General features: G+C 40.2%; 29 protein-coding genes, 2 long non-coding RNA genes and 2 pseudogenes across 51 annotated transcripts in view; 15 read left to right on the forward strand and 18 right to left on the reverse strand.

Moving 5' to 3' along the window:
* LOC103706747 overlaps window positions 1-1,572 on the forward strand; it is a 4,636-nt gene extending 3,064 nt beyond the window's left edge. Inside the window, exons 2-3 of the mRNA XM_008790958.4 lie at window positions 1-50; window positions 1,219-1,572. The exon at window positions 1-50 is cut by the window's left edge and continues 104 nt beyond it. Coding sequence (XP_008789180.1) covers window positions 1-50; window positions 1,219-1,309 — 141 coding nt within the window. The 3' untranslated portion in view covers window positions 1,310-1,572. The remainder of the gene's footprint in view (window positions 51-1,218) is intronic.
* Window positions 1,573-4,417: 2,845 nt separating this feature from the next.
* Window positions 4,418-8,144, forward strand: LOC103706714 (rRNA-processing protein fcf2-like). Of its 2 annotated transcripts, XM_017842665.3 has the most exons (7): window positions 4,418-4,573; window positions 4,694-4,918; window positions 4,989-5,049; window positions 6,817-6,891; window positions 6,991-7,106; window positions 7,546-7,701; window positions 7,912-8,144. In XM_017842665.3, exons 2-6 carry the CDS (start codon window positions 4,695-4,697, stop codon window positions 7,664-7,666), a joined length of 597 nt encoding a protein of 198 aa, XP_017698154.1. In that variant the 5' UTR covers window positions 4,418-4,573; window position 4,694; the 3' UTR covers window positions 7,667-7,701; window positions 7,912-8,144. The 2 variants fall into 2 exon arrangements, with proteins under 2 accessions (XP_017698154.1, XP_038988940.1); XM_039133012.1 differs by lacking the exon at window positions 7,912-8,144 and having other exon boundaries at window positions 7,546-7,857.
* A 1,394-nt stretch (window positions 8,145-9,538) lies between these two features.
* Window positions 9,539-15,025, reverse strand: LOC103706712 (transcription factor bHLH140). Of its 2 annotated transcripts, XM_008790918.4 has the most exons (6): window positions 14,806-15,025; window positions 14,594-14,727; window positions 11,910-12,859; window positions 10,386-11,100; window positions 10,119-10,289; window positions 9,539-10,016 (listed from the first exon to the last, which is right to left on the reverse strand). In XM_008790918.4, exons 1-6 carry the CDS (start codon window positions 14,834-14,836, stop codon window positions 9,681-9,683), a joined length of 2,337 nt encoding a protein of 778 aa, XP_008789140.2. In that variant the 5' UTR covers window positions 14,837-15,025; the 3' UTR covers window positions 9,539-9,680. The 2 variants fall into 2 exon arrangements, with proteins under 2 accessions (XP_008789140.2, XP_008789139.2); XM_008790917.4 differs by having other exon boundaries at window positions 14,594-14,898.
* A 15,479-nt stretch (window positions 15,026-30,504) lies between these two features.
* On the forward strand, window positions 30,505-32,025 carry LOC103706746 (transcription factor MYB77-like). The gene has a single exon (XM_008790957.4). It carries the CDS (start codon window positions 31,061-31,063, stop codon window positions 31,898-31,900), a length of 840 nt encoding a protein of 279 aa, XP_008789179.4. The 5' UTR covers window positions 30,505-31,060; the 3' UTR covers window positions 31,901-32,025.
* Window positions 32,026-40,948: 8,923 nt separating this feature from the next.
* Window positions 40,949-41,563, forward strand: LOC103706745 (putative calcium-binding protein CML19). The gene has a single exon (XM_008790956.3). The coding sequence runs from the start codon at window positions 41,010-41,012 to the stop codon at window positions 41,499-41,501; it is 492 nt and encodes a 163-aa protein (XP_008789178.1). The 5' UTR covers window positions 40,949-41,009; the 3' UTR covers window positions 41,502-41,563.
* Window positions 41,564-43,422: 1,859 nt separating this feature from the next.
* On the reverse strand, window positions 43,423-48,801 carry LOC103706711. The gene is made up of 2 exons (XM_008790916.3): window positions 48,648-48,801; window positions 43,423-44,360 (listed from the first exon to the last, which is right to left on the reverse strand). Exons 1-2 carry the CDS (start codon window positions 48,690-48,692, stop codon window positions 43,704-43,706), a joined length of 702 nt encoding a protein of 233 aa, XP_008789138.2. The 5' UTR covers window positions 48,693-48,801; the 3' UTR covers window positions 43,423-43,703.
* Window positions 48,802-50,955: 2,154 nt separating this feature from the next.
* Window positions 50,956-58,583, forward strand: LOC103706710. 4 transcript variants are annotated; one of them, XR_005514565.1, is made up of 4 exons: window positions 50,956-51,775; window positions 52,742-52,958; window positions 56,913-58,186; window positions 58,387-58,583. It is a non-coding gene; the product is annotated as an uncharacterized LOC103706710 (long non-coding RNA). The 4 variants fall into 4 exon arrangements; XR_005514564.1 differs by having other exon boundaries at window positions 50,971-51,775; window positions 56,913-57,054; window positions 58,075-58,583; XR_003385660.2 differs by having other exon boundaries at window positions 50,982-51,775; window positions 56,913-58,583.
* Window positions 58,584-58,685: 102 nt separating this feature from the next.
* On the reverse strand, window positions 58,686-75,141 carry LOC103706709. 4 transcript variants are annotated; one of them, XM_039133017.1, is made up of 16 exons: window positions 74,737-75,141; window positions 73,198-73,739; window positions 72,564-72,816; window positions 71,833-72,134; window positions 68,646-68,825; window positions 67,696-68,442; window positions 67,500-67,594; window positions 67,304-67,363; window positions 67,139-67,224; window positions 66,988-67,053; window positions 66,020-66,580; window positions 64,532-64,606; window positions 61,360-61,430; window positions 61,187-61,244; window positions 59,993-60,257; window positions 58,686-59,756 (listed from the first exon to the last, which is right to left on the reverse strand). In XM_039133017.1, exons 2-16 carry the CDS (start codon window positions 73,599-73,601, stop codon window positions 59,023-59,025), a joined length of 3,957 nt encoding a protein of 1,318 aa, XP_038988945.1. In that variant the 5' UTR covers window positions 73,602-73,739; window positions 74,737-75,141; the 3' UTR covers window positions 58,686-59,022. The 4 variants fall into 4 exon arrangements, with proteins under 4 accessions (XP_038988945.1, XP_038988941.1, XP_038988944.1 ...); XM_039133013.1 differs by having other exon boundaries at window positions 72,558-72,816; window positions 74,737-75,140; XM_039133016.1 differs by having other exon boundaries at window positions 72,558-72,816; window positions 73,198-73,631; window positions 74,737-74,946.
* A 2,363-nt stretch (window positions 75,142-77,504) lies between these two features.
* LOC103706708 (ran-binding protein 1 homolog b-like) lies at window positions 77,505-83,592 on the reverse strand. The gene is made up of 4 exons (XM_008790913.4): window positions 83,318-83,592; window positions 83,069-83,220; window positions 82,840-82,965; window positions 77,505-77,946 (listed from the first exon to the last, which is right to left on the reverse strand). Exons 1-4 carry the CDS (start codon window positions 83,470-83,472, stop codon window positions 77,711-77,713), a joined length of 669 nt encoding a protein of 222 aa, XP_008789135.1. The 5' UTR covers window positions 83,473-83,592; the 3' UTR covers window positions 77,505-77,710.
* A 1,892-nt stretch (window positions 83,593-85,484) lies between these two features.
* On the reverse strand, window positions 85,485-93,183 carry LOC103706707 (ERBB-3 BINDING PROTEIN 1-like). Of its 2 annotated transcripts, none has more exons than XM_026804514.2 (10): window positions 92,955-93,183; window positions 92,745-92,858; window positions 92,540-92,624; window positions 92,301-92,450; window positions 92,070-92,223; window positions 87,481-87,696; window positions 87,258-87,394; window positions 87,094-87,185; window positions 86,388-86,570; window positions 85,485-85,926 (listed from the first exon to the last, which is right to left on the reverse strand). In XM_026804514.2, the coding sequence occupies exons 2-10, from the start codon at window positions 92,836-92,838 to the stop codon at window positions 85,844-85,846; spliced, it is 1,194 nt and encodes a 397-aa protein (XP_026660315.2). In that variant the 5' UTR covers window positions 92,839-92,858; window positions 92,955-93,183; the 3' UTR covers window positions 85,485-85,843. The 2 variants fall into 2 exon arrangements, with proteins under 2 accessions (XP_026660315.2, XP_008789134.2); XM_008790912.4 differs by having other exon boundaries at window positions 92,979-93,182.
* Window positions 93,184-94,176: 993 nt separating this feature from the next.
* On the reverse strand, window positions 94,177-99,213 carry LOC103706706 (clathrin heavy chain 1-like). Of its 4 annotated transcripts, none has more exons than XR_003385659.2 (6): window positions 99,002-99,211; window positions 98,496-98,694; window positions 97,536-97,624; window positions 97,355-97,421; window positions 94,838-95,302; window positions 94,177-94,524 (listed from the first exon to the last, which is right to left on the reverse strand). XR_003385659.2 is itself a non-coding variant. In XM_026804513.2 (5 exons), the coding sequence occupies exons 2-5, from the start codon at window positions 98,581-98,583 to the stop codon at window positions 95,292-95,294; spliced, it is 255 nt and encodes an 84-aa protein (XP_026660314.2). In that variant the 5' UTR covers window positions 98,584-98,694; window positions 99,002-99,213; the 3' UTR covers window positions 94,789-95,291. The 4 variants fall into 4 exon arrangements, 1 of the variants encoding a protein (XP_026660314.2); XR_003385658.2 differs by having other exon boundaries at window positions 94,812-95,302; XM_026804513.2 differs by lacking the exon at window positions 94,177-94,524 and having other exon boundaries at window positions 94,789-95,302; window positions 99,002-99,213.
* A 2,505-nt stretch (window positions 99,214-101,718) lies between these two features.
* LOC103706744 (mitogen-activated protein kinase kinase kinase 18-like) lies at window positions 101,719-104,235 on the reverse strand. The gene has a single exon (XM_008790955.3). The coding sequence runs from the start codon at window positions 103,155-103,157 to the stop codon at window positions 101,757-101,759; it is 1,401 nt and encodes a 466-aa protein (XP_008789177.2). The 5' UTR covers window positions 103,158-104,235; the 3' UTR covers window positions 101,719-101,756.
* Window positions 104,236-107,639: 3,404 nt separating this feature from the next.
* On the reverse strand, window positions 107,640-112,674 carry LOC103706705 (mitochondrial succinate-fumarate transporter 1). The gene is made up of 2 exons (XM_008790910.3): window positions 112,155-112,674; window positions 107,640-108,594 (listed from the first exon to the last, which is right to left on the reverse strand). The coding sequence occupies exons 1-2, from the start codon at window positions 112,614-112,616 to the stop codon at window positions 108,058-108,060; spliced, it is 999 nt and encodes a 332-aa protein (XP_008789132.2). The 5' UTR covers window positions 112,617-112,674; the 3' UTR covers window positions 107,640-108,057.
* Window positions 112,675-115,764: 3,090 nt separating this feature from the next.
* LOC103706704 (em protein H5-like) lies at window positions 115,765-116,195 on the forward strand. Its single transcript, XM_008790909.3, is given in 3 exon segments — window positions 115,765-115,833; window positions 115,835-115,880; window positions 116,023-116,195. Coding segments are annotated over 3 exon segments (273 nt in total). The 3' UTR covers window positions 116,181-116,195.
* A 3,755-nt stretch (window positions 116,196-119,950) lies between these two features.
* Window positions 119,951-120,762, forward strand: LOC103706702. Its single transcript, XM_017842681.3, has one exon. The coding sequence runs from the start codon at window positions 120,039-120,041 to the stop codon at window positions 120,519-120,521; it is 483 nt and encodes a 160-aa protein (XP_017698170.2). The 5' UTR covers window positions 119,951-120,038; the 3' UTR covers window positions 120,522-120,762.
* A 2,943-nt stretch (window positions 120,763-123,705) lies between these two features.
* Window positions 123,706-126,362, reverse strand: LOC103706703 (protein ESKIMO 1). The gene is made up of 5 exons (XM_008790908.4): window positions 125,415-126,362; window positions 125,087-125,258; window positions 124,810-125,009; window positions 124,565-124,723; window positions 123,706-124,220 (listed from the first exon to the last, which is right to left on the reverse strand). The coding sequence occupies exons 1-5, from the start codon at window positions 126,083-126,085 to the stop codon at window positions 123,860-123,862; spliced, it is 1,563 nt and encodes a 520-aa protein (XP_008789130.2). The 5' UTR covers window positions 126,086-126,362; the 3' UTR covers window positions 123,706-123,859.
* Window positions 126,363-128,991: 2,629 nt separating this feature from the next.
* On the forward strand, window positions 128,992-132,355 carry LOC103706742 (annotated as a pseudogene).
* Window positions 132,356-132,426: 71 nt separating this feature from the next.
* On the reverse strand, window positions 132,427-134,444 carry LOC103706701 (protein trichome birefringence-like 3). The gene is made up of 6 exons (XM_008790906.3): window positions 134,187-134,444; window positions 133,791-134,028; window positions 133,520-133,691; window positions 133,228-133,427; window positions 132,936-133,094; window positions 132,427-132,843 (listed from the first exon to the last, which is right to left on the reverse strand). The coding sequence occupies exons 1-6, from the start codon at window positions 134,365-134,367 to the stop codon at window positions 132,483-132,485; spliced, it is 1,311 nt and encodes a 436-aa protein (XP_008789128.2). The 5' UTR covers window positions 134,368-134,444; the 3' UTR covers window positions 132,427-132,482.
* A 150-nt stretch (window positions 134,445-134,594) lies between these two features.
* Window positions 134,595-139,587, forward strand: LOC120112902. Its single transcript, XR_005514566.1, has 2 exons — window positions 134,595-134,904; window positions 135,267-139,587. It is a non-coding gene; the product is annotated as an uncharacterized LOC120112902 (long non-coding RNA).
* Window positions 139,552-145,491, reverse strand: LOC103706700 (acetylornithine aminotransferase, mitochondrial). The gene is made up of 3 exons (XM_017842693.3): window positions 144,433-145,491; window positions 142,771-143,205; window positions 139,552-140,404 (listed from the first exon to the last, which is right to left on the reverse strand). Exons 1-3 carry the CDS (start codon window positions 144,871-144,873, stop codon window positions 139,865-139,867), a joined length of 1,416 nt encoding a protein of 471 aa, XP_017698182.2. The 5' UTR covers window positions 144,874-145,491; the 3' UTR covers window positions 139,552-139,864.
* Window positions 145,492-148,210: 2,719 nt separating this feature from the next.
* Window positions 148,211-160,075, reverse strand: LOC103706699 (glutamate--cysteine ligase A, chloroplastic-like). Of its 2 annotated transcripts, XM_039133019.1 has the most exons (16): window positions 159,891-160,075; window positions 159,296-159,658; window positions 157,953-158,103; window positions 154,536-154,643; window positions 153,990-154,082; window positions 152,909-152,992; window positions 152,664-152,732; window positions 152,510-152,580; window positions 152,360-152,428; window positions 150,799-150,892; window positions 150,550-150,639; window positions 150,376-150,456; window positions 149,786-149,878; window positions 149,433-149,513; window positions 149,273-149,342; window positions 148,211-148,786 (listed from the first exon to the last, which is right to left on the reverse strand). In XM_039133019.1, exons 2-16 carry the CDS (start codon window positions 159,619-159,621, stop codon window positions 148,698-148,700), a joined length of 1,569 nt encoding a protein of 522 aa, XP_038988947.1. In that variant the 5' UTR covers window positions 159,622-159,658; window positions 159,891-160,075; the 3' UTR covers window positions 148,211-148,697. The 2 variants fall into 2 exon arrangements, with proteins under 2 accessions (XP_038988947.1, XP_038988946.1); XM_039133018.1 differs by having other exon boundaries at window positions 159,296-160,061.
* A 6,225-nt stretch (window positions 160,076-166,300) lies between these two features.
* On the forward strand, window positions 166,301-170,754 carry LOC103706737 (metal tolerance protein 1-like). Its single transcript, XM_039133020.1, has 2 exons — window positions 166,301-166,493; window positions 169,297-170,754. The coding sequence occupies exon 2, from the start codon at window positions 169,297-169,299 to the stop codon at window positions 170,563-170,565; it is 1,269 nt and encodes a 422-aa protein (XP_038988948.1). The 5' UTR covers window positions 166,301-166,493; the 3' UTR covers window positions 170,566-170,754.
* A 677-nt stretch (window positions 170,755-171,431) lies between these two features.
* On the forward strand, window positions 171,432-179,412 carry LOC103706693 (acyl-coenzyme A oxidase 4, peroxisomal-like). Of its 2 annotated transcripts, none has more exons than XM_026804508.2 (13): window positions 171,432-171,662; window positions 173,135-173,239; window positions 174,071-174,177; window positions 175,586-175,663; window positions 175,738-175,861; window positions 175,988-176,061; window positions 176,138-176,197; window positions 176,347-176,456; window positions 176,649-176,808; window positions 177,719-177,795; window positions 177,861-177,940; window positions 178,133-178,225; window positions 178,908-179,412. In XM_026804508.2, the coding sequence occupies exons 1-12, from the start codon at window positions 171,638-171,640 to the stop codon at window positions 178,207-178,209; spliced, it is 1,077 nt and encodes a 358-aa protein (XP_026660309.2). In that variant the 5' UTR covers window positions 171,432-171,637; the 3' UTR covers window positions 178,210-178,225; window positions 178,908-179,412. The 2 variants fall into 2 exon arrangements, with proteins under 2 accessions (XP_026660309.2, XP_008789116.2); XM_008790894.3 differs by having other exon boundaries at window positions 171,436-171,662; window positions 177,861-178,032.
* A 1,858-nt stretch (window positions 179,413-181,270) lies between these two features.
* Window positions 181,271-198,419, forward strand: LOC103706692 (arginine--tRNA ligase, cytoplasmic-like). 3 transcript variants are annotated; one of them, XM_039133022.1, is made up of 19 exons: window positions 181,290-181,425; window positions 181,744-181,859; window positions 182,763-182,899; window positions 183,157-183,232; window positions 183,396-183,497; window positions 183,587-183,802; window positions 184,631-184,711; window positions 186,827-186,910; window positions 187,110-187,214; window positions 188,634-188,812; window positions 190,718-190,802; window positions 191,061-191,262; window positions 191,458-191,527; window positions 192,015-192,084; window positions 192,671-192,760; window positions 192,892-192,960; window positions 195,909-196,007; window positions 198,051-198,198; window positions 198,309-198,419. In XM_039133022.1, exons 1-18 carry the CDS (start codon window positions 181,341-181,343, stop codon window positions 198,159-198,161), a joined length of 1,977 nt encoding a protein of 658 aa, XP_038988950.1. In that variant the 5' UTR covers window positions 181,290-181,340; the 3' UTR covers window positions 198,162-198,198; window positions 198,309-198,419. The 3 variants fall into 3 exon arrangements, with proteins under 3 accessions (XP_038988951.1, XP_038988950.1, XP_038988949.1); XM_039133023.1 differs by lacking the exon at window positions 198,309-198,419 and having other exon boundaries at window positions 181,271-181,425; window positions 181,740-181,859; window positions 198,051-198,301; XM_039133021.1 differs by lacking the exon at window positions 198,309-198,419 and having other exon boundaries at window positions 198,051-198,301.
* A 1,554-nt stretch (window positions 198,420-199,973) lies between these two features.
* LOC103706691 (omega-3 fatty acid desaturase, chloroplastic-like) lies at window positions 199,974-203,016 on the forward strand. Its single transcript, XM_008790889.4, is given in 9 exon segments — window positions 199,974-200,770; window positions 200,872-200,961; window positions 201,085-201,151; window positions 201,250-201,342; window positions 201,437-201,622; window positions 201,724-201,804; window positions 202,196-202,333; window positions 202,437-202,595; window positions 202,597-203,016. Coding segments are annotated over 9 exon segments (1,344 nt in total). The 5' UTR covers window positions 199,974-200,270; the 3' UTR covers window positions 202,627-203,016.
* A 2,991-nt stretch (window positions 203,017-206,007) lies between these two features.
* Window positions 206,008-207,486, forward strand: LOC103706690. Its single transcript, XM_008790888.3, has 2 exons — window positions 206,008-206,958; window positions 207,030-207,486. The coding sequence occupies exons 1-2, from the start codon at window positions 206,127-206,129 to the stop codon at window positions 207,386-207,388; spliced, it is 1,191 nt and encodes a 396-aa protein (XP_008789110.2). The 5' UTR covers window positions 206,008-206,126; the 3' UTR covers window positions 207,389-207,486.
* A 2,126-nt stretch (window positions 207,487-209,612) lies between these two features.
* Window positions 209,613-212,299, reverse strand: LOC103706688 (zinc finger CCCH domain-containing protein 33-like). The gene has a single exon (XM_008790887.4). The coding sequence runs from the start codon at window positions 212,077-212,079 to the stop codon at window positions 210,040-210,042; it is 2,040 nt and encodes a 679-aa protein (XP_008789109.2). The 5' UTR covers window positions 212,080-212,299; the 3' UTR covers window positions 209,613-210,039.
* A 14,334-nt stretch (window positions 212,300-226,633) lies between these two features.
* LOC103706687 (trihelix transcription factor GT-3b-like) lies at window positions 226,634-228,453 on the reverse strand. Its single transcript, XM_008790886.4, is given in 3 exon segments — window positions 226,634-227,171; window positions 227,174-227,297; window positions 227,404-228,453. Coding segments are annotated over 3 exon segments (804 nt in total). The 5' UTR covers window positions 227,707-228,453; the 3' UTR covers window positions 226,634-226,794.
* A 9,991-nt stretch (window positions 228,454-238,444) lies between these two features.
* Window positions 238,445-246,154, forward strand: LOC103706686 (annotated as a pseudogene).
* A 3,216-nt stretch (window positions 246,155-249,370) lies between these two features.
* On the reverse strand, window positions 249,371-252,387 carry LOC103706685 (probable 2-oxoglutarate-dependent dioxygenase At3g111800). 2 transcript variants are annotated; one of them, XM_008790884.4, is made up of 3 exons: window positions 251,118-252,387; window positions 250,644-250,977; window positions 249,371-249,776 (listed from the first exon to the last, which is right to left on the reverse strand). In XM_008790884.4, the coding sequence occupies exons 1-3, from the start codon at window positions 251,606-251,608 to the stop codon at window positions 249,528-249,530; spliced, it is 1,074 nt and encodes a 357-aa protein (XP_008789106.2). In that variant the 5' UTR covers window positions 251,609-252,387; the 3' UTR covers window positions 249,371-249,527. The 2 variants fall into 2 exon arrangements, with proteins under 2 accessions (XP_008789106.2, XP_008789107.2); XM_008790885.4 differs by having other exon boundaries at window positions 250,644-250,974; window positions 251,118-252,383.
* An 11,991-nt stretch (window positions 252,388-264,378) lies between these two features.
* Window positions 264,379-268,777, reverse strand: LOC103706682 (PHD finger protein ALFIN-LIKE 2-like). The gene is made up of 5 exons (XM_008790878.4): window positions 268,496-268,777; window positions 268,384-268,416; window positions 268,020-268,242; window positions 264,957-265,077; window positions 264,379-264,877 (listed from the first exon to the last, which is right to left on the reverse strand). The coding sequence occupies exons 1-5, from the start codon at window positions 268,593-268,595 to the stop codon at window positions 264,623-264,625; spliced, it is 732 nt and encodes a 243-aa protein (XP_008789100.1). The 5' UTR covers window positions 268,596-268,777; the 3' UTR covers window positions 264,379-264,622.
* Window positions 268,778-268,866: 89 nt separating this feature from the next.
* Window positions 268,867-277,550, reverse strand: LOC103706683 (dnaJ protein homolog 1-like). Of its 4 annotated transcripts, XR_005514567.1 has the most exons (6): window positions 277,007-277,550; window positions 276,459-276,889; window positions 271,672-271,730; window positions 270,985-271,080; window positions 270,694-270,808; window positions 268,867-268,952 (listed from the first exon to the last, which is right to left on the reverse strand). XR_005514567.1 is itself a non-coding variant. In XM_039133025.1 (5 exons), exons 1-5 carry the CDS (start codon window positions 277,169-277,171, stop codon window positions 270,756-270,758), a joined length of 804 nt encoding a protein of 267 aa, XP_038988953.1. In that variant the 5' UTR covers window positions 277,172-277,550; the 3' UTR covers window positions 270,438-270,755. The 4 variants fall into 4 exon arrangements, 2 of the variants coding, with proteins under 2 accessions (XP_038988953.1, XP_038988952.1); XM_039133025.1 differs by lacking the exon at window positions 268,867-268,952 and having other exon boundaries at window positions 270,438-270,808; XM_039133024.1 differs by lacking the exon at window positions 268,867-268,952 and having other exon boundaries at window positions 270,438-270,808; window positions 270,953-271,080; window positions 277,007-277,549.
* A 1,680-nt stretch (window positions 277,551-279,230) lies between these two features.
* LOC103706684 (60S ribosomal protein L13a-4-like) overlaps window positions 279,231-280,994 on the reverse strand; it is a 3,245-nt gene continuing 1,481 nt past the window's right edge. The window contains exon 4 of the mRNA XM_008790883.4: window positions 279,231-279,583. Within this exon, the coding sequence (XP_008789105.1) occupies window positions 279,440-279,583 (144 nt within the window). The 3' untranslated portion in view covers window positions 279,231-279,439. The remainder of the gene's footprint in view (window positions 279,584-280,994) is intronic.

A 280,994-nucleotide genomic window follows, 5' to 3' on the forward strand; every position in this document is an offset into this window, starting at 1 on the left:
CAGCGTCAAGGCATATCAACATTTGCTTATGAGGGTCCACTGCCTCCTGTGTATGTATATTAGTTCCAGTTCTCTTATTTTTGTCTTTTTATAATATTATCCTATGCTTTACTTGCACATTTCTTTTCAAAAAAGAAAAATTAGTTTGTTGGTGTTTAGTTATATTCTGCATGATAAAAGCTTAGTACCAAATAAAAGAGGGAGATGCAATACAAAGGTGCCTAACATACTGCTCACTGAGTTACCATTTTTAAGCTTCTATCAAATTCTTTAATTATATCACCAATGGCACTTTTATTAAAATAACATTGAGATGTTCATTGACCAGGTTAATATAATTTCTAAATCAAGATTTTTCTTGAAATAGTTATTTCATTTGTGAGTTTGTGACTAACAATTTGCTCCACCTGTCATTAGATTTGATAACAAACTAGTAGGGGTTTGGCATACTCGCACCAACAAAATTGGGTGGGTAGAGAGAGATGCATTGTACTGGCAAGCATGGACATCATGTTGTGAAAACAATTTAGTTAATCTCGAGTGTTCTAAGTACCAGACTAACTAGCATTGAAAATCTTGATTGCAGATGTTCAGATGTTCTCTTTTCTTTAGGAGTACATCCAAATGGGGCCTCCAACTGATGCTAAGCCTGTATTTTAGCGACATGCAACTAAGGGCAAGCATATTCCTTTTTTGCATATCGCCTGGCAAGCCAGAAGGTATCAATACTTAATGGGGACCAGACTATGGTCCCAATTAGAAGTAAAAACTCGAGGGGCTCTTGTAATAAGTTGCCTCTATGAGGTTGCCCATATGGATGACAGACTTTCACGAGGCAATTTGGAATAAGTGACAAGTTTGTTGTACATATTTACATAGATCATGGCATCATCATACATTTCACTAGCTATTCAGGAGGCAAGTAGGGGTTGGCTTCTATATTTGTAGATTGCCTGTTGATGTAACCAGAATGCGAGCTTTATCCTTTTCAATTATTATCTTTCAATAGTTTGATTCAGGATCTAAAGGATATCTCTAGAAGGATTGCCCATACAGGAGTTCGTGATCCATCAGTTATTATTGTGGCTAAAAACTTCCGCTCATATCATTCTTACATTTTAAACTAATGCAATCTCTTTTTTGCCACAATATTTTGCTCATTTTTCATTGTCTGGTGTTGTGGGTCCTCCACTAGTCCTTATTTCGTGTTGGTTGCAGGTCTTCGGATGTTACCTCTAAGCAGGAAACATCAGCTACCAACAGTTGGCCCATAGGGCTGGCATCCCTTCTGAAAAAACAGGACAGTTGAGCTCAAGATGTATGTTGATCAGGCTACGTTTGGATCACTAAGGCATCTGCAATGTCATCACAGTCTAGTTCAATGCTTTTGCACCACATTTTCATTAGCTAGTTCTGTTACTATTTTCAGATCTTGTATTTTTATCTGACGAATATTGTGCAGACTGAGGCATTATCTAAACATGCTTGCTGGTATTCAATCCTTCCTGTCAGGAATAATAGTGTGGTTCTTTGCAGTTCTCAGAGCTTAATTATCATCTCATTTAAATTCCAGCAAGAATTAGAGGTGTGGTTCAAATCTTGCAGAACTCTCGCTGGTATATCATTCTCAATGGGTTCCATCGTTGTGACTGCTTTAGGACTGGAATGTTACTGTTGCTAGTTTGGTCCCTAGTGGCTGCCTGGAGGTCAAAATTTTTTTACAGGCTTGCAATCAAAGAGAGGTGCTTGATGTCAAGGTTCATATCTTAAATTCTTAATTTATTTTACAATTTTTTTGTGCAAAGTCCTAGTTGATCTGTCTAGCAAAAGCACTCTATTTGAAAATAATTTAACTGTGTGAGCAAGTGGAGGTTGGTTGCTAGTGATGACGGTGCACTGTATCGGCCCTACCAATATGTTCCCAATGTATCATACTGTACCAGTATCGGACCATGATATCGGACATACCAACATGGTATAAAGATGTAGAATCTACTATTGAGATTGCGACTGTTGCTAGTAACTGTGTATGTTTTGAAATCGGGATATTATTTTATTCTATTATCTTTCAGCCATGGATCTTTTTTGAAAGTTACCCTAGCCCTGAAGCTTGGTTTGTATTGTATCAACTATGCTGCTTCCTATACTCATTTGTTTATAATTTACTCTTTAATGATTGTAGTGAGCAAGGGTAGAGGTAAATTATATTACACCCAATAATATGAAAAACTTATGCTTATCTTTGAGGTTTATATTTATCTAATACTTTAATCTATAACTTAACAAAATGTTAGTCAAACTGTTAATTTTTAATGAGATCTAAGTGCCATATCAGATTTTTTTTCCTAAAATTTTCAAATTAATTTTACAATTTTTTTTTAAGATTTACGTTTATTACACTTACGCTCAATATTTTGTAAAATCTATAGTTTCATCTAGTTAAATCGATAACATTAGTGAAACTATTTATCTATTGTAAAAAATCAAAATTACCCTAATAAGAAGTAAGGCTCCTCTTTTCCTTTTTCGGCTCTCCGTTCTTTTCAAAGTCTTCCGTCTTTATGAGTTTTCTTCTCTTGGAGATTGAGTAGTTAGGGTTTTTTTCTCGTTTTGCCCCTCTCCTCCCACCATGAGCGTCCCTTCTCAATAAGAGACTAACGACAAGCTTTCTTCCTAACCAGTATCCGATGACAAGCATCCTTAATTTTCAATCAGTATTTGGCAACGAACGTTCTTCTTGATCAGATTTTGTTCTTGCTTTCCAGCCTACCATGTCACGGAGATTGGGAATGTTGTCGTTGTGAATTAAAATTCTTATGTCTATATATAGAATTATGATAGCTTTGGCAACCTATCATCAAAAGGATCCAAATTAGTACGTGTGAGAGAACTCCTTTTTGGAATATGCACTAGTTGCGGTTCAATGGCCTGGCTTCGGCCATGAAAAGGCTGTCTCAAGCGATAAAACTCTTGATACTAATTTTCTACAGCAGAAAATTTTAGAGGCATCCACTTGTCTGAGAGAGCTAGATTGTTTTTTTTCTTAGCATATAGCTTTTTTTTAATGATTCATCAAGATCAAGCTCTAAACCTATGGCGCCTCATGGCTTCTCCTTAGGTCGATGTTATATCACTTTAGGCTAGTTTGGTCATTTTATAATTTTTTTTTCTAATATGGTATTTAGGTCTCATTTAAATTAACGATTTGGCTAATATTTTGTTAGGTTAAAGTATTGAATAAAAATAAACCTCAGAAGGGCAAGTATAGATTTTTCAAATTATTGGATGTAAGTATAATTTAACCCTAATCTCAGAATTTTTTATATAATTTACTCATCACTCTGGGGCAATTTTGTCTTTTTTACATGAGGTTTATGAGTCGCTTGAACTAAGTCATTCGAAAGTGTTGAATGCATAATAATAAAAACCAAGAGACTGAAATACATATGTGCGTGTGCGCATGTGTGTGTATGTGTATATATGTATATGTATATATATGTATATATATATATGTATGTATATATATATATATGTATGTATGTATATATATATATGTATATGTATATATATGTATGTATATATGTATGTATGTGTATGTATATATATATATATATATATATATATATATATATATATATATATATATATATATATATATATATATATATATATATGTATGTATGTATGTATGTATATGTATGTATGTGTATATATATATATATATATATGTATGTATATGTATGTATATATAAGTATAGCGGATCATGGTTCCTCTCTTGTCACTCATACAAGATGCCCCTTCACATTTGGGTGATGGTTTTATACCTAATTATTTTTTCAATGTAATCAACCTTTTATTGGTTGGTTTCTCTATTTCCCAGTAATTACTTTGTTATTTTTTTTAATATTCTGTTCCTATTAGAAATTTTATTGATATTTTACTAAAGCAAACTCTCTTAGTTGGCCTAATCTACTGATAGATCTAATCGATCTAATATGCCAATGATCCAATCAATCGCTCGTTTTAGTTTTTCAGGAAATAGTTTTTGGTGTACCCAACAGGTCTTAATAGAGTAGAATGCCAAAGGCTCTATTTTGACCAAAATTTTAACTTCCATGACATTGAGGTACCTATAAATTCCCTAAGACAATTAAGTATGCAAATTCAATTATAGAAAATCACAAGTTTCATGATTTAGTGTTAATGGTATGATTTATTACCACTTAAGCCAAGAGATACAGAGTCTATTCTGAAAGGGGTTGACCTTCAAACTGGGCTTGTTACTCGGTACTATGGTTCCGTGAGCGCTAGTCTGATTTGCTTGGAGATCCGAGTTTTGTCCTACGTGGAGAGAGGTGGTTCTAAATCTACCTCGAGCATTTAAAATTGATCAGATCATGGCCATCCATCAGAATACCTTGTCAATTCTCACTTGATTAAATCACGCTCATCAAACGTTCCACCGAACCCGACATCTTCTCTCTCCTCTCCTCACCCTACCCCTTGTCTTCCGCCGCCTCGGCCCGTCTCCGTCCCTGCTCGTCGCCGGCCGCCTCCGCCGTCGCTGCCAAGGTACGTCCCCCACCTCTCTCTCTTTCTCTCTATCTGCCCCAGCACTTAAGCACCGTCGGCCGCACTCTGCCCTACAACCTTTTTCCTTTTTTTTGATTCGTTTAACTTCGTATCGATCAGGATGCCAGAAGAAAATTCGTCGATTGGTCTTTCTTGGGCTCCAAAGGTGCCTCCTTTAACTAATGGAAACAAAAACAGCTCCGAGAAATCACGCGCTCCAGCGAAAGACTCTGTTTGGAGACCTGGCAATGAGCTCGTGGACGGATTGTTTGTTCCTCCCAGCGATCCGCGAAAGCTGAATAAATTGCTGAAGAAAAGTGTTAAAGACACTGCTGGCGGAAGCTGGTAAGCGGATGCCAAACTCTGCTAATCTTGTTCCATTAATTAGAGTTGTTGATGATTATTTGTGGCGTAGGTTTGATATGCCTGCTCCTACTATCACTCCGGAGCTAAAGAAAGATCTTGAGATTCTCAAGGTATGCTTTTTATACATAAACTCCTTTTTTTGAAAAAAAGAAAAAAATCATCAAAATCGTGGATTTCTTGATCGGTTCGTCTTTGAAAACCTACCATGGATTTTGGGGCTTTCTGCGCCGTTCATGTTTCCAACCTTTTGGATGCATTAGATTTTTTTTTTCCTAATAAAAATCGAAACATCATGCTTTAAGTTTCTTGGGCTTGCAGAAGTTCTTGTAAAACATTTTTCAGCATGGATGAAAATTGGTTCATTATAAACTTTCCAAGCTTGTTCGATAAGTTCTCTGATTTTGTAGTGTGAATATGAGGCTTTCGGTGTTGTAGTAGGACAAGAGAGGGTTAAAGTGTGTAGTGGCTTATTTTCTTGTGGAAGTTTGAACAAATTATGATTGGGGAAGTCATCTAAGTATCTTTCTGAAGTAGTAAAAGATAAACCATATAATTGAAGATGAAAAGGTTTGGAGTCTGTGCAAGTGGTTTTTTCCTATGTTAGCTGTACAAATTAATTGTGGATGGGTGTCATATTGTTCTCAAAAGAAGTTTTCTAGCTTGTTTGTGTCCTTTTTTTTAAATGTAGGAACTTTGTTAGGAGAAGCTTTGGTAGGGATTACTTCTGTAGGAGAAAGTGATGCTCTGGGATCTTGCTGAGACTATATTATCTTATGCTTCGTTTTGATTCTGACATATTTATGACATTGTTACCTATATAAGGTTGAGCTGTTGTTACTGCCACCTGCACAACTCAAAAGTTGTTGATGGCTTGGAAGAATCCTTCACCTAGCAGGGATGGATAACGTAACGTCCGATCAGTAATCATTAAGTGTGCTGAGAGATTTTGGAGAAATTGCAGTCTTTGATGTGATCGTCGGGGGTTTATAACATTTGCAGATATATAGCTACATTCCCCTCTTTTTGTAGGCTGGCTGTTGGACTGTCGTGATTTGGGCTGCTTGGGAGTTTCTTATCTATACAAGAACACCCCACTCCCCACACCCTTTTTTTTTCTGAAAAAAAAAGGAAGCCACCATATGGCATGTGCGCATGCACAGAAAAGAAAAAGAATGAGTTTTTACAATAGATCCTTTCTCCTGAGGCTGCTTCTGGATGTCTTAGAGCTTGATATGCAAACCTCTTATCTGGTCCATTAGATTATGATGCTAGGCAATTCCATTTATCTTATTCATCAGATTATGATGTTAAACTCAGATAGGGTGTTGGTCACCCTAGACAATTTATGTTTACATTCTTGATTGTAGTTCCTGAGTTGTCATAGGATGTGCTTTTGCAACTATTAACTTGTTCGGGTCAGAAACCTTGAAGATTGGTGTTAGACGGCATGTTCTGATTCTGATTTAAGTACTAGGTTTTTTTTTTTTTTTTTGGTACATTGGCAGAAGCAAGGACTTTTATCATCTTATTCTAGTTGAAATATGTGAAAATGGTTCTGGGCTTTCTCATCGTGTGTAGTGAGAAGCTGGTTCACCCCCCCCAAAAAAAAAGTGAAAATATGATGTTCGAATTGGATATGTGCCTAGAAAGATATATGCTGTAGGAATGTGTAGTGCTTATTGTGCTTATAGTTTATTCATCCATAACATTGAAATTTGGTATTAGAGAACATTGTGTTTGAGTTTTTTACTCAAGATTTTTTTTTTTTAATGTTAGTCTGAGAATTATCAAGATACTGTACAGGGCTAATGCATGGGTTGGTTCTAATTACTTCACTCTATCTACGTTGGAGTTTTGACATTTTATTCATGCTGCAGCTGAGGAGTGCTATCGATCCAAAAAGGCACTTCAAAAGGGGAGAGAAATCGAAGGCCCTCCCGAAGTATTTTCAGGCAAGTTGCCTTACTTTTCTGCAGTTGTTTGAAAAGTATCTTCAGTCACCAATTTCATCTCATTTCAAATGATTAATATGTTTGGTCAAAATCTGTTAGGTGGGTACCATTATTGAACCTGCATCTGAGTTCTTCTCAGGCAGGCTGAAGAAGAAAGAGAGAAAGGCAACATTGGCGGATGAACTGCTATCTGATCATGCATTTAAGGCTTACAGGTGAGACAACATTCCCCATTAAACTTAGATTACAATCTAGAATTCCAAGTGGAAGTTTGCCTGCAGAATTCCATACCCAACCTTGGTGTAAAAGGTTTTGTGATTGCACATCCATGCCATTTGAAATATTGCAGCAGGATAGCATGCCCAAAGCAGCCTGTTTTTTCATAGAGGTGAATTATCTCAAAGTTATATGAATGGAGTTGGCAATCATGGTGCTTGTCGTACCTACAGAGTCTCTGACTCCAAATGCAATTTTACGATCATAGTAACTGAAAACGTTGTATCATATTCACTTTCCTATGGTAACTTTGTCCTGCTTTTTTTTATTGTTACAGCAGGGTATTAGGCCAATAAACTCAGTAAATTTGCAAGTTATATGTTTTGGTGAAATATTATTTATTCTTCTGTTCATATGAGTGTATTTGATGTCTTGCAGAAAACGTAAGGTCCAAGAAATTGAGGAGAAACGTCAACCTGGTGGTGTTGATAAGTGGAAGAATAAGGGCCGACAGACATGGAAACGTGCCAAGCAAAGAAGGGAAAAAGCTGGTCATTGAACTGATTGCTTGGATTCAAGATAAGAGAGTGATCTGTAAGATGGAGAAACTTTTTCTTTTCTTTGTCTTCCCTTTTCTTTTTCTTTGGGAAGCAACAATTTCATGGCAGTGTAGAGAATATATGCTAATGTTGTTATCTGGAGGACCATCTTGCATGGCTTAAATCTTTATTCTTGCTGTTGTTGCCCCCACCATGAGTTTTGATATTGCGACAACCAACATGTCTCTTGTTTTCTTGCTTGCAGATAGCTAAATTCATGCGGTAGCAATTTTCTTCTGGAAACTCTGTTCTTTTAAGGAATGGACACTGAGGGTATAGAAATACTCTATAGCTTACTAGAGATGTCAAAAATTCTACAATGGAGGTCCAAATCAAAGAAAATTTAAAGCAAGATTGGTCTAATTAGGTCAAGATAAGTTCTCATTGTCTTTCAAATGTTATCGAATTTCACTAATAAAGCAATGTTTGTTCTATAAATCTTACTTTCTGGCCAGATCAGGTTTGGACATGGCATGGTCTAAGCTTCTGAAACGACTTAGCATGAATATCTATAAAGGATCATCTGTCTCATGTTAACTCTGTAATGTGGCAAATTTTTCATTTCCATTTTTAAGGCCAAATATGATATATGTCACATTTTCAAATTTATGAGGTGCATTAAAAAATAAAACTAAATCAAAAAGGGCTCCTCTTAGAAACAAACTAAGAAAATGTTGTATCTATTATAATCATATAGCCTTTTACTATTAGCATGGCATATTATCACATACACTTTCACGCAAAGCGAGCTATGCAAGGAAGCAAGTTGTGCATATCAAATCAGACTCTTTCTTCCGACGTGCTGCTGATCAATTACCAGCACGCAAGATGAGGCTCAACTTACATTTCGCCCATCACTAATACTTACTCAACACAGATAAACCGCGTCGGCTAATATTAAACCGACCGCCCTTCCTCGCGAACTGACAACTCAAAAGAGAACAAATTTTATAAAAAATATCTATTTTTGCCTTGGTGGAGGCTAAAACAGAAAAAATTATACTCAACACCAGGTGCACCACGTCAGCACTACACTACAGAAACAATCGAAAATGAGGTGATGGGGGTGGCAATCTAAGATGAACTTTATCGTGAATGGAGTTTACAGGAATGAAAATTTTGACTTGTGTCGTGCACCGCTGATATGGTGTTCCTGGTGTAGGGTATAATTTCTCCTAAGGTAGGGTATGTGGATGTGGCGGCCAACAGATGACAATGATACCAAAGGAGGATTGCTTGAAGTCATCGTACAGTAATCTTTGCTTAGAAGCGGAATAAAATGTAGTTACTAGCTGAGATAGACACCTTGTTATAGGTTTGGCGACAAATCCCTGTATTGGCCTTACATGACTATTGGATAGGGAAAATCTAGCTTGCTAGGGTATGAATGGCAACACCTTAAAAAAGGTTAGGAATGAATAGGAGAGGAAGGAGTAAGTTCTGAAAGCTTGTCTAGTCCCAGCCAGAACGAGACATAAAGTTAGCCGAAAAATAAAAAGGACGAAAGATGATAACCACCTTGAAAGAGTAACTGATGTCTTTGTCTCTGCTGTTCGCCAGCTAACTGGCTTCTGAACAGAGATCCACAACCATAACAAAAACCCGATCCCGTGGGCCTAAAGGGCCTACCCTTAAGCACAAGGTTTTTGGGCCTTGCTTTACCCTGGCCCGACCCATCGCTATGGATCCAGGGGGACAAGCAAAACCATTAGGCAATCTGAGAGGAGATAGAACCTAGAGGAAAATCCCTCAAATATATCAAGCGATGGAACCTAACAAGAAAGAAATTAGCGTGTCAAACTGTACGGAAACACAAACAGGCGAAGATCCCACTGTAAATAGCCAAAAAATTGTTCCTTATCCATAGAATTATGGTTTCATTTCATTGTCGTATACCTCCAGCCCAGTATCCACAAACAAAACCAGGGCATCATACCTGCAACTCCAATGTCCAAAACACTGTACCCATTGAGTTCATGGTTTTTCACTTACAGTTTTTGATGAAGCCGACACAAGTCGGCCATTGTGGAGAAGATGAGAGGGAAAGGAAAATTTGCAATTAGCAACATGGGATTTAAGCTTTGGGATATTAGGATGTGCACTCCGACATCTGTGGCAGCGTAACTCCATTGTCAGCAACTTCTCATCATTGATCTTTGCTGCTCCATACTTATCAATCTCCTCTATTGCATCAGTAGAATCACGGAAAAAAGCGGTGTTAAAAGAGTTCCAGTGTTTTTTGTTCTTCAAGTGCGTCGAGTCAAAATCCTGGCTTATAACATGAAGGTGCAGTTGCCTCATTGATGGGACCTGTAAGATGGCCAAAACAGAAACTGAGGTCACTACGCCAAAATCAACTGAAACAAGAAAAGAATAAGAAAATAAAGAAATTTATGTTGACTCTGAACGCACTGAATGATATCCAAGTCTAAATACTAAAGAAGCATCTTCGCTTAAAAATCTTTCAGCCCACTGCACTCCCACAGCATGCAATTGTTTCATCAAAGGAAGGTGTTCTTTCTGGACATCTGCAAGACAGTCGAGACCATGCAATCTCGAAAGCACCAGAATATGCTTTTTTGCCTGCATAGCAAAAGTTCAGATATAATACAACAACAACATGATCGAACTTGGGGTAGAGGTCAGTTAAAGCATAATGTTTAATTTAACATGCCAAACCTTGGGATACCGATCATTCAAAACAACATATTCATTTGATATCTCCATGACAGCATTCTTGTGCTTCTCAGGATGCATGGCATTCTCATAAAGAGCTTGGGCCCAAGAACCCCATGTTCTTTTCGTAGCAACAGCGGTCTTTCTGCTCTCATCATCGGATTTTGGCGCATCAGAATTGATTCCAGATTCAGCAAATCCATGATCGCCATGCTGCATATTATATTTGTCCTTTGAACTTGATTCAGTTAGAATTCCTTTGGATCTTTTGTTTCTCTCAAAATCATAAGGGTCCTCTCGTTTGATCTTCTGATCACTCTGTGGAAACTGCTCACTGGTAGTTCCTTCCATGAGATTGCTTTGTGGATCTGAAAGATTATATCTAGAATCTCCACTGCCTTCCCTCTGAAGACAGCTTTTTGAGATAGATGCAAAGTGCTCAAAAAGTGATGAGTACGCATCACGAAGAACCATGCATCCTTTGACATAGTTATTTTTAAGATAGTTTGGTCTCTGTGGATTCATATTTGGTCCAAGAACATGTATGACATGGGTCACTCCTTCGAATTTATACAGGGGAGAAGTTGAGGGAAGAGGGACTGCAACAGAGTTCCCTGGGCTAAGAGTTTCGATTCGTTCCTTGGTTGCAATTTCTAGTGATTTGCCTGCTGCTTTGAATATAGCTGCATTGACCCCTCCACCTCCAGGTTTTAACCGCCTGCACAAAGCATCAGTCGTTGATGTTGGTGTTACTTCCTGGTTTCTAAACAGTGTATGGTCATGTCGTTTTTCTTTTTTTTAATATCAATCAAACAAAGCTTATAATCACATAAACCAATGCAATTTAGTAACATGTGAAACATAGAAAGTCTTCACAAAATTAAATGCAATAATATGAGACAAACAGAATAGTCTTCTCTCAAAAACAAGATATACAGAAAAGTCTGGTTATAAAGCAAATCATGGACGGGCATTTTAATATGTAACTTTTTTGATCTTCATATAGAAATCTCTTGAAGTGATACAATAAAAAATGTAATATGTACTACCCAACAAAACTTTCCATAAAACTCCAGATGTCAACTATCAACTGAAGCATGACATATTTTAGAAATTCAATCTGTTAATACATTTTGATCATGCAATTTTGGATTAATTAAAGCAGATCTATCTCATTCTTTTTTCCTAAAGCATTCGAGTGTATAGAAATCTAAAATACTAGCATATGTACATTCTGTTACCGTAACCAACAAGCCCTTTTCTTAAGTATTAAGCATAATTATGAACTAACAAGACACATATAACACACTAATGTATTCATAAGTAATTAACAACGAAGGTAACCTATGACTGCATTATATTCTAGAAAATATGAAAGAAGTGCAACATTATCAGCTTGAAATAGGTGCAGAAGTCGAAGCATAATACATTTCCAGAACATACGCACCAAATAACATGAATAGCATCAATAAAAGCAAAACCCAAGGAGCCAGTAGAAGACAACATTCCATCACTATGAAATCTTACCAGTTGGCAGCATTGGCAATGACATTACAACGTAGGCCTCTTTTTGTGTACAGCTGAGTAATATCTCCAACAAATGTAAAGAATTTTTTAGAGTCAATGTTTCTCTCTGCAGCCTTAGCCCTAACCAAAGATAAGATATTTGATTTGTGACTCAGGTCGACCAGAACAAGTCTGACATTATCAACCTTTCTCAAAAAATCAGCAACGCTCTCTACTATAATGTCAGATGCCTTCTCATGGTCAAATTGAAAATCTGCTGTTGAAATGGATGGGAAAGCTAGTGTATGAACATCATTCGAGGAAAGATCACCAACAGAAGATTTCTCCAAAGAGTCACTCCCTTTCTTATCCTTATTTTCCATTTCAAGTTCCATGGAGCACAGATCTTTTCCACAAGTTTCTTGTCTTGGAATAGAATCTTGACAAGTATTGTCATCTATCACGTTACATTTGCCTGATGTTTCATTCTCTGGTATTTCTACTTTCTTCAGAAATTTCATTATCCCAAGCTGGACTTTTGCATCCTTACTCCTCTGGCCAAACACTCCAGATGGAAGGGTATCAGACAGATCCAGTGCACTGTATATTTTGACAGCATTTTTAACATCATTTTCGTTCTGACAAAATGTAATCCGAGAGAATCCCTCACTCAGCTGGGGTAGTTCTTTCTTTTGTAGCATGCGATTAACGACAGCAGCAGCTTTTCCTCCTTGCAAGTTCCCTTCATGCCCTGTCCGGTTCACTGACCGGGAAATACAAAGCCGAGCAGGCAGATCAAGGACCACTGCATGTACATCTGCTTGTGCTCCTCCAAGCCTCAGAAAATCAGCACGCTGGTCTCGCTCCAAGTTGCATCTATCAATGAAAACACTTTTACCATCCTTCAGTGCATCAGCTGCACTCTTTAAGCACTGTGATTTTGCTCCAGCTTTTCCATTTGCAATAGTATCCTGTAAAAAAGATTAATCTTTCAGTTTTGAAACACAACTAAGATGGACCATATCACAGAAACAGATATATGATTAGAAATAAAACATATAAATAGCCTAATAGCAAAATACTCAGAACCCAAAGGCTTTTCAAATAAAAGACTTAAACAAGCAAAGATGGCCCATGATGGCAATCAGTTCAGAAAATTTGTATAAAAAAAATTCCAAAAAAAAAAAAGCCATGTGCACTCACTGTAGGACATGATAATGGCCAGATGGATGGAAGATCTATTCCATGGCATGAATAAATTACAAATTTAGTAGAATGTAAATCCTCAGAGAAAATGTGATTTTAACTTGCCCAGGTGTCCTATTTTCTGGTATGGATCATAATACAATCAAACAAGATTAGGACATTTACATTTTACAACAATTCATATATTCATCCATTAAAAGTATGTAAATTTTACACGCGTAAACCTATAAAATCAGTTTATTTTGCTGACACTAATAGGTCAACACAGTATACAGGTTCTACTGCCATTAGTGAAACAAAAAGAATGAAAAGAACAAACAAGATAGCAGAAACGTTCGGTTACATGATTCATCTACAACCAGTCTCAACTATAGACACCCAAAAAAAAAAAAAATCCTCCCTATTGTCGATATAAAGCCCCCACGCCTCATATAATATTTGTCTCCAGGGTGGCTGTCACCATTGATGGGCAGCTAAAGCCTTTTAGGTGTAACCTTATTATAAAGATGAAATGGCCAAGGCCAATGATAAGGTATTGTTAGAAAATCACTAACTAACATGTTCTTATAAGCAATGAGCCAATAACTGCATGTAAATGGTAAGCAATGAAATATAATGTAAGTTGCGGTACAATGATCATTATAAGGAACAGCATCCTTCAATCAGAATTCAGAATTATAAAACGAGAAACCATGAGATCCTGAAAAAGCAACTGAACAAAATCGAAGGCGAAAGAACTAGGCCTAATTCAGTTTTGAATGGAAGAGGATGATGAAGACAGGGCCCTTCATATTTATCATGTTAAACCCTATCTCAAGGAACATAAACTTGGTAATTAGGTATCCTAGAGACAGCATGCAACCATATCACTTTGAAAACATGTCAGTTTCTTGGTATGCCGGTAAGTTGTGGATAAAGGAATTGTCTGAACATCATGACCCTATGATCATATAATCTGCATGTTTACAGGTTGAGCCGTTCTAAAAAATTGGTTGGACCGATTACTTGAGATAAGTCTTTATCTTGCATCTTTTTTTTGTTTAAAAAAAAATGCAGACTTTCATTTCTCTGCCATTCAGTTGCAATTTCCATTTTTCTCTAACCTTTCACCATAGTGGATAGACACTTGGTCTAGCATTCACTTTACCCTCATAATCTATCTGTTTTGCAATATCAGCTGATCATGGTTGTAAATTTTCCGCACTTGGCATCATTAACAAAGAAAGGAATTAGTATGCAAAATTTCTTAGGAGGAGTCTAACATATAGCTAAATTTGCCCATTCTTTACGATATATCTAAAGGGCGACACATTGTTGTCGTCTTAGCATCTAACATAGTAACATCTAGTTTTGGGCGTAATCAAACGATTAAATCAACGCAACACCATCATGAGTCCCTCCCTAGGGCATCAAAGCCCAGGTTGTACCAATTAAAGAGCAAATTTTGATCGGAACAGTATCATATACAGTGACTAAACGAGGGATGGATGGGAAGAGACCTGGCAAATCCGAACCCAGCAACGGCGGGCGGAGCTCATGACGTCGTTGCAGAAGGTGGTCTTGCCGCTGCCTGGGGGACCCATCAGAATCACCACCAAGGTTTTCCTTTTCCCCTTCACTTCTTCTTGTTCTTCTGAAAGCAAACGGAAAGGAGAAAATGTAAACATAAACAAAAATTTTTAAGGGGAACAATATCAGAGGTTCATGGTACGTTGGAGGGTCGGCGAATCTTTTTCCTCCATTGCCAACGGTTTGGGTACGTGCGCCGCGACAGCGCCGGTGAGGGCAAGGGTCCAAGGAAGGAGGAGAAGACGGCCGTAAACAGTGTCTCGTTCGAGAAGGTTCGGGTGTAACTGCAAATCGTAGCCGTTAATCTGGTATCGCGGCGGCGAACAGGTGGCTGCTCTTGGCGAAATAAAACAAAGTTTTAAAATCGCTGTTATGGCTACGATTGCAGAACTTATTTGGTTCAGACTTCAGAGAAATTGAAAGGAAAGCCTGATCAATAAAACAAGAAAAAAATATTAAAAATTTAATTATTTTTTAAAAAATAAAAAAATAATTTTTTTAATGAAAATAAGATTTTTATATTTTTTTCAAAAAGTGTGACTTGAGAAAGTCACTCTACTATATGTTAAAAATTTAACTTTTTTTTCAACTAAAAGTGGCTTTAAGCTTTCAAATAGAATTAAATAATTTTTTTATTGAAAATATAATAAATATTTTAAGTAACTTTTTCAAAAAAATATATGATAAATCAAACATAAACCACTCTTAAATATATTACTTTTTCATGGCCAACCAAAGATACATAAATAGATATTATATATCCAGGTATGATCTTTTCAGAAAAAACATTACAATAAAAAAATACTTTTTTACAAACCATGGAGTCCTTAATAGTTTTCTTCCTCTTTATTTTTTTAATTTTTTATTAAATTTTCCTTCTTCTTTTGACTAATTTTCTGTAGAGACCAAACACTACAAAGTGCTGGTGTTTTTTTAGCAGTATACGTATTTTATGTTTTGCTTTAAACCTCTAAAAGGTTGAGCTAGATCGCCGCATTCTTCAGAAGTTGAACCTTTATTTAGAGTAAACCACATCAAATATGTGGAACCTCTAAACTCAAATGCAGAGGCCTTTCACCTATCTGATGCCATGCTGATAAAACTATAGATTGCCACATACCAAAATATCCTATGGACAAATAAATTCTCCCACCGAAGTTGAGGAAAGTGAGATTCAAAAGCGATTCCATGTCCATTAAAGGCTTTGAACTTGGCCAGAAACAGGCTCTGACCCATGATTTTACGGCATCTCTCAAACCTAAGCTCAATTCAATGAGATCATCCTTGCTAATGGAAAGTTCCAGTCATGTTCACTTGACCCCCAGCTGATGTCAAGCAACACTGCAACAAGAAATAATGGATAAGTGGATGGAGGAATGGAGGATTTGTGTTTTAGACGCGTCAGCAACCAGAGGCCTCCCTACACTACAGTTAAAGGGGCTACGCATATGGCCTAATTATCAGTTGAGAAATAGTGAGCCAAGTCCATTCCTGGGTAGAAATTAGAGCACGTCGTTATGGATTTTATGATAGGTTTGCGTAGAACTCTTGATAGTAATGATGCAGTTTGGATAATTATAGATTGATCGAATGATGAAGTTGGCATACTTTTCACTTTTAAGATTGGTCTTTTCCTCGGGAGGTTAGCGAGCATGTACATCAAAAGATTGTCAAATAGTATGGGGCCTCGATCATCATTGCATCAGATTGAGATAGCACATTTATATCTCGGTTTTTGAGGAGTGTGGATTAAGTTTTGGAACCTAAGTAGATGATGATAAGGCTATTCTATTGCTAATGATGTACTATGGTAACTCTGCAACGGTGCATCGTGGCCATTGTAGTAGGAATGAACTAAAGGATGGTGACAACCGATGGTGTAGATTGATAAGGCTATTCGATTTCTTTCAATATATATGGTTCTTGTTGCTGGTGGTCCAAACCGAGAACGATTGGCACAGCGGTGTGAACGGGATTCCGTCTGAGCTGCCTTGGTCGATGTTGATTGTGCTCCGCCTTCCACCGGGAAACCTGCAAGCAAGCCTCGCACCACCACTGGGGTAGCGGGGGCCCTCCGACGATCAAGTCAGAGGAGATTGGAGGAGGAGGAGAAATGATAATAGCAAGCAAGAGAGTGCTCTGGAAGATATTGCTTACCCCCCCTTCTCTCCCCAGCCGCATATATACCTGGCTGGGGGGTCTCTCAGGGGGGTTTGTCATCGTGGGGCGCGATGGAGTGGCCACTGACATGGCCGTTACAGGGGCGTCGTGGAGCAGCGCTGGGTACGGCCATGACAGGGCGTAGTGGAGTTCCGCTTTGTACGGCTGATACAGGAGATCGTGGAACAGCATCGGATACAGCCGTTGCAGGGAGTAGTGGAGCAGGAGGCCTCGGCGTGCCTCTGGGAAGCAGCCTGTCGTTATCAAGAGATCTCCGACTCGGGGTCGGAGTGCTGGATCAGGGGGCAGCCGACTCGGGGTCGGGCTGCGGTGCTGAGGATATCCGACTTGGGGTCGGATTGCTAGATTAAGGGGCAGCCGACTCGGGGTCGGGCTGCGAAGCCGAAGATGTCCGACTCGGGGTCGGATTGCTGGATCAAAGGGCAACCGACTCGAGGTCGGGCTGTGGAGCCGAAGATGTCCGACTCGGGGTCGGATTGCTGGATCAAAGGGCAACCGTAGTCTTCATGGGCGCGCGTGCCGGTCACGTGGAGCATGGCGGCTTAGTTCCCCCGTAACAGTAGCCCCCCACTTCCGAGCCTGGAACCAGAAGGGGAACGGGTGAAGGGAGTGATGCTTCGAGATTGCCGCCATCCCTTGGAGAGGCGCGCGCGCTTCGAGCTCCCCGCCTTCTTTATGGCGTATGGCGGTTGTTGCTGACCTGGCAGTCTGAGGATTTCGGCGGACATCCTTCCTCAATGGTGTCGATTCGCCTTTGGGGCGCGAGCGACCCTTCGGCGGCCAGGCGTCCTCTGGCGTCATCGAGGCATCACCCGCCTTTCCGCCTATTTAACCGGGGGCCCTCCCCCGTCCGTCTTCCTCTTTACAGACATTTTCGAGTTTCCCCTTTGCGCTGCCGTTGTTGCCGTCGGACTGTTCGCTTGCTTCTCCTTTGACGCTCTCGGAGCCGTTCTTCCTTCTCTTCCGGTGAGTTACCCCATTCTTCTACTTAGGGCTCTCCATACTTTCTCCTTTTGTACTAGTGTACCCCAGTCGTCCCGGAAGGTCGCGGACTATCGAGAGAGGTGGGAAAAGGCTCAGTGGTCTGCCAACAGCGCCCGCAACCGAACCCGGTCTCTTGAAGCCAAACTGGGCGAATTGGAGTCAGCCTTGGAGAGGTCCCGCGCGAACGACCAAGAGCTCCGTTCGCGCCTGGAGGAAGCCGAGGCCGCTCGCACTGCTGCCGAGGCGAAGCATAAGGAGGCTCAGGCTAATCTGCTGAGGGTCTCCTCCGAGGCTGAAGACCGGATTGTGGCGAAGGTCTTGGAGGCTAAGGCTCAGATTACGGAGCGAGCAGAGGCGGCGCTGGCCGAGAAGAGTGCGGAGATCGGGCGCCAGGCGGTACAGGCTTATCGTCAGTCCGCCGAGTTCACCCGTGATATGTCGGAGGCGGTACGGGCCTATCGTCAGTCTGACGAGTTCGTCCGTGACGCGTCGGACGCGGGGTCCGAATCCTTCATCTTAGGCTTCGAGGAGGGCCTGGCAAGGGTGTCGGCTAAGTACCCCGAAGTTGACCTGAGTGGGATTTCCCTTCTCGACTCCTCTCCGGCGCCATCGCCTGCTGATTCTCCTGCCGCCTCCCTACCCCCTGCGGACGAGCCCGACGCTCCCGACCCGGGGGTTCCTCCAAGCTGACCTCTTGTACCTTTCGTTGTCCTCTTTTTTTTTGTATGTCGGCGTTTTGCCAAATTGTATGGGCCTTGGCCCTGAAACAATGAAAATTAATACAAGTCGAATGTTTCTTCATCTCGCTTTCGTCCTCCTCTTTTTTTTCTTTTTAACTCTTGGGAGCGTCTTGCCGACTCCTAACTCTCGAAGTCCTTCCGGCGCTAAGCCAGGCATCCGAGGGTTAGGCCTCAGGAAATTCTTCCGGCGCTAAGCCAGGCATCCGAGGGTTAGGCCTCAGGAAATTCTTCCGGCGCTAAGCCAGGCATCCGAGGGTTAGGCCTCAGGAAATTCTTCCGGCGCTAAGCCAGGCATCCGAGGGTTAGGCCTCAGGAAATTCTTCCGGCGCTAAGCCAGGCATCCGAGGGTTAGGCCTCAGGAAATTCTTCCGGCGCTAAGCCAGGCATCCGAGGGTTAGGCCTCAGGAAATTCTTCCGGCACTAAGCCAGGCATCCGAGGGTTAGGCCTCAGGAAATTCCGCTCGTCGGTCGGCCAAGGCTGGCGCAAGCCGAGGCGACCGGTCGGGGCTTCAGGCTAGTCTGGTCCCGGGATGGTCATCGGGTTAGCCTGGCATCCGAGGGCCGAGCCTCGGGAGATTCCGCTCGTTGGTCGGCCAAGGCTGGCGCAAGCCAAGGCGACCGGTCGGGGCTTCAGGCTAGTCTGCTCCCGGGGTGATCATCGGGTTAGCCTGGCATCCGAGGGCCGAGCCTCGGAAGATTCCGCTCGTTGGTCGGCCAAGGCTGGCGCAAGCCAAGGCGACCGGTCGGGGCTTCAGGCTAGTCTGCTCCCGGGATGATCATCGGGTTAGCCTGGCATCCGAGGGCCGAGCCTCGGGAGATTCCGCTCGTTGGTCGGCCAAGGCTGGCGCAAGCCAAGGCGACCGGTCGGGGCTTCAGGCTAGTCTGCTCCCGGGATGATCATCGGGTTAGCCTGGCATCCGAGGGGCGAGCCTCGGGAGATTCCACTCGTTGGTCGGCCAAGGCTGGCGCAAGCCAAGGCGACCGGTCGGGGCTTCAGGCTAGTCTGGTCCCGGGATGATCATCGGGTTAGCCTGGCATCCGAGGGCCGAGCCTCGGGAGATTCCGCTCGTTGGTCGGCCAAGGCTGGCGCAAGCCAAGGCGACCGGTCGGGGCTTCAGGCTAGTCTGGTCCCGGGATGATCATCGGGTTAGCCTGGCATCCGAGGGCCGAGCCTCGGGAGATTCCGCTCGTTGGTCGGCCAAGGCTGGCGCAAGCCAAGGCGACCGGTCGGGGCTTCAGGCTAGTCTGCTCCCGGGATGGTCATCGGGTTAGCCTGGCATCCGAGGGCCGAGCCTCGGGAGATTCCGCTCGTTGGTCGGCCAAGGCTGGCGCAAGCCAAGGCGACCGGTCGGGGCTTCAGGCTAGTCTGCTCCCGGGATGGTCATCGGGTTAGCCTGGCATCCGAGGGCCGAGCCTCGGGAGATTCCGCTCGTTGGTCGGCCAAGGCTGGCGCAAGCCAAGGCGACCGGTCGGGGCTTCAGGCTAGTCTGCTCCCGGGATGGTCATCGGGTTAGCCTGGCATCCGAGGGCCGTGCCTCGGGAAATTCCGCTCGTTGGCCATGCGCCTGTCGCTTGCAGCCCGACGGGGTTTCTCCGTGGCCAGCTGCGATCGTGTTTCTCCTCTTCTCCAAGCGTTGCCTGGGGAACACCAGAAGGGCATTAAACGCTAATTGATGCGTTACCTGGGAAATTGGATCGCCAGTTGCTGCTTGCGAGGAGTGTCAGTTAAGCGGCCGCGATGCGCGCGTTCTTCGAGGCGGACGCGACCTGGGCGCGAGCGGAGATATGTGGACCTAGGGGTACGTGCCACCCGGAGTGTCCTGCACAAAGAATGCGATTAAGGAGAATGACGCTTAGGAAATCGCGGGAAGATACGCCTCGAGAGCCAGAACGGCTCCGGATTCAATGCGTCCGCATTTATGGGAGCCACCCGCATCGGAACGACCGGGGGGCTGCAGTTTGGCTATAAATACAGGTGCAGGTGCGATGGAGTTTGCCAAGCCGGAGCTGTTCAAGTTGCCATGGATCGTGGACCTTCTCTCTGGCGCATGGCTGAGAGACTCCTGCCGAAGGAACGGGAGGCGCGCCCCTCGCGACTTCAGCCAACTAGCCGTTTCATCTGGGATCAACAAGGAGGTTCTCCCCGGCGGAACTCCGCTCTAGGCGTTTCATCCGGGATCACGTCTCCCCTCCTTGAAGTTCAGCCTCCCGATTGAGCTCTGCACCAGACGCTCGATCCGGGACCGCGCCTCCATATGCTCTTCTCCCTCGTATTCCTTCTCTCCTCTGACACTGGGGAGGATCGGAATATTCTTTGGAGGCGGCGTTCCCCTGGGGGCAGCGGCGGCTTCTCCAGCGGTGGTTCCTCGTCTTCTTCGTGAGGCGTCGTTGGTGCCTCCGGTTAGAAGCACCCACTTCCGACGGGGTTGCAGCCGCTTCAGATGGAGGTTTCGGGATCCCAAATCTTCAGCTCCTCGGAGTCTCCACCTCTTCTTTACTTTCTTTACACCCTAATTCCCCTCTGGGAATTCCTTGTAATCACACGAGCACGCCGTTGTAACCAGAAATTATTGAAATGCAAAACGTTATACATTTTTGAACTGTCTTTCTGGCATCGTCGTTCTACTGGTAATACATCCGCAGGTTAGCGGAATTCCAGCTCCTTAGAATTTCTCGACCATCTAGGGCCTCCAACTGGTAGGAGCCAGGTCGGTTTACCCAGCGAACCTTATATAGGCCTTCCCAATTTGGCGCTAGCTTCCCACCTTCCGCAGGTCGAGATGCTTTAGCTCGCCTTAGCACCAGATCTCCGATTCTGAAAAGCTTCGGTCGGACCTTGGAGTTGTAATATCGGGCCACCCTCCGCTGATACATCGCCATCCGAACCTGCGCCATTTCCCTCGCTTCTTCCAAGAGATCCAGGTTCCCTCGGAGTTGTTCCGAATTGGCCTCGGGTCGGTGCGCGGCCACCCGAGGTGAGGGGAGTCCGAGCTCCACGGGGACAACGGCTTCCGTGCCATAGGTTAGGCTGAAAGGCGTCTCCCCGGTAGGGGTCCGATGCGTGGTCCGATACGCCCAAAGGACATTCTCGAGTTCTTCGACCCAAGCTTGCCCCGTCCGACCGATTCGCGCTTTGATTCCTTGGAGGATTGTCCGATTTGTGACCTCGGCCTCGCCGTTGGTTTGGGGATGCGACACAGATGTGAACCGATGCTCGATCCCGAACTCCTCGCAGAAGTCACGGAAATGCTTGTTGTCGAACTGTCGCCCATTATCCGAGATGAGGACCCGAGGTACCCCAAATCGGACAATGATGTTCTTCTTCACGAACTTCCGGACTTGCACCTCCGTGATAGTGGCCAGCGGCTCTGCCTCCACCCACTTGGTGAAGTAGTCGATTGCAACAATCAAAAATTTCCGCTGAGCTGAAGCGACGGGGAATGGTCCGAGGATATCCATTCCCCACTGGGCGAAGGGCCAGGGTGCAGTGATTGGCGCCAAGGGGACAGAAGGGACTCTCTGGACGTTGGCGTGGCGCTGGCAGGCGTCGCATTTCCGCACATGATCCTTTGAGTCCTCCAACAAGGTAGGCCAATAATAGCCTTGCCTCATGATCTTATGCGCCAAGGACCTAGCCCCCAGGTGCGATCCGCAGATGCCTTCGTGGACTTCGCTGAGGGCGTAGGCCGCTTCCGAGGGGCGGAGGCACCTTAAGAGGGGGGCGGTGAACGAGGTCCGATACAGCCTCCCTTCATAGAGTACGTAGTGGGCGGACTTCATGACGAGTCGCCGAGCTTGATCTTCGTCCTCTGGGAGGATTCCTTCGGCGAGGTAGGCGACGAGCGGGTCCATCCAAGATGGCTCCGGATCAATCGCCATCACCGCTCCGGCCTCGCCGATGCTCGGGGCATCCAGGGTCTCCAGGTAGATCGCCCTCGACAAGTTGTGCGCGTCTGTGCCCACCAAGCAGGACAGCCTGTCGGCCCTGGCATTTTCGCTTCTTGGGACCTGCTGAATGTCAACACTGCCGAGGTCGGGAATGAGTGCTTGCACCTTCCAGACATAGCTCTGCATGGTCGGGCTCCGAGCCTCGAACTCCCCTCGGACCTGCCCGACCACCAGCTGGGAGTCGGTGAAGACCTTCAGGCGCCGGATGCCGAGCTCCTTGGTGAGTTTGAGTCCTGTGACTAGGGCCTCATATTCCGCCTCGTTGTTGGTCACTGGAAATCCGAACCTCAAGGCATACTCGGCTATCACTCCATCGGGACTGGTAAGGACCAGCCCGGCCCCTCCACCTTCGGGGTTCGACGACCCATCAATGTGAAGCGTCCAGATTGGGAGGTCGAGGCTGGGTGTTTCCGGCGGCCTAGGTTCCGCCTCCTGCACAGTGCACTCAGCGAGGAAGTCCGCGAGCACCTGGGCCTTGATGGCGGGTCGGGGCTGGTAGCGGATGTCGAACTCACCAAGTTCTACTGCCCACTTCACCAGCCGTCCCGCATTCTCAGGATTGCTGAGGATCTGCCGCAGTGGTTGATCGGTCAAGAGGATGACAGGATGAGCCTGGAAATAGGGGCGAAGCCTCCTGGCCGCGGTGAGCAGCGCGAAGGCGATCTTTTCCGCCTTCGTATACCGTGTCTCGGCATCCCGTAGGACCCGGCTGATGTAGTACACAGGCTTCTGGAGCTTTGCCTCTTCCCGAACCAGTACTGCGCTGACTGCGGTTGGGGAGACCGCCAGATAGAGGTAGAGCATCTCCCCCTCTTGCGGCTTGGACAGCAGGGGAGGAGACGCCAAGTACTCCTTGAGTTGGTCGAATGCCACTTGACATTCGGCCGTCCAAAGGAAGTCTTTCGGACGCTTCAACACCTTGAAGAACGGTTGGCAGCGTTCGGCCGATTTTGCCACAAATCGTCCGAGCGCGGCGACCCTTCCAGCGAGCTCCTGAACCTCCTTCACTTTGGTCGGAGGGGACATATCCTGGATGGCCTTGATTTTGTCCGGGTTGGCCTCGATCCCCCGCTGGTTGACAATGAAACCGAGAAACCTCCCGGCCGAAGCACCAAAGGCGCACTTCGCTGGGTTCAGCTTCACGCGAAACTTCCGCAAGGTGGCGAAAGTCTCCTCCAGATCCGCAATGTGCTGGTCCGCATGGCGACTCTTCACCAGCATATCGTCCACGTACACCTCCATGTTCCGGCCAATCTGCTCCTTGAAGATTTTATTGACGAGGCGCTGGTAAGTGGCGCCAGCATTCTTCAGACCAAAAGGCATTACCTTGTAACAGTACAGCCCCCGGTCTGTTATAAAGGCAGTTTTCTCCTCGTCCTGTGGAGCCATCATTATTTGGTTGTAGCCGGAGAAGGCGTCCATGAAAGACAGCAGCTGATATCCGGAAGTCGCGTCGACCAGTTGGTCTATCCGTGGAAGCGGAAAGCTATCCTTGGGGCACGCCTTGTTCAGGTCGGTGTAGTCGACGCACATCCTCCACTTCCCGCTCGCCTTCCGGACAAGTACGACGTTTGCCAGCCACTCGGGGTAGCTCACCTCCCTTATAAAGCCTGCATCCAAGAGTTTGTCTACCTCCTGTTCGACCACCCGGATCCGATCCGGGGCACAGTGTCTCTTCTTCTGCTTCACTGGTCGGTGGGTCGGGTCGACGTTGAGGGCGTGAGAAATGACCTCCGGGTCGATCCCAGGTACATCGGCCGCCGACCAGGCAAATACATCAGCATTGGCTCGGAGGAATTCCACTAACCTGAGCCGAGCTTCCGAGTCGAGGTTGGCACCGACCCGGACCGTACGGTCCGGGCGACCCTCTTCAAGGGGAACTTCGATCACACCCTCGGCCGGCTCCCCGTGCCGCAAAGCCACCTCGTCTCTGGCGTCAAGGGACTCGACGCTTAGGGCCTCCACGGGCTTCTTCCCTTTGAGAGTTGCTAGGAAACATTGCCGTGCGGTCGGTTGGTCACCTCGGACCTCTCCAATCCCGGCCGCCGTGGGGAACCGCATTAGCAAATGGTATGTAGAGACTACTGCGCGAAGGGCGTTCAGTCCGGGTCGTCCGAGGATAGCGTTGTAGGCCGAGGGAACACGGACGACCAAGAACCCGAGCCGCACCGTGGCTTCTGCGGGTGCAACGCCCGCAGTCACAGGCAGCTCAATGACACCTTCGGCCGAGATAGCGTCTCCAGTGAATCCTATGAGGGGGGTGGATGTTTTGTGCAACACTTGTCGGGACAAGCTCATCTTTTGGAAGGCCTCGTAAAACAAAATATCAGCTGAGCTTCCACTATCCACAAGAACACGCCTTACATCATAGTTCGCCATAGTGAGGGAGATCACCATGGCATCATCATGGGGGGTCTGAACCCCCTTTACATCCTCATCACAAAAAGTGATTACATTTCCGACCCGCTGCCTCTTCGCGACGGCCACCCCTGATGCTTCCACCGAGCCCCCTGCGTTCCTCACGGGCCGAGAACAGCCCCCAGTGATGGTGTGGATTACGCCCACGACGGGTCGATTCTGCTCCCGAGGCTCCTGAGGGGCCGGGTCGGCCGGACGCGGGTCTGCGGGGGGACGTCGGTCGTTTACATATCGACCGAGACGCCCTCGGCGGATGAGAGCCTCGATCTCGTCCCGAAGCTGGAAGCAGTCTTCGGTGTCGTGGCCGTGGTCTCGGTGGTACTCACAGTACGCCCGAGAGGGCCTCCTCCCAGGGATTTTCTTCATCTGCCTCGGGACCGGGAGGTTCTCCCGCCCCTTGACCTCCATAAGGATCTGGGCCCGGGGGGCCAGGAGTGGGGTGTACCGGTTGAAGCGTCGATGCGGAGAACGAGGGCGTGGGACGCCGTGGTTCCTCGCCGGTGACGGGCTTCTGCGCCGATGTTGAGGCGTCGGGCTCCTCCTCTGGGGTGCCTCTTTTCGCCTTTTCTTCCCGAGCTTTAGAGGGGCCTCGGCGGCCTCCTTGTTCCGGTGGGCGGCTGCCTCCTCGGCGTCTGCATACTGGTTCGCCCGAGACAACAGCTCCGGGAAGCTCCGCGGCAGGCGTTTGTCCAGGGAGAAGGTGAGTCTGCCCTTCCGGAAGCCACGCTTCAGGGCTGAGAGAGCCACCTCCTGGCTCAGGTTCCGGACCTCCAATGTAGCCTTGTTGAAACGGGTAAGGTAATCCCGCAGGTTTTCTCCCTCGTTTTGCCGGACATCAAAGAGGGAGTCGGAAACCAATCGCCGCCGGCTACTGACGGCGAAATGGCTGATGAAGAGGCGAGTGAACTGGTCAAAGGACTGGATAGAGTCAGCCTCCAGGCCGGCGAACCACGCCCTGGCTGGGCCACGGAGGGTCGCCGGGAAGGCCTTGCAGAGGAGGGGATTTGATGCTCCATGGAGGAGCATAAGAGTCCTGAAACTCTCCACGTGATCCCGCGGGTCCGCCGCCCCGTCATAGGGCTCGATCGCCGGCATTTTGAATCCCGGCGGATTTGGGGTCCGCAGGATCCTCGAGGCAAGCGCCGGTTGGGAGGTGATCTCCAAGTCGGCGAAGAGATCTTTGGAGTGGCCCTTCAGGACCTGGAGTTGTCTGTGGAGATCGTCCACCCGCCGGTCCAGGGAGCGCGACCGGTGGGTGGGAGACAAGGAGCGGCGTGAGGGGGACCGACTGGAGTGCGGGCCCCTCGAGGACTGGGGGGTCGGAGAACGCGCCCGGGTCCGCCTCTCGTACCCCGCGCAGCTTCGATGAGAAGGTCCTGGCAGAATGGACCGTGCTCGAGAACCTTCCTCGCGCCGGCGCTCCTCCCCATGGGAGAGGAAGGAGCGCGGGTTGAGGAAGACAGGTGAGCGCTCCGGGGGCAGCGGCTCCTGGGCCCGCTGTGGCGCTCGAGACATCACACCCTGCAGGTTCTGCACTGCCTCCGCGAGGGTGCGAACCTGCTGGGCTAACTGGTCGAACTGAGCGGCTTCGACCATCTGAATGGGGGGTGGAATGGTGGAGTGTTGCTGAGAATGTGTTGGAGACGCAGCGGCCTCCCGGCCGGAGGCGCGAGAGGCCCCGCGACCGGAGGCATTGGAAGCTCCACGACCACCTCGCCGTGCCATTACGATCGCTCTGAGATCAGGGCCCTTTCTCTAGCGCCAACTGTTGCTGGTGGTCCAAACCGAGAACGATTGGCACAGCGGTGTGAACGGGATTCCGTCTGAGCTGCCTTGGTCGATGTTGATTGTGCTCCGCCTTCCACCGGGAAACCTGCAAGCAAGCCTCGCACCACCACTGGGGTAGCGGGGGCCCTCCGACGATCAAGTCAGAGGAGATTGGAGGAGGAGGAGAAATGATAATAGCAAGCAAGAGAGTGCTCTGGAAGATATTGCTTACCCCCCTTCTCTCCCCAGCCGCATATATACCTGGCTGGGGGGTCTCTCAGGGGGGTTTGTCATCGTGGGGCGCGATGGGGTGGCCACTGACATGGCTGTTACAGGGCGTCGTGGAGCAGCGCTGGGTACGGCCATGACAGGGCGTAGTGGAGTTCCGCTTTGTACGGCTGATACAGGAGATCGTGGAACAGCATCGGATACAGCCGTTGCAGGGAGTAGTGGAGCAGGAGGCCTCGGCGTGCCTCTGGGAAGCAGCCTGTCGTTATCAAGAGATCTCCGACTCGGGGTCGGAGTGCTGGATCAGGGGGCAGCCGACTCGGGGTCGGGCTGCGGTGCTGAGGATATCCGACTTGGGGTCGGATTGCTAGATTAAGGGGCAGCCGACTCGGGGTCGGGCTGCGAAGCCGAAGATGTCCGACTCGGGGCCGGACTGCTGGATCGAAGGGCAGCCGACTCGAGGTCGGGCTGTGGAGCCGAAGATGTCCGACTCGGGGTCGGATTGCTGGATCAAAGGGCAACCGACTCGAGGTCGGGCTGTGGAGCCGAAGATGTCCGACTCGGGGTCGGATTGCTGGATCAAAGGGCAACCGTAGTCTTCATGGGCGCGCGTGCCGGTCACGTGGAGCATGGCGGCTTAGTTCCCCCGTAACAGTTCTCAATTGTTTTCATGATGTATACAGCATAATCCAACCATAATTCAAATTTATCAATTCACATGGCAGCATTGTGCAGCTTGTTGAATATTTATTGACAAAATAAACTATATAAAATCACTATATATATATATATATATATATATATATATATATATATATATATATATATATATATATATATATATATATATATATACACACACACACACACACACATACAAGGCAAACATCTGCCGCTTTCAATGAGCATTGTACCCAACAAGTGAGGACATACAGAGAGGCGCAAGAAACATTAAAGAGAACTAGCCGATTAAATTGGCGTTTCACAACCTTTATCACTTCATTATTCATCTTGACAAAAGAGCACCTTTTTCTCGATATCTTCACAGGTAAGTACGAATGCCGTGTGAGCCCTCAAAGTTCGACACGGAAGAGAAACACAGAATTTTAAAACCGTGGCTACAGCAACTATCAAACATTGACCAGCCCTTCAAATTACAAGACAAATACTCAAATGATAATTCTTTTCAAATATATAATCAATTTTTTATCATGAAAATATGATCGTGACATCTTTAACCATACAAGCAACAGCTAATTAATTTCTTATCGTATCTTAAAAATTATAATCTCCTTCAATATGGTAACCATCACAATCTATGGCTGCTAGCACTACATAAAGAAATACAATAGGCTGAAAATGCTTAAGGGCCCCTTTTTTAATGGAGAAATATCATGAAAAAAGTTAGTTAAATTTTTTATTTACCAACTTACCCATATTCTCATACTTTTCTAAATGGATAAATTATTTTTCCATGAATAGCTTTTACTCATAAAAGAAGATGAAAGTCCTACCAATCTAAAAGGTGGGTAAGTCATTTTCCCATCAACAAATAAAATAATCTTTTAATTTTGTTCCTAAAATACTCTAACCTTGATATTATATAATAAGATATAATAATATATAATATAATATATCATATATATTACAATACTATTTATTATAATATAAAATATATAATATCATATCATATATTATATTATTAAATATAATAATATATATTATTAAATATTTTTTATTATTTATAATGTAACAATATTTATAATAAGATATATACATATATATATATATTATTATAGAAAATATAGATAGAAACTAACTGGGAAAAGAGGTAATACAAAAGAACATATATAATAAATTTCGAAGCTATTTCCAATGCATAAAAAAATATGAATAAATTATTTTTTATCTAGATATTATTTAGAAAATATTTATCTAAAAAATATAAATTTTTGGATAAAGTTTTTATTCTCAGAAGAACGGGCTTGGTGATATTTTTTCCTCCCTCTTTCGGTCTTTCCTTACGATTTTAAAATGCCAATGGGATATAGCTGTTGCTCTTGGATGTTCTCCTATCTCATCACCGGACTTTTAGAAGGAAGTTATTCTCCTATACAAATAGAAAAGAATCACAAACTCGACCACTTGGGTGCCACACTTGCAGTGTATTAGATCACCTTACTACCTTAGATAGAGTGTCTCCTCTCTCTCTCTCTCTCTATCCATCTCGCACCTGTTTAGGGTTCGATTTGGAGTTCCTTTAATACGTTCTTCTAGAGTTGTTATAACGTATCCAAAACGTTGCCGTTCCTCATCTGTCGCGCTTCAAACAGAACTGCTGACCGGCCCACGTCACCTCCAACGGCGTGTTCCGTTCGCGCAGCATCTGACCCGACAACGACATTCGAACACGCCGACGCGATCTGGCCGTTAGCGCCTGCTAGCCTGTCGTGATCCGACAGTTAATATCTTCGGGCCCCACATCAAACGGTAGACGTTCGATGATGTCCCCGAATGGGACCCTGCAACAGCTGTCCGATGACCATATCCGCGTCCGTCCAGATCCGATCTCATCAAAACCGAAAAAGCGAGTCCAACCCTTCGGTAAACTAGTTTCAACGTAGAGACGCCACACCAGCCGTCTGATCATGATCTGACGGTGATAGTACAATGAGAGCCAATAAACGCCATAACCTTTGATTAAATTAAAATATCTCCTGATTGCGTAATTAAAGATCAATGTTATCAAACGGTTGCAAGAAAAAAAGAAAAAAACGAGCGCCGTTAATTTCTGAAGTTGGTAAAGCCGTGAAGTTGGTATGTCTGCCCTTACGACTCAGTCAAGCCGCTACGCCGGCCTTTTTGAGCGGAACGACGGCGTTACGATAGCAAGAGGACGGCGTGAGGCTCGCAAGGGGGAAGGATGACTGAGGACGTGGAATTCTTGATTTGTTTGATACAACGTCGGGGCCCGTCGAATCGGTGGACACGTATATTGGAAAGTCCACATCAGTGAGCTGGAGAAGCTGCTTCTTCTTTAAAGACGATTAAATGATGGCGGTCCCCTCACCGCCTTGTGTTTGATATCTCACCAGCCTATTGTTTAGGTTCCCATACTGTTTGGTGGAAAAGACGAGGGAAGAGCATGTTATGGTCATAACTAACGCAACGCGGCCATTGAATTGGTACTGGAATTCGTCTTGGAGGACGGAGCCGTACCTGCTATCTAGGGGATAGTTTCCAACCTTGTAGATTTAAATATTAGCCACACTCTAATGTCTTTTTAGAGCAGATAGTGGTGTAGTAATAAGTTGCATCAATCTAATTTTGCACTGTATGATCATGCATCGTAACATGGTTACTATTCTAACTTTGCTTAGATCAGCCTATGCAAAATTTATTATTTTAAAGTCTACCATATCAAGGCTGTACTATATGGACGGCTTACAAAGAAGTTAGGTAGTCCTAACTCCGAAGCATCTATTAACATGCCAGTATTCCTTTTTCGCTTTTTTTTTTTTGGCAAGAAACGTGCTTCGCTGTCAAAAAAAAAAGAATTTTATTACTAAAATAGTAAAATATGGCTAATAAGGGGGGAATAAAGTAAATATAAGCATGCTGTTACGAAATTCGTGCATTGTTTTAGAAGGGACATCGAGTCCAGTAACCACCTTGTACTTGGCGCCCCACGGTCCAGTACCACTGATATACGGTGATTGATATAAACACCCTTGTTTTAAACTTCTAGAACTGCTGCCTTCCCGGATTTTCGGTTTTCAGAGCTTAGACTAGAATTGCGTACTGAATAGAATGGAGTGCGCATAGAAGAGGTAGCCCACGCGGTTTTGCGGGTGGTTTTACAGGTGAGCGGTTTACGGTTCATGCCTGCCAGCCAACCAACCCTCCCTTTCTGAAAAGCGAGACGGTTGTTGAAGATGGAACCCAAAACCGGAAACCCCCCCATTCCCTCTTCTTCGCCCCCCTTCTTCTAAACCGAAAACAACGAACCGAACCCTTCTTGCCAGTCCCCAACCCCCCCTCTCACCCTACTACTATTTTGATATATATGAAAGCAAGAAGAATATAAGGAGGAGGAGAAGAAGAAAAGGATCAAGAAGAAGAGAAGAGGGGATGGTAGTGATGGAAGGTGGGGGAGGGGAGAGAGTGGATGGAGAGCAGCGGATCAAAGGTTCGTGGAGCCAGGAAGAGGACGCCCAGCTAAAGCGGCTGGTGGAGCGTCACGGACCCCGGAATTGGACTCTGATTAGCTCAGGGATTCCCGGCCGGTCCGGCAAGTCGTGCCGCCTTCGTTGGTGCAACCAGCTCAGCCCTGCCGTCCACCACCGTCCGTTCACTCCGGCTGAGGACGCCGTCATTGTCGCCGCCCACGCCAAGTACGGCAACAAGTGGGCCACCATCGCCCGCCAACTCCCCGGCCGCACCGACAACGCCATCAAGAACCACTGGAACTCCACTCTCCGCCGCCGCCGCCGCCGTGCCGTCGCTGCCGCCATCGCCCCTGCCACCCCCGCTTCTGTTCCAGTTCCCTTAGCCGCCGATTCCGCCGACCCCGATGAGTCCGACTCGGAGACGGCGGGCAAGCGGCCGTGCAGGAGGGATGAAGTCAGCGGGAGAGAGGTGGCGACGGTGGTTGTGGCGGCGATGCCTGCCCCTTCGCCTCCGCCTCCCCCGCCGCCCCTGCGGCCGCCGTTGGTGCCGATCGCGGCGGATCTGGCGACGTCGCTGACGCTGAGCCCGCCGGGGGAGGGCGGCGCCGCCGGGGGCGGTGGAGGAGGGGTGCGGGGGGAGGCGCGGTGGGACGCGGAGATGCGGGAGATGTGCTTGGTGTCGATAATGCGGGAGATGATCGCGGAGGAGGTGAGGAGTTACATCAACAGACTGCGATCGGAGGGCGGCGGTGCCATCCCCATCATCGTCTCGTCCGACTCCGCATCCAGCCGTCAGGATTAGATCTCCTCCACCGCTTGCTCCCTCTTTGCGTTTCAAATGTAAATAAAGTACATCAGCCCCAGCGCTACCGTGAATGTTTCTGAAAAAAGAAATCTTGAAGGAGTAGTTTTTTCTTTGATATTTTAGAACTTCAGATCTATATACTTTTATCTAATATTTTTTTACATATCTATTCATTAAAAAAAAAATTAATTATTTTTAATTTTAGACTGCTAATATTTTAATAACATTAAATGGTATATATATATATATAAATAATAAAAAATTAAAAAATATATATACAAAATAAATATTTTATAGAGATATAAATATAAATATTAATTTTGGAAGGTTGCTCATATAAATTTTGATATTTAGGAAAAAATGAATGCAATTTTTTTTTTAATATTGTAGTATGCTCCCGGTATTCTATTTTATTTTATTCTTGAGGCATCCACGCTTTATGCGGTCTTTTAATTTTGGGTAAGGAACGTCTCTTCGTACTTGTGATTTAGGTGCGGGCAAAGCCCTTCTGGTTCGACGCCTCGCATATACTTTGGAAAGCTGTTTGAATGGAATGCCCTTATCAAGGAAAGTACCCTTCACATGCGTAAAGGCACAGTGTCATCTCACCCTATACCATGAGATTTTGCTCTACATAAGTGTTGGCAAATTAGTTTACATTGTTGGATCTGAAGTTCTTACAGAATCATTTATTAGATTGTTAGAGTTTATTTTAGCAAGAAATTATGCAGAGTTGGCATTGTTAGTTCCAGCTGGCCTTTTTTCCCATTAGATATTGCTTTAGTTTGTTCAACAGTTACGTGGCTTGGTTAGTTATCGTCGAGCAATTAAATTACTCGGGTCATTCAACTATCCATGAATTTATTGTTAATTCATTTAAATGTTTTACTTTACAAACATGATAAGTGATGAAGATAATATTAGACATCTTAACCTCGGCTTGAAGCAACATTCTTGACTTCGGCCATAACCAAATGAATGACGTCGGCGAAAACTAAGATGCCATTTTGCTCGAAGTAATAAAGACTAACAGTTAAACCAAGATTGCAGTTAGAGCACGATCGACGCAATCATCGCCATATGCTACTTGCGCAGAATGGTTATTATGTTGTCAACGTGCAGCCAACCGTTACCATACAGTTAAGGCACGTAGCGCTAAACTAGGTAACTGATGCATATTTTACTCTATATAAAGAGATAACCCGAAGAATAAGCTCATTTGGAGATTTTCCTTTACTAATTTTTCTTCATTCCACACCGTTGCACCAATATTCTGACTTAAGCATTAGAGGGTCTTCCGTTAGAAATTTTCAGCAAGTAGACTTTTTGCAGGTTGGCCTCAGTGGCGACCAATTTTTACTTAACTCGATCTTATCCGACCTTACGTCTCTTCGATGCTCACCGACTTTATAGCAGACCAAGCAATGACCAATCTCGGCTCAAAATTTAGCAGCAACAACAAGCGAAATAACTATGCTTTGTTTTTATTTTTATTGGTATTGATGATATAATTGTTGTCATTGTCGCCTTCCAATTATGGAGATAATTTATCAATTATTATTAATTTCACAATTTATATCATCTTATCTGCTTTCAAGAAAAACTATCATCTTTTAGCTTTTAGTACTTTTACACCGGGTTTCGTTTGTCTGAGTAAAAGGAGGTGAGCTTGACTCCAAAATAAAGTATTACAAACTCTGAGAAACACATATGAATATAAGAACCCACACATACACATACATGGGATAGAAGATATCCAACAGTAAAAGAGATGTATATGGCAACAAAAAAGACTATAACCTAACTATCCTGCTGAGGACTTTAAGGATTACATGTTGATGAGGTCGAGGGTATCCCCCGGCCTCAGATCTTAGTCCCCACCGATCGTAAGCAGAAGAATAGCTGCGTCCCTCACAAAATATTGTCCGCTTTGGGGAGGAATTTCATAGTCTCTTCCCTCCGCGCGGTTTTGCCCCACAAAAGGCGTCTTGCGAGGAAAAGGGTTCTCCTATCCATTTAAGACACATATCTTTCCGCTACCTAACCGATATAAGACTAAGTTCGAGATCCTTTAGTCCCACAATATCAGCCCTCTCAGCGGGAAGGTCTGTACCAGGCTCAAGGGCTCTCAACGAAAGCACCAATGATGAGGTCGAGGGTATGCAGGCCTCAAATCTTAGTCCTCACCGATCGTAGATAGAAAAATGGCTGCATCCCTCGCAAGATATTGTCTACTTTGGGGAGGGGTTTCAAAGCCTCTTCCCCTCGCACGGTTTTGTCCTACAAAAAGGCGCATTGCGAGGGAAATGGTTCCTCCATCCATTTAAGGCACAGACCTTTTTCGCTATCTAACAGATGTGGAACTAAGTTCGAGACTCTTTATTCCCACAATACATATAACTGATATAGCACCAAAGTCATAGTCTCCCGGCAGTGATACATCCTATGCATCCTAATGGCCTGAAGAGTAGAATAGATCATGACAGCCCAAGAAAGCACAGTAAAGGGTGCAGCAGCTATTAATATGGACTGAATAATTGCAGGACATTCTAGTTTGGCCTTGGCATCCCATACAACTGTGTGGCAAACGTTCCAAGGGTAAAATAATCGTTCAACCTCCCCTGAGAAATAGAGCAGAAATCTTTTATAATATTAAAGTTCCAGACAATTTCCCGTAGCTGCTTGAATTCAGGATACATGGAGAGGCCCTGTTGAGTACGAATAGGCAAAAGAGCAGGAAAATAAACGAGTAAGACTGTGTTAAGGAAGAGAAACCATATCATAGCATTGTTAGAGTATCACAAGGCCCAGTCAGGGAGCAGTGCAAAAATTATGCAGAAAAATCTCAATCAGTTTTGCCATCTCAATCAGTTTGACAAATTCGAACTCTTCCTAACGTCTGTAACAAATGTAGCTGTTGTGAATCCTAACTGTACTCCTTTAGATACTGAATTCTGTTACTTGTAAATCTCTATATATTGAACTAAGATACAAGCAAATAGTAATCAAGCCACAATTCAAAACTCTCTCTTCCTTTTATGCTCGTTTCTTTCTTGGTATCAGAGCCCTCAAAGGCAAACGCCTAATCCTAGTCAATACGCTTCCGCACCAAAACATCAAAACACAAGTCCAATGGCCTCACTTGAATCTACCAACCTACCAAATCCATCCATTTAGACAAATTCTCAACCTGTGTCTCACAAATTGGTCGGCTCCAATTATCTGCCATGGAGCATCCAATTCCTTGTCTTTCTGAGGAGCCACGATCTTGTTGGCATCATGGATGGAGCTGATCCTGCTCCAGCAAAAACTCTTCCAGATGGAACATCAAACCCAGCTTACGCAGTGTGGTTCAAGAAAGACACCTGTGTCTTAAGTTGGTTACTGGCTTCAATTACAGAAAAGCTAGTATCTTCTGTCTATGGTATGAAGACATCCAAACAGGTTTGGGACTCCCTTCAAACCAGTTGATCTTGCAGCCATGGCAGCAGAGGCCAACAACACTTATGATCAACAAGTTTGGTATGCTGATAGTGGGGCAAATGCTCATATCACCGCCAATGCTGCAAATTTGACAAACCAGCAGCCCTACGAAGGTCAAGACACTGTCACGGTGGGCAATGGCTCAGGTTTAGTGATTCAAAACACTGGATCAACCTCCATAGACATTGGCAAATCATCCTTTAATCTTAACAACATCCTTCACTGCCCAAATGCTTCCACCAATCTTTTATCCATTAATAAATTTTGTCTTGATAATGATTGTTACTTTATACTGACTGGGGTTGATTTTTGTGTAAAGGAGAACAAGACAGGGCGACTATTGCTCCACGGGCTGGTTGAGAATGGCCTTTATCCGTTTGTTGGACACAAGAGTGCTTCAAATAAACTTCGATGTCTCATTGCAAAGCTGGGAATAAAGACTACAATTGGATCATTGGCATGATAGGTTAGGACACCCTTCAAAATCAACTTTAGACCATTTACTTGGTTATCTGTCGGTTAAGGAATCTGCCAATAAGTTAAGTTTTTGTAAGTCCTGTCAACTAGGAAAAGCTAAATGCCTACCCTTTAGTGATTCCACACGGCAATCTACAAGACCTTTAGCTCTCATCCATTCTGATGTTTGGATATCCCCAGTAACCTCGGTTGGTGGTTGCCGCTATTATGTTTTATTTGTCGATGATTTTAGCAGATTCACATAGATGTATCCCATGCGTTATAAATCTGATGTATTTTCCCCTTGTCGAAAATTTATTTACTTGTAAGATTCAGCAATTACAATCAGATAACGGTGGAGAATATTTGTCAAACGAATTTAAAGAATTTTTATCAATGCACGGGATACTTCATCATTTAACTTGTCTACATACCTCTCAGCAAAATGGCATTGCTGAGAGAAAACATCGACATATTCAAGAAATAGGTTTATCTCTTTTAGCAAAAGCACACCTACCGAATAATTACTGGGTTGATGCTTTCATAACATCAGTATTTTTAATAAACCGTTTACCTACGAGGATCTTGAATAATTTATCACCATATTTTGTTCTTCATAAAAAGATGCCGAATTATTCTGATCTTAGAATCTTTGGGTGTTCCTGTTATCCATTTTTAAGACCCTATGAAAACCACAAATTATCTTTCGAAGCAAGCAATGTGTGTTTCTAGGATATGCCAGCCAACAGAAAGGATATAGATGCTTAGACTTGGACACAGGAAGAGTGTATGTGTCGAGACATGTAGTATTTAATGAAGACTCTTTTCCTGCAATGGATAAATGCTCAATCTCATCAGTCAAAATGAGTGATATGTCACCAGGTATGTCTCTTATACCAATTTCAGTTCCTTTATTGTCAAATGTGCAAAGTAATTCTTATGAAGATATCCTTGTGCACCAGAATTCTGATAACCAATCAGAGACCATTCCACATATGCCTCTTCCTATTTTACAGGAATCTACACCGTATAATTTTGGAGATAACAATATATCTCCATCACATGCAGGAATACCAGTTCTTGAGTCCAACTCAACTCCAACCTCACAGTCACTTACCCTGCCTGAGTTGAACCCACCTGTTTTGATTCCATTCACTCAGCCAACGACAGAAACCACAACAACTTCCACTACCCATCGAGAAATCATAACTCGGTCCAAAACTGGAAATTCCAAACCAAAACAGTATCCTGATTATAAGACCTTTTATGCTACTCGATATCCTCTCAAAGTTCTGTCCAGTATTGTTCCTGAAATTATGCCATCTTGCTACACACAGGCAGTGTCAAAACCAGAGTGGCGTACTGCTATGGGGTGTGAATTTGATGCATTGATGGAGAATGGAACATGGTCCCTCTGTCCAAGACCATCAAATAAACATGTTGTGAGGAACAAATGGGTGTATAAAATCAAGCGGAATCCAGATGGTAGCATTGAACGCTACAAAGCGAGGTTGGTAGCGAAAGGATTTGATCAACGTTCTGGTATAGATTACTATGAAACATTCTCTCCAGCTGTGAAACCTACCACAATTCGGTTGGTGTTAGCACTTGCAGTGACTTTCAGTTGGAATATAAGGCAGTTAGATGTTTCCAATGCCTTCTTGCATGGTGTCCTAGATGAAGAAGTCATGGAACAGCCCCGTGGTTTCATAGATGAAAATAATCCAGATTTTGTCTGTCGCCTCCACAAGTCACTCTACGGGCTCAAACAAGCCCCTAGAGCTTGGTTTCGTAGGCTCTCCCAGCAACTTCTTGATTTTGGATTTTCTGAATCCAAAGTTGACTATTTCTTATTCACCTACTGTACTGACAAATTAAAAATGTTTGTGTTGGTATATGTAGATGACATCATTATAACAGGTTCATACAAAGAGGCAATTCTCAAGTTTATTGAACAGTTGAAGTTGAGTTTTCACATCAAGGACCTGGGAGAGTTGAGCTATTTTCTCGGTGTTCAGGCATCTAGAGACACCTTGGGTCTGCACCTAAGGCAAGCACAATACATTACTGATTTGCTGGAAAGTACCAAAATGATTGGCGCCAAACCATTGGCGTGTCCTATCATATCTGGTACGAAATTGTCGTCTCAACAAGGTGAATTGCTTCTTGATCCGACTGAGTACAGATGTGTTGTTGGAGCTCTTCAATATTGCACAATTTCTAGACCAGATATATCCTATGCCGTAAACCAACAGTGTCAGTTTATGCATAGTTCGAGGGAACCTCACTGGGTTGCTGTCAAAAGAGTGCTCCGCTATTTAAAAGGGACGGTTGATTTTGGTCTTCATTATTCACCATCTACTATTACTTTGAATGCATTTTGTGATTCTGACTTTGCTGGAAATCCAGATGACAGGAAAAGTACAAGTGGATATGGTATTTTTCTTGGCAGGAACCTTATCTCCTGGAGTGCAAAAAAACAAGGGATTGTGTCCAGATCAAGTACAGAAGCTGAATATAGAAGCATGGCCTTGGCAACTGCAGAGATGCATTGGATTCGCATGTTACTAAAAGAATTACATGTTATTTTGGCCTCTTCACCAATCTTATGGTGTGATAATATTGGAGCCATTGCATTAGCCTCAAATCCAGTATTTCATGCAAGAACAAAACATATAGAAGTCGATTACCATTTCATTAGGGAGAAGATGGTTAATCGTGACATTCAGGTGAAGCATGTATCCACACATGATCAGGTTGCTGACATATTCACAAAAGGTCATCCAACAGCTCGATTTCAGTTTTTGCGTCACAAACTAATGGTGTATGCCCTCCCCATCAGTTTGCAAGGGGGTGTTAGAGTATCACAAGGCCCAGTCAGGGAGCAGTGCAAAAATTATGCAGAAAAATCTCAATCAGTTTTGCCATCTCAATCAGTTTGACAAATTCGAACTCTTCCTAACGTCTGTAACAAATGTAGCTGTTGTGAATCCTAACTGTACTCCTTTAGATACTGAATTCTGTTACTTGTAAATCTCTATATATTGAACTGAGATACAAGCAAATAGTAATCAAGCCAAACAATTCAAAACTATCTCTTCCTTTTATGCTCGTTTCTTTCTAGCATCCCAGTGAAAATCGACTGCTTCAGTCCAACTTGAAATTGGCAATGCATATAAGTCAACAATCTTAGATCTTGAGAAGAGCACAACCCCTGTTCCCAATAGGTTCAGCTTCCGCCTTACAGAAATAAAGAAAGATATAAACAAGTCCTATAAATATATAAAGCTCTGCATCCCATTCAGCAGTAAAGGATATCTGGCTCTAAGCCTAGCATATGGTAAAGAAGACACCATTTGGAAAACAATGGAGAAGCAAACTGGCTGACAGAAATTCAGACCTATAGATTCTAGGTAGTTGTAATTCCTAGCAAATCTCATGATAGCCTGAAGACAAAATAAGAGGACCCAAAGGAACATATTGCCTTGTGTATTTGCTAAAAAACTTCCTGGAATACCTGCAAGGCTATCAAGATCATTGTAAACAATCCTTAAAGATTTATATAAAAGATTCTAGAGATTGAAAGATCATGCCCTTCCTTTCGAGAAACAGAGCATAATAAATTTATGAAGATAGAAATCAGACAGAGGTTCCAATGCTTGCCCACATCATTCATAGAGGCATACTGTATCAAAAGAGCAAATAAGACAACCTGAAGGTAAAAGCAAAATTAATTTCCAAGAGTCTGCTGCCATAACTGGCTTGATACTATGATCACAAAGGACCTTATACATTTCCAATATAATGAGCATTGTACCCATCAGCATGAAGGATGGCCGCAAATGGAGGATCCAGAACATCCCCATGAGTCCACACAACATTCCCTCGCAGAACATGACTTGCCATACAGTCGGCTGCTTGATTAGGCTCACGGTAGACATGAGAGATGTAACTGGCATAAGATTTAATTTGTATTTGAATGAATTATTAAGCTAAGAAATGACCGTAACAGAGTCACCTTCAAGCCAAACCTGCTCAATGCACAACTCGACAATTACATTTGTAGTCCTCCTCAACCAGCTTACAATAGGCCAAAAATGTTCCCATTTTAGAAGGAATGTTGCTCTGGACTTGAGAACGGGGGCAAAAAATATCCAATAAATATGATTTTAATGTCATTGAAAAAAAAAAGTAAAATATTTTGTTCTTAACATGAGGGATGTATTAAATACTAATTACAGAATTTCAGAAACTAAAATAAAATTAAAAAATAGGGATCGATATGCATACATAGATTCTTTTTCATTAAAAATGAGAAAGAATGTACCCATCTAATGAGAACCCATCAAAATATACTGGGAACCGGCAACTGATCAGGTGGGAAACGAGGAAATCACCAAATTAGATACCTTCAAATCGGAAAACGTCGGGTAAGACGCGAGGAATGACAGAAACTACTCTCCCGTGGGGTTTCGACTTCTTCCTACGGCTTGGACGCGTTTCTCGTCACGCTCGCAGTTCCCCATGGTACGAGGAAGTCAAATCGAATTCAACCATCATTGAAGCTTCCGAGAAACCAATTCCATCGTGGGAAACGATCGACCGTCAGTCCAGCCATCAATCATGGCATCATCAGCGGCGTCAAGAAAATGGCATCAGTTTGACTCTTCACGCCATTCGACCGTTTCGTTGGCCCACCAGAAATCCCGGTACTGATTAAGCAATCCAGACCGTCCAATATCTGCTCCTTTCGTCCCAAAGTTGCACAGCATTTTGGACCTCTCCATTCCCAGGGTCCAGAGTCAGACCCTTTCAAACGGCTTTCATCGCGTGCCAGCCTCCAATCTCCTCTCCCAACCTTCCAGACGTATATATCCACGTCAAAGCGACCAAGCCCGTGTACGACCTCGTCCCTCCCCTTCAAAACTTCTAATTTCCGTGCATGCCTCTGACGTTTTCTCCAAAACTCTGCATGCACGTCTCTCTCTCTCTCTCTCTCTCTCTCTCTCTCTCTATATATATATATATATATATATATATATGTGTGTGTGTGTGTGTGTGTGTGTGTGTGTGTGTACCTATATCCAATTGCCTCCTAATCTTTCTTCTGCTCCTCTCTTTCCTCTAAAATCACTAAAAATCTCAACACAGAGAATACTTAATTGGAATGGCTTCCTGCTCGAATTCTAAGACAGAGAAAGAAGCTAGTCCTTCTCCCAATCCATCATCTTCGGAAAAGATCGGTGATCATTCGGAACTCGAACGAGTCTTCGGCCGATTCGATGTGGATGGCGATGCAAAGATCTCATCGGCCGAGCTTCGACTTATCATGAGGGCTGTCGGCGAGGAGATGAGCCTCGAGGAGGCCGAGGCGGTGGTGAGGTCGGCCGACAAGGACGGCAACGGGTTGCTGGACCTGGAGGAGTTTGTGGGGTTGGTGGGGGTGGAGGAAGAGGAGAAGGAGAGGGAGCTGATGGAGGCGTTCGGGATGTACGAGATGGAGGGGGAGGGGTGCATCACGCCCAGGAGCCTGAAGCGGATGCTGAGCCGGCTGGGCGCGTCCAGGGAGCTGGAGGAGTGCCGGGCTATGATTTGTAGGTTTGACCTTAATGGGGATGGGGTGATTAGCTTTGACGAGTTTAAAGTCATGATGATGTAGTCCTGCAAGCAGCAGCCTCTAAATCTGAGTTTCTCCTCTTCTTGCAGCATATATAGGAATGTTATTATTAAAATGGCTTTGGGTTGAGATACAATTAATTCATCATTTGTTCTCTTTTTTTTCTCTTTGTTTTGAAATTTTATATTCACAACCTTTTTTATTTGATTGTATATATTTTTTAATAAAATCTTCTCCACAGGTTTCTTATGGGGCTATTTATTGGGATTATTTTTGAAAACCCGCAATTAGTCGTTTGTCGGTAGTTTCAATTTTTTTGTACGGAATCTCCTTTTTAAAAACAAAGCGAATAGAGCCGCCTTCCATACTTTCTTACCGATTATTTCAGCAAGATACCGTGGACGGATGATACATCCTTGCTATCTTTTTTCGGAATATTTTACTTTCTAACTTTTTGAATGTACTTATACTAGATTTATATGGTTCATCTGTTTTATCAAAAAAAAAGGCATTTATTTTTATCATACTTTTAAAATAAAATTCCGCCTACGAGGCAGTTTTTGTCGATGTAAATCTGAAAATTGCCACTATAAATCCATAAAGATGCCTTGTGCATATTATTCCTCAAATTATCCTAGGCTAATTGTGTTGGTTTATTAATTAAATATTTCAGTAATAAACTAACAACTCTCCACATAATTTAAAATTTTGAAAATCGTATAACACATACAAAATACAGCTAAACTAAGAATGCTGTGCAATAGGTAAAGATACCTTGTGGGTTTTAACCTTTATTTAGTGTTAACATATTCCATTTATAGAGTCCATAGTGATCAGAGTCTTGAACTAGGATCTTTGATACAAATTTCACATGCCACACATATAGTTCTGGTTATTGTCAAGTTCATTTGGGCTAACAATTTTCAGCCTTGTGTTAGTATCTTAGTTTTATGAGTGTTCTAGAGATAGCCCAATCTCATAAGTTGCGGCAATGGATGAACACCCAACCCAATTAGCTACGAACCCATTAAAAATAATTATCCTTCCTCATACCGTTGCATTAAAAAGCACTTTTACCAGAATGGGGCTACGGAATAATTATATCCGAATTAAATAGTGCTTCTCCTGTCATCCTATAACAACTTGTTAGGATGAACTTAGTTAGATATAAAAACTTATCTTAGACTTCCAAATAACTTAGTTTTCTAAATATATAAGATTTAATTTTTTAAGGAATTGTTGGTCTGTCTCGAGTTTAGAATGTCGTATCCACTGGATATCTTCCACAAGGTTTGGTCTCGTCTAATTTCAGATGCAAATCATCTTTGATGGATCGCAAGGAATGTGGAACGCCAACTGGTATCTTGTAGCCTCATTAAATCATGTCCTCATTCCATGTGGTAATTATCTGCATCCAGATGCAATAGAGTCGTATCTAAATGCAAGCATAATCGTACGATTATAAAATTTATAAGATATTTAAAATTGTTTCAGTATATTTTTTCATTTAGGAGTTGTTTGGTTGTTTGAAACTGGACAAGCTGCAAATTCGATTACAGTGTTTAAATTTGCAGCAGTCTTCTCAGAAATCTTGAACTCTAAAATTGATTGGGTTCCTGTAGTTCCCTTCTTTCACATGTAATTTAGTATGTACATACTTGTCACGTAGGTATCACACAATGCTTTTGACCAGGCCACATAGTTACACTTGACAGCTAGCGAGCTACGTCCCAATTACTTGGAACTCATACAAGTAACCAGGAAAGTGGTGGTACGGGTACCCATCCATAAATAGACATGATAAATCGGTGGCTTAGAGAACCATGATAACATATCCCTATACCTGGAGCTGTGCCTTGCCTGGCTAATAGTTTTCATATATATATATATATATATATATATATATATATATATATATATATATATATATATATATATATATATAATTTCTCCCACCTTGAGATGCAAAAGGTCGAGTAAAATTTACAATTACTCTCTTTTCGCAGACACACTGCCATCTTAAGCAATAGAATTGTAAAGAATTGTAAAGCCAGTACTTGTGCAACTCACAATGGCCTAAAATGATTCTACAGACAAGCACCAATGCATTACAAACAATCTGTTACTGAGTAGTATTGTACTTGCCATCACCTCTCCTATTATTTTGCTTTCAAACAGCTATCAGGATATGAAGAGAACTGCAAGGTTGCTTCCACTGTTTTGAGTATAGAGGCTGCTTCCTCTTCAGTATTCATTAAAATGTATAGCACCGGATCTCCACACAACGTAAGTTGTCGCAAACATGACTGTGCTAATGAAGACGAAAGAGAAGACAATGAGGAACAGATCGGTGCCCCCAGGCAGATCAAAGGTCAATCCTTGCTTTGGAAGCCCACGCTTGCTATCATCTAATAGATCTGTGGGAGCTTCTGGGAGGCCAGACCTTTTCTTACCTTTATCGCTCTCTCTTAATGCATCCAATACTGTACTACCAGGTTTTGGTTTGGAAGGCTGCGATTCTGCATATTTACTGAGGACACGCGCCGCCCTTAGCTTCTCCCTTGCTGTCAAAGGTGATCTTTTTGGTGTGGGCTCCTGCATTTTAGGGGAGGTTTTGCCACTACCATTCACATCAAGCTGAACATTAGATGATGGGAGCTGATTGTTGGTTACAGTTGTTTCAGTATTTGCAGAGTCTGTGGTGTTTGGTTCTGCAGCTGCCTTATTACTATCTGTTGCCGAAGGGACTTTGCGCCATCTAACATCTTTTTTGTACCTCTTTGGCCCAAGACATAGCCTAAATGGAATCTCAACAAAGTTTACCTTCCCATGAGGAGGTTTCATCCATACTGAAGGCTGATTGCACCCTGCTGAATATCCTTGGACACTTGGGATTCTTACCTGTAAAAATAGCAGGATACTTCAAAATAGATGTCATCAAGTACTGAAATTTGTTTCAGGGAATTTGAATGAATGAACTTAAAGAGAAAAGGAAAAGAACAGGTTTAAAGAGAATGAGCTTCTTATCAAATGCTAAAAAGCTCTTTTGAGGGGGCAATTCCTCCCTAAGCACTTGGAGAAGGGACACCTCTTGAAACCTCTCTCATCCCAATCTGGTTTATTTTGTCTCTAAATCGACACCCAAAACCATTTTTAGATATTAATCCATCCCTCTAAAAGTTTTATGTTATCATGCATTACATTTCTCCAGATCCAAATTCAGTGCATTCTTACTCACACCAAACCAGCCAGGGCAATTTACACTATTTATAAATACTCAAGCATTCATTGTAAAGCTCCTCTCTTGTTCTGGCATATATAAAGAACAAGGGTTAATTTTTTAGGCAAGAGATTATTTGGCTTATCACAATTCCATTCTCTCAGTAATCAAAAGAAAACTTGAGATATCATCAACAAGACAGAGGTGTTGAGGCAAATTATGATACTAGGAGATTCCTCAGATTCTATTAGTCATATATTTCTTGGCCAAGGATAACTCTAACTCAACTCATCTGCTGCTGTGCACTCCAATCCTTGATCATTCAATCCTGCACGACCCAATTAGGTGATTTTACAATGTCAATTCAACCTTTTCCTTCCATTTCATGAAGGAAAATGAAAATAAATGTCCAATTTCCCCTCCTAAGCATGATTTTGGACTTCGGTAAGATCAAAGTAAGATTAATCTAGCAACTTAGGTTCCTCTCTTGACCTTTCTCAAGGATCTTTAGACCTTTGTTCCTTTACAACAAATTTCACATTTACAAATTCTGATCTCAACTTACACATTAATGAAGAATAACAGGAGGAAAGAAATAAAATACAAGAACAAGAAGGGGCTCGAGGTTGAGAGAGAAAGATTGATCTAATGGTCTTTACCTAATCTAATAGCTCAGTAAAGAGAAAAGTAAAATGAAGCCTTAAAGTGGCCAAAGACATAGGTAGGCCATCCAGAATTGCAACCTCACCTTCCATGAATGGACAGGTTGGAAGACATCAGAGTTCAGTTTGATATTTCATCAGTCGACTTGGGACAAAAGTGGCAAGCATCATCAAAGATAAAATGAGAGAGGGAACCTTGAGAAAGTGTATGTTGCCATGGTACAACAAGAGTCTCATGCCCAACACATGGGCTTATAGAGCTAATGGGATGCTTATTATGGAGAGACGGATACAAGAATCCGACCAAAATATTTTCAAGATGCAAATTTGTATTGATACTGCAATTAACAAACCAAAATCAAGATACCATGCCTTGGTTTTTCCCCTCATATTGATATCCATATCCTGAGAAGATACGGTAGGTCTACATTATTTCCCTTATATTAAAATCAATATCTGCATTATAGAGTTTGATCCACCGTGCAGTTTATTTGGTCTTTGTTCAACCCCTCAATAATAATCTCTGTTCAATCCCTCAACTAAACATAATAATATATAATCATACTAAAGATCTGGTTAGTGCAAATTCATCTCCTCTGAGAAAAGCCTAAATCCTTGGCAAAACATGGTTACAGTGTATCAAGTATAGAAAAACACAAAAAGGGAAAAGGAAAACCAGAGGGCCCCTTGCCTTTGCTCATACCAGCCAACTATTCAGACAGAAAAGTAAATGAGTTGCGAGAATTGCCCAACAAGCATAAATGAAAAGCAGCAATGAGTGGGGGGCTCAAAGTTTACAATTGTATTGAAATGCCACAGTTCATTGTGATAGCCATCTTTCAGTCATCTGCTGCAGTGCAAAGCACAAAAAAGGAGAAGGAAAGAGGAGAGCACTCAGGCATTGATGACTGGTTTTCTGAAGCCATCAGGCAGTGAGAATTGGAGGAAGATACATTTAGAAAGATACCCCTTTTGTCTTATTGAACTTACTAGAGTGGCCTAGGAAGTGTGAGAGGGTTGCTACTCTCAGATATGTCTCAAACCCAGCCTAATTGGATCAAAACATGGCTAAAAGATCTCCTTTAAACCTTCTGTATACAAGTTCATACCATCTTATTGAGTGCCCCGCACCTTTATCTCTGAAAATCATACTTGCCAAGCTTAACAAGGAATTTTCCATGTGAAAAAACTATAGTAATTAAATTTATTATCTCATTTTCTCAATGCAGCTAAAGTAGCACAACCCTATGTTGCCGAATTCACATTCCGGGCATGTAGTTAACTTAGGTATTGAAGAACTTAGGGATAGGATAGCCAAGTCCCAGAATGATGGATGTTTCATTTGGTTAGACGCATATGATTAGAACCAAGGTTCGTCATCTCGGTACCGGACCCCAAACCGGTGCCACACTAGCACAGTGTCGGTACAGGTACGAAGTTTTTTTGACGTACGGAGTATCAGTTTGCCACCTGTACTGAATATTAGTCCCGAACCATATGGTATGGTACGTCCCTTACCATCCGGTTCAGGCCAGTACGGTATACAATGATCAGAACAATACTTTAGAGCCTGCTTGCAGCCAAATCCTAAGAGATTGGAAAGATAGATGCTTCCCCTAGTTTGGTTGTATGAAGGAGGTTCTTCACCTAGCTGGATTAATTGTAAAAGTCAAAAATGACTCACACCACAACTGGGACAGTTCAATTAACATGGTGGGCTTCAACATAAGAGCATTGTATTTTATTTCATAATATGATTCATTATTTCTTGTCCAGCTGCTGAGTCATTTCATGCCACCAAAGAAAAGAAAATGTCAAACCTTATGATTATAAAAGACTCATAATTACATAACATCGGACCAAACAAAGCGAAAAAATTTCAATGGAAAATTAAAATTGCTGAACAAAAATGCATAAGTATAAGAATAAAATACAAGGACCCATCAAACTACACAAGGAAATTGTTTTATCCTCCCTAAGAAAAAGTTTCTTCATACGAATATCAAATAAAAGATCAACTATAACAGGTAACAAATAGAGAAGAACCTCCATCATCAGGTACTCTAGGATCGCTGTTCTTGCTTCAAGCATACAGCTGCACCTCCATCACAAATATTGGCTGGCAAACAAAACCAATCCAACCAATTGGGACTCAGAATGTTGCATGATAGGAATGGGCGGTTTGATAATAAATCATTTTCGACATCTTCGTCCCCTTTCACATAGGACCATGCCAATAAAGTACTCCTATTCCACACCCCACAAATTCCCCCCCCCCCCCCCCCCCCCCTCCAAAAAAAAAAAAACATGAATTTGGGCTTTGCTAGTATCCAAAGTAAGACTTATCAGGTCATTTAGACTTCTAGGCTAACCCTAGATTACGCTCGCTAGTTCCTCATAATAAGATCCCAGCTTATCCATCAAATCAAGAATAAAAGAGGAAGGAAATAAGGTACAGGAACAAGAAGGGGTTTTGCATTTGACAGAGAAAGCATGTCACTATATGCAACTAATCTGATGATTTGATATTGACACATGTTGAGAACAAAGATAGAAGAAGATTTGAAAATGGCACCAGAGGTAGATATGCCATCAGAGATTGATGTCTCACCATGAGGGCATGGAGAGGGAGGAAGGCATCATACTCCAACTTGATATTTCATCGACCGCCTTCGTACGCAAAACCAGCAACCATCTTCCAAGATAAAAATGAGAGAAAGAGGAATTTTGGAAACCGTGTGTTGCCATGGTACAACAGAGTCTCATCCCCACCATGCGTGTTTACATAGCCAGCCGATTGCTTATTTTGTAAAGCCAATTATGAGAATCCAACCAAAAGATTCCAAGACGTGAATCCCTACCGATGCTACAAATCACGAACCAAAATCAAGATACCAAGCCATGGCTCTTCCCCTAGTGGTAACATCTAAATCCTCCGAAAACATCGCAGTTCTATCTTCTTTCCCTCGGGTCAAAATCAAGGTGTGCACAATAAAATTCGATCCACTATACGGTTCTTTTAGTCATCTTTCAGTCCCTCAATTAAACATAGAATCCGACACAGGATCTAGTCGGTCTAAATTCGTCCCATCTCCAATTATAAAAATATAATATCATTGGCAAGATAGAGTTTTAATGTCCAAATATAGATAAAACTACCACGAAGGAAACAGAAAGCGAAGAGAAAGAGCAAAAGTCCCCTTCGCCCTCGTCCTACCACCCTGCCATTCATTCCGAAATATAAACGGGCAGAGCAGAGAGATAAACCCAAAGCAGCAACGGAGAGTGAGGAGGCTCAGAGCTTACCGCCGTGCCGAAATTCAACGGGGAGTTCATTGTGATAGCCATCATCCAATCATCTGCTACTTTGCTACCCGCGAAGGAGGGAGCCAAAGGGGAGAGCGCCTGGGCGTTGGGGATTGGTTTTCTGAGGCCAGAATATCATGAATAAAATTACTACAAACGGGGAGCTTTTTGCCTTTTGTACCCAAAAAAAAAAACCGACACGCCAGCCATACAGCGGGTCCGAAAGCATGATCTGGGAACGAAAACCAAGCCGGTTGAACCCGGAGAGGAAGCTGAAACCGGTCGGAAATCGCTCGCCAGGGCATCAATCAAAGTTTTAAAAAACCCCACTTTTATCAGCCTATCACTTATATTTATTTATTTGTAGGTGTCTTTTAGGTAATTATATAAGCATATACATATACACAAGAAATCATTTGGAAGACATGATACACAGTGCATGGAGCCCTTCTACGTGAGATGCGTTTTTTTTTTCTTTTTGGTCTCGGATATGCTCTTTGTTGAAAATATTATGCCTAAAAACTGTTAAATTTTTATTTTATAAAAATATTATAAAAAAATATTCTACTAGAATAAAATTAGAAGATTGAAAATAGCTTGTTGTCTGGATGATATACATTACCTTAAAAACATGATCCATCCTCTACATGCAGATTTGCGACGATTTCGTCCGCAGAGTACAATCAATCTGGCTTAGCTCGATCCTCGTATAATAAGCACGATTATTAAGAAGGTTTGGCCCGACCGACTCATTCCGATGTCCAAAAAAAAAGAAAAAATAGAAAGTAAAAAGTTGAAGAGTGGAAGAACTTTTTGTTTGTGAAAGAAACTTTCCGAAGATAGAGTACCAGTGAGAGAGAAGGGGATTGGATTATTTTTGAATTAATTTCGGATGAGTCTATTTATAGATTCTATTCGAAAAATCGAAGAGACGTGATGGTTCCGAAGATACGTAATGTTTTGAAAATCAATATATAAGAGTTGCAACTTTTTCAAAAAAAAAAAGTGCCTCACAAAAAAAAAAATATTTTAAAATATTTAAAACAACTAAAATTTAAGAGATAAAAATATTTATTTATTTTTAATTAAAACTCCAACACTCTTGTCAACCCATATCACTCTATATTTGTAAGATATCCTCCAAAACAATCTTGTGCGGTCAGTAAAAATATGAAAATCTGAGAGTTCACAAGAATTAGTAGACAAACATTGGTTTATACCAACCAATAACTAGCAGCTGAGTTAGATAACCACGCACTTATCAAAGCCCCCTTTCTTGATCTAGTAGGCAAAATGCCTTGAACTCTCTTCTTTGGTTATCTATTCTCTTTTATTTCTAAGCCTGTTGATAAAAAGATTTTTCCCTTAGACAGTGATTTATAAGAACAGTCCCTTTTTCATTTATTACTTTTGATTATAATAGCAAATAATCGTTGCAGTCACAATGATCACTTCCTTCCAGATTTCCCTGCTCCAGGCAGATCTAAGCAAATGATCGCTGTTTTTGAACAGTTAAGGACGGAGTCCATTCTTTCAGGAAATTAGTGTTGCTCAAACCTTGACATATAAATTATATAGGCACCACATTTGGCTTTAGCAATGCTGAATAAATGAGCAGGGTGTTGGTGCCACTGCTACGGCCTGAGAAGCATTTAGTCCAGGCTGAGCCATGCACGCAAGATATATGATGCTTGCACGCAATTGAAATGAGGGATTGTTCTTGTGCTTAGGGAGACCCAAATAGCCTCTCTAATCTGCATGGCTGGGCATGGATCTATAACTCAGGCTCTTAGTTACTTGAAACTAGATATTTGAAAGGAGCTTAGGTCCGTAATTTGGAATTTGTTGTCTACTTATGAACAAAGTACAACAGGAATAGAGTTAGGGGTGTTTGGATTGTATCTTCCGGGCGAAAGAATGTTCACTTTTCTTTGCGATGTGCACCGTTGCATTGCGCAGTAGCCGACATAAGATTTGTGCAAATGGATAAAAGAAAAGTTCGAAGTGCTTTGAGATCAATGTGAGGCATAATCCAATAGTTTAAAAGGAATATCTAGATTGATCAAGATATGTAGAATTTGGAATCTTATGCCGTAAAAATATTTTGAACGAGAAAAAACCAAAAATGCGCCTATCAAGATGATTTATATGTTTTGCTTGTTGGAATCAGTTTTGTTTGGGAGATTTTAGAAAAAAATTTTCAATAATTATCCATTTTTCTTTGTCGATCAATCACTTCCTTATTTTTTCAATGGCACAAGAACCTAGTTCTAGCTAGCTTCCCCTCTTATTAGGAGTCTGAAGTTCACAATTTCAGAACTCAGAAGCCCCTCAAATCCGATTCGTCGGAACATAAAACTTTCCATATTGCAGGGAATCGTATGATGAATCGACTTCAAACGCACCGAGTCACATAACGACTACATATATCCGGCGATTTATAGGTAGCATCGCAGCAAGCCTACGGTTCCCTTCTCGGGTAGAACAGCAATTAACTCAGCGGAGCATTTTAAAACCATGAGGTCCATGACCGACGCCAGTCCCTTATTTCTTTTATTTTTAAAAACCCTTGGCGCTGGCCCCCTTCGCCTCTGTCCGGCGCAACCCCAGCGGCCAGCGTTTCCATAAATCCCGACCCCACTCGCCATTCTCCTCTCCGGCTCTCGGTGGAAAGCACTTTCCCTCTCTTTCCTCCTCGCCCTTCGCCGATCGTCTCGGAGTATGCGATCGCTCGCTGCCCGTCTCCCCCATTTCAAGAACAAGGGGTGGAGATCTCTATAGCTCGATGTGCTCCGACGTCCAAATCGTTTACTCTCTTCTCTCTAGCTCAATGTGCTCCGACGAGTCCCTCCGCAAGCCGGCCGAGGCTGCCCTTGCGCAGTGCGAGAACCGCCTCGCCTTCTGCTCCTGACTCCTCGTATTCTCTCGCCCTCTCTCCGTCTTTCTTGATTTCTTGGGTTTTTCTTCTTCCATTCGCTGTTCTACGTTCCTTTTAATCAAGAAGATGCGTTTTGGAGACCCATTGACGGAGGAGGACGCAGGAGATAATTTCCGCGAGGGATTTGGCCTGCCGTGATGATGTCCGGATTCTGGCTTCGGTGTACTTCAAGAGCAGCACGCGATAGCCCGTGAGTTGTTTTCTTGGCTTTCTCGATCACTTATTCGTTTATGATTGTTTCTTTTTTCCTTATACAGACTTTTTTTTTTTTTTTTTTGGTGATCGATCATAACTTACTCTTCCACTTATTTGTTTACAGTTGATTCCTTTTACTTGCACGACCTGATATCTTTTTGATCCAAATGATCTTTTCCTTCTTTCTTTCTAGTCAACACCGTTCCCTGTTCAAGGTGATAATCATGTTTGTCAACATAATTTAGTTGCTAACTGTTCTTCTATCCCTAATCATAAATTGGTTTATGAGTTTGAATGGACTATGTAAATGGTTAAGTGCTTAGAGGGTAAAAAAATCTACAACTAAGCCACTTTGTGTAATATAATAGAAACCTAGGCTAGTGAATACAGTGGCTCGAATGGATCTAAACTATTTTAAAATTTTATAACGGGGATAATATTATTATCAATTTTAGGAGTAAAAAGAGAGAGCAGATGTGACAAAAAATGCAATAGAGGAAGATCGAGATAATGAGGAAAAGAAACGGAAGAGCGAGAGTGTTGGTTGGAGACATGGTCAAGATGAAAAATCACAAAAATTGGCACTTGCAAAAGCTAAATCTAGGTCAGAGACTTGGTCAAAACGATAATATCTAGGTCAATAACATCAAGGATGATCACAATACTCAGCAGAGAGCGCAGCTTGAGAGGTGAGCTCATGAAAATGGGCAAAGATGTTCAAATCTTCAACTTACTACCCATGCTAGAAAGTGAACTACTAGCTTTCTCCAAGTTTTTGTGCTGATCTGGATAATCTTATATGTGTTTCAAATTCATTGGTATATCATTATTGTAATTTTATTACTTCTTTGCTGGATTATGTTTTATTATCATATGATGTTGTTAGATCCATCAAACTTTTTTTGTCTACGAAGATCTTTCCTTTTTGATCTTGTAAGTATCCTATAATTTTTTTGTGCAGAGGCATCAACAATGAGGAAAAGATTCATCTCTGAAAGAAATTGCTGTTACACATACGTCAAAAATAATCCAGATGTTTTTGGGAGTTTTTTTCAATAGGAGAAGCAGCATCCCTCTGCTAATTCTGCTTTTTATTTATGCATGTCTTGGCACAGATAGCACTTCAAATGGCCGTTCTTGTCTCCAAAATTGCATGCATTGATTTATCCAAAAGAATGGTAAAATTTTACTTGTGATTTTCTTGCAAGATCATATGCATACTATAACCATAACCATTTAGCCTCTTGCCAACTATATGGGGTTGGCTTAAGATCATATACTTGCAGTTCATAAATAAATTTTCTAGCTGCAATTTATAAAGTTTATATACATTAAACCGTCTTATATTTCAGTTTGAAGTCTTTGTGCATCTATTGCATCCACTTATTTTTTCCCCTTCCCTCCTTTTTGATTAGTGAATATAAATAGTATTCTCTTAGCAACTCTTGTATGGTCCATTTTTTTTATTATGATGTAGGATATTTGTTGCATAAAGCTATTGATGGGGATATCAGAGCCCTTCATCCAGATGATCTTGAACCTCCGGATTGAGTCAGACTCGGATTTGGTCCATTATTTTTCCACCCGGAAGGAGTTGATGGGGACATCAACTAGGCCACCATTTTATTTGCATATTTATTTTATTTTTATTTCTGGGCTTATTTGCATTTTAGGGCTTATTAGGATTTATTTCTATGTAAGGGGATTTATGCAAATTGTATATTTGGGCCCTATATATAGGGAACTATTTTCATGATTAGGGTTTAATGAAGTGATTAAAATTTCCCCCCCACGTCTTCCCCTCTTCCTCTTCCTCTTCCTCCTTCTCTTCTCCCTCTTCTTCTGTTTCCATTTTAAAGCTACAACGTACAGCAGTAATCCCAAGAGTACATTGTCACCACTGCAGTCATCCTTCCCGGACCCGGTTCTACACCAGCTATGAAAACATGAAAATCTAGGAAACTGATTGATGGACTTAATTGATCAAATAAAGGAGGAAAGATTGAATAACGAACATCCTTATTGCTGACATTGCTTTATAATACCATTTGATATTTCAGTTATCCTTTTTGTGTTATGGTGGAGAACACTGCTTATGGCTAGTCAATTTCTTAGTTGCCAATTGCATAAAACATCAGCTCATTTTGTTAACTTAGTACTTCCCATGGTAGCAGCAAATACTTTTTGACTATGTGTAGCAATTTGCTCCATTTTTGTTAACCTTCAACTATACTCAGTTAGACCAAAATAAAATGAATAATATATTCCTAGAAATTGTTGAATGAGAACTCTGAGAACAATAGGCTCAGGAATATGGTTTGTCGTACCGGGCAGTATGCGGCGTACCATACCGTACTGGTTCAGTACTGGTACCCAGTGCAGGTAGTGTACCAACACTTGGTACGGGGTCGGTATGCCGAAAAGTCTCGTACCATACCGTATCGACACAGTGCTAGTGTGGCATTTGTACGGGGTCGGGTACTGAGACGACGAATCTTGCTCAGAAAAACCATCCTTTAATAGTTTGCAAGTATTGCTGTTCATTTTGGCTAAGTAACGACTGAAAATAACATTAAAACATGGTTTTTATAAACATGGAGTAGGGTGCAAATGTGCAAGAAGTATCAAGTTATATAATTGCAGCTAAGAATGCATGCACAAGAAAGAAGATGCAATGGCTGGTGTTTCAACTATAAGAATAAGCCTATTTTGAGGCTTTGCCTTCAGACCTTGTCTTCAGGTTCACATAAATGAATCGGCTATTGACATTTGGGAAGAGTCCCCATGGATTTATGATTTCTTGTTCTTTGAAATGATATAGCGGTATGTGCTACGACCAGGATAATGGTGAAGTATGAATCGGAGTTATGAAAGAAAAAATATGGCAGATAGGTGACAAAACATAACCAAAGGAATTGAAGGTTATTATAGGCAAAGTTTGTGAGAATTGGCAACTCAATAAAGGACGTATTCAATTCAGTTGATACAACATTTCTCGTGACCATTAAATAAGATGGTCATGAATTAATAACATGAGCACATTCAACAAGGAGCAAGGGAGGTTTGGTAATGAAATAGTTAGAATATGTTTTAAGAGTCTCAACAAAGACTATAAAACATTGATTTTTTGTGTGGATGTCGTGAAAAAGATTTGAAGAAGGGCAATGTCAAGTTGGTATATAGGATGCAATTCTTTATTTCAAAGAGCAGTGAAAAAAAGGATCTATATATCCAATCAATTAATGCATCAAACTAGGCTTGTTAGTTGCAGTTGTGGTTATTGGATGGTGCTTGATGCTTCAAAAGATGCTCTGGTGCCTAAATTGGTATTCCAATGAACATCCATGTTTGTTTTAGCATAATTGGTCCCATTTCTGAACTAGATGACAGGGACACATCAAGTTCACCAAATTGCAACATTATCTTTGTCAAATTAAATATGCCACACTGTTTTTCTTAAGAATAATTATCATGTGAACTATATTTCGGTGGTTTGGCCTGATGGCATAGGTTGTTATACATGCATGTCTAATGTGGACAAGAAGATATAGGCAACTTAGTAAGAAGCTCACAAATGATGTCGTGGATTCTAAAAGTAAAGTGCTCTTAAGAGATGACTAATTGAAACAGAAAAGTGGAGCTTAAATTGATCGTTTGATCTGTATAGTTCACATGTCAGATTGTTTTGAGAAGTGGTCATAAGAATAATGAATTGTGAATGTGCATACATATTACAAATTTGATTGTGAAGGCTGTCAATGAAATTGAGAATAACTAACATCAGTTAGCATATAGGGACATATGAAAATCCAGATGCAGCAGAGATATGATGCTAATTGATGCAATAAGCTGCACTATAATAGAGTTCTGAAGGATATTAAGTTAGCTCAGGATTGAGAGAGGAGAGAGAGAGAGAGAGAGAGAGAGAGAGAGAGAGAGAGAATTGCAAAGCATTATGTTGAAAATATTTTGAACCAGGATTTTGTCAGTGGATTACTTCTAGGATGTACATAGATGTACAGGTACTGTCTTCTTGTGCTTATCTAGAACATAAAAGCAGACAGATCTATGAGAAGAATGCATAATGAGATTGAATGGATGAGCTACTTACTGCATGATAGGGTAGGTAATACAAGTAGTGGGTTGTCAGAAAACCATCTTGTGCTATGCGATCAATGGTCTTGGACAACCTCTGCGATTGTGGATTGAGTCCCAATAGTGAAACATTCTGTGGGATTTTGTTCAGCACTAAGGCGTGGTAAGGTAGTGGTAGACCTGAAGATGCCCTCAGGTGAGTCACTACTCACTGATGGTGGGTCTAAAGTCAACCACAAAATGGGTGGTGGATTTATGGGCACAGGTAGGGTTGACTGTTCTGTGACGAAGATTGCATTTTCTTTTTCGAGAAGGGACAAGGATTGCAATTCACCAATATTCTTTCATGCGATGGGAGGAAAGGGAGGCAAATACTAAAGCATAGAATGGTTGTGGAAGTGCTGGGACTTTAAATCCTCTTTTTGAAACAAAAATTGGCAAGGATTCTCATGCTGATCTAGCAGACATTCGTTGAGATCAAGTTCCAAAAAATTTACAAATAGGGAAGCTACTCAGATCTGTGTTTTATGGAAATCATCCATTCTGGTATCATGGTCATTTGGAAATTTGAGGTGCTATGCAGTGTATTCAGTTGTTGATAATCTACTCCTATTCTCATTTATTCATCAAATGTTCACAGGAAGCCATTTATTTACTGTTTACTCAATAGTTCCACCCACTACTTGTTAATTTAAATCTATCCAACTAAGGTTTCATGCTTTTTGTTAGATTTATGGTTATGTTCTAATCTACTATTGTTTTCATTTATTTCAAATTTTTAGACTAGAACTTTATTGTTACTGGAATTTTCTTAGCAGCATGAAGCTATGAAAAAATCTAGGTACACTTACTGGATAGTCCTGTTAATCCAAATGTATTCAACTTCTTTTCATGCATTATGTTAGAATAGTGGTTTTGATATACTTTGCTAGTGTTGCATGGTCTTGTTGATTATAGCATGACCATGTAAAGCATCGCGATTTGCGGTTAATGGAAAGTGTCTTTTTAATAATATTTGCTGGATGAATTATCCATAGGCCAGGGATCTTCTCTTTTTTTGGTGCAACAGCTCCAGCCTGCTGATATGCTTGCTTCCAATAGGTTTTTCTGGTTCTTTTTCAAACTTTAAGAGACCTGTCAAAAAAACATCCTAGTTCAGACCAGAGGAACTTCTCAAAGGTATGTTTGTCTTTTTCAACAATGAATATGTACTAACCTTGTTTCTTTCTATTGTGTTGTCTGTTATTCTATGTTGTTTCTGATAGATCAATGTGAATGTTAAATCTGTCTCATTAGGCAACATTCAACTTGCATTTCAGTTCATCTTTTTTAGTTCCTTTAGTCATGTATTGTCCACTATATTTGAAAGGATGTTTTTCTCCCTTTTTGCACTCCAAATCTAGGTAACTTTTATCACTTTTATGTGCTTCATCTTCTTAGCTCCTAAGAAAGAGGGCCTGCTGTATTATGACTGGCTGCATGATTCTTAAATAAGAAATTGGGTGATTTATGACTTTTACTATTTAGTCTATGTTTGCTGTAAAATTCTTGAACTATGATCGGCTAGTTTTCGGTACTGGATTTTACTGTGGTTGATAAAAAAGTGGACAAAGAGTTGTCTTTACGCATAGAAAATTGTAGGATAATTTCTAGGCCTTCTGAAAAAACAACAGTTAATAGTATGAGATTAGCTCTTTTCTTGAAACGACAAATCTGAAGAGTCTAATGAGCCTTTTCTACAATAATTAGAATTAAAATAGAAATCAACATTCTTCTTAGAGCCAAGCCAAAAACTGGCACTATCCAGGATGCCCTTCAGTGAAATTGATAAAAAGCTGAGATGAAAAAATGGAAAAAAACAATCAAGTGGAGTTAGTTATCCAGGTATATGCCCCTTGGTTAGGTGCGAGATTTATGAGTGGAAAAGTTCTTTATGCGGGGCATATGCCTAGATATCTATGAATAAGATATTATGAAAAGACATTTGTGTCCTGATACTTGTCATCACACTTTGAACCATGATATCTTGGTCTAAATGAGCCTGTTTCAAGTTCTAATACATGCAAATGGTGCGTCTCTGATAGATGCTTGCCCGTGTTTATGATTATAAAAGGAGTGCTTGTAATGATGTAATTGTAAATGATGTAATTGTACCCATCACAGTTCAAAGAGTGTGAAAAAACCTTTTTCTTATTGCAGCTCGTTTGTTGAGCTGATTGAATGGCTTATGCTGGAAGAGGGCTTGAACCTGCATCATGTCTCTGAAATTGCATCCTGTCGTGAACACAGTTTACGCAGCCTAAGCTCTTAGGTTTTAATTAGTTCCTTTGATCCTTAGCATTTTAATATTATTTGCATGCTTTCTGCAATTCTCATATTCTGATAGTGCTGAGTGACCGCCCAAAGATTTTCTGGATATACCGTACCTTAGTTTGCCATGTTATTGATTAATTATTCCGAAGTTGCCTTTATGACTGAAATTGTTGCTGGGCTGGACATATCAATTGGCAGTTATGAAAGCTGTGGTAGTGGAAGTTTTGTGACACACGGATCTACTTCTTGATGCAGGTAGCCTTACACTTGTTTGAGCATACTACAGAGTTTCTCTGCTCTTGATTGTAATTACTTTATACTGATATAGGATTACTTTATACTGATTAGGCAACACAAAGTCCAATCTAATATTAATATTGAAAAAATGGAAATTATTTACTTCCCTTCGCTCCATAAGTTCAATAGGAAAATCAATACAGCATTTCTTAAAAGCACAATATCTGATTTGGATTATGAATTGAGCACGGCACCGCTCCTTCAAAAAGGGTTTTTCATTAATTGTAGCTTTTTATTTCAGATATAAATGGATGTACGATTTCAGGATATAACTCCTGCAAAGATGATAACAGCCACACTTGCGACCTAGAAACTGACGAGCAACATATGCACAATCAAGGTTGCGAAAATATTACAAGAGCAAATTACACCGATCAAAAAATTTGCTCCACATAAACTTCTCTAAAAGCCCCTGAAATAATCTATTGACTACTTAGACTACTTACAGAACTGGCTGTCAGATGGTAAACCGCGACGGTAATGCCAGTATGTTTAGAAACTGCATATTGCACTGAAAAATATAAAAATATACCACCTTTATATTATCATGTTAACGTCTGAAAGGTCATCCATGGGAATCTGAAGACCCATAAAATCATGGTCTTGCAGTCCATCATCATCAACAATGTTCAACCATGAACCAATATCCTGCCCATGACCATCAAGATCACCAACATCTACCTCTGGTGGTTGCAAATTGGGCAAGTCAATGGCCTGAGCATCATTTGGCATATCCTGCATCTTGGCAGAGCTGGAAAGCACAGCTAAATCATCCTTCTTGGTAATTCCACCTACAATCATATCACGAGATTTTAGGTCCGAAGGCAACAATGCATTAGGTAACTCTGCGGCCTTAGAAATAAGGCTGTTGACAGAAGCAGATAACTGGGCTGTCTTCTGTTTGGGCTGTGCCTTGTGCTTTCTTTCACCTTTGACATTGGATAAAGCTGGACGACCAATTCTACCAATGCTATTTCTTGAGGCTGCATCTCTGTTTTGCTCCTTTCCTTCCCTATCTCTCTCGCTCCTCTTTCCTTTTATACCACTTACAGGAGAATTCCCAAGAGCTGAAGATGTTCTCAGATAAGTGACCGGGGTTCTACCAACAACATCATCAACCAACAAGTCCCTCTTTTTGATTTTGTTTGACCACTGCTCCTCTTTACCGACTGTTTGTTCTGTGAAATGATTATCTGACCGAAAAGCATCAGAATACTTGTCACAGGCATCTACTCTTTCAACTGGTTTTGAGGTCGCATTAGGATTAGAATCTGCAAAGAGAGCAACATTAATCATTTAGTACAGAGTGCATTCAGAAAGCAATTTAGATTCATATATATTAACCATAAACCTTGAAGAATATATACAACCAACGTATGAAATTTCATGAAAATTGATGAAGCTATATCTTTTGGAAATTCTGAGACAGGTCTGTGCATGATCTACAGGCTTAAGTGTACATGCATGGAGCCCCGGATTGAATATTGTAGCATAGAATTTGGGTTACCTGCTAAAGTATTTTGTGGATGCAGCATGGCAGTGAAACGATTGGCAGCCTCTCCACCCGCAGATATGTGTATACATTCTGCACCGCTGCTGTAAGAAGATACAGAAAGAAACATATCCCTGAAAGGAGGCTCATCAAAACAGCCAGTCCCTGAGTCCTCAAATTTCTTACATCGTGCTAATGTTCGTTTGACAAAAGCCAAGGCAGCATGTTTGTTAAGCTTGTTCACATTCTTGCTACTAGAAGCGTTAGGACCCCAATATGCCTGTCGTGTGAAGCATTCTCCAATGATTAGCCAATCACAGCAATTCAGAATAAAATCCTTATGACGTCCCTTCATTGCAGGGCTATAGCATCTATATGCAAGAGTTGCACTCTCCAAGCAATTAGTGCTTATGCTTGCAAAAGATGGTAAAAGTGCCCATACTTCACCTTAAATTAGCATCAGTTAACACGAATACCACTGTTCAAGCAATGATGTGGTTTAACATGTAAATCAAAGATCAAATAATCTCCATAGTATCTCCCACTCTGCAACTTCACACTCATTACACCTTTTATAAATATATAACTATCTCCTATTCCCAACTCATCCGACCATATATTATACTAATGTCCTTTCTGATTGCAGAAGGAAAACTACTATTAGAATAAGGAAGGTGATATCAATTATGAGAAAGAAAGGAGAGGCAGGAGACAGGAACAGTGATGCATTTTGTCTTTATCAGGATGCAATGAGGTGTTATAGAAAGATTATGGTATTTCAAATTCCTTATACATAAAAAAGATTTTTCATAAATTAAAAACTCTCATGTAAGTGCCTACCAGAACTAGCCATGCATTTAGTCTTGATCAGGGCATCTGATCTTAAATAGTGCCATGGGAGCACTCACTGATGACATTGGAATAAGTAAACCTTCTAGATAATGCAATAATTATTACTTATTATTCACATATCTTACGAGCTCACTCACTTTTCTGATGAACCAAAACTAATAGTATAAGGATTTTTGTGTTTGTGTAATATTATGATGGTTAAAAAACAGACTATTTTGGCATTTTCCAACTTCAAGCTATGTGACAGAAGATTCAAAAGCCGGAAACATGCATCACAGGAAAGCCAATATGTAGAATGAGCTGTACCGATAATTATTATTTAAGAGATTTATTTGATATTGAGGAATCAGAAATTACCACATATTTCTCATACGCCATTTCTACAAGTCTGTCCAAAGCTATACGCTCTAGTATTCTACACACAAAAAGAACAATATATATGTATATAAGAATGTATGTACAAATGATATATGAGAACAATTCAGAAATGCAAAAAGCAACAATCACATGAACATGCTCTCACAGCATACCTCTGTTGAGACTCCCTTGCTTCCATAACAGCCTTCTCCAGTTTCAACAGACGATTTTTCTTCTTCATAACCTTTATCAACAGAAAAAATTATGTAACAGGGAAGAGATTATTTTCATGATACATGTTGGAAGGTATAAAGTATGAGATAGATATTGCAACCACGTAACTTCTGGCATAAAAGTTTTTCCCCTCCAATAGCATCAAAGGAATTTCTATCGCAATTATTCAATTCTCTAAAAGTATATCATGCACAGCAAGTATGTTAACAATGTATGTTGCACAAATTTCAGCCGACTCGGTAGTTTAAGGTTAAGATAGCATAAGCTTTAGTTAAAGCTATTAATTAAACAGTATACCTACCTAAAAATACCATTGCTGTGTATAGTCATTTCAGTTCATACATTTTGAAAAAGTGCATCTTAGACTTTTAGATACAATATACATTTGCACATGATACGCTAAATCTAGATTTTCTGTTCATACAGAAACAGGATTACATTCTCAGAGAGGAAGATGCACATCCAATTTTGATGGAAAGTTGAGCAATGTGCAACGAGATTGCACAATTTCATCTCTATTTCAGTTGGTAAGAACACTTCTTTCTAACTGATTGAAGTAAGCTAGTCGTATGCAATTGACCTGTCAAGAAACTACAGTAGCTATTAGCAGACAAGTAGCAAGCAGACAAAGGAACCATGCAATGAAAAATGATGGGAGGAATGATAATTTAATAGAGGAAACAAGCCCTGTGTTATAAAAGAAGAGACAATTTAGAGAAGATAACAAGGAGTTGGGAAGCAGAAGAGAAAAACTAGGAAGCAGATAAACAAAGATGGCAAACCTAAAGGGGGAAGGATCGCAAAAGAAGAATGAGAAAATGAAGAAAGATGAGCTTGAGGATTTGTGAGAAGAAAGCAGAAAGAAGAGCAGCAGTAGGGAGGATGGAATCTCAACATCATATACCCATAAATTCTTAGATAACAAAATCTAGAAGCCCACAGAGTCCAATATCTACGGACCCTTGGATTTATTACAACAATCATGATGACTCGAGAACTACCTTGACAGTCTAAAAATAAATAGGAGTTCTTGACACCAAACCTACTCAGAATAGGACTCATGAGCACATAAACAACTAGCCAGTAAATTTCCTAATCAACTGAATGAGAACTTCTACAGAAACTGCAACTTTTGACTGATCTTATATTCACCATTCCAATGATACAAAATATAAATTATAATTCAAGAATTTGGAGCAAAAGAAAATTGAAGACCTATCTTTTAGCTCCCATTGTCTCTTCCACAACGAAAATCGTCGGTTCTCCTGTTTTAGGAGATTCAACTTGGAGGGCATAAAATTTACAAGCTGCAAACACTATGCACTCATGTTAGAATTTTTTGTGATTGAGGAATCCTCCAAAGTCGGCAAAACGAGAACAAGTTCTTCCTGGTTTGTTGATTGGTTCCACTACCGAACATGATGCAGGCTACAGCTAAAAGCAACCATACAAGTGCTTGAAGACCATTTAGTGAAGGGCCGAGAATCGGAACTGCAAGTATTAATCAGCATCGATATCCTTAAAGTAAAATACAGTCTCAAATAGATACAGCGACGGAGATACAGTGACAGAGAGAGTAGGGTGATATTAAATAGATACAGTGAAGAATGAAAATAATGTTTTAAACAAGCAAAGGTATTGCAAAGGAAGGCCAGATGATGAAAATATAGAAGAGAGGATGCTGGAGAAGAGAGATGGCTTACCAAGAGAGATGCCACCATGATCTAGCAAGCATTGTTGTCATGCACGTGAGAAAGGGCAGAAGTTATGAGAGAGGTGTGAGAAGAGAGAAATGAGGACCACCAATGTGGGCACCTATCCTCAATTTGGTTGGAAGCTTTATAGTGGGTTATTGGGACAAAGTGTCAGCGAAGAGTTAATATCAACCTTTCATCCGTTCAAATCAACCCCTGGTCCAATCTAAATGGCTCATGGTAGACCTCACTTTACAAAATTCTTCCATAATGTTGCAACATAGTCAAGTAGTTATACGCCTTGAGCATAATTATGAGTAACACTGTTAATGACTTCAATAACTGCTGACAATAACAAAGTGATTGTCAAAATCTAGTTGTGATCTGTCATTGGCAACCCATTAGCTTCCACATGCAGGAAGAACTCAACCTCGTCGAGTAGCATCAGCAGTAGACATAAAACCTTGGTTCTAGTAGAGGTGCAGCTTTCCCTTCTCAATATATGTGTTGTCCATCAGCCATCAAGTTGATGGACTCCTTAGCTCATCCAAACATGTGTAGAATAATGTCTATGCAGAAAAAAAAGAAAGAAAAGAAAAGAAAAAGGAAAAGAACTCTTGTTTGGTTGAGTTGGATGTGGTTCAGGCTAAAAGATGCTCATCTCGAGCCTTACCCATATTTGACTGGGTCGAGAATGGGAAAACTCATACTGATCTTCTATCTTTCTGGTTCAATTTGAATAAGAGCAAATAAATAATGGAAAAAAATAACAATTAAAATAAACACTTTAACCAACCCACTTCCATATGTAACTACGAGACAAACTCTTTCTCTCTCTCTCCCTCTTTCTCCCTTCTCCAATCCAGCCCTCTGGTTCCTCCTTTCCTTCCCCAAACAATGCCATCATTAGCCTACCTAGAGCTAGGGTTTTGAGTTTGGGCTAGGTCTCAGAACAATCAAGGACATTGTCAGCAAAGGCAAAGCGAACGAAGACAAAGATAAAGCTGGTGGTAAGACATCGCCATTGCATTAACAAACAACATTCTGAACTAGGTCACGTTCGCTCGACCTGGACTTTGCCAAATCAGAATCAAATCCTTTTTAGCAGGTCTCCGTAACAACTGCCATCATACACCCAGGTCAAGAATAAGCAGTAAATTGCATTTAAATAACTAGCTACTCCAGCACTAGTCAGAAGAAAAGTAACTAGATGCCACTAAATCCTGGAAAAGCACCAAGCAAGAAATGCATGTTGCTCCTTGAGTCATACCACAAAGGGTAAAGTGACATGATTTTACCTAGCAATGAGGGACAGCAGTCAGTGCATGGCACATATTGACATGATTTTACCTAGCAGAGGAGATCTTTTCTAAAGAAACTGAGAAAGAAGAGGCTGAATAACTATGAACAATCATACCTTCTCATGGAGTTCTTCCTCTAATCTATTGACTTCATCATTAATATCTTCATCTTCACTCGGCGCTAAATCAGGCTGAAACGAGATGGAAGCACAATGTCACACTAGAATAATTTTTTGCAAAATGATTAAGCCAGCTAAACAATACTTCTGCAGAAAGGTAACTAAAATGCAATCGGCAATATACACTTATGTCTTAAACCATCATGACTATTGTTTATGCAACAAACCAGCTCACAGAAAAGCGCTCCCTACAAAATCAATGAAGGAAACCAGAACAAGTTCCACTCTGTTTTCAACAATGTATAGATCATTGATAAAGCTAATAAGGGGCATAGAACATGACAACTATGGCAAAGCTGCTAGTATAGATGCCAAAGAAAAATCAGTCTTGTACTTTTTAGGTTCTAACAAAAACATAGATAAACTGCATTTTAGAAAATAAGGAGTTAAAAATAAGTGAATTTTAACTCCGATCCGGTCAGTCTAAACGATGGAGGTCTGACATTGATGATCCAAGCCATCAGATGTTACCTCTACACTACTTGTACACCAAAAATCATGTGATTCAGAAATCCTAGTCTATTCATCGAGTGGTAAAAATCATTGTTCATGTTATTTGAGTTGTTCATTTTTTTTGGTGCATATAGTGAATGTGAGGTCTGACGCTAACACTCTGAGCCATCGGATGTGATCTATTATATGATCTACTACCTTTAACCTGCTTGAATACCAAACATAATATGATTTGGAGACCCTAACCTATACATCAAGTAGTAAAAAATCATTATTTCATGTTATTTCAACTGTTCATTTTTGACCACTCAATGCATGTCTGTGTAATGCAATTACCTTCACAAATAAATATCAGGCTCAATCTCTGTTAAAGACCAAGAGCTGTCCTTGATTACATATTATGAGCTCTCAAACCTACTATATAGAAGAAATGGATGATGAAGAAACATTTTGTTTTTTAAGAGAACTATATGGATTAAATGAGGTTCTATTATTTTTTGAATTTTATGTCGCTATTGCATGAAGACTACAATAAATATGGTAAACCTTTCAATAACTTATAAATCAGAAAGTTACAGCTACTAAAAAGACAGGAAAATGTTGGGGTAAATAGATTTGATAGAAAACATAACAATAATCTAGAGAAAGCTGAGTGGTGCACCGATAGTGGAAAAGGTGATGGTGAAAATTTTGAAGCTGCACTAAAAAAAAACCAGAAAAAATGGACAGGATTTAAAGAAAATAAGTTTTAATGGCAGTGGATAGAACACCATAATGAAGTGACCCGAAATACGGAAAATCCAGGGCATGTTTATAACAGTAATAGCATGCTAGCAAAAAGCAATAAATTCAGTAAGTCAGCATTTATACAAACATTGCAACGACCAGCATATGCTTACAGCCACCTTTGCAACCCCAAAAGTTTGTACTGGAAGCAAAAGACAACTGAGAGATATTGGATATGATACTCACCACAGGGTCTGGATAAAGTCCAATTTGACTGAGCTCCAGGAGGATTCTATCATCGATGCACATTTGGTTATATTGAAATTTTGTGCATACTGTGCTAGAGTCTAATAAGATAACACCACTTTCTAATTTCTCATGTGTCAATTCATCATGGTATCTCCACCCAGCATTTCCGTTCAAGCCATTAGAAGGGCCTCTCTCTGCAGTTAGAAATGTTCTCGATGAGTGAAAATTTGAACCCTTTGATTTCAATCCACTCTCGGCCCCAAAATAAATTCCATGAGACTCATGCAAGTATTCTTCTCTGCTGTTGTCGTAGTTAATATTTTCAACCTCTTCTTCTTCAATTATAGCCGAAAGAAGTGCTTGGCAAATTGAAACCCCACTTCGACCCGCAATTCCCTGTATTAATTGCTCTAGGAAAGGCTCAACATTCTCTGTTTCCCATGCAAGCTCTGGTTTCCTCTCACGTGCACTAAAGGTAATTCCATTTGAGATGGCACTGAAATCATCTCTGCCAGCAGCAACTGGAGTTGATGGTAAGGATATGTATTCAACATCACCCTGCAAAAGAAGGTGATAAGAATTTGTTATCAAGCAGATAAAAATGACATGAAAGAACATTAAGTTATTGTCTTATAGACAAGATGTATGAACAAAAAAACAATGCAGTTATTCATAACTTCTCTGTATGTAATTTATATTGGAATCCAGAAAAATAGCAACTTAAAAGTAGCAATGCTCATCAGTATTAGTAGCAATGCTAACTCATGGGAAAACAAAGAAATGCAGTCCAATAAAATTGCCAAAAGAAATGTTTACGCATTAGGTTGTCAACAGCTCAAAACCCAAATGCATTAGAATCATGTGAATATGGTAGCTGGAAATTTACAATTGAAAATAACTCCATAAACCCGATAGTTCAAACTTCAAACAAGTTCCATTGTTTTGATCAACAACAAATAAAATACCTTCAAGTCCTGACCATCGTTCCCAGCAACAAGAGGACTTGGAGAAGACTCGTCCATCCAACAAATCTGGTTGGTAATAATAATTTTGGAACATCAAAATTAAATGTATAAACTTAGTCTAGGAGCCATCTTAACAAGACAGAAAGACAACCTGGTCCAAATAGGTGAGATCCTCTGAAGAAAGAAGACCAATAATTGGCTCCATTTGCTTCCAAAAAGGACTGGAACAAGCACTCCCTGAAGCAAAGTTCTAACTTTATTTGCACAATGAAGGGTAAAAGAAGATACCCAAGCATTACAGATATAAAATTAATACCTGTATGCAGAGCAGCATTCGCAGCAGCTAAAAGCTCTTCATGGTCATCATCTGATTGTCCTGAAAAGAGTATCAAATAGTCAATAATAAGTTCATTTTTTAGGGGAATTTAAAAATTCATTGTTCCACAACTTGCATGGGGAAATTGAAAAAACATTGTTCCACAACTCTGTCCGTTCAATACATAGAAAAGTACCAAAAAACTTCAAAGGTGCACTGTTCACTGAATGCCGTGGCCGTGTGCACCCATTCCGCTCAGACAATTTTCTGGCAGGTGGGCGACCAGGTTTACTGGGACAGAGAACATCAATAGCATAATCTCAGTGAAAACTGAAGTAGAACATGAATTGACTACCAGCAGCCAGTTAATAGGCTAGGATATCCCGCATTACCTTTCAATCCTCTCAGAACCAACTCTTGTGCTTCTCTGTTGCTTCACAGTGGCAGTATTGTCTAGCTTCTCAATTGGCCCGGCCATGCCAGACCTTGTCGGAGCAAAAGCTCGTCCAATCCTCCTGAGTCTCCGGACACCATCTCCAATATCTTCATCAGCAGTCACCTTGTTCTTTCTTGGAGGCAACACAAGTCCTACAAACTTATGCACGGACTGACCAATATTCTCTTCATATTTCTTACTCTTGTCCCTTGACTTGTTATCAGCAACTCCAGACTCCTCGCTTTCTGATAAACCAGCAGTTTGTACACCATCGCCTTTTAATTTAATTTGCTGAGAACCATTAGAAGATAAGCGTCTTGTCAATCCTAATCCAGCCTGATGGATGCCTGCATTATCTACCATATCTGATGCAGGTGCTTCATCGTGGCTTGATATAAGAGGAGAAAAATTTGATCGTCTTGCACCACGTGAGATCTTCTGAGGTCTTTGTCCACCCCACTGTACAGGGGGTGATGCAGAGCACATAGCTGCCCCGCGTTTGTGATTGACAGCCCCACCAACAGAACTACTCTTGTTTATACTCTGAGAATGTTCCCAATCATCAGAATTTCCCACCACTCGATGAATGCTTGGGGATGCCTTGGACAGTGAACCTGAATTTGATCGTGGCCCCCGGGCAGGCGCATTCAGCTTTGTTATGGAGTTAGGACTAGCAGAAAAATTATCTTCATGGCCATTAGGCCTGAGATACAATGAAAGAAAGATAATATTAGGATGTCAGATTATATAGAAAGATAAATGCAGGTTATATGTAAAGAGAAATCAACAAACATTCTAAGTGACGGCAGCTAGAAGATAATAAACGTCATTTCCAGCAAGAGAAAAATGACAGAAACATTATAGTGAGGGTTCTGGCAACAAATATATGAAAAGGATATGTCTTACTTGTTAACAGATTTAAGATGGGAACCATCTTTATCTAGACCTGCAAGCCGATCTCTTCTATCATTAGTAAGAGGGCAGTTGTCTTGATCATTTCTAGCTGAGGGACGCATACCGAGACCAGATTGTTGAGAAGCCGAATCTAATATTCCAACTCCAGAAACTCCAGAAGCAGGCCCTGACCTGAATATTAAGATTCTCAGAAAAGATATATACTGTTTTATCCAACAAAATAAGCGAATCCCAGATGATTAAGCCAGATTAATTCAGAAGACCGAATCACACAAGCCAGGTTTCGAGTGATAATAGATGACTGAAGACAGGCACCCCATGAAACACACTACAGTTGAAACGAACTATATCAACATTTCATCCACCTCACTCTAGTTTTACTAGAGCAACCCATCTATCTTTTCATTCTTTATAAATAATAGCAAAATAACATATATTTTAATATATCCTACCATTTTGAACAAAATGTAGGCATCATAAAAAATTCAACTACAATTACATTCCTATATATTTTCTTTAATTAGCACATGTATCACAAATCTTAAGTGAACATATACATGTTGGCATGTCTATTGAAAATATATGGGTGTCCTCCTATCTATCTATTTACATGTGTGCATAGAAGCTAATATACTTGTAGAGGAATGGGGTACGTTCATTAAATTATTGGCAATTTTCTTTGAATAAAGTTGAGTGCACTTAAATTGTGAAAAATGGCTAAATACAGTATGAAAATAGAAAGTGTGTAGTCCAACCCTTCACATGTGTGTATGTATTGATATGCCTCTTATTTGGCTACTTGGCTTAACTTTGCTCTAGCAATTGACACAGCTTCTGATATCAAAAGTTAACTTCCCACTTTGTCTAGACTCTTTCAAAGTTTACAGCATCTTGGGAGGGATAATGGAGCTTAACCCACAGCAAATAATGTAGACTACCTACGAGCCAACTGTGTCTATAGTTTTAGGCCCACCTCTTGCCTTACCTCAGACAGGAATTTGGCACCATGGGTCTAATTGTCACTAAAACTTGAAAGATGTCCCTTGATGTGTAGAAACAATAAGCATACATGTTCTCTAAAGCAGTGTATTGCCCTATCCAAAAATTTTATAATAATTGCCATAGCTGCGTAATGATGCTAGTGACACTTGCCCAATGTGGCAAGTTTAATTTAATCTTTTAATACAGCTCATAGATAATGTTTTTTAGGAAAGAGATTTATTTTCTAGATATGAGAAGAAGCCGAAGCAAGGTCCCATAGGACATAGGTGTCCCAATTTCCCCACAGAACACGATGCCCCCGTCCTGTATCCTTCTAGCAGCCATCCCGATCGAGCATCCTAGTACTTGCTTAGGATGCTTTTTTTATATTTTTCATTTCTTTCTTAATTTATTTGTGAAGTTTTACTGTTTTATTTATTTTGAAACATATTTGAACTTTAAAAGTAATATATTTAAGATAAATTGACTGTGTTTCTGAATACTGCTTATTATCTGAATGGAAATATAATTATCTACAGTGAGAAGCTATACAAATGGAAATATAATTATCTGAATACTGCTTATTAGTGTTTCTTTGTTGATCAAACAATGCCAGCTAATATTGATCAATGTTGACTAGGTTGCATTAAGATTTGCTACTGTTAGATTTCATTACAACAAATATTTGTAAGCTAAGGCAATCTATTTATATTGATCCATCATGTGCTAAAACTTTATGATTAAATATTCTGACACTTTCTGAATGTGTTATCTAGTTCATATATTTTAAACTGACACTATAATTTATCGTGGCTTTCTAGAATATTGGAGATCCTTCTTTGATTACCTAGTAATGATACTGCATAAGCGCTTCATAAGACAAAAATGATACGATTTGATGGAAAATGTGGCAATAATTACTGCACAAAGCTCAGTCACATAACCACTCACTTCACCTTTAGTACTCTAGTGTTGAAATTTACAAATTGATGCTTAGGTGCCACATGAGTGGCAATAAGGTAACCAAGACTGTCATATTGTATAACAAAATAACCTTAAGTGTATCTACATAATTATTTTATTGTTGCTTAATTTTCTTAAATTATTTCACCAATCAATTAACATAGTGACCCATTCTTATAAGTTTGAAATTATTGTTGTTAAAAAGCAGGATGATCATTTTTTTTTATTTTTATACAATATTATTTTTAAGAATATATGATGTTATATATATAATATATTCCTTTTTTATATTTTTATTTTTAAAATAATGTTATTTTGAGGAAAAAATTAATATCTTCTAATATTGTTTATGTTTTAATTTTTTTGGCTTTTTATATAATATTATTTTGCGGAAAAAAATTTATGAACTCGTGCACATAGACATATGCATGGTGTTAAGTCTCACCCCCTAACTACTCGAGCCAACCGCTAAGCATGACCTAAAAGCGTAGATAATGATTAACTTAAAACATTTAGATCTGCGTACTTTAAAAAAAAAACAGAAAAAAAGTTTCTTGCCCCATCCAAAAGCTTCCATTCTCCGTCCCCCTTTTTCTTTCCTTGCTTCTCCTCCTCCCTCCTTCCCTCCCATGGATCACTTCGCTTCTTCCTCTCTCTACCCCTTCGACACTCACGGAGGATGTTGGTCGCTGGATCTGGAACATCCACTCTCAACTTCTGTTGCTTCCTTGATGGCACCCTCAATCGCGAGGTGGACCAGCAGTTAGCGGTGGCAATGGCAAGGCACCTCCGACAATGGAAGTCATGGACGTAGCTCAACGAGAATGTTTGAGGTTTTTGAGAAGAAAGATATGATTATTGGTTGGAGAAAGATTTATTTTAATTTTTTAATTTCTCTCCACTAGGATAGATGGACGAATCGCCCATTTCGGTGTGCGACCTACTTGGTACGAAGGCAGGATGGGTGAGATGGCCCGCGGATATGGGTTTCAGAGCCTTGCATCCATCCCAGGTCCCATTATCTCACAGGAATGAGATGGGATGGCCAAGATGCCCCCCATCCTGTCGAGACTCCAAAACTTGAGCTGAAGCTAAATGTGACTTAGATACTATCTCAACATTGCAACAAGTTTTTTCTATCAAGCGACTAACAAGCTTAATCAAACAATTAAGATTCATAAGTGATGACATAATGATACAAGGTGCAATCAAGTTGCATGGTATAGTATCAAACCTGAAGCCATGGGCATTATTCGCCCTTGGTCGAGCATCAGTACCAAGCTTCTGCTGCATTCCTCGTTTGGGTTCTCTATCAGCATCCGGCAATCTAGTCAAAGGTGCAATTGCAGAAACATCAGACTTTATGACAGAGCGTTTTTTCTTCATCTTTGATTTTTCCCAGCCATCAACACTGGTAAATATTTCTCGGCCCTTGTCTTCTGATAATGCCATGCCATCATTTACAAGTATACTGGCATCTCTATCCTTATTCACCGGTGAAGATGGTCTCACAATACCATTGGCCCTTACATCCATCTAACCAATCAATATAATACGTAAGTCCATCAGTAAAAAAGAAACAGATGATCTGAAATCACTATAAAAGGGAGATTCTCCATGCAAAGATTGACAAATAACTTCTATAGTGCAACTCAACCTGCATAGAATCCAGAGCAAATAACCTATAACAGTTAATCCTACTTGGCACTATTCTTCAAGAATCAAGAAATTGATTAACAGGATATTACAGTAAAGAAAAAACAATTTCATTTTCTTCTGCACATAAAACGTAATGAGAATTTACAAAATATATCAGTTAACAACATGTACCATTTATAATGCATGGAAAAATAAAGTATCGTGACAAATGAACTAACCATATTCTTGTCTGCACAGGCAACTAAAATACATATATATGACATAATCACAATCAAGGAAAGGCAAGAAGGAGATACAAACCCATACTTCCACCATAGAAGTTCGAATTCGTCTGTTTGGTACAGTGCTCTTGGACCTTTCTTCTGATTTCCGAGGCCCAAGGTCGAGACCACGTGAAGTCAGATGGCTTTGAGGGTTAGTCTTAGGGATGCTTCCTCTTGATGTCGATGTACCACACCGCTCATTTGATGAAGTATCAGCTCTGGAATGTTTTTTTGAAAGAGTGTTGCAATACTTATCAATTTTCAAAGCAGCCTCACTGCAGGCTTTTGCTCGATCCCTATCAATTCGAACATCGGAGACTAACTTAGAGCTCATTTGATCTAAGAATCCACGATGTAAAAATATAAATGGCAAAAAGTGTTATGATAGCAATGGATGAGCAAACAGAGTCCAATGTAAACTAGTTGAGGAAAGTAAAACGTCAACTAGAATCACATGGCACAATGTGGGAAAAAATCATAAGAACATAAGTAGGGAAAGTCATGTTTGTTACATTGACATCACAATAAAGATGGAAACTGAACCATATAATGTCAATAAAGAAAGAAGAAATTTGTGAAATATCATTAGGATAAATATTTCAGCTACTTAATAATGTAAAACTTTTTTATAAGGGAGAAAGAGTGAGAGAGAGAGGGAAGGAGGGAGGCAGAAATACCTTGCCCTTGTAGTGCCCTCATGAAGATTACTCTTTGTGCGTTTGATCTCCTCCATGGATGAAGAAGTTAAATGCCTCGTATTAAATGTTGCAGGCAAAGATTCTTCTGAGGAGATGCCAACAATAGAGCCCATCTCAAGGTCGCTTGTTCGAGGGAGCTTTTGATCGATCACTCTCAGGTCAACAAGAAGAGACTGAAACGAAGCGACTGTGTCACCTTGGGATGATACCAAACCAGACCTCAATGTGCTTGGAAGTGACGATGGGAGTCGGCTATCCATGCCTTCACGGATGCTTCCTGACCTTTCCATTGAACCAGCTGCATATGGTCCATATTTCCCATTCATGTAGGTGGTCCCATCAGGGCTGCTGGAAGATAAATGGAATTTGCTAGTAGCTGCCATTCCTTTGATATCTTCAGGGTCTCTAACATACTAAAATGGTAAAGAGGTTGGCACATGAAATGAAGGAACGACCAAAAGCTTATAACCATTGAAGCCAAGATCACAGGATGGCTAGGCTGAACAGAAAAACCAGCACATCTGTCGAATATCAATGCAAGCTCAGAAAAAAAAGAGCATTATGAACTTCAAGCCCCAATCTAAAAGCACCAAATCCAATTAGGTAGACACACCTAGATGTTGAAGGCAAGGAGAAAGACAGAAGAAGAAACAAGTGAAAAGTAAAATGTGCTGAAATGGAATTTACAGCACAAAAAAGACAACTAAAAAACAAACAGTGCATTATAGTTCAATGATTTTTCCTCTAATTCAGAATAACTGTTATCTTCTTTTCTTTTCTTTTCCTGGCTTTTCAGTGGATCTCTAGTCATGACGAACAGATTCAACAGAAAACCGGACTCAGTTGACATATAGAAAGTTCCTTCCATAATAGCCTACCAAGCACTCTCCGAACAGCAACATATCAGCAAGCGAATTAACATGATGAGTAGAAGAACAAAGAAAAAAGAACATAACAAAACAAAATCATTCGATCTTCTCGCAGAAGGTCTGAATCACTCTCACGAAAACAGTAGTGCATTAACATAGCCCAGTTATCATAATCCGACTCTGTTTGGCCCCACATGAAACCCATAATTTACAATACTCCTTGCCCCTATCAAATCAAACCCGAGAACGTACAATCGCATACCATTTAACAAAGATGAAAAAAAGCTACTAAAGGTACTCATATAACATGAACCCTCTAAAGCACGCGTTAATAAGTGACTGTCTGCCGATCTTTAGCATCAACTGCTTTAAAAATAAAACTGGAAAACCTTAAAAATAAATTCCCTAACCAGCTCAAACCGCATCAAAATTTCTCATAATCAAAGCTACAAAAAACCCTAGCAGAAGATGAATCCGCACTGACGTAAATATATCACAACTAAGAAAACCCATCATAAAAGCAACTAAAGCCCGAAAAAAAGAGGAAACTTCATCTATTTGATCGAAGAGATTGGAGAGAAAAGATAAGATTCCAGCGTTTTGCTTAGAAAGAAAATCTGAAAGAGAAGCAATCAAAGACGAGACTCACCTCAGAGCAGGTGGGAACGAAGGCGATCGTCGCGAGAGAAGAATAGGGGTTTTGGATTTTTTTTTCCTCCCTTTCTTTTTCTCCTACTTATTAGAGTTATTATCGGTAGGAGCAGTGTATATCAGTCTTTCGAATGGAAGGATCGGAAACGAAGAAGAGCGAGGTGTAATTTCGGAATAGAAAGGAAGAAAGAATAACACACATAAAAAGAACCACAAATTTTGGGTATTTCACGGTAAGGCCCTCCTTCGACAGCCGATCCGAGGTATTTTGGGTAATAAAAAGACGTAAGGGAGATTAGTGTAATAAATCGTAGTATTGTTCTTGATTTAATGAAAATAATGATTAAGGGGTGATATGTCCGCCCCTAGGGACTTCGGGAGTGCTTTTGGCGGTCAAATGAGAGACACCTTTTGAGGGTGGTAGGTGCACAAATTATACCCTACACCAAATGCATCATATCAGCAATGAGCCACATAGACAATCTAAAATAAGAGGACGGCACAAATTATACTCTGCATCAGGTGCATCATCTCAGCAGTGAACCACACAAACAATCTGAGATGATAATGCAACAATTTTAGACCATTGGACTAATCTACTGAACTTGGTTCATCTAATAATTTCTCCAAAATGAGATGCAGCTCGCAGAAACAAAAGATTTGACTAGCGTGATGTACCTGATGTAGGGTATAATTTCTCATGAAAGATGTAGCTTTTCAACTGAGGTCAATGGTGAAGCTATAAATGTTCATATATGGAAATATCAAGACTTTCATAAAAAAGTCAAACAACACTTATTTTGGATCCTTGATTTTACATTCTGCTTTGAGAACTTCATTTAATCATGATTTGAAATCAGAGAATCATCTTCCTTGCAAGAAGTCTGCAATTGTTCAAAACTCATGAAATTAGGATCAAATATATATGATTGGATATCATAGAATTACTATGGCTATGCTATTGCTGATGTGGTTCATTAAACGACCTTGGCTGAACAAACTCTTATCAAAGCATAAGCATGCTATTGCATCAACCAAAGTTAAACAAGCCGAGAGAGACAAGAGAGAGTGCTAAAGATAAACAAGTTAAAGGAATCAGTTTATTCATTTTCATGCTGGTTCGTCGTCATCGCTGCTAGCACCACCTTTGACCTCCACCTCTAATATTTTTGACCACTAACATTTTTACCTAATACAGAACTAATGGCACCATTGACTGCATTGCCAAACTAAGACCCCATTTGGCATTATTGTAGATAGTAAAATTTTTATCTATAAAGCTTTTAGTAATAGAGATATTGTTAATAAAGCTTTAGTAAAACGTTGTTTACTATTTGCTAGCTACATTTGTGAAGTACAATGAAACTCTAACATTTATTTGGTAATCAAATTAAAAAAGCACGTTTAATATCAAAAATGATAGTAAAGAAAATCATATAATATTTCAATTACTTGGTTGTTCATACTATCAAAAACTCAATTTATAATATTATTATATTATTATATTATCATATAATATAATATAATATAATCATTATACTATTAAAACTATTATTATAAATATTATTAATTTATAAATTATTTTTATATTACAATCTAAATACTTTAATAAATAATAAATTTTTTTATCAGTAATTATCAAGCAACAAAAAATATCATCATAGCAAATTAGGTAGTTCTTGATTCTTATAATCACATAAATGTTTGACTTTGTTCGCTCAAATATAAAGTGGCAATACAATTGCTCACATATCCACAGCCATAATAGCAATATATATGTGCACAAATATTTTGTAATATTCATGTTGCAAACATTGAAAAAACATAAATAATCATCACAATAAAAAAATATTTTAAATTATTATTATTTTTTTTTGCCGAGACTTGAACCTAAATCTCTCTGGCAAGCTTTTCTTTTAAAAAAAATTTCAATGTCTTAAACAGAACTTGTGCCTAAACACTCCCAATTGAAGCTTTTTCCTATCTTCAGTTTTTAGAGGAATTAGAAAGCTGTTTCAAACTTTTTATCACATACCACAAAATCATTCAAAAGTGCTTTTAGCCCACTAAGAAGCACTATTTGCCCCTTCAAAAGCAATACCAAATTGGGCCTAATGCTTATGACTAGACAAAATATCATCAAGCTCCATAAGCAGTATGGAGATCCCGAATAAACAGTACTACCAGTATTCTAAAGCAAAACAACGATATCAAAGGCGTAAAAAATAAATTGAAATACCATAGGTGGAATCGAAAAAAAGTTTTGGAAAGAAAAACTAAAAACATTACACATTATCATTATATATAGCATGGCAGATACAAGAGCATGTAATTACCAACTAAAATCTGGCATCTATAATGGATGTCTAAGAAAAAAAGGAAGGGGATATAGAAGAAAGGCTGAAATTTCAGATAAATATTGGATGGGTATATAACCAACTTGGATGATGGAATTCTAAGCATGAGCAAAAAATTTTGATCAAAAGCGACTCAAATAAAATCATCATTTTATTTCCAATCCAATGTGGAAAGTTTGAAGTGTTCCAACAATTGCACTACATTCCCATTGAAGCCCTATTCAGATATCAAAATGGAGAATCAAAAGACATGCAGCCCAATACGCAAAAACTGGACAAACTTACAGATGACCATCACAAAACCAAACAAACATTAAAACAAATATATCCAAGATGCCAACCATTCCCTCACTCACCAGACCTGACCTTTAAAAAGAGCATTTTTACCAAAAAAAAAAAAAAAGAGCATTGAAAGTTTGAGCAACTAATTACATGACAAGATTTCAGACAACTGACTCTGAAGACAGACTGACTCGGCCATTCTATCTGATCACATTTTGTCCCACTTTCCAGTCTCTGATATAACTAAGAAGTTTGTGAAGATAGACCACAAACCCTAAAGAGAAGGTGAGGAAAATATATAATGTGCTCTTCAAAAGCATAACACCATCAGGCCTAAGCTGCAGAAGATGGTTCTTCAGCTTTTGTTTCTGTCTTTGGTTTCTCTTCTTCCTTCTTTTCATCAGCAGCAATAGGCACCTCTTTTTTTGCATTTTCCTCGGTTTTGCTTTCACCGACAGTCAACTTTTCCATAAGACCTGCAGCAGCTGAGGCATCCTTACTCTCTTTCTCTTCATTTTTGCCGAGTGATTCAGCAATCTCTTCAACCTTTTCCATGAATTTCTTGCAGTCTTACAAAAAAAAAATTACAGACTATATCATTGATGGAATATACAAGTTTCAAGAAAATGATACAACACTACATATAAAGGAATGCAACTAATGGAATTGCAAGAATTTACGTAGTCAACCAGCACAAAATCAAGAAAAACAGAAAGCAAAACACAACAGGTTGGGCAAAATCATAAACTCATGCACTACAAAAGCAGGGCAGCTGCAACTAATGTTGCAAAGCTGGTTGACTTATGTGGATCCAATAAGCTAAAGTTTAGGATTCAGCCTCAAAGCTGACCTGTTTTCCTTATCAGGGCAAAACAACTCTACATCTCTCAGTTTACCTTCAACATGTTTAAAAGTCATGCTTAAGTAGAATTAGAATCCTTGAGGACAGAATCACAAATGATCTTCCAAAGTGCCGTTACACATGGCTGCACAATGTAAATATCAAGGGTTGGCTTTCCGAATAATTCTCCGAGTCATCCAGTGATGCCATCAAGTCATTCATCAAAGCTGTCATCATGCACTCCTAGATTTATCTCCTCTCTGATCATCAAGGGAAAATCCAAACCCCTCTCCTTTAGAAATCATAATTCAGTCCCCCTTTGTAAATACATAACCATAGCAAACTCAAATTCCGGCTATCTATACATCATTTCTGCAACCTGGAAGTCCTACTGTATGATTTTATCTGTTCAATTTACTCATGCATCCACCTAAATTATCGTGAAAACACAATGTCCTTGGAATGTCAGTACTGATTTTCTCTTGTAAAATATTCACTTAGACACAGCATGTAGTGATTGCAATTATTTGTTGCAAATGCAATATTACTGTATACATGCTGCAAATCCAATCTCAAAGGTTCTGGCTGAGAATCTTCACCATGGGCATCAGATTATGAAGAAGAAACACCAAAACTGAATAGAAAGTAATCCTTCATAAAAGTATTTGTTCCTTTCATTCTTCCTATCCTTCCCTTGTATTTTCTTCCTTAAAGCTTCTAACACATTTCACAGTTCTTCAACAATTAGGTTGAACAGGTCCAACAGAGGAATGAATCATTATACTACAAGTGCAACTTCCATGTCATAGGTGAGCAAATGAAACCCATTTTTAAATCAAAGTTTTTATTAGAAAAAATGAAATGCTTACCCACAATACCTTCTGGAAGACAAAAATATAAGGAAAAGGAACCTTTTGTATATTATAGTAACATATAAACGTTGATTTAATGAAAAAGTCTTATGATGCAAATTATGAAGAATTTTCCAATTTAAGATGAAGTAGATAGCTTTGAAAGTTCCACAAAGCATAATTAAGAAGATTTACCGATATATATCTCTACCTCTAACCACATACTTTTCCTAATTACATCTTGCCTAAAGAAAACAGATCATTGAACAACATTCTGAAATAGCTCATGATCCATCTAGTTCCTGATTCTGGACTAGCATGAATTTCTCATAATACCCATAAGGACCAGGTTTGTTGGCTATGATCATGGCAGCAGTAACACCTTCTAAAAAGGAACCCATGAAATGGAAGACTGATTTGAGTATTAAGAGCTAATAAAGATTAAAGTTAAAAGATTTTCATAAAAAAACCTTAAGGCATTTCTTATTAGCAACCCGGCTTCTAACAGATAATGCATAAACTGACTTGAACCCACTTTCCTAAGAGAACAAATAACATAATCCTTCTACTTAATAGTAAAATAAAAATACTAATTTCACAATGAAAATGCAAAACCTTGTGCACTCACCTATATATTAGTTCATTCAAGCACGCCATTTCATCAGGAGATTCTTGGGTGTGAATCATAAAGTCAATACTAGTGATACAAGACAATGCTACTACTTGAATAGAAACTCCCCAAAAGACTCATAAGCCTTTGTATTACTAGCTCCTTTACAGATATGTATCTTATATCACCAGTTTAACTCGTATGGCTTCTCCAATTGTATGAACGATACATGCCTATAAAACATAGTTGTCATCGTAGTTGCGAGGCATCTAAACAATCATTTTAACAACCCATACATAAAAGTTCAATGAACAAGACAAGAGATGACTGTGTCCAGTTCAGTTTGCAAAAACATTGCAGCATATAATTGCATAGAATTTAACGTAAATAGTTCCTCATACAAATTTCAGTGACCCATAATTTTAGCAGAAGATGAGTTTCCAGCAAGTATAAGTTCATAGCTCACAGCAAACCACTGTGTTTCTTTGAGCAATTATTTTGATTGCAAACAGCAACAAGACAGCTTAAATTGAGAAAGTATAATGATGTTACACCATTTGAAACCATATTCAAATAACCACATCATCTCTTTAATGGATTCAAAGAAGATGGACCGATGCTTGCTTCTTACGTTTATACAAGTGATAGAAACTACTAAAAGACAAATGTTGCCACCTCTTTATCACATCTTCCAACAAACTGACCATATACAAACAGTGCATCCAAATACTTGGTTGTAATGCTCAACAAATACAGTAATAGGCCTCATATAGCACGAAAAACTGAGAATTGACAAAACTTTAAGTAGCTTCCTAATTGCACAAGAGACAAAGCAGAATAGCAGCTGTCCCCCAGATGGAGGCTAAACTGCATTTATTTGCTCGCAGAAAAGTAATGCCAGTAGGTATGAGGAAATGGTGAAGTGTGGCATAAGTTCAACACCTATTGAACTGACTAAATCCATTATGAGATTGGTGTTCTAATGAACACAATATGCCAAGATGGATAAATACATAACATCCTAGGTACTGGCCGCTCATAATATGGATTTAAGATTTTAATGCAATTTGGATCACATAAACAAATTCTAATTTTTGCCCAAAACACACGATGTGGCCCATATTTATTTAGCTGGTCCTGTGTAAACTTAATCCCCTCCTCTTGGATGATTTGCTTCCTACTCACTAAATTTTCAAAATAAAAAAAAAATTAACAACAAAGAAAGTAAAAGAATCAATAAGAAAACCACTCTACTGGTGTGGTTGATGACAATAATGGCAAGAGTTAAAGTATAGCAAGAACCTGTTCCATTTATTGATGTCTAAGTAGGTATCATAAACAACAAATTAATCAGAAAGAGAATGACATCTAAAATTGCATGAAATTGTGTGGCGAAGAAGGATAGTTATATTCAATTTTCCAAGATAAAATGTGATATATATACACAATATTATGCCTCAGAAACTGGAGACAAACATAGATAGCAATATAGTACTGGTTGGATCATGATTAGACTTAGCGAAATGGTGATCAATTGCACATGAATATTAAATAGTCTTAGAATGAAACATAAAACACCAGATAAGCACCTAGGAAAGAAATCACAGGATGTTTGCATGGTCACACACTTGAAGTTCATTCATAGCAAACATGACGAGTTATCACACAAGTCTAACATATATCCAATGTGGAGACACAATAAGAAGTAAATACACATAAACTCCCAGAGATACCATGGAGATGAACCACAAACCAACAGATCTTGGACACAGCAAAGTAACTAGTTAAATAATTCTGGATCCATTGCGCAAAAACAATGAAGAAAACTAAAGAATTTTAATAACAGAGTTATAGCAAAGCAAAGGGATATGCCAGCGAGAATCCGTACAAATAGCATGGGAAATGTCACATAAATCAGAATGCTGGGCAATGAAAGGTGTCAAAAAGCAATGGAAGTTGCAAACATGTGAAAGTTAAGGTGGGTTGACTGATAAAATTATACATGAATATACTGCAGGAAGCTTAAAAATTGCACCAGGAGAAGATTAAGAAATAAAGAAATTGATACTTATCGTTATACATGGAAAAACTATATGATTAACAAAACAGAGAGAGAGAGAGCGAGAGACAGCTCTAAGCATGATGAAGAGTTTAATTATTTCAAAGGGGTAATAAATGAATAGAAGCAAGAACCCAACATGGAAGCCATGTAAAGGATTTGTCAAGCCAACAATACAAATGAAACAAAGACAAGGATTGAAAAAACCAACATATGTTGTAAGGTTTTTGGTTATAATTCTGACTATGAATCTAAATAGGCAGAGGCTATCAACTGAATATGTATACTTACTAAAATTGCCAGTAATAACCATTTTCCTTCCATCTTACTAAAAGCAGTAGCTATTAAATATGTCAAGGCATAACTCATATAAAAAAATAAAGAGAAATTCCTACTAAAATTATATTTCAAGATAAATAGTATCCTCCACGATAAGACTAAATAAACAAAAAGATTTTTTTCATTAGCTCATCATATTGAGAATACAGCTGGCATAACATATTCAAGCAATGCCTTGAAATAAAAGATATCAATTACCAATGGCATCACGATTTTATTTGGACAGTATCACAGAAATGGTTTACAATTATTACAAAGATTCCAAATATGCTGCAATCTTCTAGAGATTAACCGCATAGATTAGTTTTACATACTAGTTCAGGACGTCGACATTATTACCATAATTTACAAGCACCCACCTGTATCTTTTCTATAATGCTCGCATAACAAATTTCAAATGCGTCCAAGTAGCCCTAGACACCTATTGTCCGCTCAAACTTTTCTTATGCAAATACACTTTGGATGTGGGGGGGGGGGGGGGGGGGAATATTTATGTGCTCCTGAAAACATAGGAATAATATTCTGAACACTGGGGAAAAAAGAAACCAGTCCATCCCGATATTATCACATGCATCAGGCACTTAAATAGATAGCAAACTTGAGATAGATACTACTAAACAAACTCTACAATCACCTCCCTGCTATCGGGAATAGAAGGCAGAACTAAGACTACACAGTCTTCAACATAGAAGCACCCAATTAGAAGAAGTTCCTATTTTACAACTGTGAGGAAAGTAAACATAGAAATCAAAGGACACTCACTTTCTACAGATCCAAAGCGAATAGCAAACATCTCCTCCTTCAGTTCGCCATCGGAAAAATCCGTGGCATGCCACACGCAGGATTTATCATTCCCAGCATGCTCCTGCATCTTAGTCGTTGGAAGAACTGCCGACCAGAAATCAAGCAAAAAAACAAGGGACAATTCCATACATCAGAGATAAAAATTAAATCATTAATCAAAGGAATAAGACAGGAACAAGACAAAGACCTAGATGATTGGCACAGATTTTGAGAGTCTTGGCCTGCCTCATGACCAGCCGGACCTTTCCCGTCTCGTTGTGCTTCAGAAGCTTCACGCTCCCATGGCCCCGCTCCTTCCACTGGTTCCCCTCTTTGTCGAATCGGTAGAGCTTCGCCTTCCTGAAATCAAGAACCGATCATCTTTGGAAGGTGAAACCCTAGGATCTCACGTGAAAAAAACTAGGACGTGAGGGGAGGAGAGGTGATCGGGGCTTACAGGTCGAGAAGGGAGTCTTCGTCCTCCTCGCCGGTGGTGACGGCGACCTCCTCGAGCCGGACGATGGGGGCGACCTGGGCGCCGGTGTCCTCGTCGTCGCCGCCGGCGGCCTCAGTCTCCCCTTCGTCTCTGCGCTCGGGATCCGTGCTGGCCATGGCGGCGAGCAGTGGAGATCGAAAGAGAAAACGAAATACGCTGCAGCGGGAGACGCGAGCAGCGATGGGCAGGCAAGCGTGACGTGAGAGTGAGGGGATGGTGCTAGGGTTTTATTTTATCATACAGAAGTTAGATGGCTAGAGTTGGAATGGCGGGAGAAATTTATGATTAACCCCTTGTCTTGTTCAATATTATGTGGCCGTCCCTGACATTTCTAAGATTCCCGAAAATAAGATGGAAATAAATATCGTTCGACAGAGTGGATGGGGTCTGGTCTATCTGAGGCACGTGTACCTGTAAAATTTGTGAAACATACACGTGGCACGAAATAAAGAATTACATATACAATATGTTTAAGGGATGCTCCCCGTAAAATTTTTGATATTGTGTTGTGAGGAAAACTAATGGGCTGACGGGGTACATAACGCATATGGAAATTGTATGATTAAAATATTTATTTTAAAGAAAACTGATATAAGAGAGTAGATAAATAATTATATTTTCCTTGCTTAAAAATGATAATACGTGCTTATACAGTAGATTCATACTCTGGAGAATACATGGATAACTGAATTGAATATTAATCTGAAAAAGAAAAAAAAACAAAGGATCAAAGTTAAATGAATATTAAGCAGGAGGCAAGCAATGAAAAACACACAGTTATGTTTAACTCTTTTTAACTGTAAGGGTTGCACATCATCAAACAAACATGGAGACAAATTTTGGGAAGTCACTAGAAATCACCCATTATAAGTTCATTATATGGAAGAGATTTTTGGTGCTTGGGCACTCATGCAGCCTCTGTAATAAACTGGAATGAAAAATAATTCTTTAGAAGGGAAAGCGGGCTTGGGGTACGTGCTAGGAATATATATGCGGTTTTTTCCTCCGGAACAGAGTGCTTTGATGTCACGCAAAGATGCTTACCACTAGATACCAGGGGCTGCTAGAATTTACTGCTTATGTCCTATCCATCAACTGTTATTTAACAGAAGACAGTTATATATACATAGTGAAGATCATCATATTTCTCTTGCATGACTTCTTTATAGTCAGAAAATTCAACTATAGCTCCAAATACAATCTTAATGAAAGAAACATCTATCCTAAACAAGAATTGCTATGCAAGACCCCGGGCCCAGGATTGTCTGACTGCACGGGTCAGTGTGCCCCCATGCTATGTCGTGCTGGATCTGTACCGATACAATAGAGGAGGTAAAAAATAAAACTGAAAAAAACCGAAAAAAAGAAAAATCAAAAAAAAAAAGAAAAAAGAGGAGAGCAAAAAGAAAAGAGAAGGTTGGCGGAGGACCTCCTATAGGATTCTTTTTTCAAACGAAATAGAGAAACAGAGATAGAACACTTCCTTTGCCCCTCCGTGTGGCTCTCCCACCCTCCGCCGATCGGCTGTCATCCTCTGTGTATCTCTTGTCCTTTCTCTTCTTCTTTCCCCTACTCTCTCTCCTCTCTAACCATCTCAATCTACTATTAGTATGACACGGTATACTCCAAATCGCACGGTTCGAGATGGCGGTGTGGCCGATGCGGTGATGTGCAAGGAAGGAGAAGGGGAAAGGTTAAGAAATTGTCCAAGTAATGGATGAGAGGCAATTAAGGCAGAATAAAGTTCAAAAGGGCAACTTTATATTAATTGAAGAAAATGTAAATATAGCAACCCAAAGTTATAACATATTGACAACACACTGCATATAATCCATACTGATTTTTCACAAAATAACACTGCCATGTTAAGGGCGAGAAACAAGAGAGCAGCGGGGGATTAAGAAGGGAGGCTTGCAGGACCCCGCAGTGCAGCCTGCCCTGGTCACCAGCTAAACCAGGCTGGTTAGGGCTCGCATGGCGATAGGAACCCCTCTGGTGGATTTTACAAGCAGCACTCTGTTCAATCTATTAATTTCACTCATCTCATACTTTTGCATTTGCTTCCTGGGCAAATGCACTCCACAAAGAAGGCTATAAGCATTACTGAAATAACCTACAAACAGCAAAATGAGCGTCAAAATGAAATAGCTTTGCCTCCACAACCTCTTTTGCTCATCATACAACAGGAATTCAGCCAGAGATATCCAGGAAACATCCCACACAAAATAGAGAATTAGCACCTCTTTTTTTTTGTTTTTAAACTAACACATCCCACAAGAATTCGTTCAGCATATTATAAAGAATTTATTGTGCCACCATGCCATAGTCCTGCAGACGCTTTGCTGACCTCCTCAATGCAGCAATCTTTTCTCATGTTTAGAACACCCTGAATTTTTGCATCCAAATGTGATGAAAATCTTGAGATGACAGGGAAGGCACCTAGAAAATTCTAATAGCAAATGAAGAAAACACCAAAACTGTAATTTCTCATCCTTGAGAAGCTGGACCATCTGATGCTTCATCCATGGGTTCTGCCTCTGCTGCATCATCTTTAGCTTCAGTTTTTTTACCTACACGAGATAAAATGGGCAGTTAAGATCCAAGTTGGACGTAACATAATGCTCAGTCTTTTGCTCACTTTTATGAAAGACATTTGAATTACTAAGTGTAGCATTTTATAAGCCGAGTAAAGATACAAAAAATACACAGCTTCAAATGTTCTCCAGATTCTAGTCTTCAACAGAACAACCTGGTTCCACAGATTCCAGACCCTTTCTTTAAAAAAAAAAAAAAAAAAAGAAAAGAAAAAACAGAAACCAGGATCCAGAGATTCCAGACTTCTTCTCAAAAGCATAAAAAAAGAAGAAAGAAACAGTATACACCAAGCCACATAGGCAGCTCCAACTCTTAAGTGCAATGTCATATTGGTAAACTCTGAGAACGGTCACTTTTGCATAAAACGATAGAAGGAATTTCAAGATGAATAAACATGACCTAAAAGAAAATGGTGATCAATCACCCTATCACACACCTTTCTTCTTCTTTCCTCCACCTTTTTTCTTCGTTTTTGTGCCCAAAGCAAGCCATGCCTTGATCTCAGGATTGTCATCAATGGACCTGGTAGGTTTCAACTCTTGCAATGGATGGGAGGTTATCCTGTCAGACCCGTTTGGCATTAACAATACCGTGAACTTAATATGAGCAACAAGGTCTCCTGCAATGTACGTCAATTTAAATGACATCAACCATCTGAAACATACCTGTTTAATCAGAATAACAAGTGTAGTTGGTTCCTAATAATATGAAAAAGAGAACAAACAAAGACTGCAAGGAATAGCAGTCCACAATTTGGTTAAAAAGACTCTATTCAACCTGTTTTTCGGAATGAAAAACTACAAAGCTTCCTGCTACAGAAATTGGGACAAGCTTCCAACTAGAAAAGTCATTACTCCTTTAACAGCCCCAGCAACATCTAGATTTCAAATTCAGTGGGTACACGAGGTAATCAGCAATTAAAAGTACCAATTCTGCTACATTAAGTCAAAAACCTTAGTAGAAATCAATTTCACACGATGAATCCTTTCGCAGTCACTAACCATAATACAATATCATACTGCCTTTTGGCATCTACTATAGTTCCATAACCAGCAGTATCATTATTCTTGGCATAACCAAGCAAAACTGAGAGTTCAACCTACTTGGATGCTTTAACTGTTTGCATGAATGTAAATCTTTACCTGGCTTCTCATGCAGAACAGGGTATGGCTGCAAGAGATCATGGTTGACACACTCTACTAGTCCCAGCCGAGCACGCTTCTCTTCCAATGCTCTAGGAGGCAAAGGGAAAAGTTTATGAAGAAGAAAACTTCAGATATAAGACCACGTGACAAGAATAGCAAACCTTGCAGTAAACGGCAAGATTGGAAACTTCTGATTTATTTCACTAAAAATAAATCTTGATGCTTTCATTTTTAAGTGATAATTTTTGTCCACAGCTCTTTTATAGATAGTAGTTTGTTTCTCGTCTAAGAGCCTTGGCTGCACATAAGGATAGTCTCTCATCACAATGTCAGAACAAAGGAAGCAGAAATACAGCATATGATATTGATTAGCATAAATATTACCTTCCCTTCACCTGTGCTAGTGACTATATCAATTGCATAGACTTCATTCTCCTCAAACTCTGCATCATCAACTCTGGTATCAGGATTAGATACACTAAGTACGACTTTGTTTCCATCAATGACGAACTGTTTAATCTGGTGACTAAGCACTCCTTCAACAACTTTGCAATCATAGGCAGCAGCTACTTTCTGAATAGCTTCTGCAACATCTTTATTCTACAAAACAAGAAATAGCATGATAGGAACGAAAGCTCTTGAGAACATCACAAGCAATAAATTAGGAGAAAAAAAGCATTTCCTTAATTTTTTAGGTGATCGCATGACAGCCCCGCTCCCCCCCTTGTGGGACCAAAAAAAAAAGGGGAGGAGGGGGGTGTGAATAGCAGCTACAAGAAAACATATTATTGTTCAGATGTCAAATTAAATTACAAAAATGTCATACTGGTTCAGTAGTTAAGCAATCTTGAACAATAACATTTTCAACAGGATTGGGCAGTTGAACCCCAAAAAAAAAACATCATAAAGGGTTTGCATTAACTTATATTAACACGCTAACTTTCAAACTCAATCAATATGCCACCCTGTACCATAACAATAATAATTATTTATGAGTTTGCTAGCAACCTTTGAAAATTAACCTGTCATAGTTGAGAAGAGGACTTGCTCAACAAAGATCCAAAAATCAGGCCCAACCAATTTATAAATGGGTTCAGGTAGTGGCATGTCAACTTCAAGACCCCTAGGACTTAGGGTTAGGGTTTAGGGTTTAAGATTTTAGGTTTGAGGGTTTAGGGTTTAAGGTTTAGGGATTTAGGGTTCAAGGTTTAGGGATTAGGGCTTTGGGTTTGTACTTACGTTTGTACTTATGCCACATTGATCCACTTCACACATTTTTATCATTGTAATTTGTAAGTCAATGACAAAGACATACAACTTATATTTAAAGCATATTCATCTATATACAAATCACTTCAAATGATTAATACTCAAAAATCATATCTTACTCTGGCTGAAAGTTAACTCCACTAGACTAAATTGCTTGCTTTCTGGTTTTTGTAAGAAGCAATATAATAGGAGGGAATATTAAAAGCTTACAACTTAGAAAGGTGTCACTTAAAATCATTAAGCACTGAATTCAAATCTAAAATACAATTTGCTGAAAACTCTAAGTAATACGCGCACACATACTCACACTCCGAGACCTTGTTTTTCTCCTTAATCCAATAAGGATCTCTCCCCAATATGGAAGGTTAACTTGGACCCGACCCAAACCAAACCCTTAGCCCAATTTCAACCAACCAACCAACCTCACCTATCCTGGAGCTCCATCGGACCAACCTTACAAAGTTCATCTAACATCAACTTGGGACTTGGGATTTGGAAATCACACTAGCTGAAATTTACATTAGTCACCCTTGGCTTCACTTATACCACTTCCAAAATTCCACATCCGCCTGTGCCATATGCCCCCACCTAACCCCAAAATCCCAAACTCAAAATTGTTCTCTATGCCCAATAGGTCCAAAACATCTTAGAGCTATATGACCCACAAGCCCATGAGAAGCCTAACTGCCATACTGAACAGCATGTTATGGCCTCACATCTTTACCTACATCAATCCTCCACAAACCTGTGATCACACCCACTTCTACACCCATCCACAGCCTAGTGACAGCTAAGCAACATGACACCTCCCGTCATCATTCTCCATTGTGTCCTTTATTTCTAGGCCCCTAAGTATCTTTTTCATCTAAATATCCTTTTATCCATCATCCATTTTGTCCCAACTTCCACTTATCCCTACACATTCCTTTACCATTAACTAAACCACTCTCATCCATGCATCCTCCTAACCCCTTAGGCAATGACCTTGGCCTTCTAGAAGCCCTTTAGACTCCCTTAGTTGAACCTAGCTAACCTTCACCACACCATCTTTCCCCTTCAACACAAATGAATTAATCTTGGTTGTAAAGCAACCTTATTCCTCCTAACTAGGACCATGCTCTATGCCTACAACTCTTCATCCATGCACCCTTTCACATTTACCAAGCAATTTATCCTTTTGAATCTAAATCTCTCATCATAATATTCCTCTGCCCTTAGAAGATTCCCTTACCCTTTAAGATTTCCTTTGCCTCCACCCCTCAAGATAACAATAATCAACCTTTACTATATCATTTCCGCCCCAAATCAAACATGATCCAATCCTACCATCCAATCTCTCTCTCTCTCTCTCTCTCTCTCTCTCTCTCTCTCTCCAAGCTAACCACTAAGGAAAATAATTTCCTTAAACCATGGAATTCTCTCTCTAAATCCCATTTCATTAAGAGGAAGCAAACAGTAGAAGCCACATAACCCAAGCAGTGCATAGCTTTAGGTTAATCCTTAGAATACTCCACTTCTTGCAAGTCCCTCAGTGCATGCTCATTATTGGTTCATTCAACGTTGGAAAGAACATGATGATTTAGACCATTATTAATAGTAACTCTTCAAAAAGAAAAAATACACGTTCCTAAAACAAAATAAACCTGATACAAGGCAGAAAGTTACACATTTACTAAATTGACCCCTCAAAAGGTTAATATGAAATAATATCAACTAGGAAAATATTTTGATATAATAAAAAAAGCACTCTCCAATTATTTTTTTAAAAAAATGTATAATATTGTTGTATGTTTCACAAAACATTCTGGACATGTTCCAAAATATTATAGTGACAAAACAAAAAGGACAGAAAAAAGAATTACTCAGCCAACAAAAGCCATAAAAAATTGAAAAGAAAGAAAGCAAGAACATGGTACTCTATCAGTGTAACTATGACAGAAGCATCATTTGGACATTAGTCCGTTGCGTATGATAAGTTTCATCACTTAGAGTATTCATGTCCTCCCAACATCACTTCAGTCCAATTCTAAGGTAAAAAATAATAGACACCATACAATAATATCAAAATATTAATATATGGAAAAGACGATAAATATCAGCCTGATTATCTAACCAAAGTACGCTTGATAGAAAGCAAGATACAACAATCCTAAGGGTATTTATTGGAGGCATCTCACAATGATATACACACACATAACAAACTTCAATATATGTTATAATGGTCATTGTTTTACGTTTTCTAAAAATAATTTTAAAATTTGAATACTGACTAAATCATCTATTCCCTTTCATACCATAAATGCCATTGCTTCATATCAAATATATCATTCATTCTCTCTTTATAACACAAATCATTTTAGTTCATCAGACCAAAAATGTTAATTATCCCCATTCCCATAGGAAGGACCATTCCTCCCACTTAAAAACGGCATAACAATTCCTCTATTTAAGAAATGATGATTCCAAAGGAATCATGATTTCACTTCTTGTGCAAACCAAATATTAGAATGGGCCAAGGCCGGAATTCCTTTTCCATTCAAACCCTCATTCCACAAACCAAACATAGCATAAAAGCTTAGGGAAGCAAAAGGAAACCAAGTTTTAAACCAAAAATCCATCAATGGACAAGCATTGAGAGCATAGATTGATCATTCATGTATATTTTTGAGCAAATGCATGGGTTGAGTTCATTCCTCAATTTCTTTTGAAAATCAACTAAAATATACATGTTAGGATAGCAAAAAAAAAAAACCTTTAAAATCCCTTCACCCAACAAATATTAGGTCTCAAACTATGATTAATTTGGTATTTTCTGCATTGTCAAGCAAATGCAACCCTTCAGCATGCAAGTTGGCTTGAAAGGGATTGGGGGAGAAAATCGGGAACTTGGACATAGTGTACATAAAGCGGCATGGTATACAAACAGACAAGAGATTTGCACAGAGCCATATGCAATATTCAGGAGAATATGAAGCATTTTTAAATATATTAAAAATAAATAGTTTTAATATAAATATTGACAATAGTAATAACAGCAATATTCATAAATGATAACTAACAATTACAACTTAATGTTTATTGCATATTATTTAATAGCAATATTTATGATATTACCAGCAATACCCACATCCAACTAGCAACCAACTACATCCATGCCACTTGCACAAGCTCAAATAAGAGGAGGTTGCATATGTGACCGCATATTACTACACAGATTGCATATGCAAGTACATAGCGCTAAAAGAGAATGCATATTCAGCTCACATGCAGCCTTGCTGCACGTAGCCACTGCATTAAGGGAATGTGTTATGATCAAGGGAGGCACTGACATATGCAGCTGCACACACGACTTTCTGAATCAGTGCTTGGATGACCAAATCAAATATTGCAAGTTCGGGTAGGTTTGCTCGAACAAATGTTCACTTAGGTCCATAATGTCTCGAATTGTCGCTAAAATAAGTTCCTCCAAATGGGAGTTCAGTTTGACCACTTAGGCAAGAGATGGCCCTTAAGTACTAATATCCTAATAGCAAGGTGGAAGAGTACTCAAAAACAAAAATCTTCTATCTTGATCAGGCAATGGATGGAATGATCTAGAAGAGGAACCTGAACAAGCAAATTTTCCGAAAGAGATCATAAAAAAGAACTTTCTTTAATAAATACCCGACACTGAAATTCTGTAAATTACTTTGCATAGCAAATACCTTCTTTCCGGGCCTCACGAGCCTCAGAGCAACCTCTGCTGCAGTGTTTGCGGCTGCAATTACATCCGCTGCTCTCCCAGTGATTGAGCCATCTTGAAGGACATGTGTATGGGCCACTACAGCAATAAATCCATCTATATGACAACCCATATCTCTGCAGCAGAAACACATAAATTTTAAATTGACACCAAACGGTCACAACTGACGATTACAACGACCCAGTTATCATACATTTTTACTACATCGTTTGCTTCCAAAACAGTCTCATCACTGCCAAGCGGCGAAAAATGGCAAACAGTGTTGTTCACAGAGATGCATGTCGGGAATGCTATACCCTTCTCAATCTTTTTCTTCACGTTCTTATATACGTTGCCAGTTTGCCTAACCAAACATCACGATTCCACAAATTTAGATAACATTTAACACAAAATCTAAATTATTTGCAAATTTAGCCAAAAAAAAAGCCTAACTCTTTAATGAAGGCATCTCCCTTCTCGCAAATGTCTACAATTTTGGCCTTCGGCTTGCACTCTGATACGACCAGCTGAAGAGCCTCTGTTCGCATCGAATTTGTACAAGAAGACATATTAAAAAGCCAAGGAAATTGAAAAGTGACACGATTTTTCTCATCCGACGCGGAGAAAAAGGGGGGAAACAAGAAATAGAGATTATTACTGTTGACGATCTCGGCGGCACACTTATACTTGGTAACGACGTCAGGGGAAGTGAGGTCCAACTCCTTCTCCTCCCTTGCCTCGTCGTCCGACATCTCTCCAAGCCAGCTAAACCCTAGCCGACACAAAGAGAAAAAGTTCCAAGAACATATTCAAACAAAAGAAAACGCTGCATATAAAGAACCACCAAAACCTAGGGTAAATTCATTACCAACAATATCAACAGAGTACAGACCTTCAGCAACGATGGAGAGGAGAGAAGCTACTCTCAGCGCTAGAAATTCAATGCAGACAAGTCTATCGCGGCGATCTCCGCTCGTTTAGAGGCATAAAAGGGAATGGAGGCAAGGTTTCAATTTTGGGGTTTCGGCCCGTAAAGAGAGGAAAGAACGGGGTCGAAAAGGACTCAAGAGTGTGAGGCAGTTTAGGGCAACACGCCGTTTCTTTGTGCGTATATAGGGCCGAGGGAAGCAGACGTCACATTTAAGCAAAAAAAAAAAAAAAAAAAGGAGACGTCACGCGTGGTGCACGTGGAAACGGTGCCCCCCGCCCTCCCCGTCCCGACCCGGGGTCTCGCTAGGTGGCGGTAGGATTCAGTTAGCCATCTTGCATCCTTTCACGCGTACAAACGTGTCGGATGGCCCCCAAAGAGATATTTGCAGAGCTCCCTCTAACCAATAAGAAAGGGAGCGAATAGAATTGTTGATTGAATCGCCTTATTTACTGTCTAATATTTTAGAAAGATTCTCTGTACTTGACATGTGTCTATTCCTTCTCTACTGTATAATCTTATTTTCATAAATTTAGCTAGTTGTGCTCATACGAAATTAGTGTGAATAGCTGATGTACCAAAAATATAAAATAACATATTTCATGCCAAAGTGTGCGTTTGGCTGCCAAATGCACAATTTTATCCATCCATATGGGGAACTCATGAGGGCTTCCAATGGACACCCAATCAGGGAGCAAGGACTAAATTTGGGAGTACATAAATTGTTTAACCTGCAAACCGTTATTAATTTGAAGTTTAGTTCCACATCCACCATCCTCCTCGAGACACAGACACGCCTCTCATATAAAGGTACCTCACTTCCGTTAAATGGGATGGGAATGATGGAACCAAGAAAAGTACCTCAGCTATGGCTCTGAGAGATGAGATGGGAATGACGATTCTAATACGATGGCCCGCCCAAATTGGAAATTAAATGACTCAATAGTACCACATGCAGACCCAGGAGCCGAACCCAAACTAAGCTATAACCATTCTACAAGTTGTCTGCTCGCTCCCACAGAAGGTTTACACAGAAGGCGTATGAAATAGCCTTTTCATTGTAGGGTGTGATTTATCCTCCTGTTGCAGAGATATCATGTTTCCTTGGGGAGAAAACCATTCTTCCGTTGCAACACATCTTTACTAGCAGGCTCATCAAAAGTAGATCCGAGCAATGAGATGATATATCAATATAAATGCTTCAAAGGACAAGTTCAATTTGTAGTTAACCCTGAATAATAACATTCTTCATCTAGTTATTTTAAGCATACATACAATGACTTCAATAATAATAAAACTATGGCGGAGAAGAATTTCCGGTTGCATACCATCACCGAAACATTCAAGGCCGTCAAGCATGCGAATGATGAAAGAGATATCAGTGGCCCATTACCAATGCTCTAGATGATGGAATTCTTCGAGCAATGCTGCAGTCCGCAGAAAGAATGCAATCCAAGTGCTCATTTTCCCACTGTAGTACATCAGATATGGCTTTATAAGCCATCCGATCCTGTAAATTTAACGTAGAAAGGCCAGGCATCAACACCATCCCTGATACATAGTCAAGCGAAACAAATAGAACAAAGAATGCATATAACTTCAAACGGTACTCATAACTATTCATTGAAGCAGGAGAATATGAAAAAAAATATCTAGCAATATGTCTCATGAGGCACAAAGTGTAGGGTCAACTTATCTGCTCACTTGGAAAATAGAAGATAAGGCAACAAAAATGGAAATAATACGGCAATTAAAGGTGCTTTCGAAAGCAACATAGGCAATAAGTAGAAAATATACCATTTAATGAAAGTATTGAGTACCACCTATACACAAGAAACCAGCTACTGACTATGCTCTCACAAAACTCAGCTGCATCTGCTCATCGCAGGAGATCAGTCACCAGTTACATCAAAAAGAGATCAGTCACCAAACAGAATCCTAAGCACAGTATTGCACGGCACCCAAAAAAATTGCCGGGTACCAATGCAAAACCAATGCCTATATTAAAATTACAAATGTTGTTATACTTTTTCTTGACTGACCACCTGCTGCTGCAATAAATTATAAATTGTTCACCAGTACCAAATGTGTATCACCTAACACAACTGTGGACAAACATCAAATTTTTTAGTAACTTCCCAACGGAGATGTGCCAAAGAGTGGCATTGGAGGCATCCCCATCCCATCCACTGGTGGTGCGGCCGCGAAAAGGTCCACCCATGCCTGGGGCAATGCAAGAGGCAGCAACTGGGCATACCCAAAAAAAACTCTTGAATCTTAGCTGTAACCTACAAGAGGTAGCAATAGCAATACCAAGAATAAGTGGTAAGTATTAAGATATGAAACAAATTACTTTAAAAGCATCTCGATCTAATAGAATATGCTGTAATTATGTAGATCAACCGGGCTAGGTACCAAGTTCTATCATATGCAGCTTCAAAGTTACACGTCCGGCATAGGTCTTTGAAGCAAACAAGTAAGAATAGAGATAACTCAATAAGCGCGCTTGCAGATAAGTTTTTAAATTCAGAGACCCATCCTACTTTCTAATGCAATCTTCTCACGAAACATTTTTCTTCAATACTAAAGCTACGAAAATGTTTTTTGCCTAGTTTAATAAAAATGCTATCATGAAAAGCTTTGCCACAGAGATATGAGAGTTACGCTCCAATTCCTTACACTTAACTGGTAGAAGACAAAGCTAAATATCAAGTTTAGTATAGAAAGTGAAATAAAGGATGATCTAAAACATTGCTGAAAAAAATTAGGTATACTGATCAAAATCATCCCAATGAAAATACAATATATACGAAAATGGTTCGCCAAACCCTCCACTACATGTGAAGATGGCAATGCATGACTTCTGTAAGACCACATTTTGCCGACCCAAGTTTATGGAATGAATAGGACCAGTAGATTGCTTCTTTACAAAATCTAGGGGACAATGCCTAAATTCTGACACAATTACCATTCCGAGGTTGGCTAAAAGCATACAAAGACGAAGATGATTTTGTAAGGTCAAAACAAGAAAATGGAGGAATGGTGCTGAAAATTGGCAACTGAAATTTCACGATGTCCACCCAACTCAATGTCAAATCTGCGACCTATAATTGTCATACCTATTCAAGATATTTTCCAATAACGGGCCTGTCATTTGTATTGATCCTGACTCCTAAATAATCAAACAGCTATATCTTTGCTATGATGGTAAGCCAATATTCACTCAAATAGTTTTTGGTCCACAAGCTAGTGACTTTGCAACATATGACATCCACTAAATTATGAAGGGGAATTTCTTGTGGTTGAGATTGTAAAATTGACAAAATCACTATCAAAGACAATGTGATTGTTCCAACACCAAGGCTGAATAATGAAAAGAAAGAAACTAAGTAGACCTGTAGGCAAGCTTATGTTGTCTTCAAGTCTTGAGCGAGCCACACAGATTGTACTCTATATTCAAAGATTAGACCCAATGGTACTTGGTAGCATGTTCGATTAAAAAAGCAGTAGTTGGGTAAGACTCTCCTAGTTTTTCACCATGTCAGTAAGGCTCCACAAATTCTACCCCATACTTGCATGTATCATCAGTCTCGGTGAATTTTCATTTTTAACAGGTGGCAATCATGAATTATGCCATAAATTATTTTAGCATGGAGTTGTTCCATGGAAGCCCCAAAATATTCATCAGATTGTTCACTTCCATGCAATAATGACTCGAAATTGCCCATATCCACACAATACCGCCACCCAAAAATAAAAATAAAAAAAAAACAGAGAAAAAAGAAGGCACAATTTGTATGTAATTGGCTGATTTAGAAATGGTAAAAAGTAAATATTCCCTTCTAACAAGCAAACTTAAGTAAATGCCCTTGTAACTCTCACTTTGTACCTCCAATTTATTTCATAGATGATACGCAACTTGAACAATGGTAGATTTTGATAGATGCAGATAGGGACACAATAAAATGAAATGATACTGCACAGACCAAGCAGAACTCCATAAAAAATGTCTATCAAACCACCATAAAAACCCATACTATTCTGAAATACTGAAACACAGGCCAACAATGATAAAATCAGAATAACTCAGGAGCACCAGGTGCAGTTCCAATCAGAACCAGCCACTTTTCAGTTGGGCCACACCGATAGTTGATGATCTCACTATTTTTCCAAATTAGCTGTTCTATCTACATTTCAAGGTCTTTGAGTCACCTGCATATTTGATATGCAGGCATGCTACTTAATGATAGCAACTCCTTAAAAATATAGAACTTATACTGTCAATAAATTAATATGTAACAATCTAATTGCATAACCTTGCGTATTACATGGATCATTACCTTCTATTGACCAATGATACACTGAGGTTTGCGTGATCTTTGAAGTGATCCACTTCCAAAAGACAACCTGCACATCCAAATCCATACAGAATTAATGTATCTGAATTTGGGATAAATCATAAAAACAAGGAAAATAAGCAGCTAAAATAGTCATCAAAAGTTTTTAACAGAGCAATTTTACCTGTTTTGGAATCTTGTGTGATTTAATTTTTACTTTTGCCTCAATATTGAATATTTGTATGTGGTCCCGAGTAGTTCCCGGTAGTTTAGCTACATCAATAACCAATAAATTGAGTACACATACAAGTAAAAAAATGTAATAGCCTAGTAAAATAAATAATTGAGGGTATAAACAGATAGAATAAGCATCGTTGGCAATAAGCAAAATCATTGACAACCAGAATAGCCACAACTATCAAGCCTTGCCCTAACTATATGCTTCATCTTTAGGCATCCTTATCCATGAAACCTACTGGAAAGGGCTATATCTCTATCCTTGAAAGCTTGCTCCACTAGTATTATTGTCATATTCTCAAGTCCTGCATCACAATTCACATCCATACTACCTCAGATCCCCCTACCCCCTTGTTAAGCCTTTTGATAAATTTTGAGCACCTCGCCATATGAAAGCAACCCCAAATCTCTGTTGCATATGTCTATGCTGTCTCAAATAATTCTCTATAACGTTCTAGCTAATCATGTAATTCCCACCTCTCTTCTAACCCGCTTGTTCCTCACTCATCCTTCACACCCTTACCTCACATCCATCCCAACATTCTCACTTCTACCGCATTCACCTTGTTTCTTTGTACCCATCCCTATCACGAAACATTATGAGCCATAATATTTGAGCCTTATTGACATGATACAGATTTTTCCTCAAATTGCTAAGATCTGCATTGTCACATAACACCCCAAAAACACCTCTCTACTCCATTTACCAAGCGCTAATCTAATAGATGTGTCTCCATATATCTTTCCATTCTTTAATAAAGAATACAATATAGTGAGACCAATTATATCAAAGTATCTCTATTCTCTAGTCCATCATCTCTAGTCCATCTAGCAGAGTAAGCAATAGAGTAAGCAACTCCATTCCCAAATCCAGCAAATTTAGATCACAAAGACAGCAAGTGGAAACCTTTGAGAGCAAGAATCCTGCTGTTTGGATTCATCAATGCCGAGTCCCCAGTGACAGGGCTCCTCAACGGCTGCATCGGCATGTTCATGTCGAGATAACAACACTGTTCTGCAGAGAAGTCTCCCTATGTGTATTTCTCTGGCTCCATCGTTACATGCATAAAAGTGATGAAATGTGGCTTTATCCCCAGATTTGGAAGCTGGCATCAACGCAAATCAAAACAAACAATCAAGAACCAAGAAAAGTTCCACGAAAAGTTCAAAGTTTAGTTCACGAGCGTTTCGAATCATGCCCTTCGATGGATCTGAACAGATTCGCGATTCCCCAACGAATTCACCGCAGAACAAATGGAGAATACAATAATCGAGATTTACGCTTCTCCGGCCTTTACTCAAATTCTCCGTCGGGAAAGAATTCAAAATGAAACAAAACCAGCAAAAAAAACGAAAAGACCAAAAAGACACCGCTGCGAGAACAAGAGGATATCAAGAAAGGGCGGAACTCACAGTCAGGAACTCTCCCATGGTGATCGGAGGGTTGGCCGCGGCCATGGCTCCCGGATCGGCATCCAAAGTTCAGCGTTTTCCTCGGGGCTAGGGTTCACGCAGCTCGAAAACCTTTCGTCGAGAAGAAGAGAAGCGGGAGAGCGAGGAGAAGCGGTGGGTCACGTAGAGGCATTTAGCGGTGATCGACCCAGTATCAATTGTGATATCGGTAGAGATGGTGAGATCGCGCGGAGGCTTTTACTATAGTGTGACCAGCCCCCCAAAAAATTAAAAAAATAATAAAATAATTATATTTGGTTGCACTATGGTAATTTTATAGCATAGTTTTTAGATTATCATACAATCCAGTGATAAAATATTTGATGTTGGAAATCCAAGGTCACTTGAGAGCAGTGATCTAAACCTAAAATTTAAAGATTAAAATATTTTTTTTTAATTTAGCAAAAAATTAATATATGAACATACTATTAATATATTATATTACATCATATATGATATTATATATTTTATATTCATGATATATATTATACTATAATATATTATTTATTATATTATTATTTAATAAGAATTTTAAATTATAGTAGAAATATATTATTGTACTTTATACTTATATAATAAATTTATTTAATATATTATTTCTATTTACCTTATTTTTTTAATGAAAATAAATATAAGTATTAAAAAATAATATATCATGATTATAAATTAAAATATTAATTCTATAATTATAATTAATATATTTTTATATAATTAATAATTTATAGGACTAGTGAATATAATTTTATGAATTATATCAATAATTAATATAATAAATATAATATTATTTTATTATAATATAATTATATAATTAATAAATATATTTTTATGACATATATTAAGAACAGTCATGAAAATTCTAAAAAATTTTGTTGCTAAAATATAGCATACTAAATATGATAATTTTGGATTGACGGAAATCAGGTTATTTCAAGATGAAGGTCGCCAGGGAAATCTAAAATCATTCCAAGGCCGTGATTATTGTTATATGTCAACATTTTGGATTTTTAGGTTAATTGAAAATAAATTTTTATTAGTTGAAAAAATGGACGATATTTAAGATGGCCGTCAACAAAAAATAATTAAAAAACAAACTTGTGAGTTTGGGGTAAATATATATGAACACTGTAGTGAATCATGAAGTACAGGTATCTACCAATTCGCCAGTCAACGCTGTCTGATCGATGGATCACTTGTCACCTCAGGATCAAGGAACGTCCACCGATTCGGTGGGGGGTGGCTACAGTGTCCCCCGTCCGCAAGGGTAATTAAATAGATGAGCCACCACCTCTTGTTTACTACTATTATTTATTACTATTTATTACCATATCAATAAAGTACCGGATGGTAATACCTCCATTTTAATCCAAAAAAAAATAGCACTATTAATAATAATATTATTAGTATTAACTTTTGAGAAAATAAAATCTATTTAGATTTATTTTATGATTTGGAAATAAGTATGAAAAAAAATTTGAAACATATTTAAATAAACTTTGTCAAGTTTCTAGGCTCAAATTAGATTATTTTCATGGTTATACAACTATAAATTCATTCCAGAATCAGAAGTGAAAATTGTTGCAGATATAGATTCTATAAAAGCGTCTTCAATTGGTTTATGTTCGTTATGTTACAAGAAGGTAAAAAAAAAATTATTTTTGCAACTCGATCGCTCTTTTGATTTTGAAATATTCTCGTCTGATTAATCAATTTTTTTAAAAGATCTATGGAATGAATGATTTGATTACTGAATGTTCGATTCTAAATAACTTAGTAGAATTAATATGACCGCTATAGTCGGTCCCACACCAAATAAATAGGCCGTCAACTAAGCCTTTAATCTAAGTGAACATGTAAGAAGGGTGGCATCGCCAAATGCAATGACAGCAAAATGGTCCCATTGAACTCAAATTGAAGTCGGGGCAGCCAGAGTATCTTGGCTCTAGGAATACCCCGGAAGGCTAAACTCGGTCATCCTCGAAGTGAATTGGAGCAAGGATCGCTCTAACACAGGCTCCTTACAAGAAATCAGATGCTGCAAAGTTATCATGATATAAAGAGTAACGAATGTCTTGCGTACACCGAGAGCTCCTTAAAAGAAATCAGATGAGAAATCCAAGACCGATGTGCACTTACGCATCTGCTTTACAAATATTTGCAAGACGTGATCCCGCCCAAGCCCAGCCCATTTATTTCAGTTTTAACGAGGCTTCAGTTACGTGCTGCTATTGGAAGTACCAGCCCACTTTCGATTGGACCGTACCAAGCCAATTAACAAAATAGCGCCTACTTTTCTGTAAAGCCTACCTCAGCTGGTTTGTCCCTCGCTTCCCGTAGAAGAGGCCTCAGGTTCAAAAATTTAAATTAACATAAATATTTTTTTAAAATTTATATTTATTTTTGTACCTTTATAAAATATTATTTTTACATAAATACCCACCTACTAGCATCATTACTAAAAATCATATTTATTTTAATTAAAAATAAAATTAAAAATTAAAAATATTTTTTATTATCGTGATCATCTTTTTTTTTCGGCTAAATATTTTTTTTACACATCTATCCATTAAAGACACTTTAGTCATTTTATTTTGAAACTATTAATTTTTCAACGGCTTTAGATGGCGTAGGTACACATGCAAAAAAATAAAAATAAAAAAATAGAATGGTTTAGTCATAGGTTCGATGTGGATAATCCTGGATCAATAGGAGACAAGGGTCATCCGGTTATTTTCATTGAATCAATCATCAGGAGAGCAAAAGATTTCTGGCTCACGAGAGAAGTACGCATCAATGCAAGAAAAAAAGTGTGGAAGACCAGAGAAAAGAAAAAAGGTATTGCATTAACCAGCACCGTATGCAGTAACAACGAATCGCACCAACCAAGAACAAACGCCAAGCTTACTCCACAACAACGACAAGGGGAAGCAGAGCATCTCGTTCCATCGGACAGCCAACCCCAACTCGCCTCACCGTCGCTCCCACTCCATTCCGGCGGTTCCCCACCAAAACAATCCAAATATTCCCGGCATAACCCTCCCCCTTCCCGATGCCCCACCGAAGTGGGCTCGCCCGCCGATCTAACCATCTCCCACCCATTGCTCTCCCAGCTCATGACCGTCGTTCTGTCCAAAGCCAATTCCCTCACTCTCTCCCTCCCACGATCCATGACCTCGCCAGAATCCGTACCATGGCCAGAACTGGGCCGAGGATCATTTTCCTTGCTGGAATCATCGTCGTCGCAGAATTCCGAAGTAGCCAAGTCGAGCACACTCCTCGGCGATGGCCCGGTGGCGCTCATGTCGTCGTCGGATAGGAAGGGATGCTGCAGCAATTGCTCGCTGGTCCACCGCTCGGTGGCATCCCTTCTCAAGCACTTGTCGAGGAAATCTCGACCGATCTTGGATAGATGATCTGGGAATTTAGGCACCTCAGCGCTGAAACCGATTCGGAGCAGAGCGTCTGGTCCAGAATCATGCCATGGTTGGGCTCCGGTGACCATTTCGATGACCGTGCACCCGAGGGACCAGACATCGGATGCCGGCGTGGGCCGCTCGCCTCTGACAACCTCAGGCGCCATCCACAGCGGCGTTCCCCACGTCCACTGCTCCACGCCATCGGAAATCCTCATGGCAGAGCCGAAATCGGCGAGCTTCGCCGCGCCCCAGCTCGGGCCTATCAGCACATTCCGGCCCTTGACGTCGCAGTGCACGACGCCGGCGAAGGAGTGGAGGTGGTGCAGCGCGCGGGCTACGCATCGGGTGTAGCTCCGCACCTCCGGCTCGCCGACGGCTCCATTCGTGGCTGCCAAGTCTGCGACAGTCCCGCCGGGCATGTACTCCAAGTGTAGGTTCCGGCACGTGGCGATAGGAGATTCCTGGGTGGTGTCGTCGCCGAAGTAGGAGACGATGTAAGGCGAGCTTAGGGAGCGGAGGATTTGGATCTCGTTCTCCAAAGCCTCAATGGAAGCAACAGGGGAGGAATTCAAATCAACAGACTTCACCGCGAAAACTTGACCGTTGGACGTGTCCATGGCCAGGCTCAGAGCGCCAAACGAGCCCTTTCCGATGCCGCTCCCCCTCACCCAATTCCTACAACAGACGCCAACCTCTCTTTCCATTTGAAACTGTTCTTCGAGCTCCGAAATAAACAGAGAGAAAAAGGAGGAGCAGCGAGGCGAACCAGAGCGCTTGTGCTGCGCGTCACAATTTTCGAACAGCGGATGAGCCTTTATACATGGAGACAGCGTTTCTAGTTTAAATAAATCCACGTGTACCGAACGGTTTATTGAGAGGAGACGTCAAATCATCATCCTTATCCGAGGTGGAAGCGGATCACAGCCGTCCACATGGCGGGGTAAATGAGAGTTAGGCCTTGGATTTACTTGCAAGTCTCCACTTCCGTGTCTCAGCAATTATACATCCAGCCCCACAGGGTGTCAAGACGTGGCGAGATGCAGTTGGTCGAGAGCTTTTGCGGTGGGAGTTGGGTGGAGGAGACGTGCACGAGCGCTAGCCAAGATAAATGCATGACGCCTCTTCCTCTTTGTCGAGTTAGATCCAAGGGCACATGCACGTGCTACGGTCCAAAACGAGAAGGAGGCTCCTAAATTTCGTTGAATGGATGACATGACACCACCATTGGTGTCGGATACAAGAAGATTAGATCGCAATGTAAGATTGGATACTGGGCAGCGAGCGGACCACCGGGCCGAATGTTGGGGAAGGGCGAGACAGAGAGGCGAAGGCGAACCGAGTCGCCGGAAAGTCCGACCGGCTAACATCAGCCACTATGCGGCGGTTGCACACCATGGAGATGGCGGGGGTCCATGGCTTGATTAAAAAAAAGACGATGACATGAGGGAGGATGATCATTTTTTGGTTCAAAGGAAGAGATGGTGTGCGTGAGGGGAGACATGGCCCGTGAAACGAGAGAACGGCGGGTGTTCTCGGGAAGCACGCACCGAGAGTATTAAATTGGCACGGGTGGGGCAGGCGCGCGCTTACCCCGCGGGACAGGGACCGAACCAATCGCCGCATCTGCGCAGTGGAAAGGGCGAATTGGGTCCGGCGATTTGGCCAGACTGGCCGGTGATATTTATGGATCGGTGCGCGTGACCATGTACATTGGAAGAGGAAGTTCGTGGCATTCAGCAAAGAAAGAAAGAAAAAATCTAGACTAACGAACACCCGCCAATACGTGCAATTCCAATTGCCGTGTGTGAGAGAGAGATCTATTTAAAAGTGGGCCTTTGATTTAATGCTTCATGATCCGGTCCATCTGGCTGCTTGGAAAAGCTTGTGGGCAGGAACAGAACAACAGCAGAGGGCTATATAAAGAACCACAATTAATGCTTCGAGATTAAGGATGGATTCTGGGGAGAAAATGAAAGAGATTGGGCAAACTGCAAAGCAAACCCCGCAAGTAAGTAAGAACCACTTCCTTCCAGAAAGGGCTATCAAGTCCTGATCCTTATTGCGTGCAATCCTTTCTATCATGGATAAATCATCACTAGTACCTATGAACTCATTCTCGGTATTTATGGTTGGTTCATGCACTCCAGTTACGTCAAACTACAACCAAGTAGATGATGACTAAATAATGGATAGAGTGGATAGGAGAATGGATATGGTCGAGATAAAATGGCACAAAGTGGTCATCAAATCCATTCCACTAGTCTTCTTCCAAGGACCACAATGGAACAAGAAAACATGAGGTACCTGAGCCAGGCAGCAACTTCAGCTTATCACCACCGTAATCACAATATCCATAAAGTTCATACGCAACCATAGCCAAACCCCACAAAAAAAGAAGAAAGAAAAAAAGGCTTAAAGGTATAAGAGGGTCCCTCTTCATGCCTTCTCATCTTCCCACAGAATGCAAAGACCACAAATATTTGACAATAACAGGTTGATGTTAGAGGAAAGATTTCAAACATCAACCTCGTGATTAACAGCCATCGTATATAATCTCGTATTCTTATATTCATCTCATATGGCATTGGTTGTGTGACATTGAAAGCTAGAATAGAGGTGGGGACAAGAGGCGAACCTCCCTCGTGCTGGCCTTGGCGTGTGGTTGCGGCCGTCAAAAAAGAGAGAGGCCTTCGTGCCTTCGTTTTTGGGGAGTCGTTTTCTAGGAAAAGGGACATATCTCTCCCGGTTCACGTGACGAATCTGACCGGATAACTGGGCCGGCACATGCTCCAAGACGAGCAAACCACATACGCCGCGGATTCACAGCAAAGAGTGGATCCCATGTCGGGTTCGCGCATAGCCTGACTTGATCCCGAATTCAGGTTGGCCAAACTGTTTCTGCCCGTTTATGCCAAGTGCCAACCTTGACTTCCTGGATATTCTACTGCAAGAAAACAGTGGTCTGACATCAAGTCTCACAATTTGGTCTGTCAAACTTCCATGAAGCCACTGGAGTGTTTGTGAAAAAAAATTAGGCCTAGTCATGGGAGGGAATAACTTGCTACTTGCTAGAGATCTTATCATCCTGGAAAACCTTCAAGTTTTGATATTTTTATGTCCTTCTACAAGGATCAAAGTGGTCAAAGGCATTTTGGATCTGTTCTGAATGTCACAAGCTGCAATCACTAAATATCACAAGAATCACTATTGGAATCTCTTCTAATGGTTGCTAGATATTTTAATAAAGCACTAAAAATATAACAATGTTCTCAAGATTTATCAACTTTTGTGTTTGATATGGTCCAAATTGGATGCCCATTAAAATCGCAACTGCCAGCTCGGCTGACCAATGACCGAGCAACATGTGGTGCACATAATCAGCACACAAGCGGACTTTCGAGCAAATAGCATGAACAGTTATAGATCGGCGCAACCTCAAGGCAGCAAATAAGGAAAGAGAGTTAACAATTTGTCTAAGAATTTCGCAATCAGATCACACAAACTCTTGCCCTTCTTCTTATATAAGCCAAGCTAGATGACTCTAGGTATAAGATCTTTTACCTTGCTTAAAGCTTGTAGCTCATATTCTTCAACTCTCCTTTCTCTTTAATTAAATTTTGTTGCACTAACATTCTGTCTAATTTAAGCATTAGAGAATCTCTTATCGGATGAGTTCCCGCAACATCTGATTATCTTTCTATTTGCAAATCAAATATTACAATGTGTAGACTAACCTTATCAGAGCTGACCAATCACTAGCACCAGCTCCACCAACTCCATTAGGTCAGATTTTGGGAAGCAACAGTACTGATTCAATATCTTCATGATGTTATATTCTACAAGTTTTACATCAAGTTTCTTCCGTGGGCAAGCTATAAAATATATGTCAACAACAAAATTACATACTGAATGGAACTATTCATGGACGATATCGATTAAATGTCATCAAGAAGATTAGTTAGCCTTCTAAAGAAAGCTGTATATATTTCCTCTTTTAAGTTTATGCCAAGCCTATGGTTACCTCTTCCTTATAATCCCATTAGGTGCATATGCAAGCGTAAGTGTGCCCATGCCTTGGTTGAAGGCTGGATAGTTCCAGAGGAACTATCTGATCTAGATCTTTTGCTCCCATTTTTTCTTCCCTCTTTTTCCTGCCCGTATTTGCTAATTCTTTTCTACTTAATGCGTACCATTAGATCAAAACTGTTCAATCTTCACGCTGCTCCTCACCACTTTCAAGTCGTTTTCTGTAACCCTCTTGTTTTAAAAGCCAAGCCCTGACTTTATTCTTGACCGTCCCTTCCAAACTTTTGATATTTCTTTAAATTTTGGTTGATTTTCATAACATATTATAATACACACGATACCGGACAATTTGACTCTAGCCCACAACTGAACTGCTCAGGAATCTGGGCAAAAGGCCGGTTTCTAATCGCACTTTATTCCTGGGGAATTGTTATTTGTCCAATTTGATCAAAACCTATTTCTGAAACATGAACTCCGTCCCAGTTTTTAAATGTCCGCACAACAGGGCAATACAGAGAATCCTGTGATTCGTGCTGCTGCCACAGTGAGATAGCACCAAGCAATGACCCATTAAAAAAAACCTTTATACGAGTTAAACAGTAGCAACCTCATCTACGCCTGTCATCAGACTCACTTTTCGCAGCGAGAGGCTAAAACCAAAGCTAGTTTTGATTTCAGTGCATGCTCATCAACATATATCTTAATCAGCTAACCACACAAGCTTTATGAATGGCAAGAAGAAAATGCAGGGTTGGCTGCATTTACCAGATACTCCAATATATGGTCTTTATGATTACTTTAGAGGCATAACCAAATAAGACAAGCATGATCAAGTAAATATTGGTAAGCTAAAGTATCATGCAAACTTCAAGCAACAATGCACACAAAAATCTATCCTAATGGCTGCTGCTGATATAAGATGCTATAACGATCAGAGTGCACTGATTCACAAGGTGAAATCCACCCCTATCACTGATGATACCTCAGCTGAATACATGTTTATGCACAAGAAGCCAAGTAACTTGATGAATTTTCAAATGAAACCATGTTATCATCACAATTTCTTGAAAAGAATGAGTGTAGCTTACTGATTCTACAGTCGCAATAAAGCTATTTAACACTTATTGAATAGCTTATTTGACAAAAAAAAATCAAAGGTGTAGCTTACCCAAAAAAATTTTATCATCATCACAATTTATCGAATACATGTCTATAGCAGTGAAGGTATACCTGAACATAGAGATCTTGTTAAAGAAATTCTACAACATGGAGCAAAGAACTCTAGTTATAGTAGTGAGACAGCTGCACTGATTTAAATGCAAGCCACCGATGCCACCACAACGTAAACAGATGCTGAAAGCCAAGCAATATCTGGTAGATTCCAGCTACATCTATGAGCAGTTATCTTGGCATTGAGAAGACTGACAAGTTTGCCTAAATAACAAATGTAATTTTTAACCCTCAGCCTACCCCTTATCCCTGATCAAGAGGGTAAGCCCAGCAAGGCTTTTGAAAGGAAAAGGGAAAAAATATTTTTATTCTTGAATTCTGATGATGCCGGATTAGTAAAAAAAAAATTCATAAGTGAGCGTTCTGTAGGTATCTTCTTTCATAGAGTCCGGTCACTTGATCAGCAACAGCCCACATTATAGCCTGCCCAGGCGGAATCCTCATAAGCCTAGGAAGCAACCCTTTCCAAAGAGCAAGCAGTCCCTCTTCCGCAAATATTGTTCTAATTGCATGGATCATGCCTTTGTATTTGACCTCACCACCTGATCTGCTTTGGGCCATTAATCTTGTCTTAACAACATCAAAGGGCCCTGTACAGACAGGACCTACAGTCCCTGCCAGGAACCCAGAAATCATAGACTGCCATGGCTGAAGCACTCTTCCATCCCCTTCATGTTTCTTCCAAAGAATGATATCAAATGCATTCTTGGCTGTGAACATCGCAGCTTGGTTTGTTCCATTACGCATAACAGTGGGTGCTGCTCCTGCCCAGAGCCCAAAAATGCCTTCTTCATGAATGATCATCCTTGCACAGTGTATAGGACCCTTGTACTTTAAAAGCTCACGGCTCAAACCTTTTTGCTGTTGCAATCTGATCTTAACCACCTGTATTCATGACATAAAAATATTTAGTCTTCTATAACTGTGAATCAAATACATTAATTTCTTCCAGTCCATATCAACAAACCTATAGCAGTTAAAAATCTGCGAAAAGAAAATAAACATAAAGAATTTAAAGAATTTAATATAACATGTTTGTAAACTTGAAGTATATCATTTATTTAATGAAACAAATGGAAGCAAAAAAAAAATTGTCGAAACTTTGGCTCAACCTGAACCAGACCAGCTAAGCTGCTCAAAAATCCCAACTCAAACCTCACCCTGACCCAAGACAAGTAGATAAATTTATATATGTTTCCCATGAAATATTTATATTTTTCAGTTAACCATATATTTAGCATTACTGAGTAATTATGTTGCAAAATTGCATCTAAATAAGATGTCAACCAACCGAGTACCGACCTCACAAAAATGTCCGAGACCTTTCCCTAATCTTAAATTACCTAAATAATCCAACCTAACCCAGTAAATCCAAACCAAGCCAGCACTAACCCGATCCAAACCAGATTTAGCCGAAGATGATGTTGGTTCGATGGAATAAATCCCAGTCTGAGTTCTGGTTGGATTGGGAGAATTTGAGGCTGGGTTGTGTTAGGTCAGTCCTCAACCTGACCCAACCTGTCCAAGTTGTAACCCTAATAGAAACACATGCCTTTTGGAACTGCTTAACTCCCATTCTCTCAAAAACTGATCCTTTATGTGAATTTGCAATAGATCTACATATCCCACCTGCTCTCACCAATCCTAGAACATACAAGAGGAATATTTATCTACTTGTTATTCCTTACCCTCTTTTTTTCATTTTCGTTAATCTTACGATCTCCCTGTTACTAGTATTCCATCTGGGTGAAACCAAAATTGACTTACAAATCATTATTTCAGATTGATCTCCCTTCTAATGATAAATAAATTCTATGTAATGATGCATTTTCCTTCCCTGCCAAGAAAAAAAGAGGGACTTGTTTCACTTGGGTTCACATATAGGCACTTCCCTTATTATGACAGCAATGGCTAAAAGAAGGCATCATTTTTCCAATTCAAAACTGTGAACTTCCTCTTTCCCAAGGGCAATAATTATTTAGATCCAATGCCCGAACTGATCCACACAATTTAAGATAGAAAAGGCAGTTTCAATTGCTATGCCGCATCAAAAGAAGGGGAAAATATAAACAATTATCTCTTGGAATGTCCTTCCATGCCCTAAATCTTTCACATTGTGATGCCCTTCCACATGGACCTTTAATCTTTATCCAGGATTGACAATGTAATTGCATTAAACTTGCTCTGGTAGACAGAAGTCAAAGAAAATCATCTCAGGGAAAAGAGTTAAATGCAAGCAACACTTACAATTTTTTTTTCTAAAACAAGGGCCAATATCATATCCACCATTCCAACAACAAGGCTTTTACTCAGATAAATATTCTTCACATACAATAGTTGGTACCCCTTCCTGAAGGAAAAAACAATTTCTACGATCACCATCTTTAACAAGAATGCCTAATACAGAGTTTCGTACCCTCTTCACATACCCGAACAATGAATAGAATTCCTTTGCAAACCCTCGGTATCTTTATTCTTTTGAAGAAAATTAGCACCAATCCTATCATTAGTTGCATTATCATCCTCCTTGACATGCATAAACTATCATTCAGAGAAGCTTATGATCTTGAACCTCAGCCAAAACAATTCTTGATCCATAAACACATTGACAATCTCAATAGATGAACGAAGTAGCATGACCATACCACATCCCGCTTTCTCAATAAGGTCAGAGAAACAGATTTTTTCTCATTTTATCAATTCAATCATTGACATGCATCACCCATATCCCGCTTTCTCAGTAAGGTCCGAGTAAGAGAGTTTTTCTCATTTTATCAATTCGATCATTAAAATGCATCATCTAATAGTTCCAGTGCCTTCTTAATTTTACCTTAACATCTTTAAATAACAACAATGGAAAAACAAAAGATTACCCTTTTAAGTTTATAGCCTCATTCATAGCCATTGGTTGAACAATAGATGATTCCAGTTAATATTGTGGTAACATTATAACAAAAAGAAATCATATTTGAAATTTTTTCAGTTATTTTTTTCTAGCCCATCCAAACATTGGATATCTGAGTCCAACAAAAGAAGGCCTTTTTGAAGGTAAAATTGAATAGGTCCCTGAAATTTGAAACATAGTACAACTGCTAATTGCAAAGTTTCCCATGGAATGAGCAATAGAGAATGAAAAGACCACTTGCAAGCATAGCAAGCACATTCTCATCAGCACCTTCAATATTACCAATGCCTGTTCAAGAGCATTTCTTCTTGCATATATAGAACAAACATGCAAATCAAGAAAGTTTCGAAAACGTAAATCATGATGCATGATGTCAAAGATGTGTTACACTGTCACTCTTTAAACATGATTGAGATGGATAGTCATGATTACCCAATCTAGACAGTCCATAAATGAACTCTAAAACCAGCTATCTTGAACTGTATGATTTGTCCAATCACTGGACAACTCCATGGCAGATCAAGGATCAATAATTGTGATCAGATGGAATCTGACTTTTCTCCATGATGGTGCATCTACAATGCAAGACTGCTGTTAAACATGGTAAGAAGCACCACATCACAAAATTTGTTACCTAAAAACCATGATCTACATTGGCATATGTATCGACAAGAACCTATATCCACCAAGTATCCGTCAAACTAATCTAAATTGCAACATCAGCTGATATGCAAAGATACAGGAGCCTTCATACTAACCAGATTAAAACCCACTGGAAATGTCAAGTTTGCCTGGGATTTTTTATTTTTTTCGTAATGTTAATTTATGGCCTGAGGATTTTTCCGATAATGCCATGTAAGTGTCTGCTAATGTTAAGCAATCTAAACTCAAAACTCATTAGGAAAATGAGGTCTAATTTTGGTAAATCCAGATTTGTTTTCAGATTTCAGGTCAGAGATGGATCCAAACTGGAGAATCCTATGCGGTCTATTCAATTCATTACGATCCTATTCCATAAGTTATGCGACACAAGGACAACAGCAAGAGTTCATTCCGGCTTATAATCGCTAGTCCTGGTGGCAGACGTCTGAAATAAAGTTACACTATCACTTGCCATCTGGTCAGGCTGGTCACTTACTTTGTAAAACTGCACACCTTTAATGTGTTAGACCTTGTAAAACATAACCCTAAAGTTCAGCACCACAGTAATCAAAAGAATTTTATTTAGTTTCCGACTAGCATTATTTCATTGCTTCCCCCCATCTCCAACTCCAAAATATATGTAGAATTCAATACATGACATATCTTTCTTGAAACCCATCAAAGATCGCTACACCTGAAACAATCGAGTTCTGTGAGGAACCCTAAAGAAACCAGTAGAAGACTACGTAACGATCAAAGAACTGAAAAAAGTTTAATAGAGAAGCGCGGCAAAGATTTAGGTGAAAAAACAAGAAACCAAGGAAAACCTTAAAGAACCGAATCATTTTGACAGAAGAAGTAGCCATAAGAAAGAAAGAAAAATGAAGAAGGGGCTTGCCTCAAAGGGGGTGACGATGACGAGGGCCTCGAGGACACCAGCGCCGAAGCCGGAGAGGACGCGGCCGCGGTTGGAGAGGTGACCGGTGGAGGAGTCCTTGAAGGCAGACTGGAAGAGGGCGTTGGAGCCCATGCGGAGGGCGTACTTGAGGGTGAGGTGGGTGGCGAAGGGGGTGAGCCCCTTCCAGAGCGCCCGTACCCCCTCCGTCCGCACCACCGTCGCCCCGCAATGCGCGATCCCCCGGTAGTTCCCGGACCGGTCCAGCTGCAGCCGCGTCTTGATCACGTCGATCGGCTGCAGGCAGCACGCCTCCACGACCCCCCCCAGGGACCCCGACACCGCCCTCATGTACGGTGGGATCGACTCCCTCCGCGCCCTCCACTCTTCCTCCGCCGCCTCGGCCTTCCGTCCTCCTCCACCACCGTCCCCGGCGGAGGACTCTCGTCCGCCCGCTGGAGCCATCAGGGACGAAGGGGGCGGCGGTGAGGGGAGAGAGAGTACAAAGAAAGAAAAAAGGAGGAGGATTTCCAGCAGCCTGTAGAGTTACGGGGACTTAATAACTTTCTAGGGATCAGGACCGTTGGTCTCACACCCGCTATTATGTTTGAACGGCTACCATTCGGCAAGAGATGCGGACCTCGCGGAGTTTTTTCAATGCGAACTCTTGATCCGCCGCTTATATCGATTTTGGGAATAAAAAAGGACAGCAGAGCGGGAGTCCGCATAAAATTTAAACATGGAGAGATTGTCCGGTAATTTGTCTCGCACGCAAAAGAACGACACGACGAAACTCGCAAACGAATATCAGTCTTCGTTTTCCTAGTTAGAAAAAATTATAGACTCGTTTGGTTTACCGAAAAAAAAAAATCTAACCCTAGCATCGCTCATTACAAGAGGAGTTCGATTTCTCGCCGGCGCTCCGGTCTGCAAGGGCATCGTCTTTGAATACCTTGTTGCTTAGGCTTAGGGTTTCGAGGGAGCCCTTGCAAGAAAGAGGGATCCGGAAAGGCGAGTACACCAAAGAGTTCGCAATCGCAACAGAGAAAGATATTGTTCCTTATAGCCGTCCTTTCCCCTCATGGAGGCGACCTTTTATATCTCTAGGGTTGGAGAATTGTATGGACCATACAAGCATGCATTTAGTTCCGCATTGATTGATCGAAGAGATATTAGGTTCTTATATAGGATTAAGAATTTAAAAAAAAATATCTTTCGGCTAGCTTTTGTATAAATTTCTGAATTGTTATGAATGATATTATAATAAACTCGACCCATAACTTATATGAACTAGAAGATACTGCTATGAATCGTGGTGCTTGTAATTAAATTTTTAAAACTATGTAGACTAAGAAAAAGTCAGATGATAGCTTCTAAACGAAATGAAGAGCGGTGACACGAATAACAATGAATTAGCTGAAGAAATGGCATAATTTTTGGTTATTGGTCAATTTGTGAATTCCAATTTTTGCTATTTCAATGGGTTGAGATGATTTGTTGATTGCATTTTTGCGGACAGCCGGGAGACCAAGATATAAAAAAAGAGAGTAATAGAATTTCGGAGTTGACCATTGGAGGAGAGGGCGGGTTAAGTAACAGTTAGAGGCCCCAAGAAGGGGAACAAACATTATGCCACTGGGTTCGGAGTTTTTTTTTTTTTTTTTTTTTTTTTTTTTTGGTAAAAACGGCATTTCATCTAGCTCCAAGTTAAGTTTTTTTTTTTTCCTCCGCCTGACATGAACCATGCTAACTTGTGCTAAATCGCTTCACTTGCGACCAAACTGCCTTAATGCATGCTGCCTGAACCAAACCATGCACATTTATACCCGTCCTGAACGAACCTTCACTCCGATAATTGTTGTGTAATTGTACATCAGGTCCTCGTTTATTTTCTTCTCGGTATATGTGTAGCTGGCACGGAGAGATACAACCACTAAACTTGAACCCAATTGGTTCGGGAAACATTGGAGTGGGGAGCTGCCTGGCTATGGGATTTCTAGAAAAGCTTATGATACATGCTTCAATCGGCAAATTATCAATAGATTAAAGGCTTTGTTGATGATGAATTTCTAGCTCCATGATGGTGTCAAGATCTTCCTTGATAACAAAAATCGTCTATTGGTACGTTTCATATATAATTCCATGTGATCCTCGATAAAATCTTCTGATGGACCAATATAATGATATCAAAAGATTTTTTCTCCCCGATGTGTATGGAACCTAGATAGAACTAGCTTCTTCAAATCATTTGATTGCCATCACTGTTAATATGGTTGCATCTTGGGGATCAAGAATCCAGACTCCCTCTCTTTTTTCTTTTGTTGCTGTTGGGATAAAAGCTTGAGTTCTATTTTTGTAGATGATAAAGGAGTGTCATGTTAGTTTTGACCCACATGACCATAACATGGTCAGTTACTGGATGGTTATAGTAACTGACTCCTAAAAAAATGGAAGCTTCCATATCCTTGATAGTAGGATATACGAATGGGTCTCTCCCTCTGCCTATTAGAAATTCATAGAACCTGTCTCCACCCCGGGTGTGATTAATGCGGGTGTCAAGAGGGAGAAACAAGTTTTGATCGTTCAGTCATCCATGGATTCAGGTACGCTACCCTTTCATGATTTGTTTATGATCCTATTTACAGATTTTACATATCGCACCAAGTTGCGCAGGCACAAGTATGCAACATTCTAATTAAACTTATTCCTTTTTTTTGCTTTTTTTTTTTAAAAAAATCTATTCCTTTATGGATTGCTATTCAGTGGAGGTAGAGATGAACAGGGCAATTTATTTGGCTCATCTCCGCAGATACCCAGAGATGGAAGAGGAGAGCGGACAACGAGGCTCCACAACGAGGCTCCACATTTAGTGTGGAAGGTCCAGGTCCCACACTAAACGAATCCTACTACATATTAGCTCTCTCTCTCTCTCTCTGTTTTTTTTTTTGGTAAACCTATTAGCTCTCTCTTTCAAACACCGATTTCAACTCGTAATATATGTGATGTAGTCTGAATTTGAAATCCAATTACAGCCTGACATGTGGCACACAGAATGATTTATTTCAACTGGAAGACATTGGATAAATCCGGACAAGGAGACAGCCCTCTTCTCTATTTGGGACTTTTAAGAGTCCAACTCTATCAGAATCATGATTCCTCCTTTCAGAGGACCCAGGTACACATCACTCATCTCACGTAAACTATTCCACTATTTTTCAGGCATTTCGACATGTTAACTGATGGGTTCGATTCGAGGTGTGGCCAATAAAAGATCGTAAAGGACTCCTTTGGAGAGTCACCAAGCCAAACTTATCCACTGCCGACCAACACGCAGGCATGCAATCTCGTCTCTACTTTCGAAGTTTCACCGTTATACCAAACGTGTCACCGCGACATTTCTCACCCCCTCCCGTTCCTCCGCGTCTACCCATAACGTGGCGCCATGCATGTCCTTCCACCTCCCACCGCCCTCCACCCTTATAAGTAACCACTCCAACTCCCTGCGTCGAACACAGGAAAGTTGAGTCAAGTCGCTGGACATCAGATTAAATACGTCTTCCTTTCTTTCGCTTGGTTTTCAGAGAGTGAGCAGTGCTTTGTAAGAGCCAAGAGAATGGCAACTGAGCAGGAGAGGGCTGAGCTCGATGCCAGGGCGAAGCAAGGAGAGACTGTGGTCCCAGGTGGGGACCGGAGGTAAGAGCCTTGAGGCCCAAGAGCATTTGGCTGAAGGTATGTTAGAAGTCTCAAGCATTTGATAACTCTTTTGCAATGCCGAAAAAAGGGGGGTTTGGTTGACGTTTATGCTGTTATCTGGTGAGACTTCTAACATCTATCATCCTCTTCTTATGCTGTTATTTGGTGAGAGTTCTAGGTCGTAGCCGTGGAGGGCAAACGAGGAGGGAGCAGCTGGGGACGGAGGGATACCGGGAGATGGGCCGCAAGGGCGGGATCAGCACCATGGACGAGTCCGGAGGGGAGCGAGCAGCCCGTGAAGGGATCGATATCGACGGGTCCAAGTTTAGGCCTTAATTAGAGCTGCTGTGTCTCGACTGTAGGGGCGTGGACTAATAGGATATGGTTTAATTGTAGTTGGAAGTCGGTAGCAGGGTTTATAGTTTGTGTTTGCGTCGAGCTGGTGTCGTTGGGTTTCCTTTGTTTGGTGCTGAGTTTGTTTAGTTTGTGTTTGCGTCGAGTTGGTGTCGTCGGGTTGCCTGTTTGGTGTTGGGTTTATGTGGTGGTAGGGTTTTAGCAGGCATCTTGAGCCTCGTGAGCCTTGAACGTGACTTGCTGCGCTTGGTTTTAATGCACTGATAGTGTGACTTGTTGCTTGGTTCTAATGCACTGATAGTGTGTATAGTGTATCTAATCCACTCTCTCTCGTATCCAAGGCAATGGCTCAACGCTTTGTGCATCTCGGCTGCATAGATACAGTTTTATATTTGATGTCAAGCATGGGTTAAACGTATCCTTTACATATCCTGCACTGAGTTTACCATATTTCCCAGTGTTTAGCCAAACACTGCATTGCAAATTGGTCCAGATTGATGGTCGAACGAGTCATTTCTAGTTCATATGCAACCAAATATATACTATCAGGCGAAGGTTCGCTGTGAACACACCATATTCAAGTTTTGATTTCTGAACCTGCGATTAGGCTCGAGTTTGGGGTGATAATCCATCTCCTCCCCCTTGCCTATTCTGATCGAATTCAGTTTGATCCATTGCCATCCTCCTCTGAACCCAGCCTATTTGATAAGCTGGTAATCATATATATCAATCCATGTATAATCTAAATTTATTTATTTCCAACCTAAACAACTGATTTGTCTCAGATTCAGTGGTCCAGTCAAGAACAACCGCCCGTGCTTTCCCAGATAGCCCAAACTGATCCTCTCATCATTGCATGGATTAATAAGATGAAGAAAATCTAGAAACCGTTCTTTACTTTTAACCGGGCTTTGGTTCTCAACTCGAGATTTCGGCCACAGCGAACGTAGTAAGCTTGATCAGATGAGGCGAGAGATTAGGAGCTGATGGTAGGTCAGATAAGATGCCATAGGGTCTTACGGATTTAGAGATGGTTATCCATTTCCAGGCTCCTAATGAGATGACCAAGCTTTGACCAACTTGATGTTTGGAGCAACGGCTACTTGACTAACTCGTCATAAGTTGGTCATTAGTAAGCCACGTGGCAAGAAAATGGACCGTGATAAAGAATTACAAGAGGGACAAACTCTGAGCAACTGCATGCAATAGAGTCTTCTAGCGAATTAGCTAGATAGGGTTCATCTGGCAACACAACTTTCTTTTACGCGGCCCTTCAAAAAAAAAAAAAACTCTCTTTTTCTTAATTTCTCTTTTAAACTCGGAGTTGAGTTTAATGTTATATCAAACTTCGATTCGAGGCTCATCCCAGTGGTCACAACCATATGCTTAGCCATTAGAGTTCCGGAGATTGAATCTTCTTTGGTGCATATTTGAACCTGGGTAATTAAAGTTTCAATCTCCATCCGGAGATTAAAGTTTCTCTTAAAAAGAGTCGTGGACTTCTATGCAATATCAAGATCTCTGGTCTGAACTAATCTGCTTGGATACAGCGGGACTATATCAACGAGCTTGTCTTTGGACAGCAATATATTCGTATCAGGTTATGGCTAGTCAGCAATACATTGTTCTCCTTGATGGGTAAGTGAAACAAACTACAAATATACTACGGGATTTGGTTTCAGATAATCGAGCAACACACACTAAATTTTCTCTAAGCTAAATTTCTAATAAGTTGGGCCCCTGCAAATGGCATTGTTTTTTTTTTGTTGTTGTTGATGAAATGGATATATCACCCTTCTTTTGTTTATATAAGCTTGTACACAGAGAAGAAAATGATTTTTTACGTAACACTCGAGATTGATTGTTTTTTTCACAAATGACATTGTTTGTTGCACAGATACATCATCCCATGAGAGCATCTTATCAAGCCCACTGTATCTGGTCCTCCTTCCAAGTTAAAACATGGATACCACAGCCAAAGGTCTGGTCTTTTTTAAGAAACTTTATAATCGCTTAGCTTTCTCCATAATCTATAATACATAAATCAGGCAAAATACCACTATGGTTGCAAGGATCTCAATCTTAATACGCAACCTATCCTATTCCATGAACACCTTACTCGTCCCTGCCAATCTGGGGGAGGCCTTTTCGCTTTGAATATTTTTTTTAATGAGAGGCTAAGAAAGAGCTTTCATGATTGATAAGCAGAGAAAAGGAGAACCACAGACTAAGTTTGGTACCTTTTTTCTTTGCTTTTTTTTTTTTGGGTTCATGGGTTAGGATTCGTAGATTTCATGCTAGCCAAATCCACCCCAACATATTCTAAGTTATCCCTTAAAACCAATGGGTTTTGCCGGGCGCTGCGTCGCTTTTGGGCACCCTTTCGGTTTATAGTTACAGCCGGTGGAAAACGGCGCCGTCACAAAGGAAAGAAAAGGCCAACTTAATTAATGGCAAACAAGCACGGGCAGCCACCATCCAAATATTATTCGTAGACCGCTGTCACCAACTAAATCCGATTCTTGTGGCCCACAAGAACAAAAGGAACAAAGGATGATGAAAGAAAAGCAAGGGAACGCTATATCGCACAACCATGGCGCATCGATGAAGGAAAAGGACCTTAGGCCTCTTTACTATTTCCATCTCCTTCACAAGAATCTACAAATTGATTGACTATTATGAATCAATTCACCGTGAATCTAGGATGAAATAAATCCACCTAAAATGTTTCATCCTAGATCTAGGATGGATTTTATCAACATAATAATTTCTTCTCCTTTTTTCATTTCCCTGCCTCCTTTGTAGCATCTTAGAAAGCAGGAATCATTTTTGTATATTATTGTGAAAGAAGCATCTCTTGCAGCACTATGCAACCTTAATCTCTTCTACGCTACTGCATTCGTTTAATTAATTCATGGGAGACAAAGCATATGCTTTTAGTAACTAACTTGCTTAGTCCAATGCCATATCATACTCCGAATTTAGGGCGTGACATGGTAATCCAAAAATTATGGATTTTAGTAACTAACTTGCTTAGTCCAATGCCATATCACATGGCCTCATTTATACAGTATAATGATGCTATAACATGTTGGCCATGTTACATGTAAGTTTTATGCTAGGGTCATAGTTTAGAATTCCCCGTTAAAGTGAATTCTTAAGTTTATTGGATGCCATGGATGTATCTAAATTAAAAAACAAGAACTATTAATGTGAGTTTGATAGCACCATAATGAAATATGTAATTTATTTATCTCTTATCTCTACAACAGTAAACTTATCACATTTCGACCTAGATATGGAGATAAGGCTAGATTAAAGTGCTTTTTATCAATTCATTGGAGGCAGTACCACGAGCAATTGACAGCAGCATCAGAAACAGTCCAAGATGCCGTGCTTTCCTAAGCAACGCTGGCACCAATCGCCGATTCCGCTCGTGCACCCATGCTCAACACGAGCATATATTACTAACGGAACCCAACCTAATAATTGGAAGCGGCACAAACAAATAATGGGAACAACTAAGCGCCCAGCGGAATGGCACTCACTGCCGCATCGGATTCCAGCCCAACTCGAACGCGATCTCCCGAGTTTGGGATTCTTTTTCCCTCCGTTAAATCTCCACCGCTGGTTACGGAGATCGAACTTGGATCGACGGGCGATGATTTATCCGGATTGGACCGGACCAAGGTAGAATTTTCCGCGATGGAGACCATGAAAAGATTCTCACCCTTCGCCCCGTCTATAAATAGGCCCATCTTCCCCTCGTCCGAATGAATCAGATGCTGTTTCTCCATTCGCCACTCTTTCTTCTTCCCTGTGCTCTCTTCTTGCGAAGCGATGGACGCATACGCGCTCCACCTCGCCATGGCGGCGCTGGTCGGCGCTTCCTTCGTGGCCGTCTCGGCCTACTACATGCACCGCAAAACCCTTAGCCAGTTGCTGGAGTTCGCGCGGTCGGTGGAGCGCGAGCGAGCGGCCGCCGCCGGAGGCGGCCACGAGGACGGGGGAGTGGAGATGGATGGAGAGACCTACCGGAGGGCGTCCTTGCGGCGTGGAAAGCAAAAGCACCACCGCCGGAAGGGGGCGGGGTACTACCGCCGCCGCGGCGGGTCGACGTCTTCGCCGGACGTCATACTGGCGGCTGAGGTCGACGGGGAGAAGGAGGAGGAGGAGAAGCAGATGCGACTGGCGATTAAAGGGCCGTTCAGGGCGGCGGCGGGGCCCGCCGAGGACGACCACCGGAGCCTGCCTCGGCTCCACATGGTCTCGGAAGGTAATCGGGGATCACCAGAGTTTTTGTCTGGGTTCTCTCCGGAGTGAGTTTGTTTTTTTCTACTTTTTCTCCCATTTCTTTTTTCTTTCTTTCTTTGATATTAGAAAATGGTGCGAATAATGTACACGATCTCTTTTAAGTAGTTAACAAATGAACATAATACCATCAAAATCTCTGATCAATCATATGTGTGCTTAAAAAAGTAGAAAGAAGTTGTTCGAGGGTATGTGACTGTAGACAATTATGAAGCACAATCTGTTTGAAGGTATTTGATAGCGTTTTCCCATACATGGTCTTTATGTTCTTGTAATGATTGCTATCACTCTTTCTAAAAGTTTTGTATCTTGCCAATGAGAGGAGATACTCTCTATAGCAATTGGTTAAGCAAATTATTGAGTTGTGAGGTCAACTTTGTTGGTAATGCACACGAGAGAGGTGTTTTCGGTGGAGCTAGCTTTAATATCAGGAGTGCTTGTGGTGCTTTAGTAGCTGTAGATAGTGTCTAAATTTTTGATATGATTATTCCAATGACAAAACTGCGTGCGGTGTGGGAGGGGTTGATTTAAGCTATAGAGACATCGAGAGCATCCCATATTTCTTCAGAGAGAGATTGCTTGACAGTTATTAAATGACTTTCAGATTCATAGTCTACTGATAGCAGATTCCATCTCCTTCTTTAGATTGTTGGCGATTGATGCACACATTACTTTTTATTAAGATTTTCACACACACACACACACACACACACACACACACACACACACACACACACACACACACATATATATATATATATATGTAGGAAAGCTAATAGTGCAGCTAATTAGATGACGTCTTATGTGGCCAATCACACTGTAACTATATTACGAAATTCTTCAGCAAATCTTTTCGTTCAATTAAACATTTTGGTTGCTGATTCTCACATTTGTATTTATACTCGAATAGTTTAATTTATCTGATTTACTAAAAGAAAAGCAAATTTTGATCTGGATTAAAAAAAAAGAAACAAGTGTTGAACGTAATCTACCTTCAATTTTCTCTTCACATCCGGTGACAAAAGTTGTTAAGCTAATTCTAATCTTAACTAAGAAATGAGTGTCGAAGCAAATCTACCTTAAGTTTTCTCTGCACATCCCATGAGAAAGTTGTCCTTAGTCAAAGAAGGTCTTTTGTTTTGCATCTGCTACCGATTGATGGGAGACATTCATAGTGTGGTTGATCCAATCTTCTGTATTTTCTACGGGGGTTCTGTAATTTAGTAAAATAAAAAGCCCTATCATATCTATCGTTGAATTGTTTTATGGATCCCACACCACTAGCAATTTTCACTGAGGTCTGGGCGCTTTGAAATCAAGAGCAGATTCAAATGTCTTTTGCATTACTTATGTCCAAGTCTTTTTACTATTTGAGATTTTTCCCTTCCAAAACCTTCAGGATGATTCCAATCTCTAATCCTATCTACTCTGTTTTTAGTTGTCTCACATCAAGTTCACTTTCTTGACCATCCGTGGGAATTCTTTGACAAGCAGACCGATATCTTAGTATAAATTTCTTGGGCAATTCACCTGGAAACCATATGCACCATGACCCTTTTCTCTGTCGGCGTGTGAGACCATCAAGAGGCATTATTGCATGTAATTTGCTCATGTCTATCTTTGGAGGATAAATGGACAAGAAGCATACTTAGTTCTTAGTAGTCAACTGCTCCTAAACCTACAATCTCACAATCTAGTCGCAAGCCTAAAATCGTGTCCAGGAAGATGGCACCACATGCTCAGTGCAAAACGATATGTAGATTCAAAGGTGGCACCATCGCCTTGTGATTCTCTTGCTTTATGCACTTGGTGTCTAACTAATCGGACATAGTCTAACTAAACTAACCCTGATAAACCCCACGAATCTATTCTAACTTGAGCCAAGGTGGCGGGCCGTAACTTCCATATAAGTTCTTAAAAACTTTCTGTAACAACTTAGAACATTATCCAAAATAGCTAGTTGGAAGGTATTATTTGGGTTCCTTGATTCTATATAAGTATCCAAGATCTACCCAGTGAATAATCGATATGGGATATATAAGGACTTGTGTAGACGTGTGTTTAATCTCATATCGGTTATTAATCAAAGAGATCTTGGGTACCTATATAGCACTAAGGAACCCAAAAAATACCTTTTGGTTAACCTTTTTGGGCGAGGTTCCGAGTTGTTACAATTCTATTTTCTTTACCCCTAACCCATCCCTCTCTCCGAAAAGAAAATATTCTGTTTTTGATTTGATTAAAAGAAGAAAGAATTTTCTCAATCCGTTTAACTTGAATCTATCAAAATAAAATTTCAGTTTAACAAACTTATTTCGGAGCACAACGATAGTATTTGGGCCAAATCATCAGAAGGTACCACATCGTAGATCTAGAAAAGTTATCCATTTTTTTAAAAAAAAATTATCGCAATGAGACATTATATTGCCAAATTATAGTTTTAGAAAATTTGACTCCTCGGCTTTTTGGTATGGCAAATTTTACTCATGGACCTATTCAACTCTATTTGTAGTAGCAAAATACTCCACATTGAGTTTGGTGATTTTCTATATCCATTTCAGTGATAAAAGTCCAACAAACATTAACCAAAATAAATCTTTCTTTCTCTCTACACACACACGCACACACACAACAGGTTTTATTTCTTTTTCTAATATATTTTTTGCTTTCCATGGTTGTTTAGTCGGATAAGATTAAGCGGGGCAGTTCCACCAAATATATTTTACAATAGTCTCCATTTGTGCAATGAGTAACAGGCAAAATTAACCTTTTGCTTTAGCGTTTGCCCTTATTCTCCTCTCCATTTGCAAATCAAATATACAGTCCGAGGAAGTGATTCATAACAGCCCCCCATGGCGGTGACAACCATAGCTTAACATGTCGACGTCATCGCCAGCTCTTTCCCTATAGCGTAACAATCTCTTTTCCCCTTTAGCTTTCGTCCACGCTAAAATATAAATAAAAATTTGTTTGAATTTTTCTAAAAAATTAAGCTGAAAATTTCATAAAATATCTAAATTGAGACAGTGCAATCACTACGATCATAATTTACCGGCTGATTTAGGCCTACATTTATAAAATATCTAAAAATAGTTCTGAAATAGATCAGCCCAAATTTTATATAAAAAAAATTGCTGAGATTTTTTTTTTTTTTCATGGGATTTAGGTCGACTCATTCTAAAGTTATTTTTGAGTATACCATAAATATAGGCTTAGCCCATTTTGTAACTCATGATATTATTGATTGTACTGCCTAATTGTTCAAATAGGAAATATGAACAGGATGGAAAGAAAAAAGAAAAAAAAGAGGAAACAATTATAAGAAGAAAAAGGGGTGCAGGTATCATCGGTCAGATGAGCCGAGGACCGGAGACGATGCGGGCGTAAAGGAACTCGTTCCAAGTGTCCGGGAGGCCCGGGAGGCACCAGTGGATGCAGTCGGCGAACTTGGCCGGGTCCGCCTGCTGCTCCGGCGTCAGCAGCTTCCCCTGCCGCAGCGTGTGGACGGAGGTGTGCGCGTCCTTCCGGAGCTCCGACAGCGCGGTGATGCTCACGAACCACACCGGCACTTTCCTCATCGACCTCGTCACGTTGCTCGCCACCTCGAACAGCCTCCAGTCCGTCCCCAGGTCCAGCGCGTGCCGCGGGTTTATCACCGGTTTCGTCTCCATTGCGCACTTTATCCCGCTCGGGTTGTCCCACGCCTCACTCCTATAATGAGCATCACATGAGACGTAATAATTTATTCCAATCCTACTCGGCCCAAACGAGAGATACAAATGATCTAGACTTTATGGTTAATTGATTATGATAACAAGATAACATGTGATGTCAATAATTGATGTAGCGTGGCAAGAGCAACCAAGGGTTGCTTCACGACAAAAATTATGGTATCCAGATCCATAATGATCGAATGGAAGATATTTTTTAGGTTTTTTAGTCATGTATAAGTATCCAAATTTTTTTGGATAAATAATTGGTATGAAACTAAACACACGCCGGCACAGAATCTAATATGCACCTAAATGGTCAAGTTATAGAGATGTTTTCGTTACTTGAAATGATTAGGAGACGTGCTCATGAAGAACACCATTGTTCGCTGGGGATCCACATTCTTTTCCACCCACTTAGCCCATGTTTTGAGGACCCTCCTGTAGGCTTCTGGCCGGTCTACCTCATCATACTCCGTGGCTCCCTCATCGAATGATCCTCTCCTGTTTACTCCAAAGCAGAATGCCGTTGACAAAACATCCACCGTCAGAACATGAAAGCATACCAAATTTCTTAGACAAATACTCACAGGACTTTCATGTTACGGGTGTTCATCCACCAGATGTAGGTATTAAAGATGAGGTAGTCTACTTTCTTCCAATTTTTCCCATGCTTCTTGATTGATTCTGGCATGATGATCCGGTTCTGAATGCTGTGAAAGTTCGGATCGTCCGAGTTCGATTCCACCAGGAACGGTGCCCAGTAGAACTCCACCGTAGCATCGTACTCCTTCGCATTCCAAACAATTTCAATCAAATCGCTGCAGATAACTTTCCATATCAATGAATCAAAAATAAATAAGTCACCTCGGCCCGGAAGACATTGAGCGAGCCGTTCTTAACGAGTGTCTTCTTGCCTGGAGGAACCGCAGACTGGACCAGGCACACCATGGACTCCCACTGGTTCCGGTTCAACGAGTCCCCTACAAACATCAGCCTCTTCCCTCTCAGCCTCTCCAAGAGTATCCTCGCATCAAACCTTATATTTTAAAGGAGAATTAAAAAAAACAAAAATCACATAAACTCGAGTTGAAATTCTCGATTCACATAACAAATTCCAACTCATAACCGTGTCCTTGAATCGAACCAAATCAAAACAATGATGTTAATTACTAAAACACGCTCATATACTCACCGAGGCAGGTTGCAATCGCGAGGCTGCCACCTCCACTTCTGGTAGGAATCGTCCTTCCTGCCATTCCCCATGCACGTAACCTGCTCCGTGAGGAACTCGCAGTCCTGCTCCTCGTAAATTGGGCGCGTGATGTTGTCGTACACCCACTCGCCGGCGAAGAGGTCGCACCCCTCCGGCACGCCGACCACCGTCCTATCCAGCACCGCTCCCCGATCCTCCTCAAACTCCGCCTCGGCCAAGCTCTCCTCTTTTCTGACCTTCCTCCCCTTAGGCCCGGACTCGGCTGCTCGCTCCTCGCGGGCCTCCTCCTCGAGCAACGGTAGCTGAACCCTGGGACCGTCCTCATCCGCGAAAACCGCCTTGATGGGACTCTCCTCTTGCTCTTCTTGCTGCGCCTCCGCCTCTGTTATTGCGCTCTTATTGCTCTTGGTCTTTCGAACTTGGTGGTGGTTCTTGACCTGGAAGTCTTCTTGGATGGAGGAGGGGTCTTGGTATTGGTGAGTGACCTCCTGGGATTTGGCTCCAGTGCTGGAGGAGGAGGGGAACTCGGCAACGGACTTGATGTCTTCGTTGTACATGAACAAGACCAAGAGGACGACCGAGAAGACAACGACAAAGATCGAGAGGTTGCCGTTCTTCCGGCCATTGAATAATGCCGCGTGCTTCAGCATGAACGGCTCCGGCACGAAAGGCGATTATGACTTCCGGCGAGCAAAAAGCATCGGAGAGCACCAAAGAGCGGGGGAGGAGATGGAGGAGTGGATATAGAGAAAGGGGTTTGGTGGGATGAGGCTGTAAACATAAATCTTTGAATTATCTTAATCTGAATAGTGAAAATCTTTTCTCCCTCTTGACCTATAACCATCCAGTAACCAACCACGATTGGTCATGTGAGTCAAAATCTAGTAATTTGGATATCAATAAAGGGGTTTGGTGGGATGAGGCTTCCTCAAGGGAGGGGCTCGTCTAGTAATTTGGATGGTGAAGGATGATGCATTCCTTTTCTTTATTCAGTCCCCACTAAAGGCTAAACGAAAGAACACTCTTTTAAGAATCCAGCTGATGAAGAAGGCGATGGGAGGTGAAGGAGTAACATGCAAGCTTACGAAATGGGAGTTCTCTTTATTCGGTGGGTGCCTTTGGTACAAGAAGCTGCTATCAGTATGATTGCATTTGCCGGATGCGAAGCAAGTGCGGTGGGTGGACTCTTGCGGCGTTTAGCAAGCAATGCAATTGGGCTCTGATTCATTTGGGATATAAAATAGAGAAAAATAATACACAAAAAGTCGCGCATGATGCTACTTCTACGGAACTGGTCCCCTCGGCAGGAGCATTCTCGCTTTCATTGGACGCTAGTTCTTCGTGTATGGTTCTGCGGTCAACGGCAATGGCCGGACAGTCACCTCTCATTTTTAGGACTTTTTTTGGTTTTCATCTAAATATATTTTTTTTTAAAAAATAATTCTAATGACATGATGCCTGTAAAAAATAACTTTGACATATTTAATTGATTATAAAAAATAATATATTTCAAATTAGCTTATATTTAGTTAAGTATCTGTTTTTCTAAAAAAATTGTATAAAATATCTATTATATCATAATAACCAAAATTTTATTCATAAATTTTTATGGCTTAAAAATATTTTTTAAAAAAAATTAATTTCTAACGGGTGTGAAAGTAGTTTTTCCATATTACTTAGGAATTCTTTTTTTTTTATAAAACATGAGAATTTTATTCTCGTGGAAATGTTACTTTTCTATTTTTTTAAAAAAATTTTAGACGCACTTCCATAAAGTACAAATATAAAAATTAACATTTTTATCTAAAAATTAAAAAAAAACATATTTATACATATAGATTCTAGGATTGGAATGTTACAAGCATCTCACTATTTTATTTCTACACATATTCCTATTAGAATTTTGGGTTTATTCAAACTTATGGCTATGTAATTGTGAAGATAGTTTGCATTAATGAGATTTAAAATTTGAAAGTATTGAGTCTTCCTCCTCCTCCTCTCTCTCTCTCTCTCTCTCTCTCTCTCTCTCTCTCTCCTTCCTACTTCTCTGTTCTTCTATCTTGCATCATGGACTCATCAAGATTGTTGTTGTCCCTGACGGATCCATGAGCTTAGGTTTGGATCCTATGCAGGTCCCAACTTCTATTGGGTACCTGATGACCGGATATGATCAACTACTGGTTCGGATTTGAGATTATTGAGTAATTGATTTTGTTCTAACATTAATTCCTTTGAGATTATTGAATAACCGATAGAGTTGATGGTATACGCTTGTATTAGGTATAATATGAATATAGAAAGAAGGAGACCGAGTCTGTAAAATTATCAAACTTGAAAACCTATAAGACCGACATGATGATGTTTCCACTTCTAATTGCAGTATAATCAGCACACTAACTATGGGAGTTATATTATACAGTCAGTATCAATTCATTTGCCCGTCAAATCTGAAACAATCCATTTAGTAGATTATTCTCACTTGGAGGACGGACCACATGTAATACCCATCAAAAAAGTGTTCAGATGTATCACAGTTAATACTCTTATATTTTTAAATTTCTTTCACTAAATCTAATGGTTCGGGTTGGAGGATGACATCCAAGGAGATCATATGGTCTTTGATGGTCCTGCATAATATCGGACAAGCCCACTCCCTTTCAGATAAAGTTGATCTGCACCAAACATGTACTGCAAGCTGTACCCACACCTTTTTAGGTAATCAAGCAGATAGACAGCCATCAAACAAAATAGTTCACAAACACATACCTTATCATACATAAGATATATTATTTGATGGCTGTTCATTTTCTCATAGCAGCCATCAAGAACTGCACAACACTCTATGATGCAGCCTGCGCACCACAGAGGATTCTGGTTGATTCAGAAGCGCATCCTCAAACAACATGCTCGTGGGAGCCTTCAACTAATCTCACCAAGGTTTGAGGAGGGACTATGGATGAACAGTAATGATTAATAAATTCCAGTATAAAAACTACTCTGTAGCTTTATATTTGAACAAAGTCAAAACAAGGCAACCCTCTAATTTTCATATACTCATCATATGCTTATTATGTGAGGAATTACAAGGCGTTCTGCTTTTAGGAATGGCTGGAGGGAAGTCACTCCCTTTTCAAGTGAGAGCGAACGCCAACTGAAGTGAGAGGATCCGTCCTCTCCTACCAGTTGTTTGCAACCTTCGAGGAATGTCAGGACCCAATGAGCGTGTTCGCGTTCATTGAAGTATCACTTTCACGATGAGACGCATCTCACTCGGTTGGCGAGGCTGCAACTAATGAGAGTCGTAACTGAGGTGTAAAACTAAACAAATTTTGATGGGAATATACTTGTTAATTAACTGTGGTATAATATTAATGCATGGTGATCAATGCATTGGATGGAACAAACTCTTCAGTCCCTTCCTGCTGCTTGGCAGTGCTCCCAAATGTTAAGACCATGAATCCTAGCTCTTTATCAAGGTTGTATATATTTCCATCGCAGATCTCAAAGTGCTCCAAACTCTATCGTTCGTCCGCCTGCACAGGCCTCGAAGCGACCCATGGATGATCCAACTGTTGTTCCAAAATTTGCTGCATCGTATTGGTGTTGTATACAAGCTTAGAAACCCAATTTGAACTATTTGATGCATGATCATATCCAATAGAGAATGTTAGTTCCTGATATTTTTCTGTTTTGAAGAACGATATTTCACAGAACTAGCCTGAAGTATACAATGGTAATGACATAGTTTTGAAGTGTTAGAACTATGTAATCTCCTAGAGAATGAATTCCAAATTAGCCTTGCCAAGACTCTGTAGTTAGGCAAGAAACCAATCCAGACACCACTTACAAGCATCCAACGCCTTCATATCTTGCTGTTTGCATACTTTTTTTCTAGTTGTCAATAACTCGAACTTTCGAACCTCTTCCACCTAACACTAACTGGCCACAGCTCAGACTGGCTTTCCTATGTGGTCACTCAAGTACACTACTTTTCCAGAACTTTTCTCATGTTCCCTTGCTGCATCAGTCTTGAACCAACCACGCTTTGGCATCTTCCGTCCAAAGAATTGCCGTAGATTTAATCTGTCTGAATCCTTCTTTCTACAGTGGAGAACATGTTAAATTGAAAGATTGTTTTCTACGCTAATCCTTTTCCTACTTCCCACTATTACACGTAATATTATTTTCTTTTCATTCTTACCTTTCCATACTAACTATAACCAATAAACTATGATTGCTTTCTGTTCCAGCAACAGCATAACTTTCGCTTGTTTACTACTGAATAACAACTCAAAGCAATCTTGCTAGTCACAATAGGAAAGAATCAGTGGTTGTTTGTGGCAACCAATGTGCTAGAATACTTGCTAAGAGTGACCTACATCCACCTGTTTAAATACTTGCTAAGAGGGACCTATATCCACCTGCTTAAATACTTTTAAGAGAGACCTATATCCACCTGTTTTAAGTCATGAGATAGCTTTAACATTTTGTTTCGGGACCATGGCATGAAAGATAAGCCCGAGATTTACCATGACACATCTTGTGCCTTGATGAACTATATAACCTAGACCAAGATTTTGAGAACCAAATCTAGGTTACAAACTGAAGTAATTCTGTTTGATAGTTAGTGGCATACTTTCTCTCAAAAAGAAAAAGAGAGAGAGATTAAGTTATCAAGCGTAGCGAGTCGCGTAGCAGTGATATTTAGATCATGTTTTCAGTCAAAAAAAAAGAGAGGAATTTGGGTGAATCATTTGGATTTGGCATTGCATATCCTTGCTGACATATGTCCAAGAAAGGGATTTTGGCTCATGACCAACCTGTACTTATATGGGAACTTAGCACCTGGTCTTTTGCTTGACTGCTATTAGACACCTGGTCTTTGCACAGTTAATTATTTTACATTAGTCCTTAATACACAGTCAGGCTCATTTTATGCAAGGATCAGAGACTTAATATTAAATGGCTACTGAAATAATAGCTCAAGAATAAAATGCCATCTGTGGAAACTAAATGTAAATTTTGAGTCGAACCAGGATGCAGACTCCAACTTCCACTGTTTAAAATGCAGGTGTCAGATAAAGTCTGAAGATCGATCAGTCGAGTCTATCAGATCAAGAATTAAAAGGCTTAGATGTCGATAGAAGGCTCCATAATCTTTTTCCTTCAATTTTCCTAAGAAACATGGAAGTTCTGCAGTTTTGATCATATCCCCCTTTTCTTGCAGGGTTCAGCAGATTTGCTGGCTGCAAAGGAGGTTGCTGATTATTTGGGAACTGTCCACCATGAGTACTTCACTGTTCAGGTACTGGAAAGCAGTAGGCCTCCTCATGTGCCTTCTCTGTAAAGGTGAACTCTGAAAATTACAAGAATTCTGGGTTTCATATTAACTGATAGGATGGCATCGATTTATCGAGGATGAAATCTATCACATCGACATGAATGATGCCAATACAACCATGGTAGTATGCTCATGTTTCTTATGGCTCGGAAGATCAAGTCACTAGAAGTGACGTTGGTGATCTCTGGCAAAGGCTTAGATGAGCTTTTTGGAGGCTATTTATATTTCCATAAGGCACCTAACAAGTGTGGTTTTAATGATGATTTCACTTGTATCATGTCATCTACAGATAAAACCTCTTCACCTGTATGATTGCTTAAGAGCTAGTAAAGCTACATCTGCATGGGGAGTGGAAGCTCGTGTGCCTTTCTTGGATAAGGAATTCATTAGTGTTGCAATGAGCACTGATCCTGAATATAAAATGGAAAGTTCAATAAACCACTTAGTCTTATTTTTTTCCTTTAGGCAAAATTCTTACAGTGATTTCCAAGGTGGTAAACACTCTGCATTTATGAGCAGATCAAACCTGATGTGGGGCGAATAGAGAAGTGGCTATTGAGGAAAGCCTTTGATGATGATGAAAACGCCTATCCGCCAAAGGCCTGAGAACGTTTCATTGTAGCGTCCATGCTAACTTTTCTTTATGAGATATAACTTTTCATATTTAAACAGAAACGTTTAAGAAATATCCTATCAGAACTAGATAACTAATTAAAACATGTTGTCTCTAAAGGAAAAACAGGTAATAATATTAAAAAATTTGATGATCTTGCACAGCAAAGAAACTCAGAATTGCATCTCTTGACTCTGCAGCATATTCTCTGTAGGCAGAAGGAGCAGTTTAGTGCTGGTGTTAGCTGCAGTTGGATTGATGGACTGAAGACTTATGCAGCAAAACATGTAATTTGTCTAGTAATCTTTTTATCTATCATTTTTCTATTATCTCTGTTTTCTGTCTCTAGCTTTGTTATCACCAAGATACTTCTATCTTCATCACAGGTCAAGGACTGAAAAAAAAATGATGGTGTTAGCTCTATTATCTTCTCTGTTTTTTGATTTTGTTGGCCACATTCACATCCGTCGTCGCATGTGAGCCGCCGATGTGCCAAAAAAGAAAAAAAGACTGAATGATGCAGCACATATACCCACAAAATACACCCACCATAAAAAAGGCCTACTACTAGAGAATGATCTTTGAAAGTTTTTTCCCCGCAGGTGGTTAACCTTAAGGCCATCTTCTACTTCCATCAGACATTCCTAAAAGAGCATGACAAGATTTTGTTATAATTTTGATGCTGCAGAATTCTGTGAGATTGACGGTCCCTGGGGGTCCAAGTGTGGCTTGCAGCGCCGCCAAGGCTATCGAGTGGGATGCTTAGTTGTCAAACAATCTTGATCCCTTACGAAGAGCTGCAATTGGTGTTCATGTTTCAGCCTATGATCTCCTTCTACCTACTTCTCTTGCCACTAGGAAGTCCCCTGCCAAGATGGTCTGCTTGAAGCCAAGAATGGTCGAAGCGGCAACTGCAGGACTCATCATCAGTACCTAATTTTCTTTAGAAGATATCTATGGTGGTTGATTTTTAGGTGTAGCTTAATCTATTGTCTTAGTTGTTTCATATGATATTGATTAGCCGATGTAATCATGTCATTAAATCATTATGGTACTGGGATGGATAGAAACCTATGAAATTTGTATCGAATCGTTACATGTCTTTGTTTAGCTCTTCATTTAACAAATAAGCATAAAGGAGCTGATTCCATGTATCTGGAACTCCTGGCAAGCACCAGTGAATGCAATCAGCGTAGTATCTTGGGTTGGCCTTCTGCTTATCGGTTAACATCTGTCCTTGCGCTTCTGTGTAGACTGATGAATGACCATCGATTCGGTGCTCTGAAAGTTGTGTTATGTTCAGCAAAGCGACAGGGACTTTCATTCGTCTGATAACACTTGCAACCACCTGCATCATCCTTTTGTCTGATCCGCTCCCCCAGTGTCCTCTTTTCATGACAGGTCTTGTTTCATTGTAGCATTTGATCCCATTCTTGTGGTTCCAGTCTGAGCTCCTGCAATGAGTGGGAGGAAAAAAAAAACCAAAAATTTTGAGCTCACATTTCAGTAATCAACTTTCTTAAAAGCTCAGGAATAATTGAGATACCTTAAGTGTGTGGGGGACATTGTAGTAAAGAACACTCTAGTCACATTTGGATTCACATTAGAATCTATCCAATTGGCCCATGTCTTCAGACCAATTCTATAAGCAACATGAATATCCAGCTCCTCAAACCCTTCATCCCCATTAGCAAATGAACCCCACCTGAACCCAGTAACATCATGAAGACACAATAACTACACGATAAAGTATGCTTACTTGCTAGATTTAAATATAAAACGTTGCACAGCGAAGAAAAATTACCCAATGAAGAGCATTGTGAGAAATCAGCACTTACACAGACTTGATCCTGTGGCCGGTCATCCACCAAACATAGGTGTTAAAAACAAGGATATCGGCTCCTATCCAATGTTGTGCATGCTTGGAAACGGAATCTACATGTAAAATTCTCCTGCTTGTGTCGATGATAACGTTGGCATCAGAATTGGACTCGATAAGAAACGGTGCCCAGTAGAACTCGATTGTAGCATTGTACTCCTATCAATCAATTGAAGAGCCTGCTTAGTCAGAGCAGCATCAGCTCTAGAGCTGCAGCACCATCTACTTCAAGAGTTGTCAAATGGCAATACCTTTGCCCTGAAGACGGATAAAGTTCGACTGCGATTCATGGATTTTTGTTCTTCCGGTATCTGAGATTGCACCAGGCAGACAAATGACTGCCATTGTCCCCTCTGCAGCGAATCTCCGACAAACATCAACCGCTTTCCTCTCAGCTTTTCAAGCATGGCAGCAGCATCAAATCTATGAGATATAATGTTTTACATTATATGATGGATAAGGATAGCCCTTTTCCAAGCACTCCTAAGACTGCATAGCTAAGTGTGATTTCAATACACTAACCTTGGTAAATTGCAATCATCTAGTTGCCATTCCCAGTACAGGTAATCCGTATCGGGCCTTCCATTCCTCGTACATGCCACTTGTCTGTCGACATATGGGCAAGTCTGATCAGTATAGGGAGGCTTCCTAGAACTGTTGAAAACCCACTTCCCATTCATCACACTGCACTCGTTGGGATCGAATGTGATTCTATCTTCATCGATAGTGTCATCTTCATTGGAAGGCTTTTCTTTTTCCTCTGGTAAGAACAAGAACAATTCATATAAAAAATCACAGTGCAGCATTTAGAATGGTGCGAACTCGATACAAGGTGCAGTTACCTGAAGACACCTTACTAGAATTGATAACTGCATCCTTTCTAGAACAAGATCTAAGCTTAATTAAAGATGGACGTACCAGTTAAAGCTCGGAGGTCCTCGGTGAAGATCACCCCAACCAATGCTACGGCGCTGATGACGATTGCCATGACGGAAAGCGGGAGCTTCCCTCTTGATATCTTCATCGAATCGACGCAGAGTGGAGGCAGAAGGTGAGGACTGCTTCTTCCGGTGTAAGGATATAGAGGCAATGGGAACATCAGGGTGGTGGTGCGGTGGTGCTACAGAAATGATGAGAAAAAAGAAAGGAGAAGAAAAATTATGTGCTGTGTGGGGTTCGTTAATGGTCATTGAGTAAGAGTAAAGCAAAAGCGAAGTAGACTGCTGCTCCCACCAATATTGCTCATTATTTTCTGCTCTCAAAAGGCAATGCAGCTCCAACCACTGATAATTTTTTGCTTTCAAGCACCTTTTGAGCTCATTTACATCAAAATGGAAAGCTTAGCGTACCAACTGAAAGCTTCATCTCTCCTACTCTTCACTATTACACCTGCTCTCTCGCGAAGTGTTATATGTTTCTTTCATGGAGGGTTATATCGAAGACAAGGATCAATTTTTGATTCAGCCACCTTAAGTTACTAAGGTAGCTGACTGCTATATCCGAGGCCCATCTTTGACAGCCATTGATCATGTTCAGGTTCGAGAGTCTGACCCAGTTGCTCGGAACAGCTGCTGCCTTTTTCTTCTGCAACATCCAGCGACCCCCTCGCCCCACTCACCAGTGCATCGCTTAGATGGTATTATGGAAGTCCTCACCGTGTGGTGTCTTTAAGGATTTGGGTGACTATGGCTCTCTAGTTTAATGATTGCATTGGATTTTATGATACAGAAATAAAGGTGTAAATATTATTTTTAGATGGCCATGCTTCTCTACTTGGGTGATATGAAGTAAGGAAAAGCACTAATGAGAATAATTACAGTTAGATAATTCGAGCAGCTTTCCCTTCTCATGTTGTAAATCCTTTTGTTTACATATTTTAGTAGTCAAGACTACGTTTGATTTAAAAAAGTAGATTTGAAGATTTCGTTCTGTAAATTATGAAGTGGCGAACTACATCATCCTTTGTGACCATACTAAATGTTCCATTGTCCTTAGCAGCCCTTCTCTTGTCGAGATTACTCTTCAGATTAAAGAAGGAGATGCCCATTCTTGTCAAGATTGATCTTCAGATGAATCAAAAAATTGCCCAACTTTCTTTTGTCCCCTCCGAAGAAAAGATCACTACCTTTCACCATTAGCCCAGCAGGAGAGGAATATTGGCAAATAATTTTACCTTGCTTTCTTGTTCCTTTATTGATGTAAATTTTAATTTCTCTCTCTTTTTTTCCCTTCTCAAAGATGCACATGTATGACCCTTGATCCTCTCACACTGCAAGATAATAAGCTCAGTGATGCCAAAATAAACATTCGCATATGGACGTGCTGTGGGTAATGGACAGCAGCTCTAATCCCTATACTTCTTTCCAAAGAAGTTCGGGAAATTTATTATCATGCCAATATGCATCTTTCTTTTTCGATGGAAGGATCTGCTCATGATCATCAGAGTTGCCAATATGCATTCAGTAGTCTGCACTAACAAATGAGAATCTGGAGACAATCATGGAGACTGCTATTGTACAAGAAAACATTAGAAGTTCAAACGAAGAACAAATACAACCGAGAGCTGTCATACAATGTACTGAAGACGAGCACAAGTTGTCATACAGCTGAATAAGAAAAATTTTACAGCATATATGTTAATCGATTCTCAATTTATGACAAGTAATATGGCAGTCAAATGGATGAGGGTTACTTTTTTTTAACTCTACTTTAGTGATTTGACCAGTGCTTTGGTCTTTATGGTGACCAGTATTATCTTGTTTTTTGGGTAACAGAGTTTTATCTTCAACAAGTTCTTTACCATTCTGGAAAATCCTTCCTCAAAGTTTCACACTGCAGCAGTAGCATCATCAAGCGTATCTCCAATCCCATCATGTTTCCCTTTGCTCTACTTGCCGCATGGAGGAACTTCTTGTTGAGACCTGTGTCCTACAACAAGCTTTCAATGGCCTCGGATACAGGCTTATCATAGCGTAGAATTGCTCATTAAACTAAACTTCACGTACCGGACTAGGAGCTGAAGATTCATTCTCTCTCTCTCTAAATCCTTCTGACCACTCTCGATGTTCCATGTTTTCTTTACTGAGTCGCAATCAGTTCTGAATCAGGTGATGTTGCAGCAACTGAGAAAAGACCACTTGAAACACTTGGCACATCCACCTGACACTGCTCCATCACAACGAACCAATATCGATCAGTTGTTCCACGGCCTTTATGAGGAAGATCCAATCAGTTTGGTAACTGAATAAATGGTAACAAAGGGATTCTTGAACACCTGCTGTTGGAGACATCCGAAACCAAACAATTCCATTAAATGCAGGTAGTATAAAATCTTTACAGCCTTGAGCCAATGTTCTGGTTTCAAACATTTGGTTAGTCTTTTCTGAGAACTTCATTGTTAAAATTATGCAAGAGCCTTTTATTGAACATAACTGGAGCAGTAACAATGATGATACTTAGCTGAATAAGAAAGTAAAGATGATGTTCCCCTGCTTACCAATAATAAATAGGATTAATTTTTAAAAGATTTCTAAAAATCAATACAAGCGAGACTGTGTAAATACTATAAAGATACATGAAAGAGATTAGATGTACACATTAGAAGAACCACCTACTTATAGGCACCATGCAGTGAACAAGCAAGCATTCTACGCAGACTGACTGCACTCCATGCATCAAGTGGGACCAAGGCAGCAGGTGAATCTTGTATTTCTTTATGTTATATAAAAAAAAGATCAATCAACAACAATAATGGCTAAAACTATAGTTTTAGTGCGAAATTGCAAAAAAAGGATAGGGTATGCTGCTCTTTGGGCTCCTTAAAACAAAACAAATAATTTATTGATGTTGCAACCTCATTCTCACCATAATATAATCTCACCCAAAAAGAGTTCTTAAAAAACAAGGTAAATATAAAAGAACGACACATTTACGATCATGCTTATGTGGTACTGGATAAATAGACAAAAAGACCTTACCAAGCTTGCCCTGATAAAGGCAGACATAACAAGTCCTTTGATCTCGAAGCAATCCTCGCTCCAATGGGTTTTCATCTTGATCATAACCTGTGTTCAGTCACCTACTCTCTTTTTTTTTTTTTTAACCTTAGATTGCCTTGGCAATTTGCCTATCAGAACTATCTCCATCAGATGGTTGTCTATCGCTGACCCAGGATGTCATCATAAGCATGAAAAGCCAATTCAGACACCCTCAATGCCAAAGATAAACCTCAGTATATTGTTCTGATAGTCACTAAAATTCTGGTTATGATAGAAGGGTGGAAAGAAAACTCCTTGCGTTGCTCAAATCACCCTTATCAGTTTCAGTTCAGGTTGCTATACCCATTTACCTCCATTGCAGTTGTGTCTCAACACTCCAAAACACTAAAAACAGTAAAATGTGTGAGAAGATTCTTCCAGTTGCAGGCTTTGAAAACTAAACCTTATTTCCTAAGACACCTTATTTACTACCTTATCAATTAAGCTAGGGAAGGTGAACAATTAGAAGACTCCTGATAATTAAAAACACTATATCCTAAGCAATCATGTGGCAATGGTAATCTTTGACAATGAAAAAAATTGTTGTACCAAATTATTATTAATATATATGGAACTTCTTTAGACTTTTCCCTTTTGTCATATGGAAAAATATGATACTCTCCACCACCATAAGAATACTAAGAAAATTATTGGGAACTGGAGTAGATATCAAAATGCAGCAGGATTGGCCCATTTGTCCTCATACTCTTCAAGAACATGAACATGGACTGATTAATCTTGAGTGAACCTTTAAAGAAGATCTGTAACCTCAATCACTGAAACTTGAAGGTGACCTAATTAATCAGGACTGAGGACCCCAGGCCCCAGTTGTTACACTACCACTAAATCTTTTGGTGTGAATTTTCCATTAAATTCTCTAGAACAGTACACGAAGCCATTGCGCAGTAGGCTAGATGAAGTAGGGCAGCTCTTTAAAAAGATTGCTTCATGCGCATCCATTTTCATGGTTACCTCAGAAGTATATGAATCATTTACAGTTCAAATGCTCTGCACTACATGATAATATTACCCTAGGCACCAACTTTGCCAGAACCAGAGACTCTCATCCTTTAGTTCACACTCACTATGCTAATGCTGTCCATGTTTTCCAGATTACTGGATCGACCATCCATATGAGTTAACAATATGATCAATGGTCCCACTAATCACGATTCGTGAAGTATAAAGAGACACAGATTCAGCATCTATGTCCTTTTATAAGATGAGAACCATTCCTGGGCAAACCAATTAAGTAATGAGAATCTGGATCGTTGATAACATCATAAAAGAAAACGTAACATATCCCCACCAGGCGATCAGAGTAGCTTTGAAAGGTACGGAAAAACACAAAATGCAGCAGAATAGAGATCCCTATTTTTCATTACTGGACTTCATATCGAAACATAGGCTATATAAGGCTACACTCATATGGATCTCCAAGCATATCCAATCAAATCTATATTGAATAATAATTTACTATATCTAAATTATTTACACACTAAAAATTATGTAATTTGGAGATCCCTAATCTATGCATCAAGTAATTAAAAATATATTTATAGTTTTATCTAGACTGTACAATTTTTGAGCACTTTATATAAAATTTCTTCATAGAAGAATATAGTGTTCTTTTTGAACAATATTTGATATTTGTTAATATTTTACAAATTAGTTTTATTTTACTTGGTAATGGTCAGTTCTGCCAATTTACGGAAATGCCTTTAAACAATTGGAATTGCACAACCATCTATTGAGTACATGCTTGAATGAAAATATTTGTTGAGATCAAAATCATCCATTGAATACACAGTACCTCTAAATCAGTCATTTGCACTGCATGATGGGATCACAAACATTCATTTGATGCACTGTCATGTTGAATTGTATGTGCCAATCTAACTAAAACGTATCATTATAAGATTGCTGCTACCCATCACACCTGCGAAATAGCAATGTAAGTTATATGCAATCTAAATAGAATACAAAAACAAGAAATAAAAAAGTTGGAAGCATGCAGTGCTCGGAAAAAATGCTCATGCTTAGCAGCCGCCTGTCCGGGCAACTTTGTTGATCCAGGATGGCAAAACAAGTTTCAGTGCTTGGCTGGTGACAAAAAAATTAAGACTTTGGTAAAAAGAAGAAATGCCATCATGAAACTAAGAAAACACACATTACAGAGAGACTTTGTGTTGATAAATGCATCTACATAATAGAACAGAAGCAAAGCACATAGGCTCGTGACAGCATTACATATTAACATCACGAGTGCTAGCACATATAAATCAAGCTGAAAGTATCAACCACAAATGTCAAGTACCAGCAATTACTTGGCTGAATAATCATCTGTAGAATTAACATACTAGGATTCTTAATACTTTGCTACTTCATTTGCATATTTAGCGCCATAATCATATGGTCAACTAGGATGCATAGGATCACAATGGTCACTCCATGGATCAGAGTTCAGTTTCCACCATCTGCACTGCATATTCCCTCCCCTCCCAAGAATAAAACCAAATTAAAAATACAGAACTTCTACAAGCCTGCCGGGTCTATCCCTTAATTTGGTATATTAGCATCAAGTACAGGCAAACATTCCCTTAAAACTTCAGCTGCCTGCTCCAGCTCCTTCTCAGATATGATCAGTGGAGGTACCAGCCTTATGACATTTCCTTTCCCAGCTGTCAAAACCAGAAGGCCAGCATCCCTGCATGCGTCGACAAGAGGAGAAGCTTGCACATCGAGCTCAATCCCAACAATAAGCCCAAGTCCACGCACTTCTTTCACATGTTGGCTGTCTCCCAGTTTCTGAATCAATAGTTCCTTGAGGTAGAGGCCTTTCTTGGTTACACCAGCCAAGAAGCTGGGCTCTCGGATTTTATCCAGCACTGCAAGGGCAGCATGACATACAAGAGGCGCACCGGCAAAAGTGCTTCCATGGTCCCCAGAGCTTATGGCAGCTGCAACCCTTTCAGTTGTCAAGACAGCACCAATTGGTAGACCACCAGCAAGGGGTTTGGCAAGGGTCATTATATCAGGTGTCACACCAAATGCCTCATGGGCCCAGAGGTGACCTGTTCGGCCTAACCCGCACTGGATCTGCATAGTATTAATAAAAATGGAAAAATTAATTGAAAGATGAAAATGTTCTAGATTTCACAGATCCAGACTAACAGGCAAGTAGTATTAAAAATAGAACTATGAAAGGGTAGGACAAATAAAACAAATCCCAAGGTCTGTCATGATAGAACATGGCAATTTTCATATTATTTAACCACAACATATTCAGAGTTTAATGATCTGGGCAAGCAGGTTAAGCAAAACTTCATTCTAAGTATGATGGCAACTGGACTGCCACATATCATGCAAATGACCATCCCATTGTCCATTTGTAGTTGTTCTCGACAGAAACAAAACAGCTATCTGCATATCATTTTTTATAGGTAAATTTGATAGTATGGCGTCCCTAATTATATTCCTGTGGTTTTGCAGAAGATGCCACCATTTGCCAACCTTATCTCACCTAATAGGACTCAACCTTCACAAATCCTATTATCATAACTGCTCAAGTCCAGTTGTTTACTTAAGGCCACATTCAAATATCAAGCCCGATGAGTTAAATATTGATAAAAGATTGGCAAATATATAAAAAATATAAAGGCCAATGGATGATATTTTTTTCTGCAGATATCCTCTCTCTCTCTCTCTCTCTCTCCCTCCCTCCCCTTGTTTTGGGTACAGAAATGAATAGCCTTTTAATTTTAATTGATAACCACTGAGCACAACTTACAATTGTTAGTTGTAAGAGAGTGTCAAAATTAACATGTCCAGCCAAGATCTAATAACATAATAAAATCACCAAAAATAAGTTAATCTGTCTCATGAATATTATACTGACCTAACAACCTGGGTTCTTGATTTGCAACTTTCCACCCATGCTACAGGGCATTGTTTTGGTACCCATTCACATTGGAATTCCTAGAAAAGCATCATTGAACAGGCACGATCAGGTATTTAGAATTGGAAATGACGCCAGCCAGACCACTGCATTTTAAAACCTTAACCAACAAGCCATATTCCGTTCACATAGAGTCATACATAGATCAAGGAGAGATCCATCAAAGTTCGAGAACATTTCATGACTGGTAATCCTCTAAATTGGTACCAAATTCTTGACAGTTACTCTAGGGAGAAGAGGGTTCAGCCATGAAACCATAACGGGCATTTGGAGGCGAACGCCCGACCCTGTTGGTTACGCAATTTATGTGACTGAACAGGAAACAACCAGAATTGCCTAGATTTGGCAAGAGCCCAGATGGAGAAGGAAGGAGACAAGATCTGATGTCACAATAGAACTAACTTCCAAAACCAGGTCAGGTACAACTATGATAACAGCAAATGACTAGCTACCCAGACAAGATGGTAATTGCAAGTTGAGCAGTGCCAATCAACCCCACTATAGGCTGCTTGCTTTCACTCTTCTCCAGGCAAGTTTATGCACAATGACATGTCACAAGGAAGCACCAATCTACATATGAGTATAGTACATAACTGCAAACCTGAACTCTTGCTTTTACTAATTTAAAATTTTCATGGCACAAAATGGTGAATTCTACCTAACATTTAATCCAGATATGAGTATGGCATATATTTCCTTGTTAGCATAAGGTCTCAGTCTTCTGTATTTACATCATTTAATCAGACTGCCAAGATATGAGGTAAACTTGACAACTGATAAGGCAGTTCTGTTATATTTATTAGATACTAGTCCAACAAAAGATGGCTCCAGTAGCAATTGGAGGAACTCAAAAGTATTCGCATTTTTTAATGCTCTCTCGGAAAATTATATGTCGCGAGGCAACAAAAATTAGTGATTTATACTATTATTTTCTGACAAGTAATTTTATGAAAATGCTAACCAATCGATATAAACTAGCAGATCAAGTATCAATCTGTAAATAACACTGCCATCAGGGTATGCCAAATCTACAGACAGTGGCAGATAAACATCTGCCAAAAAGTAAGAATCTCCCATTACATACGTCCACGCCCAATAATAATAAGTTAGTTTCTTTAAATATCTTGTTTTTCTTTTTTTTAAAAATCAATCCTATTGAAAAGAAAGAAGAAAGTTAATTTTCTCATATAGCACTCAAAATGATGCACATTTTCTATTTAGTGAAAAGAATGGTTTGCTGTAGAGGTTCTATCCATTATGGCTAAAAATTTGCAAACCTCAGGTTACCAGATATAAAGATTAGCCTATCATAACCTTTCAAAAAGTACAATAGATGGCACAACCTAGAAAGAAAAGTATTTGTTAGCTACAACACCTAATATATTTAAACAGGTCATAGTGATGGCACAAAGCATTAATGGCTCAAACAGTAACATGAAGATAATCAAATAAGCAAAAAAAGAAAGATTGTAAGCATTTATATAAAGCAATAACTTAAATTGCATACCTCATCAAAAACCAGAAGAGCTCCTGCATCATCACAGCCTGTACGCAGCGTCTGCAAAAAATCCTTGGTAGCGCTATATATTCCACCTTCACCCTGAATAGGCTCCACAAAAACTGCTGCTGTTTTGCCAGATTTTATTGTTTTCTTGAATTCTTCAATATTCCCATATTCTATGAACGTGACCCCAGGCATGACAGGTTCAAAAGGTAGCCTATATTGTTCTTTACTAGTGAGGGCAAGTGCACCCATCGTCCTTCCATGAAAACTATTAGTAAAAGCAATAAACTCTGTAGCAGGATGCTTCTCATCAGCATGTAAGTATCTTTGAAATTTCCTAGCAAATTTTATAGCTGCTTCATTTGCTTCTGTCCCAGAGTTTGAAAAGAAAACACGGTCAGCAAAAGAGCACTCCACCAGGCATTTTCCAAGTGTCACCTGCAGCCACATGATATATGCATGCCACATGATATATGCATGTTAACTGCCAGTAAACTGAAAAGCACGTACAGGACTTAAAAAAGGAACCACTACTTGTTAATCGACAGTCCCGCATAAGATAATAATGTTGCAGACAGTTGTATTATGATTTCCTCAAAGGTGTTATATTTTATTTCACCAATATCTGGATAAGGTAATAAGTATCTCAAAGGAATTGCATATTAACTTATGTCTTTATGCAGGATAAGCAGGAGGATCAACTTATTAACAGCAAAACCAAACACGGTCATGAACAGCAACTAAAAGAAGGTAAAAAAATATACTCAGAAAAAGGAAACAAAAGATGTCCAAAAAGAAGATACAAGTTCTTCATTCATAAAATAGTTTCTATTTTATGCAATATAAATGTGATCAAAATGTGGCTGTAGATTATGCAGCCTTCTTAATTAATTAAACAAATAGTGCAGCCATATTTGTTGGTTAAAGAGTCTTGCAGTATCTGGAATATCATGAAAATTTCTCAGACTTACAAACTTAAAATATAGAAGCATAATCTGCACCTAAACTACAAAGCTAATTCCCATTGATGAAGGCCCCCCTGCTCATCTACCCACCCAAACCCTGCTACCCCCACCCAACCATCACCACAGAAAAAAGGAAAGGAAAAAAAAAACTTTTGTGATTAAAACAAGGGAGCTTCTGTTCCATGGAATATCTTGGAATTTCTCTTGGCACCACTAAGCCTATAGACCAACAGAAGAGGTAGCACTGTCTCAGCCTAACCTGTTCCAAGCAGATACTTCCTGCATTAACTAAACATCATACTCTCACCTCCATTGCACTTATTTATCGACATATCTTCTACAAATGTAGCCCTGAATAGATGGAATCAGGCATGTTATTCACAGTGTGGCTTTAGTCATGCAGTTTTAAGCAAAAAATTAATATCTTTGGCTGACAAAAATGAAAGACCAGGTACCGTTATGCATACTCAAACATCCAAAGAAACCTAATGCACCTGATAGTTAAGAAACCAAATTGACAAAATATGGTATGCAGTCCACAAGTAACAACAAATGAAAACCTTTCATGAAGAAACAGTAGCACCCTTTTATCAAATACCTGGAAGGTGTAACATACGAATATATCACTGTTCATATATAACTATCAAGTCCAGATTTTGGCGCAGCCAATAAAACCCTTTCCAAGGCCAGAAAGCCTTACCTGAGGGACTGAGTAGAAGACATTGCTGACATGAGTAAGAGTATTGGCCTGCTCGACCACCGCCTTCACCCAGTCCGGGTCGCCATGCCCGAGAGAATTGACCGCGATCCCAGCCGTCATGTCCAAATACTCTCTTCCATCAACGTCATAGAGTTTGCATCCTCTGCCGCTCTTCAACACCAAAGGTGCTCGAGCATATGTCCGCACAAAGACGCTCCCTTCTGTCTCCATGACCTCTTTGGTCTCCTTGGATACCGGCTTCCCAGAGCTTGAAGGATCTGCCTTCTTCTTTGTTTCCGAAGCGAGACATGAGGAAACGCGCGGAATACGGAGTCCAGCTGATGATACCCTCCTCGCCCTCTGTAGCCTAAAAAGGCCAGGGAGGTCGGTTGCTGAGGAAATGGAAGAGGCCTGAAAGGATTGGAGTTGGAGAGAATTCATCTTTGTCCCTAAAAAGGGAAAAAGGCTTCACATTCAATAACTTTCCTCCCTAATTAAACTAATCAGAGCAAAACTTCGAGGACAATCTGATACAAACTACAAATACTCGATTCAATTGATGCAAAACCGGGATTTAGCTAAGAACTAAGAAATTGCTTCCAAAAAAAAATCAAACTTTTGCCCTCCAAGCTATATTTCTCTCAGTTTTTCCCCACCCATGAATGACCAAAGGAAAGAAGGTTTTATAAACGATTCGCGTCCTTGAGAAGGAAATTGAAATCAATCAAGAAGAGGATAAATTCGAGATTGGATGCCCTAAGAATGGGAAACGGATCAAAAGAAGCGATTCCCAGAGAATATGCGGCAATGATGAAAGGCCTGAAAATATCATTCGAGGGATAAACTAATGAACGAGAAAAAGGATGGGATTTAGGGTTTTGAGGTTTCCAAAAGATGAGGGTTTTGGGCGAAGAAGAAGAGCAGTTTCCGGTTCAACGCTTCCATATCGAGAGAGTCGCGGGGGAGTGCAGGTCGAGAGGGATGGAACCTCGCAGGCCCCTATTTTCTCGCAAAAAATAATTTTTTTAAAGAAAAAGATATAATTTCAGAACGCGGTCGTCGACTCGTCGGTCAGATACTCAATACTAGTCAAAATATCAGTTTAATTAAAAAAACATTGGTAACGAAATACAGAAAAAACAAAAGTACCGCCTTTAAAGTTTTGCACTCCTGGAGTAATAGAAACTGCCATCCATCGTCCGAGAACTTGAAGGTGGACAAATGTTCTCCTCTTATCGATCGGGTCTGTGATGAAGCATACGGATCTTAAAATAAAATAAATAAAATAAAATAAAAAAACAGACACCTCCAGTTTCCAAATTAAAATATTTTTTAAATAATAATTTTTAAGAATATATGTCTGAAAAAATTATAGCACGCCTCAGAATGGCCTATATTTAACTGGACATCTATTTTTTAAAAAAATTTATATAAAATATCTATTATATACTTAATTTAAAAAAAATCTTATCTATAAATTTTGATGGTTTAAAAATATTTTTGAAAAAAATTCTAATTTTCAACTAGTAGAAAAGTAGCTTTCTCATATCCTCCATGAATTTTTTTTCATGATTTTTATTTTCATAAGAACATTACTAATAGGAGGCAAAATGGATCGTCCAGCTCAAGACAGGACCACCTCATTCTGGCCAAGTAGACCTCGGCGCCGACCGAGCGGGATCTCGGTCCCGCTTAGAGCCGGTCCAACCTCGAACATCGTCGAAGGCCATGCCGACCTCGTCCAGATCTCTCCACTACGACCTGCAGCAACCTCTTCTGGTGCCTATAACGACGTCCCGGGCTCGAGCTCGAGGCGCCTTATATGACGATGCGCCCCGGCCAAATTCGGGGCACCTTATGCGACGACGAGCCCCGGCCCGAGCTTGGGGCGCTCTACTGAGCAGACCTCAAAGTCAAGGAGGCGCTCTGCTGAGCAGACCTCAAGTCAAAGAGGATAGGCCGATCTCAGGGCTCGCCAGGCCGATCTCATCAAACATATCGTGGCCCCCAAGTCGGCCCGACCTCAATGCCTACCGAGCCAACCTCATCGAATATTTGTCGTGGCCCCCTATGTCGGATCAACCTCAGCACCCAGCCAAGCGAGCAAAGTCGAACTCGACCCCTGCCAAAGGTCGAGCTAAGCTCGGCCAGTACACACCGCGGTCATGCCCTACGGCAACCTCACCACACTATGCTTTGCTTGATGGCCACGCCGCGACACGTCAATAAAGGACTACGTCTTGCTGCCCCAGCCATTCCTGCTGACAAGGGTCATGCCCTACGGCGCATACCAGCGCCATACCGCACGTAGGGACAACTCAAACTGTATGCCTCAAGCAAGCCGTGGCTGCGTGCAACCTGGCCAACACCATCTCCTCTCATAATGAGGATAGGCCGCACCTCCGCTACCTGGGCACCTCTGCAGGGACTTTAAATAGCCTCATCAGGTAACACTTAAAAAACTTTTAGCAAACAAATACTTCACGTTAACTTAAGCATCGGAGGGCACTCACCGGAAAACCCAGTAAGGCTTTGTGCAGGTATGTCGGCGCATGGAAGGTGGCATCTTATCTCATTCTCGATTGGCAGCTCTTCCGACTCCTCCAGTGCGGTCACTCACAGGGCAAATTTGAACTACAACGGTTACTTTTATATTTTTTTCTTTGAAAACTCCAATCAAGTAAAAAATATTTTTTTTATTTTTCTATTGAGCAAACTTTTTTTGCCTCTTTTGCAAACCAAACGGGCTTGAAAGGAAAAAGATAAAGACCCAACAAGTTATTGGTCGGGTTTGATTGGGCTCGGTCAAGAACCATCTCCTTTCATTCCATCTATAGTGTCCTAAGGTTTCCTCTTCTGTCTTTACTGTGGTGAAGTTGGCCATGGCGGTTCTGCAAACATGGACGGGAGACATAAGGAAGAGCAACTACCAGTGATAGCTCTCCCCCCTCTCATCTCTCCACTAGTCGGGCTTCGGCCTTGTCCTTTTACCTCACATCGCATTCAGGATATATAACCCCATAAATAACTGATAACAACTCGAGGCCCGGCTTGAACTTGGTGGCTTTAGTTTGCTACTGGCTATGGATGCAAGGTTGTCAATGGTTGTAGGTACGAGTATGAGTTTAATGGGTTTGCTCAAACTCAATGAGAAACAACTTATGTAACATACCTAGTCTGATTGATTTGCTCTAGTATGGATATCTCTGTAGAGGCCCTGAAAATGAGATCAGGAAAATGCTTTGTGATGGGCACCATTCCCCGGGCTCGCCCTGTAGAAGTATGACAGCAGAATTGGCTCATTCTCCCTTTCATGTTCTTTGCTTAACGTACGGTAGGACTGTAAGTATTGATGATATCCAATAAACACATAAAAATAGCCTGAAGCAATGAAGACTGCTCTATGTTTTCAGCAATGGAAAGCCACCGCTAGGCTAATGCGGCCATCTATATTCAAGAAATATTTATTGAACTTGGCAACATTCCCCATCTCTTCTTAAACAGTCGCCTCATGATTTCTCACTTGATCGTTCAGCATTAAACTTTGCAGCTCTCACTTCTTCAAAATAAGAAGCAGGCCTTGTTTGCCAAGACCATCTGATCCAATGGCTCGGGTAAATTTCAGCTGCAATCTTTTTTGCCACTTTTTCTGGGGTTGACGATGGTCAAATAAAAATGTCAGGTATCTGATATCTGGATCGAGAATTATAGATAATATATCAAAGGAATGATGAACCCTACTGTTAGCATTTTATGTAGCATTTGATGGCTCGGTTGCTTTCAAAGAATAAAATCTGTATCTGCAGTAATTTTTTTGTTATTATAAGAAAATGACCATGGCCACAAAGCCTGTGCAGTATACCCATCAGAATAAGTTTCAGCATGCATTTCCCTGAATGATGGCTGAGGTGGAACAGTTTACAAAATGACACCGCCATGAGATGCAGATCTAGCAAGGTTCCTTCAGATGGATTACAATTATTGGATAAGCAAACTGGTTGCAATATTGCCAATGTAAAGCAGGGCCACTGCCAAAGAAGAGCATTTCTCTGCAAGCGTAGACTTTCCCATTACCCTGGCAAATCTCCTTCCAACTTCAAGAATTTTCTGCCCATAGAGGGGCCAGCCCCTCTCTAGCAACAAGGTCTTTCCTCCCAAATGAGGATTATTAGGCACTAAATCTGGTTCCTTCATGGATCTCATATAGTCGGGAGCGGTCGTTCGCTTGTCATAGAAAGCACCTGAAAGAGGACACCTTTTACACCTCAATACAACAACTCTTCAAAAACAGGATCGACGCTGCATCCCCATTTTCCATGATACAACTCCAAAAGCTTCTCAGCTGGTGTAACTCCTGTCACATGACTAATTGGATCAGGAGTGCTAAATAGGACGAGTATAAACTATCTACAAAATGATAAACATGCTGTTACAAAATCAATTAGCAGGACCAAAACATTCAGCATATCTCGAATTCAATATTTGATGCAAAAACCTGCACCATACCCTTCATGAAAACTTGGCAATAAACTATCCCGGTCCCCAAGGAAATGAAGCATTTATACATCTTCCACCTTTCTGTCTGTTCCCCTTACCTTTTGTATCGAGCAGAAAACCAATTTTTGTGTGGGTTATTATTGCATATTATTCCCAGTTTAAGACAAGCGGTTTACTTAAACAAATCCCCAGCGTAGAATGTAATTCAGAGTAAAGACAATTCACTTATTTAAATTTCAAAAGTAAACAAATTAACTTACTAATCCCATCAATCACATGCTAATTTGGATGAAACAGGCAATTTACAAGTTATAACAATATATTAACTGACGAAAGGGGCTACCTGTGCTAACCACCTCAGTCACTTCCTTCAAAAATCCAGCTTCTTTGTAACCTCTTCTTTCCAAGCCATCCTGCGACATTATCAAAAGGATGTTTAAGGAAAAATCATATATTATGCAATCCATCAACATTTACTGCCATTAAGTGTCTAATTAAATAACCTTCGCCAACTTTAAAACTTCTTCAGCAACATGTCTTAACAGTCCATCTCGGAATGGTGTCTTTAAGCCAGTCACCGGTACCTATTATAGCCCATAATTATGATCAGATTCTTAAAAAAGGTAAACATTCAAATATAGAGTATAACTATCCATTCTAGCATATTGTAATTACATAAATATATCCTCAACTTGATGGTGCCATGCTAAATAATAATTTTAGAATCCTTATCCTTGTATGTTCCGGAAACAAACTAGTTGAAATACATAAAATAACACAAAAATAATTAAGCTGTCAGATACATGCACTTAATAATGGTGATGCAGATGTAGGGAATTTGAATTCTCTTTAATACCTTTCTCCTTAGCATCTCTCTTTCTTGTTCTGTCCAATCAGCAGTCATGTCTAAAACATTTTGTAATGAAACCTCATCATATAATAACCCTACCTGCAAACAGAACAGACTTGCTATAGTTAAATATTACAGAGCAAATTATCAACGTAATTAAGTCCAAACCAATGATTGCTGAACCGAGCCGAACCGGCCGGTTCCGCCTGAACTGAGGCGACCCCGTCTCCGACCGGGTTGGTTCTCCAATGGAAAACAGTTTCGGCCCCCTAAAGGTCGAAACCTGATTGAATTTGGCCGGAACCGGACCGAACCAGTTTGACTCGAATTCGGTTCGCACCAGATCCGGGCCCCCGCTGTGGGGTTGTGCCACTTATGCAATTGCCGCAGCCAATCGATTCGAACCAGTACCGACCCGTACCGGCTGCCGACCAGTACGGGTCTCGGAACCGGTTCGACAAACCTTGGTCCAAATAAGTTCCCAGTGCAACATTTATGATCAAGCATGCATTGGGCATTGCCAAGTCTGTAACAGCCAGCTGCATCACTATATCCTTTGAATAGAATTTTAAAATCATTGTGGAAAGCCACAATACCCAGAATGCTGGCAAAGCGCATAATCTCCTCCATGGACCACCATCCGCACCCCTCATTTCCAGATATCTTTTCAACCTAACCTGCAAATAAGAAAATAACTTTGCACTGGTGATCTTTAAATACTGCAATAGTAAGTTTCATCATTCTCAAAGTGATTGTCTAATGAAGGAAACCTCAGGGAAAATTGTTGTTAGATGATTCTCCCAGTCATTCAATGTTGGTAGCTCCCCAGGAATGGAAGGAAGTTTTCCTACCATAAAATCCTGCACATAACATATGTTAAGTAATAAGTACCATTTTTCAAATTAATACAACAAAAAATGAGCAATGAAGATTTTAACTTGCAGCTCAATTGTGAAGTAATATTACAAAAAAAAACACAAAGACAACCCAATTCAAGAGGTTAAAAATAGAAAAGATACCCGGAAGGACATTCCCGTACAATCAATATACTTCTTATTTCGATAGACAAAATACATGGGAACATCTAGAGCATATTCCACATACTGTTCAAATCTGTAAGAAAAAAAACCAAGAATTAAACCAAGCTGATTAACAATAAGCCTTCTTAGTAATAAAAAAACAAAGTAATAGGGAAACAATAAAATTTAATTTTTTAAAATGTGTCACGTTAGCTGCTTTACTTTCTAGTTGAAAGAAAAATATAGAAACAAAATAGCATCTAAACAACCAAGAATTTGTTCAGAATGAACTCAAGCTGGTAGCAGCAAGGGGGAACAATCCTTAATATGTAAAAATAAAAAGATCAGATCCCAAGCCACAAAACGTACAGGTCCAATCAAGGTGCGTAGTGATATAAGGTGCATAGAGTAGCAGTTAGTAGTGATATATGAAACTGAGTTTGCAAAGTGTGCGATGAGCAACCCAGTTTTCCAATCAAAAGCAGCTGCCAGTCTTTAATATTGACTGTGCAATCAATGACCAATAAATATAAAAGTGGTTCATGTTCCCCCCTTATATTAGAGGGTCACAGAATACATACAAGACCAGCATATAGCATTTGGAACGAAGCCCTTCTCCTTAAAGACAAGCAGAAAAACAGGAAGAAAAGAGGGAAAATAAAGGTGTCATTGGAGTGAAAAACTTCAGGACAGTGTTTCCAAATATTTTGTGCAATTGAATAGATGTAAAAGCCTTGAAAGGTAGATGTAACCAACGCATACATCAGGCAGCAAATATAAGAGGTAAAGTTTGGTGATTATTATCATTATAATAATAGTTCAACTACTTTATGGTGATATCAGAAAGCATGAAGGGACTAGTGCAAGGGGAAGAAGTATCTAATTATCTATAGTTCTAGACTATTCACTAAAACCAAATTTTCAACAGGACAACCCTTCTATCGATGGTTAAATATGAGAGTTTGCACAGCACCCTTCACCTCTCTGATAAATAGATGTCCTCTCAAACAAAGATAAAATAACAAGGCTTCAACAAGAAGATGGCAATTGCATAAGCATTGGATCATATGGAAAGGAAAGCAATGAAAATGATTATTGTCAAGTATTTGATGGCAACAAAATTCATTTAGACGATAAAAGATCTTGTAACCATTAAATATTTGACCTAGATCCTCAACTGCAGTCAAGAACTACATTCAAGGTAATAGAGTTAACAAATTAACATATGACCAATTCAGCTTTACTAATGGGTTGTTTTGTCCTTGCTCTTGCAAACAAGATCGACAAGATAAGTACCATATGGAACGGATTTAACAATTAAATACAATTTATTATATCTACTTGCAAGTTTTAAAGGCCAGTTAAATAAAACATCCGAGTGTTTTCTCTATATATTTGATTTACTCATTAAACATAAAGAATATTCTCTTACAAGAGATATCCAGTAAAATGATAAACATTAAGTCAAAATATTTGGAAAAGATTTCATAGTTTGCAAAAAGCCCAAATCAAGAGGAAAAGCGGGGGAAAGAAGGAAGAGGGAAGGGGGTTGGGTTCTTACTCAAAAGAATCATCAAAAACAAAAGGAAGCATTCCAGTACGATTATTATCTGTGTCAGTCCAAACATGGCTGCAACAATGATTAGAGTTTTAGAAGATATCTGCATAGCCAGTATATCAAGTGAAAAATTCATTAAAAAAAATGACAGACCTTCTCATACTAAGATAACCATTTGGCTTTCCTTCGGTGAAAGGTGAATTTGCAAACACTGCTGTTGCAATCTGTTTCAAGAACTAGTCAGAGACTAAACATTAAAGAAATAAAGGAAGTTCTCAATGGCAGAAGATATGCCATAAATACTCACAGGCTGCAAAGCAAGACCAGCACGGAATTTTCTGACCATATCTAACTCAGAACTGAAGTCAAGGTTTACCTATAGAATAGAGAACATTCTATGAACTACTTTCTTAATAAATAATCTGCTAACAACATTCTTCCTCTACAATTGCAAGAATTTTTTGCTATGAAGCATAATTATCATAAAGATTAGATTTTTACTGTAGATTAAGATGTGACGTAGAATGTTTTTAAACTGAAGACAAGATTCACCTGAACCGTACAAGTGCGTAACATCATATCGAGCCCAAGAGAACCCACTTTTGGCATGTAGTTCCTCATAATCTCATACCTTCCCTGCAGAAAATAGTCTCTTAATACAAAAACCTAATTAAGAAGTCGAGACATAAAATTTAAATAGACCATGTCCACAGAGAAAAGTGTTCCATGTGGTACCTTGGGAGACAGATAAGTACAGACTGGTTAATTTACATCAGTCAGAAAATTCCAAAGCAAGAAATTGTGTATAACCAGATAAGGAGAAATAATAATTCCCAAGGTTATGATACATGGAAAACATAGAATGTACTGCAGCAGGCTCTTTAAACAAGGATTATAGTGGAAAGAAAAATAACTAGCCACTGACGATTATGAGATGTTATAAAAATTTAACACAATTACATTCTTTTCATGCTTTAAAACATCTTTAGAGTCTAAATTTTATTAACAAGATTTGGTTAGTGCCCTTCTTTCTTTCATTCGTTGGTGGTGGGTGGGCTTTTTTCCTTTTTCTTTTGGGAGAGGGGGGAGACATGTTGAGCCCATGCTTCAAGATGTGATCATAAAAGCATGAATATGTTTTGCAAATGGCTCTCAAGCCTACACCTCTACATCGTAGTCAAATTACTGCTCAAGGCAATCAATAAGAGGAACTGTCATGAAATCTAAAAAGCTCCTTGGTAGATAGGAAAAATAAATTGCAATACGGGTGTATTTATATGAGGCTTTCTATAATTTATTTACAATTTTAAGGCGCAGTACCTAACATTATACATTCATAATTAAATATCACTCAGAAACATAAAATATAATAATAACAATAATAGGAACATCAAATATTATTCATACATCTAACTTTGTTCCTCAAAAAAATTACTAGTTCATACGATTGACTGGTTTATAAACTATTACTTGATAGGGTACACACCCTACTTGTCAGAACACCTGAAACAATTAGAAAAGAAACCACTAGCAGTAAAGCAGAGATGGAATAAACTCAATCATGTCTATGTGAAACTCTTATGCATGCATTATCTATGCACGTCGTATATAAAAATGAAAAAGAAATTTGCACCTTCGGCATTATAGGAATATCTTTTCGTCCCCACTTTGGCTGAAAACCAATTCCTAAAAAGCCTATCCCCATTTCCTCTGCCACAGCTTTCACCTATCAAATAGTAGTGCAAAGGATAATGAAAAGTGAAAACTAAATAAAATTATCAGAAACTGAATTTTAAGCCCTCTGCTGCATAGTTGCAGCCATGCTTCTTTGCTGAAAGAATTGTCACAAATTAAGGAGACACAAGAACAGAAAGAATTAAAGTTGGGTATAAACAAGCTAAAATGAACAACATGAACAAATTTTCTTAGTAAGAAAATACACAGGTAAATAGAAAAAAACTTTACTAGATAAAACTGTGCAGAATTTAAAAGTTGTTTGCGTTATGTTTTAGTTGATGATCAACTAATGAGACAGACTGGACATGAAGCTATGAAGATGTCATTGAGGATTGCATGTAAGGTATTTTCTACTATCTGCTGTTAAAGGTTTATGCTTTAAACCAAACTGAGAGACAAACAGGCTTCCAGCACAGAGAAGCTAAAACTAATTAAAACTGACCTGATAAAGATGACAATTAACCTCGGCACAAGTTTGATGCAATGTCTCAAGAGGTGCACCACTGAGCTCAAATTGGCCACCAGGCTCCAATGAAATGCTTTGTTTTGCCTGTTCAGTCAGAAACCAACTTCTTCCTTTAAAATCAAATTGAAGATCAAGCACTTTGATGAGGACATTAAATTTTAGTTATTGCAGGTTAACCTTCAAGAAAATCTTACAGGTAAGCAGTTGTAAGTTGTAAAGGAACAAAACGTTACAAAGAGAAGGCATGCCAGGTGAGTATCACAAGACCAAGCATATGGTGAACAATAGAGGTATGAACAAACACATAAGAGGAAACTTGCACTATGGTTCACAGGAATAAAAAGGAATCATAATAGAATCAGAATGGAAAGGGAATGAAAAATAAGGAATTCAGAAATGTGGGGAAATAGATGGATTATTTCATTCTAATGTTTAATTTCTTTTTTTTTTCCTAGAAATAGTTTGATTTAGCTAGTTATATTCTAAATGAGATTAATTTTTGGACTAAGGGATTTCATAATACCATTACGGTTAGTTAATCCGCACTGCCTCCTCTCATAATGATTTAATTTACTAGGTTGATCAAAATCTCCAAACACATCCAATCAGCTGGTCACCTGAAAAATCTTAGAGAATCTTTACTTGTCTATTGGGCACCAATCACTTGCTTAAAAGTCCCTCCTCAAATTGGTTGTGCCCTCTCTTCCAGCATATGAAACATCCTCCAACATGGAGTTTTCCATGTCTCTCATTCCACACTGTGGCCACATCTGATTCACCTTCTAATGGTTTCCAACCACCCATTCCAAAACCTCTCGGAGGTCATCCACTATTCCTGCCACCCATAAACTGATATTTATGATCAAATCAGTTCTTGTTTTGACAAAGCAATCGAATCCAAGTAGTACAAATTCATTCGCCTATCCATTTTAATTTTTCACAATGCACCCTTCTCCTTGATTTTTACTGTTAGGCAACCTTTGGTAAGCTCTATGCAATGAGGGACAGAAGAGTGTTCCTAGGCATGAACGCATACTAGGTGGAGTTTCCAATATGGGAAAGAATGCTTGTCACAAGGAGAAGGCAATTTTGGGGTCTCTAAATTAGGAGTTCTAAGAATGCAAATTCGATGAGAGAATATTGTGATGACCGTGTGGGTGTAATTGTGCACCGGGGAGATCTTGGGTACTTATAAAGAACTAAGGAAGTCAAATAATAACTTCTGGCTGGCTTTCTTGAATGAGATCCTAGATCATTATAGACGTGGGCGGGTTATGTATTGAAAAGAATCCCTCAGTGCGAGATCGAGATCATCCAATTGGGGAGGGGGGTGACTAGTGGGGAGCCATGGGTGCCCCAAGATTCAAAAAAAATCCACGTGTTCCCCTTACATACACTTGTGCTGAGTCTTAACTATATCTCATTGCCCCCCCACCTCCCCCAAAACCAAAACTAACAGCATATTTATCCTATGGCCCCTCCTAGTAATCAGTTTTTTCTTTCCTTTTAAACAGTACCTAAAAATCTAGATAATATTATTCCTCCAAATAAATCCTACTTAGCATTTCATCCCAAAACCAAGTACTCTTGTTAAAATCGTTACTTAAGTGAGCCTTTCTCTAGGCAGTTGCAAATCCACAAGGATCTCTAATCTCCACCTTATACGTTGTCCACCAATCACAAAAAAGGAAACTTTTGAGCTTCTCTTGACTCCCCCAAAGAGGTGATCATGCTGATTGATTGTAAATTTTATATCACATTCACAACAACAAATAATTGATGATTTCTAGAACTAGGCATATGTGTGGGATTCCTTCAGAAATGTAGGGGCATAAAGAGAAACATCATGATTTGTAGTCAGCATACAAGTTCCTTCAAGTATTTTTATCATGTGTTCTATATCATATATTAAGCAACTAACCAATTTTAATGTCCATCATTGTCTTCTTCTACCCTATGCTTGAATAAAGGCAGATTTTTTTTTCTAATTTAGAGGGAATAAGATTATGCATCTTACGGGTGGCAACTAGTGTAGTTGGTAAAGTTATTGAGCTATACTATTCAATGACCTAGATTTGAATCTCACCTACACCTGGGTGGCTGGGTAGGCGCTAATCCCCTCCCTTTTCTCGAAAAAAAAAGAATCCATATCTTAATTACCAAAGGAGGTTAACTAGGAAGGAATGGTTAATGGCTTGAGCATGCAAAAGAGTGTGCTTGTAATGTCTATGAGTTATGAGCCATCTCTTTTGTCCCAACTCCAATTGTCTCCAATTTCTGGAAATCTTGTATTCTTTTAGCTTTCATGCCATATTTTTTTCTAGGTTATTGTTTCCTTTATCCTCTTAGGTTATTGTGTTGGAAGAAACCATGTTACAATGCTTGTATATTGTTTCCTTTATCCTCTTATATATTCTTTTAATTATGAAAGTAATCTAGTAATACATGCTGTAGGACAGAAACAAAAATTAGATATCATGGATTTGTAATTTTAAAAATATGCAAACATATACCCATACATGTGCATATAGCTAATCGATTTGCTAACGACTGGAATATATTAATGCGGAACACATATCGGTTTATTATGATTTACTAACATCATCTTGGCCCCCAAGGGAAAATTCACGGCTCCGCCCCTGTTGATGACAATCTCACGATTAACATGGTGGGCTTGGAGATCTCAATCAGCCTAGCAAATCCAATGCTCGTGAGACACATTAGCCCTCTGTAGTGGTGGTATAAAATCTCCAACTCCTTAATTCCACATGAACTTTTCAGATAAATCTTTGACTGACAAATATAACTGAAGTTAAATAATGTTTTGTAATGTAAGTCATAATTAAGTAATTTATTTCCAGTCTATACAATAGATGCTTCTAGTAAATTCATACCACAAATATTATTAATTCCTTGTTTATGCCATGAATTCTGCTTACCAAAAATATCCAATGGGAATGACCACTCCTGTTTTAATTCTATTACTTGTCGCTTAACCAAATATTGGAATGGGGCCAAACCTGGAATTTTTTTCCGATTTCAACCCTCAGTCCACGCCCAAACATAGTGTTAGAGAGTTGAAGAAAAGAGCTGATTGGTGGGATGATCGTTATAAATAAGACCATCAGAAGCACCCTTATTAATAGAGGCTTAGATCTACTTGGACTTGTAAGAAAACAAATGAGGTACATGTAAGGAGACCAAAATAAAGTTACAAGATTAAACATACAAAGCCTGAGATGGCAGAAAACTATCAATTAACGGGGGGAAGTTGGCAAACAGTCGGATTGAAGACAATGTTCACACAAGCTGAAAATACGTTCCAGACTTAAGAAACAAATGTGTCTAAAATTGGCAAAAATGTTTCACTATAAAAGAGAACAACATGTTCACCTGTTTGAGACCAATAACATAATCTCCTTCCATTATTTTATCCCAATCAAATCTCTCCGCAAGACCATTGAGCAAGTCTGCAATTTGTTCATATTTTATTGGGCGTAGAGTGGCAACTTCAAAACCAAATTTTTCATGCTCGGTACCAATTCTGTCAAAACAAAATTATATGAGAATCTGCAAATAATATGTGCACATTTACTCATTATATGCCTGCAGAGCAATGTTGCAACAGTCAAAACTCAAAACCATTATAATTGACCAATAACATGGCTATTTATAAAAGAAAATGCTATGACGTGCCCGCTATGTGCACACAAAAAGATACATGGCCCCACTTTTGCTAGCATGACAACTACACATTCAACCAAGGTCGGCAGAACCGGTACCGGGCATGGTACCGGGCACCGTACCGGTTCTCCGATGGCACAAGTTGGTACAAGACCGCGTCGTGCCGTGCCAAGCCTGTACCGACAGAGGAGAGGGCATGCAGACCGTGGGAGAGAGAAAAAAGAGAGAGAAAGAAGAGGGGAGAGAGGGGGAGAAAGAAGAAGGCCGGCGGATGGTGGTGGATGCTAGCGGAGGGCCGGTGGAGACTGGCGGTGATGAGGCTGCAGCCAGTTCCCCTATTTCGAACGAAACAGAGGTCCGGCAGTGGCCGATTCTTCTATTTTGAACAAAGCAGGAATTCGACCGTGGCCTTCGCCGACCTTCCACCACCCTCCTTCTCCCTCTCCCTCCCTCCCTCCTCTGCTCGCTCTCTTTTTCCTTTTTCTTCTCCAGCTCCGACAATGGTTTTCATTTCCATCACCGGAGGCATACCAGTAAGCCGCTGGTATGGCTCACAATGGCCAGAACCGTCTGGTTTGGGACAATTCCGCTGACCCTGCATTCAACTATCCCCGTGCTGCAGTAATTTCTGGAATTTACACTAATCCCCCTGCACCTCGTGACAGTAGAACCTTTGGTCTGCACGAAACAGGATCCCCATTGTATTGTTCGTTTCTAAACCAACAAGGAACACAGAATAGAACTATACACACCACATTTTTTAGAGAATACTGGAAATGCGGGAAAACCAGCATAATCACAAATTGGGACAAAATGCCGACTGGACAAAAATGATTCTTTCTCTCTATCCATGGAATGTGGAAACTAAAGGAAGAGCAGGATATACCAAATCAAATGGCTCATGTAAATAAACTACGTAAGGAGACACCAAATAATGACATCTAAAGTTACATATGCACAAACTTGGATGAGCAGCATGCGTGAGAGACGATGTCACGATTGAATAAAGAAACAGAAATGACAGAGATTCTGTAGCGAATCACGAGGCATACCTCCATTCTTCCTTTGGCTTGCAACCGGAAGCAAGGTACTGAACAAGATCCTCCTTTGTCAAAGGCTCCGTCATAACCACCGCATCCTCGGTAGGAGGGCTTGCAGCAACGACCATCCGCTGCCCTCTTCTGGACCCAACAACATTGAAATGCAGCCTTTCCGACCTTCTTTCCACATTCCTCTTCAAATCACTAAACCCCACAAGATTCCCCCTCACTTTTAGCCGCCTCTCCTTCAAGATAGCATTACACTCGACACCACTAGGATAATTTAACATCTCAGACCAACGAATCTGGTCAGGAGGCAGGCGGGAAGCGATCGCCATAATTCTCCACCCTCCTCTATCTCAGACAAGAACAAGACTACAAATTCCCCCAGGGTGGGGGGCACAAAGAGAAGGCTCGCCGCCGTCAAAACCAAAACATAACTTGCATACAGAGAGATGAAATCATGCAACAACTAATCAAGCAAAAAGATTTTAGAGAAAAGGCTCCATCTTGGTTAAAACTATACTCGATTCTTTCCATTAAAAGCGCCATTTCTCAAACGGAATTCCATCAAAGCGAGAGAGACGAAAAGATGTAAAAGAACTACCTCGCTGTGGACGCTAGGGTTTTGCAATTCTAGGGTTTCTTCGTCGCCGGCTCTCTCTCGGGGTGATGGAATCAGGATAAATACGCGAGCGCCGCTCCTCGCACGCTCCCGCTCTGCGGCCCAAGACGCACCGAAGCCGAACCGAGAAGGAAGGCCAAAGAGGCAGGTAGGTACCACCAAGGTGGTAGCTTTGTTGGAGCGTTGCCTTACTTCCAACCAAGTACTTCCGAGTTCAAAATGTACGGGCGTCGATTAAATTATGAAGATCGGATGCTTTCTGCTCGGATACGAAATATAAAAGGGCGTATCGCTCTACTAGTAGCCTTGATGATGCCAGATATGACGTACTCATACGTGATATTCGTGCCGGAGCTTAGAGGAGTAATCAAACCGGGCCCATAGGTGGAGAGGGTATGAATAAAATCGGTTGGGGTGCCCAACACACGATTATTTCTGTCCGTATCGAGTATTCTCATGGCGGGATGAGGGCCAGTGGAGGCTGCTACTCAGAAGTGGGCTTGTCCCTTTCTTTTTTTTTTTTTTTCAGCGAAAAAAAAAAATGAAGAAGAAGAAAGAGCTACTGCAGGGGAGTGGAGAAATAAGTAGTGGTAGGTGGGCCCCGCCAAGATTCGCCATCAGGGCAGCAGGATAACCCCCGTACGATGCGCTCCCACAGGAGCCACGTGGGGCTCATGAAGCGTGGGACCCACTCAATATACGCATGGTTCATGAACTAGGTAGTCTATTTTGGGAACGGTACATGTTAATCCAACCCTTATGCAGTCCCAACGGATCATAGGGATAAAAAAAAAAAAAAAAACTTTTATGATTTGTTTTCTATTTTCATATTGATTCAATGTTCTTTTAGCCTGAGTTTCACTCATAGGTACCATTTTTGCTTCACAACATTTAGATCCGAATTGGTGACCCCGTAGCACGCTAGATCACGCATGTTTATATAAAAGCAACGCAAACTAGATGACTTCGTATATAGCTAATTATTCCAAAAGTGCACTATAGGTTGGAGAGAGAGCGCTACTTAGAGTGCTTCATAACTCTTTTTTTTTTTTAAGATTTGGTATTAGAACTATATGAGTCATTTGTTTTAAAAAATATATATTTTTTTAATTTTTTCTTGCAAATAGATAGCAAGATCAACGGGCTAGAAAAATGACCATATGAGTTGTGAGAGGCGAGAAAGGCTCCTCAGAGGATCTACGGTTATAGCTGAGCGAGAAAATCATCATCTTGAGAAAACGTTCAGACTCGGCGAAATTTGATGAATTTTCAAATAATTATGGACTAACGGGCCAACAAGTCCGATTTCTATAATATATTATTGTAACAAAGCTTAAAATATTTTTTTTTGAAAATCTCTAAAATAAAGCTAATTTTAGAAAACTAAAAATTTTCTGAAAAAACTAAAATAATTTTTTAAAAATTTTATTAAATATTTTTTATCTAAAAATATTTTTATAGGAACAGAAAACACTTTTTAGCTTTTCAAAAACTCCCCAAATAAAGCCTAATGGCCATATGATTTTTGGACGCGCTCCCACTTTCAGGTGGAATGGAGGCCTGAGTGGGGCCCACTTAATGGGCGTGATCATGGGGTAGGGATTACGAAATCGAGGGTCATGATGTCTGCAGCACAGTTGGATGGACTTTCCATGTCCTAGTCTTCGGGAGTTGTTGGGGGGTGATCCCGCGAGCTGGACTTCTGCCTAACAGTGTTAGATTTCTGTCTCATCCCTGGATTTGCTCCTCCTCTGAACCCTGGACCTCGAACACGTTGCTTGACTTCTGAATATATCAAATCTATATGAGATTTACTGTATGAATGTTAAAAATAATAATAATAATAATAATATGATAAAGATGAGAGAGGATAGGTGGACTCCAATTTCCATAACAATCTAAGGTTGTGGAAGATTCAAACTCCAATTTAATATATCCGTGAGAGACTACAGTAAGCCTAGGTTAGATTGCGAGGAAATGATACCCCATTGACGACATGATTCAAGTCATGAAATAATTGTAATTTAATATTGATAGTGATATGGTTTCAAATAGAAATAGATGTCCCATGAAAAGGATCTCATGCGATGCTAGTAAAATAAAAAAGTCTGGAAAGTAGTCCGAAGAGCTGAAAGGGACTAGGAAAGTATCGCAATGGAATAATGATATATAGTGAAGCTTGGAAAGTAGGAGAAGTTAACTATATTAAAATGATTTAAGTTATATGATTGCTAATTTTACAATAAAAGAAGAATTCATGATTTTATTCGTAAACAGAGTGGTGGACATAATGACAAAGAACACTAATCAAACTCAGTTTTGTTACCAAGACTAGCGACATTATCTAAAAATTGAGTTTGGGTGATCCAATCACCAGTTTTTTTTTTTTTTTTTTTTTGATGCAAAGTTGCAAGGTACAATATATGTCCCAACGCATAAAAAGATGGAGTGATTGAATCCAACTGATAAACAATGACCAAGTAATAAAATCTATCATCTAGAATATTTCAAAAAATTAAAGACAGAGAGCAATTAAATGTCCATCAAGAGCTCACAAACAAAGTGAAATAGACCTCATTGACTCTTAAATACACCCACATGATTGCAAGGTTAGCTAGATTAAGGTTCAAAAGTTCCAACGCTTGGTAAAAATTGGTTTGCAAGAACCATGATCCAAGTAAAACAGGAAGTCACCCCCAAGAATCCTCAACAGGCTCCAATTAAAACTGTGCCGAGCTAAGCACGAAGAATGATTAGGGGGATGAATCAAAGAAATAAATATCTGATGCCTCCACCAAAAAAAAGGTCTAGCAAATCAGAATCTGTCAAAGCTAAAAATCTTAAAATGTTCTATAACCGCTGTTGTGGTTCAAATTTGGCCCGAGGGTGACCACGTTGGAGGAGTCGAGGGAGCCACCGGTGGTTGGAAGAAGAAGACGGGGGCCACCTCCTGCGCAGCAGCGACTGCGGACCTGTACAAAGTCTCACCGGTATTTTCAGTGAGGACCTTTCAACGATCAAATTAAAGTGGGGTAAACTTGGTCCAGCTAAAAGTCCCTTAGAAGTTATCCGACCGGACTATTTATAGTCCCGGTGGAGAGGCCCAGATGACAGAGGCATTGTCCGCCCTCATCATGAGAGGGGGGTGGCTCTGAGTCAAATGGCGTGCAACTGGGCCGGTGGCGTGTGGCACCGTCTGTTCTTGAGAACAGTAAGATGTTGGCAGTCGTAACAGGGTATGGTCGGAGTAGTCATGGTGTTATTCTTTGACTGTCGAGGGCCAGCTATCGAAGCGTAGCGCGGTAGCATTGCAATGTACCACGTAAGAGGGCGTGGGCGCATACATGGGTGCGGCTGTTGGCGAGTTCGAATCTATCGAGAGGTCATATTATGTGTTTGGCGAGGTCGGCTAGACGAGTACCAAGGATAGCTCGGCTCCTTAAATTCCGATGTGTGACTAATAAATTTTATTTTTACCATAAATGAAAATGATAGGTGGAGGAGTGAGAAAGAATAGCAATTTAGAATGGTCTGACACCATAATTTAGCAAATCCTTTTTCTTAGCAGAATTCGATCCAACATGCAGAAAAATGATGGTCAGATATGTCTTGTTTGGATTATGGATCCAATGCGAAGATTTCAACTGTGAAGACAAAGCAATCAAGTTCTGGTAGAATATTAACCAGAAGACACACGGCAGTGGTTGATCTGACCGGACACTATAGATGAAAAAAAATGAGTCCAATATAGAGCAAGCGACACGGGTGAAAATTGGAATCTTATAAATTTTGTTAAACCTAGAACTTTCTGGTAGCCACCAGTACTGCTCAAATTACAAATTCAACAAATACTCTATCAAGTCATGCTGGTGGCAATATGAATACATTAATGATTTAATGGTGAGGATGCAAACTTCTTACTTGACAAAGGGAACTGCCTATATAGAAGTTAATCATCATGTTATAAGCACTCTTGGAGTTCTAATAGCGGAGTTAATCATCATGTTACGAGGAGAACAAGAGTCAGAGAGGAGGTGTTGTATGCATTAACTGGTATTTTTTGGATTCCTTAGTTCAATATAAATACCTAAAACCTTCTCGACGAATAACCGATGTTGAACTAAACACGTGTCTACACGGGTGCTCATAGTAGTAGGGCCACAATAGTGGTACATATAATGCAATATAAGAATGCAGAGGCATAGAGCATACCTAAGATGACACATAATATGCAGAGAACCTGTCACAAATCTCATGGTTCATTCAACTGGGAAAACTTCTTAAAAAAGTCACAGGGGCCTCATCAACAGCATGCATGCTGACGTGATTGCTGACTGCTGAGGCTCTTGCTGCAATGAGAGTCTACTGGAAGAATGCCCACTTCAGGAGTTAGGCTCTTGGGATAACTCCTCATTAATGAATTCTCGAGGCAACTTTAAGTGATTTCATGTTTGAGCTGGCTTGCCATGGCCTTATGAAAAAAAAGGAAAAAAAGAAAGAAAAAGAAAAGAAATCATCTAAATGTGAGAAACATGTCACATAAATTGATGTGGTCCAGCTTCCATAATAGCGTTGCTTGACTGCTGACTTTAAGATGTGAACTTACCATATCTGCATCCATTTGTTTTATTGTCACCATTAGATTCCAGCAGTCAGAATCAGGGCACAGCTTCTCAGGGACGATCATGGGAGCAATATGGAACATTCAAACGTCTCACGATCGCGAAGGTGGTGTTGTCCCATCGGTGATCGATCTTGTCGAAGACTTCTTGGGGTTTTTATTCGTTAATTAAGACGAACTACAAAGCCTCTGTTATATATGCTCTACAAGGCTCTGTTGCTGAGCTGCGCAGAGGAATATTTAAACGTAACAACGTCATGGCTCTCGCTCTGCGATTGAGAACGAAAGCTTTATGCTAGAAATACATAAACGATAATTGACGTATTTATTTCTTAATAAATATATTTATAAAAGTTATAATCAATATATTTATTAATATACCAAAAATATACTAAAAATTATTAATAAAAAAATTAATATATTATAATTAATTTAAAAATATTTATTAACTCATATAAATATATTTCACTATTGGAAATGGTCCATGTTGATAGGGGTTATGTAAGTGACCTATAAATAGCTATCAAATGGACTAAACAAAAAAAAAACTATTATAAATTGAATCATTTATTTAAGGTATCGTTGGAAATGTGATAATATTTCTATATAAGATTACCTCTAATCAAACATAACAATCATTTTCAAATGCCATTTTTGGAGTATTTTTTTCTATCAACCAAATATGGTAAATTTTATTTTCTCCCTCAATCATTTTTTTAGCTAAAATATTCCAAGAAATTATCAGATTATTCTATAATCTGACTTATTCTGACCAAATGAACCGAAGTGGTGCACCGAAGTAGTTGATTTAGAATGAAATTCATAAGTCCTTTGAAACAAAAAAAGGAAAAGATCTTTTCTATCAGCAATATGATTTTTTTCTAATAAATCAAGGCAACTTTTATTGACAACCATAAGTAGACTAAAATTAATATATGGTAACCATTAAGACACCTCCATCATCACAATTCGGTTCAAACAGTAGGGTGACTGAAAAAATGTAAGTTCACACTATGAATTAAGCAAAGCTAGATTATGTCCTCAAAAATGGCCTTATCCTTCGAAAAAAATAATAAAAAATTATAGATATCAAATTCGGCTTTAATAAATATGACGCCTTAAGAAGATACATTGATGGAGTTGAGGCCATAAGAATAAGTTTTAGCATATTCGGTGTCTACGACATGCTAGTGAAGCAGTGATAATTATGGCAAGCTGAGATTCCATGTTTATATATATCATAAAGCAATTAATTTTAATCTTTTATGTTTAAACTAATTAAATATGTCCATCTATAGTGAGAAGAATTGAACACATTTACGAAGTTGTAATGGGATATTTTGGACAATTACAAGGACCATCAAAACTACAAATTGTTTACTTTTAGGGATACCTAGGGCCACTAAAACTAAAAAAGTGCATGGGAAAAAAAAAAGCCAAACGAATCCTTAATTTGAATCGAATAATATGCACCATATCAACCAACTTGTCTTATTAAAACTAGGTATACCATAAAAAATTATATTCTATACCATATGCACTATGTCAAAAAAAGATTGTTGTGTATCTCATCTCATTCATCAATCATTTGTCTTGATGGTTGATTTATCAAAAGGAGCATCCATGATTGATATGGTGTATCTCTGCATTTCATATAGTGTAGGATATAATTTGTCCGCTTCATGGCCACCTTGGGCATAGTTTCTTCAGGTTTTATAGTGCGGTATATATATATATATATATATATGTATGTGTGTGTGTGTGTAATGGTTTGCCTTGTAAGGTAGCTGTTTCCGAAACGAGTTGGTTTTCTCCCTCGTCTGCCGTGGCCGTGCATGTCGAGCGCGCCCCCAGAAATCTCTCGCCTCGCCGTTCCTCCGCCCCAGAACACACTCGTTCTCGAGCCCGTATCGCCGACGGAAGAAAAATAAAACACACACTAAAAAAAGGAAAACCCTCCTTCGGTACTTCTTCCTTTCCACCGTTTCTTTTTTATCAGTCTTCGATTCTTTGTATACTTCGGTGCGCTTTTTCGTTTCTTTACCTCATTGTAATCGTCGTGAAAGTCTTGAATTCGTCTGTTTTTTCTTTTCTATTTTTGGAGTTTGGGTTGTAGTTTTTCCAGACATCAGAGAGTGACCATGATCACTCTAATGCAATTATCTTCTGGGTATTGTTTCTTGAAGTTTGTTTCCTTTTTTGCTTAGTTTTTTTGGGGTTTCATGTGTTTCAGCATGGTAATACAGTGCAATTATTTTTTTTTTTTGCCCCTCTGGAGTTCTTGATGAGTAATATACGCTTGTTAGGAATTGGTTTTCTGATGTTGGATGATGTGATTTTATTTACTTCTTCTGGATCTGCTATTATGCTTCTTTAGGCTTTGCTTATGTTGTCATTGTTTTCCCTTCTTTACAATTAATTTAAATGGTAATTTGACTTCAAGTTTTTGATGAGAAGATTTGCTCTAATATACACACACATATTTCTTTGCAATTTAAGGTGGAAGGGAAGTAGGAATTACTTAGATATATCAGTTTCTAACTGAATTCAAGATGTACCATGGTAAAGGAGATGAAATGGTTTCTTTCCCATCATTATGGTGGAGTTTGAGGAAGGAAGGCTTCTTGAGGCTTTATATGGTTATGCATTTGCCTTTACCTGTTTAAAGGCTCTATTTGGACGTGGGAGGCTAAGGAAAAGGAATTTTTATGTCTATTTTGATCTTTAGAAGCTGATTAAGAATTTCCTTGTTTCTTAGCCTGTTGTTAGCTAGGGATATTAACTAGCAAATAATCTGTATAATTAAAAATGACAGAGGATAAAGGCAAGAATATATCACTATCATACTATTCTAGATTCTTGTCCACTTCCTCGATACCCAGTCTATCAAACTTTGTATTTCGAATTAGGGTTTAATGGCAAACGTTTTCTCAAGTAATGATTTAATTCAAGTACTAGATGGTGGGTATGCGGTAGGAAAATAAGCCTAATTTGTTTTAGGGAAGTCTAAAATTGAGTGGTATTGGGTGACGGGATCCTTTCAGAATAATCTGATGGGGAGGTTAAGGGTTTTGTATTTCTCTTCCTGTCATGGTGTTATGGATTTGGCCATCTCTACTTTTTTTGTACCTCCTGTCATCTTCCTGTTGGTGAGTGGGGTATAATCCCTTTCGCATATGCCTTTGTTCCCACCTATATATCCCTACAGATGTCACCTTGCTTTTCAAAAGGGTGTTATAATCAAAACTGATAAGAAGCATTTGATGCATTTTATGTATTCGAGGTGGGTAGCTACTGCTCATGCATTGGTAAATGGAAACAAGGCTTTCCCTTGACCTCATCACACTGATCTTAAGGAATATATCCATTCTATTTTATTTTTCATCGTACTCATCCTTCTGTGCATGATAGTCTCTGGGACAGATCATGCATCAGCTCATCATAATTTCCTTATGGTTCACTTATTAATATAAGCATATAAAGATCTGTTCCCTGAAATCGAAGTGGATATAATACAGTTATGTGCTTGAAATCTAAGTGCTTTACATTTAAACAGAAGTTCGTATGGTCAGCTTCTAGTTTACCACTGCTTGATGCTCATGAGAACCATCAGATCAGTCACTGAAGCATGAACACTAAATTACTGTGTTGGGCCTGTTTTTGAGCCATTAACATGCTGTTTTTGTTGCATTTGTTCTGTTTGTCACTTTGATTGCAACAATATAGATTTTTTTTGAGCAAAATGGTGGGAACACCAAACATTTCATTGAACTAATGAAATGAAGAAACAGGCATAGGATCCAGTTTAGAAGCCAAACCCAGCGTCAAATCTATAGAATTTCATAGCCGTTCACGCTCCCATTTAAGCTCCTGATTCCAATGTAAAACTTATTATCAAGAGCTGGACCATTAGAGACTTTGTATGCATGAATTGAGTTTGCTTTTTTTGAAATTGAAAGGCAGGAAAACCTCAGAGATCTTTCTGATGCTTTCAAACTTTGAATAGAAATTTGGATGGAGTAACCTGGTGCACAAGGTCTAGGTAGTTGATTTGTTCCAGAGTTTTTTTTAATTTTTCCATATTCTATAAGTTAACTGGAATATATGTCTCCTACTCTGTCTTGCTGGAGAGTCAAAATTGAACTTGAAATCTCTTCATCTGCTTTGAAGTTAATATTTGGACTCAATTCTGAGACTGACTTTGCATTTCCTGTGGAATAGGATAAATGATGGAGTTACCTCCCTTTGTGATATGGGTGGAGTTAGATGCAATTATAGCATGTGTAATGACATTTCTGTTTTCAGGTGGGTCCATCAGTCACTTGTTTAGTACTTGGGCAAGGAAGGCATTTCCCAAGCATGCTATGGACTAATTTAGATGAGAAAAATAGCTCAACAGGATTCTGTTAGGTGAATTCAGCTTTGAGCGATGCAAATCAGTTTCGTTTTTCACCCTCTTTATGGAAACATAGTATGTTTGTTAAGAAGCTCTGTCATTTTTGAGGTTCTGACTGACAATTTATAATTTGAAACCTGTTTACACTCCAGTGCTGCTTTTTTGTTGAAAGAAAGTTTCTCCTGTCATTCATGATATATGTCGATGCTTATTTTCGCCGATGCTCTATCTCTTGTTGCAGAATGCTCATTTTTCCACATTATTTGCTAGCAATAAAATGATATATGATTTGATGTATCCTTATAGAAGAAGATATGGTTCTACTCTTTTTAGCACTGACTGTTGTAGTGCTTTATCTCATATGAATTCAGATGGAAACATCAAATTCCCAGACAGCTCAGATCATTGAAGTAAATGTGGACATGCCTGTGGAGGTGTCTGGCCTATGCGGGAACAAGATTTGTGGAGGTGCTGCTTGTGTTTTCTCTGATTCTAAAACCAGTTCAAAAGATGCCAAAGAGAGATCTGCATCCATGAGGAAGCTTCTAGTTGCTGTTGTGCTCTGCATCATATTTATGAGTGTAGAAGTTGCTGGAGGCATTAAAGCTAACAGCCTTGCAATCTTAACTGATGCTGCTCATCTCCTTTCTGATATTGCATCTTTTGCTATATCCTTGTTCTCACTCTGGGTTTCAGGATGGGAGGCAACACCACAGCAGTCATACGGTTTCTTTCGAATAGAGATGCTTGGAGCGCTGGTTTCTATTCAGCTGATCTGGCTTTTATCTGGCATACTAGTTTATGAAGCCATGGCAAGAATTATTTATGACAATGGAGAGGTCCATGGCTTCCTAATGTTTGCTGTTGCAGCCTTTGGTTTGTTGGTTAACATTGTCATGGCTGTTGTGCTGGGCCATGATCATGGCCATGCTGGGGACAGTCGTGGTCATGGTGGACACAGTCACGGTCAAGGTGCATCCGACCATGATCACTCTCACCATGACGATGACCACGACCACGACCATTCACATGGTGCAGAGCATAGTCATGGCCGTGGCATTAGCATCCCAACTCATCACCATTATTCAAAGCAGGAAGTACTCGAGGACGAGCATGAACCACTACATAAGCACTCTGAGGACTCCCAGGATCAGAATTCTGGTTTCGAGGGAACTAGGGAGAAGAAGAAGAAGAAGAAGCAAAGGAACATAAATGTGCACAGTGCTTATCTGCATGTGCTTGGAGACTCCATTCAAAGCATTGGAGTGATGATAGGAGGGGCTATCATATGGTACGAGCCTGAATGGAAGATCATCGATCTGATATGTACGCTCATCTTCTCTGTTGTAGTGCTGTTGACTACGATCAAGATGCTAGGGAACATCCTGGAGGTCCTCATGGAGAGCACCCCCCGAGAGATTGATGCAACGAGGATTGAGAAGGGGCTGTGCAAGATGGATGGTGTGGTTGCCATCCACGAGCTGCACATATGGGCCATCACCATGGGAAAGGTCCTGTTAGCTTGCCATGTAACAATCACACCAGAGGCAGACGCTGATCGCATACTCGATGAGGCGACAGGATATATCAGGAGGGAGTGTAGCATCAGTCATGTCACCATTCAGATAGAGCGCCTGTAGATTTGTTTTTGCTGAGAGGTATAAACCAAGGGCGTTGGAATGGCAAGAAATTTATATACTATTAGCAGTCTTTTAACTCAGTTGTCTACTTTCTCCTTCAATAGCCAAATTTCTAATATACATTATGCAATAAACTTTAATGATGGTGGAGTGCACTTATACCAACGTCATTAGCACGTATTGCATATTAAATAAAAAAAAAGCACGTTATATGAGTCAGTATTATTGGGGTCAATGTTAATTACAATAATTTCTGTAGCAAGGATTGTGCTCTTCATTCTCCATGTAGATGGTGATATTAATCAAGTTGGTACTAATGATGGAAGTTTCTACTCTATCATCAAAATTCATTATATAAAATTTTGGCTATTGAAATTTTGTATTTATTATAATTTAATATGTCTATGTAATATATTTTAAAAATAATTAAAAAAATCATATCTTACGTATTGTACGGGCTGAAAATAATAACACCTATGTTTAATGCTCAGAGTTTCTTTGTTAAGATTCTTTTGATGCAGATTTTTTTTTTTTTTTTTTGAATGCTAGTTTTAATGTTTAGGGTTCCTGCTCGGCTGTAATTAAAATTAATTATTTGATGTACAATCAATATACATTTATTTATTTTTTTATTTATTATAATTTATCAAAATGTTATATTATAATTTAAATATAATTAAAAAAAATAGAAGCTGGTGCATCTCATATTTATTATTGCGAAGTACAAAGTGCCACGTATTAATTGACTTAACAGTCTTTAGATAAAGTTGAAGCTTTTTTTTTTTCCCAATTGACAGAGTCTGACTAAACACGTGCCCGAGGCTGTTGACGTGTAAACTAGAGTCTCATCGAATCTAGCGAGAAATTGGAGCCCGCTGTCCCGGTCGCGGAAAACGTAGGATAGAGCTGGGCATCGCAGCCTCCCGCATCCTCAAACTCTGTGCCTCGTCCAGCCCCACCGTTTCTTAAATCCTTCCACGAGCCTCTCTCTCCCGCTTCTCCTCCTCCTCCTCCAATCTAACCAAGGCCCAAGTGAGATCTTGATCTTCGATCCATCCTCCGAGCTCCAGTCATGGCCACCTCTACTCCAAACCAAGGTTTGGCGTTCTTTAATGTCATATGACGTATTCCTCTGTTCATCCCGCGATGCCTAGGCCTTCATTTTGATTTTACTTGTGACTTTGATCCGATGCTGTAAATAATTTAGTCGGCAGGTACAGATCGTTTAATAGGGAAATGGAAGTTCCATCTTTGATGTATTTAGAAACAGTGTGATTTATGAGAGTTTTGTACTTTAGAATTATAGGAGTACGTTACTTAATTGGGGGAAAGTGGTCTTTGTCGAAGGAGACGAGCTTAATGGGTTTTTGAGAAGGAAAAAACATATAAAAGAATCGATTTTTATCGAAGACAAAGTTTCTTCACGTGGGAAAGATCGTCGCAATGATATGATGAAAAAACAGCGACAACTTGTTGCTTTTCAAGTCAAAGCAAAACTAAATGGATTTGAGGAACCGTTTGTATTCTTGTGTCCTGGTTTATCAAGAACTAAGATGGATTTCACCAAAACATTGGTAAAGATGATTGATAAGAAAAGGAGAATTCTTGGTGGAACACTTTTTGGGATGTGGTGTTACTTTTCTTGCATCAGCATGGCATTATCTAGGCTCGTACGTGATATCAAAATGTAAGTTTTGTCCACCCAGCCAATGTCCTGCTGATGCAAAAGTCATGCCACATCAGCTGTCTTACTGAAATTGTCCCGTTATAAAGAAATCCTGTTATAGCATTCCTCACCCTATTATAAAGAAATCCAGGGGCAAGTTAAAGGGAAAGTCCTGTGGTGAAAGTCGGAAGCAGGACTGCAAGTGTTCTTGTTTGAGGTTTATTAATGGAAGGCTCAAACTGATTATGAAAGGATTGCATTGGCACTAGGTATCTTGGTTTTCTGAGAATTGCTTGATTTCTTTCGATAAAAGCGAAATAGGTGATTGAGTAGTGTCTACTAATTAACATTCAAAGGAATGCTATAGAGTTGGCAGTTATACTTGTTAGAGAGGGGACAAGAAAGAGAAAATAGTAGACACATCTCCACCGCAAATATATATGTGTGCCTTTTCAAATTTGAGGAAATTGCCCTTTCATTGTTTATCTAAATTCAATTTAACTTTAATTAGCTCACCTCTCCTATCAAAGAGACAACTTCTTATAAATTTATTCTCGAGATACAAGCAAATCTGACAAGCTGCTTGATGCACATGGTTATCCTGTGTGCAAACGTCAAGTGATTCCTGTGTGTGGTCATGAACATGACCTTTTCAATCTTTTGACAGAAAATGTTATAACATCATGCATGCTACATCATGTTAGATTTTAGAACATTATAGCTAGCTGTATGTGATTACTTTGTTTGGTATCACTATGTTTCTTCTTATGGAAAAGTCAAATCCATGGTGCTCAATTTGGCGGTAGAGCTATGATATTGTTGCATGATATAAATATTTGAATGATCAAGCGACTGATCCATGTATAATCAGTCAAATGAAGAGTTTTTTCACTCACACATCAGGTAGTTGTTCGAAGGAAGTTACGAGTTCACGTATTGGATTGCCAGCACTAGACATCTCTGCTGCATTTCCTCAGGCAACACCTGCATCAATTTTTCCTCCATCAGGTAATATTTGTAATTATCAATAGCTTACACTAATTACTGACAATTAAGATCTGCCCCATCATCAGCGCAAAACAATTGATATATGGGCTTTCGCATGACTCTCATTCTGCTGTTCAGTATTTCTTTGTGAATCCTACATGAAAGTTAAGTCCTATTGCTTAAGACGCTCCCATGAAATTCAAAGTGCATTTCATGGTCAAGTTCAAAAGTTGAAACTTTTTTGTGAATATCTTTACCCTATGAAATGGTAGGCATAGGGGCTTGTTTTGTGTAGGTGTTGTTACCTAGAATATTGGCTGCCTCGCATCTAGCAATGTTTCGGACTATTGATGAAGATTCCGTGAGATTTAATAATGCATCAATATTGACAATTGCATGCAGGGGTCCATTGTGTTATTTAGCTGATCCATTAAAAAGGGCCTGTCTGGATTCTGTTATATATTTGTACAAACTCTTATCTGTATGTAAGAAATGCAATTTGAGCCTTCAACTCATTTGAGAGGGATGGAGGGGGAATTGAAGGAGGCTGCATAACCTGCACCACCAAGATTCTCAAATTACTGGAGATCACCTTCAGAAAAGAACAAGTTATCCTATATATGTATATCGTTGGAGAGTCCAAATTAAATACCATACTATGACCTGTCATGAACATCCTATTTTGGTCGGAATAAAGCCCTATTAAATTGGGCGAAATGTTTGTTGTTATTGGACCTGAAACAGATTGAATCTATTAAAAAAATCTCCCCCCTCCCCTTTGCCCCCCTCTGCCCCCCACCCTTTCTTATTTAACTTCATGATAACATATTGAATTTTCATTGTCATTTGCAGCATCAGATTATTACCAATTTGATGATCTGTTAAGCCCTGAAGTAAAGGCTTTGCAAAGAAAAGTCCGAGAGGTCATGGAAAAAGAAGTAGCTCCCATAATAGCGCCGGTAGTTGTTTTCTTTTCATGCGTTTTTTTTTTCTAAATACCAAATGCTTTTTGCTTTGGACACCATTCATCATAACTTATATGCTGGAGATATTTCAATTTCTAATGTTTTCTTCCTTCATCAAGGCTATTGTTTTCACACAATCTACATAAGTGCCTATGCACACGGATTTGAATGTCATCCATACAACCTGCTTTTCTGAATCTAGATGTAGTAATTCATGGTAGTATTAGGATACAGAATTTTTGTTGTTTCTGTAAATTAATCTGCTCAAACACATGCATTGTTTGAAATATAATTATAGCACGGTTCAATCTTTTTGAAACTCCTTTATTTAGCCTATGAACTTTCAAGAACAGTTCCAAAAGTGATTCTATTAGGTTATTCAATCTGTAAATAACTGAAAGCACCTCATTGAAGGAATTCCCATTATCTCAAATATCATAGCCATTCCCATGGAAAATCTGGAAAAAAGAAAAAAATATCCAGCACTCTGAACTACCTCAAGCTGTCAGTGCGTCAAATGTTAACTGTCATTTCAATAACCTTGGTGCTTCAAACATCAAACAGGAAAAAGATTGTGATATAGTGTTTTGCAAGATCACTGAATTCAGCTTGTAGACATGTAGTGATGCATCAACAATCATATTTTGCTGACGCTGATTGCTTTTTTTCCTTCCTCATCCAACTAAGGTGGTCGACAGGTTGTGAACATAATTTTCTTGTGAACATAATTTTCTTGTAAACATTCAGTTAGTCCATGAGTTACGAAAATTATAATGATATCTTCTAGAAGAGCTTAAAAGATCAGTAGGAGACTAAGAATGATACTGATGACTACTATGAAAAGATGCTACCAAGTGTAGTTGAGAATTCTTGAATTGGGTGCAACTGGTTGTGTACTTGTGTGTTTAAATTCTTTTGACATGTATTATTTCGCTTAGTTTAGTTTTATCTTGTATCTTGTAAAGAAGGGTATTTCACTCTGTTAAGTTATATCATGAGGGTTTTCTACTTTATATGTAAAACTTATGTAATGCTTTTTTTTTTCCAGCTATGCATAATAAGCCCAGACATAAGTTATGTAGTCTTGGCATTCTTCTTCCTACACCTAACATTTGCCTTCCTTTTCACTTCATTAGCACTTTGCTTAGTTTATTGAATGGAGCTCTTGATGTATTATGCATATTAAAGTAACCATATTTGCCGCTTTGACACCTCTATGCAAGCTTCAGTTTCAGGTGATGTAGACTAGATCAACTGTGAGTGCTAGTTTATTTTTGTTGTTTGCTATATTAGTATTTCTTCGTTATTTGTTTATCTCAATATCTAAGCTCCTCAATGTAAGACAACTGTTTCTGGAGTTGGTGCTTCCATATATGTGATTGGCACAAACTTTGTTCCTTAGTATTGGGAGAAGGCAGAGTTTCCTTTTCATGTAATTCCTAAGCTTGCTACCTTGAGTGTTGCTGGAGGAACTATAAAGGTACTGTTCCATATTCATCCTTGACTGAGGCTTAAAACTGTGCAAAGAGGCATTTTAGACATTGTTCTCAACAGGGCTATGGATGCCCGGGGCTCTCTATTACTGGAAGTGCTATTGCTACAGCAGAAATTGCCAGAGTAGATGCAAGCTGTTCCACCTTTATTTTGGCACATTCTTCCTTGGCCATGCTTACAATTGGTAAAAATTCCAGTTGATATGTCCAGATTTTATGGCCACTTGTTAGTTTCATGAGAATGCTGAGGAACAGATTTTTGAAAACTGAGTTTTTTCTTTGCATATCTTGTTCTTTTTTGTCAAGAATAGCACTGTGTGGGTCAGAGGCACAAAAACAGAAATACTTACCATCATTAGCTCAGTTGCATACTGTTGCTTGCTGGGTAAGTGCAAAATACATATTTGATATGTTCAGTGAGAATCAGTATGGTTTTTCATTAATCAAGTTATATATCACAGGCTTTGACTGAGCCAGACTATGGAAGTGATGCAAGCTCTTTGAGAACCATGGCAACAAAGGTTTGATACTTAAGTATTATATTGATTAGTTATACCATCTTATACCACATACGATCGTTTACTAAATACTTGCAAATTGCTGTCGTTCCTTATGAGCTCAGTTTCAATTGCCTAGTATTTATGGTATGTCAAATATTGTGGTGGAACAGGTTGCAGGAGGTTGGATAATAGATGGCCAAAAGCGTTGGATAGCAAACAGTACTTTTGCTGATGTGTTAGTTGTTTTTGCTAGAAACACAAGCACAAACCAGATAAATGGGTAAATTGTACTGTACTTTCTTAATTGTATGTGAGTGCATTTGCAGTGAAATAATGGAGCTTTTGAATTAGTGCTTGCGCAAAAAAAAATTTGGAGTGCAAACTCATTATCCTGGTATTAAGGAACTGAAACACTTTGAGACGCCAGATTTATTGCAGTGAAATGCTTCCATCTTTTTTTTATTGCTTCCAGGTTCATTGTGAAGAAAGATGCCCCTGGATTGAGGACCACAAAAATTGAGAATAAAATTGGCATGAGGATTGTTCAGAATTGTGATATTCTCTTTAAGAAAGTTTTTGTTCCTGATGAAGACAGGTTGCCAGGTGTTAATTCTTTCCAGGATACAAACAAGGTACTGGTCCATGATTTATCTTTTGGCTTGTTTTGGTTGATCAATAAATGGTATAGAGGAGTAAGAATAGACTGAATATCTTAACACCTCTCAGAAAATATGGTCCTAAATCGTGTGGAATGGAGGAAAAGGATTCATGTAGCCAGCCCCAACTAGTTTGGGGATAACGCTTAGTTGAGTTGAGTTGAGCATTATGATTTAACTCATACCTGAATTGAAAATAAATTCTTGTTCTTCGTAGACTTGTTAAAAAAAAAAAACTATTTGCTTCTCCTTCATTACTCATTATTATTTTTACATATAAATGAGGCCTTATTCAGAACTTTCAGGTAATAGGTAGTAAGCTTTGATGCCTGAGTTGATCGAAGCAGCAGATTTGCCTTTTGTAACAAATCTGGGTGGAGTTGAGTTCTTTGCCAGCTCTTCTCCAATTTCATGGAGTGAGATTTGGTAGTCATAGGATAGGCTTCAAGACAAACTGGATTCTGCTATCAACATTAAACCAAATATGAATGAGTTTTGCATGATGACTGATCAGAATCTGCTCTGACATACCAGTATTCTTGTTTTCACTTTTTATCAAAATGATCAAATGATTTGCACTCTAAGAAGGTGAATTTCATATCTACAAAAAAGGGGCACGAGCTACCGAATATATATCGCAGAAAATCAAGAATTTTAGTAGGTGATGTATTTTATGATTTGGAGCTGGTCAACATCAATGTTGTCTGTGCTGAAATTGCTTATCCCCACCTTTTCCTTACATAACATTTTCTCTTGCTCTCCATGTATGTCACCCTTGTGCTCCTTTTTATATGCTATTTTGACCCAGAAATAGCAATTGCACTTTCAATATGAATACATAATTTTCACGATGTGGAGCACTTATATTTCTGCCTGCTTGAAGCAGGTCCTTGCTGTTTCTCGTGTTATAGTTGCATGGCAACCTATTGGCATATCAATGGGTGTATTTGACATGTGCCACAGGTATAACAAATTCAATTGATATCTGCAAATCTTATATGCATGTTCTAAGAGATCAGATGGCATAGGTACCTAAAGGAGAGGAAGCAATTCGGAGTTCCATTGGCGGCATTTCAGATTAACCAAGAGAAGCTTGTGCGCATGCTAGGTAATATTCAAGCAATGCTTCTCATAGGTTGGCGCTTATGCAAATTGTACGAATCTGGAAAGATGACTCCAGGTCATGCTAGCTTGGGAAAAGTTGCGTATGATCAAGGCACTTCTTTTTGGTTGTCATTTTGTTAATAGAACCAATTTCCATAGCAATCAGTCACTGCAATCATGCACTTTTGTTCTTCAGGCATGGACTTCCTTGAAGGCAAGGGAGACTGTCTCTCTTGGTCGAGAATTACTTGGTGGCAATGGAATCTTGACTGATTTTCTAGTGGCAAAGGTACAGCAGATTCTTGTCTATAGTTTTCTTTTTTTCCCCTCCAATTCTGAATCTTATGTCATCACTGGTTTGCACCAATTAATATAGCTTCTACTTTCGATATCTGCATGTTCAGGGAAATTAAGTGCATGAAATCCCTTAAGTTGAAGGAGTAATCTGGGAAAATTTTGAAAGAATATATACAGCTTTCTGAATATCATGAAACCTTTTTAACATTATATAAACTTATCCGTAATGCCTTTTAATCCTGTTATCCCCTTATCCTAGGATGACACATACTTTTTGGGAAAAAAATATATTCTAAATTAGATATAATCATCTATATATTTTTTTTCTTCTGAGGAATGTAATTTTTTAATTGCAAAAATTTCATAACCAGTAAGTCTTGTCCCATATACATAAACATCTTAATGATTTTTGCTCTCCATTCGCTCCTACGAATTATTGGCATTCCATTTTAATCAACACGTGCAACTCCTTTTGTTGCCACAATAATCCTCATCTTCCTTCTTCCAATGTCTACCGGGAGATAAAACTTCTGGGATTGAAATCCAAATTATGGACTGACAGTTTGTGTTCAACATTTGCTGTCTAGAAATTGTTCTTTCATCAACACTATGGCGAAGGTGCATGATATCTGAAGTTTGAACGTTGTCTAATTCCTATAATTTTGTGATTTCAGGCATTCTGTGATATGGAGCCCGTTTTCTCATATGAAGGCACCTATGATATCAACAGTTTGGTGACAGCTAGAGAAATCACAGGGATTGCAAGCTTCAAACCTGCTGTGTTGGGAAAGGCAAGTCGCCTTTAATTTCAGTGGCATAAGCGCATGCAAGCCTTAATTTCAGTTAAAATCCTGCGATCGGAGCATACGGGGCATGGACCATAGAATTGATGATGGCTACTGAAAGACTCTAAGTGCAACTGGGTTCAACAACAACAGGATAGTGTTGCGTGAAGAAGATCAGCCCAAAATCTATGTTATGTTAGAATTTATTGTATCAATGGGTTATTCTGATGGGATAAAGACCAGCTTATTTTCATTCTCGGTCACATATCGTTGTAATAGTTTAAGACTGCATAATATTTGGCTATGAAATGTAAATAAAGCTCAAAATGGACAGCACGGAATTGTAATCCCCCCGTTATACGGTGGACAAGAAATGGACATGGATGTTATGGAATACTAAACAACATAAATATCCAGAATATACGATTTGGCAGCATAACCATTCACGAGCACCAGCACAGCTTATCAAGCCATTTGCCCCGAGGAATGGGAAAGGCTGCAAAAGTTTGAGCCAGGTATGCAAGCTGGGATAGCAAATCCGTGTTCCAAATTTTTCCGTTAAGCCATAAATCTAAAACCTTTGGATGAGCTGCCTTATCCCAGTTGGCTTCAAAAAGATCATCAACGAGTGAAATGGAATTACCGTTCCCCGACGTCGAGATAAATTGTCTGGAGAAGTACTCCAGGTCATGGCAAATGGATCTCCAGATAGGCGAGCACCTTCCACACTTGCTAAGAATAGGTGGCCAGCTAGTTTATGTACCACATTTGGCGCGAACCGTCCCACTTCAGAAGTCTGGTTGTAGGAGCGCTCTTCCTGATGCGGAGAACATTAACCTCGGTATTGCTTGAAGTGTGGTATCTTGTGGGAGATTTGGCTACGGTTATTGGATGGGTTCGGCGGAGCGCTAGCAGTATGGGCGAGTGCCACTCCTTGATTCGAGACATTTGAGCCATAGTTTGTGGTGAGATGGCCTTTCAGGCTAAGCACATCTATAGAGAAGTAAACGAGGCTACAGATTGAGTGGTCCATACGTGGCCAACCACTATGGAGACACTCTTTGGGTTGGAGAGAGGGAGTTGTCTGGTGCGCTTCGAGATATTTTGTCTTTTGACCTTTTTGGATGTATCCGTACTAGATATGAATCATTCGTTTCAGCCAAAATAAAAATAAAAATAAAAATAATAATAATAACAATAATGTGGTACCTCGGTAGTAGCCGATGTATGGTTCTACTTCGATCAAGCAGAAAAGAAGCACCATGTATACCCTTAAAGACCGTTCGTTGTCTCAGCAACAGTTATACCAGCTCGGTCAATAATTGCACGATTGACCCAATTATCACCATGTGCATAATGTGGGAGCCATTACCATGCAGTTTTTGCTAGTCCTGTTCATCCGACGCTGATCCCATCCTTATATAGAGAGATTTGAGAAACTTTTAGGTAAATCATTCTAGCTTTTCAAATCATTTTCTTTCTTTTTCTCTCTCTCACTGTTTACCTAAGTTTGACCGAATTGAGTGTCAAAGGGTTCCTCCGTCGGAAAATCTTCAGCAAGTGGATATTTTTTTAGGTCAGATCAACATACCAATCACAGTGCTATCTTAGTTAATCCGACGTCTTCACCTTAGATTACAAGTCGACCTCAACTTCACCTCATGTCCACACTGTTGGCCTTGGATTTTGGCGGCAGCACTTCCCAATGGCTTCAACAACAAGGCAGTGCGTCTATCTTTGATCCTCTATAGATTACACAACCAGTATCAGAGGCTGACGGACATTGTTCCAAGCTAGAAGGTGAAGGCCTCGCTTGCAGTGCCAACCCGATCCAATACACCTTTAAAGGGATCCAACACGCGTGTGAGAGAGAAACACACACAAGACCATTTACTGCAACAAAAATATTAGATTATTTCACCATCCGGCTTGAATGGTTTTTTTCCCTTTTTTTATCATTGGTGTCAAGCAGCATAGAAAAATCCAAGTATTTGATTCACGTCGAGATACAATTCCATGAATAATTAGATTTTTATGAGAGCCTAGATTAATAGAACCTAAGCTCCATTTCCAAACATGACTCAAGTCTCTGGGCCGGGCTGCATTACCTGTTCATACTGATGGGTCGAATCCATCAATTGGGTCCCTCTCAAATGATCCGGCCCAGCAGCACTCGAACATGTTGGTCCACATAAAAATGGTACACAGTGGCCCTAATAAGCTGGATACCAAGAAACTGAAGAAAGCCGAGAGACCCTAGTAGTAATCACGGAAACCCCCCAAAACCCATTAGGATCAGGAGTGGGCAGGGTATATTTAACGATGACGGCAGCACTCTTCTCTTCTTTCTCTTCCGCATCCCGTTCCTTCCATTCCCTCCGCCGCCGTTGCCCCCTCGCTCCCTCCGGTAAAAACAGCGTTCTCCCCTCTTCTTCCTTCTCCTCTCCGCCAAGAAAACTCCCCTTCTTTTCCTCTTCTTTTGCTGTCTTGTCTTCTTGATCTTTATTGTTACTTTGCCTGATTCTTGAGGAATTTTTTCAGAAATTATAGGGAATGTGGGGGTTTTCTTGAGTTAATTTTGGTTAGAATGCGGCTTTTGGTGTCATCTTCCTTGGAGGGACCCTCGTTTGATTCTCACTGTTAAATACCTGAAACAAGATCCAGATTGATTAGCTTTTGAGTATTAATTGGATTCTTTTGGTGCTTTGTTGGTGGAACTAGACAGGTTACTACAGGGCGGCTTCTAGGAGGTTTCTTGCGACAAAGAAGACAGAATTGCCATCAGCCATGAGCGGTGACGCTTCCGGTTCTGCTCCTTTGCAAGGGCAAGCAGCAGAAGATGTGAGTGATTTGTGCCAACCATGACTTGATTTTGATTCTTCTGGTTGAATGCTACTAACCAGGATATTTTCATACTTTATTTTTATGACTTTTGGTTTAACATTTTTTTTTTTAATCTTTTGTTTCCAGCGGGCATTCGAACTCAGATTTATGTTGGTGATGAACTTAGAAAACATGGATAACCGATAGCTTATTTTGGTCTAATTTAGGACTTCAAATTGATAGCTTCCTACTTTCTTCGGAAGCAGTTTCTTTTGTCAGTTATATTAACTTGCTTTTAATTTTGTTTCATCTAATCTGATGGGAGCTGTCTTTAAGAAGTCTCCATTTAAATTTCCAATTTACAAGTCAGAGCATGTCCTGGATTTATTTGTAGATTATGGAGCTGGCTATATCAAGGCTAGATTTAAGCCACAATTGCAGAGTTTCAGGGTGCCACTTTAATTCTTTGATCAAAATTGCTGCTTGAAAGCATGAACACTGAGTGAATGATGCATAAAGCCAGCATATATAATTTTTCTACTTCTATTATTTTGTCTGTTAGCTTGATTCTTTTCTTAGATACTTTGCAAAGCAATGAACATTGGCTGCTTGAAAGCATGAGAACTGAGGGAATGATGCATAATTCCTGCATGTATAACTTTTCCATTTCTATTTTTTGTCTGTTAGCTTGATTCTTTTCTTAGAGACTTTGCGAAGCGATCAACTTTGATTGCTTCTTATTGTCATCTGATGCTGAGTTTTGCATATAATAGCTGTTAAATTTTTTATTAATGGGTCACGTTGGGAAACCTTGCAGATATTTGAAGTTCTTGAATTCATTTTGGAAGTTTACTTGTAGACCACCTTTAAAGACAATGGCTTACATTTATTTTCCACTTGGCTGGATCATGTATGTGGCAGGGTGGAGATAGAGCTGGAAGTGTCAAACAGCAGCTGTCAAGATTATTCAAAGCATCCCTTAGTGCAACAGTCCCAGATGAGCCAAATATAGAGCCATTGGTTGAAGTTTGCACGGCAAAGTTTGGCGACTATCAGTGGTACATTTTTTACCCTTTGATCTTCACACTTTATAAATCTAGCCATTCAAACTAAAAACATTCTCTTTGATTAATCTGACAAAATATTTAATTAGGAAATGATCAAGTTAACTGTTAACTGTACTAGTTATGATTAAAATTACTGCCTCATCACTGATGGCATCATTACTGTAAGTAACATGGAATTTGTCAGTTTAATGCTCTGGATTTACTTTTGATCAATAAATGATGGTAAATTGTTATTATCTCCGATGCAGTAATAATGCGATGGGGCTGTGGTCAAGAATAAAAGGAAAGTCGACAGAATTCAAAAATCCCAATTCTGTTGGCCAGGTGCTACTTACATTGTTGAGCAGAATCAACATATATGACTTATAAAATGATTATGATTTATCATGTGACTATAATATAGCTTTTCTTTTCTTTTTTTCCCCTTTAATATTGGTGTTGGTTGTTCTGCTCTCGTTTCAGTTCTTTGTATATTATATTTTTGCAGGCTATTGCAAGAAATCTCCCTCCATCAGATATTATTGAGTCCACCTCTGTTGCAGGACCTGGATTTGTGAATATAGTTTTGTCGGACAAATGGGTAGCTCAGGTTAGAAGGACAAATTTGAAATAATGTGTATATATTTAGACCTTTATCTTTTATTACTTGTCTTGATAAATCTAAGTTTCTTAGTACAGAGTATACAACAGATGCTGTTAAGTGGCATTGGGACATGGGCACCAATTCTATCAGTTCCCAAGGCAGTTGTGGACTTCTCATCACCGAATATTGCGAAGGAAATGCATGTGGGCCATTTAAGATCTACAATAATTGGTGATACTCTTGCTCGCATGTTGGAGTTCTCAAATGTCGAGGTTCTTCGACGAAACCATGTGGGTGACTGGGGTACACAGGTAAACCTTTTTGAGATTCAGTATATTCATCCATGGAGATTAACTTCTTGTATTTTAATTTGAAAAACATCTTTGATTAGTGGTCTCTTGCATTGCCATCTTATTGACATCTCTCTCTGATGCAAATGCATTTGTTCCATGATGATACCATATTTGCACCAACTGTTTAATCTCAAATCAAATTCTCATCTCTTTTATTCTTCATCCTGGACTCTTTTTGATTCCTTTTTTCTTGCCTATAATAAATAATTTTACTACACATGCAAAATCAATTTGTATAAAGTATCTTGAATTCAACAAGGCCTTCACCCTTGTGGTGAAACTGACCAGTCTAATTGTCAGCACAAGACTGGATGTTTTTGCATTATTGCAATTCATTTGACTTTTTAATCTTTTTTTTTTGTCTACATATAAAATCTTCATATTTTCATGGATAATCTGGTAAGTTGCTACTCATGGAACAGTAAGTTGTGCTATCTTATTGAAGACTTGGTTGGCATGTCTTATGTGCATGCTGTTTAAAAACTGCAGGAAAGGGAAAATATATGGCAAAATCAAGTGATGTTATACATTTTGTAGCTTCTAGTGTGTTATTTAGTTTTCTATAAAATATTTGGAAACACATAGTTCCTTAAAGTGTATTATTGAAATCAGCTATATTTGAGATACTTTCTTTTGCTTAACTTTGTCAGTAAGAAAACATGATTTATTCTTGTCATTTTGTCAGCATGATTTATGAATACCAATTTGTCACACATTAATTCATTTCTAATCATAACTATGAGATCGTAATAGTTCTGATTGATTTGTCCATATAATCTTCTACAGTTTGGCATGTTGATTGAACATTTATTCGATAAATTCCCAAACTGGGAGGAAGCTGGTGAGCAAGCCATAGGTGATCTCCAGGTGAGCTGGGAAGTCGTATGGATGTTATAATAGCTCCATGTTCTGACAGGATATTTTATTTTATGTGGTTCTGGACATCTGGCCATGCCTTAAAATCATATACTGCTCCAGACACCTGTATACTTTCTAAAGCACATCCATGAAATAGCTGAGTGATGCTTTCCGTGGCATGCATGCTTTGGTTGAAATTGGAAAGTGAATTTTGAATCTAGTTAAGAGGATGTAGAATGTTAGTCATGGTGAAACAGCATGAATATTGCACTGCTTCCTCTTATATTTTAGATATTCTAATAAAAGCCACCAATAATGATACCAATATCGAGAAGTTTCACTTCAGGTTCCATTGTTACTACACATTAATCGCATAATTTTTTAATACTTCAGTGGAGATTTAGAAGTCATTTAAAGTTTATATGTGTATTTAGTTTAATAATGATGTTAAAAAAAGTACTATTGCATTTATACGAGAAATTGAGATAAGTGAAAAGGCCCTTTTTTTGAGAGAAGAACACTTTATTTTTATAACAAAATTTTAAGTATTCTTACTATTAGCACTTCTCTCAAGACATCCTTCTGAGTTTTACACCTACCATTGTGATTGGTATTTTAGCATGGGCTTTGATCTATATAAGAGTGTTGTTTCTCTGCCCGTTCATATTAACATTCTAAGTAAATATTTATCAATGTTTGGATTTGCTTAACTGATTTAATTTGTAGCTGAAAATCTGGATAGTCAAACTACATATATTAGCAATGTAGGTGTCACCCCTGTGATTTACTGACTTATATGTCTTACATGACATTTTGACATGCAGTTAGAGAGCTGGTTCATCACATTTCTACTTTTAGAGCAACTCGTCTCTGCATGAGCATCATACATGTACAATGGAAGAATAATAATGTGTATGTCTTAATGCTGCATGGTTTCTATATAAAATTTAAGTGCATCATTAGGGACAAAAGACACTTTGTTCTATGCTGTGTGCCTCTGCTAATTCCATTTTTATAATTGCTTCATTGGCCAAATTATATGGTATCACTTGCTGCTGTATATACCCTGAATATTATGCTTTATGAATCTGTTCTACCAAGCATTTTGATTGAGAAAATAACTTCTTTTGCTGCATCCGGTGATAAATATGAACTAATTCTGATTCACCTAAGTTAAATGGTTGAAACTTTCTAATTTTACTTGGATGTGCTTGGGTGTTTATACTTCCTGATTATGCAGAGTACACCGCAAGCAACTTGTAGAGAAATTGGACCTTTGAAGATCCTCCCCCTCATCCTCCCCTCTCCCCCTCTCCCCGCCTGCCCTGCAAAATGTTTCAAATGATCCTGTAATATCATCAAGGCTGGATACAGTAAATAATTGAAGCTGGTTATGTGTATGCTGCCAGACTTAGGGTCATTAAATGATGAACAAAGTCAGGGCTAATTTGTGATTTTGGCACTTTTATTTATGGACTGATTTAAGTTGGCCAGTTGTTTAGAACAAGAGATACATAAAGAAATGGTATAGCATCATCTTGGCAGAGACTCTTGTTGCCTGCCCTTCATAACATAATACCTTTCTGTTGTGCACAGTAATAATATTTTATGACTGCACATGGTGTATCACAGTTAACTTGGTCCAGTTGGCAAATGAGAGAGGCAGTATAGCATGTCCGCTTTGTTTCCTTTTCTACTTCAATTGTGTTGTGTCAAATATTATTTGGTGCCCAAATCTTATAGTCTTGCTAGGTTAATTTTTGTGCATGCTGGTTTTGATCCAATAGGTCCAAGTTTAGGTCCTCAGGGGGTCAGTATTGGGTTGGTTTATTCCTTTTGCAATCTTAGTGTCATGGAATAATGGAAACATATGCTTTCTTTTATTTTTTCACTTGCACCACCTTTTTCTTGTAAAACTTGTTGTTAGAGAAACAAAAAATATTTAACTCGTTTTAGAAGTCTACAATGATTAAGCAAACTGTTTGTTATACAAATGTTGGCCCAAATGCCTGGTTTGCATACAGGATGCATACTCAGCCATTGTATCAATGAGCAATTTAAAAGTTTGTATTTTACAGTCTTGACTTATGAATTCTCTGATTGTTCTTCTCATTGGATGGTCAGGAATTCTATAAGGCATCAAAACGTAGGTTTGATGATGATTCGACTTTCATGGAAAAAGCACAAAAGGCAGTGGTTCGATTGCAGGTGAACATTTTGCTTTTGCTATGCGACATGATACTGCTTGCCATATGAGTTAATAAGAAGGCATTACAATTTTCGCAATTTGTTTTGTGAAGGTTTCTATTTTGGATTTTTGTTTGACAAAATAATATTATTCGTTGGAGTTTGTTGTCTTTATTCGATTGCAATTATCTTCTTATTTGCTTGATCTGTTGTATCACAGGGTGGGGAGGCCAGATATAGAGATGCTTGGAAAAAAATATGTGAAATAAGCAGGAAGGAATTTGACCTGGTGTATCAGTGCCTTGGGGTTCATTTGGAGGAAAAGGTATATTTAATTAGAAATGAACTACTTGGCTTTGTCTTTTGAAAGTATCTTGTTATTTAGGAATTTTGCATATCACACCCAGGATTGTATCAATATTATGTATAGGACTTCCTCTTATCCCTATATACAAATCAACCTAGATAAACTTGATTGTATTTGCAAGAATCCCCTGTGGTTAGGTTAACTCTAACAGATGAGTGGATGGCCATGGCATTTAGTGGGACCGTTGCATATACAATTTGAGTTTATTAGTATGGATTTGTAAAGAGGAAAAAGGGGAAATGTTATACCTAATCCTGATAAAATCTTGAGTGTGATATGCAAAAAAATCATTTATTTAATGTTGCTTACGTTGAACTTAAGGAATTGCTTGCCTTTTTTTTTGGGTGCAATTCTGGCTTGCTTTCAAATTTTGCTTAGTTGATTATGAAAAATATCAAAAAATGGTTATTGATAATATGATTATTGGTTGTTGTGTATGAGCATTGATATTTATGAGTTGTTTGGAGTTTGGACCACATTTGTGCTTTTGGGTTTCGACATGATTATTTGCATATGATCGATAGGTTTCTAATTGGAGCATATGTGACGCTCACATGAAGTTTGTGATCTTAAGATCAAGTTTATGTTTTGGAAGGACTTGCGATATTGGAGGGGCCTTGGAGATATTTATTCAAAGGATGCCTTTTGTTTTCCAAAAATTACCTTGTCTTTTTGTAGGAACTGCAAAGAAATTAACATGTAAACCTGATACATGAATTGGAAGGAATATTTAGTGCTGCAAGAATCTTAGCCACTGGTGTAGCCTGAACTATTAATTGGAGTTTTTTAAGAGTACCCATTGATTGATTTCCCACATCAAGGATTTTGACATGTTTTGTCTTTTAGTTTATGCTCATGATTGTTTTTAGATCGTTTGTTTCTTTTGATTTATTATGTTGTGCTTGTGGCAAGCTTCATAAAAATGAAATTCATCATTATAAGTATGGTAATATAATGTCTAGATGCATGCTTAATTGATTAAATAAAGTCAGATACATGGAGACTCAAATAGAAGTGATGGTTTATTTTTCCCCTTCTGAAATCAGAAATATACTCGTCAAGGCTGGCATGAACAACACTCTACCTTAATCAGGATGCCATTTACTTTTGCTGCTTGGATGTTCTAATACTACAAACATACCCTTTACAGGCACGCTGCTTAATGTAAGAAGCAATTGTTTTCTCCCCTTCCCATTAACACTATTAAGGAGCCAAAATGAGTGTTACCTGACCCATTTATAAGAACAGTTCTGTCATTGACGTGTAAAAAGTTTATATTCTTTTATGTCTCTGTTATTCCATGCTATGCTTCATTTGAATTATTTTTTTCAGACTTGGACAGTAAAGCAACATCTAAGATGTTAATTTCTTTGTCAGGGGGAAAGCTTTTATAATCCTTATATTCCAGGTGTTTTGGGGGAACTGTCTAATAAAGGGTTGATCGAGGAAAGTGATGGCGCACGTGTGATATTCATTGAAGGACATCAGATCCCTTTGATTGTTGTTAAGAGAGATGGAGGATACAACTATGCCTCAACTGATTTAGCTGCTCTTTGGTTAGTTTGTTTGAGAATCAGTCACAATTGCTTTATGTTTGTATTTCTTCTTCCTATTTAGCCTAATAAACTATGGCTAGATGTTTGTTAGAATAATGTTTTTATAATTAAGATTAGAGTATCAAGCAAGCCAAAGAACAATGTATCATGTCTGTATCCATGAGTATTGTTATAGACGCTTGATAAATTCTATCTGTATTACTCGTACTTGTTTAGTATACATCTTTTTGAGCATCATATGATTCCACTTAGTATTGTTAGGGCAGGTCTAGTAGCATGCATCCTATTAAACATTGTGAGAGACATGTTTAGTTTGCTGTTTATATAAATTCCTTATTCTTTATATGACTTTCATATGAAGATCTTGCATCAGTCTTGTTCTCTGTGCATGCTTCCTTAAGCATGCTGCATTTTTCATGGGGCACAGGTTATCTGCAAATGCAAGTTTTGGGCTTGAATCCCTATTTAGATAGCACACCTGTAGTAGGTCTTTATTTGTTCCAACTTTTATTCCTTTGATTGCATGGTAAATGAGCCTAGGGTTCTTCTTACGAACTTCAAGAAAACCTCAAAGATGTGTCATTAGAAGCTGACTACTTATTTGTGATTTTCTTTGTTGAGTAATTTAAGTTTGTGGCTGTGTTTTCACCAAGTTAGACCATCACTTAGTTCCATCGTATTGCCACATAAACCTAATCGCCTATTTTGTAACAGTGGAAAGAAAATTATTAAATTTAGCCTGAACTATAGGGTTCTGAATGTTGTTTAGGGGATGATTTTATGATGGTGTTGGTCATCAATGCTTTATTGGCACTTAAAGTGAGTGTTCATTGCCTGTCTCTATGGTGACTGTGATTGCTATTTCTAGCCTCTCATGGTCACAAGCCCCCCGTGGTGCTCGAGCTGATTTGAAGGGCTCTTAGGATTTCCTCTGTTGTTGAAAATTAGCATCATCGTTGCTTCAGTTCAATTTAGTTTACTTGTACCTGTTGGACATATATTCTGTTGGGGCTCTTGTCATCCCATTTCAGTCAAATCTCACCACTCTTATCTTACTCAAGTTATTCTAAAGATTTTTTCCCCTCATCTCAAGGCTCCTATTTAGATTGTAGTGTTTAATGATCCTTTTTAATAGACATGGTGCACAAAACTGATTTGTATTAAGTCCTCTTTTGCTTTCAGACAGGGACTTTTGTGCAGCCAACCCTTTGACATCCATTTAAGATTTTTTTCTCTGGATTTGGCCTTTGTGGGTGTTTGCTATTTTAGATATTTTGGTTGGTGAGGTTCTTTCTTTTTCTTATTTGTCCCTTTTATTTTGTTTGGGGTGGGGAAGAGAAGGGTGAATTTTTAAATTGGTAGTTTGCTGGTCATATCCTTTTTCCAGGGACTATAATTCTCTCTTTATATTTTGTAGTATAGATGCATAGATGTTATGTGGTAGTTGAAATGCATAGGTGTTTAGCTCTTGGGGATAATCTAGATTGTGGCACTGTTTTTGGTTCCTACCCAATGCATGTGTCTATTTGTTAACCACAATCTTTCTAGAATGATAGTTCTTGTGCAGTATAACTTGTGGAGTACTTGTGATTGTTTTTTAACTTGTGCATCTGTTTGTTTGTTGATTCATGTTAATTTCTGCCAGATATTATTGTAACATATCTTACTGGATTGCTTTAATTCCTTGGTGAATTTCAATTGTGATTTGTCCATTTTAGCTGAATTATCATGGACCGACATTTTTTTATTCTACTGATGCTCCATCTTTTATATGCTTTTACATGAAAATGACACATCTATTTTATTTCATTCAACTTTCTAATTTTCATCTGATTCATGATGTGCATCTGAAGTTGTATGTATGGTCAAGATGGCTATTTGACATTGCTTTCTAACCTTTTGAAGGTATCGTCTTAACATTGAGAAAGCAAATTGGATAATATATGTAACAGATGTGGGTCAGTCACAGCACTTTGATATGTTTTTCAGTGTGAGTATCGTGAATTCATTTTTCTTTAGCCAATGATAATATCTTTTTATCCATCTTGGTAATGTAATTCATCATCTTTTTATTCTCCTCGCTTGCAGCTTAGTACTGGTAAGTATCCTCAGTTAGCTGTCTACTTTTAATGCTTAGATATGAACTTCAAGTTTCATTTTAGTTATGTAGTAATGATTATATTACTTTTTCCTGATAAACTAAAATGAATGGTTGTCATAACGCTTATGCTGTAATCCTGTATTTCAGGCTGCTAGACGAGCTGGTTGGCTTCCAGATTCCGATGGAAATTTATATCCCAAAGCAAGCCACGTTGGGTTTGGCCTTGTTCTTGGATCGGATGGCAAACGCTTTCGAACTCGCAGCTCAGAAGTTGTTCGATTGGTAGAGTTACTCGATGAAGCTAAAAGTCGCAGTAAAACTGAACTTCAGAAGCGTCTCAAGGAGAATGGTATTAAGATAGCCTGGCTTATTCTTCAGTTTGTCTTTATTTGGTTTTTTTTAACGAAGCCTTGAAATTCAGTTAGTTCTTACCAGTATGAACCATCCTTTTTTTGGATGCTTAATCAAGTACAATCAAAGCATGTTGGAATTATTTTACAAGTTATATATGAGTGGTATATAACAATTCATTACCTTGGATCAGGTAAAATGGCAGAGTGGACGGACGAGGAGCTTGAGAAAACTGCTGAAGCAATTGGCTATGGCGCTATCAAGTATGCTCTCTAAAACTTGTCTTTGCACATCTAGCTTCAATTGTCCTCTATAGATAGATAATCCTGCTGGCAAAGCTTTTACACGTTGCTACTCGACGTGTTTTCTCAGTTGCTGCACTTATACCTGTTTAGTATATGAATATGCACTCTTGCAAGTTGTCTCTAAGCTTCAAACACAATCTCTATAAAGCATCTTAAAACCGTCAGTTGGTAAGCAAATTGCTTTGTTAATGGAAATATCAGAGACTTATTTTTTAGTCATGATGCTAGATGCGGATTCTCCTTATTACCATTTTTTTGATATGAAAGGATATTTCCTTTTGGCTGGGAAAACAATATTTAGAAACTAGTGCTTTACCAATTCTTTTTTCTGCTGGCTATATTACTTTGGGTTGATGAGTAAAGTTTAACAGACAGCGCATCTCAATTCCTGTTGGCTTGAATTATCTTCACATCTTGATATTAGTGTAATTTCATCTTGAAACAGATATGCAGATCTGAAGAACAATCGGCTGACTAATTATACATTTAGTTTTGATCAGATGCTAAATGATAAGGTACAGTATTATCTTCATATTTTTGATCATTTGGGTAGGTAATTTAGATAACATTGGATTTTTTTTCTCGACTTTCTCATCTGTCGGTTGATGGTCATTATGTTTGATTCCTATGGGTGGTGGCTGTGTGCTTATTACATTACATAGAAGATCTAATGTATTTCGGTGTAAAATATTCTATGTACACTGTTTCCTGGCACGAAGCAGTTTGTCCATGTGTATGTGCTGTCTTCATGATCTTCTACACTAAGAACTTCTGAAAATATACCAATATACTGAAATGCCATGTGGGCACTCTCTCTCTCTCTCTCTCTCTCTCTCTCTCTCTCTCTCTGTGTTGCATGCAAGCTTACTGTCAAACATCCACCCAGCGCCACATTCTTTTCTGTGGATTCCTGTGCTTCTATGAACTTGCTCCTGCTGTTTGATCTTATATATAATTTGCCTATTTCTTTGTTATTGTGTATTCCAATGAGTATATGGTCCTTGGTTTTGGAAGCACATAACTATTAAATTTAATGCTTCTTGGAAATTACCTTCTTCTTTCTTGACTAATCCTTTACCTACCATTTTCATCCTTGAGCAGGGAAATACTGCTGTTTATCTCTTGTATGCGCATGCACGTATTTGTTCCATTATAAGGAAATCTGGTAGAGATGTAGAAGAGCTAAAGAAAGTAAGTCTTCTGTTAAACTTGTGAAGTAGTAACTATTGCTGCTCCCTCATCCTTTAAAACTGTATCGGCAGTTGCTTTTGATATACCGTATATCTTGCAATGTTTTCTTAGGCGTATACTGGTGTTTGCAGACAGGAAATATTGTGCTGGGTGAACCAGATGAGCGTATCTTGGGACTTCATCTCATTAAATTTGCAGAGGTACAAATAGTATGGACGTGTGAATGAAATGATTTATTGTTTTTCAGTCCTTATAATTTCATCAGTTCTTATTGTCTTTTTCGATGCCATTGTTTATCTTTAAATGAACCAAAATAGTTGGGAGAACCTTAAATTTTGACCTATTAAGTGCCTTTCCATGTAATTATAATATTTATGTCGTATATAAACTTTTAGTTATTTTTCTTTTTTAGATATATTGTTTGTTGATGACATATTTAAAATATAAGATATCATTTTTATTTGAGATATGAGTGCATGTCTTGGTGCAATAGTAAGATGACGCCATTGACCTACGTGTCATGGGTTTGAAACACAGAAATAACCATTCTACACATGGGTTAGGCTGCGTTTTTTGACCCTTTCCAGACCCTGTTGTGGCGGGAGCCTCAAGAATTGGGACCCCCCTCTCTATTTGAGCCATGCATAAGTAAACCTAAATTTTAGCTCACATGATTGGTTTATAATTTTTGAAGCCAGGAAATATTTTCGAGTATTATTTAGGGCCAATGTAGTTTACAACCAAAAGAAAAGGAGCTCTGTTTTTATGGTTGCACTGATGCAAAGGAACAGGTGGCTTTTAAGCCTTATATTGATTGGAGATATACCTTTTCGACACAGTTTGGTGAGAGAAATAGTTCAATTAGTCCATGAGCAGTATGAGCAACATAAGTAAACAAAAGGGGCTTTATGACGGGTGAATTGTCCATATTATGGTAGGGTGAAATGAGCATGGACACTTCTAGGATGGAGTGGAAAACATCAGGCTTTGTTTCATTATATGCAGTGTTCTAGCCTGTGTTAGGCAATAATGATTAATAATCTGTGGGGAAAGTTGATGCAATGACTACTGTACTTTACATGATTGAGGGAATAGCATTGCCAGTTAAAATTCTCTTTCAAAATTTTTTTATTTCAAGCAGCTGAGACAACATTCATTTCTTTTGTTATTAATATTTTATTATACATATTTAAAACTTGTTCACATCATAAAAGCAACATATTTTATATGTTTTTATTAATTCTTTGTAAAAATCAATCTTTTTGCTATGATAGAAAAGAAATATTTCACTTTATTCTATTGATATTATCAAAACTTTGTTGTGTAAAATATTTAAAAATATCAATACATATAACATAATTTTACATCGATATATAATTTTTCTTACAAATTCTCTGTAAAATAGATAATTCTTGATTATTTCTATATTATATATTTTTATTTTACAAATCCAGTCCGATCAATGATACTCTTGGCTAGATTAATCTCTTGCAATCTTAATAACTATAATTTACACCTTTACCTAGTTGCCTATGCAATCGTGATATTGGATTCCAACCCATCTTTTGTGTCTGAAGCGGAGAGTATGTGTTATTTTCCTTTTTGGAGTTCTTTCCCTTTTTTTTTTTCTTTAGTGGGTGGGGTCGCTATGGAGGCCAGCTGTGCGAAGCCAGCCTCCATGGCTCTTTGAGTAGGACTTGTATGCATCTTTAAGCTTCAGATATAAGATCATATTTCCCTTCATGGTGATGTTTGGCACATACAATGCACATATATGAAGATGGATGGCTATTAATCTCATTGAACAGCATGATATGAACCGTAAAGAATATATCCATATATATAGAGAAAAACATGTTTTATGAGGCAGACAGAATGGTCCAGTTTGTAGGTGTTCTTGAGGAAATGGAGAGATCTTGTTTCGTCCATTATCCCATAAGGAAAAGAGATCTTGCTTCTAGCTTTGCACAATATATTGGGAAAAATCTAGATTACATGGTAGATTGTGCCATTTTTTCTTAAAAAAAATCCTGGAATTCTGGCCAGCAATGGATTTCTCGCCTCTTCCATTTGGGAATAGGAGACTGGACCGAGCTCCCAGCTTAAAAAATCCTCTAAATCCTCTAGCCCAACCTGATCTAAATTTAGCTTGCATGGGATTGGATTGGGCTTAGAGAAATCCCAAGCACAGGTTTGGTTGTGTTGTCTTTGGTTAGCCTTCTATTCAACCCTACAGTCCAAGTTGCAACCCTACTGAGGCCCGACGACCACTTGTGGAGCTAGAAAGAAACTTCAAATGGTATCTGTGTGGAAGTGAACTCTCATTTAAAAACATCTCTCCATACTGTTATTTGTATAAATTCTTCGACGACCGAGTGACAATGTCTGACGACCTAGTGACAATGTCTAATTCTCCGAGGCCTCCAGGGAGAAGAAAAGGAAAATTATTGATTTCCCTTAAGCAAAGTGCGGGCTCCACCTCTGCATAAAACAGAGCCATTTGTGTCAGATTGTGCATGTGTGACTAACATCGATGCAGTCAGGGTTGTTCTTTAATGAGCATCAGTACACTTGTGTCTGTGTGTGTATGATAAACATATTGACTGCACCAAATTTACCATCGTGCAGTAGCTGGTCTCAGTTTGCTAAAATTTACACAGGTATTTGAAAATTGAAAGATGCCATTTTCTCTAACCATTTCTGAACTGTTTGAAATTATATAATAGAAACAGTTCATGATCAGTGGAGTTCATAAATAACCTTTCTTTCACTTGCCCATGCACTCTTTTCCTTTCTGGCTGAAGGAGTACACCATATAATGTCCAATGTCTATTCATTATAGAGGTGATAAATCTTGTAAATCAATGTTTAAACAAAGCCTTTCTCATGAACTCTCTTAAAACCATTACCATGATTAAATCTTTTTTGAATTCCATTTTCTTATTACTGCTGGTATATACGATCTTTTAAATAGTACTTCATATTTATTAAATGATACCATAATGTCCAAATTTGATGCCGCAATCATGGATTTAACCTTCATAATGTGCTTGTTTAACTTGCTTCTTCAATGTTCCATTGTTATGACTATTGGATGATATTTCAGCTTCTGATGGTTACAAATATGCCATTATTTACTTTATTGCAGGTTGTTGAAGAGGCTTGCACCAATCTCCTACCAAATATTTTGTGCGAGTACCTGTACAACTTATCTGAAAAATTCACAGGATTTTATAGCAGATGTCCGGTATGTTTACTTCTGTCTCTGTTTGTAACATGCATGCAGTAATGATTCCAATTATTGTTTTTATTCATGCAATTCACTTCCCCTCAAGTCATTAGAACATATTTGTTTATTTTTTTGATGAAATAGCAAAGGAAAGCTTCAGCTTTCCTGTCGCACTTGAACAAATCTTTCTTGTTTGATATAAGCAAAAAATAGGATCACCCTAGGTTTATCTAAAATGATTAGGGCTGGAAGTGGGCCGGGCCAAGCCGGGCCACACCTCTACCCAAGCCCAGCCCGAAATTATTTTCCGGGCTTCGGGCCGGGCCTAGGCCCGAACAGTTTTACAGAAACTCGGCCCGAGCCCGGCCCGAGCCCGGCCCGAGCCCGACCCGAGCCCGGCCCGAGCCCAATTGGGCCAGCCCGAATCTCTTTCCTTCGCTTCGAATCTCTCCCTCGTCGCATTCCCTAGAGGTGGGTATTCAAGGGGCGAATACCTTGACGGCGGTGGAGAGACCCAGGTCTTCGCGGAGGTCCATCGTGTGCGAGGCCGGTACTCTTGCCTTTCCCCCACCGACCTCCTCCTTCTCCGCTCCTCCCTCCTCTCCCTCACCTCCGACTGCCCCTTCCCACCCTCATCCTCTTCCTTCCTCCGCAACAAGCTCGCTCAGGTCATCACCGCCCTCATCCGCTTCGAGTACCCCACCCTCTGGCCCTCCCCCTTCCTCCAACTCCTCCCCTGCATCCCATCCCCCGACCCTCTCGCTGTCGACATGTTCCCCCGCCGACCTCCTCCTTCTTCGCCCCTCCCTCCTCTCCCTCGCCTCCGACTGCCCCTTCCCACCCTCATCCTCTTCCTTCCTCCGCAACAAGCTCGCTCAGGTCATCACCGCCCTCATCCGCTTCGAGTACCCCACCCTCTGGCCCTCCCCCTTCCTCCAACTCCTCCCCTGCATCCCATCCCCCGACCCTCTCGCTGTCGACATGTTCCCCCGCCGACCTCCTCCTTCTTCGCTCCTCCCTCCTCTCCCTCGCCTCCGACTGCCCCTTCCCACCCTCATCCCCTTCCTTCCTCCGCAATAAGCTCGCTCAGGTCATCGCCGCCCTCATCCGCCTCGAGTACCCCACCCTCTGGCCCTCCCCCTTCCTCCAACTCCTCCCCTGCCTCCCATCCGCCGACCCTCTCGCTGTCGACATGTTCCCCCGCCGACCTCCTCCTCCTCCGCTCCTCCCTCCTCTCCCTCGCCTCCGACTGCCCCTTCTCCCCGCCGACCTCCTCCTCCCCCACTCGGGCTTGGGTCGGGCCCGGGCCGGGCCAATGAGATACCCGAGCCCGGCCCGAAATAGAAATGGGCTTAATTATTCAACCCGAGCCCGGCCCGAAATAGAAATGGGCTTAATTATTCAGCCCATAGCCCGGCCCGCGGGCGGCCCGAGCCCACTTCCAGCCCTAAAAATGATGATACATCTATTCCTCTATCCAACCAAAGTATTTTCCTCAGCATTTGGTTAGATGCAGCATTGTACTCGTAATCAAAATATTAGTGAAGATATTTGTGGTGTGCGAGGACTACTTGGAGTTACAATGCTTAATCTATGAGCTATTTGTGGAAGGTACCATCCCTATTGTAGACCTTGATGATCTCTTTACAGACAGAGTAGGGTTTTAACTGGATAGGAAGAAGGCGATCAACGGTAAGAATGAAACTTAAGCAGAGAAAATGGTGAAGAGAATATAAGATTGATTGCAGCTGAAAGATGGTAAAAACAGGGAGAAGTCATGAAGTTATCCATACATTTATGTCAGATTGATTCAGATTGTATTGTTGGCTGGCCTAAAAAATAGTAACTAAAATGTTTCTTTAGAATATTTTTTATTTCCTATAATAGAAAGAATTCTTAGAAAAAAAGATTAAGAGCACTAGTAACTGATTCTATTGGTAAGGCCCTAGTTCACCCTATCGCGTACTTGAGGATAAAAAGTGAGACTCATTGTGCATGTTAAGAATATTATTTGTTGCTAACAAGTATTCTTCGTAATAGCTTAGTTGTGGTAATTGGCAGGTGGTTGGTTCAGCAGAAGAAACAAGCAGATTGTTGTTATGTGAGGCAACGGCTGTGGTCATGAGGAAGTGCTTTTATCTTCTTGGAATTACACCTGTTTACAAAATCTGACATTGTTTATTTATCGGCTTTGCCTGTTAGATAAAAGGTCCGAGTCGTCAATATATTGAAATCCATGAGCTATACAATTTTTTGTAGCCATCCACAACAGTGATTTTATTCAAGATAACAAGTATTTTATTTTGGAAATTTGTGCAGTTCTTTTGAAGTTTCACTAGGACTTGGCCCGTTCCTCCTTGTGTTTCCCTGTTGCACGTTGGATCAGAAAACTCACGGGTTAAAAAGGGGAAAAGAAATTTTTTTTTTTTTTCGGCAGCGGGATTCGGGATGACTCGATGATGCATGCTATCAGCTGTGTTGGTTCTCGAGTTTCTGGGTCGATGCTGCTATGTGGAGCTGGCAGCTAAAGAGAGAGTGCTTCCTTTCGTTTGTCTGTAAAAGTATTCGACGTGGAGCCGAGATCAAATGGTTGGTGGGTGAGCAAATTAGCTTTTACTATTCCCGAAGTTCGCTTAGGAAGCTGCTGAACCTAACGAGATCCAAGTTTGACCAGCGTGAGACACTGTATGATACTTGATACTTCTGGAGTTTGGACGGACCAAAGGCAGATTGTGTGTGTGTGTGTGTGTGTGTGTGTGTGTGTGTGAGAGAGAGAGAGAGAGAGAGAGAGAGAGAGAGAGAGGTTATGCTTTAAAATTTTAAGGCCCGTTCTTAAGGAAAAAATTTATTCAGAAATTTATATATTTTTTTGGATAAATATTTTGTGGACAATATTTTAGACAGAAAAATATTTTATTTATATTATTTTATACATTGAAAAATAGCTTCATAATTTATTATTCATGTTCTTTTATATTACTATTTTACTGGATAACATGCTAAGATGTAATCTTATTTTTCATAATATCTGTTATTATATAAATATGATTATATATAATCTATATTATATAATATTATATATCATATATAAAATTATTATAATAGAATTAGGGGTATAAGTAAAAAAAGTTGTTTTTTTGACTGATGGAAAAATGATTTATCCATCTTTCATCTTTCAGGTGGATAAGATTTTTTTTTTATATATTTTGTTGGTAAATGCTATTCATGAGAAAATAATGAGATTATAGATGGTGGCAGACAATTGTGGATATTGTTTGATGGTAGTGGGTAGCAACGAAGATTATTGGTGTCTATGGATGGTAGTAAAAATTGATGGTTTGAATACTAGTGGAGATTACTAACGATGGTAAGTAATGGTAGTGGCAGTGACGGTGGATAGCAGCAGAGGTTGTCAACAGTAATGGATGATGGTGGAGATCACTGACAAATTGTTTTCCTGGTCAACCTATCTCTTGTTTCTGACGCGTATGATGCCATTCTACCATGCGATCCCATGACATTTGTTTTGTTTTATTAGTAGAACAAGGTGGGGATTTTTTTTCTTCACCCAACCATTTCAAGCCACAGCACGCTGTGGAGATCCAAAGCAGCCTCTTTCACCTCATCGTTTATGCCGCGTCACTACATCGTACATCGCAGGAGAAAAGGTGATCCACGCGAATCACCTTTTCAACGCAAGAATTATATTTTATGCTCTGGCTGTCGACGATCGCCTGCAATCACCAAAAACCCCAAGCGACGGTATGAGCGTCGGCATGCGTGTCGAGGTCAACGGTCCGGATGCGAACACGTCCACTGCGGAGCCGAACACGTCCGCGTCGAATCCCAGTTTCTGACTCACGTGCGAAGAGAATAGGTCAAATGATCAAAATCCCTGGGGCGGCCGTTTCTCACGTGCTGACGCCGTCGAGGAACGAATTTTTACTCGTCCACGCTGTTCCCGCTTCTCCGTCCATCTTCCCCTCGATCCCAATACCCACAGGCTGATCTCATCATCATCATATATAGATATATTATTAGATTTGATTATAAATCCATGGATCCGAACGCACGCCTGCTCCACGGCAACTCGCCACGGAGAGAGAGGGGGGCAAACGAGAGGCTCTCGTAGGAGGAGGACGAGCGGCCGCTAGATTCTCATCTCTTCTCCTCCAAGCCTTCTCCTTTGCCTTTCAAAAGCCTCGTCGCGAAACACGCTCAAACTCTGGGAAGAAGGAAGCGGAAGGAGGGAAAGCAGGGTTTGTTATTTAGTTTTTTCCGATGGCGAGTTGGGTTCTATCGGAATGCCGTGGTATAAGACAGCTGCCGGCGGATTACTCCCGGCCCAAATCTAGGCTCCAGCCGCCGCGGCGGAGCCTCCCTTGTCCGCCCCCTCGCGACGTGGATTTTCGCCGCCGCCCGACCTGCCTCGGAAGTCGGGCGCTCCACCGGGACTGGGCGCTGAGGGTGGCGACGGCGGAGGAGGAGGGGGAAGGAGGGGAGGTAAATGGGAAACGGGCGAATGGGAGTGAGATAGAGGTGTCGGAGTTCGATCCCGCGATGCCGCCGCCATTCGGGCTGGCGGAGATCCGGGCGGCCATCCCCAAGCACTGCTGGGTGAAGGACCCTTGGAGATCTATGAGCTATGTGGTCCGGGATGTGGTTGTTGTGTTTGGGCTCACGGCCGCCGCCGCCTACTTCAATAACTGGATGGTGTGGCCGCTCTATTGGGTGGCTCAGGGCACCATGTTCTGGGCTTTCTTCGTTCTTGGCCATGACTGGTGCGGATTTCTGCCTCCAAGATCGCATTTTTAGTCTTTTTCCCTTCAAGATGAAGCCAAACTCTCGTTTTGTTTTCTTATAAAGATTGAATCTTTGGCAGCGGACACGGTAGCTTTTCGAGCAGCCCGAAGCTGAACAGTGTGGTTGGGCATTTGCTCCATTCGTCCATTCTCGTGCCTTACCATGGCTGGTATGTCCCCCGTTTCCAATCCGAGCTATGGAAGTTAGCTGGATTTCATCGAAGTAGAAGAAATTGCTTGTTGTCCCTTTGTCTGTCTTATTAACATTGGAGCATTACTGCTAAATTCTGCAGGAGGATTAGTCACAGGACTCATCACCAGAACCATGGACACGTCGAGAATGACGAGTCCTGGCACCCTGTTAGTGGCTTGCTCGTACTTGTCTTTTAAGAATGATTGCTGTTTTCCTCGAACATTTTAACTGATGATGGGTTTTTATCACTTTGGATTACTTGCAGTTACCTGAGAAGTCATATAAGAGTTTGGATTCTGCAACTCGGATTCTGCGTTTCACATTGCCTTTCCCAATGCTTGCATATCCCTTGTACCTGGTGAGCACCCGCGCATCCTCACTTCAATTGGATCGACTTTTTACACTCTGGATTTCAGTTTAACTAAATTCTTAATCTATATGTCCATTTACAGTGGAAAAGGAGTCCAGGGAAGAAAGGTTCTCACTTCCATCCAGATAGTGATCTATTTGTTCCAAAAGAGAGGAAGGATGTGGTAACATCAACAGTTTGCTGGTCGGCAATGGCGGCGGCGCTTGCAGGATTAGCATGGAAATTTGGCCTTGTTCCAATGATTAAACTGTATGGAATTCCCTATTTGGTAGGCTTATCAACTATTTGATATATGAATACTGTTGATGAAAGCATTCGCGAATATTTGGTTGCGAACTTTGTAACAATTAATTGTGGTTTTGGATGCAGATGTTCGTTATGTGGTTGGATTGTGTGACATATTTGCATCATCACGGGCATGATGAGAAACTTCCCTGGTATCGCGAAAAGGTGTAAAATCATATACCTGTCCTCCTTTGCAATGTGCATCTATCAGTCCCAAACCATTTAGAAAGAAAAAAAAACACAATTATGTTCAGGAGCTTAATTTATAAACATCTTAAAGCAAGCATTCATCATGTAGTATATGGCAAACTGGTTTCTGCACCTTCATATATGCAAGCATTGCATATTAAACCATTATCTTGTTATGCATATTGTTCCATTTCCTCTGTTCAGTCACAGAAAATGAATTAGTTTCAAATCCTAGTAAATCTGTAAGACATGTTAGGCTGCCAAAGTTGTAACACTAGTTTATGGGTGAATTTTTGTACTGGGCTGCTTCATTCCTGACTGCGCTTGTGTTTATGAGGTAACAAATACTTCTCTTCTCCTCCTCCAGGAATGGAGTTATCTCCGCGGAGGGCTGACGACGCTGGATCGGGATTATGGATGGATCAACAACATACACCATGATATCGGGACTCATGTGATACATCACCTCTTCCCTCAGATACCACATTACCATCTAGTGGAAGCTGTGAGTAGCACTGACTTGTTGCCTTTTCTTCGACATTCCGCAGAAAGATAAGCGAGAAGAATGCTAATCATAATTACTCATAAACCTTCCATTGATGTATCAGACTGAGGCAGCAAAGCCGGTGCTCGGAAAGTACTATAGAGAACCTGAGAAATCTGGTCCTTTGCCGTTTCACCTATTTGGCGTCTTGGCAAAGAGCTTGAGACGTGATCACTATGTCAGTGATACTGGAGATGTCGTCTACTATCAGACCGACCATCGAATTAAATAGTTTTCCTCAGAAATCGGATTGAAACTTGCTTGACTGGCATGGGAAGATAGCTGATTCACAACTGATCCTGTCTCCAGCATTCCTTAAAGCTGGAATTTTTGTGCACAGCTTCCAAGTCCTACCATCCATTCTTTTCTCTTCCAAATAAAAGGAAAGAGGTGTAGGAAATTTATCCTCAAATGAATCTATTATGGTATATAACAAACACGACTTTGTATTCTTTGTTAAGCTGCTCGGAAATATCATCACCGGCGTTGCAAAGCTATAGTTGTTTTATGTGAAACTTTCAAAGCAAAGAGGAAAGGGGAAAACAAAATAATGTTTTTGTCTGCTGGTAACTGTTCCTAACACCCTTCATTTCCAAGTCTTGTGTGCTCATCATTGGTGAATGAAAATATGATGAGGCTTCCGTTGATTGAGTCTGATATGCTCCTAACCTGTTGTTTCCTGGGAGAGAGGAAGTCGACTCCACTCATTCCTCTCGTCCCCGCTTGACAGTATTCTCTTGAAGCTGATGGCTGACCAAAAAAAATAGTGAAGGGATGGATACATCAGTTTCCACCCATCTCTCTCAAGAAGCAGATGCACCCTTGTTCCATGTGGCAGGAGCTGTTCTGATGACATTCTCGCTTGACGAAAACAAACTTGTATTTGATTACTAATGTGATCTCGATAAGCTTTGATGGACCAACACAGGTGGGAAAGCTAGCTATGTAGATCAAACCCCTGCATTGGTCATATATTTTAACCAAACACCTAATTGGCTGCTTCATTGAGCTCTATCACAAACTTTGTTTCATTATTTTTGAAATTTCGGGCCAGTTCCTCGGAGAGTTGGATCTCATGGTAGCTCAAAAGTCTTTTGTTTGTCAGCAGTAACCTTATTTATCAGTATGACAATACGAATGGGAGAGAAAAAGTTGCAGAAGTTACTTTACTGCACGTTGTACCGAGAGAGAAGTTGACAAAAATACTTATAAACTCTTGAGTGCATTGTTTGTGTGTTAATGGCCAAGTAATCACGATTCAGGGGCAAAGCCACTTACTTGGACGGCAAGGCCCTCGAGGGAAAAAATTTCAGGTGGCCAGCATTGCTTCTGAGATTGGTTTCTTTCATTTACACCAAAACTTTTTTCTTTTACAAACGTGCTTGGACCTATACGGAACCTGAGATAGATGAATCACAAGCATGCGCTAAAACTAGTTCTATTAAAGTAAGTTGGGCGACAAAGCGCAAGGTCATTCTATGTGTTCTTTTTCCAAGCTGCAAAAAATAAGTTGAGATTAGTAGTTAGGTGCAGCAACATTACATCTCTCACTTGTATAGTGAGAGATTCTTAGAGACTTTAACCCGTAACCTTCCCTTGATATCTGCAGAAAGGCCATAATTAATTATAAATCAGTCACTCAAGAAAATCATTTGAGTTGGCCATTAGAGAAAAAGACTTCTGGATTTCACCTTCTAAATTTAAATTCCAAATAATCATGACTCACTATGTGAAATCCTTTGGAAAGAATTTGCATGTAAATTATTAGTGAATCTAAATTGAGAAATAAATCTTTCTCTTAAAGCAAAATGGTTCACAAGCAGCTGCACCAAGATCACCTACCAGTTTCTTTACTTTGGTCTATGGTTGAAGTCCTTCAATTTTTCTTTTAGAAGAATCTAAGTATTCTCAAAAAAATGTATTTTGGGATGCAATCTAGATAGCATATATATAGCAGAGAAGAGATGCAAACTGTTTCTCCCAACTCCCAAATAACATCATCCGCATCCTATTTTTACTCCACTAGATCTTACCACAGGTGAACAAGTGCCGACCCAGGCCTGGGCTAAGATTAGAAAATTAAAGCCCGACTTAGTTTCCCCCAGCAATGGGCTAAGGTTCCCATAAAAATGAAAGTTGGGCTTTAAATGACATAATCTAATTGGAGCAGCATATGAATTTAAAAGTTGACAAGTATTTTTGCTATTCTATAATGTCAAAATTAAGATATACTGAATGTTTCAGAAGAGATGGAGAGTTTCTATGGTTGAGACAAGACCTACTTCAGAATTATATGCAACAACCATTTTCAAACTTAACAAAAGAAAAAAAGGAGTGCCTGATAATTAAAAAAAAATTGCCACTTCATTACGATAGTTCATCAAGTGCATGTCCCGGGCAAGATACTCATTATCCATAGTAAAATCTAGTTATGAGCAAGCTAACCATGTATTTATTTTAGATTAAGATTCCTACACCTGAGGAACAATAAAAGTATGCCACTTCTTCTTCTTCTTCTTCTTCTTCAGATCAAGATATCCAACCTTAGACTAATAAATGGAATTTTCCTTTCGCATGGTCTCCTAGATGGAAACGCCTATACATTGTATAAATCATAAGATAATTCTTTTCGTGGGTGTCCTTCTAGGTCTCGTTCAACACAAAAGTTCCACTTAAGCCGGAGCCTGTTTCCAAGGATGTATACGAGACATACTATTTAGCAAAAAAATCTCGACGTGCCCCCACTTATTTCCCCCAAAAGAATTCTCCCATAAACCAAAACCAAACCAAACCAAACCACAAGTTTCATACTTTCATGCTGGCTCGGCCCCGTCGGCGACCGGTCAATTATTCAAAGACATGAGTCGGTGCTTTGACTGTACGACACAAATGGGAGGGCCCCACCATGTTGACTGCATCCAGATCACGCGAGTCAGAAACATCGGCTCGTGCCACACCCGAATCTGCCGCCGTCGGGTCGCAACCTTTCGACCACCCTTATCCTCACCCAACTCTCGCGCTCTCTCTCTCTCCCCCCCTCCCCTTCTACCTTTTGTTTTTTTTTTTGGACCCAACACAGATGGGAAATGTTAGACCAGATGGCCAGATAAGTGGGAGACCGATGGCCCCACGCCTCAATGACCTTTCACACCAAGGACAGTTTCCCATCCCACTATATTTATCTTCAAACGAGCTGGCCTCATCAACAAATTTGACAATTTATGATCCACTTTGTTAATTTAAATTTGATATTAATATATTTAGATCATAAATGAGTTAACTAATAAATGCGTTGGTTTCAAATTTAGATCTTTAGTATGTCCAAATTATCTTGACCGGTTTAATAGTAGTATCGAACCATAATTTAATCTATTTATTCTGTTTGAAACTTGCTTAATCCATTTTTAATCGGCTTAATCCGTCCTATTAAATCTATTAAATCTATTTAAATTTATTTAATTTATTAAAAATATTTAATTATTTAATTTAATTTGATTTATTTAATAAATAAAATATATAAATTGAGTTAGATTATCTGCTTACTAAATAGGTCGGATTCAGTTGATCTATTTAATTTTTAACCGTGCCGCCCCCACTTTTTCACCCCACTCACACGTCGCTCTCCCCCAGTGCTTCCCTGCCTCATCCCCTCTTTCCCAGCACAAATTTTGCTACAAATTCTCGCTCTTTAGCCATCATCAACTGATGTTAAAGCCCATCATTCCCGTTTTCCCTTCTCCAGATTCCTCTCCTCATGAAGATCTCTTCCTCCTTGGATTTCCGCTCAAATGACGCTGCCGCTGCAGGCTGCCTGTCGGGAATTCTGCGCCGGTTTCTTTGCGGGAGTCTCCGCGGCAACGCTTGCAGAGAGGGCGAAGAAGGCCATGGGATCGACGCTGCTTTTGGCCGAGAGTGGAAGGCCGAGCGGGAGATGATGCCGAGTCCTGGCATCGTAGCGCGCTTAATGGGCTTAGAGTCGACGCCGGTGCATCCATGCGCTGCTTCTGAGTTGGTCGGGCGAAGCCGGTCTGCAAACTCGCTCGAGAGCTGGCCCGGGTTTCTCTCCGAGAGAAGCCACAGCCCGCAGTTCAGGACACCGCAGTCTTTTCGTGAGGCACCGACGTACTTGAGGCAGGAGAATGATGATTTCCTGCTTCTGAGCTTCACGCCTGATGATAGAGAGGAGGCCATGGCATCCAATGGAATGAGACGCAGGATGGAGTCTCGAGAAACGAAGGAGAGAAAAAAGAGCGAGCGCAAGGCTAGAGTGGAAAGGGAGAGCAGAACAGAGGGAAGAATCAGAGAAAAGAAGAACAAAAACAAGAGAGTCGAGCGGCAGCACTGTCGCAAGGAGAACTCGCCCGAGAGGAAACTTGGTACCAAAGCAGCGAATTCCATTAAGCCCATGAAGCAAAGAGAAATGCCGATCATCTTAGACAAGTCCAATGCTGTAAAAAAGAAGCCACAAAATGCTCGAGGGAAAGTGGAACTGGAATGCAGCTCCCAGAATTCCAGCCCTGTTTCAGTTTTGGATCTCGCATACATCGACGATGACTGCTGCATCGACACCAACTCTCCATCTACTGGTACCGTTATATTACGTAGTGAAATATAGTTTCTGAAGTACAGTATTTTAGCTAATCCAACTATGATACAGGAGAACAGAAGAAACCAATACAGCAGAGCTCGAGAAGAAAGCTGCCACCGAACTTCGAGAATGCCAGCTGCTTATCTCCAAGCATGGGCCTTGTTACGTTCTCCAGGGATGGAGGAATGAGGTCAGTCGATATGGAACGCAAGAGATCGAGTTATCAAGAGCAAGCTTGTCCAGATTTTTCAGACATCTGGGGAAAGATTTGCAGGCTAGCGGAGGAGGATCTCAAGAATTCTGCATGGATTACGAAAGAAACTTCGAGGCCAGAACGTGCTGGAGATATTGCAGCTGATCTTGGGCTACAGATGCTTGATCTACTTCTCTACGAGGCAGTATGCGAATTACCTAACTACATTACATAATGAAATTGTACATAGGACTTCTTCTCTGCCCTGCAAATTTCTTTAGTGGACATGTGAACCGATGTAGAAAATTTCATAGTCAAAGTAACGATTTCCAATTATCGTGTCTTATTCAAATGGACTGAGTTTTTTATTTGCATACATGGGATACCTGATATACCTGACTTCCAGAGCAAAATGAATTTGGTAGGTCGAATAAATCACACTGACACAGAAACACACGCACAAAAAATAATCAAAATATCTTTCTGTCTATCGATCTATCTATCTACCCATCTATCTATTAATATGTATGCATGTGTATGTATTCATAGATGGATGGATGGGTGGATGAAAAGTTAAAATTTTTTGTATAAAATACTATGGCTGATAAAAACTGTGGCAAGGCATTTTGGAATCCAAATCTTATGAGTGCCCAGGTTGAATGCCAGATCATTTGAACAATTATAAAGAGACATGTAGCATTTGAAACATGATTGCAGTAGGAAAACAACAAATTTTAGGTACTGGATAAATAGTAGTCATGTCTTCCACACACAATAGAAGTACCGTGACCATGGCTCAGATATTTTTGGAGATGCGGTTCATCACAAATAGTTGTCAATTTGCAGTCTAACTGATGCGGATATATAGAACTAGCTGCAGGCGAAATAGAAGTATGAAGAAGACGTTGGAAAGGTTCAACAAGATGAGGTCAATTATGTTACTCCACATAAGAAAGATCTTTTGATGTCATATCCTATCGACGATGAACGATTCCTTCTATGCTTATTAGTTAATAACCTCTTAAAAAAGAGGAAGGAAATCCTTCGGATTGAGCATTGGTCGGAAAAGTCATTACCCATTCATGTCCTACTTTTTTCGGAGCAAGACAGAGCAGGTAGAATTAGATAGGTTGCATTGGATGGATCGGACCGTGAAAAGCTACAAAACTTTTTTATAAAGATTTATATGTATTCAAATCGGACTCCGGGCTAATTTAACTGCATGCACCTTTGATTTGTTGCGGGTTAGGTAAAACCATCCCAGATGATGCATGTATTATCTTAAGCAAGGAATAACATGACCCAATCCCAGATGTTTTTTATTCTGGTAACATTTAGTCACAGGAACTCTTGTGACCTACAGCTACTACCTTACCTGCCATGGACTGGAAGCTGTGTCCAAAGCAATCAAAAGCTGTGTCCTAAGAAAATGACAGCAGAAAGGTGACCTAAGGTGCGGGACAGCAAAAGATTATGATTTATGATCATGGAGCAACCTTTTTTTCCCGGAAGAACCCAAACTCCACGATAGAAACGAATATATTTCCACTTTGGCAGCACTAAGAAATGGTGGATGGGGCCCGCTCAAATTGCTCAAGGATTCCGAGGAGACGGAGAAAGTGGAGGATATCATTATTCAGTTCAGACGGAGGAGGAAAATTGCAGTTCTACTAAGCCAAAACCACACTGCCTGGACGCAATTATTGGACCAAACCATCTCAACCTAACAATAATAATAATAAAAAACTTGCGGATTCAACGTTATCAGATACCCTACTATAAACATAAGATGACAAATGAAAGCTGTAGCCAAAACCAAAAAGGACACAACAAAAAAAATCTGATTAAGAGATTATTGTTCTTGTTATCAGAGCGCCCAAGTGTCTTTGTTTCTTGGAAGCTCCCATCTTTTGGCCATCTTAAAGCGAATTTTGATGAGGACTTGCTCGCCGATGATGATATGACTGGAGTGACATTTGTGATCAGAAATCACGGCTCCAAGTTGATTGCTGCAAAGGGACGCCGTTCCTTCGAGGCTTCAGCTTTTGGAACGGAGCTCGAGCTTTTGGAACGGAGCTCGAAATAGCATAGGAGGGATTCTTCTTCGCGAGACGTGTAATAGAGGCTGGCCGCATCATCTTGGAGGAGGGACTCAGCCGCATTGATTAAGCGATTACGGAAGGAGAAGCGCGAGGAAGCAACCGATTCTCCACGGAAGTACCATGTTGTCCAAGTCAGGCATATTCTTCAGGAGGCGAACCAAACTGCAAATTAAGTCGCCTCATTTGCTGCTCATCATCCTGGAGATTTTCTATAGACCCAGCATACTTCTTCTTCTGCTTTATATAGCCTTCTTGCTAATGATATAGCTGGCTATGCTGTGGAGAGCAGTGTGAGTAGCCAATTTACTTAAAAAAAAAAAATTATTGTTCCATAAAGAAGGATAAGTGGCAAACGTGTGCTCAAATAAAAGAAACTGTGAACATTAAACATCTTATACGATACAAACCCCGGCCCATACAAAGTGCGATCGGCACAACAAATACAGGACTCAGGGATGACATGATTCCATGGTCTTTTAGCAGAAGACCGTAAAAATAATAATAATAACAACAACAATAAGAAGAAGAAAAACTTCTGCAACTCTTTGTTTATCCGCTCCTTCATAATCTTCAGGAAACCCATCTTCTACCTATATACATCCATATTTTTAAGCTACATATATAAATGAAAATGAAAGAACGATGTGGACGGTCTCTAATCAGCTCAGATACCCTTCGGGCTTGTTGTCTTCCGGACGAGACAGCCGCTGCTAGGATTATAATTGATTCAAAGAACACAAGGAAGAAAAGAACTTTTTGTCAGGAAAGTATTGGTTGATGGCGTTTACGCCATAATCTTCTCCTCCCAAGGAGAGAAGAGCCCCGATCCATGGAATTCGCCTCCACCACCGTTGAGTTGGTACCCCTTCTGCTGCTGTTCCATGGCGCGCCGGCCAATAGGTGCTGCCGGTCCATCCTTAACCAGAGACTGCATCCAAGAAAGGTCGGGCTCATCCAAGCCCACCGGCACCGCGCTCGTCGGGGCCGCCCCTCCGAAGCCACTTCCGGCCTGATTGTTTCGGAAGTTAAAAGATGCCGACTTCCTGAGCTTGTTCAGCTCCTCCCCTTGAATTCCCCAATCCAACTTCCCATCCGGCGAGCCCCAGTCGGAAAGAACCGATGAAGCCGCTGCTGCTGCAGCAGTCGTCATCGAAGAGAGGGTCGATTGGCGACTCGCCGTTGCGCCCCGGTCGATAAAGCTCTGGCTGCGCTTTCCAAACGCGGAAGCCCTCGAGTTCATGATGGCCTTCGCCATCGAATGATCGAGCCCATAGGAGGAAGAGGCACTCACGTTTGGGGAAGAAGGCAAGTTGCCTCCATAGCCAGAAAGTAACGGAGACTGATGCATCTGGACTCCGGTGGGCGATTGGAATTGAGCTCCAGCCGAGGCCGAGGCGGCTGCCGCCTGTTTCAGAGAAAGCCCCTGCAACTGAGACAACAGCGATGGATCAAGAGAACCAAATAGCTCGTTATAATCCAATGCGCGAGAGGCGGCGGCGGCGGCTCGTGAGTTCGGGGTCCGATTGGCCCTGGGCGAGGCGGTGCACGAGATCTCATCGATCAGCTTCTGCTGGTACTCTTCGAGCCCGAGCAAATCCAGGTCGAAACTCAAATCTCTGGCGCTCAGCGACGCCTTCAGCCTGCTATTTGGCAGCTGCAGGGAGGGCGGCGTCATCAAGCTGCCCGGCTGGCTCGTCCAGGCCGTCGCCCCGCCCAATCCTGACGAAGTGGAAGGTGACATGGGCGATCCCGGCTGCTGCATCAACATCAAAGCCGTAGCCATGTCCAACGACGAAAGCCCCGGCGACGATGACCTCGGAGAGGGGAGCACCATCCCAGTGACGGAGGCGGCCGAGGGGTTGACGGTCCTCAGCTCCTCCGGCTTGTGGGCGAAGAAGCAGACGCGGCGGTTGCAGCCGATTTCGTCCTTGCAGAGGCGGGTCCGGTACTGGGCCGGGTGAAGCCAGCTCTCGAACACCCCATGGGCGTACTCGCAAGCATCGCCGTTCCGGCACGAACCTTTCCGGAACTCCGGGCAGGGGACGCAGCTGTAGAGATACTTCCGGGGGTCGCGGCGCCGGGCGTTCTCTCCCGGGTGGACGAAGGGGCACTCCGTCCAGTCGTGGGAGTAGGCCCTGGAGCAAGGCTTGACCTTGAAGGTGTACATACGGAACTCGTCCGTGCTGTAGATCCCGTTCTTGATATCGGGGAGGGTGATGTCGGGTGGGTATTCTTTCTTCTCGCCGGACTTCGTCTCCACTTCTTTTGCTCCTCCTGGGGAGGAAACCCTCGGGCAGGAGGCTTTGAGGACAACTTCGAGGGATCGAGTGGTGGAGTTGGAGAAGTGGCGGGCGATGACGTCGCCGGGGCGGTTTCCGGCGGCATCGAGGGAGTCGACGTCGGCGGAGGCGTCGATGAGCATCTTGACGGTTTCGAGAGAGGAGGAGGAGCCGCCGGAAGCGGCGCAGTGGAGGGGGGTGGCGCCGTCTGAGGGGGAGCGGCGAGAGGCCTCGGCGGGGCGGGCGGCGAGGATGTAGGCGAGCACGGTGGGGCTGCCGTAGAGGGCGGCGATCATGAGTGGGGTCCGCTGTTCGAAGCCCATCGTCCGTCGGCCGGGGGAGCGGCAGTACCAGGGAGCGGTGGAGTCGAGGGGAAGGCCGTCTTCCTCCACGGCGCGCTTGAAGGCGTGAAGGTCGTCGGAGGCGGAGAGCTCGAGGAGGACGGCGGCCTCGTCGTGCTTCTTCGGGTCGCCGCCGGCGTTCATGTCGGCGGGGCCCGTGGAGGGAGACGGAGGCGGAGAGGGCTTCCGGGGGCCGCTGCACATATCTTCTTTTAGGACTCCACAGAGAGAGAGAGTTTGGAGGGGAAGCGAAGAGAGGGAAGAGGGGAAGGAGGCCGCGGGGTGTTTGGTCGCCGGGTGCGGCTTTTGTAGTCGGGGGGAGAGAATAAAATAAAGGGGGGCGGAAAGAGATAAGGGAAATGGGGAAGAAGGTCGGGTCTCTCTTTCCCTTCCTTTGGTGCTGGTCAAAAAGGCAACGCTCCGAAGCTGCCTTCTTTCCGCCTTCCCCTTCCCCTCCCCCCGTCATCAAAATGAAACGCACATTTCAGCTATGTGAGATGCAAATGTAAATCAAATTTGAATTCCAGAACCTGAGACTGTCGGGACTCCTGGATGCGGTCCGCGTTGGTAGGAATCAACTCTCAAGGGTCCGGTCTAACGTCACTCGCTCATATCCTATCTTCTTCTCAACGCCTGCTGCCACTTGATAGGCGGACCCAGTATTGCTCTATTTAATAATATGACTCTATTTCCCATCTCATGCAGATCCAAGCCGTCTTTGATGTAATCAAGCATGATCCAACCTTTTCGTAACTTGACCCAGCTTTTTTTTCTTTTTTTTTGAAGAACTTACATAAATAATAACAAAGTAACTCATTACTCTTAAAAGACATAATTAACCAACCCAAACATGAAGCTCTAATCCACCGCCCCTGATAATATGTCAGGAGAGAGGGAGGTGGGTCCCAGGCCCTTAATGTCTGCAAACGGTGTGCCGAACTTTTTCCTTCCGCACTCGCCGGTGGTACTAAAGGCGGAGGGAGCAGGAACGGATCCGCCCGCCACCTGTCCAATCCACGCCGATATCTCCCCACCCAGTGGAGTTTTTTTAAAAAGAAAAAGGACACGTGTCGTTTCACTGCCGATTTGACCGGATGTGGGGTGCTCACTGCTCACGCGTCGCGCGCTTCCCCACAAGGGTGACGTGGGAAGTTGTTGCGTGGTCGGCGTTCCAGTTCCTTCCCAACTGCAGTTACTGCACCCAATGAGCGTCAGGTTCCGCCATACCGCCTTCCACTAATTTAATTATTATTATTATAATATTATTAAGTTATTAAATTATTAAATGCAACGCGCTCTTCTCTGCCTTGCTCCAGCTACTGGCTCCAAGGCCGGGTAACGTGACCAAATGCTCTCTCTCTCTCCACGCGGGTGCGGATCCGGACACTCTCGGTGGCCTTACCAACGCCACTAGTGGCTAGCTTTCACGCCCCATAAGGCTACGAAAAAGAAAATGGAGTTACGCGTCCGCTAAGTGCAGACCATATTCCCCTCGAAATAGATTCAGCCACCATGATCAAATAGATTCGAAATTGGAGACATGACGCTAGTTCTAGATTGCCGCTCCACGATATTCATGAGTATGATTTCTATCAAATCATACATATCTACAAAAAGATGAATAGCGTTATTGACTGAATGACCTTTTTTATTGTTCACCATTCTAAATGCTTCATCTAGAAAAATCACGTGTCTATGCCTTATTCTCTATATCATATTTTCTTTTCTCATTTTGAGCTAATATTGTATAAAAAAATGAGATTTACTTAATAAAAATTATAACTTATTAAGCAATATAAATTCAATAAGATGAATAATGCAGAGAAACCGTAAGTGTTATTTAGATCATAAACCCTTTATATTGACCGTTACAACGGGCGTTATTCTAAACGTCGCCGTAAGTGGGGAGCAGGGAGACGGGCGGCAGCAGCGGGAGGTGACAATAACCAGATGGATCCGGCGGACTTCGCTTATGATGATGGATGGGGTGCACAAAACGAACGGTCAGGATCGAACGGCAACGGGACCGCGGGAATGGCTAGTAATCGTCCTTGTCGTGGCCAAGTCAACGAACGGAGAGATAATGTTTGCCATCTTTTTCCCCACTGTCTCGAGGTGACGCCACGTGGAGCCCAGTCGCCATCAATCAGCAGGATTCTATTTTTATTTATTTCAACGTCCGTGCGATTTCCAACGTGACGGAAGCCATCTTGTTTTCATCTTTGGCGGGTTCATTTTCATCTTGACTGCCCGCTTTCGAAACGCAACGGCTCGTTAGTGGATATATTTTTCTTTAATCTGTACCGAGATGACGCTGGAATGATATATTCATATGTAAGACGATGAGTCTAATGAAATAAACCCACGAATTAGGGAAGACACACAAAATCTGTAATATGTATCGAATATTTTTTGGTGAAAAGGGAGCCTACTGAGGACTGCTACGTGGATGGGCTGGTCTATCCCCCTCCTATTTTTTTGACCAAAAAAAAAAAAAAAAAAAAAGGGAAGGAGCTCGTTTTAAATTCAATTAAACCAAGCCCACTCAACCAGTTGTCTAGGGCAAAAATGTCTTCACATATTTGTCTAGGGCAAATATGGCTTCACATATTTGTTCCCAAGAATAAGCTATGAATCAATATATGCACTTAGATATGAAAATACAGTTAATAAGCATATAGAATGCAAATAACCCATTCTAGAAAGGAGATCTCTTGATAATTAGTCATGATTAGGATAAATAGCTTAATTAACACTTCTTCTTTTTTTTTTTTACTTAAGTTGTTTATAGCTACTCCAAAAGCACTTCATAAAAAACAAATATCGCATTATTGCATAGGACCCAACCTATTCATTTAATGAATCAAAAATCCAAACCAAAATTTAACTATTTTTATTAAATAGCCCGATCTACAACAAGCTAAATCAAGTTAAATAGATTAAATGGTTAGGCATTGCCACGACCATTATTACCAGCAAAAAAACATGTAAGTTAGCCACAAAAATGCAGTTTGATGTGCAAAATATTGATTTCCATTGCTATCCAAGTTTTAAATACAATAGATATTTTTTAACACATGCACATAGAGCGATCAAAGAAAAGGTCTTCCATGAAAGAGAAATTTATGGAAGAGTTAGTCGTAACTTCAGGAAATTGAAAGTGTCTTGATGTTATCATACTTCTTTTAATTTGTTATAAATGTACGATATCATATTAAAGTAGATAAAATTAATACTATAAAACTATTAATCTTTTTAAATTAAAATTAACATGAAAGTGAGAAATGTTTAACTACAATAATTTGACTACGGCAAAGGAGGAAGGAAAACCTAATCAACCATACTATATTAACGATAGCTTTTTCATAGCAGCTATAGAATTGGTCAATGTCACTTCTGTTACATGGATTTCTGCAACCACATTCTCAAATAACAAGCGTGAAAATATTTTTCAAGTCTACTGTTTCTTCATTTTATACTTTACCAAATTTTTCCCTCTTTCCTAGAGATAGATCAGAGCATGTAAACAAAGAATGAAATGGTTAAATATACCAGAGAGAAGGGTTTTCCTGTAAATTGCACCTTCCACATTCCAATCAAAATGATTCTGAACTCCATTGGGGCATTTGCGCATGAAACAACAAAAGTTGTGATTGGCTAGGCATTTTATTAGAGCTCCATGTACTATTTATTTATTTTGGTCCTTGAGTGATGGTTACTAAGACCTTTGTATTTGGTCAATAAATCCTACCATGATAGCTATAGTTTGCAGCCACATTTACTCAAGCAAATCTCTGTCACAGTGTCACGTAAGCCACTTCCTAGTCCCTTGAGCTAAAAATCTAGTGCTTGCATTTTTTTTTGTCTCGTTAAAGTGGAATGATTATATAATGTTATAATGAATACATCCACTTACATTCATATATAACAGCTTAAGTAAAAAAAATTGGATCGACTTCCACCAGAAGATGGAGCCTGAATAGTTAGCCACAAAGGAAGCTACCTAATCTGTTATCCTTTTTCTCTCTTTCTATAAACATGAATAGTCTTGAAGGAGCTCAGAGTGGCAATCATCCTCCTCAAATCCTCCGATATAGGGTGAGAAACATCAGGATCCATCAAAATTTTAATATTAATATTTTAGGTGGGTTCTTAAGCCGTGCAAACTGGTTGTTGGTGCTTGTCTTTTTTTTTTTTAAAGCATACCACTGGATTGCTGATAATAATGCGTATAATTTGTAATGGGATTAGCTATCATATTATGATTTTTTAAGCAGATGTACACATTGGATATTGAGATTCTCATTTAAGAGTTAAGGTGGGGTCTCAAGCCATGCAAACCGGCTATATACTATGTTTATAATCTACTAAACAAACTTAGCCGAGGACATGAGCAAGTATCACGTGGATCAGGGTTGATAGAATCAGAGCAAATGAGAGCCAATACTCTTGTTGAATTGGATAAGAGTTCGGTCATGATAAATTTCACCCAGTAAGGAGATACATGTTGAAGGAGGAGGGTTTGGTTATAGTACTAATAAACTAGCCAAAGGCTCATGACTTGGCTGCAATTAATGACAATATGTATTAATAGATCGAAGCGACAAATGGTCTCAAAAATATCATAATACTAACTAAAAAAAGTTCAACCATCCTTTTTGTTAAGTAGTATGATGGTAATGTCCCCCTCATCAGGGTACCAATCATCTGAACATTGTTGACATCCATCTAGTTTTCTTTTAATTTATATACCCCTATTAAGTTGGTTCAAATATTAAAAATTAACCTAACATCGACGTAAAATTTGAATTAATCATAATCTGCATGCAATGTAAAGTTCCTTCAGATGAACCATGTTTGCACCTGACATTTAAGTCCGATGACCTAATCTCAACCTTGACTTTCGTCTAGATTATTCCATACTTGATATACGTTCGACATGCATCATGTCTAGCCTGAAAGGCGGCGATAAAACCATAAGTGCATGCGGTATATGATGTATTTGTATTACCATCCATCCGGAGCCATTGATTGCTTCCAGCAGCAAGTGGCTACTTAAGTCCATGCCATGAAGGTCTCAATTTAGATTGAGGGCAAGCACAATTAAATTCTCCGTCCACAAATCAGACACGAAGCATTCGATGTCTTTGTATGTGTATATATGTATTGAAGAACTTTTTCATGGGCTGAGTGGAATCCGAATCATATTCGATCATGGATATTAAAACTTAATTACGATGCATTTCGTTCTCATAAAATTTTATTTGTTGGATGTTTAGCAATATGATAATGGGAAGCGTGCTAGCTAAAGCAAAGAAGAAAGATAATGTAATGCACCAAAGGTTGACCGTTGAGTGGAATGGTTGCCACGGCCAACTCTTAGCTCAATCCGGATGAAGAAGAATCTAATCCTGACCTGGCGCCAGTAGACAATGGATTGAGACCTGTGGATGCTGTGCTCCTGGTGACCATATATCCAGATTTTTTCTTAAGCTTACAGAGGCGAATAGAAAAATACAAACCATAGAACAAACACAAGAAAAAGAATTAACATCTGCGTCATAGCTAGATTGATTGATCGTCATTTTATGTTTATACCTTATTATTTGGTCTTCTTACTCCGAACCTTCGATTGTTATGGCCATTTTAGTTTATTTTAATTTTTAGCCTGCATGCAAAACAGATCTGCTGCATGGAAAAATAACAGTAGATTGAATTAGATTAGGTCGGGTTTGACGTAGATATATTGTATATATATATATATAATCTCGACCATATGTAACCTGATCCAACATCAGCTTTCGACCCTTGATCCATATCTACCCACAAATTAATCACACAAGCACTCTAAATCATCTAACCATTAATAGCATGAATTTACTTTTTATTTAACCCAAGTTCAATGATCTTATTAACCAGCCGGTAAGAATATAACCAGCCAACTCGAGTCAGGACTTTAACCCATGACTCGAGTTGGCGGGCATTCTTGACTTGCTTTGATGTCATATGAAAAGTTTAGCCTGTAGTTGACCCCAAAACAAAAACATTCTGATCAAAGCACAGCCCAAAAGAGGGTATATTCTAGTCAGATATTTAGGTCAGATCGGTTTTTGGGGCTCCTAACTCTGTGTAACAACATGACTTAGTTGGATGTAAAGGTAGAATGATCTAGCATGTAAGGAGTAAAATTCGAATGTCAGTCAAACAAAGGATCACTTGCTGTAAAGTGGAAATAGGATTTTCTCTCAAGGAGGATGGATGTCGAATGATTTCAGAATCGCGCACGATGAATGATGCATTTAGAGACATTGATAGGTCTCATGGAAGTTCTCATGTAAGTAAACTTCAGAGATGTTCATGTCTCACAAGTTAATTCGGATCCTCTTCAATTTGGTTTCTGGTGCAAAAGACCCCAAGGAAATCAACCATCATTCATCTACTACTTTGGAGGTCTCACTTGGTGTTAGATGATTGAATTGGTGCTGGGATCCATGTCAGTCCACGGTGGAACATTCAGTTGCTACTGTTCAGAAGTGGGGACATCTGAATGCATGGGTTTGCTAGTTAATTAGAGGGACTAGATTTGAAGCCAATTCAACAAGACCAAAACTAATTGCACCCAGATTTCAAAGGTTAACGTTATTGCGGGGCCATTCAGTTTTGATGGGCACAAGCTCACGATTAAGTTCTAATGGGCTTTCAAATGGCTTCCTTGAAAAGATCACCTGGGCCTTTGTAGGAGCGTTGGAGGTAATGCATGGGTCCAGTGCACTCTGATTAGGAGAATCATAATCTTGTTTCAAGGTGGTGTCCATCTTTTAGAGTATATTTAGGTGAGTTAAAGGGCTTCTGGGTGACGCCCAACATGGGAGGCCCAAAGCTAATTCAAATGCTCATCAAGCAGGCCCGATATTACTTAGCCTTTTTTTTGTTTTTGATACAACGGTAACTCATACCGTACGCACATGAGTACCTATTAGAGTCAAAAAGAAAAAGTTGGCGAAGGGGTGAGAGAGCAGACTCCATGCTCTTCCAGTGAAATCCTCCTGACTGGTGCGCCGCGTAGGAGGCGACTCAGTCGGCCGCACTATTCGCCTTCCGATAAACATGGGTGGCTTGGAATGCTACAAGCCCTTCCACAATCTCACATATATCCCACAGGAGCAGGTGCCTATCCAGACGCCTGTGCCTGTCAGTACTCTCCTAAATCCAGTTGATCATCAGGGCCACATCACCTTCAAGATGGATATAGGTTGCCCCTAGGACCAATCTGGCAAAGATGATGCCCTCCCATGCAACTCTCAGTTCTGCACCACTAACTGACTCATTGAAGACGTGTCATCCTCCGGCCGCAATAAGCCTGAACTCATGATTTCTGATCACAAAGCTCACTCCATCTTTATCTTTGTCATCAATGATACTGCCATCAAAGTTAATCTTAAGGAAGCCAGGGGTTGGGGGCTCCTAGGAGATCAGATTGGTCCTGAGCACTCCACTAGCTAAGTGAAAGCCTTATTTAGCCTTCAAGTGCTAAGATTTCAGCATCATTAATCTTCAAGTTTAACAGATTTAAGCATTAAATCAAGGCCTTCATGGGTTGGTGACTGCCTGTACACTATAGTCCAAATCTTTAGATGCGACTGATTTATGTGGATAACTACACTTGATATAGATCATTTTGGCCACTATGAATGGAACTGGACAAAATTTATGAGTGAGATCTGCGACATCGAGAAGGTAAAGTGCATGCCAAACTTTCGGAAACTAGTACTTGGTTGTATAATGCACAATTGAGACAATCTTTTTATTAAAAAAAAATAGATAATTTTTCAAACACCATGACATGACGTCCTCTTAAAAAAATACCATGCACTGAGAGATCATACCAAAATTCCATCATTTGGACTCTAAAATTAGCTGATCAAACCAAAACTTTTCTTTTCGAAAAATATTTGAACCAAATGTCTCTCCCAACCTAGAAAGATTTAGGTAGAGCGACTGAAAACAAAGTCGATGTAGAAGTCGAGATCTGCCTCTTATAGAATTTTTGCTTTTTTATATTTATTTTTACTAGTCATGTATATTTTAGAAAAGTTGTGCCCGTTAGAACCAGAAGAGGGATCCAACTCGAATTGTGCAATGACGTACCTCACTAGCATAAATAAAGGCTATCTATCTCAGTTTATGAATCATCAATGAAGGAAAAGGGTACCTAGACCATACTTTCGGCAAATTTTTTACTTTTTTTCTAAATCTCTTGAGAGATTTATGTTGAGTTGGTTGAGGTAAGTCTTCGGTCCCCTTGATCAGTAAATTTTCAACTTTATCTAAATCTTTTTGAGAGATTCAAATTAAGCGGATTGACCGTAAGTCTTCATTCTCTTCGATTAGATCAACACCTCATAGGTCTAAACTTAACATTAGAGGAGGGATGCGACCAGTGTGGCATCTAATGTTGCAAACAAATATGTACCAAACAAATATGTACCTTTATTGATGCACATGTAGAGCAATCCTAAAATATTCCATTTTGTAAGAAAATATAAAATATATAAATAAATATACCACATTCCATTAGCTTAAGCTTTTAAAACAAATGGTAATTTTAACATGGTATCAGAGCAGAGGTCCTAAGTTCAAACCCTGTCTCCGCACTCTTGAACCCAATTATTAAAAAATTCACATGTTGGGCTTATCCATTACAAAAAAATCTGGCCCACATGTGAGGAGGAGTGTAAAAAAATATAAAAATATATAAATAAATCTACTTCATTCTATCAGCTTAAGCTTTTAGGACAAATGGTGATTTTAATACATTTGATTGTTAATTTTATGTCAGTCTCATAGTCCCACTTCCAAACATCAAACAAAAGGTTACGCGATTAGGTTTTTCCTAGACATATTCTAAGATTGAGTCCATTTAGAGACCATGCTTGTCAAACAGGAGTTGTAAGTGAAATTTTGATTCTATATGTAACCTGTGATCCTTTGCAATGCAATTGCAAAATTTATTTCAATCAAGGATCAACAATCAACAATGATATGTACTACAACATATTATACTCTCCAAATATCAAAAGCAGTTGATCTATGCCAACTTTCGACTAATGACTAATGATGAGGTCGAAGGGTATCCCCCCGAGCCCCAGAGCTTAGTCCCCATCAGTTTTAGACAGTGGAAGCGATTGCTTCTCCTCAGAGGTATTATCCGCTTTGAAGAGGGTTTCATAGTCTTTTCCAAAGCACGGTTTTGCCCTACAAAAGGCGCATCTACGGTGAGAGATACACGATGTTTTTCGTAGCTCAATCGGTAGAGCTCATCCCCACTTGGTATTGTCCGCTTTGGGGTTCGGTCACCCTTGGGCCTTACGGGCTCTTTGGGGTGCCGTCACCCCTCACAACTTTGTCCCTTCTGAGAGGGCGCCTCTGAAGAGAAAGGGGTAGCCCCCCTCCATTTAAGGAACAGACCTCTCCGCTATCTAGTCGATGTGGGATTAAGTTCGGACCCTTTATTCCTACAATATAGCCTCCCCAGCGGAGGGATCTGTGCCGGGGTCAAGGGCTCTCAACGAAAGCACCATTGATAAGGTCGGAAGGTATCCCCCGAGCCCCAGATCTCAGTCCCCACTGGTCTCAAAAAGCGGAAGCGACTGCTTCTCCTCAAAGGTATTGTCCGTTTTGAAGGGAGTTTGATAGTCTCTTCCCAACATACGGTTTTGCCCCGCAAAAAGCGCCTCTATGGTGAGAGATACACGCTGGCTTTTGCAGCTCAGTCGGTAGAGCTCATCCCCGCTTAGTATTGTCCGCTTTGGAGTTCGGTCATCCTCGGGCCTTACGGGCTCTTTAGGGTGCCGTCACCCCGCATGGCTTTGTCCCTCCTCAGAGGGCGCCTCTGAAAAAAAAGGGGTATCCCTCTCTATTTAAGGAACAGACCTCTCCGTTATCTAGTCGATGTGGGACTAAGTTCGGACCCTTTATTCCCACAACAACTAACTATATCTTTAATTTGGTTTTGGGACTATATTTCTCTTTAATAAAACTTCTTTGTACACACGTAGCAAAGGTCAGGAGCCTCAAAGACCTCTTAGATGGACTACCAACATTATCATGGAGAATAAAAGTTGTGGCAGGCCTAAAAAACTATGCCACCCTCTCATGGACAAATAAGTTTTCAGTATGATGAATAGGAAACAACTTAGGAAATTCAACCTTTATAACTCTGGGCAAAATTTTATTTAGACAAGCATCTTATAATTCTGCAAATTATGGGACAAGAACCTTTCTCCCTTGATCCTTAACAGCTCCTAGACATGCTGCCCAATTTCGTCTGCTGTTGTCCAAAACTAGGTGGTGTAGTCCACCCAATAACAAGAATGTTTAGAGGAGAAAAGCTTCGAGGCAGGAACTAGGATGATCAAGTAATACTGATCTATACTGCGGAAAACAGTCAAGCTACTATAGATTTAAGGCTTGTAAACTGTTAAAGAAAGTATGGACGTATGGTCAAGCTAGAACTTTAGATTTACAGTGGAGAAACTAATATCTTTAATGTTTTCTTGATTTCATTGGTTAACTCAATCCCCCAGGTAGTATGAAAGACTGAAACATGCCTTAAAAGGTCAGAGCAATGCTGTAATTTATATTACTGGATGCTTTGCTACTTAGTGAAAACATCTCAAGCTTTATTATTCAGTACTTGTTTATGGAAATCTTCTATTCAGTACTTGCAAGACCATAAAACCAATTGTTCCTACAATATACGGTTCCTGCTGGAGAATATCTGCTCTTGTGGATGAGCACTGATGAATGGCACTGTCAAAAATCGTATAGTGGCTAGGAAGATGTTCACATGAACTATCTTGCATATGGCTAATGCTAGCTGCACAATATTGTTTACTGAGTCATCTCCAATGCTAGGTAAACATTTTCCTGATCACTCTCAACAAACTTGAAATTGTTCGATCTTCTCGATCATGTGAAGTGGCCAACATAATATGACCAGATAAAAATATAGAACAAAAAAATAACAACTACTCATATCCACTCATGGAGCTCATGTTCAAAATTGCAGAAGTGAGAAGTTGGAAAGAAAAAAGTGTAATATTAAGAGAAGTGATCACCTGGCATCTATAATTAATATTGTTTTCTCACCTTTTGAGTGTATATTGGAGCAAAGTGATATTTGCCACCACTAGCATTTGAACCCTAGTCTCTTCAAAGGGGAAGTCCAGGATTTGAAACAGTAAGCCCTTACAAAAGGGGTGCCAAGCAACTAACAGAAGGTCAGTTCGTCTTTTTTTGTTTTTTAGTAAATCAAATTTATTAAATCAACCTAAATCAAATATATCCATGGGCATCCGAAATTAAAATATCTAATAATTTAAAAAGAATATCTAGCATAGCCATCTATAGAGTAAATTTTATACAATTAGCGACATATGATTGCGACACCATCCAAACACTATTAATTTCTCTATAAGACTGAAGAGTTGCTCTCATTCTCCAACAATTCTGTCTCAAATGATACATACTAATATTTGAAGGTATTGAACCAGAAAGCCACCTAATAACTGTCAAAAAGTCCACTTTCAGAATGATACGAGAAGTCTTTAAAATTTTAGTTGTGTATGGCATACCTTCGTGTGCAACCCACAATTTTTTTATATTCTTTTATAGAAACTATGGTGTTAAACAACCTGGCACCTGCTGTCATTAATGCTCCGCTCATATTTTGGATAACAAAATTTATTCCACCAAAATTACCTCTATTTAACACACTACCATCAAGATTAACTTTCAAAAAAAATCAAAAGTAGTGGCTCCTAGGTGAAATAAGACATCCTTGGGATCACAAAATATACAAACAAAGAACCATTAATTTTTCTAGCTATCAAGGATACTCCTGCGACCGTTACATTCATATACTTCTGTGCCTGTCTGCTTTCGTGAGTACTATTTTTCTTTTTAAAGGAAGAGAATATAGTTTTTTCTCCCTTTTTCAGAGCAAAAAAGCAACATGGGAACTGAAAAGCATTATTTATTCTTATAAAGCGTTGGCCATTCACGCATAATCTTTCTTCATCCTAAATTAGACCATTTTCCCAGAAGAGTACCTGAGACACAGCATGTGAAAAAACTGGCATCATTGTTTCCCAATCACTTTGTACTGCTGTAATCTCAAGATCTCATCCTCATACGGAACGATGACCTCTTCTTGCTCCTGTTATTCACGAGGCTATCCTCCGTCTCCTTCGCCACTTTCATGATCCAATCATGACTCTCATTTGTATCTTGCCTACGTGCCACTGTCATCTGTCAGTCATGCACTCATTGTATCATTCTCCATTCCCATAACCCCACTCCACCTATTAATGCTAACGCGTTTTATGGATCTCTTGTTAAAAATGGAGCTGACACAAAAAAAAAAAAAGTCAATAAAAATCATTACCCAAAGCTATTTATCAAGCACACATAAGTGACAAATATGGTCCCGTCTTACATCGAAAAGAAAGGAAGTGTGTACAGTTCCACCTTGTGACTCACTTCTAAATCACTCTTCCATCTTTTATATGGACTAGCTATTGGTCTGCATTTATTTCCTTGCTTGTTTGTGTTTGTGACTCAAACAGCTGAAGCGTTCCTTCTGATCTTTTTTTTTCATGTCCTAATTAAAATTATCACTTAAATTCACATCCGTAGACAAAAGAAACAGCAATAATAATTTTTACGAAAACAAAAACAACAACAATAATAATAACAATAACAAACAACAGCAAAAATTATAAATAATAGCACAGTAGGATATCTATGTGATATTTGAAGTCTCGTAACCTTGTATATCCACTCATTGTTGTCCACAAATTGCTTACATGGTTCCTTCTTATTACTGGCCATCAAATGATCATGTCTAGTACATCTAAAAGTACATTTTGAAACTAATTTAGCACTTTATTCTGCAAAATCTAGTTAATTAGTCGTGCAAAACAACATCCCCCATGAAACCTTCTCGGTATAGGCATGAGGAAGATGCTCTCAACTATTACAACTCATGTTGATCAACATTAGGCCCTCTCCTGTAATTTTAAGTGTCGGCTCATATGTTTGATACCAAGGGCTTGATGGATAATTTAGGAGAAAAAAGAAGTCGGAATCCATGATAGCCAATGTAATTTTATGTCTTTGTTGTTTAAACTTGCATCACTGTGCCACTCCATTTGATCATTTGCACTTCCATTTTTCCATCATTGTCTCTCATTCAGTAACAGTAAATATAAATATATTTTGTCAATCGAATTAATCAAGTATATCCTGTACTTCTTAATACAAAATCAAAATTTAATCTTAGTCATCGAGATTTTCTCTTTTAAGATTCATTTTTTGCTTGAGGATTTTGACAATATTTTACTAATTTGACCAAATGTTATGCATAGACATGATCATTTGGTTCACTTCTTATTTATAGTTACCTATTTGAGTTTGCTTTTTACTCTATCAAGATTATCAATTGATGGAATTCCACCACTACCTCATTTTATATGAAGTGGGCTTGAGACCAGAATGCATTACCCATCTCTCATGCTTATGTGAAATAGGAAGACAAATTTTACTAAACGAAAATTAACATATAATACCTTTGAAAAACAATCAGAAAAATTAGTTCTCTTGTATTTGAAAGTGTGTGCCCCACTTCACAAACATATAAAATTATATCCATATTGTTTTGAATTAAAATTCTTCTGTATGTTGGTGCATAGCTAGATATTTCAGCACTGAAAACCTATCGTTTCTTTGATCACTGAGCTTGACGGCTATTTTAGAAAAAGAAAAAAAAAAGATTTGATTATTTCATTTGGGCTTATATTTTTACGCACCTCATGCCATATTCTCAAGTGATCAGTAGAAATTGTGAGAGTTCCCAAACCTCATTTGGTTGCCGCTGTCGAATTTATTCTGCACCTCTCCATAGTTCTGTCCATATCTAATATTCTACTTAGTTCGCCTGCTAAGTTCTCAATATTAGTTTGCTCACAAAGTTTATATTACGCATGGGTTTACATATGAATTGCTGGTTATCCTTCAACCAATCTATGAAACAATATTCTCATACGTTTTCGACCCTATCTGAAAGAAATATTCCGGAAAAAAAACAAGAATAAGGTATTTTCCTTAGAAAGAAATTTCAGCTTAAGATAAGCTCTAGAGAAGTAAGAAGAATAAACTAAAATAATGTATCCGAACATGTATGTCATAAACAAAGGCGTGTTCCTCTCTCTCTCTCTCTCTCACGCACACACTCCATATACATTATCTTAGATTTTCTTTTGGGAGAACTTTGGAGGTGGATATAAGCGATGCAATAGTTTAGAGATTCCAGTATCATGTAATACTCCAGTGTTACTCGCCTTTACTAAAATTCTGAATACAATGAGCCCTAAAGAACATATCCAGGCTGCTTTGGTTTGAGTTAAGAAAGCAGTGTTGTTAAAGAGCTAACCCATCATAAAAGAAGATCATTATTTCTTTCCCCTTTTCAGGAGTCTTAAAGGTAAATGATTTAGTGGGAAGAAAAGCATTTGCATACTTCTAGTACTAGATCACGGTACTGATACTCTTCTCTCATGGCGAGCAAAGCATCTCTCAAAGATAATCTTTTCTGAGCAAATCACTCAAAGATAGTCGAGTACATAGTCTCTTTCCCTTTTTTTTTTTTTTTAATAAACCCTAACATCTTTACTAACCAAAGGTAGGAGAAACGAAAGAAAAAACAAAAGTAAATAGCAGCATTAGATTCAAAATCAAAGGCCAAGTTCAAAGTGCAAACCTTTTAATTTGTTTCTCTTTTCCTTCCACGTTTCATTCCAGGATCGATACGGAAGCTAGCCCTATATTGCTTAACAATGAGCTACAACCCTAACAAAACTACAACCCTTCTTTTGATAGCTTAGCAAGAAGGGCGGTTACCAAGGCATCCCGCCTCTCGGCCCGGGCCTCCTCCCTGGCTCGCCGCTCCTCCTCCCTCTCCCTCCACCTCCTCTCCATCACCCTCCTCTCCTCCTCCAAAGCCTCCATCGCTCTCCTCCACTCCTCTTCTTTAGCCCTCCTCTCTGCCTCCCTCGCCTCCGCGGCCTCCATCCATCGAGCCTCCATTTCCAGCTGCCGCCTCGCAAACTCCCTGAGAGCATTCTCCACCTCTCCTTCAGATACCCTCTTCCTCTCCACCTTCCTCTTCTTTTTACTCTCCCCCACCTTCTCCTCCTCCTGCTCCACCTCCTCCTCCCCCACTCCTCTCCCTGGACTTGCACTCCCTTCCCTTTGTCTCTGTCCAATGCCAGCAGCCTCTCCATCCTCTCCGAGAATATCATCCGCATCTCCTCGTAGAAGGGGAACTGCCTGCTGCCCTCCCCCTCCGCGGCCTCCGTCCCCTGCTCAAAACAAAGCCAGATATGAGAAACAAAAAGAAAGAAAGGGGGAAAAAAAAGGACTTCCAATAAGGAAGAAAAGAAAGAGAAAGGAAATAACAGAGTTCACCTTGAAACGAGTGACGAGATTCTTCCACTTGGACTTGCACTGCTCCGGGGTGCGGTTGAAACCCTTCTGCTCCAGCCGCGCGGAGATGGCTCGCCACAACGGCTTGTTACGCTTGGTCTCCATGAAGCTCCGATCGAGCTCGGCCCGGATGGCCAAGAACTCCTTGGTCTCGGCGTGGGTCCATTGGGGGAACCGGTCTCGGTCTCGCTCCCGATCTCGATCTCGATCTCGATCTCCGTCGCCACCCTCGGTCGGGGGATTCACGTTGAGGTAATAAGGGTTGAAGAGGTGGTGCAGCTCCATGGCTAGCTAGCTTGAGATAGTTATAGAGAAGGGAAGTGAGTGAGAAAGGAGATCGATCGAGAAAGGGTGTGAACTGAGGGTGGTGGGGGTGGCGATGAAGGGGAGAGGGGGAAGGGGTTGTGGGGAATCGAGAGATCTGTGAGAGGGGAAGAAGGTGGGGACGTGGAAGTCGTGGTCGCATTCTATCTGTCAACGCGGAAACCGTTCGCTTTCCCATTGCTTTGTGCGAGCGCATGCGTCGGGGTGGCGTCACGCTTACGCGACGGCTGATTTCACCAAAGAAGCGCCCGTCCGCATGCTGCTGGTTTGGCAAACAACTTTCCAATCACCGCCACGTAACAGATTACTCTCCGAGAGATGCGCCAATCGCCGTTTCCCACGTCAGCATGGAACGGCGTTCTTGCACGATCCGGAGCCGCGTCGGCAACCGTTTTCGCCATGCCTTGGTTGCTAAGTATTTGCGGCGTGGATTTTGGAAACGCCATTAGATATCTGCGGGTGGCGGGCGGATTTCCACGCGTGGTTCGGACAGGCGTTGTATGAAACGGAGGATTTGCGAATGGCGTTTGCTTTCTGATCGTAATCACGCACCGGGCTGATGAGGTGAACGCAGCTTAGCTTGGTTCCGTTGGCCGGATCTTGTACTGATTTCTAGGTTAACCATGGCTACTTGCCTTGGATCTTGGGTGCTGATTTTAAAAGGTTTTATAGGTCCAGCCTTCACATTAGCTGGCTTTTGCTCCTACTCTTATGTGGCAACAGTTGGCGACACCTCATATTGCTTCAATGAACCTTGACAAATTGGAAAACTAGGACATCTAAACTATGCATGACTAGAACTTCATCATATATAGCTCCTAGAACCCACACCATTTGAATTTTATTTAATGCTCCGTATATAACTGACATGCGAGACTTTAAGAACTAGCATCAATATGCAAATGCATGCCACATAAAGTGACTAAGGTCTGGTTATAATTAATGACTAGGGTTTCAGTCTTGCCTCCACCTAGGTAATGGGTTGGTACGTACCCCTCTTCCTTTCTTTGTGTGTGTATATATATATATATATATATATATATATATATATATATAGAGAGAGAGAGAGAGAGAGAGAGAGAGAGAGAGAGAGAGAGAGAGAGAGAGAGAGAGAGAGAGAGCGAGCATATGAACATTGGTATGCATGTTCGAAAACAATCGAAGCATCTAATGCCATCAATTTTGGTTGATATCATATATAGAAATTGGTGGCTCTAATTAGTAGATGCGACTTAGATATCCAAAGTAAATGAAATTATGGAACAGTTTGCATGCATGTGCATAGGCAGTGATGTTTGGCATGAGAAAAGAAAAGGGGGAGAGAGATATAGATATTTAATGTATACAAGGCTGTTTAGATAAAGAATCATTTTAATCCTTTGGATGACAAAGGCCAAGGAGCTAGATTAGGCGTGGAAACACTTTTTAAATATATATTAAACAAGTTGGTCCTTTTTTTAAAAAAAAATGGATAAATGCAGTTTTAGTAGCTTGTGCTTTCCAACTTCAGTAGATCATGAAAATCTTGAAAGACCTTGCATTAAAATCAATTATGTAAGGACAACTGATGTGTGAATTTGACCATTTTAGGATGTCAAATTTAATTATTTTTTTATAAGTTAATGAAATTAGTGGAGCAAGACTCCTCCCTTTTTCTTTTTTCTTAAAAAAAATTAATGTTCTATAAGTCAATAGTCGCACATAAAGATAACTAGGATAAGAAGGATTCTAACTTTAGATTATTTGAGATTCACTAAATTATATTAATAAATTAACTCAAGAACTCGACTAACTTGATCCAAACTTTTCACGGGTATGGGATCTATAGGAGTTGAGTTTTCAATGATTTGAATAATGAATTACCTTTCTGAGATGCGTGAGCTCGTCAACTTGTATTCGCACTTGACGTAGAACCCTATCATGATAAGAGAGAATCCTTTAATGCATGGTCCACTGATGGTGCCAATGATGCAAACTCAGGATTCCATTATTTGTGGTCTACTCACTCTTTTTTTGCTAAATTTTAAACTGATATCGACTATGACTGAATTTAGTGCATATAATTACAATTTCGTTTGAAATCAAACCTGATGTATTAGATGGCCAATCATAGCAGTATCTTTTGATAATCATGTTTAATTGATCGTAACATCCAACTGACATTTGAATGTCCAACTCAATATACTATAAAGGATTGCTTCTCCTAAAATAATTGTTGCTTGTAGAGGGAAGACTCTTCTTGCTTCAGACGTTACGAAAACCACCTCCCACATTATTGTTGTTTGGCATTTTCTAGCTTGAGTACAATAATGTTCAAAACCAAGCTATATATGGCTCTTATCAAGTTATTGTTATAGAATACCCTCCTAAATATTGGATTTTACATGAATACCTTTTCGAAATTGATTGTTGCATGTATATCCTCGTAAAACATTTATTTTGTGATTCTACCTTTTTTTATTTTTATTTTTACATATGTACCCATGCTATCTAACGATATTAAAAAATTAACGGTTTCAAATTAAAATGAGTAAAATACCCTTAATGGGTAGACATGCAAATAGATCGCGATGTCGATAGTAGGAAAAGAAAAAAGGGACAATAGCATAATTTTAAAATTTTATTTTATTTTTAATTAATATAAATATTATTTTTCTTAACACCGTTAGAACAACTGTTATATTACGGGTATTTGTACAATAACAGAGTTTTATGAGGGTATATACGTAAATATCAATTTTAGAAGGATATTCATGCAAAATTCGACATTTAGAAGGATATCCATACAAAAAAAATCTGTGAATTTATTAACTTCACAAATTTAGTTTTAGCGGTATTATTAGAGAGTAACCATATGAATTCAGATTTAAGATAAAACCAACATATGGCTAGAAGAGAGTGGCCAATGCAAGTTGGCTGCTAGAGGAAGACCTGAGGAAGGCTCCATCCATAAGCAGGACAAAATAATTCTGGACACAGAAGTTATGTATGGCTCAACCTAGAACTAAAAATGAGCATATCAAGTCCTGGTTTGAGGAATTCAGATCCTGTCAAAGCAGCCCATCCTCGTACCTTAGACCTACATTAAAATAAAAAAGAAAACTTAGAATTTATTTGGATAATTGGACTAAAAATCTTATGAAATTAGTGGATAGAAATAGTACAATTGGCAAAATTATAAAATTATATGCTGGGCTAAACTAATATTTATAAATACTTAGGAGTAGCTTTGGAATGGGCCGATCCAAAATTTATAGAAAGAAAGAAAGAAAAAATTCGATGGGTCTTTTAAACCTAAATCATCCAAGCAGGCCTTCAAAGAACACCTATTAGTGCCTTGAATCTGATGCTAACCCTTTTTAACCTCTTAACATGCTTATCAACTTGTATCAGGTTTCCATCACTCTAAGATTATCACCCGATTCGGGACAAGAACCAAAGTCCAGATCCGAAACAAAATCACAACCCGCATCCACTTTGTTTGCAATCATTATTTATTTTTTCTCAACTTGCGAGAACCCACACGTTACCAGACCCCTGGCGAGAAAACTTGGACCGGATGGTCGTTTGGGTCTTCACGCATTTATTTGGTGCCGCTTTTCGGGCTATTTGTTGTCGAGTTCGGATCCTGTCAAGCTCCGCAATCACGGCCTTCCGTATATTGTGGAACGGCCGTGATGCATCCGGACGGTCCGGGCTATTTGTTTTATTCCTCGCCCTCTTCAAAAACTCCAGCTTCACGGCGGGGACGGGCGACTGCCGCCGCCCGCGAGGACGCCAACTCCCACCCCACCACCACAATGCCGCCGGCGCCGGCGGCCGCCCCTAGCGCCTCACCGTCATCCCCTCCGCCGCCGTCGACGTGGAGGACGTCCGCCGCGAGGCCGCCATCCCGCGCCCCCTCCCCAAGAACGCCAGCGGCTGTGACCCGGACGACCGTGAGGTCGTGCAGCTCTGCCACCGGCGCGGGGTGAGCCACGGCGACCTCAAGTCGGAGAACCTTCTATTTGCCAAAAAGGAGGAGAATTTGCCACTAAATGCCATCGATTTCGGGTTGTCCATATTCTTCAAGTCCGGTGAGTGTTCTATTGTTTGCGAGTCTGATAATTTTGCTTGAATTATGTTTGGTTTTGAAGAATTTTTATGGTTTAAAAAATTCGATTTTGGGAGCTGCATTGTATAATGTGGAGTCAATGCCTGCTCCTAATAAAACAGAATGTGGGGAATCTCTTAATTGTTTGTACATTGGAAAGGAGATACCAATGGAATTAGTAATAATAAGGTCCAAAATGTTCTAAGGATAGCTGAGAATGTGAAGGTGGATCTGTGGAAATATTAGAAAGGATTGAGCCTAGAGTCATAGTTGGCTGCATTAAAGCAGAGATGGGGCTCGCAACAAATGAGGTTATAATGCTGGGGATCCAACTCGAACGGTATTGGCAATTAAAGCTAAGGTCTTTGAAAACCTTGAAAAGGAGAGTGACTTGAACTATATATCCGAGGGTCTGAAAAGATGTGGAGAAGACCTAAGCTAATCGCTTGTATATATTTTGTGAGAAAAGGCTCCAAAAATGCTGGTATAGCTAGCACTTAGTAAGAATTGTTGGCAGAGAGTGATTGATAAATGTCTCACAATAATACTTCATTCACGTCTTCTTCGTTATGATTATTTGTTTCGGTTGTGATTATTGATTGTGGGCCTGGTCTGGATGTTCACAAAAATATTCAAACTACATGACATTGTGGACTCAGACCAATCCATGGTGAATATCATATTAAACTGCTTGGTTCAGTCACTAACATGTGGTGAGCCCAATATAGAAAATTATCAAGGCTTCTTGGTTGCAAAGCATTAAATATCCAGTCTTATACATCATGCATATAATACCAAATGGGGGTTTGGAAGGGTTTAGGCATGCTCTCTCTCTCTTTCTCTCTCTCTCTCTCTCTCTGATGTGTGTGTAGAAGAGAGAGAGAGAGAGAGCAGCCTATTAATCTATACTCGCATGTTTCTAGACAAAAAGAAGTTGATATTGTCATTCAGCACATGGATTAGATGTATCAACATTCCACATGTTTGAGCATCATGCCACAATAGATCAAGGATCCACTTGATCATAACCCTGCTTTGTGCAAACTTCACCAAGATTCCTAATTTGTACCATAATAAATGACCCTTGGACAAAATAATTCTGGACAATTCAGTGTTTAAGAATTTAGGAGTTCTAGCACTTTTGCACTTGGATGCAATCGCAATGCAGCACAAGCGCACATTCCTTTGCATTCAAAGAGAGTGCTATGCTTACATTGGTTGGAAGCACCATCACCTGGTATAGACATGGTGCACGACACTAAACTGCATTTTAGTGCAAGACTTGGCACTTCAACTGTGAAGATCCGAACTGAAGTCGGCAAGGAGTGCCGACTTCAGTTGGTTCATCGTGGTCGTCCCCACGACGACCACGCCGGCCGAACGGCCAGCGGGATCTCCGCACACCCCCCCCCTCTTCCCTCTTCCCCTCTTCCCTCTCCCTCTCTCTCTCTCTCTCTCCCTTTCTCTCTTCTCTGAGAACCCCAATCCTTTCCCATTTCATTTTTTTTTCCTCCTCATTTTTCCCTCTTCTAGAGACGGTCGCCGGAGCCGTAGTCGCCGCCGGAGCCGCCAACGCCGCCGGGGATCCATCGTCGACGACCGGAGGTGAGGAAGACAACCATCTATCTTTTTTTTATGGATTTAAAAGGGAAAAGAAAGAGGGATGTCAACCGGCTTTATTTCCCTGTTTTTGGGAAAATTTTTTTGTGCGGCACAGTGGTGCGTTGGCTCAGTGGAGCGGCTCTTCGGAGAGTTGTATTGGCACTTCGGTGTAACCATGCCACTGGGTGATGTGGCCGTAGTCATGCGGTTGAGTTATTTTGAGTCTCGGATCGGGTTTACGGATTGTCGTGTGGATTTTGGATTCATGAGTTTTAGCTGCTTTTTATATGCATCATGACATGTTATATGATGACTTTATTGCATGATGTTGCCTACTGAGCTGTTAGCTCACTCCTACCATTTACATTTTTGCAGGTGATGATATATGATTATGGGGATTACGGGATAGAGTGATCATGATGTAATTAGCTAGTGGATATTGACTTTCTCTTTTGACTTATGTATATATGGACATTTGATATGAAAACTGGAAGTTATCTTTAATTAGTTATTGATGGTTGATTAGATTTATCTGCCTTGCGTGCCTGCGGGGTCCGCCCTGCAGGTGCGCGGCGTCTGCTCGCGCCCCGAGCCCCCGGGTTCGGGGCATGACAGATTTATTGGTATCAGAGCATAGGTTAAAGATCACTAGGGACATTAAAACAAAATCATAATAAATATAATAATAAATAATAATAAATAATAATAATTAAAAAAAAAAAACTTAGGAATATAGGGACACATGTGAAGAAATGAGAGTGGGGTAGAAAATCTTATGGGTCGGTGAATCTAACACTAATGACGTGTTATTTAAAAAAAAAAAAAGAAAAAAGAAAAGAAAGGGAATATAGGGACACATGTGAAGAAATGATAGTGGAGTAGAAAATTTTACAGTGGATGGATCTAACCCTGATGTTGTGTTATTTGTGTATGTATCAGCATGCCGCCCCGCCGTGCACGTGTGGCACCTCGCCGCCTGATCGAGACTATCGGGAGTGATCCAGCCACTTCTCATCCGACTGAGAGAGTCCAGGAGGATGAGGCTGATCAGACAGTACTGGATGGACCAGATCATGGCCAGGAGAGCAGGATGGGAGGTCCGACCCAGGTGATGGAGCTGATCAGAGAGGTTGTTGGGTTAGTCCGACAGCAGAGGGGACCACAGCAGCTATTTCCCTCTGCTAGTTCTTCAGATCAGGGGAGGAGTATAGCAGAGTTCAGGAAGTTAGCTCCTCCGGCCTTCAAGGAAACTACCGATCCCCAAGAGGCCGAATGGTGGATAGATGAGATGGAGAAGGCCTTCAGGGCCATGGGTTGTACTGAGGAGGAGAAGATCAGATTTGCCACATATATGCTTCAGGACCGGGCTCATCATTGGTGGGAGTCTGTAGAGAGGACCATGATGCAGGATGCAGGATCTGTGACCTGGCCGGGATTCCGCATGGCCTTCTACTCCAAGTATTTCCCTTCCAGTCGTATCAGGGAGCTGGAGAGGGAGTTTCTGAGCCTCTCTCAGGGGAGTATGACTGTGGAGGACTATGAGGCTGAGTTTGATCGGTTGTCCCGCTTTGCACCATCTCTTGTCCAAGACCCTAAATCTAGGATGAGTAGATTTGAGGAAGGACTGAGGCCTCGCCTGCGTCAGGGTTTAGCTGCTGTTCACTCGACTGATTATGATGATCTAGTTGACAGAGCTAAAAATATGGAGATCATCTGGAAGGAGACACAGGATGCTCAGAAAGGGAAGTCGAAGAGGACCAGGGACTTTGATTCTGACGGTGAGCGGCATCTGCGCCGACCTATGCAGTTTCGTCCAGGAGCAGGGCAGCGAGTTCCATATGGGAGGACTGCACCGGATCGCAGGGGGATATCAGGAGTGTGCTTCAGGTGTGGCCAGACTGGACATAGAGCTGTTGAGTGTCGTCAGACACGACCTGGTATTGGAGCATGTTTCAGGTGTGGTCAGCAGGGCCACCGGATAGCTGAGTGCCCTCAGACTCAGACTTTTTCTGGAGTTTGTTTCGGGTGTGGTCAGCCGGGTCACAGGATTTCCAGTTGTCCTCGTACTAGATCCGCGCAGAGGCCACCGACGTCTATAGCTCCTCAACGACAGACTTCCTTCACTCCAGTACAGGCTACCCAGTCAGCTGTCCCCAGGCAGCAAAGGGGAGGAGGATCTCGTACCCAGGGACGAGTTTATGCACTGACCCAGCAGGATGCTCAGGCATCCAACACTGTAGTGACAGGTACACTGTTAGTATCTTCCACTTATGCTTATGTGTTATTTGATTCTGGTGCTACGCATTCTTTTATCTCATCTTCATATGTGCATAAGTGCGATTTACACTACTCTTCCTTAGAGAGGGAATTATGTATTAGTACTCCAGCTGGGGTTACGATGACAGTTAGTCAGATCTGCATTTCCTGTCCAGTACTAGTTGAGGATAGAGATTTGAGAGCTAATTTGATTGTTATGAATTTACGTGACTTTGATGTAATCCTGGGTATGGATTGGTTGGCTGCATACCACGCTACCATAGACTGTTTTCTGAAGAGGGTGACTTTCCGGATCTCGGGTACTGATGAGTTCAGTTTTATGGGTGATGACTGGGGTGTCTCTTCTCAGGTAGTGTCTGCTATGCAGGGCATAAGATCTCTTAGAAAGGAGTTTCCCATCTTTATGGCCGCAATTGCAGATTCTGAGCAGTCTGAACAGAGAATTGAGGATATACCAGTAGTCAGTGAGTACCCTGATGTCTTTCCTGATGATCTGCCTGGCTTACCTCCTGATAGAGATGTCGAGTTTGCTATTGATATAATCCCTGGTACTGCACCTTTGTCTAAAGCTCCTTATAGAATGGCCCCTGCTGAACTAAAGGAGCTGAAGGACCAATTACAGGAGCTATTGGATCTAGGTTTCATTCGACCTAGTGTCTCTCCTTGGGGTGCTCCAGTATTATTTGTCAGAAAGAAAGATGGTAGCATGAGACTGTGTATTGATTACCGGGAAATTAATAAAGTGACTATTAAGAATAGGTACCCTCTACCCCGGATTGATGATTTATTTGACCAGCTTCAGGGTGCTCAGGTATTTTCCAAGATTGATCTTCGATCTGGATATCATCAGCTGAGGATAAAAGAGTCTGACATAGCCAAGACTGCCTTCCGTACCAGGTATGGACACTATGAGTTCCTTGTGATGCCTTTTGGTTTGACTAATGCACCAGCAGCGTTTATGGACATGATGAACAGAGTATTTAAGCCTTTTCTGGATAAATTTGTCATAATATTTATTGATGATATTCTGATATATTCAAGGAGTCAGGCAGAGCATGAGCATCACTTGAAGATTGTTTTGGAGACTCTGAGGCAGAATCAGTTGTATGGTAAATTAAAGAAATGTGAATTTTGGTTGGACAGGGTGATGTTTTTGGGGCATGTTATCTCTAAGGATGGAATTATGGTTGACCCAAAGAAGATTGAAGCTGTGGTTGACTGGAGCAGACCGAGTAATGTGTCTGAGATTCGCAGCTTCCTTGGACTAGCCGGTTATTACAGAAGGTTTGTGGAGGGCTTCTCTAGTATTGCTGGACCCCTCACTCGACTCACTCGCAAAGGAGTAAAGTTTGAATGGTCGGATCAGTATGAGAAAAGTTTCAAGGAATTGAAACACCGTCTAGTATCAGCACCTATTCTGACCCTACCAGTTACCGGTACTGATTTTACCATTTACAGTGATGCTTCCAAGAAGGGTTTGGGTTGTGTGTTAATGCAAAATGGGAAGGTTATTGCTTATGCCTCCCGACAGCTTAAGCCCTATGAAGAGAATTATCCCACTCATGATCTTGAGCTTGCAGCTGTGGTTTTTGCCTTAAAGATCTGGAGACATTATCTGTATGGAGAGACATGCCAGGTATTCACTGATCATAAAAGTTTGAAGTATCTTTTCACTCAGAAGGAGCTGAACATGAGACAGAGAAGGTGGCTGGAATTACTGAAGGATTATGATTTATCTATACATTATCACCCTGGGAAGGCAAATGTGGTAGCAGATGCTCTAAGTAGAAAATCTTCAGAAAATGTTGCAGCCTTGATTACTACTCAGAGAAATATCCTGGAGGATCTGAGAAGGGCAGAAATAGAGGTATATCTGCAGGATGCTACCTTGAAGTTGGCAAACTTGCGAGTCCAGCCTATACTCATTGACAGAATTAAGGCAGCGCAAGTGGATGACTCTCGGCTCCAGAAGATCAAGAAAGATGTTGAGTCTAGATCTCAGCCTGATTTTCATATACATGAGGATGGCTCATTGAGGTTCATTGACAGAGTTTGTGTTCCAGATGATCCTAGTCTGAAGAAGGAAATTATGGAGGAGGCTCACAGTACGGGATATACAGTGCATCCTGGTAGTACAAAAATGTATAGAGATCTGAAAGTTGTGTTCTGGTGGAACAATATGAAGAGAGAGATTGCCCAATTTGTATCTCAATGCTTAACTTGTCAGCAAGTTAAGATTGAGCATCAGAGACCAGCTGGTATGCTTCAGCCCCTGCCGATCCCAGAGTGGAAGTGGGAGCATATTACTATGGATTTTGTGTCAGGGTTACCTCGTACCCTCAGAGGTAATGATTCAGTCTGGGTGATTGTAGACAGATTGACCAAATCAGCACATTTTCTAGCATTTAAGACTGGGATGACACTAGAGAGATTTGCAGAGTTGTACATTGAGCAGATCGTGCGGCTGCATGAAGTTCCAGTATCTATATGTCTGACAGAGACTTCCGATTTGTGGCTCATTTCTGGGGCAGTTTGCACAAAGCTTTGGGGACCACTCTTAGCTTCAGTACAGCTTTTCATCCACAGACAGATGGGCAGTCCGAGAGGACCATTCAGATTCTGGAGGATATGCTGAGAGCCTGTTCTATTGACATGAGGGGTTCTTGGGATCATCATTTGCCGTTGGTAGAGTTTGCTTATAACAATAGCTACCAGGCAAGTATTTAGATGGCTCCTTATGAGGTGTTGTATAGTAGGAAGTGTAGATCACCTATCTGTTGGGATGATGTGGGGGAGAGGAAAATTCTGGGTCCAGAGATTATTCAGCAGACAGTGGAGAAGGTTCAGCTGATCAGAGAACGACTTCGGGCAGCTCAGAGCAGACAGAAGAGTTATGCTGATATCAGGAGGCAGGATCTGGAATTCCAAATCGGAGATCATGTTTTTCTCAGAGTGTCCCCTTCTAAAGGGGTAATGCGATTTGGAGTTCGGGTAAGCTCAGCCCGAGATATGTGGGACCATTCGAGATTCTCGAGAGAGTTGGAGCTGTTGCTTATAAGCTGGCACTTCCACCTGCTTTATCGGGGGTTCATTCTGTTTTTCATGTCTCTATGTTGAGGAGGTATATTGCTGATCCCAGTCATGTGATTGAAGTGGCACCGTTGCAGCTCCGCGCAGATCTTTCTTATGTTGAGCAGCCTATCCGTATAGTGGATAGGAAGGACCAAGTTTTGAGGAAGCGCACGATTCCTTATGTAAAGGTGCAGTGGAGCAATCACAGTGAGAGAGAAGCTACTTGGGAGCTGGAGGAGGAGATGAGAGAGAAGTTTCCTGCCCTGTTTTCGGATTGAGGTATGTTTTAATTTCGAGGACGAAATTTCTTTTTAGTTGGTTAGAGTGTGAAGATCCGAACTGAAGTCGGCAAGGAGTGCCGACTTCAGTTGGTTCATCGTGGTCGTCCCCACGACGACCACGCCGGCCGAACGGCCAGCGGGATCTCCGCACACCCCCCCCTCTTCCCTCTTCCCCTCTTCCCTCTCCCTCTCTCTCTCTCTCTCTCTCTCCCTTTCTCTCTTCTCTGAGAACCCCAATCCTTTCCCATTTCATTTTTTTTTCCTCCTCATTTTTCCCTCTTCTAGAGACGGTCGCCGGAGCCGCCAACGCCGCCGGAGATCCATCGTCGACGACCGGAGGTGAGGAAGACAACCATCTATCTTTTTTTTATGGATTTAAAAGGGAAAAGAAAGAGGGATGTCAACCGGCTTTATTTCCCTGTTTTTGGGAAATTTTTTTTTGTGGGATTCGGCCGGCCGATGGTGGCCGGCCGGGGTCAATCCGGCCGAAATGGGTTCGGCCGGAGGTGGGTGAACGGGGGCCGGGCTTCCAGCCCCGGTCTCCCTCTCTTTCCTCCCTTTTCTTCCTCTCTCTCTCTCTCTCCTTCTTCTCTTCTTCTTCCCGTCCGGCGCCGCCCGTGAAGGTGGGATGGCCGACGGCGGCTGGCCGAGCGCCGCCGCCGAGGGCCACGGTCGGCCGCCGAGGGCCGACCGGGGCTACCAGCCACCCCCCCTCTTCCTTTCTTCTTCTTCTCTCCTTCTTCTTCCTCTTCTCCTTCTTCTTCTTCTTCTTCTTCTTCCGGCTGGGTGCTTTCCTTGCATCGTTTTCCGTGCCCTATTGGTGTCTCAAACCACACAAATGAACTTTGGGTGTTTCCCTTGCATCAATTTCCGTGCTCTGTTGGTGTCACAAACCAGACGCAAATGAACTTTGATTTGATTGAACCATCTTCTGACTGTGGATTTGGTCTAGACTTGGGTTGGTCTAATTTGAGTGTAATCTGGTTTGTTAAGCTTGATCTAATCTGGGCTGATCAGAGCTGGTTTGGTGTGGGCCAGTTTGATCTAGATCTGTAATGTGGTTTGGTTCAATTGGGCCTAATATGTGTTGGGCTGAGTTGAACCTAATTGGATCTGTGGGCTGGGTTGGTTTGGGCCCGAAATCTGATTTGGACCTGATACCTGGTTTGGTTCAATTGGGCCTAATCTGTTTTGGGCCACAATTAACTTGGGTTTAAAGGATTCTGATTTTAGGGTATATGTTTGATTTTGGGGGCCCATTCTTGGATTTATGAGCTTAGGAGTTTAAGGATTGAAATTAGTTTAAATTATGTTTCTTAATTAATTAAATAATTAATATTTATGTTTAATCAGGGGTTCGTGATATCTGTGGCAGGGATTTTTAAGCGAGCCCAGGTAGGTGACCTATTGCTTTAAAGTAGAATTTTAACATGTATCTTGCATATGTTGATGTTATGTTTTATTATTGGCATTATGTGTTAGATTTAAAATTAAATATTTAAATTTCATAAATTGTTATATGCTTTACTGATGGGAGTATGATTATGACTTTAATTTGGAAAGTTGATTTATTGATTTTTAAAATCCGCGTGACTATAGTCTAGGCCCCGCCAATGGGATGATACGTTGGCCTTGTCGACTTGTACTGAGGAACTAGTTCCGACACCGCGACCACCGGTGATAGAATAGTGGCGGCACAGGGGTGCGTTTTGCTCTTCGGAGCGGCTCGGTGGAGCGTGAGTTTGGCACCAGGGGGTGCGGCACAGTGGTGCATTGACTCAGTGGAGCGGCTCTTCGGAGAGTTGTATTGGCACTTCGGTGTAACCATGCCACTGGGTGATGTGGCCGTAGTCATGCGGTTGAGTTATTTTGAGTCTCGGATCGGATTTACGGATTGTCGTGTGGATTTTGGATTCATGAGTTTTAGCTGCTTTTTATATGCATCATGACATGTTATATGATGACTTTATTGCATGATGTTGCCTACTGAGCTGTTAGCTCACTCCTACCATTTACATTTTTGCAGGTGATGATATATGATTATGGGGATTACGGGATAGAGTGATCATGATGTAATTAGCTAGTGGATATTGACTTTCTCTTTTGACTTATGTATATATGGACATTTGATATGAAAACTGGAAGTTATCTTTAATTAGTTATTGATGGTTGATTAGATTTATCTGCCTTGCGTGCCTGCGGGGTCCGCCCTGCAGGTGCGCGGCGTCTGCTCGCGCCCCGGGCCCCCGGGTTCGGGGCGTGACATCAACTGTCTTCTATTTGATGTGCAAAAGAATATTAGTATGTAGTGCCTAGAATTTTGATAAAGCTTTACACTATTTAATATCTGCTATGGAAGAACATGTTGCTGTCTAACCTGTTTGTTCTAATGGTGAACACATTTTTGTGTGCTTATGTCTTTGTATTGTACAGATGTGCTTGAATGAGAGGTTTTTGGTATATTCAAGTTTCATGCACTTTGGGATACTTAGAAAGTTGGTACTCACGATGTCTTTATTCATTTATTTTAAGTAGGACTCTATTTAATTAGAGTTAATGACATAATTAGGATGAATCTGAAAAGGTCTGAACTGCAGATAAGCATTCTTAAACATTCATTTTTCTGTATCTCAAAGTGCTAAAAAAATGAACGGTCAATATCCAACTTCTTTATACAGAGTGTTCGTAGTTTAAATACTTTGTGTATCTTTTCCCTTAACATTAGTTTTTTAACTAATAGGTGAAAGGTTCTCGTAAATTGTTGGAAGTCCCTATTACATGGCTCCTGACGTGGCTCCTGAAGTAGTGAAGCGCAATTATGGACTAGAAACAAATATTTGGGGTGCTGGGGTTATTCTCTATATTTTGTTATGTGGAGTCCTCCCTTTTGGGCTGGTAAGACTCTTTGCCTGCTATATTGTTGTAAAGAGGCACTTTTAGTACCACATTTTTTGAGAAGATAAGATTTTATGCAGTTCTTTTTTATTTTTATTTTTTTTTACTTTTCTAATGTAAATTTACTGCCTTCTGAACTAGTATATTGATGGACTCTGAGCAGGGGTTTGCACAAGCCATTCTCGGTGGACTTATTAAGTGTGAACCCTGGCCAAACATTTCAGAAAGTGCCAAGGATCTGGTCCGGCGTAGTTGGAGCCTGCCCAAAACTTGGGCCAACTGCAAAACAAGTGCCTGTACCATGAATTGCCATCAATAAGCATGCTGCCTAATGAAGCTGTTTGCTAGCATTCTGGAGCACATCTATAATTTGGATTGCCAATATATGTTCCTCTTGGAGATGTTGTCAAGCCAACTTAAGCAGTTTCCGATGATGAATAGATTCAAAAGGAGAGCTATTAGGGTTGGTGAAGTTTCAACTTCTGGGTCCTATAATATTAGTTCTTTTCTTCTCCCTGCTGTTCTTCTTGTTCCTACACCTGTTGTGTAAACATCTATATATTTGGTGTCAATGATTTTTGCTGAAGGTTCAAGAAGTTGAAGACATAAAAGAAATGTTTAAGATAATTGACACAGATAATTATGGCATTGTTTCTTGTGATGAACTAAAAACTGGCCTTGCAAAATCCAAGTCCGAGCTTGCGGAGTCTGAAGTGCAGATGCTGCTTGAAGCTGTAAGTTTACGTCTACCTATACATGTATTACGTCAATCTTTAACAGTTTAACCTATACCCTGTATCTGTTGGTTGGATTCTAAACCTGCTAATATAAAATATTAAAAGATGTGCAGCAACAGGATGTTTGTTTGAAAATTATGCATCTTAAGGCTCCCAAAATATTTAAAATACGTATCCTTCTATGTAACTCTATTTGGAAAAAACAGATAAAATGACAAATGACATAGATGTGTTGACCACCTTTCCAACAAGCTGATAATGGTAACTTATTATCTTTGATATGATGAAATATAGTTGTGAGCTTTTTTTCTTTTGAGAGTTTTTTGTGGGAGGGGGATTCGTAACAACTTATAAGAGTAGTTTCTTGGTACCATAAATGGCACTAAAAGAAAATAATATCACTAAAAGAAATTTAAATATCAAAATGGATATGTTAAATTTCTCTGTGTTTCAAATACGCACTTTTTTCTTTGAAACCTTAAACGACTTCCATCAGACTAACATGTTCTCTCTCTCTCTCTTTTTTTAGCGGCAGCATGGACAGCTTTCTTCTCTTTGGTTCTTCCTTTTGTGTAGCATAAGAAGATTAGCGCTTTAAAGGAGATCTTTGGGTATATGTGCGCATCAAGCTCTTAAAAATCCTCAGAAAGTTCTTCATAACAACAAAAACTTAAATGACTTCCCAACAACATGGGACAAATTTCCTAGACCAACTTTTAGTATGGTGTCAGAAGATTAGTGCTTTAAGAGGAGATCTGTATGTGTTTGTGCACATCAAGCTTCCAAAAACTCACAAAGTGTTCTGCAATGTTGTTGATGTTGATTAATTCATACACCTGACACTGAGGCTAATCCATCCCATGTCCACTGCGCTAATATCTAGATCAAATGACATCAATGGTGATTACTACATATTACCTGATACTTAGATGAATCTATCCCATTCCCACTAATGCTAATTTCTAGCTCAAATTGATACAGAAGTTACACAACCATGTCTTGTATCTGCAGATACTCAAGATGAAACATGTACTGAAGATCATGCATCTACATGAATGCTAGTGTTTATGAATATAAATGCACAGTATGTACTGCATCAATGACTAGGATCTGCAAAACTTCCATGATAAACTACTCTGAAGAAGCACCCGGGTAGGAAGGCAAAATGTCTATTCACACATTCTTTTTCCTTCTTTTTGGCAGGTGCACACTGAGCTATTGATGTTAAATGGGATGTAGAGCATGTAAAGCAGACATCATGAGAGAAAGTGAATTTTAGATAGAAAACATAGAAAAGAAGGGTTTCCCAAATGTTGTTTTGCAAAAATGTTAATCAACTATATAAGTTGAAAAAAATTATAGGCTCGATTTTCTTATTGTTAATGTTGGTGTAATTTAATGTAGACATTCTTCTTGGCTTTCAAATGTTTAGTCTTATTATTGAAATGAATTTCATGAAGCAAAAAATTTTAATTATTGCAATAGACTTAAAGCTGGTTAGAACATCCATTAAAACTTCATGCCATCATCTGTCAGAAAAGGGTAGGAACATGTGATTCAAAAAAACATATTAAATTTTACGTTAGTAAAATTCATCTGATTATTTTTTTAAAGCATGTTAAAATTGCATCCTGGTCTTATATCCCTTGTTCAATTTTATTTCTGTTGTCACATAAATATTTTCTTTTTTTTTTAAAAAAGGCTTCCTACTATATTCTGCTTTGTGAATAAACAGTCTATGCTTCTTTCATTTTCTCATATCAGTTGATAAACAGGGCATACCTTGTAGTAGAGCAAAATCCTTTCCTTTGTTCTTGTGAAAGTTCAGAGACATGTAAATCTTTTTGTGACTGCTCCAATTAGGAACAGATCATCTTTTTGTACATTCTCTTCCTTAAATTAATAAAAATTGGGTGGCTTCCTTTTTAGCCTCCTTATCATCAAGAATAATAATATTGTCAATGACCATCATTCAGTCTTCGGTTTACAGACATTTTGATTCAAATGTCTGTAAACCGAAGAATATATCCAGAAGAAATAACTGCTGGGAATGGATTAGCCAAGCATTGCCTTTATCATCGTTACCAGCCCTGGTCACCCTCCCAGCTTGTAGGCTGTTCCCTGGAGCATTTGGTGATTTGATACGTAAACCTTGAAGCTGAATGCCTTGTCTAGCTGCATACATTGGCAGAGATATCTGGATTTATATTTGGTTGCTGAGATGTAGTGGATTTGGATGTGGTTGCTGATCTGATGTTCATATGACCAAAGGGAACCAGTTAGCTGATTAGGTCAATTTCTCCTTTTTATAGAAATTGTCCTCATATTCCTCCTTTTTTTTTCTTTCTTGCCAGATATTTATCTTCAACATTTTCTTGACTTGCCCGCAATTTTTGCGTAATTTATCCATGCCAAATGCATTGGACCTATATGACTAATTGATACATAACTAGAATCCTCAACCAAACACCAAATTTTTTATCCTGATAACATTTGAAGTTGATTGAAGCATCGTTTGGAGAATTCTTTGCAGCATCTTGCTTATGATCAGAAAAGATTTAGCAAGATTCATTTTGGGAAAAGATTCTTTGTTTTATTTGTTACTTTTTTGTCAGTAATGTGCTTAGATTTGGGTATATGCATCAATCTATATGCTGTTTGTACAGAATGTACAGACTTTCACCACCATCTCTTGCTCAGCAGAAAAAGCTGTAGGTTTTTACCAGAGATGTTTCCTTCAAACAGGTAGATAACAATGAAAAAGAAGTGCTTAATTAAGGAGAATCTGTTGCCGTTTCTCTTCATCTACAGTGGATGGCAAATGGTGAACATCTCGATAGGGCATTTCCTTACTTTGATAAAGATGGGAATGGCTACATTGAGCTAGAGGAGCTTCGAGAGGCTTGGTGGAAAATGGAGCTGCTGACAGCACAGATATCGCAATTAATATCTTCTTGCAAGCATTCACTGACAAGGTGAACCAAATCTCTATGCCGCTGAACAATATGTTCTTTCCCCTCATTTCTCAGGGTTATACTTCTTCAACTTTTTGCAGGATGGACGGATAAGCTGTGATGAGTTTGTAGATATGTTGAGAGCAGGAACTGATTGGAGAAGGGCTTTGTGACATTATTCAAGTGGAAATTCAAAGGTCTCAGTATCGAATTCATGAAAGATGGTTTTCTAAATACTGAAAGTGTTTGCTGATTACATGTTTCGTTCAAACCTTTCCACACGCACATATCTTTTACTCTTTTTTTTTCGATTATTTTGGTCAGGAGGGAGTCTTGCTTGATTGCTCCTGATTGACCTTTCCATATAATTTGTCTGTCTGCTGCCAGAATGTGTAGAGTGCCACTGCCTTGTATTCTTTCAATGTAAAGATTATGCTGCTTGACTAACCTTTCACTTTATGTTGAATGCAGAAATTCACAAATTTGGGTTTCTTGTGAGCTTCTGATACTTCTGTTGGTGATGGCTTTAGCTGCGTGTCTTGGTTGTGCATGGCCTGATTTGGTGAGGCATCTTCCATCACGTAACAGGACAAGAAAAAATTGATAGGAATCATCTGTAAGTTTCGGCAACCAGACACTCACAGCCACATGCTGGTCTCAATGGGTGCTGAAGCCTTCTTGTCTGGTTACATTCACAACCAGACAAGAATTCTTTTGTTTTTTTTTTTGGAGTTTAGAAGGAGGAAGCGAACAACTTCCTCCAAAATTATTAGAGTAGAAAATTATGTACATGAAGATGGGGGATGAAAGAATGTACATGAAGCCTCCAAACAAGGAGTGCGAGGTCAAGTTTTAGTCACCAAAGAAGAAAAACATCTCCACATACTTCTGTGCACTTCTTTAATTTTTGCAGACCCAAGATTCTTCCAAAAGATGAAAGGTGTGGAGGGTTTTCTCTAGGACTGAGAACAGTGCTGCTTGCGAAGGAAGATCCTACCATTCCCTTCAAGCCATTGTGCCAAAACAAAGCCATCAGATGCTGATCCCAAGATTTTCCCAAGGCAAACTGAGAATTCTTTGTCCTCCCAAGTGGTCCACAAGGAATGCAAAATTGATTGGCAATCTCTATAATAGACACAAATTTTGAAGGTGGTTCAAATACTTTTGATCGAAGGGCATCTAAGAAAAATATGGCTCACCAACCACCCTTTCCTAGCTAATATCTCCTCTATGCAAAGTTCCTTTTTTTAAAGCAAGCCAAAAAAAGACTTCGATATTCTTGGGAACCGCTGCTTTCTGAATGACCTGGAGGCCGCCTTTGTTGATGAATTTGTAGGAGTCCACCATGAAGGAGCCATCGCTAGAAAGCTTCCAAATCAGGGAATCAGCAATTCTTGAAGGCAAGATTAGGAAGAGAATATCCATCAGACTTTGCCACTGTTCCATTTGTAGATAAGCACAAGCCTCCAGTCTTTCTAGAATTGCACCTCTTTCAAACTTAGTAATGGAGAGAATGTCAGATTTTGGAAAGATTCGTGGATTGACCCAACTCCTCTTAGCCTCCTTTACTGCGATCCATACTCTGGCAGCTAAGCGGAATGACTCGGTGGCCTCTCAATGGAGTTGGAGAAATCTTCATTGAATCGTCAGATAACCTAGTGGGTGCCGGGCCCAACTTGCTTCCAATTTAGCATACGTTTACGTATACCATGAATCATGCCCTTCTACTAACAATATGACTCGGAAAGGAACATTAGCTTCCGAAAAGATACGGTATTTTCGATCTAATCTCTCTTTCTCACTGGTACTCTGTCTTGCGAGAGTTTATTCCACAATCGGGTCAAACCTCCCAGCGATTGTGCTGGTTAGAGGAGGATCGGGTTAAGCTGGATTGTTGTACATTGGGAACAAGATCGCTGCAAATCTGCACGTAGGAGGCGAATCACGTTCTTAAGGCAGTGTATATCACACGCCTCGATCCAAATAAACTTTTTTCAATCTTTTGATTTTATTGTAGTAGATTATTTCTTTATAATTCTTCTATAAAATAAAGATATAGCAGTTTCTAAACAATAATTTTTCCAAATCCTGCACTTAATTTAATCGCATGGCATATAAATGAGAAGCAACCTTGAGAAACTATCAGATGTAATACTATATCGAACGAAAGGCTTAGTTGAAAGTTCGAACAATCGCATACTTTATGGTTCTAATCCTTTCCCATCGTGCTAGGTTATTTTTCTAGCTTGTCATGCGACCATATTCTGATGAACATGTCAGCATATATTTTCCAACTTCACGGGATCACTATTTTTGTTTCTTGCAAACATGTCACCATATATATTTTCAACTTCACGGGCTTATTGCAGGTTGGATTGATACGATAAATACGCATCCCAAGTCATCAATAGTGAGTCTAAATATCAAGTTTCCAAATTTTTGTAAAGTTTTAAAGATGGTTGACGGCCAAAGATCTTGGCAGGTGTTGAGGTCGATAGAAATCGTAGAATGCTCTGAAAGTATCAGTTAAATGTAGAGATGCAAATGGGTCAGATTAGGTTAGGTCATGAATGACTCTGACCTAATTCAGTTTTTTTTTCGGGTTCTAATTTTAGATTCAAACCCAATTCAATAGAAGATCGGGTTGGATCAGATCGGATCCGTCGTTACAATTTTTGACCCAACACATCATTCGGGTTGGGTTGGGTCCATGTATAACCTGGACCTAACCCAAAAAATTTGGATCTAGTTCGGGTCAACCCATATATGATTTCAGAATTTGTTTGCACCTCTGCAGGCTACAACCTGCGAGCTCAAATAATTTTACAGATTTTGGTCGGATCAAGTGGGAGCGAGTCATAAGATTGAAAATCCAAAATTATCTAAGTTTCAAATCGGTTGGGCCGGATCGGATTGGGTCAGATTTCAGTAAACCTAGATTCAATCCAGAAAATAAAATGGGTCCAATTTTAGAATCCGATCCAACCCCACAGATTCTTCAAAATGAATTAGGTCAAGTTGGATCCGATTGGATCATGGGTTAGATGGTCATGGGCCACTTCAACCTATTTGTAGCCTTAGTTAAATATACATAAAAAATTTGATAAATCTATTAATTTTTTCATCCCCATGATAGGGAGAATTTTTTTTTCCGGCGCGCACCTCCGGAGAAAAGATGTGCCGCGAGTTAGCATCGTGGAAACTTCCTACCATTAATTAGGTTGTGGAAAACTCGGATAACTGACTATTTCGCCTCTTCCCATCATGTTACACGTGGCTGTTGGGAATTTTTTTTTAAAAAAATATTAGGCACCACTAGGTCGGTGGAATTGGTTTCACGTGGAATTGGACGGTGAGAGCGGTCTCTGATACAAGTGCTAGCCTTTTACGCACGCATCCAACGTGGTCCAAATGGAGCTCATCCATAATTGCTTCCGCGTCCCCGCGGTGGGCCCCGCCACGTAGGGAAGGACTACTAACGACGCCACAAGCATCGGTGGGTCCCAGGCCATCAAAATTTTCCATTTATTTTTTTTTTTTGCGCGTTTTAGAGACCACCTCGTGGGCCCCACCTCAGGATATATATATACATTTATATTAGTTTTTTATTTTTTGGTACAGCGGCTACTCATACATGTGTGTGAATGCAGCTCTTGAATACAGGAAAGGCCAAAGCGTGGTTGTCCCAAATGAAATCTCTTAAATGCTAAGCCATGAAGGAAATCATCCAATCCGCCGCACTATTTATCTCTATGTAGGCATGGATAGCCTAATGAAAAATGCACTCATCCAAAAGTCAGCGGATGCCGCACTCTTATTTTTGATAAACAAAAAGAAGAGGCAAGAGGAGAGGAGATCAAAGGAATCATCATCATCGGGCAGCCTTGAGTGATTCGACTTGAGATTTTCCACGAGGGCCCTTCCTCCTGATGTAGAGGCGATACTCGTCGAATGTCATAGGCTGGTAGAGAGCAGGGCGATCGGGTGTCACCAGCTCGGGGGCTGGTCCTATTAGCAAGTCACTCTTTGGGTTGTAGAAGAAGGCGAAAGATAGCCGCTCCGCTTCCGAATTCACCACCACCCTGTGCTCTACGCTCTTGTACGTCGCATTGCTTAACACCTGCCAGAAATTATATTGATATACTTAGTAAACAACTGTGCGATCGTAAGGTTGATAATGTCACATGGATTTTAGAATCACGTCTAATTTAGAATTTTGGCTTTAACATGTAAGGTTGTGTCATGCCATGGCCAATCCAAAAGTGTCGCATCCTATGGGAGTCCCAAAGGCTATACTCAATTAATAATTTCCTAATAATAATTAGAGGAGCCATGATGTCATGAGGCGTTGTTGATGACGGATATGGGTTGGACCAAGTAATGGGAGGCGTGGCATGCGGGGACGAGCAAGGGTACGTTGAAACAATGGAAGGAGCACGTGTGTTTGAACTTGGAGCGAGGGAGAGAACCAACCAAAAATTACCCTTTGCCTCGCCTCTTTGAAGTATCAACTCTTCTGGAAGCGTGGAAAATGAGATGCTTGTCCATTGCTGAAATTTATCTTCCAATTAAGATAAACCCGCTGTTATTTTTCTAATTAAGAGAAACTGATCATATCCGCCTCAGCGTTAAGGTGATATAGCCTGGGAAGCAATTATAATAAGCGGGCTTTCATGGAAAGGGCTTTGATAATAGAAAAGTGCCATTAGAGGCAGGGATGAGACAAGGGGGAAGAAAACGACGAACAGAGACGTGTGAGAGCACAGAACTGGACTAGCGGCCGTAGCGAGAAAAAGGTTCTTGGCCTTTTGGTTACGGACGAAGGAGGAGACTGCAGGGCGCTGGTCCGAGTCGTCCTTGATCACTCGCTGCGCTTTGATCACAGAAAGAAGAAGCAGCAGGGAAGGATAGAGACCAACTACTCAAAACCTTGTAGCTAGGTGGCCCGGTCATGGCGACAGGCTGAGACACGAGGTGATTGCTATACCTGAACTTGATCTCCGACGTTGATGATGAAGGAATCGGGAACCGGCTGAACGGTGACCCAAGCATCGCCTCGGCGAACCTGAAGGCCCTTGACGCGGTCGTCGGCCAGGAGGACGGTTATGCCGCCGGGGTCCGAATGCGAGGAGAGGCCAAGGGTGAGGTCCGGTTGGGGGCACTTGGGGTAGAAATTGACCCTCATGCAGGCTCCAGCGTCATCCCCGCCGAACGCCTTCTGCAGGAAATCGGCGTTCAGTCCCAGGCCTAACGACAGCACCTTCATCACTCTCTCGCACAGCTTTATCAATTCATGTCCATACTCGTCGGTAGTCTCCCTGCTGATCCAAATCGACCGGTATGTTTAATATTGCTTTCTTTTTCATTATGTTGGACATATGCCATCTTCAACTTTAAGAGAAAGAAGAATAATCGATCCGATGCTTTTTAAAGAACGAGAAAGAACATGGTTCGTTAATACCTCAAGGTAGAAGGAAGGGCGGGCCACTTGGTATGGCTTTTGAGGGATTGGGGGAGGACGTGGAGGAAGTAGTAGTCACCCCAGTCGAGAATGGCACCCTTCTGGATCCCGAGGCGGCTGCCGTAGCCCTCGTAAGTCTTCGGGGAATTGGCATACACCTGCTTCGCTTCCATGGGTAGGTGGAAGAAGCCCCTCCACACTTGCCTCATCCTTCTCATCAAACCTGGGTCCACCCCATGGTTCACCACCTGGAAGAACCCCCAGTCCCTGCACGCGCTCGACACCGCCTGGACGACCGCCGCGCAGTCGACGGTGCCATCTCCGGCGAGCGAGGCGAGGTCGACGACAGGGATGCTGAGGTCGGCGCACGGGGCCGAAGAAGGGCGGTCGGAGGGCGGCTTTACGTATCTGCCGGGGATCGTGTTGGCGCCGCTGTCCGACAGGGACTGGACGCGGACGACTGGTTCGGGCCAGTCTTGGAGGCAATCCATGCGCAGCAAATATCAACTCCTCCGATCGCCGAGATCAGATTCTACGATACAACAAGTACAAAAGGGTAGTACGAGGATGATGCTATGGCACGACTTTTTTCGGCCAACCATGATAGGATCTATCTCATATATAAAGAGATTGAGGGAGACGTAGAAGAAGAAGAACACTTGAGAGAGAAAAGGAGGAGGAGGGATAAGGGGAATGGTGCAGAGAGTAAAAGGAGGGGGAAAAGGGGTGGCTAGCTATGCTGTGGAAGAGGTGGAAGGTCTATGAGTGGTACTGCTGGACGAAAGGGACGTAGACGCAAACGTGATTTAAATGCGGAATAACAAATGGGATGCTCTCGTCTTTGTCTTGTCTTGGATTTTTTTTTTTATTCAACAAGAGAAGGCTTTGTCCTCATAAGATTAGGACGTTGACAAAGCCGACATGCACGAGCCTGAGAACAGAGAAATTATACCCTACACTGATTCGAGGGATACAATTCACAGAGAGAGAGAGAGAGGTGTTCAAAATCGCGTGGTATAATGACTTCTTGTTAGTCTTCCTTCCAGCAGCTAGCGTTATGGGGGAGAGAGCAGTTGGGTGGGAGGAACCAATTTGCGGCACGGCTTTATGCCAACTTGGCTGCCTTTGAATCCGTTCATCCCCTCAACGGCGTCTTCACATATAGCTTCATGGTCATGGCCGACCCATGAATGTTTTTGAGTATGTGGGAGGTTGGCATGGATACCTATTTATTTACTTATTTTTCTTCGGTGGGCCCATGGCCATCCCTTTGACATAGACGTTGTTGATTCTTGAAGGTCGGCCGGATGCAATGGGTCGGAGTTGGTTCGGTCAATCGGCTTAGAGTTGAATGAGTTGGCTAACTAGGTTGCCACGGCATTAACGGCTAATTGAATTGGCCAGGTCGATCGGGCTCACATTCCCGTGCTTGCAGATATTGGAGTTATGTGGTTGGCCGCTAGTTTTCAGTACTTTTCCAGGCTGAAGAGGGCCCAGTTGCATTAGAGAGATCCAATGGCTTTTTCCAATTTACATTTAGATGAAAAGATGATGATGTTTGTCTTAAAGAAGATGCATAAGGTAACAAACAAAACTGTAAGCTTGCTATCCTGTGCTGAGGACTTTAAGGCTTATATATAACTAATATAGTGCCAAAGTCATAGGTCTCCCGGCAGCCATACATCCTATGCATCCTAATTATTCCTAATTGCCTGAAGAGTAGAATAAATCATCACAGCCCAAGGAAGTATAGCATGTAAAGGGCGCAGCAGCTATCAACGTGGCCTGAAGGAAACAGCCAAGGTAGCCTTTAAAGGGACTGACGTGCATGGGCAGAAAAATGTTTGGAGCCCACATCAAAAAACAACATCCCATGTAACTATATTATTCCATTTTGTAACTTCAAGCCGACCAGAATGACATTCAGAATTTTTGTTAACTAGCATCAAGTCAATAGTCATCTCTAGTTTTTCATAAAGATCACTTTGGCTTACGAAAGATTGGCGATTCTAAGTACAATTTAGACGGCTGATGCACATAACCTTTCATAATTATTATAGATGGTTATCTTTCGATGACCAAATTAAAGTTAGGTTTTACAGTCAAAACTTCTAATAAAATTGAAATTCATGTCTACCTCTTCGAGATTGTTAATATTCGCATGCTTTGATTTGATCATGTTTAGCTCCGTTATTACTTGAGACCGATTGATGCATATGAATTTGATCAAAGTTCAAAGAAGAAAAGAAGGGATTGAATAAATCCATATGCTTCAAATTAAATCTCCAGAGTTCCAAATCAAAACAGTGTCCAATTGAGATCTGAGAGATCCATGACAAAGACACAGCAGGCCTGCACCTACCCAAAATGAGATCCCAGCTGATCCTCCCCAACCCCCGACCAATGCCTCGAAGACCCGAGAGAGGCATGTGGCGCCTCAAGGTGGTTGAGCTTGGGGCATCAGAAAGACCAAACCTGCCCTTAGAATCCAATGGCAGATATGGATACATAGTCCATTGGAGAAGTGTAGAGAGATGATGATGTTGATGATGATGAACGAACAAACTTAAACATGTCCATTAATTCAGATTGATAGTGATCTAACGATGTCATGGATGTCTAAGTTGATGATTAAGATGTTAAGAAATTCTTAATTTAAAAGAACCAATGAGCCACACGCAAGTGCGCACGTCATCATAAGGTGCATGATATTATTATTATTTCATCTAGAAGCAAGCATGCGTATATCCTATTATACGAATGCGACAGGCATGTACAATACATGTGCTCTGTTCCATAGAGAACATATAGGGATGGCCATGATATACTTTCTTGTTTGGATAAGATAGCCATTTAAGTAAATTATTCTAGTGTTAATTTTTTTTAATAAAAAAACAGATATTGCTCAAATAAAAAAATAAAAAGAAAAATAGATAGAGTAGGACAACTTTGATTAGAAGATGGCGTTTGATTTAAAGCTCTATCAATAATTGTGATAAAATTGGAAATCTCGCATCAATGAAGAGAAATATCCTTTGAGAACTACATTTAGGCCATGACGTTGTATTGTTGTTCATTTATTATTATTTGGACGGTGAGGAGGGTTCGAGGCATAGGAAGTTAATTGACTTAAATACCTATCGTGGTGCGATTTTAACTTGTGCTACCGATCTAGTTGGTCCTAATTGCTCAGTACGGTAAACAAATCCATGCTAGAGCGGCCTCCTTGCTTAATTGAGAAGGATCCACCCTAGCAGACTCGTTCCAAGGCTTTTCATCTTGGCCGACTAATGTTTCGGCTGAGGTATCAGTTCTAATATGTTGGCCGAGGAATTAGTTTGGATGGATACAAACCAATATCATATAATTGATATCTCGATTCTTATAAACTCGGCGGCCAAATATCATCGAAAAACCAGGTAAGGACCTCACCCCCTTGAGCTATCCTCTCCTTTCTTTTGGGGTCGTTGGGAGCTCCAATGTCGGCCGATGATCGCCGGATTTTGGCTGAGAAGGAGAAAACTCTATTTTTCATGTTTTGACTAATGGAACTTATATTTTTCTTGATTCCAGCTGTTTCCGCCGCTGGGGTCTTCCTCCGATCCCTCACAGTGGCTGGAGACCATGGCCAGAGTTCCAACTATGGGGATGCTTGATTTTCTTAGTTTAAGGGATCAGAACCCTTATTTCTTTGATAAAATTGGTGTTGTCGGCGCCAATCATCACTGGTTGCCATTAGTTGGCCGTGGGTCCCTTGACCCCAGGAACCACTACAACCATCGTTTTCTCCCTTGAATTTGGCCGGCGAATTGCTGGATTGATCACAGGCAAAATCTTCCCTATTTTGATACATCTTGTCTTCTGTTTCAACAGTCGTTGCCAGGTGTGGCACGTCACTGACACCACCATGGGTTGTCGGTCGCTGGGGGTCGCTGACCACGAGCACCGTTGAGAGCTTTCCTCTATTTTAGAAAGGAGAGAGAGGGAAGCAGAGAGGGCCTCATAGCTCTCTTCTTCTTCTTCCCTTATTTTCTCTCTCCTCTCTCTAGTTCTTCTTGTGGAGTGATTGATCATAACCCTATTTGATTTTGATGAGCTCAAAGCATCTGAGTATATCTCTTGTTTACTAATGAATTCAATTGAGTGTTTCAGTGAAAATCTTGTCTAAAGTGTTTCTAGACTTGGTTCATAATATTTTGGATAAGTTAAGAAGTCAGTTTGAACCAAAGTCTGAGACTCGAGTCGACTCCAGAGTATTACGAGTCGACTCCAAGCGTATCAGAATCACTGGCACGAGCTCGAGTCGACTCCGGATCATTACGAGTTGACTCCGACTGAGAACAGACAGACGAGCAGAAAGCATCAACTCAAAACCTGTCAGCGAGTCGACTCCTGAAGTGCGCGAGTCGACTCCGATGTTTACCGAGTCGACTCCGATGTTTACCGAGTCGACTCCGGAGTAGTATGAGTCGACTCCAAGGAGTTACAGACAGAAAAGTCAGAGAGCGAATTTCGACCCTGAGATTCGAGTCGACTCTTGTGGAACGCGAGTCGACTCCGATGGTTGGTAGGTCGACTCCAAAGAAAGCGAGAGTCGACTCTCAGTGGTTCACAAGGCAAAAGTCAGAGAGCAGTTTTCGGACTCTGAGATTCGAGTCGACTCCCGCAATGCGCGAGTCGACTCCGAGACAGCGCGACCCCAAAAAGACAGAAGACCGAATTATTGTCTCTGAGAGCCGAGTCGACTCTCAGACAGCTCGAGTCGACCCCAAGGCAGCGCTACACCAAAAAGGCAGAAGGCCATGTTTCGGAAACTGAGAGCCGAGTCGACTCCAGAACAGTCCGAGTCGACTCCAAGACTGGACGAGCCAAAAGACAGAAGATCGGGAGTTCGGGCTCTGAGCGCCGAGTCGACTCCCAGGATTGTCGAGTCGACTCGAGTGGGCCAGGTTGAAAATTGGCTCCGTGGACTTCATGGGATGAGCCGACTCCGAAAATGCCAAGTCAACTCCAGAAGTTGGCGAGTCGACTCCGGGTCAAGTCGAGTCGACTCCCAGTCGAAGAGGCCACTTTAATTCAAATCCGGAACAGTTGCCGAGTCGACTCCAGAAAAGCATGAGTCGACTCCCGCTACAGCCGAGTCGACTCCTGATCGCGCGAGTCGACTCCGACCCCCAACGGACATATTGTCAGTTTGTGCAGAATGTGCAGAACGGGCAGAAAAAGGTGTCTAACGGCTAGTTTCCGTGGGGGATGGCTTAAATAGCCACAGAGGACTGTAGCAAGGCAGAGAAGCACCATTCCATTCAAAGAAATCAAGCATTCATTCTCTGCATACTTGTCTTCAACGAAAAGAAGAAAGAGCGCCATTAACTCCATCTAACTTCCTCTTCCCAGCATTTTAAAGAAGCCTCCTCCTGCATTCAAGTCGACCAGACATTCCAGAGGAGACTCAAAGTTCAAGAAGCCCTACTCTACTCCAACTCAAAAGTGTTTGAGGGCTCTTAACTTCTCTCTAGTTTATATTGTAGCAAATCTGCTTTTTAAGAAGCTCAGTTTTTCTGTTTGTTTCTTATTCTTTCCATATTGTCTTTGCTTGGTTCAATCGGGGGATTGAATCAAGGGTGTAGAGGTTGGTTGGTGAGCCGAGTGTAAAACCAACGTGTAAGGGTTCGATTGTGATCCCGGGAAAACAATCGGGGTGGTTCTAGTCGGTGAGCCAGGAAAACCGACCGAGTTCGTTGTGAGCTCGTAAAACAACAAGTTTGGTTGTGAGCTTGTAAAACAACCGGCTGTAATCCAAGGGGTTATAGTGAATTCCCAAGTGAGACTTGAGGAGTGGACGTAGGAGCAAGGGTTAGCTTCGAACCACTATAAAAGCCTTGTGTTTGTGATTGTTTATCTCTTTCTTTTACTCTCATTTCATTCACAGCACATAGCAATTAATTAACCATCTTGGTAAAGCATTAATTAGTCATCCACAACGTTTTAATTGCAAAATTATTTTAAAACCCAATTCACCCCCCCTCTTGGGTTGTCTATCTGGGCAACACTTCTCTCTCTTGCTCTCTCTCGGTTTATCACTCTTTCTCTCTCTACTCGTTCTCTCGCTACATATTTTAGTGGACCAATGGCGGGTCTAGATACTTTGTAAAATCAAGTTGATCCTTAAAAGAGTCATGGCCATTGTTGTATGACCTAGAGCTTCAAGCAGGTATTGGTTTAAGGTCGGCATTATGTAGCCATAGGAAGGATTCCAGGTCGGCGTTATACGACTGTACAAGGGGTCTCAAGTTTTGGGGATGACTTCTCTCTCTATCTCGGTGTTTTCTCTCTCTAGTTGATCCAAAAAAATTCTTGATTAAAAGAGATTGGTGGGTAGTCCTGAGTTACTACTTGGTGGTGGACCCTTTACGTCAAGCAGGGTTTTGCGCACCTCGGTCCAGAGATTGCAGCGTGGGTAGGTGATTAGTCTGTTTGGGTTGTTAGCAAAGAGGTAAGAATCCTTGTACACTCGCCTGGATAATTATAGATATTTTGTACACATACATTTGATATGCTAATGATCAAGATAAGTAAGATACAAGAAATTTTTTGTGATGGTTTCCGTATTAAATAATATTATGATCATGTATGCTTGTGATTGATAGCATGATAGATGCATATATGAGTATAATTTGCAATTGCATAATCGTACTAATGAATGTGGTGCTCTGGACTAACCATGTTATATTGATTGCGCCATCGCGGATGAAAAATATGACACTTATCGATTGCCTTGTCATAGACTGAAAATGTGACACTTATTGATTGCCTTGTCTTGGGTCGGAAACGTGACCGTGGTTAGTCTAAAGCCAGAAATAACATAAATTGATGTGTGTATGTGAACTTGATTAAATGAACAAGGACTTTAGGCCGATTTCGTTATCATCAATTGCCCCGTCGCAGGCTAAAAACGTGACCTATTGATTGTCCGTCATAGGCCAAAAATATGATCAAAATTTGGCCAAAGTCGAAAAGATAATTGATTCTGGATCCGGATTGGGTTAAATAGGAATGGAATGAAAAGCTGCTTAAAAATATTATTGAAGATTGATGAGATATCGTATAATATATCACTCTTGAGTAGTTGGATTTCTATTCATATTTGGTGTACATATGTATACTATTTATTCGAGTATTTTTGATAGTCGGTTTGTGATTTTAGTAACAATTTCCTGCTATTGTCAAACTTATATTATTATGTTGGTATAAATGTGTGGGAATTCTTACTGGTCTCTAAAGTTCACACCATCTCTTCTTTATTCCTGTCAATGTTGCAGGTGACTTGGTACTAGGCTATAATTAAGTGAAAGGATGAGTAGATAGACCATCACTGATACTGGTTGAATGATTAAATTTTATAATTGTACTAGTTTTGTTAATTATTATGAATTGAGATCATTATTGTTCAATGATATCGAGATTGTAATAAATTTTCAGGCCTTCTATATTTTCTAGGGCTTTGCGCTATAGAGTATGCAACCGCATCACATAGCCAACTCAGGTGTTGGGTGCGAGGCGTGACAATATTCTTAACCCCTTTTATATGGTTGGTTCTTGTATTGGTAGGTGTCTCAGATATGCTGTCAATTTTATGGCCGATAAGGTCTCGCATGTCAGCAAGAAGAAATAAAGGGCTATTCAAATAAACATATAAAATATGTTTATATGGCCAAGAAATATGGCCAAGAAGAAATAAACATATAAAACTTCCTCCGAAAAAAAAGAAATTAAAGGGCTATTCAAATATGGTGGTTTGTTTTTTCATGTTGCCCCTATGAAGTCTAGCTAGGTCCAATGTCGGCATGAGCAATTATCTAGCATCCTCCAACAATCTTGAGTGATTCTAAACATTATTCCTTTCTACTTCATGATATATTGTTGTTATTATCAGATATGTGCAGCTTCCTTTTTTTTTACAGCAAAAGTTTCCAAATATATTTCAATATATCTTTGACATACCCGAACTTCTACATGACGAAGAACTCAACCCGTCGCTAGCAAGGAGTCGCACCTGTTTGTTGGATATGGATCTTTTAACGTGAGATAGGATAATTTTTAGGATGATAGGTGTAAAGAAAAAAACTTGGGGCTTCTTTGGCATTGTTGTTGTTCTTATCTATTTGTTACTCCATAAATGAATGGAGTATTTAATTGGTGAGCACCTCATCCTTGAGGACTTGTCTTTTAGAAGATCCATGATTCAAATCCTGGATATTTGATTGCTCAAAATAAATAAGTATATATTGCATATATATATATATATAGGGGATTGGTAGTAGGTTATCAATCTACCCTTTTTTCGTAGACAAAAATATCCTTACTTTTTATAATTTTTAAGAATATTTTATATCTTTTTACAATCCCACATTAACTCACCCTCTCAACCCCCAATTAATACTCTCTCTCTCCTCCATATATATATATATATATGTGTGTGTGTGTGTGTGTGTAGGTATGTATATGTATGTATGTATATATGTATAGGTATGTATATGTATGTATGTATGTATGTGTGTACATATATATACATGTATATATATACATACATACATCTAGGTATGTATGTTTGTTTGTTTGTTTGTATGTTTCTTTATATATATATATGTGTGTGTGTGTGTGTGTGTGTGAGAGAGAGAGAGAGAGAGTATTAATTGGGGGTTGAGAGGGTGAGTTAATGTGAGATTGTAAAAAGACAAATAGGTAAGGGTATTTTTTGTCCAATGAAAAATAGGTAGATTGATAACCTACCATAACAGAGAGTAGGTTATATATATATTTTGATGTTGAAAATAGTATTTGCACAAAACATTTCCTATTCCTTGATTTAGAGGACGTAATCAAACTTTGCTTCCAAATGTTTGAAAGATCTTACAAACAATCTAAAGAAAGGGGTTTCATCACACATATTGTTCATTAGTCGACTAGTTTATTCATCTTCTTGGGTTGTTCCAAAATAAAAATAGAGCAAGGGCAATATTGATCTCCTTGGATTTCATCACACATATTGGTCTCCATGCTCGTCATGAAGAGCTCATTTGTCTTTTTTTTTTGGAATGGATGAAGAGCTCGCTTGTCAAAACATTGGACCTGCAACTTTCATCATATTTCTCTTCCCCTCTCTCTTAATGATTTCTTTATCTAGAAAAAAGCGAGAAAAGAGCCACCCGTTCCATTAAGACAATAAAACAAACAATATTTCAAAAGAAGGAAATCTCAGGATTCCAAACCTGAAAATGACTTAAATACACTTTTAATGAAAAATAATTTAACATGGTCGTTTTAAATTGGGGAAGAAAAATAAGAATCCAAGGAATATATAGAAAATTAATGCAAATTAATATCCATTTAAGGAGATAAAATGTGCTAACATCTCTAGGAAGTTTTTGAACTTCACTTTAAGACCATTTCAAGTGACTAATAAAAGTTTAGCTCAAATATGTTTAGGTATATGACAGTTTGAACTTGACATAGTGAACTAAGTAACTTTGTGTTGACCCAGTAATTTCTCATCTTATTCATATCTAACACTCTATCCAAAAATGCTAATTAAAAGATATTATTTAGATTCATTAATTTTGTATAAATATCCAAAATTTTCGTAGTACATAGTCGGTGTGGGACTAAATAAATGCCTGCATCGATCGTGGTTTGCAGCCCTATAACATAAAATTCCCTGCAGCGGAAATAATTATACAGTTCCCCATACAACGGAATCCAACATGGTGAAAGATACGCAAACAAGGTACAAATATATCTGTATTGATGTCCTCAAATCATGGCAGAGGATTAGGCTCTTTTGAATGATATGAGGGCTGGGCTCTCAAAGGACGATGGGACGAGTAGGTTTGTCTCTGAAGCTGTAATACTGGCACCCAGTAAAACCACAATCATCTACCAAAAAAGTAAAGAAAGGAAAAAACCACCGGCTAGTTTCCTCGGTAGACAGGAATTCCTTGCTCTCGAGTATAGAAAAGCTCATTCTTGATTATAATGATTACGTAGAAACAGCAGCCACTTAAATCACACAGCATGCAATAGACCACCGGCCATAGCTCCCATTGATTTGACTTTGGAGATGGCCGGCCTTCTTTTGATGCTTTTCCTTTGCCTCTCCTTGCAGTTTCAACCGAATCATCATCATGTGCCACCTCCAGAAATAAACCTCACAAAGCCACAAGACCAATCAAAACAAGCTAAAATGCTTCAACGACCGAGTCCCACAAGCCGCAGAGCAGCACTGTTCCTCAAAGTGATAATTGCCGAACACACCGTATTGGGCAAGTGGATGAACGTCTAACACTAATGCCAAGAGGCCTCTTCTGCCTTTCTATCATGGAGGGGATCTTTCTTCTCAGCCACAAGTGTACTTGGTGGAAGCAGTTCATGGGGGGGACACATGAGTTGGATAGCAGACCAACTAATAGTTCAGACCGATGAAAGAACAACGTGACGTTCCCCAACTGTTCTAGGATTCCTGCATCAAAAATGAGACGGGCTCTCAAATTTCAATCCACTGGTATATATTCTCGTGTGATGCTCGCACTGCTGACCACCAAGCAAAAGAAAAAGACGCCTGCACTACGACATGGCTTCGTCCACAGCTTATGTCAGCTCTGATCTCCTAATGATTTTTATATGGTAATCCATGTTGGCTTTCGGTGTAAAAGATGCAGCATTTACATGTGTGCCAGCTTTCAGGTCTTGAATCGCACAGTAACTTCGGCATGATAGAATCCATTTGCTGGTGCAGCTAGTGGCCGGCATGCATCCTCTTTATCCTTGCAACTTCTCCAGGATCGGCATCACCCACATCTCTCTCTTTTTCCTATCCGTGGTGATGTGAGGATCAGCTTCACGGACAAAACTCGTCACCTGACAGGACAAACCAACCAACCAACCAACCAACCAGAAGTAACAGGGATATATACAAGTCAATATAGCAGACAGTCGTGAACCATGATCAGATTGCGGAAAACTATTCTTAAAAACCTTGTAGTGCAGCTATTTGGTGCTGACTAAATGTGTCTGACCTTTTAGAACGTGTAGGAATGGTACCATCATGTAGACGAGCACACCACCGATGAATGCGTCATGAAGGAGACAACATCATCTTTTAAGAGTCCACGTCCGTTGCAGTGCTACTATTGCACCGCGGTCCTATACTATTATGAATAGCCACCACATCATCCATCTCTAAGACAGCTAGCCCTCATTCATTCCTCAGATACAACAAAGGCACCATTAGTGCAATATACAGCATGTTGCGATGGTGGAGAGCCGCCTGTATCTTAGATGAATGATGTGGCGGCTATCCACAATGGTATAGGAATTTCTGGTGCAAAAGTCTCATTGTAGAGGATCATGATTCCATCTTTTAATAGCCTTAACTACCCTTCATTGTAATCTTCTTGCTATTTAAGCCACCAACTTTCCCCATTCTCTTCCTTGGACCTAGGTCCACACGATCATCACAAAATTCACAGGGTGCCTGGACCAACAAACAGCTGTTTCCTGAGCTTCCTAACCATGGCAAATGGACGGCATTCTTCAGATTCATTGCTTTAAATATAACTGAACTTATTAATTAGATTGGATTTAAATTGACATAGTCTAAAAGCCTGTTTCGTGACCTGTTACCTAGACATTTGAAGTTGAATGAATCGGTCGAGAGGGAGTGGTGGATCGCAAGATGTCTCACAAAGATATATATATATATATATATATATATATATATATATATATATAATGGCCCAAGGGGCTTCGTCTCTCCTTGGGACTAAAAGTGGGCTCCCATTGAGCCCACTTACGCTAAACCATACAGGGCCTAATACTGAGAGTCGATTACGTGCTGATACTGGGTTAGGATACCTGCATCCCGGGTCCAGCCCATTTAGGAAGCCAGATCCTTATTGGCCCTGACAAGAAAAGAGGCGCTCGAGAGGGATATCCTGGGGGTTGCGGGCCCGATAGCTGTAGGGAAAAGAAGACAAAAAATATCTGGCCCTTAGGGATAGCGATGCTTAACCCTTGAGCCCATTTTAAATTGATCCAGGTTGCTGTAAGTTGGGTTAAATTACTTATTTAATAAAAAAAGGTTAGGTTTGGATTCGGATTTTTCATCCGTTTGACAAGCGGATCAAGTTCGGGTTGATAGATTTTAGATTCACCTTTGTATCCAATCCAATCCGTATTTGGTTCAACCCGACCCAATGGCCACCCCAACTCCCTGAGGTGACACCTTCAAATCATGTGCTGCCTAATTAATGTTTAGAAGCAACGATGAACAGGTAGAGCATCACCTTTTTCTTCTTTTTCTTTTTAATTTTTCCACCACTTTATCTTGAAACAGGCTGAGCTGGCCTCCAAATGTGATCACTTATCACTTCCAAAGAAGACGAGATTATGATCAACAAGATTCCACGAAGTACCTATATGGTGTCCATTTGAATCCTGAAGCAATGTCTTCTTTACCATGTGAAGAAAGTTGTGAGAACATTTAACATCATAAACGGAGTCATCAGAGTGTGTGCATGTGAGCATGCACTAGAGAGCTTATACAACTTAAACTGTGAATTATGAGTATGAACTGCATGCATTGGTTTATACCAATCCATATTCATTTATCCAGCCACCATATAAGTTATAACCACATTTTCAGACATTCCCCAGAGGGCTACAAGCTAACCAAGGGAAATTTTTACAACAACAAATTCCATCTCGGTTTTCAAAGCCATAGAGAGACATCTTTTCCGAATGACTTCAGGATTATATCAACCATTTCATGCAAGGTCGAGGGACCCATGCCCACCTTTAGGTGACCAGAGATCAAATCTGGATAGTTTTGGGTGGAATACATCATTTCCTGGTAAATGCCTTCCTCCCAGCACTCTTTTTGGATCACATCCAAGTCTTCAACCAACATAAAATCAAGAGAGCCATATTTAGGACGGGTCCTTTTTCTTCTTTTCTTTCTTTCTTTCTTTCTTTTCGGTAAACTACCACAAATCACTGAATTTTCAAATGTAATATTTTGAAGCTATCAACCTGCAATATCTCCCGGTAGGAAATCAGGCAGCTAATTATGTCATTGCCCAAGTATAAATAAGTTGCCATAAATAGATCTTTGTTTTCCATGCTATTGACAGAGAATACAAAATTAAGCAACGTTCAGATGTAATGGATATTCAGAAGCGTTTTCCTACAATTAACCCAAACATGCAAAATAGTCAAGCTTGGTTGATAAAAGGGTGAAAAAGTAAAATTCGTTTCTCAAATGTTACTGTGAATTATAGATGACTGGAGCTTCCTGCATCATAATAGCACAAATCTCTTTCTAGATGAGCACGAAAAACAATACAAAATATGGACTGTCACACCTAAGCTATAAATGTTAACGAGAACAAAGTCAAGCTAATTTACTGGTCTGAAATGGCAAAATACCGGACAGCAGGATTTTTAAGTTACTGCCTTCCTTTCTTTGAATTGCAGTTGGGGCATTTGTATTGCTTTATGTTCTGAGCTTTTGCTGGAGTTATCTTCACGCACTTGCCATGGAACCACCTCTCACATATATCACAACCAATCCAAAACTCATCTGCAGCATAGCTGCCACCACAAGCGCCACAAAGAGTTTCACTGTGTTCATCATCATCATCTTCACCGTACCCCTCATCAACTGTCTTTGAATTGCTTTTTGGCTGTCCATCGCTTGACCTCTGAGGAAACAAAGAATGATCGACAAATTTATTTACTAAAAAGAAAGACATAACTACTAAGACCTCCAAAATGTCTTACCTTTGTTGAGAGTTTGGATTTACTTCCATTATCCATGCCAGACCTCTCGTTCAATTGCCCACTATCCATTATCACTTCAAAGATAGTTGGAAGATCATTGATCATGCTAAACAAAAGTTTCCTGTTGATATGGCAAAGATAATTTAATAAAATCCTACAGTGTTTGCAACCATATTTGAAGTACAAAGTAGGTCAGATTGCAATCTGGCAATTCCAAACAAATCAACACCAGGCACCAACAAGAACATCGAGCCAATATACCTTATATGACTGCATGCATCCTACTCGTGGACGATTAATGAGTACACCCAACAGAAGCGGTTTTTACCATGTTGCGCAAGCTTAAAATACAGAACCTAATAAAACAGTCCTTTCTAAACACCGATTTAACCTTCAACTTTCTTTTGAAGAGCTCTTTCTTTTAAGTAGAGTTGCTCTTACCAGAAAATTTGGTACCAATACGTAGAGCTAATAATTAATGCGAGCTAGATCCATATCATGGACTCATTGATTGTGGCTCCCGAACCTAGAAAACTCCAATCATTTCAATTACTTGTCCAACAAATTGGGCCTAACTGAATACAGTTGAGTCAACTGAAATAAAGCCAACCCAAACTTTGAACTGTTAAGAAAATGAGTTATATCTAGGTTCAAAGCCTGGACATAAAGGCGATTTGTGCCAAATCTACATCAGATCTAATCCTAGAATCAGCTACAAGTTGAGAGACCTTCAACTAAGTCTCTTGTACCCCTCTTGGAATGTCCCTCTTCCCTGATAGGTACTGAGTGTCTTACTCCCCCCCCCCCCCCCCCCCCCCCGCCCCAACCGTCCCAAACCAAAAAAAAAAAGAAAGAGGAAACCACAAAGGACCTGAGAGACGGTGCTGCTCCCTATTTGCCCTTCAGTTTAAAAACCAACAGGAGATCAACTTAATGCACGAAATAGTTCATGTATGTCAAATATAAGAATAGTTTAGTAATGTTTGAAAATAAGTTGCAAATTTTTTTTTGCTACCTCAGGAGGATTGTCAAACAAGAGTATTGTTCGTGAGCAGCTTATGTTTGGCTCAACAGCTGGCTTGATTAGCAACCCAGTGAAGCTAGAGCTACGCTTGGCTTGCTTAAGACTAGCTCGATTAAGTTTGAAATAGAAATAAATGGACAGACAATATATTATATTATTATTTACAAATAAAACTGTTTCTATATGATATAAAAGATTAATATGAATCACATTTAAAAATGTATTTCAATTATAATATTGAGATATGGTGGGAAAACTAGCTCGGAGTATATCTAATTTAAAAAACTTGACTAGATCTTTAAAGGAAAAAAAAAAAAAAAAAACTTGAGCTACATTTCAGTTGCTCTATCTCAACTCATATACACCTCTGTTTCTAAGCTTCTTTTGAGCCCTTCCTTCTGTCAAGAAGTTTCAAGAAGGTCACTAAGAGAAATCTCATGATGTCTGTTGGAAAAGAAGAATAAAGAAAATACATTCAATACACTCATACAAATTCCAAATCGCTGAAGTAAAATGAAGCATCACACGACTTTGGTGTTAGAGGTCCACCATATTTAGAAGACTCACACCTGAGTGGCCATTTGAAGACCCTTGAGGTATAGGAAGATCGATAAGTTTAGAATAAGACTAGTCCACAATCAAGAAAAATCAGTAGTAGAAATTTTGATGGACGCCAAAACCACAATCCATCTTAGTATGCAAAACTATTTGAAAGAAAGAAACTTTTGCTTCAGCTGTGAAGACGGATCTAACATAAATACATCCTCCAATTGTTGGAGGCATGATAGGTAGGCCTCTTGTGGGTTCGATCTCTGGCAACTCTATAAAGGGCAGCATCATTTTCACCTATCCTGAATCAATCCTGTAACAGTTACATCAAACCCTCTAACATCATCCATGAAAGTTAACTTACCATTTAAAAGCACCAATTTCTAGTAATGGTAAAAGCCTTTCGGTCGTTATTACTACCAGAAGCCAGCTAATAGACAGGCACCAAAACATATATGCCAATAGTAAGTCAGAAGGATAAGCACTTTAAATTCTAAGGAGAAACGCAGACAACCTCAAGAGGCCTGGGTCAGTAAGCATCAGCAAAGGCCCTTTCTTGAGTAGTTACTGACGCTCATGCCCAACCTTAGCATTCAGACAAATTATATTCTAAGGAGAAGTGGTAGATGCCCTCAAGAAGCCTATACCAGCAATAACCAGAGCCCCTCCTTGAGTAGTTACAAAGGCAACATACCAATGTAAACTCTAAGATATAGGCAAGCCACCTTGATCAATGTTACTATTGTTTAATTTATTATGACATAAGGGTCCGAGAGGCCTAACCAGAACCCATCTCCATAAGAAATCACACCTAATTACAAGTACATGACAAGTAGGTTATAGTCACCTCTCACCCAAGAAAACAGAACATGATAAATAGTTTCCACAAAAATCACACTATCATCCTCAGAACAATGTATAATGATACAGGCAAACTATTCATTATCGTCAATATCCACATGCATTATTATTAACTTGGATTATAAAAGGACACTTAACACTATCATGACAGATCATTAATGTTACATGTTATCCAAAAAAAATACAAAACTACAAACAATGTATAAGGCTTATCACAAATAGAATATCGAAGTGGTGCACCTGATTCTCCTACTGTACTAAATAGAGTTTGCATCCTCATCCTCAATCTAATATATGTAAAAGTGTACAAGAGATTAGCTGTAGAAAAAATGAGAAATTTACATCACGCCAGAATTATCACACCACTTTTCTTCAATAATTTTCACAAAAATATGCACAACCACATCCAATAGATTCACAATCAGGTTTTGAGAAAATTTCTAAAGTTTTGCAAGCGAATAACCAGCCATCCTCATCACTCTATATCACATAATCAGCAACATAAGAGCACATCTCTTTTCTTCCATAAATCATGAAACACAAAGAAACACACTATAATAACAAGGCAAAACTATATCTAACAAATTAAAGGAAAGAGAGTCGCGAAAGCCAAAAGTCACCACAAACACCTCTCATTTCGGTTCAGGCGGACCCCGAGATAGAAGGCGACGGAAAGGAGCCAGGAGTCGCTGTGCACGGCGACTAGGGACAGCCAGTCCTTGCGGTCCATCCCGTCCCTCGCGAAATTGATCCCGAGCAACGGCTCCGGCAGCTCCGGCGGCACCTCCTCCGCCGGGAGATTCACCTCCCACGTCTCGTTCGGGTGCCCGTACAGACAAAGATTCTCCCTTTCTATCCCATGGAACCAAAAGGGCAAAAAAGAGAAAAGAAAAGTAGCAACGGTTACCGCAAATTCCGGCACAAATGAACCCTAAATTTGAGAAAATCGTAACCAAGAGAGATCCGATATGGGATCGAAGCAATCGAGGTCACCTGGACGGCACTGCGCGTAGAAGGCATTGACATCTGAGAGAAGGTGAAAGAAGGGTTAGCGGAAAGAAGATTACGAGCACTAAAACAAAGGGAGAAGAATATAAAGTCCGACCTTCGGTGAGAGCACGGACGATGGCGGTCCTCCGGCAGCTATAATCTCTGAAGATTTCCTCGACGGTGCGAGGAGTGGAGGAGATCCAGCCCACTTCCATGATTGACGGCGGAGATCAGAGGGACAGATCCGCCGTTATCAGCCGCTCCGAAGACGAGAACAAGAAGGAGGAGGAGGAGGACGGAAGATTGGGAACGAAGGCATGCAGCGCTCGCTGAAAGCAGCGGAGAGAGAGAGAGCGGCGCTCGATCGATTAAAAAAAGGATTTCGAGGTGGAGTTGGAGAAGGAGAAAATAAAGGGAAAGTTTTATCCTTTTTCCAACCTTTTCACCCGATGGAGACCACGTATCGTGAGATACCACGTGGACCTTTCTGCGTCGGACAGAAGCTAACCAATTCCTTAAGAAGAACGATGTTTTCACAGCGGGCGGCCGGGGAGGAGATCCATAAGGTATAGCTGGGTCGGATTAGGGTACAAAAAAATACCAAATTTTCTATAAGCTCAATCTGAAGCTCAAATAAAAATGAATGCAGTCTAAGTCCCAGCCCGATCAGCTCTACTCGAAAGTAGCAAGATTTGGGTTATATTAGATTGGCCCTGATCCAAATGGGTCTAAAAGAGTTCTTATCAGAAGAGAGTGCCCTGGGACATTGGCATGGCCCATCCTTGGATACCCAGCGCTCGTTTGGTTCGCGGGAAGTATTTTTCCTCCTAAGAATCTAATTCCTGGAAATCAGATTTTTAGGAAGAGAATACATAGGAAAGTACTTTTGGCATGTTTGATTGATCATGGAAAAATGACAAATTTTCAAAGTGCTTATGTTTGGTTAACCATCCACTTTCTTGAAAAAGTTATGTATAATTTCTATTATGCTCTTAATAAAAATTAGGTCTTTAATGCCTTTTTAATGCTTCTTTAATGTTGAAGGGTCTTTTTGGAAAAAAATAAAAAAAGAGTGATTTCCACCTCATGGAAAAGTAACTTTCCTGTGTTTCTCATGAGAAAGACTTTTCCATGAAATGTGGGAATCATATTTCCAGGGAATACCATCTCTCTCCTTTGAAAACTCCAACCAAACAAGAGGTATCTCATTACTTTCCTGTTAACCACACTTTCCCTCCTTCTTTTCCTGCGAACCAAACGAGTCCCTAGTCTAGTCAGAAAGAATTTTTATCATAAGAGAATGGATGCTGACAGTATGACAAGCAATAATTCCCTCGTCTAGGGTGGTCATGGTATAGAAGGCTGCTCTACCATGTCTCACTTTGCTCCACAAACATAAGCCTGCTCTCCCATGTTTTAGCTCCACGAACAGAAAATAAATGCCATTCAAATGTTCTCATATCAATAAAATAAAATCCTCTTTGACGCCAAGCTTGGAGTAGACCTGTGCAAAGTAGACTCAATCCACTTGGCTCAATTTTTGCCAAGCTTGGACTGAGATTTTCAGTCTTTTAGATCAGGCCGAGCCTCAACTTTTTAGACCCGACGGTATTCAAGGCGAGCTCGGGCTTATTTTTTAACCTGCCAAGCTTATTCATTATATGAAATTTTATGCATAAATGTTTATATGAATTTTAAAAAGGGAAACTTAAAACTCTAATCCTAAAACCTAATTCTCTCCTCTCGTCTGCCCCTCCCCCTCTATCTTCGTCTCTCTGCGCCCCCGGCGACCGCTCTCCCCAGCCCCACAAACAATCATGTCTAGCTCAGATGAAGGCTACATTGTTTGTCTTTGTAAAAATATACCAAACCGAAGTCACTTTATGGAATGATCCAGAAGGTACTCTCGTACTTTAAAGATCATATTTCAATCCATACGTAAAACTGTGATGAGATTTTAAGATCCTTGAAGTGATTAGAAGACTTTAGACTTGGAGAAAACTAACCTTATCCTCTTTTATGAGAAACATGTATTTATGCAGAGAATGAGACGATACTCGAACTAAATGTCCAGCCAAGACAGATAGATAAACCTACTAAAACTTGAGGAGAAAACATTTTGCAAAGGTTGGTTATAGTTACTTGCTAGGAGAAATCCAATGATGCAATATACAAGTAATGTTATCAAACTCTACGTGGTCATTCTAAAATGGTCCTTGAGGGAAGACTCCATGCTCTTCTATATGTATGTTGCTTCTTTACATGTAACAAATTTCAGGACACAGCCAGCTGGGATGGGTACCTTTGTCTCACCTCAACAAAGCTCCTACCATACACCAGCTGCATGGCCACAAGTATCTGCCAACTGCTTTGCCTCAGTCCTTCTGTACCTTCAACCCAACCATGCTCCCAAAATCTGTGGTATTTCCTGTAACAGACCAACCTGACATAGTTTAATGGTTCCGCAATAGTTGCTAGTGAACTTGCTGACACAGATTATCATTGTAACTTACCAAAAAAAAAGCCAAGCTTATACATAAAAAATTACCAACAAATCTTAAAAAGCAATTACCACGGAGTAGTAAAAGAGCATCTGAATGAAACCTGACATTTGCAGTATATCATCTTTTCTTCCGCACATAGTTCTAAATGCTCCACTGCGGCAATTCACGCACCATGAAAGAAGAGTCATTCTTCTCTCTAATTCACAGGGTCAAAAAATCACACGGAACAAATTCTTCAGACACTGTCAACTCGTAAGCCAACTGTAAGGACAGTTCTGCTACAGTTAATACAAATAAATACCATCTTGCAACTGTTAGAACTTCTCCACAAAGTCACGATATAGAGTTGTATTTTCAACAAAACTACAAAAAAGAAAAAGCATAAAGCCATAAATTTCCACCAGTCAAGAAGGAGCTAACAACCGCTTGATGCCAGCCTTCTGCTCTGGTGTAATTCTAGAGGGGAACTTGATTTGAAATTTAATCCTCAAGTTCCCTTTCTTAGATGGATCTTTTGTAATCGGCATCCCTTCACCTTGTACGATTTCCTCATAAGTGGGGCTGATTATGGTATTGATGGGAATGGTTAAATTTTGACCATCAAGAGTTGTCAGCTGTACAGTGTAACCTGTGAGAGCTTCAACAAGTGAGATCTTCTCGGTGACAATCAAATCATTCCCATCCCGCTTAAAGACACCATGAGGCCTTTCATCAATGATGAAAATCAGATCTGCAGGTATTAAGTTATGCAGCTCATTGCCTTTCTCTGGAAATGTAATCTTTGTACCTTTCTTCCAGCCAGGTTTGATATCAATTGTCAAAATCTCCTCCACAGTAGTTGGCCTCCTACAAAAGAAATATACAAGATATCAACCAGATGATTGGTTTCCCCCTAAGGTCTAGTCCTATGGAACTCTCTTTGCTGCAGTTTATGATAATCAGTGAGTATTCACAATATGGCCTTCCACCCCAAATTGAAGTATAAACATATTTGTAGGATGCAGGAGCGCCCTCCACAACCCCCACCCCCCCAACACGCACACAAAAAAAAAAGGAAAGGAAAAAAAACATCCTGGTGCACAAACAAAACAACAACAGAAAAAAAAGGCACTCGCACTCAAAACAGAGGATATGTATTTTCTTAGATTTGGTAATAAATATAATATAATCTTTTTTTTGGATAAATAGAAGACATAGGATAAAGGAGCAACAAAAAGCAAGGTAATTAAACTCCACAAGACGTAAACTCAACAACAACTCTCAAACTCATTTGCAGCTAGAGTTCAGCCAATTGTACACTGTATACCAATATATCCAGAAGCGACATAAATAACTTGGAACAAACTCCAATAATGACTGTACAGGTAATTGGGAAAATGGTGGGCATGCGATTTACCTTTTCAGTCCAATTATATGTTTCAGCATATGAGATTTTGTGATTAAAGAAATAAATAATTTAAGCAGTATACTGAATTAATGCAGCAGCAACTATGTGGTAACCACACATGCCTCTTGTATAATGACACTTGAAAAACTGGAGAGCTACATTTATAGTTTGGTTGGTGTAAAATCACATTGCATACCACATGTAACATTAACAATTACAGGAGCCGATGGACCTAGACTCACCAGTCAACAGTTTTATGGTCTACTATCTGCAGTCCACATTCAATCTAAACTGAACAAATTTAGAGTAGGGGTGAGTAGAATTCAGGAGTTTCTTGAAGAAAAGCCTTTGGTTCTGGAGATTATCAAGAACTGTTAATATTTAAGAGAAGCGTCAACTTATCAATACATTATCATGAAAAGGAAACTGGAGCATTTCATTTCTACCTTTTTAATGTGTAACCCCAAGTTACATGCTTCTCTCCAGAGTTGTGAAGACCTCATTAACCAGAGAAGAGCTCAAGGAACTAAGTTAAAATCAACTGAAAAGATTGCACAAGGCAAGCAAATTTTGTAACAATAGATCCAAAGCTGTACCATTAACTAGTACAGGCAGTTCCCTTTTTAATATGGCCAAATTGAATAGTGATAGGACCTAATATGGAAAAACCTGTATCATGAGCTCATCCAAGAGGAGAGAAAAGATGTTACAGAAATGGTATGATTGTTTTACAATCGCACTGGGCGGAAAACCACACTCAAGTATATGGAGCCTGTAATTGTATACATCTCCAGGATATTGCCAATATAGATTAAAAGTGCACAGTTAATGCAATGAACTAAGCACAAGTAACTTTTATTCACCCAATATTTGATTTCAAAGAACATTTTGACCAAGTTCAAGGGCAAAATGCTTCAGCATGACTGCTTTAATGAAACAGGACCCAAAACCAACACCATACCTTATCATATGGTGCATACCATATCAATGACTTATTTACAAGACATGAAGGGGCTCCACTGAGTGCCAGAGAGAATTGCCCACATCACTAAAGCGATGACCTGTATCATAACGTTCCATGCAGATATGTTTAAGGGCCAATATGCAACAGCTTTGGTGACTCAACTTAAATGCACATTACGACCACATCAAACATATTTTATCTATTCAAGATAGGACAACAGTTCCCCACTCCTAAATCCATTTTGTTCATACTTCGTGTAATCACATGATTCTGACAACCAGATCTCAAAGAATTCAACTTGATATATTATCTCTAAACCACAAGCTCCATTGAACATCAAAGGAACTCAAAAGACATTAAGAAACAATAGGACCATTACAATGATTCTGTTCTCAGATTGACCCATCAAACCTATCAGACATACCTCCTATGGCTTATCTTTGCAACATTTAGGCCGCATCAGTGATGGATGTTTCCTTACATTAATATGTAACTTGTCTCTTCACTAGTAATATCTAGTAATAAACGTAACAACACTTACTTATTTTGATCATTATTTGAAACTTAACAATGCATACGACTGCACACTTTTTTATACGAAGTAAAACTGTAGCGGCGAAACACCTTGTACTAGTGTTTGACACTGACATTTATACTGCCATTTAAGCAACATGGGTGGATTATAAGGAAAAAATGAGTTGCCATATTTGTGCCCACACATGAACTCAATACAGTAAGTGAGAGGATTATTCATACACAAGGAATCAAAGGCCTAAATATGGCTTTTAGTTGAGTTTGAAATGAAATGTGTATAATTATCACCGTTATTTGTGGCACCAACAAAACCTACTCCATGCTCACTAGATCACCAAGCTTACTTAACGGTGACAAAGAATGGCATGCAAGAAAAGAAAATGAATCAACACTCATGACTGATAAAACACAGGATCTTGTACCAGAAGCTAAGAATATGGGTGAATATGAGCTACAAAATGTAATATTCTGAAATTATACATATTGAATCATTTTTTGAAATAACCTTTTTCAAAAATGATTTCACATTTTCATTGAAGCTCACAATAAATCTATATGATCTGCAAAAGAAGAACAAAGAAGACGATAGTTTAATGAGCTTTGTTAGCTATGGACAAAGCATATTTTATAAATTAAGATACACTAGTAATGAAGCATGAAAAAGTGAACCAATCGAAATGACTAATATTATTTGCAGTACAATTATACGAAGTGGCATGATATCATTTGTTTGCAAGCATGAATTCTTTGAAACAATTAAGTTAACAAAGGGAAGTAGCAATGGTGGACAGTTTTTTTTTTTTAGATGAGAAGTGGGAGCATAAGAATACTGAAATCAGCAATAAGAGACAAATCAACAGAAGCAATAGATAGATAAAGATGGAACTTACATGTTAGATTCCTACTACTCAGAATTGGCGTGGGATGACTTAGTAAGCATTATAGAAGTGGAGGAATAAATTAAGTTTGCAGTGTAAGCATTCACCTAAAAACAATGACTAGTTTGTGATGCCATCTCTAATAGGCCAACAACTAGAATTGACATACAATCAAGCCAGCTCATCACCATGCCTAAAGCATTCAGTTTCATGCACCACATTGTACCAACACTGGCACACTCCAACGTGGATAGCTATGTACCCAAACAAAATTCTAACGATACAGATGCATGTTTGATCACTTTATGATCAAAAACTGTTTGTGTCCCCTAAACATTAAAACGCACATTTGACCAGACAAATTATACATCCCAGAAATTCTAAACATAGTCATAGGATGCACTGTATTAACAATTCTATCTCATATATTAACATCAAAGAACATATATGGTATGGCAGTAAAATCAAAAAACCTACAGATCTTGAAAACCATAAACATGTGTACCTTGACATTAAGCATCAAGTATCAGATGGAAATTGAGAGACCTTGCACAAAATACTCCCAACATCAAGACTCTATACAAGATAATCCTATCATCAAGATAATAAAAAACACTTCGCCATAAAATAGCACACATTCCCATGGATCACTCATTGAAGATATAACAAGTGAAGGAAACCTGTAATCTATCCATTTGTTATCAGATGTTATCTATCCACTGCACTCCTAAATGTTAAGTGTCCTTGTTATGTAGGATTATTACCACTCCAATATTGCCCTAAAGTATAATGTCAATGATACCATGGCAACATTGAGTATAGATTATATAGTTCCTATAGCATGTAACCTCTCTAACTCTACCCAGGCATGGGTTGGGGGTGTATCTTTCATACGAAAGCAGGATTCACCTTCCTTCGCATGAATCACTGTTGGATCATCCACTAATCGCATTGAGAGTTGTGCAAGCGGATGAAGGATGTAGTTGGGAGTGCTTTGAGATCTGTATGGTGGGTGGTCCAATGGTGGATTTGCACGAAAGAAGGTAAATCCTTCTTTCACATGAAAGATACAACCCTGATCCCTCTTGCACATAGGTGTAAATGAATTGTGAGATATAACCAGTATGCATCAATAGACAACCTCCCAGCACAGGTGAGTGGATTTGGTTCCAGGTGGAATGTTAAATTGTGTATCTAGGATGTTATTCGACAGTGCTACAATTTGTTGTGGTGCATTAGGCAATACGTAGTTATACAAATAAAGTTTGTGCAGTAGCCCTAACATATATCAGTGTTATTCCTTCACTCATCAGAAATCAGTGTCATGTAGAAAAACTAAAAATATACTTATTAAACTGATAATGTTGTACTGCAATGTAATGTATATGGCTTTTAACCACCTGAAATGCAATAATGCTTAACAGCATTATACATTATAGTGCATTATACATTATAGTGCACTAAAGTATATCGAATAGTGCATGCAGATACAAGAAAAATCATCGACCAGTTATCCCTTATACCAGAACAATATGACTCCGTTCCCCCTAGAGACATAGGGGTCTGAACCACATTTATTGGAACAAAAAAAGGAACACATCATATAATGCAATACGGTAGCTCCATCAACCTAATTCCTGGGTTGAGCTAAAACTCATAAAAATGATGCATTGCATAAGCTATACTATTACATAAGAGAATTAACACATCAATAACAGAAAATAGAAAGATACGCAGAAATAGATTAGCAAAGGCATATAGAAGCAAAGTATTTTGGGCATCGGACGAAGAAATTGAGCAACTCGACTCACCCATTGGAATCCATCACATCCCTCGAGATCTTCATCTTCTTCGTCGTCCCCTTGTACAGATCCTCGAGGCTGCAAAGCAACGTCCGCTCGATCTGCGGCGCTTTCCTGGCGGACGCCTCCCCGCCCCTTCTCCCTCCGCCAAACGCAGAGAAGATATCCTCCCCAAAGATGCCTCCCGGGAACCGAGCACCGCCGCCGCGGGATCCACCTGCTGCGGCGTCCCCCATGCCCCCACCGGCTGCCGCGCCGAACGGGCCGGAGAAGCCGAAGAACTCGGAGAAGATCTCGTCGGCGCTCCGGGGGTTGAACCGGAACTGGGCGGCGCCGCCGTGGTACCCCGAGGCCCCGCCGCTCGGCGAGGGCACCTGCCCGTTGAGCCCTTCCTCACCGTACTGGTCGTAGATCGCCCTCTTCTGCGTGTCGCTCAAAACCTAATTTCAAGAAGGACCAAGAAAGGAAAAAAAGTCGAACTCCAGGGTTTTAATGTAGGGTTTTTGGCCAAAGAGAGAAGAGCAACGGCTCAGAGAGAGAGAGAGAGAGAGACGGACATCATAGGCTTCGGAGATTTGCTTGAACTTGGCCTCGGCGTCCTTCTTGTTGTTGGGGTTCTTGTCGGGGTGCCACTTCATGGCGAGCTTGCGGTAGGCCTTCTTGAGGTCGTCGTCCTTGGCGTTCCGGTCGACTCCGAGGATCTTGTAGTAGTCCACCCCCATCTCCTCCTCTTTCTCTTCTCTTTACCTCGGTCTCTCCGTCTCCTCTTTTTATATCTCTATCTGCTGGGCTTTTTTCTTCTTCTTCCTCTCCATTTCTTTTAAATTTCTGTGCCCTTTTGGCTTATCTTTCGCTCTTATGCTCTCTCTGTGCCTTTTTACGACTGCTCCTCTTGGATTGGTTTGTTTGGTTTCAGAGGTGGAGAGAGAGTAAAGAGTTGAGAGAGAGAGGCGCAGGAGAAGGGAAAAAAGGGTTTTGGATGGAAACCGAATTCAAGCTTCCGCTTGTAGAATCTTGGGGATCTGAATCTTTGGATCCTGCGAATAGGCCAAGTCTGGTACCGGAAGTTTAGCATGTGTGAGACACGTGCTTGGAGAGAGAGAAGTGGCCAAGATACCGCCGATAGTTAAAAACGAAAAAAAAAAAAAAATCAATACCATCAGCCTCGTGTCTCGGGATAACTATGACGAGTCGTATAAATATTATGAAAAATATAAGAATCATTATATTTCATTATTTTTTTATTATAACGGAGCATTACAGCATAAATAATAATCATTATTTTCAGTTGTGCATTCTTTTAAATAAAATACTTTTTTTTAATTTCAATTCTTTCCCTTGAAATTCTCTCCAAAATTAATTGCATGGTTCAAAAATCCATTATTTTATCTAATAAAAATGAAGAAAATACAGCCATTAACTTTCTATTATTTTCTTTTATAACATCAGTATAACAATCATTACTTCAACAATCACTGTACTATTATATAATTTAAAATTATGTTTAAACTTGTTATTTAAAACCATGCAACAATCATAACCATCCATGTATGCTACGCAGGCCTTGGCATATAGGTTTCGCATGATACATGCGATAATATGTGCAGCAGCATGGTGCAATTTAGCTGTGATACAAAGCATACAATAATTGTAACAAGTTCGAGAGTCCGGCATTTGATCGACATACTTCCTTTGTTCACGGATGAACAGGAGAGCTCCAGTTTCTATCAGCAACTCTGTGAACCATGAAACAAAGAGAGCTCAATCACCACTCATTTTGTGATACATGAAACAGCTCAGTTCCTGCATGAAGATCTCCATCATGAATCATGAGAAGCATCAACAAACAGAAAATGAGCTTGGCCACAGGCAAAGGTAGCTCCTATCTTTCACCCAAAGGTTGAGAAATGGATCTCAACCCTCCGCAAGCTGGTTAGGTTTATCCAAAATCAGCCTACATATACCATCTATCACCGAGGAGATAGAGAAATGGAAGGAATTATCTCCCAACAATTACTGTCTTTAGTCCAGAAGAGTAACTAGTAGGGCTGGGTTTAATCTGGAGCTCAGCTTCAATATTACTGCAAGGTGAAGGTTCCTCCAGCCTACACAACAACAACAACACTGCAACCTCGTCTCGCCTTTCTCTGACGAAGAACTGCAACCAGACACATAGATGATGATACGGACAAAGTGTTGTCAAATGGATACAAGCAGGCCAAGTTTTGGCCAACGAGAAATAGCAGCTGCCAAGTGACAAGGAATCATAGACAATCTAACCACAAAGTGACAGGAAATCAGGGGAGAAAGTATCAAACATCCAGAACAAAATCTATGACCTTCCTTGGTTAGAGCCCCAAAAGATAGCAGTGTGAAAAAGGAGATGAACACTGAAGCGCAGCAATAGGAATTGAAAGCAGCCAACCCTGGGGCCACTTACTGTAGACCTGCTCGAAAGCAGCCATTGAAGACAGTCTCCCAGGCTTCCAGCAATTGCTCAAAATGCAAAGAGTAATTCCAGGAATTGAACTGATAAGGAACTATGAGATAACATCCGCTGAAAACATAGGCTGACGCCTTTCCTAAGCTAAACAAAGTTCACTGAAAAAAAAAAGAGCATGCCCCCTAACAATTTATAGCACCTGTTACTTGACCAGCTGCCCAAATTTGCAGGTCTTTAGTTTGTTGTTGCCCATTATCAGAAGAACGCGCAATTGCATTACCAGCATTCTACTACAATACTATATAAGACAATCTAAGGTGTATTCCAAATAATGCTGATTTAAAGGAATAGACCTGAGAAAAATATTCTGCAAGGAAAATCAATGCATGAAAGGGCCAACAGTTGCAGTCCAAACTTAAACTCATGTAAACGTAGTCAAAATAGACTACTATTGCAAGTTCCAACTCAGAGAGAATGACCAAATAGTGAATAACAAAAAGGATTGCTATCATTGTTCCACATAAAATAAACCTCGGTGAAAACAGTCTCAGTATTTCAGTGGGGCAAGGATGTCAAGCTGGGAACCAAGCTTCTCTTCAACAGCCTTTTCAGCCTTCAACCTAAGCTTCGCTAGTTGCTTTCTCCTTTCATATGCCACCTGAGACCTCTGTTTCCTCTTTGCCTCCAGCTCCTGTGAAGGAATCATAGGCATCCTTTGTTGATGAGACTTAAAATGGTAAAAGCCCTTCAAGACTCTTAAATTCATGTGGTGAAGCATAAACATCAAAAGATGAAAAAAAAACATCTACCACATGCCATCTTAAGTATAGCAAAAATAGAAAACCAGCATCGCACCAGTAACTTGCACAGCAGCAATCAAAAACATAATAGTCTTAATGAACACCTCCCTTTCCAAGAAGCTTATTTCAGACTCTTAGCCAAGCAGGATGAAGCTGGGACTAACCCACTTTCCAGTACATTTTATTAACATAACATGATGTGCCATGTCCGAATGGCTCTAAAAGAGACCAAAGTTTTTAGAGGCCAAAATAACTTAATGGTGTTTGACTCAAAAAACCAACGACTGCAGTAACATGGGTATCAGAGACAAAAAATACCTCTTACTATCAACATACAATGCAAAAGTTAATTCAAATTTGTAGCCATTTATACAAAAAAAAAGATTTACCTTTAAGCAGCAAGATACATTTCAATCATAAATGATATATATACATTAATATGTAAAAGACAAATGGATAAACTAACATTTTATCAAAATAAAATATTTTTCCACATGCATATCCCACAATTATTTGGTTTTTCTATCCAGCTAAAATATGGTGTTACGAAACTTGACTAATTTTTGGTGTATAAACTCCAAAGTGAAGAAAACAAGAGCAAAGTTTCAAGTAGCACTGTTCAACCTCATCCCATATGAAAACATAGCTGGTCCCAGATGATAAAAAAAAATGGTGTAATAGACTTGTCATAGAAAATTGCAATGTTTGTGCTGCATGAAAATTGGACAAGGGCTAAACATTCCAAAATATGTTTAGTTGTGATTGTCTATGACATGATGGACCTTTAGACTTGCAATATAACCGGGACGATATCTGAGTAATGCAGTTGGGAAGACCCTCGTACACAAATTTTTTGATGGAAATATTTTGCCCCAAATAGAAATGTTCATCCTAGTTAACTCAAAGCCTGCTGTTTTCACTGCAAGTAACTTTGGCCCCACATTACATGAAGTTGTACAAATCATTGTGCTATTAAGTACTTGGTGTGCAATGGGGTGGAGAGAGGGAAGGGGGGAAGGTTGGCTTTTGGTGCACTGGCATGACTAGACATCTATATTGAGCACCCAATGGCATCAAATTCTAGATCTTCATCTCAGGATTATATATACCAATAGCTGGAGAATTTATCTGGTAATAATTTGTAAAAATAATGTCCAGAGATCCCATATACTTTTTAAAGGGCAATATGGAAATCCATATCACAAGGTTATTTCTTACAGCTAAACCAAATTGTAATTTTATTAGAAGTGATAGAATGGAAATAATGGAAGTTGGATAATACTTGATATAGCCCCCCACCCC

This window comes from Phoenix dactylifera, chromosome 13, assembly GCF_009389715.1.
Source record: "Phoenix dactylifera cultivar Barhee BC4 chromosome 13, palm_55x_up_171113_PBpolish2nd_filt_p, whole genome shotgun sequence".
NCBI lineage: Eukaryota > Viridiplantae > Streptophyta > Magnoliopsida > Arecales > Arecaceae > Phoenix > Phoenix dactylifera.

What these genes read in the sequence shown, in the direction of transcription:
- LOC103706714 (XM_017842665.3), top strand. Translation starts at nt 4,695, where the DNA reads ATGCCAGAAGAAAATTCGTCGATTGGTCTTTCTTGGGCTCCAAAGGTG. An exon ending in CCCTCCCGAAGTATTTTCAG is followed by an intron (nt 6,892 to 6,990) that starts GCAAGTTGCCTT and finishes AAAATCTGTTAG; the next exon opens with GTGGGTACCATTATTGAACC. An exon ending in CATGCATTTAAGGCTTACAG is followed by an intron (nt 7,107 to 7,545) that starts GTGAGACAACAT and finishes GATGTCTTGCAG; the next exon opens with AAAACGTAAGGTCCAAGAAA.
- LOC103706712 (XM_008790917.4), bottom strand. Translation starts at nt 14,761, where the DNA reads ATGTTTACATTTTCTCCTTTCCGTTTGCTTTCAGAAGAACAAGAAGAA. An exon ending in TGAATGATCGGTATCCCAAG is followed by an intron (nt 10,290 to 10,385) that starts GTTTGGCATGTT and finishes TTTGCTATGCAG; the next exon opens with GCAAAAAAGCATATTCTGGT. An exon ending in TTAGACTTGGATATCATTCA is followed by an intron (nt 10,017 to 10,118) that starts GTGCGTTCAGAG and finishes GCCATCTTACAG; the next exon opens with GTCCCATCAATGAGGCAACT.
- LOC103706746 (XM_008790957.4), top strand. Translation starts at nt 31,061, where the DNA reads ATGGTAGTGATGGAAGGTGGGGGAGGGGAGAGAGTGGATGGAGAGCAG.
- LOC103706745 (XM_008790956.3), top strand. Translation starts at nt 41,010, where the DNA reads ATGGCTTCCTGCTCGAATTCTAAGACAGAGAAAGAAGCTAGTCCTTCT.
- LOC103706711 (XM_008790916.3), bottom strand. Translation starts at nt 48,692, where the DNA reads ATGATGGCTATCACAATGAACTCCCCGTTGAATTTCGGCACGGCG. An exon ending in CGTTGAATTTCGGCACGGCG is followed by an intron (nt 44,361 to 48,647) that starts GTAAGCTCTGAG and finishes CTATTTTTACAG; the next exon opens with GTAAGAATCCCAAGTGTCCA.
- LOC103706709 (XM_039133013.1), bottom strand. Translation starts at nt 73,601, where the DNA reads ATGGCAGCTACTAGCAAATTCCATTTATCTTCCAGCAGCCCTGATGGG. An exon ending in GAGGGCACTACAAGGGCAAG is followed by an intron (nt 72,817 to 73,197) that starts GTATTTCTGCCT and finishes TCGAATTGATAG; the next exon opens with GGATCGAGCAAAAGCCTGCA. An exon ending in AATAATGCCCATGGCTTCAG is followed by an intron (nt 68,826 to 71,832) that starts GTTTGATACTAT and finishes CTTAATATTCAG; the next exon opens with GTCAGGGCCTGCTTCTGGAG.
- LOC103706708 (XM_008790913.4), bottom strand. Translation starts at nt 83,472, where the DNA reads ATGGCCAGCACGGATCCCGAGCGCAGAGACGAAGGGGAGACTGAGGCC. An exon ending in GAAGACTCCCTTCTCGACCT is followed by an intron (nt 83,221 to 83,317) that starts GTAAGCCCCGAT and finishes TCTTGATTTCAG; the next exon opens with GAAGGCGAAGCTCTACCGAT. An exon ending in AATCTGTGCCAATCATCTAG is followed by an intron (nt 82,966 to 83,068) that starts GTCTTTGTCTTG and finishes TCTGGTCGGCAG; the next exon opens with TTCTTCCAACGACTAAGATG.
- LOC103706707 (XM_026804514.2), bottom strand. Translation starts at nt 92,838, where the DNA reads ATGTCGGACGACGAGGCAAGGGAGGAGAAGGAGTTGGACCTCACTTCC. An exon ending in CTAGCACAGGTGAAGGGAAG is followed by an intron (nt 87,395 to 87,480) that starts GTAATATTTATG and finishes CCTTATGTGCAG; the next exon opens with CCAAGGCTCTTAGACGAGAA. An exon ending in TGGAGGAAAGAAGAAGAAAG is followed by an intron (nt 85,927 to 86,387) that starts GTGTGTGATAGG and finishes TATCTCGTGTAG; the next exon opens with GTAAAAAAACTGAAGCTAAA.
- LOC103706706 (XM_026804513.2), bottom strand. Translation starts at nt 98,583, where the DNA reads ATGAACATGCCGATGCAGCCGTTGAGGAGCCCTGTCACTGGGGACTCG. An exon ending in CAGGATTCTTGCTCTCAAAG is followed by an intron (nt 97,625 to 98,495) that starts GTTTCCACTTGC and finishes TTATTGATGTAG; the next exon opens with CTAAACTACCGGGAACTACT. An exon ending in CACACAAGATTCCAAAACAG is followed by an intron (nt 97,422 to 97,535) that starts GTAAAATTGCTC and finishes TTGGATGTGCAG; the next exon opens with GTTGTCTTTTGGAAGTGGAT.
- LOC103706744 (XM_008790955.3), bottom strand. Translation starts at nt 103,157, where the DNA reads ATGGAAAGAGAGGTTGGCGTCTGTTGTAGGAATTGGGTGAGGGGGAGC.
- LOC103706705 (XM_008790910.3), bottom strand. Translation starts at nt 112,616, where the DNA reads ATGGCTCCAGCGGGCGGACGAGAGTCCTCCGCCGGGGACGGTGGTGGA. An exon ending in TCATCGTCACCCCCTTTGAG is followed by an intron (nt 108,595 to 112,154) that starts GCAAGCCCCTTC and finishes TCATGAATACAG; the next exon opens with GTGGTTAAGATCAGATTGCA.
- LOC103706702 (XM_017842681.3), top strand. Translation starts at nt 120,039, where the DNA reads ATGGACGCATACGCGCTCCACCTCGCCATGGCGGCGCTGGTCGGCGCT.
- LOC103706703 (XM_008790908.4), bottom strand. Translation starts at nt 126,085, where the DNA reads ATGCTGAAGCACGCGGCATTATTCAATGGCCGGAAGAACGGCAACCTC. An exon ending in TCAATGTCTTCCGGGCCGAG is followed by an intron (nt 125,010 to 125,086) that starts GTGACTTATTTA and finishes TGGAATGCGAAG; the next exon opens with GAGTACGATGCTACGGTGGA. An exon ending in ACCCGTAACATGAAAGTCCT is followed by an intron (nt 124,724 to 124,809) that starts GTGAGTATTTGT and finishes TGGAGTAAACAG; the next exon opens with GAGAGGATCATTCGATGAGG.
- LOC103706701 (XM_008790906.3), bottom strand. Translation starts at nt 134,367, where the DNA reads ATGTTCCCATTGCCTCTATATCCTTACACCGGAAGAAGCAGTCCTCAC. An exon ending in GATGATTGCAATTTACCAAG is followed by an intron (nt 133,692 to 133,790) that starts GTTAGTGTATTG and finishes TATATCTCATAG; the next exon opens with ATTTGATGCTGCTGCCATGC. An exon ending in GGCCACAGGATCAAGTCTGT is followed by an intron (nt 133,095 to 133,227) that starts GTAAGTGCTGAT and finishes TACTGGGTTCAG; the next exon opens with GTGGGGTTCATTTGCTAATG.
- LOC103706700 (XM_017842693.3), bottom strand. Translation starts at nt 144,873, where the DNA reads ATGAATTCTCTCCAACTCCAATCCTTTCAGGCCTCTTCCATTTCCTCA. An exon ending in TCTTCTACTCAGTCCCTCAG is followed by an intron (nt 143,206 to 144,432) that starts GTAAGGCTTTCT and finishes ATGTGGCTGCAG; the next exon opens with GTGACACTTGGAAAATGCCT. An exon ending in CTCTTCTGGTTTTTGATGAG is followed by an intron (nt 140,405 to 142,770) that starts GTATGCAATTTA and finishes AATACTATGCAG; the next exon opens with ATCCAGTGCGGGTTAGGCCG.
- LOC103706699 (XM_039133019.1), bottom strand. Translation starts at nt 159,621, where the DNA reads ATGGCGATCGCTTCCCGCCTGCCTCCTGACCAGATTCGTTGGTCTGAG. An exon ending in ATATTCCTATAATGCCGAAG is followed by an intron (nt 152,993 to 153,989) that starts GTGCAAATTTCT and finishes TATTTTCTGCAG; the next exon opens with GGAAGGTATGAGATTATGAG. An exon ending in GGTTATCTTAGTATGAGAAG is followed by an intron (nt 152,429 to 152,509) that starts GTCTGTCATTTT and finishes TCATTGTTGCAG; the next exon opens with CCATGTTTGGACTGACACAG.
- LOC103706737 (XM_039133020.1), top strand. Translation starts at nt 169,297, where the DNA reads ATGGAAACATCAAATTCCCAGACAGCTCAGATCATTGAAGTAAATGTG.
- LOC103706693 (XM_008790894.3), top strand. Translation starts at nt 171,638, where the DNA reads ATGGCCACCTCTACTCCAAACCAAG. An exon ending in TTGCTGGAGGAACTATAAAG is followed by an intron (nt 175,664 to 175,737) that starts GTACTGTTCCAT and finishes TGTTCTCAACAG; the next exon opens with GGCTATGGATGCCCGGGGCT. An exon ending in GTATTTGACATGTGCCACAG is followed by an intron (nt 177,796 to 177,860) that starts GTATAACAAATT and finishes CAGATGGCATAG; the next exon opens with GTACCTAAAGGAGAGGAAGC.
- LOC103706692 (XM_039133022.1), top strand. Translation starts at nt 181,341, where the DNA reads ATGACGGCAGCACTCTTCTCTTCTTTCTCTTCCGCATCCCGTTCCTTC. An exon ending in ATCCCAATTCTGTTGGCCAG is followed by an intron (nt 183,233 to 183,395) that starts GTGCTACTTACA and finishes ATATTTTTGCAG; the next exon opens with GCTATTGCAAGAAATCTCCC. An exon ending in GAAGCGTCTCAAGGAGAATG is followed by an intron (nt 191,263 to 191,457) that starts GTATTAAGATAG and finishes ACCTTGGATCAG; the next exon opens with GTAAAATGGCAGAGTGGACG.
- LOC103706690 (XM_008790888.3), top strand. Translation starts at nt 206,127, where the DNA reads ATGAAGATCTCTTCCTCCTTGGATTTCCGCTCAAATGACGCTGCCGCT. An exon ending in CACCAACTCTCCATCTACTG is followed by an intron (nt 206,959 to 207,029) that starts GTACCGTTATAT and finishes ACTATGATACAG; the next exon opens with GAGAACAGAAGAAACCAATA.
- LOC103706688 (XM_008790887.4), bottom strand. Translation starts at nt 212,079, where the DNA reads ATGTGCAGCGGCCCCCGGAAGCCCTCTCCGCCTCCGTCTCCCTCCACG.
- LOC103706685 (XM_008790884.4), bottom strand. Translation starts at nt 251,608, where the DNA reads ATGGATTGCCTCCAAGACTGGCCCGAACCAGTCGTCCGCGTCCAGTCC. An exon ending in GCCCTTCCTTCTACCTTGAG is followed by an intron (nt 250,978 to 251,117) that starts GTATTAACGAAC and finishes GATTTGGATCAG; the next exon opens with CAGGGAGACTACCGACGAGT. An exon ending in ACGTCGGAGATCAAGTTCAG is followed by an intron (nt 249,777 to 250,643) that starts GTATAGCAATCA and finishes AATTTCTGGCAG; the next exon opens with GTGTTAAGCAATGCGACGTA.
- LOC103706682 (XM_008790878.4), bottom strand. Translation starts at nt 268,595, where the DNA reads ATGGAAGTGGGCTGGATCTCCTCCACTCCTCGCACCGTCGAGGAAATC. An exon ending in CGTCCGTGCTCTCACCGAAG is followed by an intron (nt 268,417 to 268,495) that starts GTCGGACTTTAT and finishes ACCTTCTCTCAG; the next exon opens with ATGTCAATGCCTTCTACGCG. An exon ending in CGCCTGAACCGAAATGAGAG is followed by an intron (nt 265,078 to 268,019) that starts GTGTTTGTGGTG and finishes CCATATCAACAG; the next exon opens with GAAACTTTTGTTTAGCATGA.
- LOC103706683 (XM_039133024.1), bottom strand. Translation starts at nt 277,171, where the DNA reads ATGGGGGTGGACTACTACAAGATCCTCGGAGTCGACCGGAACGCCAAG. An exon ending in AAATCTCCGAAGCCTATGAT is followed by an intron (nt 276,890 to 277,006) that starts GTCCGTCTCTCT and finishes TCTTGAAATTAG; the next exon opens with GTTTTGAGCGACACGCAGAA. An exon ending in CAAACCTGGCTGGAAGAAAG is followed by an intron (nt 271,081 to 271,671) that starts GTACAAAGATTA and finishes CCTGTGAATTAG; the next exon opens with AGAGAAGAATGACTCTTCTT.